The sequence below is a fragment of the Dendrobates tinctorius genome, unplaced genomic scaffold, assembly GCF_039654945.1.
Source record: "Dendrobates tinctorius isolate UK_male_01 unplaced genomic scaffold, ASM3965494v1 ptg000125l, whole genome shotgun sequence".
NCBI classification, from domain to species: domain Eukaryota; kingdom Metazoa; phylum Chordata; class Amphibia; order Anura; family Dendrobatidae; genus Dendrobates; species Dendrobates tinctorius.
In genome coordinates this window covers 16,395,081-16,683,438 of record NW_027361793.1, presented here as the reverse complement: position 1 = coordinate 16,683,438, position 288,358 = coordinate 16,395,081, and the positions used below count along the sequence as shown (strand labels likewise).

At 48.3% G+C, this 288,358-nt stretch overlaps 1 protein-coding gene across 6 annotated transcripts; it reads left to right on the top strand.

The window, feature by feature from the left end:
* Positions 1 to 142,096: 142,096 nt before the first annotated feature.
* Positions 142,097 to 286,438, top strand: FAM237A (family with sequence similarity 237 member A). Of its 6 annotated transcripts, XM_073541928.1 has the most exons (5): positions 142,102 to 142,360; positions 142,472 to 142,551; positions 237,157 to 237,316; positions 283,573 to 283,987; positions 286,136 to 286,438. In XM_073541928.1, exons 3-5 carry the CDS (start codon positions 237,314 to 237,316, stop codon positions 286,267 to 286,269), a joined length of 552 nt encoding a protein of 183 aa, XP_073398029.1. In that variant the 5' UTR covers positions 142,102 to 142,360; positions 142,472 to 142,551; positions 237,157 to 237,313; the 3' UTR covers positions 286,270 to 286,438. The 6 variants fall into 6 exon arrangements, with proteins under 6 accessions (XP_073398032.1, XP_073398033.1, XP_073398031.1 ...); XM_073541931.1 differs by lacking the exon at positions 237,157 to 237,316 and having other exon boundaries at positions 142,097 to 142,360; XM_073541927.1 differs by lacking the exon at positions 142,472 to 142,551.
* The last annotated feature ends 1,920 nt before the right edge of the window (positions 286,439 to 288,358 follow it).

Below are 288,358 nucleotides of genomic sequence, written 5' to 3'. Positions count from 1 at the left end.
TTTTAAATTCCCGCGATTTTCCCGCAGAAAAACTAGCATTTTGCAAGCGTATTTAGCTTGCAAAATGCTAGCGTTCTCCAAGCGATCTGTAGCATCGCTTGGAGAACTGATTGACAGGTTGGTCACACTCGTCAAACATAGTGTTTGACAAGTGTGACCAACTCTTTACTACTGAGGCCGCCTATGCGGCATCAATAGTAAAAGATAGAATGTAAAAAAAAAATAAAAAATGGTGTTATTCTTACCCTCCGACGTCCCGCGCATCCGTTCCCAGTAATCCTTTGCGAAAATGCCCGCGATGACGTCAGTTCTCGCGGGATCGCGACGTCTCGCGGTAATTCGCGATGACGTCGCGCGAATGACTGCGAGACTTCGCGATCCCGCGAGAACGGACGCCATCGCGGGCATTTTCGCAAAGGACTACTGGGAACGAGAGCGTGAAGAGAAGCAGGAAGGCTGCGCGGGACGTCGGAGGGTGAGAATAACAATATTTTTTATTTTTAAATTCTATTTTTTACAGGGATATGGTACCCAAAGCCCGGAGGACAGTCTCCTCTCCTCCGGACCGTGGGTACCATCCGCAAATGTTCTGCTTACTTTCTGCATGGTGTGCACAGCCACATGCGGGAAGTAAGCGGAACAATGCATTCCTATGGGTGCGGGATCGCCGCGATTCCGCAAATTAATGAGCATGCTGCGGTTTTTACTGCGAAGCGATTCCGCCGCGGTAAAAACCGCAGCATTAGTACAGCATTGCGGAATCCCATAGGAATGCATGGGATGCTTATTTTTCCCGTTTTCGCAGCAAAATCGCGCGGTTAAAACCGCCTCGGAAACGCGAAAAAAACGCCACGTGTGAACTCAGCCTTAATGTTATTTATGCTTTGATGTTTATTTTATGTTTATTTTAATAAGAACATGAATTTAAAATGTAAAAAAAAAAAAGTTATTTGTTTTCCTTTTAGTGGGTCCTTGGAAGTTATTTATAAATTGGTCAGTAGGGGTAACCATATTAAGTATGGACCTCTGGGGTGGGGTTCTTGGAGTTGACGCTGAATCAGCGAAAAGGAATTGGAAGTTAAAATTCTGGATCTGGATTTTGGTTACGGCTCTGGACGGGTAACTCTGGACGGGGTGTTACCCGGGAGCTTTTGGTGGTTGGACTTCCCGGAACGGGATGTTTGGTGCCCTTGAGCTGGTGGTTTGCGGCTGAGGGTAACGTGGATTTTTAAGTTCTTGTGTTTTTGCCAAAAATTTAGCCAGAATTTTTGGGGCTCCAAGAACCCTCCTCTACTTATTGTAAATGTTTGTTATTTGTTAATAAACTGGCCGCTGACCCCCCCTGGGTTTGGAAGGGTAACCATTTCAGGTATGGCACCCTGGTTTTGAGGGGTAATCATCTCAGGTATGGCCCCCTGGTGTGGAGGGTAACCACCTCGTGTATGGCCCCCTGGTGTGGAGGGGGTAACCATCTCGGGTATGGCCCCCTGGTATGGAGGGGTGACCATCACGGTATGGCCCCCTGGTCTCCTGAAGCATTTATATTTTATAGGACCCTGTTAGGGTAAAGTCCCTGGGGTCATGGCAATCATATTTTGCATGCCTACAGAAGAAATTGGCTCCTCTGAGCCAGAAACAGTGGCTGGAGGGGAGAAGAGAACAAGGTTGTCGTCTGGACAATGCAGTTATCTTGTGCATGAAACTGAAGAGCAATCTACCTAATCTGTGTGCCCTTGAGTCAGTGGGAGTGACTAAGGGTAAAGTAATCAAGTGCATTAACATGAAGGGCAATATGCCTATTCCTGATGCCCTTGAGCTGGTGGGAGCGGCTAAGGGTATAATCAAGTGCATTAACACAGAGGGCAGTATGCCTACTCCCGGTGCCCTTGAGCTAGTGGGAGCAGCTAAGGGTAAAGTAATCAAGTGCATTAACACAAAGGGCAATATGCCTATTCCCAATGCCTTTGACCCAGTTGGAGAGGTCAACAGTAAATGTTATCAAGCGCATAAAAAACAATTAACAATGGCGTGGCAGCTTTATTAATAATGCCTTTGTAGACTTTTTCTGCTTTAGGTTTATTTAAATTACTACTTCCAGATCTTCTGAACGTTATTTTATGGTCGGTTATAATGTTGTTTCATTGTGTATAGTTTTTAATTACTCCCTATTTATAATATCTTTCTATTGATATATTCATCACTTTTCGGGTAGTGATAGTAAGTGGGTTTAAGAAATTTTACTGCACAGCTACTGTAAATAATGATGGTTTCTAGAACTAAAATCTGTGAATTGGTGAATTATTAGAGCTGTCTACAATACGTGCGGTATAATAGTTTTTTGAGGCATGACAGATGTCATTATACAGGTATTCAGATTGTGGCTATGACCTTAATTATGGTTTACTTTCCATATTCCCCATTATGGGATCCTCATTGCAGGATGTTTAGCAACTGCTATTTTGCTGTAGTTACCATACTATCGATCATAACTTGGTAGCATGGCATTGATAAAATTAATCTGTCGGAGCTCTGGAATTTTAATTTTATCACTTGTGTGCACAGACTTTCCATAGCATGTAGAAATGGTTGATGGCTTTGTTAGGCATGGTTGATGGGGGTCGAGTCCATTTAAGGTGTCAAATGGCCTCTCTGGTGGCGGTTTAGGAGTCAGGTGGAAGTTGCAGGCAAGTTAAGGTGGACTCATTTTAACTAATAGAGGATGTAAAACCTCATGGTGGTGAACAGGCTCAGCTTTGGTGGCCAGCCTCAAGGATGTTGTAATGGTAACGTCAATCAGGGGAGGGCACAGTGGTTAAGCACAGGAGTGAGGATAATAGGGTCATTGGTGCCCTGAAAGTGACTCCTACTGTGATTGATTTAATCCTGTTATTTAAATAAAGCTGTGGCCATTTTGACAACCAAAATAATGTGTTGTGTATTCTAGTGCCAAGGTTTACTGTAGTTATGGTGGTTTTAAGATGGAGTGGGCGTCTATCCCATATCCATAAGTCATGTGACCCAAAGTGTGAACTGTACTGAAGAAAATTTCTAATGGGAGAAATGATTAACAGAAGGATTCCAAGAATTATGCCAGCTGATCCATGCTGTCAGTGGACTTGTCATAAACATTTAAATATAATGAATCAGACTGGGGATGGGGAGAGGGATATTATATGTGGCTCCAGTTCAGATAAAAAAGTGCAAAAGTATGAGGGTGGGCAAATATGACGTGTAACAGTATAGTGATCTCTCCATCATTTGCAGAACATGTAAGATTGCCTAAAGGTGGGATGTTTTCCTTTGGAAATAATACTTTTCGTTATATTCCAACTAATATAACTAGTGGGTCAGGTGTTAGCTCCAGGATAGCTTTAAGGAGTAATTTGTATTATGCATACATTGTGTCATGATCCAGGACGGGATTTCGCTTTGACCCGTCCTGGTTAGACTATGGGTTAATTGTGCTGCCTCTCTCTGGCAGCAGGAGGCTATTTAGTGCTCACTGGACCTGGGTCCGGTGTCAGTTATACTCCTGCCCTCGGCTGAGTTAAGTGACCTCTTGTATACGTGTGCCTTGTGCCTGATATCTTGCTTGCTTGTTCGGTTGTGATCTGGTTCTGTCACTGTTACGAGTTCTGCCTGCCCCTCTTGTACTGCGCTACCTCCCGTGTATGACTCTCTGCTTGTGACACGACTTCTCTCTGCTCGTCCCCTTGGTACCGGGTCACCCTCTTGTGTATGACCTTTGGCTTTGTCTGACTACCCGTCTGTTTGTCCCTCCTGTACCTCGTTTGCCCGTACTGTGTGTGACCTCCGTTTTGCCTGAGTCTGAGTTGTTGTATGGTGTCCTGTCCTATCTGAATACAGGATGCTAAGCCCCGCCCCCTTGCAGTCACATGACCATAGGTCCCGTGCAGCCTATTCAGTTTCAGTGTCCGCAGGTCCTATGCCTCTTTACTTTCCAGCGCTGACTGGACCCTGACACTATTAGCCTGAAGCACGCATGGTCACCTCTTCTGCCCTGCTCAACAGGTATCTTTTAGCACTGCTTCTGTACTCAGGACACGCGCACTGGCTCTATGAGCAAGTGCAGTGCGGTGTCTCTGACATTATAACTGACCCATACCATTTTTTTTCTCTGCTCCCATTCACCTGTGTGTGTGATGGATCCTGTGCACACTCTTTCGGAGCAGGTTAAGCATCTGACGCAGATGTCTCAGAAACTCTTTGGAGAACAAAGAGTCCTGGCTCAGTCTCAGCAGCTGATCGCCGACACTGTGCAGGGAGTTCTTTCATGGGGGGCTTGGGATGTTACATTAATTTCCCCTGAGTCTCCAGTGAAGTTACCAGATACCTTTTCTGGAGATAAAAATGACTTCAGAGTTTTCAAGGAGGGCTGTAAGCTTTTTTTTCCCTTAAGACCACACTCTTCTGGGGATGAAAGTCAGAGAGTGGGGGTCATTATGTCTCTGTTAAGGGGAGCCCCCCAAGCTTGGGCATTCTCCCTTCCTACCACGGCCCCTGAGCGTATGACTGTGGATGCATTTTTTGAGGCCCTGGGGCATATTTATGATGAGCCTGATCAGGTGCGTATGGCTGAGGACAGGCTGATGAATGTTTGCCAGGGGAAACACTCAGCCGAGTGGTTTTGCTTAGAGTTCAGACGCTGGGCTGCTGAGGTCTGCTGGAACGACGCCGCTCTCCGGGGGTTGTTCCGTAGAGGCCTGTCTGAGCATCTGAAAGACGCCTTGGCTCTCCACCCCCCACCTGATGCCCTGGAGGAAGCTATGACACAGGCCGTCCGAATGGATCGCAGGTTACGGGCAAGGGGAGTGATACAAACCGAGACATCATTATTCTCCCAAGGAAGGGGAGCCAGTTCTTCATTGAAAATCACGGAGATGGGAACCATCAACCTTAAGGAGGAAGAAAGGAGACAACGGCACATGAGAAAATGCTGTGTTCACAGTGGCGAGTCTGGACATTGGAAAAAGGATTGCCCCTCCCGGCCACTAACCAACAAGCAACTGAGCCCGGGTGATTATCGTGGAGGTCACCCAGGCTCTCAGGTACCCTTTTCTGCATTTTCTAAAATGTCATTTCAAGTGGAACTTTGTTGTGGGGGTGTCTCCACATCCACTTCTGCCTTTGTGGATTGCGGTTCATCATTGAACTTTATTGACTCTGACTTGGTGGCCAGGTGTAAGTTAGGGACAGTTAGGTTGGAAACTCCGATTCACCTTGTTGCTATTGACAAAACACCACTGGTTAAGAATGACATTGTGTTTTGTACTGAAGAGTTTCTCCTTAAAGTGAGTTCCTTACACCAGGAACGTATTTCATGTTTTGTAATGAACAACCTGCCTGCGGGACTGGTGTTGGGGTTCCCCTGGTTACAGCTGCATAATCCTGTGATTAATTGGGAATCTCGGGATATTGTTAAATGGGGTCCCTATTGCTCTGAGAAATGTCTTGTTTCTGTGTCTGTGTCGTCCGTGGGTCTAGAAGGCATTCCGGAGTGCCTGATAGATTATACTGACGTTTTCTCCGAAAAAGAGGCTGAGGTTTTACCACCACACCGCCCATTTGATTGTGCCATTGACCTGGTTCCAGGTGCTAAATTGCCCAAAGCCCGCCTGTATAACCTCTCGGGTCCGGAACGGGCTGCGATGAAGGAATATATTTCCGAGAGCCTCCGTAAGGGACATATTCGTCCTTCTGTTTCTCCTGTGGCGGCAGGGTTCTTTTTTGTAAAAAAAAAAAAGACGGTGGTTTGCGCCCATGCCTCGATTTTCGTGAGTTAAATAAAATAACTGTGAGGAATACTTATCCCCTTCCACTTATTCCTGATTTATACAATCAGTTGTCCGGAGCTAAGTGATTTTCGAAATTAGATCTACGTGGAGCGTATAACCTTATCCGAGTCCGGGACGGAGATGAATGGAAGACCGCTTTTCTCACTACTGAAGGGTTGTTTGAAAACTTGGTCATGCCCTTCGACCTGACCAACGCTCCAGCGGTCTTCCAAAATTTCATAAATCATGTATTCTCCGATTTGATTGGACGTTTTATGGTGGTGTATTTGGATGACATTTTAATCTACTCGCCTGATAAACAGACTCACATTGGTCATGTTCGGGCAGTTCTCCAAAGGCTCAGGGAGAACTGTCTGTTTGCTAAACTTGAAAAATGTTTATTTTTTGTTCAGGAACTGTCCTTTCTGGGGTTCATCGTGTCTGCTGAAGGGTATCGCATGGATCAGGCCATGGTGCAGGCCATTCTCGAGTGGGTTCAACCGTGTGATTTGAAGGGTCTGCAACGTTTCCTAGGGTTCGCTAATTATTATCGGAAATTTATAAGGGGGTTATCACAGGTGGTTAAACCCCTCACAGACATGACTCAAAAGGGGGCCGATATCAAGAATTGGTCAACCGCAGCGGTAGCGGCATTTCAGTTTTTGAAAAAATGTTTCATGTCGGCCCCGGTTCTTATCCAACCGGACCCCTCTGAACCATTTATTGTTGAGGTAGACGCCTCAGAGGTGGGGGTGGGGGCGGTATTGTCCCAGGGACCCCCCACTTTGACCAATTTAAGACCTTGCGCCTTTCTCTCAAAGAAGTTCTCCCCTGCGGAGAGAAACTATGATGTGGGGAATTGGGAACTTCTGGCCGTAAAATTGTCTTTTGCAGAATGGAGGAATTTTTTGGAGGGGGCTGTTCATCCTATAATGGTAATCACGGACCACAAAAACCTAGCTTACATTGAGTCAGCTAAAAGGTTGACTTACAGACAGGCTAGATGGTCACTTTTTTTTTCCCGATTCAACTTCTCGATCACTTTTCGACCAGGATCCAAGAATATCAGAGCGGATGCGTTGTCACGCAGTCTTGATCCGGTGTCCCCCCCGGAACCTCCATCCTCCATTCTTCAGCCTGGGGTGGTGGTGGCAGAGGTTTCTAATATGTTGGAACGGGAGATTCGAAAAGCCCAGGCTCTTGCACCTACAGCTAAGCCGTTGGATAAACTTTTTGTGCCAGCTCAGTTTCGTCTCAAGGTCCTCCAGGAGTTCCATGACTCAGTTCTGGGTGGACATCCAGGGATCTCAGCGACCCGGAAGGCCATTGCTAGAATATTCTGGTGGTCTTCTTTAGCCTCTGATGTTGGGGAGTATGTGTCTGCGTGTGAGGTTTGTGCCCGTGCGAAAACTCCCCATAACCGGCCGGCCGGGGAATTGGTACCACTGCCAATTCCTGAGAGACCATGGACTCATCTGTCCATGGATTTCATCACCAACCTTCCCCCTTCCAAGGGTAATACCGTGGTCTGGGTCGTAGTGGACAGGTTTAGTAAGCAGGCACATTTTGTACCTTTGGCAGCTCTACCTAATGCGGAAACATTGTCCAGATTGTTTGTGGAGCATGTGGTGTGGTTGCATGGGGTACCCCTGAATGTGGTGTCTGATAGGGGAGTGCAATTTGTGTCCAGATTTTGGAGAGCTTTTTGTAGGAGGTTGGGTATTGGTCTGTCCTTTTCATCCGCCTACCATCCAGAGACTAATGGGCAGACTGAGCGGACCAATCAGTCTCTGGAGCAAATTCTGCGTTGTTTGACCTCAGCCCGACAGGATGATTGGTGTTCTGTGTTACCATTGGCTGAGTTTGCATTTAACAACCGCACTAACCAGTCTACGGGTACATCTTCTTTTTTTTGCAATTATGGGTTTCATCCTCATTTTGGAGAATTTTCCCGCTTGAATTCTGGGTGTCCTGGGGCGGATGAGATGATCCAGCGGTTGGGGGAGATATGGCGGGAGGTCCAGAATAACATTACGAAGGCCCAGGACAAATTTAAATTTTTTGCGGACAAAAAACGATCCGTGGGTCCAGTGTTTCAGGTCGGAGATAAGGTATGGTTATCCACCAAAAATATAAGGCTCAAGGTCCCCTCTGCGAAGCTTGGACCCAAGTTTATAGGTCCCTATGTAATTACCGAAGCAGTTAACCCGGTGGCTTTTCGGTTGAGTCTTCCGCCATCTCTAAGGATCCCTAATGTTTTCCATAAGGCCCTTTTGAAACCTGTGAGGTCCAGTGGGGAAGGATCATCATCTTCCCCGACACCGGTTCTGGTAGATGGGCAGGCTGAGTATGAGGTGGAACGAATTGTCGACTCCAGGTTGGTCCGTCGCGCCCTTCAGTATCTGATACATTGGAAGGGCTACGGTCCTGGGGAACGCTCGTGGGTTCCTGCTCGATCAGTTCATGCGGATCGGTTGATCCGAGCCTTTCACGCCAAGTACCCTGAGAGACCTGGGGGTCCGGTGGCCCCCCATTGAGAGGAGGGTACTGTCATGATCCAGGACGGGATTTCGCTTTGACCCGTCCTGGTTAGACTATGGGTTAATTGTGCTGCCTCTCTCTGGCAGCAGGAGGCTATTTAGTGCTCACTGGACCTGGGTCCGGTGTCAGTTATACTCCTGCCCTCGGCTGAGTTAAGTGACCTCTTGTATACGTGTGCCTTGTGCCTGATATCTTGCTTGTTCGGTTGTGATCTGGTTCTGTCCCTGTTACGAGTTCTGCCTGCCCCTCTTGTACTGCGCTACCTCTCGTGTATGACTCTCTGCTTGTGACCCGACTTCTCTCTGCTCGTCCCCTTGGTACCGCGTCACCCTCTTGTGTATGACCTTTGGCTTTGTCTGACTACCCATCTGTTTGTCCCTCCTGTACCTCGTTTGCCCGTACTGTGTGTGACCTCCGTTTTGCCTGACTCTGAGTTGTTGTATGGTGTCCTGTCCTATCTGAATACAGGATGCTAAGCCCCGCCCCCTTGTAGTCACATGACCATAGGTCCCGTGCAGCCTATTCAGTTTCAGTGTCCGCAGGTCCTATGCCTCTTTACTTTCCAGCGCTGACTGGACCCTGACACTATTAGCCTGAAGCACGCATGGTCACCTCTATTGTTGAGCAAAACGGGTCGAAAAAATTCAAAAGTCGCTGACTTTTGGCAAAGTCGGGTTTCATGAAACGAAACCCGACCCTAGGATGAGGTCGGCCACGAGGTCGGCGACTTACGCGCCAAAGTCGCGTTTCAAAAGTTTGTTTTGCGCTCTTTTTTCAGCCAATCAGGATCCACGGACACTGTGGGCAACGTGATGACATAGGCACGGGTCACCACCATCTTTCAGAAGGGCATGCAAGTGATTGGCTTGCTTTGGTGGGCGTCACAGGGGGTATAAAAGGGCGTGCACGCCGACCGCCATCTTACTTCTGCCGATCTTAGTATAGGGAGAGGTTGCTGCTGATTCTGTAGGGAGAGCGTTAGGCAGGGAAGAAGACAAAAAAACTGCTTCTGCTGCTAGCGATTTGGCCTGCACAACACACCAGTCACTGTGTGTGCAGTGCAAGGGGAGGCTATATAGTGGTGTATCAGTGGTGTTGGTTGTTGGGCTGCCTTTTAAGGCTTCCTGACAGGCTGGCATTGCTGTTTACCCACTGCTCCGCAAACTGCTTTTTTAAAAGCAATCCCAATTTTTTTTTTTTGTCCTGCTGAGAAGAAAAAAAAACTGCTTCTGCTGCTAGCAATTTGGCCTGCACAACACACCAGTCACTGTGTGTGCAGTGCAAGGGGAGGCTATATAGTGGTGTATCAGTGGTGTTGGTTGTTGGGCTGCCTTTTAAGGCTTCCTGACAGGCTGGCATTGCTGTTTACCCACTGCTCCGCAAACTGCTTTTTTAAAAGCAATCCAATCTCCCTTATCCTCTAGTCACTTTTGTCACAGCTGTGCCATCGAGCCTGTCACATAGCGCTCAGATATTCATTGGGCCTCACACAATCCAAAAGTGTCCAGTGTCCAAAAGTGTGTGCAGATTCAAAATCTCCCTTATCCTTTAGTCACTTTTGTCCCAGCTGTGCCATCGAGCCTGTCACATAGCGCTCAGATATCAGTGGGCCTCACACAATCCAAAAGTGTCCACTGTCCACAAGTGTGTGCAGAAATTCAAAATCTCCCTTATCCTCTAGTCACTTTTGTCACAGCTGTGCCATCGAGCCTGTCACATAGCGCTCAGATATCAGTGGGCCTCACACAATCCAAAAGTGTCCACTGTCCACAAGTGTGTGCAGAAATTCAAAATCTCCCTTATCCTCTAGTCACTTTTGTCACAGCTGTGCCATCGAGCCTGTCACATAGCGCTCAGATATCAGTGGGCCTCACACAATCCAAAAGTGTCCACTGTCCACAAGTGTGTGCAGAAATTCAAAATCTCCCTTATCCTCTAGTCACTTTTGTCACAGCAGTGCCATCGAGCCTGTCACATAGCGCTCAGATATCAGTGGGCCTCACACAATCCAAAAGTGTCCAGTGTCCAAAAGTGTGTGCAGAGATTCAAAATCTCCCTTATCCTCTAGTCACTTTTGTCACAGCAGTGCCATCGAGCCTGTCACATAGCGCTCAGATATCAGTGGGCCTCACACAATCCAAAAGTGTCCAGTGTCCAAAAGTGTGTGCAGAGATTCAAAATCTCCCTTATCCTCTAGTCACTTTTGTCACAGCTGTGCCATCGAGCCTGTCACATAGCGCTCAGATATCAGTGGGCCTCACACAATTCAAAAGTGTCCACTGTCCACAAGTGTGTGCAGAGATTCAAAATCTCCCTTATCCTCTAGTCACTTTTGTCACAGCTGTGCCATAGAGCCTGTCACATAGCGCTCAGATATCAGTGGGCCTCACACAATCCAAAAGTGTCCACTGTCCACAAGTGTGTGCAGAAATTCAAAATCTCCCTTATCCTCTAGTCACTTTTGTCACAGCAGTGCCATCGAGCCTGTCACATAGCGCTCAGATATCAGTGGGCCTCACACAATCCAAAAGTGTCCAGTGTCCAAAAGTGTGTGCAGAGATTCAAAATCTCCCTTATCCTCTAGTCACTTTTGTCACAGCTGTGCCATCGAGCCTGTCACATAGCGCTCAGATATCAGTGGGCCTCACACAATCCAAAAGTGTCCAGTGTCCAAAAGTGTGTGCAGAGATTCAAAATCTCCCTTATCCTCTAGTCACTTTTGTCACAGCTGTGCCATCGAGCCTGTCACATAGCGCTCAGATATCAGTGGGCCTCACACAATCCAAAAGTGTCCAGTGTCCAAAAGTGTGTGCAGAGATTCAAAATCTCCCTTATCCTCTAGTCACTTTTGTCACAGCTGTGCCATCGAGCCTGTCACATAGAGCTCAGATATCAGTGGGCCTCACACAATCCAAAAGTGTCCAGTGTCCACAAGTGTGTGCAGAAATTCAAAATCTCCCCTGTCCTATAGACACCTTGTACCTTGTTTTACATTACTATATAGTTTGTTGGATTTTGTCTACATTTCTACCAAAAATGAGGAAGGCTGGTGGAAGAGGCCGTGGAATTGGGCGGGGGTTGGCAGCTGGTAATGATGGTGTTGGTGGTGGATCTGATGGTAGTGGCAAAAGCAAAATAGGACCGAATGCAGGAGGTGTTGAGCCTGCGTCATCGTCTGGCTACATAAGGCCTCGAACGCTTAGTTTTCTAGGAGTTGGCAAACCGCTTTTAAAGCCAGAGCATCAGGAAAAAGTTTTGTCTTACATTGCTGACTCAGCCTCCAGCTCTATCGCCTCCTCTTCTTCAGTTGTAAAAAGTAAAAACACTGAGTCGTCATTGGAGGCTCATGTTCATGAACCACACCTTTCCTTGTGTCCTTCACCCCAACCAAGATTGAAGGATGACGCAGGCCATACTACTGATTACTCCATGGAGCTGTTTTCACATACCATGCCTGGATTATCAAGTGAAATGGTGAATTACCCAGGCCAAGATGAATCTGACATGGAGTGCACTGATGCACAGCCGCTGATGGATGATTCTGCTGGTACATTCACTCAGAGCACTACATTGTCCTCGCAGTGTACAGAGCCAGATTCTGACCCTGATGAGACTCAGGTGCCCCTTCCCGCACACTATACCACCATACACGGTGACACAGAGGAAGGTGCACATGACATAGAAGAGGAGGTGATGGATGACCCAGTTGTTGACCCAGATTGGCATCCATTGGGGGAAGAGGGTGCTGCTTCCAATAGCTCAGATGAGGAGCATCCACAGCAGACATCGACATTGCAACAGCTGTTATCTGGCAGGCCCGGAGCACTCCAAAGACAGGTTCCAAACATCAAAAGAGTTGCTGGACAGCTTGTCCAGAGGGTCAAAAGATCACAGCGTGCTAGGCCGCAAAATGTCTGCCAAAGTAGGAGGAGTGCAGTGTGGCACTTTTTTGAACAAAATCCTCATGATCAGGCCAAGGTTATCTGTAAGAAGTGAGCAAAGACCTTTAGCCGAGGGAAAAATCTGAAAAATTTGAATACCAGTTGCATGCTTAGACATTTAACCAGCATGCACTTGCAAGCGTGGACACAACACCAAACCTCAAGTGCCACATGTGCAACTGATCACAACGAAGGTAGTCAGCAACGCTACATTGTTTCCCCCACTGTAAGCCCACCGGTTAGCACAGCAGCAAATGTTGAGGTGTCGTTGCAAGGCCACAGCAGTCAGGGAATCCCACTGTTATATCAACGAAAGACTGATTCTAGGCCATCAGAAAGAACACCAACTCCATCACCATCATCAACCCTCTCTCAATCCGCCCTGTCCACCGCTACTTCCACCATATGCAGCTCTCAAGTCCAGCTCACCCTCCCAGACACTATGAGTAGGTCAAGAAAGTACTCAGTCTCTCATCCGTGTACACTGGGTTTGAACGCCCACATTGCCAAACTAATCTCGTTTGAGATGATGCCCTTTTGGTTGGTGGAAAGCACAGCTTTACGCGAACTCATGGCCTATGCAGTACCACGCTGTGACCTACCCAGTCGCCACTTCTCTCGCAAAGCCATCCCAGCCCTCCACCATCATGTGAAAGACCGCATTGTCCATGCACTCAAGCAGTCAGTGAGTGGAAAGGTGCACCTCACAACTGATGCATGGTCCAGTCGGCATGGCCAGGGCCGTTACGTGTCCATCACTGCGCACTGGGTTAATGTGGTGGATGCAGGGTCCACAGGGGACAGCAGTGGTGGGACAGTGCTGCCTAGCCCACGGTATAGGAAACAGTTGGCTGTAGGCGTTCGACCCTCCTCCTCCTCCAGAAGCGAAAGCTCGTCCACAGAGCGCAGTCGTACGAGCACTCCATCTGCAGCTGCCACTGTTGCACACGATGTGTCCCCCTATCGAGCAGCTAGTGGAAAGCGTCAGCAGGCTGTGTTGCAGATGATGTGTTTGGGCGACAGACACACCGCCGAGGTGCTGGCCGAGTACTTGAAGCGACAAACTGAGTCATGGCTGGGCAGTGTACATCTTGAGGCAGGCAAGGTAGTTAGTGATAACGGCCGTAATTTTGTGGCAGCCATAGCCCTTTCAAAACTCGGCCACATACCTTGCTTGGCTCACACCTTGAACCTGGTGGTGCAGTGCTTCCTCAAAAATTATCCGGAGTTAACAGCCCTGCTCCAGAAGGTGCGAAGACTGTGCGCGCACATCCGCCGGTCGCCTGTACACTCCGTTCGTATGCAGAAGCTGCAGCGATTGCTCCACCTTCCCAACCACCGCCTCATTATCGACATTGCAACAAGGTGGAACTCCACCCTGCACATGGTGGAGCGGCTGTGCGAGCAGAGGCAGGCCATAATGCATTTGTGGGAGGATACACGGCCAGGCACTTTGAGAGCAGACATGGAGTTGACAGGTGTGCAGTGGTCGAAGCTGAAAGACCTTTGTAAAGTCCTTCAGTGTTTTGAGGAATGCACACGGCTGGTAAGCGCAGACGACGCCATCCTAAGCATGAGCATCCCACTTATGCGTCTGCTCATGCAAACTTTGACGCACCTTAAGGAGCAGGCGTCTGCAGCCAATGTTGATGAGGAGGAAGAGGAGGAGGGAGTCATTGATGACATTCAGCCATTGTCTGCTCAGGGACCTCTCCTGGACGAGGTGGAGGAAGAAGAGGAGGGGGAGGAGGATGATGGGGATGATTACTTAGGGGAGGAGGATGCATCTCGTGGGGCAAGTGAAAATGTTGGCGTGGCAAGGTCTGGTACAGGGTTTGTGCGTGACTGGAGGGATGTGGATTTGCCAGAAAGTGCTCCTCCACCCAGCACTCGCAGTGCATCATTGACACCGGGAACATTGGCCCACATGTCAGATTATGCCTTGCGGATCCTAAAAAGGGACCCCCGCATTGCCAAAATGATGAACGATGACGACTACTGGTTGGCCAGCATCCTGGTCCACGCTATAAAGGCAAATTACAAAACATCATGCCACAGGAGAACCTTGACCTAATATTGGCTAATAAACAAGCAACTCTGGTAAATCGGTTGCTTGAGGCATTCCCAGCACACAGCAGCGGTGATGGTTCTCACACGAGCCGTACGGGCCGGGGGCAGCTTGGCAGAGGTGTTCGTGGTGCACACAGCAGAAGTGGCGTTGGAGACAGGGGTTTCATGACAATGTTGTGGACTGATTTTTCAAATACCGCTCACACAACTGGTAATACTGCATCGATGGAAAGTGACAGGAGACAGCAGTTGTCAACTATGGTTACAAACTACTTTTCCTCCCATATCGATGTTCTCCCACACAGGTCATTCCCCTTTGACTATTGGGCCGCTAAACTGGACACCTGGCCTGAATTGGCCCAATATGCCTTACAGGAGCTCGCTTGCCCAGCTGCAAGTGTGCTATCGGAAAGAGTCTTCAGTGCAGCTGGATCAATCCTGACAGAAAAAAGGACCCGTCTGTCAACCCAAAATGTGGATGATCTAACCTTCATTAAAATGAACCACGCATGGGTTTCCAAGGATTTTGTCCCACCTTCCCCTGATGACACATAGGGTGACAGAAAAATGGCTTGCTTTGGTCCACCTCTTCCTGGTACTTCACCTATTTCGCCTTTTGCATCAGCTGAATGTCCAACATCAACATATGCCACTTTCTAAAACTCCCTAACTGTGCTGCCTCCCCCCCATGGCCGGGGTCACCACCTACCGCACGACACCGTGCGAGTGCCGTTGCCCTGGACAGGTGGGTAGGCCGACTCTTGGGCGCGGGCACTGGCACAGGGTCCCTCATAGTGCAATCAAGTGTCTCTGACGGTGGTGGTGCACACCCGCCGTCAGACACACCGCTGTACTATGAGGGGCCCAGTGCCAGTACCGACGCCCACGAGTGGGCCCCCCTTGCTTGGGCAGGGCCCCAGCATTTGCAATCTTTACCTCTCCCTGCTCCTCCGCTGTGTAATCTGGGCCGTCAAATCCATACTGTGCCTGACACCGTCTGAGCCTGCCTCCTGAGACATATATTTTGAATGTGTACGCTATCCATACATGTTATCCAGGGATACGGTACCCTTTCTAACCTTTGTGCAATCACGTGCAATCCATACTGGGCCTAACACCGTCTGAGCCTGCCTCCTGAGACATATATTTTGAATGTGTACGCTATCCATACATGTTATCAGGGGATACGGTACCCTTTCTAACCTTTGTGCAATCACGTGCAATCCATACTGGGCCTAACACCGTCTGAGCCTGCCTCATGCTGTATAGACATATATTTTGAATGTGTACGCTATCCATACATGTTATCCGGGGATACGGTACCCTTTCTAACCTTTGTGCAATCACGTACAATCCATACTGGGCCTAACACCGTCTGAGCCTGCCTCATGCTGTATAGACATATATTTTGAATGTGTACGCTATCCATACATGTTATCCGGGGATACGGTACCCTTTCTAACCTTTGTGCAATCACGTGCAATCCATACTGGGCCTAACACCGTCTGAGCCTGCCTCATGCTGTATAGACATATATTTTGAATGTGTACGCTATCCATACATGTTATCCGGGGATACGGTACCCTTTCTAACCTTTGTGCAATCACGTGCAATCCATACTGGGCCTAACACCGTCTGAGCCTGCCTCATGCTGTATAGACATATATTTTGAATGTGTACGCTATCCATACATATTAACCGGGGATAGGGTACCCTTTCTAACCTTTGTGCAATCACGTGCAATCCATACTGGGCCTAACACCGTCTGAGCCTGCCTCATGCTGTATAGACATATATTTTGAATGTGTACGCTATCCATACATGTTATCCGGGGATACGGTACCCTTTCTAACCTTTGTGCAATCACGTGCAATCCATACTGGGCCTAACACCGTCTGAGCCTGCCTCATGCTGTATAGACATATATTTTGAATGTGTACGCTATCCATACATGTTATCCGGGGATACGGTACCCTTTCTAACCTTTGTGCAATCACGTGCAATCCATACTGGGCCTAACACCGTCTGAGCCTGCCTCATGCTGTATAGACATATATTTTGAATGTGTACGCTATCCTTACATGTTATCCGGGGATACGGTACCCTTTCTAACCTTTGTGCAATCACGTGCAATCCATACTGGGCCTAACACCGTCTGAGCCTGCCTCATGCTGTATAGACATATATTTTGAATGTGTACGCTATCCATACATGTTATCCGGGGATACGGTACCCTTTCTAACCTTTGTGCAATCACGTGCAATCCATACTGGGCCTAACACCGTCTGAGCCTGCCTCATGCTGTATAGACATATATTTTGAATGTGTACGCTATCCATACATGTTAACCGGGGATAGGGTACCCTTTCTAACCTTTGTGCAATCACGTGCAATCCATACTGGGCCTAACACCGTCTGAGCCTGCCTCATGCTGTATAGACATATATTTTGAATGTGTACGCTATCCATACATGTTATCCGGGGATACGGTACCCTTTCTAACCTTTGTGCAATCACGTGCAATCCATACTGGGCCTAACACCGTCTGAGCCTGCCTCATGCTGTATAGACATATATTTTGAATGTGTACGCTATCCATACATGTTATCCGGGGATACGGTACCCTTTCTAACCTTTGTGCAATCACGTGCAATCCATACTGGGCCTAACACCGTCTGAGCCTGCCTCATGCTGTATAGACATATATTTTGAATGTGTACGCTATCCATACATGTTATCCGGGGATACGGTACCCTTTCTAACCTTTGTGCAATCACGTGCAATCCATACTGGGCCTAACACCGTCTGAGCCTGCCTCATGCTGTATAGACATATATTTTGAATGTGTACGCTATCCATACATGTTATCCGGGGATACGGTACCCTTTCTAACCTTTGTGCAATCACGTGCAATCCATACTGGGCCTAACACCGTCTGAGCCTGCCTCATGCTGTATAGACATATATTTTGAATGTCTATCCATACATGTTATCCGGGGATACGGTACCCTTTCTAACCTTTGTGCAATCACGTGCAATCCATACTGGGCCTAACACCGTCTGAGCCTGCCTCATGCTGTATAGACATATATTTTGAATGTGTACGCTATCCATACATGTTATCCGGGGATACGGTACCCTTTCTAACCTTTGTGCAATCACGTGCAATCCATACTGGGCCTAACACCGTCTGAGCCTGCCTCATGCTGTATAGACATATATTTTGAATGTGTACGCTATCCATACATGTTATCCGGGGATACGGTACCCTTTCTAACCTTTGTGCAATCACGTGCAATCCATACTGGGCCTAACACCGTCTGAGCCTGCCTCATGCTGTATAGACATATATTTTGAATGTGTACGCTATCCATACATGTTATCCGGGGATACGGTACCCTTTCTAACCTTTGTGCAATCACGTGCAATCCTTACTGGGCCTAACACCGTCTGAGCCTGCCTCATGCTGTATAGACATATATTTTGAATGTGTACGCTATCCATACATGTTATCCGGGGATACGGTACCCTTTCTAACCTTTGTGCAATCACGTGCAATCCATACTGGGCCTAACACCGTCTGAGCCTGCCTCATGCTGTATAGACATATATTTTGAATGTGTACGCTATCCATACATGTTATCCGGGGATACGGTACCCTTTCTAACCTTTGTGCAATCACGTGCAATCCATACTGGGCCTAACACCGTCTGAGCCTGCCTCATGCTGTATAGACATATATTTTGAATGTGTACGCTATCCATACATGTTATCCGGGGATACGGTACCCTTTCTAACCTTTGTGCAATCACGTGCAATCCATACTGGGCCTAACACCGTCTGAGCCTGCCTCATGCTGTATAGACATATATTTTGAATGTGTACGCTATCCATACATGTTATCCGGGGATACTGTACCCTTTCTAACCTTTGTGCAATCACGTGCAATCCATACTGGGCCTAACACCGTCTGAGCCTGCCTCCTGAGACATATATTTTGAATGTGTACGCTATCCATACATGTTATCTGGGGATACGGTACCCTTTCTCACCTTTGTGCAATCACGTGTAATCCATACTGGGCGTGAGAACGGCTGGCGAGCTGTTAAGCAAGCTAAAGCACCTGTCCAGACAAGTACAGGGATTCCCTAGCGAGGAGACTTATTTGATTGTTTTCAATGTTGGGACAGCAATTTTTGGGGAGCACTATACTCTGGAGAATGATAGATGGGGCCCACCATACACTGGAACATTCCAAAGGTGGACATCAGACACTGGAGCAGCATTTACAGGGCCCATTATACACTAGAGCATTAGAAATGGGGCCCATTATGTTTGGAGCATTATTTGGGCCCATAAGACAGTGGAGCTTCATCCATGGGGACCAACATATACTGTAGCATTATGTGGAGCTCATCATATACTGTTTCAAACATTATATGGGACCAATGATTCTGTATGGAGAAATAGATGGGCCTCGTCATGAGATGTAAAAAGTGAGGTATTTTTCATTGTACTATGCTGCTATTTCTCTGCCGTATCGGAGCATGATGAGTTGTGGTATGTGTTAAAGGGGCGCTCTTTCGCCCAGGGCACATGAAAACCTGGAGCCAGCCCTCCCCCCCCACAGTTTGTAGCCAAATAACCCCCATTTTTCAGTGCGTAACTTGTATTATGAAGTTAATTAAGGTTGACAAGCTTAAGAAAGAAGAATTGATGCTTTTGGCATTCAAATGGGCACTGTAGGTGTGTTTCCTGTCCTCCTCTCACTGCCGACTTTTATTCCCCATTGACTTACATTGGGTTTCGTGTTTCGGGACGACCCCGACTTTTCCCTATAATCGGACGATCTTGCTCGACCCGACTTTTGGAAAAGTCGGGTTTCACGAAACGAAACGCGACCCTAAAAAACCAAAAGTCGCTCAACTCTAGTCACCTCTGCTGCCCTGCTCCACAGCTATCTTTTAGCACTGCTTCTGTACTCAGGACACGCGCACTGGCTCTATGAGCAAGTGCAGTGCGGTGTCTCTGACACATTGGTTTGTTGTTGTTGGATAGATAATGTGTTATAAGATATCCAAGGGTGGATTGTGGTGCTAATAAAAATATGGATATCTTATAGCCTACATATTGTAATATATTTTTTAGTCCATATTGAAATTAACCTGTAATGTTAGCATTAGAAGGCCCCATATCCAGTACCAGAGTTCATGAGATCAGACCTGCAATGGCTATTGAAATGCAGCCTGTGTGTTGAGTATACTAAAAGACAATGCTTGTTGAAACAGCATGTTTAATCTGGATTACTGGAAAGGATTAACCTTTGTGTATGCTGTTGACTTACTTGAATTATAAGATCAGTGAATGGTGCGAGTATATTGACAAGGCATCATCTGATATTTGTGTCATATGGGGGTTAAAAGTGGACTAGGCATATAGACAATTGCAGCTGAAATATATATTTTTCGTGCTAGGGCTCTGGTCATAGAAAGTTGTTGGAAACTTTGTTCTTATCATATGTAAATATCAGGGCAAGAGTAAATAGTCCGAAGACACAAGATTTGCTTGATGTTATTTATTCATGATAGGTGGCCACTATCATGTGATTGGAACATCAGACAACTAACTTGTGTATTTTCATGTCTACACAATATTATATTGTGTAAACCTTTTTGTGCGGGCTCATGCGTGCAACAGATATTAAGTGCAACAGGATCAAGTGTTTTGCAGTTAGACAATGCATTGAAGCTGATGTTCCTCTCTTCTCTTCTTCACACAGGTATTTAATTCCATCATCCATGTGTGCGGTCTGACAAGTGTGAACTGCATCATATGTTGCAAGATATTTTCATGGTATTTAATTCCATCATCAATGTGTGCTGTCTGACAAGTGTGAACTGCATCATATGTTGCAAGATATTTTCATGGTATTTAATTCCATCATCAATGTGTGCTGTCTGACAAGTGTGAACTGCATCATATGTTGCAAGATATTTTCATGGTATTTAATACCATCACTCCTGTGGTGGGCCTTTATATTTTTTTTTTTCTTTTTGGTTTCTGCTTTGAAGTGTAGAAAGGTTTTTTTTTTCCGTTTCTCTGTTTGATGGCCTTGTCCAGCGTTAGTTATTTACCCTGCATAGTAATGCCTGCTCTGGCCTTGTGCTAATTGGTTAATTACTGATTGTGGCCTTTTGGTGGCTGAAGCTAGCAGACATTTCATTTCATATATATTTAGCTCTGGCTGGGATAGCACGCGTGCGGGCTCACGCGTGCAAGTGCAACAGGATCAAGTGTTTTGCAGTTAGACAATGCAGTTGGACAGGGCAGGAGACAGGTAAGGTGCATACATTTTTCATGCACGCATGCTTCTTGGTCAGTCATACTACATATGCATTGATCATATCAACCTGCTGCTTATTTGACTTCACTTCTGCTTTTTAACAACTCGCCTGCCCTTTTACACATTCTGTGCACTCTCTGCATATCCACCCCTCCCTTTTCCCCTCTCCCATGTATAACTCTGAGGCTCTATTGACATTTCTTACCCACACCAAACCATCCAAAACCTCCATGCAGCACTCAAAACATTCATACAAATCATCCCACCACCTGCTTTTTCTGTTTTTTCTCCTTTTACTAGTTGCAGGTGACATCTCCCCCAACCCTGGGCCTCCCTCCACCAGCATACGTTACTCTCCTCCAGCTGCATATAGAAACCCTGCTAATCTTATTAACATTCAGTGCATGCCTTCTCCTATCACTTTCCAATGTGCTCTCTGGAATGCACGGTCTGTGTGTAACAAACTGACTTACATTCACAATCTTTTTCTCTCTAATTCCCTTAACCTTCTGGCTATTACAGAAACCTGGATCCAGCATTCAGACACCACCGCTGCTGCCGCTCTCTCGTTTGGTGGGCTGAAATTTTCACATACCACCAGACCTGAGAACAGACAGGGTGGAGGTGTTGGTTTTCTCCTTTCATCACAATGTGCTTTCCAGGTTATCCCCCCGGTTCCCTCACTTACATTTCCTTCCTTTGAAGTCCACGCCGTCAGACTCTTTTAAGCCCTTCTCCTTACGAGTGGCGGTTGTTTATCGCCCTCCAGGCTCCTCCCACCAGTTTCTAGACCACTTCGCCACCTGGCTTACTCACTTTCTATCCTGTGACATCCCCACCCTCATCATGGGAGACTTTAACATCCCCATCAATGATCCGCTCTCCCAGTCTGCCTCTCATCTTCTTTCTCTAACTTCTTCATTCGGCCTCTCACAGTTTACTAATTCTCCTACACATGAGGACGGGAATACTCTGGACCTGGTTTTTTCCCGTCCCGGCTCACTGCACGACTTTACTAACTCACCTCTCCCGCTCTCGGACCACAACCTTCTTTCCTTCTCAGTCAAGAATTGTCTCCTCACCCGGGACACCCCCACTTACCACACTTATCGGAATACACGTACCATTAATACCCAACAGCTTATGGACAATCTCCACACATCTTTAGCCCCCATCTCCACCCTCTCCTGTCCAGACATAGCATTTTCACACTTCAATAATACACTGAAGAATGCCCTAGATGAAGCAGTACCTTCTATACGCAGAAAGACCCGACACAGACAATGGCAGCCCTGGCACACAACGCAAACACGCTTTCTTCAGCGCTGCTCAAGGTATGCAGAGCGGCAGTGGAGAAAATCTCTCTTAGCAGAAGACTTCACCCACTATAAGTTCATGCTCAAAACCTATAACTCTGCCCTTCATCTGGCCAAACAATCCTACTTCACCACCCTCATCACCTCACTATCCAACAACCCAAGATGACTTTTTGAAACCTTAAACTCCCTCCTGAAACCTAAAGTACAGGCCCCCATCACCAACCTCAGCGGTGAGGATCTGGCCACTTATTTCCTAGAAAAAACCACATCCATCAGGATATCTCAGCCCAATCTCCTCAGTGCCTGGATCCCCTTCCCTGCCGCACCTCAAGCTCACTAGACATCTTTGAGCCTGTTTCAGAAGAAGAAGTTTCCAAGCTCCTCGCTTCTGCTCGGCCTACAACCTGCAACAGTGACCCCATTCCTTCACAGCTCCTGCAGTCTCTCTCACCAGTGGTCACCACTCACCTGACTAAAATATTTAACCTCTGTCTTCAGGTATATTTCCCTCCTCATTTAAACATGCCATCATAACCCCTTTACTTAAAAAGCCATCCCTGGACCAGAACTGCACTGCTAACTACGGACCTGTCTCTAACCTTTACTTCATCTCTAAACTCCTGGAACGCTTGGTCCACTCCCGTCTAATCCGCTATCTCTCGGATAACTCTCTTCTCGACCCCTTACAATCTGGTTTCCGCTCTTTACACTCTACTGAAACTGCCCTCACTAAAGTCTCTAATGATCTAATAACAACTAAATCTAAAGGTCATTGCTCCCTGCTGATTCTCCTGGATCTCTCTGCCGCATTTGACACTGTGGATCACCAGCTCCTCCTCACTATGCTCCGCTCTATAGGCCTCAAGGACACAGCCCTCTCCTGGTTCTCCTCCCACCTCTCTGACCGCTCCTTCACTGTATCTTTTTCCGGCTCCTCTTCCTCTCCTCCTCCCCTTACTATCGGGGTCCCGCAGGGCTCAGTCCTAGGCCCCCTCCTCTTCTCTTTATACACTGCCCCTATTGGACAAACAATCAGCAGATTTGGGTTCCAGTATCATCTCTATGCTGATGACACCCAATTATACACTTCTTCCCCTGACATCACCCCTACCCTAATTCAAAATACCAAGGATTGTCTGCTGTCTCTAGCATCATGTCCTCCCTCTATCTGAAACTAAATCTCTCCAAAACTGAACTTCTTGTGTTTCTCCCCTCTACTAACCTCACTCTACCTAACATCGAAATAACCCTGGAGGGTTCAACCATAACTCCCAAGCAGCATGCCCGCTGTCTTGGGGTCATATTCGACACTGAACTTTCCTTTACTCCCTACATCCGATCACTCAGTCGCTCTTGTCACCTGCATCTTAAAAACATCTCCAGAATCCGACCTTTTCTCACCTTTGAAACTGCCAAGACTCTTACTGTCGCTCTTATTCATTCTCGTCTGGACTACTGCAACTCTCTTCTGATCGGTCTCCCTCTTACCAAACTTTATCCTCTCCAATCCATCTTGAACGCGGCAGCCAGGGTCATATTTCTGTCCAGCCGCTTCACCGATGCTTCCATCTTGTGCCAGTCATTACACTGGCTACCTATTCGCTACAGGGTCCAGTATAAACTCATCTCTCTCACCCACAAAGCTCTCCACTGTTCTGCACCGCCTTATATCTCCTCTCTCATCTCTGTCTATCACCCTACACGTGCCCTCCGTTCTACAAATGACCTAAGACTAACATCTCCGTAATCCGAACCTCGCACCTCCGTCTCCCAAGACTTCTCTCGTGCTGCTCCAGCTCTCTGGAATGCACTTCCCCAGACGATCAGACTGATACCTAGCCCTGACCTATTCAAGCGCGCTTTGAAAACCCATCTCTTCAAAAAGCCTACCTGTTGTGAGTTCATTTTCCCCTTCATTACTGAGGCCCGGGGAACTCCCTCTTCTGGTAAAGAAAGGTAGTGAGCCTGATTATCAAACACCTGAGGCTGATGATGATGACTGGCTGAGTGGAGTTACTGACTGGATATAAGGCTGCCGACTCCCTTCTGCCCTGCGGGTGATTTCTCTGTGGGATCCTTGGAGACCAGTCTGAATTCCTGCTCCTCTAAAGCTAAGTTTGCTGCTCGGCCTTTTGCATTTGTGCTTTGACTTTGTTTTGCTTTGTTTTTCTGGATTTCTGCCATTCCCTGCTGGGGTGTGCTGAATTCCTTTAGCTCTGTCTTCTGAAAATACCTGAGTGCTGATTTAGTTTTTGAAGCCTATCTGCTTCAGGGCCTTTTCATATCAGCTTGTTGGCTTATGTCTTTGATAGGGTTTTGGCAGATTGCAGACAGCAGCCTTCCTGTCCTTTCCTATCTAGGTAGTTTTGGGCCCCGTCTTTGCTCAGTCTATCTTTCTGTCTGTGTTAGTGTTTTCATCTTGCTTCACCGTCATTATATGTTGGGGGCTGCCTATTGCTTTGGGGTCTGCTCTGGGGCAGTTTAGATTTCCCCTTTCTTTCTTTAGGCCTATTTAATTCTCCGGCTGTGATCGAGGGGTCTAGGGCATCGTAGGAACCCCCCACGGCTACTGCTAGTTGTGTTGATAGGTTCAGGGGTTTGCAATCTGATAGTTGCCAACTTCTCTGGTTTTCTGGACTTAGCTTGTATTTCTGTTTTTGCCTCCTACGGTGACTCATTCATAACAGAATCACCCGCCATACCGCAGATCCTAGGGTACTCAATAGCAGGAAAGAATGGTATAAAAAAAAAAAAAAAAAGTGTGTATATTTTTTCCTCTATATCTCTGAGGCCGTAGCGGGAATTTTTTTTTTCTCTCAATGGAGATAAAGCAATTGTCTGATCGTGTGGAGCAGCTCGCTGCGGAAGTGCGGGGAATTTCCGCCTACCTTGCTCATTCACATGCTGCTGAACCAAAGATTCCTACACCTGATGTATTTTTTGGAGATCGGTCTAAATTTTTGAATTTCAAAAATAATTGTAAATTATTTTTTGCCTTGAAGCCTAACTCGTCAGGTAGCTCTGCGCAGCAGGTTAAAATTGTCATCTCTTTACTGCGTGGTGATCCCCAGGATTGGGCGTTTTCTTTGAAACCAGATGATCCTATTTTGACTAATGTGAACGCATTTTTTCAGGCCTTGGGGTTGTTGTATGACGAACCTAATGCCATTGATCAGGCTGAAAAGATCCTCCTGGCATTGAACCAGGGTCGTGATTCTGCAGAATTGTACTGTCAAAAATTCCGAAAGTGGGCAGTACTTACTACCTGGAATGATAATGCCTTGGCTGCTCTCTTTCGGAAGGGGTTGTCAGAAGCCGTAAAAGATACTATGGTGGGATTTCCTGTTCCCTCTGGTCTTGACGATTCTATGTCATTAGCCATTCAGGTTGATCTGCGTTTGCGCGAACGCAAAGCTGCACGAGAGGTGTTGCCACCTGTTGAACAAATGTCTGAACCTATGCAATGTGATAGAGTTTTTTCCAGAGAGCAGCGTCAGGAGTTCAGAAGGCGTAATAAGTTGTGTTTTTTCTGTGGAGATGCCTCGCATATTATTTCTGTCTGTCCTAAACGAGAGAAACGCTTTGCACACACGTTTTCTGTTGGGGGTGTTCAACCTAAGTTTCTTCTGGCTATTACTCTGATCTGCTCCCTGTCCACATTTTCCGCCAAGGCTTTTGTGGATTCGGGAGCAGCCCTGAACCTAATGGACTTGGATTTTGCTAAACGTTGTGGATTTCCGATGACACCTCTGCAGACGCCTATCCCTTTGAGGGGGATTGATGCTACTCCTTTGGCTAAAAATAAACCTCAGTTTTGGACCCAGGTGGTAATGCGGGTCGCCCCAGACCATCAAGAAAATTGCAGATTTTTGGTGTTGCATAATCTGCATGATACTATTGTTCTGGGGTTTCCCTGGTTACAAATTCATAATCCAGTTTTTTATTGGAAATCTGTGTCTGTGGTGAGTTGGGGTTGTCGGTGTGCCTTTAGTGAGGCTCCGGTGTTTTCCACCTCTCCTCAGTCGCATGATGTTCCTGATTATTTGGCGGACTTTTATGATGTATTTAGTGAGAATGAGTCTGCGTCTCTGCCTCCTCATAGGAGTTATGACTGCAATTGAACTGAGCCCGGGGTGTAAATTTCCCAAGGGTCAGCTCTTCAATTTATCTGTACCCGAGCACGAGGCTATGCGATCCTATATTAAGGAGGCGTTGGAGAAGGGTCATATTAGACCATCCTCGTCACCCTTAGGTGCCGGGTTTTTTTTTGTAGCCAAAAAGGATGGATCATTAAGACCTTGTATTGATTATCGTGCCCTCAACAAAATTACTGTTAAATATCAGTATCTGTTACCCCTGATTTCTGATCTATTCTCCAGAGTTAAAGGTGCTTGCTGATTTATCAAGCTTGACCTCAGGGGGGCGTATAATCTTATTCGCATTAAGCATGGGGATGAATGGAAGACGGCATTTAATACTCCAGAGGGACATTTTGAGTACCTGGTGATGCCTTTTGGGCTCACTAATGCCCCTTCTGTCTTCCAGTGCTTCATGAACGATATTTTCCGAGATTTTGTCGATACATTTTTGATTATCTATCTGGATGATATTTTGATCTTCTCCAAGGATTGGGATTCTCATGTGGAACATATTCGGACTGTGTTCCGGATCTTGAGGGAGAATTCCCTGTATGTCAAAGGATCTAAATGCCTTTTTGGAGTACAGAGGATTTCTTTTTTGGGATTTATTTTGTCCCCGTCAACTATTGAAATGGACCCGGCCAAGGTACAGGCCATTTACGATTGGGTTCAGCCCACTTCTTTGAAGGCCCTCCAGAAGTTTTTGGGTTTTGCTAATTTTTATCGGAAATTTATAGCAAAATTTTCTAGTATTGCCAAGCCATTGACTGATTTGACTAAGAAGGGTGCTGATGTGTTAAATTGGTCTCCGGAGGCTGTTTCTTCCTTTCAGTAGCTGAAGCGAAGATTCACCTCCGCCCCGGTTTTGCGGCAACCTGATGTCTCACTTCCATTCCAGGTAGAGGTGGATGCTTCTGAGATTGGTGCAGGAGCTGTTTTGTCCCAAAAGGATCCTGTAACATCTAAAATGAATCCCTGTGCTTTCTTTTCCCGAAAGTTCTCTCCATCTGAACGTAACTATGATGTGGGGAATAGGGAACTGTTGGCCATGAAATGGGCATTTGAGGAGTGGAGACATTGGTTGGAGGGAGCTAAGCATCAAGTCGTGGTCCTCACTGACCACAAGAATTTGATTTACCTAGAGTCGGCTAAGCGCTTGAACCCTAGACAGGCTAGGTGGGCCTTGTTTTTTACACGTTTTGATTTTGTGGTTTCTTTTCTTCCTGGAACGAAGAATGTCAAGGCAGACGCCCTCTCTAGGAGCTTCTTTGCTGATTCTCCTGTGGTGACCAAGCCTGCTACCATCTTAGGCGAAGGGGTAGTTCTTTCTGCCATCTCGCCCGATTTGAGACGTGCTCTGGAAGAGTTCCAGGGGGACAAACCTGAGCGTTGTCCCAGTGGAAAGTTGTATGTTCCTGACCAGTGGAAGAAGAGAGTGATGTCTGAAGTTCATTGCTCTGCTTTGGCTGGTCATCCAGGTATTTTTGGTACTAGAGATCTGGTGAGTCGGTTTTTTTGGTGGCCCTCCTTGTCTCGTGATGTCAGGAATTTTGTGCAGTCCTGTGGGACGTGCTCCCGGTCTAAATCGTGTTCTCGCTCTAGTGGGTTGTTGATGCCTTTGCCTGTCCCCAAGAGGCCATGGACCCATATTTCAATGGATTTCATCTCTGATATGCCTGTCTCTCAAAGGATGACTGTTATTTGGGTGATTTGTGATAGGTTCTCTAAGATGGTTCATCTTGTACCACTCCCTAAGTTGCCGTCTTCCTCTGAGTTGGTGCCCCTGTTTTTACAACAGGTGGTTCGTTTGCACGGGATTCCTGAGAACATTGTATCTGACAGAGGAGTCCAGTTTGTGTCTAGATTTTGGAGAACTTTCTGTTCCAGGCTGGGAATTCAGTTGTCCTTCTCCTCTGCTTTTCACCCTCAGACCAATGGGCAGACAGAGAGAACAAACCAGACCTTGGAGTCATATTTGAGATGTTTTATTTCTGCTGATCAGGATGATTGGGTTTCATTTTTGCCCTTGGCTGAATTTGCTTTAAATAATAGAGCTAGTTCTGCCACTTTGATGTCACCTTTTTTTTTGTAACTTTGGGTTTCATCCTCGATTTTCTTCAGGGCAGGTGGAGCCCTCTGCCTGCCCTGGTGTTGACACTGTGGTGGAGAGAATGCACCAGATCTGGGACCAAGTGGTGGATAAGTTATCTCTCTCCCAGGAAAAGGCCCAGCGGTTTTCCAACCGACATAGGACCATTGGTCCCCAGTTTAAGGTTGGTGATATGGTGTGGTTTTCATCAAAAAATATTGCTATGAAGGTGGCTTCTCCTAAGTTTAAGCCTAGATTTATTGGACCTTACAAGATTGTGGAGATTATTAATCCGGTCTCTTATCGTTTGGCTCTTCCTGTCACATTTAAAATCCATAATGTGTTCCATAAATCTTTGTTTAAGAGGTTTGTTGAACCTGTTGTTCCGGGGGTGGCACCTCCAGACCCTGTATTGGTTGAAGGTAACATGGAATATGAGGTAGAGAAAGTACTGGATTCCCGTCTGGCTAGACGGAGACTCCAGTATTTGGTTAAGTGGAAGGGTTATGGTCAGGAGGATAATTCCTGGGTCTCTGCCTCTGATATTCATGCCAAAAGATTGGTGCGTGCCTTTCATCGGGCTCACCCTGATCGCCCTGGTGGCGTAGTTGAGGGTTCGGTGACCCCTCCTCAAGGGGGAGGTACTGTTGTGAGTTCATTTTCCCCTTCATTACTGAGGCCCGGGGAACTCCCTCTTCTGGTAAAGAAAGGTAGTGAGCCTGATTATCAAACACCTGAGGCTGATGATTATGACTGGCTGAGTGGAGTTACTGACTGGATATAAGGCTGCCGACGCCCTTCTGCCCTGCGGGTGATTTCTCTGTGGGATCCTTGGAGACCAGTCTGAATTCCTGCTTCTCTAAAGCTAAGTTTGCTGCTCGGCCTTTTGCATTTGTGCTTTGACTTTGTTTTGCTTTGTTTTTCTGGATTTCTGCCATTCCCTGCTGGGGTGTGCTGAATTCCTTTAGCTCTGTCTTCTGAAAATACCTGAGTGCTGATTTAGTTTTTGAAGCCTAGCTGCTTCAGGGCCTTTTTCATATCAGCTTGTTGGCTTATGTCTTTGATAGGGTTTTGGCAGATTGCAGACAGCAGCCTTCCTGTCCTTTCCTATCTAGGTAGTTTTGGGCCCCGTCTTTGCTCAGTCTATCTTTCTGTCTGTGTTAGTGTTTTCATCTTGCTTCACCGTCATTATATGTTGGGGGCTGCCTATTGCTTTGGGGTCTGCTCTGGGGCAGTTTAGATTTCCCCTTTCTTTCTTTAGGCCTATTTAATTCTCCGGCTGTGATCGAGGGGTCTAGGGCATCGTAGGAACCCCCCACGGCTACTGCTAGTTGTGTTGATAGGTTCAGGGGTCTGCAATCTGATAGTTGCCAACTTCTCTGGTTTTCTGGACTTAGCTTGTATTTCTGTTTTTGCCTCCTACGGTGACTCATTCATAACACCTACCACATCAACTACTCAGCAAACTAACTTTGCCCTGTTCCCTCCTTCCAAATATCATTCTGAATCTGCACCCTACTATTCATCTGTCTCCACACCCTCCATGCACACGATAACTGCACTTGACACTTGATACTTGTCTATTGCACTTAAACACACGGGCTGATGACCGGATCATGCAGCTTTATATGAAAATCCCTATTTATTATAATTGCCAGACCTGAATTAACAAGCACTTCTCACCTACTGTGTCCCCCCATTTCCTTGTAGATTGTAAGCTTGCGAGCAGGGACCTCACTCCTAATGTCACTGTTTGAATTGTCTTAACTTGTATTGAATTTATTGTCTGTACATGTCCCCGCTTAATTGTAAAGTGCTGCGGAATATGTTGGCGCTATATAAATAAAAATTATTATTATTATTATTATTATTATTATTATTATTTTGTTTAAAGCATATAAAAGCTGGTAAAGCAGTCACTGAAGGCAGGAGCTTGTGGACCTGTGAGAGCCACAGTGTAGATCCTAGGAGAGCATTCTCTGTCTTCACTGACTGCTCCTCCAGTTGAAGTATTTCTGGACAGATGACGTAAATGACGTAAATGTCCCTAGTGAAGATTCTTTTCTTCTTTCTGATGTGAGTATATGTACTAAAATCTTTGTAGTTTGAATATATAAGTATACGCAATATCCTACTATTTTCTATTTCCTGTAATTGCTAATCATTGTATAATAAATTTGTACTCCAAGTAGTAGCCTTCTTTAAAGCTGTATCTGAACCTTTATTGCTGAACAGTTGGCAATACAGACCGCTAACCACTCATGACACCGTGCTCCAGCTGCTGGCACTGTCATAGGGCTCGTCCTTGGTCAGCCATTATGTCATCCAGTTCCGTACCCTGGTCTCTGAGCTGGAGTGGCCAGGCAATGTCCTCATCCCAGTGTTCTGGAGAGGCCTGGCTGACCACTTGAATAACGCCCTGTCCACCAGGGAGATTCCCGCTACACTGGAGGAGCTTATTACGGTCTGTACCCTTATTGACCTTCGCTTTGTCGTGCAAAGGTTGGAGCGGGCCCAGTCTAGGCAGAGGTTAAGGTTGGCACTTAGTTTTTCTAAACCTCAGGAGTCTTCTGATAGGGTGTCCGAGCCCAAGGAGGCCACGGAGGGTTCTCGCTCGAGAACCAGGTCTCGGTCCACTCGAGCACCCGTGGTCTGCTATGTGTGTCGGCAGTCTGGTCACCTTGCCTACCGGTGCCCACAACAGTCAGGAAAACGCCCCCGTCCAGTGGTCATTGGGGAGGCTTACTGGATTCAGTGGCGTTTTCCTCCAAGCTGTCCCTTGAGGGGACGCTTGAGTTTGGTTCATCCACTGTGGCGGTGGAGGTATGCGTGGACTCCGGAGCGGAGGGCAATTTTATGTCTTCTGCCTTCACTCAACGGCACAAGATTACCCACCAAACTGCTCCACTGTTACTCTCGGTGTCTCCATCCCATCAGGAGACGATATCCCAACTCGTCATGCCGAGGGTATCGATCAGGTCCTTTTAGGGGTCCCCTGGCTACGCTACCCCTCCCCTCATAGAGTGGTCCTCAGGGAGAATTCTGGGATGGAGTAAAACGTGAGGGTAGATGTCTGAGGGAGTGCATCCAGGTTGCCTCCACTGAGGTCCCTGCAGATCTTTCCTCTCTCCCCAAACACTATCTACAGTATGCAGACATGTTCTTCAAAAAGGCGGCGGAAACCCTACCACCGCATCGCCCCTATGACTGTACTATTGACCTCTTACCTGGTGCTGAGCCTCCCCGGGGTCGAGTCTACCCCTTTTCTCTCCTGGAGACAAAGGCCATGTCTCAATACATCATGGAGAATCTGGCAAGGGGATTCATTAGGAAGTCAGTGTCACCAGCGGGGGCGGGATTCTTCTTCGTCCAGAAGAATGGAGAACTATGTCCCTGCATCGATTACAGGCGTCTTAGCGCCATCACGCAAGGGTCTCTCCCTGGTGTCGCAGTTGCGGCACCGAGAGCTAGTGGGTCTAGAGGGACTCTAATCATGTGTCCATGGGGCAGGCTCCTGTGACCAAGACACTATCATTCACTCTGTGGCATCATGGCCCTGTGAAGCAACAGGGTCGGCCTCCTATTCACCGGGTGAAGTTAACCCAAGTGTGTTTGCTATACCGCCTGTTTTTGTCCGCCATTACCGAGCAGCAGTCTACCATCTCTGCACGGTGGACCCCGGGCTGCGAACGCACCTCATTACCATCTTTTATTATTTGGTGCGTTCCGCCAGCTGTTGTGAATACTTTTGACCTGGCTTCTGAGCGTGGGCTCCCTCTGGTGGTGGCTGTCGATAATGGAGTTGGTTTGGCGGACAAAAGTCAATCACCTGAAGAGGATGATTAGAGGTCAGGTGTTAAAGACTGGGAAGATTTAAGTGAGCAAACTTCCCTTGGTTCTTGCTGGTGATTTGTTTTCTTCCTGTGCACTTTCGAAGTCTGTTTGCCTACTGCTTGTTCCTGCATCTTTCAGATAAGTCATTTTGTCAGTTTTGCCTTTCTCTGATTTTTACTTTGCTGTTGTGAGTTCAGCCCTGTCGCTGCTGGGACCTGGGCTGGACCCCGTTCCATATGCTACAGCTCATGTCAGTTGTTTCAGTCCCCTGCTATGTCAGTATCTTTTGCTTTGCTTCCAGTTCACACCAGAATTCTGATCTAGTGGGGGAGAGGTCGTGTGGCCTCAGTATTTTTGGATATCAGACGTGTTGGATTTTTCTTAGAGTTTTTTGCGTGATTGCAGTGTTCTTTCCTATCCTGTTCTATCTAGACAGTTTGGGCCCCATCGTTTGCTTATTCTATTTTCTGCCTGTGTTTTGTGCTTCATCTTGTCTCACCGCCAATATATGTTTGGAGGTTATCTATTCCTTTGGGGTTCTACTCCGGGGCAGTTTAGCTTTCCCCTTTCTTCCTTTAGGCATAGTTAATTCTTTGGCTGTGCTGAGGCGTCTAGGGCTTCGTAGGCACGTCCCACGGCTAATTCTAGTTGTGTTGACAGTTTAGGGATCTGCAATCCGTTTAGTTACCACCAACCTTTCTGGTTATCTGGTTGCCTAGCGTATTCCTCAGCTATCCTCCTCAGTTACCAAATAATAACAGCCAGCTCTAACATCTCGACACTGCTCCTTCTGCAAGTGAGACAAGGTGTCTGCCACCTTAACATCCTCTGCAATGACATCGGACTTTGCCAGTAAACAAGGAGCTTCCACGGGTTCTCTGTCCTGCCACGGATTGTTCAGGTTCCGCTTCCCCGGTTGATGTACTTTATAGTTGACCTCACCAACTTTCTCCACTAACTCATAGGGACCCTGACACTTGGCCAGGAATTTGGTCTCCACCGTGGGCACCAGCACAAGTACTCGATTACCTGGGTTGAACTGTCTTACCCTGGCGGACTCATTATACAACCTGGACTGGGCTTCCTGAGCCTTGAGTAGGTGCGCCTCCACAATGTGCATCACACTGGCAATCCTCTCTTGCATCTGGGTGACATGCTCTACTATCACTCTTCTATAAGGGGTGGTTTCAGCCTCATAGGTTTCCTTCCCCACAACCAGGAGCCCTCAAAGGTGTCGTCCATAGAACAGTTCAAATGGGGAGAAGCCAGTGGAAGCTTGTGGCACTTCCCGGATGGAGAACAACAGGTAAGCAAGCAGACAGTTCCAGTCTCGGCCATCCTTCTTCAGCATGGCCTTCAAGGTTTTGTTAAACCTTTCCACTAGCCAATCAGTCTGGGGATGGTACACTGAGGTTCTGAGCTGGGAAATTTGCAGGGTCTTGCACAACTCCCGCATGACCTTCGACATGAAGGGGGTCCCTTGGTCTGTCAGTATCTCCTTCTGCAGACTGGTTCGGGAGAAGATATGGATCAGCTCCTTAGAAATACACTTAGCAAAGGCATTTCTTAAGGGTACTGTCTCTGGGTACCAGGTAGAAAAATCCAGGACCACCAATATGTATTGATGTCCTTTTTTGGATTTTACCAGGGGTCCCACCAGGTCCATTGCTATTTGCTTGAATGGCACCTCGATGATGGGCAATGGTACCAGAGGACTGCGGAAGTGGGCTACTGGGAAGGTCAGCTGGCACGTGGGACAGGAACAACAATAGTTCAGAATTTCTCTGTAAAACCCTGGCTGGTAGAATTGTGTCACCCCTGAGGGTCCAGTCGCCACAGAGGTACTGCACCTCATCCAGAGGTGTGGTATCCCACCCTCAGGTAAGGAGGGATCACCACTCAGGACTCCTAACACTGCACTCAACACACACACTAGCTAGTCAGGGCACCTGGGCGTACCCTTTGGGAGGATGGCCTCATCCCAGACTGGCTAGGAAAGGGTGTGGGAGGTTAGTGTAGAAGGTAGGTAGAGTGGAGGAGCATAGGTAGTGGAGTGATAGTTAGGCATCCAATCAGAGAGAGAAAGGTGACAATTGGTGAATGGAGCTAGTTTTGAGGTAAAGAGATCCTTCCAGAAACTAGTCAGTCGGTGACAAGACCAGTGAGAGAGCAGGATTGCTGAAGAGGACTGTGGGTGGAAAAGAGAGAAATATTTTAACCACGCTCCTGTACTGGGAAGAAGGGGTACTAGGGACACGGGTAGTGTGACTGCCCACCCGTGGGGCCCGCATCCTGGAAGGGAAGGACCAGGCCAGAACGAGGGAGCCGGCCCCAGAAGCTAGTGGAGGACTACAGGACTCAGCTGGAAAGCCGGAGGCTCAGGTAACTTTAAGTGCCTCAGCCACTGCCACAAGCACCCTCCAAAAGGCAGCGGTATGAGTAACGGACCTCGGGGCCTGACCCACGTTGCCTGAGATCCGAGGCTGCCAGCTGGGGGCACTACTTTGTGAGGGCGCAGGGCAGGGAAAGCATGGAGAATTCAGAGACATGGCCTTGAGAGAGACACAAAGAGAAGTCCTGAAAGGTGTACCCAATCTGCCTGGGAGTTTGCTTGATCCCTGCCTCAGAGGACACAGCACTAAGTGGACCAACGTGTACATGAAACTTGTGAGTAAAAAACCCAGAAACTGCACCCAACCGTGTCCTTTGAGTTATTTTACAACTTTCTGCCTCACACTGCAAACACCATCACCGTCACCAGCTCAACTGCCCTGGGGCACAGCTCTAACCGTGGAGAGCTTTACCATCCCCGCTGCCCTAACACCGTCCCAGAGGATCTGCAGAGCAGCGTTGGCTTAACACCTGCATTGCCGAATACCACAGGTGGCGTCACGATTCCCCTTTTCCTATTAAATGTCCTATCATCTTCCCCTTCATCTGAACTTTCATCATTTACATTGGACTCCCAGGGCCATGGACCGGGTCACCATCACCACCGTGACACGCTTCCCCTTTTTAAGAGCCTGAAAGGCCCGGTACCGAGTACCCCCGGCCCTGCTGGGCATTCTATTTTTGGCATCACGACGAACAGGATCATCGAGCTCAGCAAAGCTGGGTGCTGGGTACTTGGAGCTCGGCAAAGATGGGTGCCTAAAGCCTAGCAAAGCTGAGTACTGTGTGCCAGAGACTGTAACATACTGAGTGCCAGAAGCTTTAACGTTTAGTGTGCCAGAAATTTACTATACTGTGTAAAAGAGATTTTGTAGTATTGCTAAAAGAATTATCTGTATTGAGTAATAGTGAGTTTGTAAGGCTGTTAAGCCCCCCGTTACACACTGCGATATTGCTAGCAATATCGCTGTAAAGTCACCAATTTTGTGACGTTGCAGCGATATTGCTAGCGATATCGCTGCATGTGATACTTACCTCCGACCGGCTCCCCGCTGGTTATCGCTGATCGCGCGAGAAGCTCCTGGACCATTCCGTCGGCCACTTCCTGCGGCGCTTCCTGTGGCGCCGACGAGCGACGCGTGGAGCCGGGCAGGAGGACGCAGGATCGCCGCGTCTGACAGGTAAGTAGCGATCCCCGTCCCCAGCGATATCGCTGGTGAGATCTGCCTGTGTGGCAGCTCATTAGCGACCACTTAGCGATGCACCAGCGATCCTGACTGCGTCATATCGCTGGTCGGCATCGCTGGTGCATCGCTAGGTGTAACGGTACCCTTAAATCATCTCCTAACTGTGCCATTTTTTACTGCGTCACTGTTACTGAGTGCTGGTTAAATAGCTGCGTCACAGGCTGTGTGGGCTTATCAAATTACAGCCAGCTGAGAGGAATGAGCTGCGGTGGGCGGGGCAAGAGAGAGTGCACAGATGAAGCCCGCCCACCACCAACATCAGCATGTGATGCAAAGGTGTCTGTCAGGAGGAAAGACCCACCTCCTGTATTACATAGATAGGCATAAAGAGCTGAGGAAAGCCAGCCCCCATAAGATGTCAGGGGTGAGCAGGAAGAACACAGGAGACAGATCAATAAACATGGCAGCAGCAAGGTATGCAGAAGGAGGCAATCACCTGAGTGCAGAGAATAAAACCATCTATGCACAGAAGCTGGAGCAACAGCTCCAGGATATGTCTCTGACCATGGTAGGAGGATGGGAGTCAGAGCAGGTCAAACCACCAAATACTGCAGCTGCAGCTGACCCAGTCATCGGGTCTGAGGATACCCTGATAGGCCCCATTCCTGTCCCATGGCCCCTACACCTGGATGGGCACATTATAATATAGTGTGTGATCGGGCTACCCAAACCTCGGTGGTACACCCAGAACAGCTATTGATCACTGGTGTAGTTCTCCATACAGAACTGTCCCAGCCAGGGAGTAGTGAATATCAGGGGCGACCCTGGAAGAAGTCAAAGTAAAAATGTGAAATAAATGCTTAAAGTTTACCTGGTTAGGACTGTGTTATAGTAAATTGAAGAAATAATGCGTTTACCTGGTTAGGTTTGTTTTATGGTCCTTTAGAAAGACTGAGGTTATGAACGGTGAATAATCCAAAACCTTTAGTGTAAAAAGTTAGCATTTCTTAAGGTGCTTCATCTTGGTTTTACGCCATGCCTCTGAATGTGCCTTAATAGGCCACAGAAGGAAAACCCGTTTGGCGTGGCCGAAAACATAGCCCGCCCAAGGCTTACGCTGGGGGTTTACGGACGGGTCCCCCGCATCGCACCAAAGGATGAACTGAACTATGATAGAATAATGTTCTATGCAAATGCGTTACCCAAATGTTTACATTTGAATATTGAATCTTTGACGTGTAATATGAATATTTTATTGAAAAGATGGTATTTTATTAACTTGAATCTACAAGGTATCTATTTAAAGAAGAATAGTTATTTGCAACGTTTAAGAAAGTGTGCCTCCCATAATGGGAAGTTGTGTTATTGAATTTACCTGTAGACATGCATGTTCAAAATTTTGTATGTTTCTGATAAAATCTGTTTTTGCTCTCTCCAGCCTGCGGACGTGCTGCGTTTAATGGGGGGTATGTGGCGCCCCTGAGGGTCCAGTCGCCACAGAGGTACTGCACCTCATCCAGAGGTGTGGCATCCCACCCTCAGGTAAGGAGGGATCATAGAATCATAGAATCGTAGAGTTGGAAGGGACCTCCTGGGCCATCTGGTCCAACCCCCTGCTCAAAGCAGGATTCGCTAAATCATCCCAGTCAGATGTCTGTCCAGCCTCTGTTTGAAGACTTCCATTGAAGGTGAACTCACCACTTCTCGAGGCAGCCTGTTCCACTCATTGATCACTCTAACTGTCAAAAAGTTTTTTCTAATATTTAATCTGTGTCTCCTCCCATTCAGTTTCATCCCATTGCTTTTAGTCTTTCCTTGTACAAAGGAGAATAAAGTTGATCCTTCTACAATGTGACAGCCCTTTAGATATTTGTAGACAGCTATTAAGTCTCCTCTCAGTCTTCTCTTTTGCAAACTAAACATTCCCAAATCCTGCAACCTTTCCTCATAAGACAGGGTTTGCAGACCGGTCACCATTCTGGTCGCTCTTTTCTGAACTTGCTCCAGTTTGTTGATGTCTTTTTTAAAATGTGGTGCCCAAAACTGGACACAATATTCCAGATGAGATCTGACCAAAGAGGAGTAGAGGGAAATATTGACTTCACGTGATTTAGACTGTATGCTTCTGTTAATACATCCTAGAATTGCATTTGCCTTTTTTGCTGCTGCATCACACTGTTGACTCATATTCAGTCTGTTCTCTATTAGTATACCCAAGTCTTTTTCACATGTGCTGTCACTTAGCCCTATTCCTCCCATTCTGTATATGCTTTTTTCATTTTTATTGCCCAGATGTAGTACTTTGCATTTCTCCCTGTTAAAAACCATTCTGTTAGTTGCTGCCCACTTCTCCAGTTTATTTAAATCTTTTTGAATCCTCTCTCTCTCTTCTCTAGTATTAGCTATCCCTCCTAGCTTTGTGTCATCAGCAAATTTAATCAGTTTACCCTCAATTCCTTCATCTAAATTGTTGATAAAGATGTTGAACAATACAGGGCCCAGGACAGAGCCCTGTGGTACCCCACTTGAGACATTCTTCCAACTGGATGTGCAGCCATTTACGACCACTCTTTGGGTCCGATCACTAAGCCAGTTATGAATCCACCTAACAGTTGCCTTGTCCATTCCATACTTAGTCATTTTTTCAATAAGAATTGTATGAGAGACTTTGTCAAATGCTTTGCTGAAGTCAAGATATACTATATCTACAGCATTTCCTTGATCCACCCAATCAGTGATACCGACATAGAAGGAAATTAAGTTAGTCTGACATGATTTATTAGTTACAAACCCATGCTGACTCTGTTTAATCACTTCATTCTTATCCAGGTATTGACATACATGTTGTTTAATAATTTGTTCAAAGATCTTTCCTGGTATAGAAGTCAGACTCACCGGCCTATAGTTGCCTGGGTCCACCTTCTTCCCCTTTTTGAAGATAGGAACAACATTTGCTCTTCAGTGTTCTGGCACTTCTGTTCTCCAAGAATTTTCAAAGATTATAGAGAGGGGTTCAAAAATTTATTCGGCTATCTCCTTCAGTACTCTGGGGTGTAATTCATTTGGACCTGGAGACTTGAATTCATTTAGGTTAGCTAAGTGTTTCCTCACTATCTTTCTGTTTATAGATATCCTGGTTTCTTCTATTCCCTTAATAGGACAGTGAATAACAGTTGATGTTACATTTCCTTTCTGAGAGAAAACAGATGCAAAATAGGAATTTAAAAGTTCAGCCTTCTCAACATCCTGTCTTACCATTTCATCATTTTCATCCTGTAAAAATCCTATAGCATCTTTGACTTTTCTTTTACTTTTGACATATCCCCAAAATCCTTTATTATTGCTTTTGACATCTCTTACAAGCCTCAATTCATTTTCAGCTTTAGTAATATGATTTGTGCCCTGCACGTTCTGCAGACAGCATTATATTGTTCTTTAGATATGCCTCCCTCTTTCCATTTTATAAACATTTTTTTCTTCCTTTTTAGCATGTGCTTAAGTTCTGTGTTCATTCATCCTAGTTCCTTAAATGCTTCCTATTCTTCCCTCTTTTCGGAATTATTAACAACTGTGCTTTGAGAATTTCATTTTTCAAGATTTCCCATCCTTCCTGGACATTTTTGTCTTTAAGGATATCCAGCCATTGGATCCCTCCAATTCTCTTTCTGAATCCCTTAAAATCTGCCTTTCTGAAATCAAACCTTGACGTCTGAGTCTTCACAGGTCTTCCGCCTCTAGTTATCCAAAATTCTAAAATAGCATGGTCGCTACCTCCTAGGGTCCCAGCCACTTTTACCTCCTCAACCATTTCCTCCCTGTTTATAAGGATTAGATCCAAGGTAGCAATTCCCCTTGTTTTCTCCTCTACCTTTTGGAAGATAAAGTTGTCAGCAAGAGAGGATAAGAATTTCCTTGACCTGTTAGTTTTGCCTGAGAGAGATTCCCAACAAATGTCTGGATAGTTGAAATCTCCCATGACAACTATGTCATATTTTTTGGAGAACTTGGCCATTTGATGCATAAAGAGTTCATCCATATCTTCAGCTTGCACAGACGGCCTGTAGTAAATGCCTACAATGGTGTCCTTTCCATTGTTCTGTCCTTGTATTCTTACCCAAACAGTTTCCACAGAACTCCCAGTCTCTGAAGCTTCAATCTCTGTGCAGATATACGCGTTTCTAACATACAATGCGACACCCCCTCCTCGTTTATCAAGTCTTTTTCTTGCAAATAAGTTGTATCCTTCTAGTCTTGTATTCCAATCATGTGTATTGTCCCACCAAGTTTCAGTAATTCCAATGACATCATATTTCTTTTCCTGTGTTAGTAGTTCCAGTTCTCCTTGTTTGTTGCCCATGCTTTGTGCATTAGTATAGAAACATTTTAGTTTGTGATAGGTTTCTCTTTCTCCAATAATTTTATTAATTAGATTCTTTTGTCTTTGTTCTTCCTTTCCACTTTTAATAGCAGAGTTCTCAATAGCATTTGTCAGGTGTATGGCTTTTTCTGGTCTTTTGCTTCCCTTCCCATGTTGTTCTAGTTTAAAGCTCTCCTTACAAGTGTAGCAAGGCGACTTCCAAATACATGCTTTCCAGTCTTCGTAAGGTGCACCCCATCTCTAGCTAGTAGTCCATCGTATAAGTAATTCACTCCGTGATCCAGAAATCCAAATCGTTGCTGACGGCACCATCGACGTAGCCAGTTGTTCACCTGCAGAATCTTATTCCACCTCCTTGTTCCATGGCCATCCACTGGGAGGATGGAAGAGAAGACCACCTGCGCTCCCAGTTCTTTTACTTTCTTGCCTAAGTCTTCAAAGTCTCTGCAGAGACTCCTAACACTGCACTCAACACACACACACTAGCTAGTCAGGGCACCTGGGCGTACCCTTTGGGAGGATGGCCTCATCCCAAACTTTGCTAGGAAAGGGTTTGGGGGGGTTAGTGTAGAGAAGGTAGAGTGGGAGGAGCTTAGGTAGTAGAGTGATAGTTAGGCATCCAATCAGAGAGAGAAACGTGACAGTTGGTGGGTGGAGCTAGTTCTGAGGTAAAGAGATTCTTCCAGAAACTAGTCAGTTGGTGACAGGACCAGTGAGAGAGCAGGATTGCTGTAGAGGACTGTGGGTGGAAGTGAAACATCTTGTCCACGCTCCTGGACTGGGAAGAAGGGGTCCTAGGGGCACGGGTAGTGCAACTGGCCACCCGTGGAGCCAGCATCCCGGAAGGTAAGGATCTGGCTGATGTGGCGGAGCCGGCCCCTGAAACTAGTGGAGGATTATAGGACTCAGCTGGGAAGCCGGAGGCTGAGGTAACTTTAAGTGCCTCAGCCACAGCCACAAGCACCCTCCAAAAGGCAGCGGTATGAGTAACGGACCTCGGGGCCTGATCCACGTCGCCTGAGGAGATCTGTGGCTACCAGCTGGGGGCACTACTTGTGAAGGCGCAGGGCAGGGAAAGTAAGAAGAATTCAGCGCAGAGACATGGCCTTGAGAGAAGACAAGAGGAGTCCTGAAAGGTGTACCCAATCTGCCTGGGAGTTTGCTGGACCCCTCCCTCAGAGGACGCAGCACTAAGTGGACCAATGTGTACATGAAACTTGTGAGTAAAAACCCAGAAACTGCACCTAACTGTCCTTGGAGTTATTTTACAACTGCCTGCCTCACACAGCAAACACCATCACCGGCTCAACTGCCCTGGGACACAGCTCTACCTGTGGAGAGCTTTACCATCCCCGCTGCCCTAACACCATCCCAGAGGATCTGTAGAGCAGCATCAGCTTAACACCTGTATTGCCGAATACCACAGGTGGCATCACGAATCCCCTTTTGCCCTATTAATTATCCTACCATCTTCCCCTTTCATCTGAACTTCCATCATTTACATTGGACCCCCAGGGCCACGGACCGGGTCACCATCACCATCACCACCGTGACACACTTCCCCTTCAAAGAGCCTGAAAGGCCTGGTACCGAGTACCCCCGGCCCTGCTGGGCGCTCCAGAATCTCTTCTTGGTTTTATCGGCCCTCAGGTGACCACCCAATACATGGGAATGAGCCATGTCTAAGACCCTGCATCTATAGTGCCCTGGTACCAACACCTGCTCTATTACCTCACCTCTTGGCTTAATTACCCTATAAAGCAGATCTCCAATTCAAATTTATGACAAACACGCAGCTGGTAATGGCAATAAAGTTAATTTTGGAGGCAACACTCATCTCAACAGCGCCGACCTGGGGAACGAGTTTATGTATGTGTATGTTTGTTTGTTATGAGCTGATCAGGCTCCACAACACACTTCCACAAGATGTTTTTTGGTGGCACCCATACACGCTCGTTCACACACAGGTCCGGACCTGAACGTTTATTGCACACATTCGTTTGTCATAAAACTTGGTGAACTCATTCTGGACCTGATAACAGAGGCGTCCCCCTGTGTCACCACACTCACACCCCCGCATTACACCATAGAGTACACCACCCTCCAACCCTTTCCACCACGAGGTCTGCCCCTCACAGGGTTTGCTAGTGGCGAGGGCTGGAACTTGCCCCTACTCCCCCGCCGCACAATCGCTGCTCTCACTGGAGAGGAAGGGGTCCCCTGAAGAGAGAAGGCAGAGACAGTGGTCTCAAGGCAGCAGCCCCCACACGACTGCCCCCAGCTGACTACTTCCCTAGCTCGCCAATCTATCCCCGGGTTGTGTTTTTTCAGCCAAGGGAAGCCTAAAACGATAGGTACTGGCATTCCCTCCAAGACGTAGCATGACAAGGACTCCTCATGATGTCCTATACGCAGATGGATGTTTTCTACGACTTGGGTAAGGCTCCCCTGACTCAGTGGAACAGAGTTAATGGCCTGGACGCTTATAGGTTGGGCCAGCGTCCTACACTTCAGGCCATGAGTCTGGACAAAACGAGCATCCACCAGACTGACTCCTGCTCCGCTGTCCACAAGCACCGGTACCACCTCCGGTACCCCGCCAGCTAACACTTCTGCTGACATAATACCTTGGGAGGGCAAAATGGAGGAAATGTACACTCCCTGGTTGCCTCCCTCCAAACGACCAGGGGTCTGCGGCTTCTGAGATGACACAGATATTTTGGCACGTAATGGGCACGCCTTAAGGAAATGACCAGTCTGCCCACAGGAAAAACATGCCAACCCCACTCCCTGAACCGTAGGCAGGCCTGAACACAACCCAACACCACCTACTTGCATAGGTTCGTCCAGAGACTTGGCACGCCCTGGGCAGATTCCCATGAAATGGCCCGGCTTCCCACAGGAAAAGCATACCCCCCCCATGGCGAACCCCAGGCAACCCCCTATTTGTACCAACAACACCGGGCTGCCTGGGTTCCACCAACCGTACCGGGGGGTCCTCACCCCCGGAGAGGACTACAGGGGGCACATTTTGTGTATGTCTCTCCCTAAGGCGTCTATCCACCCGGATGGCGAGGGACATGGCGGCCTCCAGCGACCTGGGGGCGGCGTACTGCACCAGAGTGTCCTGCAACTTAGGAGACAGACCCTGCACAAATTGACTCCTAAGTGCAGGGTCATTCCACTGAGTGTTAGTGGCCCATCTCCTAAACTCAGAGCAGTACTCCTCAGCAATCCAGGCTCCCTGTTTACACCTACGGAGTCGGGATTCCGCCAGAGAGACGCCATCAGGATCCCCATACACAAGCGCCAAAGCCGCAAAAAACTCGTCCACGGACTCTAAAGATGGTGAATCGTCCGGCAGGGAGAAGGCCCAGGATTGGGGATCCCCCTTCAAAAGGGACATAATGATTCCCACCCGTTGCTCTTCGCTCCCTGAAGAACGAGGGCGCAGCCTGAAATATAATTTACAGGCCTGCTGAAAAACCAAGAATTGATCTCTCCCTCCAGAAAACCGGTCTGGGAGAGATATCTTGGGTTCTGGCTGAGCCTGTGCCTGAATCAAACCTCCAAAGCCCACCAACAGCTGCAGTTGCTGCACCATCTCACCGCGCAGCCCCCTAATCTCTTCAGTAAAGGTCTGCAGTACCTGGGTAAAGGTTTGCATTAGGTCCATAGCTCAGCAGAAAAGAAAAAATGTTACGGTTGGTGATAATGTAACGGTCAACGTGGGACTGGACACAGCGCCTCCAGCAGGGCGAATCTGACACGTGACCCTGGATACAGCGCCTCCAGCGGGGCGAATTTAAATAATACCGGGATGTGCAGCCGGATACACCGCCTCCAGCTGGCGAATTTAAAAAGTACACGTAAAACTGGATACCCCGCCTCCAGCTGGCGAATTTAAATAATAAGGGGAAACACAGGAACAATTACAGTGGTGGGCCCTGTAATAGGGAATAGGGACATGGAGACCTCCTGAGCTCCCCTGAGGCAGCGTCCCTGCACTCCTTACATTCCCTATACAGGCTCCGAACCTGTCGCCTCACGCGAACCTTATGCCCTGACTCGCCCTGAACCTAGTCCCTCGCTAGGGCATTGGCCGGTGCGGAAACTAATCCCACCACTGCACTAGATCACACATAAGGAAAGTCACAAACAGGGGAAATAGAACTTAGCTCTCTCTGTGCAAATGCTCCAGTACAGAGTCCAGCAACCAACTGCAGCCTTCCTCCTGAATAGCTGCCACCAAGTTCAGTCAGCCCTGCAATGAACTCCCTTCTGTGACTCCTTCCACACCAGGACTCAGATTGAGCTGAGCAATCTCTCCAGCTCCTTCCACCACCAAGGTTGGTTGCAAATGAACAACTATCACCAACGATGATTGCATACCCTGAGCACACCTTTATAGGGTGTCACACCTGATCCATAATTAAGTGAACATTAACCTAAACCTAAGGTGCGATACCATTCCCCACCACCGGGCAACTTAGAATGAACGACACCACGTGTGATAATTCTAATGGCCACCGGGGGCTATCACGACACACTTTGGAACCAAAGGAAAAAAAGTTCACTTAATGCATTAAATACCGCCAGATCCAACACTGGATCATGACAGTGGCGCTGTGGAGGCAGCGCTGGCTGCTGGATTCAGCGGCGCTATGGGAGCCGCAGCTGCGCTGGGTCCTGCACCTTGTGGCACTGTGGGGTTTGCAGTGGCATCCGCCACTGCGTCTGCTCTTGCTTCAGACATTCTCTTCCCCCCAGTTATCGTTTGCCAGGCCCTGGGTTGCGCTGGCTTACCGGTTTCCGCTCCAACGGCTGGACGATCTGGGGACGCCGGGACTGCAGACCTCGGCTTCTCACTTCTCGCGCACTGGCCTCTTCCCATGCAGCACTTCACTTTTCGCGCTCTCCAGCTGGCTCCGCCCATGACGGCCCGCCCCTTTCATCTCCCGCGCTCGCCAAGCAGCGGGGTAATGGTGGCTATGGCGCCGACAGTCTGTGGCACAGAGGACCCGGGGACGCTGGGCTCTGTAAATCCAGTTTGTGATGCCAAAATGGGTTGCCCTCCCAGGGCTGTGAGGTACTCGGTACCGGGCCGGTCTCTCAGAGGGGAATGTCACAGCAGCGGTGACCTGGTCCATAGCCCTGGGCACCCATGTAAAAGGGATGAAGTGATGGAATAAAGTTTGAGTGAATGATTCGTGACGCCACCTGTGGTGTTCGGCAATGGTGTTAAACCGACGCTGCAGACAGATCCTCTGGGACAGATGGTGGGGTGCAGCAATGATGGGTGGCCCTCCACAGGCAGGGCTGTAGTCCCAGGGCACAGTAGATGAAGAGGGTAGGTGTTGAGAAAGTGGGTGTAGTGTTTGGCACAGAGATGTAGCAGTGCTGGAGAGTTTGCAGGAAGAAGGCAAGGACACAATAGGGTGCAGTTTCTTTACCTTTACTTTGCTTGGCAAATGCAGTCCAGGGTCCAGATTACAGATGGCACAGGAGCTGGCTAGTCTGGAAGCAACTTTGGAATCTCTCTAGGCAGATGGGTTGTGTAGTCTCCTTCCTAGCGCTTAGTTTTAGGTACTTGCAGTACTGTGTTACACTGAAGTTCCACTTGCTTATTTTTTTTTAGAACTCCCTCTTATGGCAGACATCTGTAGCCTTTCTCTTCTGGCTCACACTTCGCTGTTGTGCCTCCGAGTCTTATGTGGGAATAGAGCATTTACAGCTTCCTATTCCTCCAGTTTCTGTTGCTGACCATCGGTGTCCGTACAGCCTTGGATACCGGGCTCCAGATCATGCGCTATAGCTGGGAATGAGCCTGAACTCTCTGCTCAATCTCCCAGCTCCTCTCCTCACGTCCGCACACGTTGCCCTCCTCACACGAACTCCTGGGTATCAGGGGTGGGGATGCAGTATGTCTTCTCACGCAGAGAGAATGCTGATAGATTGCAGTTCTAGACACTTTAGCATCGACGGGCTTAAATGGTCAACTGAGTTTTTCCTTTTTTTTTTATAATATTGTTGTTTTTGGATTTAGTTTTAATTTGTATGTTTTTGTCTCTTGTAGTTATTTGTCACATGTCAACGATTACTTTTGAGTATCCTCCCTTTTTGGACCCCTGAGACATCAAGCAACTGGACCAGGAAGATCTTTATTAATCTTTGTACGTTGTCCCGGCAATACAATATATATTTAGATTTGTTTATGTAATTTAATGATGCGGCTTTTTTGTTTTTTGTTTTCATCACTGTGGTTGCTTTGTATATAAATATAAATTTTTTGCACTTTTATGCACTTTGTACTTTATATTCGTGCACTTTATTATATAGCATTTTATGCGGTTTAAACAATATATGATTGTGTATATTTTGTAACACATTAAACATGACTGCTCCTATTTTGGAGTGATAAATGTATGTTTTGCACTTTATACGGGCATGTTAAATGCACTCCAATATTTCACTATGTGTTATATACTATAAATGGATAATGTGTTTATATCCTGTAGCACATTTTGTATACCATATTTTTCGCTTTATAAGACGCACCCCAAATTTTGAGGAGAAAAATAGGAAAAAAACTTTTTTTAATAAAATGGTGGTGCATCTTATAATCCATGTGTCTTATTGCTTACCGGGGGTGGTGACGGAGTAGGCCGGAGTGGAACATTGCTGCTGGGATGAGGGGGTGTTTTGATGTGCAGCGTGCCACTGCCGGTGTCTGATACTGCCGCCGCCCTCTGTCCCCTGATGCTTGCTGCCCCGGCGCTGTCCCTCGGTGCTTGCCACCACCGCCGCGCTCTGTCCCCCAGTGCTTGCCTCCGCAGTGCTCTGTCCCTGGTGCTTGCCACCACTGCCGTGATCTGTCCCCCGGTTCTTACCACCACCGCCGCGCTCTGTCCCCCCGGTTCTTACCGCCACCGCCGCGCTCTGTCCCCTGGTGGTTGCCGCCACCGCCGCGCTCTGTCCCATTCAGCGTTGGGGGTCTCTGCCGCTCCATGCCTGCTTTCCTGTGGATTTCTTTCTGGAAAATGGCCGCCACGCATGTACAGATGAAGATCTCGGCACTGAAATCTCGGGAGATGAGATTTCAGCGCTGAAGTACTGGACACCCTCAGCGGCAGCACAGAAAGGTATATCCTCTTTGTAAGACGCACCCCCATTTTCCCCTCAAATTTGGGGGAAAAAAAGTGCGTCTTACAAAGCAGAAAATACAGTATATCTTGTATGCGAGTAAGATGGCACACTAATAGGTCTTTTAGCACACCGCTGTATCAGAACATGATTTTTGGTACTGCAAGGGTTTATGTTTTCCCTGGTTGCGTTCTCTGTATTGAGATAGTCAGTGCGCATGTCCCCTGTGCAGGCACAGCTGGCGTGTCATCTCCGGCGCCATTGTATGACGTGTGCGGCTTCCGCCATTTTGGTGCTGTTTGCTGATGCGAATTCCGGGTCCTGTTCTGGCGACATGCGCCGTTCATGATGATTCTCTGCAGCTGCGGTGGGGAGTTTATAAGGGACACTGTGACAGACCATACTATCACAGCCCCCGACGAAGCCCACGCGAAACGCGTGTAGGGGCTACACGTGCGGTGTACTCTGCAGCTATGGGTAAGCATTTTTAAATTGTGACCTTTTTTGCGGCCTCTCTGTTTAAAATGTGTGCTACTATGCTGGAATTAAACACTATGTTGAGGTGGTCACATACTGGGTTACTGAACTATCTTCTGGATTAGACTTGAAGCACTGTCACTTATAGTCCATATATCCATTATTTACCCTTGCCCTGTATGTTGTTTTTGTACAGCTGCATGTGTGTTTTTTCTGCACCTGAATTCCTCCTCTCATTGGAGTTCTGTATTGATGTGACTTTGTTTCATGTATTGTGGTGTCTCATAACCTATGAGTTTAATGAAATAAATACTATTCTGATTTTATTCCTTTTTGGTGGAATTTTCTTTACTCCAATTCTCTTTTTGTATACGGTATTTTGGGAGTAATTCCATGGCTATTGCATGCAATGGGGTGGTCATTTTGGGTCAGGGCCACCTCTATTAATATGTGTACTGTCCTGAAGATCTTGTTTGCTATGAAAAAAAAATATGTCTGAATGACTCTTACTCGCCTTCCCAGGTTCAGCCACTGATTCCGCTGCCTGTTATTGTCTGCACAACTGACGTCATGTCGACACTACTGGATCCAATAACTGAGCTCAGCCGCTTCACGTGGGCTGACGCCATGAGTCGCCTACAGCCAATGAGCTCACCGACTAGCTACAGCGCTGTAGATATGACATGAGCACTACAGACAATAACAGGCACCAGAAACTGTCACCGAGACTCAGCATTGGTCCCCGGAGGGGGAGGAAAAAAACTTTTTTTTCTATAACTGCAGCTAACGAGAAGGGTTTTCTAAAATTGGAAAACCCCTTTAATTAACAGCTAATACAGTACATGTTACTATGGGTTTTAGCGGCAAATTAAAAAAAATATCATTTACTGCTTTTTATAAACTGATAAAATCACTGTTGAGCTATGTTCATATGCAGTGGGATTTTTTAATGAAAATTAAAAGCTGCATTTTACAGTACGAGCCAAAGCTACGAGAATTTGAGAACGGCAACTTTTTTTTTAAGTCTGCAGCATGTCAGTTCTTTCTGCATTTTCCAATGTGTCACCCACAGAAAGTTATGAGAAAATGCAAAAATGCTGCAAAATATGCCATAGCTGTTTTTGCCGCATTCATAAAGCATTTTTGGGAAATAAAACTAACTTTATTAAACAAGTTATGTTAACAAAGCACACATGGAATCAACAACCAATAAAATGCAGCAAACGAATACAGCAAAACCGGCATTTTGAACACAGTACTTTTACTGCCAAGAGAGCAGGTTTTGGCTTCAGAAACAAAATGCTGCAAAAACGCTGTGTGACCATAACCTTAAGGAGAATTATGATCAGCCAATTGGGTCAGCCCTCCACAACAGTCCCAGTTTCTTAAGTGGCCCCTTTGAAAATGTAATTGTCCACCCCTGATATAGATGCTGTAGATATATGGATAGTTATATCTATCTATAGATAGCTATATCTATACATATATAACGATAGGCCAATGTTTATTAATCAACAATATGTTTAATTTTGAAAAAAATGGCATGGGCTCCCGTGCTATTTTCTGCGCCAGAGAGGGAAAGCCAATGACTGGGGGCGGATATTCATAGCGTAGGAAGGGACCATGGTTATTGCCCCCCTAGATATAAACATCTGCCCACAGCCGCCCTAGAAATGCCACATCTGTAAGATGCGCTAATTCCGGCACTTAGCCTCTCACTTCCCACTGCCCTGTAGTGGTGGCATATGGGGTAACAAGGGGTTAATGTCACCTTTGTATTGTAAGGTGACACTAAGCCCGCTTAGTAATAGAGAAGTGTCAATAAGACACCTATCCATTACTAATCCTATAGTTGTTAAAGGTTAAATAAACACACACACAGCCAGAAAAAGTCTTTTAATGAAATAAAATACTACACAGTTTTGCCATTTATGCAACGCCCTTGATCTCCTTTAAAAAAATAAATAAATAAATAAGCAAAAAATTCATGTTCTGACATAGTCCATTTAAGGCTACTTTCACACATCAGGTTTTCGGCGTCAGGCGCGATCCGGCGTCGTGCCGGAATGCCGGATCCGGCAAATGTTTTGTAAAACCTGATGTGCCGGATCCGGTTTTCTGCCGGATCCGTCTTGTTCTTGACAGACAAAACCGGATCCGTCTCATCCGGTTCATCCGTTTTTCTATCCGTTTTTCGACGGATTACGCCGGATCTGGTTTTTAAAATTGACCCTTGTGGCCTTCCGAACGGGATTGGCTACTGGAAAACTATATATAGCATGTTCCTACAGCCCTTCTTTGACAGGTTGTAGAGGAGAAAGTGCAGGTTGGAGAGAAGAGCAAGTTACTGGCGAAGATGGATGTTGTCATTGGAAATATTACCACTAGAAGTTCTGTGACGGTTTCAGTAATGAGGGACAATTTTGCACTATACTTTATGTCACCTCAAGGCAGAGTACACTGGCAGGATGACAGAGTGTGAAAGATTTGTGCCCTAACCAAACTTGTGTACCTTCTGGACCAACAGTATATACCTTTGCCAACCAAAGTTGGCTATCTTGTCATGGTCTTACTATTTTTAGCTTTAGGCCACAGGTGTGTACCTGGTTGTGTTTTATGCAAAGTATTTCACCTTTTAACAAAAGTTTTGTACATTGTTAGGAAATCACCAACAATAAACACAACTTTTCAGGTGAAATACTTTGCTTCAAACACAACCAGGAACACAACTGTGCCAAAAAGCTAAAATTTACCCACAGTTATATACCTGGTTTTGAATACCTTTTTACCTTTTAAATACCCTGTATTTAACCTTTTTTTTAAACATATTTTGCCGCAGAAAGAAATGACAGACAACCAGTGTAAACAATAATTTAACTTTTATTTAAAATATTTTTTTTGTGTAAACTGTTTTTAAAGTTAAAAAAACTTTTTTAATAAAGGTTTGAAACCAACCAAATGGGCATTTTTATTACAAAAAAAAATTATAGTAGTAGTGTGGGGTGGAAATACTGCTGGAGGGGCTGCGGGACACTTCGACAATGGGAGTGTGGAGAGAGGACTGGGATCGTGGTGGGGAAGGAACAGTTAGAGGTGATGGTGTGGAAAAAGCTACAGAATGGGTGGACATGTGGGAGGCAGAAGAGGTGGTGGGCGGTGGAGTGGAGGGTTGGGCAGGGACTGTAGGAGCAGATGATGTTGATGGAAAGTTGTATGGGGAAGGAGTTTGGTACGGGGAAGGAGTTTGGTACGGGGAAGGAGTTTGGTACGGGGCAGGTTGCTGGAAGTGGGGAGATGTCTGGTACTGGGGAGGTTGCTGGTACTGGGAAGGTTGCTGGTACTGGTGAGGTTGCTGGTATGTAATAGGAGGGGGAGGATGGAAAGTGGCTGGAGGGGGTGCAGATGTAATAGGAGGGGGAGGATGGAAAGTGGCTGGAGGGGGTGCAGATGTAATAGGAGGGGGAGGATGGAAAGTGGCTGGAGGGGGTGCAGGTGGAGGAACTACAGTGGTGGGAGGTAACCTGCTGTAGAGCACCGTGGCACGAATGCATTACATGCATCTGCTGGGTAGGAGATAGTGTTGCCATGCGCTCCACAACAGACCTGAAAAAGGTGTGGTTTGGCGAAGATCTTGCTTCTGAATGCATGGTTTGCAGAAGTGTCTTCACCTCCAGAATGCTGGAGTTGTTCTGCTGAAAGCCTGCGGAGATTTGCTCTGACAAGACTTTTAGACAGTTCTGGAAAGATGCATTCAGATGCAAGAACTCTGGCGCATAACTCTTTTCCTGTCCCCTCTGCCGCTGCCGCCCAGTACCCGCAGGTGTACTAGAGGTGGCAGGGGCAGAAGGGTGGGGTAAAGGGAAAGCGATCTCCTCACCAGCAGCTTCATGTAATGTAGGCGGCCACGATGCTCCTGTGCTGGTGGATGGGACAGATGGGTCGAATGTGTGGGAAGGCTGGGAATGTGCAGATGTACCGGGGCGGTCGAAGTGTCCCTCGGTGCCGGTCTCCTCAGGGATCGCCTCAGAAGGGTCCAATCGTGCAGGCTCCCGAGTGCTGCTCACCGTGCTGTGGAATAAAGAGAAAAAAAAACAATTAAAATACTGACATGGTATGGCCCTGGCTGAAAAAAAAAGTTACATCTAACATTTTTTTTTAAACGATCCCTCACAGACCGCCACCGATTCACAATTCTGTTCCCTGAAACGAGAAAGGAGTGGTTAGTATACAACATCAGTGTTTCACAAACTCCAGTCCTCATGGTCCCCAGGGGTCATGTTTTCAGGATTTCCATAGTAAATAGAAATCCTGAACACATGATCCGTGGGGACCACGAGGACTGGAGTTCGGGAAACACTGGTTTACATCAAGCAACCGGTACTGTATATACTTACGCTCTTTAATCTGGGCCCGAACATCGAGGTCCTCCCAGCGGCCCACAAGGAGCGAAGAGATTTCCTCCCAGAGTCGTCGGGTAACGATAAGGTCAGCGTGGCGGCGGTCAGCCATATTCCAGAGCGGCTCCCTTTCTCTGACGAGATCGATGAGGTGGTCCACATCGAGTCCTCCATCCTCACCGTCAGAGTCGGGAGCACGCTGTGAAGGCTGTTAAAGAAAAAGACAAAAATAACATAATTAGCCTCCACAAAAGAAATGAAATAAAAAGTGCAAAAAAACAAAGCAAAAATATTTATACTTACACGCTGGTGACCGCCGCGTTGCTGTCGCCGACGACCCTGGGAGGCACTGCGAGGACCTCTTGGCCGAGCACCAGATTGGGAAGACTAGAGAAGAAAACAAAAAATGTTATGTCTTTGGATGTAGGCATTTGTTTGCTGTGTGTGGTCTGCAGAACATTGTTTTCTATGTGTTGTGTGTAGTGTGATGTTGTGTTTCTGCGTTTGATGCAAAAAACTTACCAATTGTGAGCCCACTCCAGGTGTCTGTCCACCCCTTCCTTCTTCTTCTGGGAGCTCCTCTTCATCTTGTGAATCCTGTTTTGAAATAAAAGGCAATGAATAGACATTTATTACAGAGATGATGGATTTTGGAAATAAAAACTTACCGTCAAACGCTGACGATGCGAGGGAGGGCTCCCAGAAGATGATGTGCTGTCTTCCTGGTGGCCACACTCCATGCCTGTGGGTTGTGTTCCAGCTGCTGCTGCTGCTGCTGCTGCTGCTGCTGCTGCTGCATCTATTGGGCGGCTGTTGAATAAAGAGAAACAAAGGGCCAATGAATATCTTGATATTCAATAGCCCTAGTTTGGAGGAATGGGGGATTTGATAATTACCGTCTCTCATCTGCTGCTGGCCTCCCCTCCTCAGCATGTTCCATTTGCTGCTCCATTTGGGGTGGTGGTGGTGCTGATGGTGCTGCAGTGGTCTCCTGCCTTCTCCTGCTGCGCTTGGTTGCTTTCTTGGGTGGCATGTTGGGTGTGGCTGTGGGTCCCACTGTCTTGCTTTTATATATGTCTTGTGGGCAGAGCTACTGAGCATGCTCAGACCAAAAAAACCGGATCCGGCCACCGGATCCGGCTTTCGCCGGATCAGGCGCATTGCGGTGCTCATAGGCTTTCATTGTATGAAAAAGACGGACGCGCCGGATCCGGCGTGTCCGGCTTTTTCGCCGGAGACAAAAAACGTTACAGTAGCCGTTTTTTCCAGACATCCGGATCGCGACACATTGCCGGATCCGGCGAAAACCGGATGAAACGCATGGCCGTCCGGCGCGATCCGGCGCAAATGCAAGTCAATGGGGGGGAAACCGGATCCGGCATTGCATTTCGCCGGATCCGGTTTCTGTCAAAAGCGCCGGATCGCGCCTGACGGCGAAAACCTGATGTATGAAAGAGGCCTAATAATGAGTGTCCCACGACGTTCTCCCCTATAGAGATGTCACACATCAGGAGATGTGACCTCTCTACCGGACCTCCAGTGACACACTGACAGGAGACAATAGCTCCTGCTGTACATCACTGAGGTTACTTGAGTTCAAGCTCTCACTTTACAGCAATACTGCAAGAGAATTAGAGTTAGGGTTAAGGGACCTCTTTCCGGTGGCAGAGGGATACATTGCGGAGGATTACCTCTACCTGTTGTCACTGTGTCTGGCTCTGCGTGACGCGACCCGACAATCGGTCGGTCACAAAACAACAAGACAGACAAGGGGACACCGGGGATACAATTACAACGGTGGGCCCTATAATAGGGAATGGGGAAGTGGACACCTCCTGCACTCTCCTAAGGAAGAGCCCTGAACTCTCCTCATGTTCCCTATACAGGTTCTTTCAACCTGTTGCTGACCAGGATACCTCAGTCCCTCACTTGCCCTGCACCTATCCCTTACTAGGGAACTGGCAAGTGCGGGCACTGGTCCTCACCACTGTACTAATAACACACCAGGGAAAATAACAGACAAGGAAAAATAAACTTAGCTTGCTCTGCAGTCATGCACCGGACCGCAGAGAAAGGCATCCGGACAAAGCTTCCAGCAGGAAAATCACTTCTCCAGATAAGCTGCAAACACCACTGCTCAAGATAGCTTCTCTCCTGTAAACGGTTGGCTTCCAAATGACCAGTATTACCAACAATGAGCTACAGCACCTGACGACTTTTTATAGGAAGGAGGGGGGTGGTCACCACCTGCTGGCTCAAAGGAATAGATAGCCCCTGAACATATATTGCCGGTGAGACAAGATGAGGCACAAAACACAGGCAGAAAATAGAGTAAGCAAATGATGAGGCCCAAACTGTCTGGATAGAACAGGATAGGAAAGGATACTGTCTGTAATCACGCAAAAAACCCTAAGAAAAATTCCAACACGTCTGATATGCAAAAATACTGAGGCCACACGACCTCTGCCCCACTAGATCAGAACTCTGGTGTGAACTGGAAGCAAAACAAAAGATACTGATGTAACAGGGGACTAGAAATACTGGAAAGACTGACATAAGCTGTGGCAAATGAAACAGAGTCCAGCACAGGTCCCAGCAGGGAACCAGGCTGAACTCACACCAGCAAGGCAGAAATCAGAGAAAAGCAAAAAATGGAACAAATACAAAAAGATTCAAGCAGACAAGTTATTTGTCTGAAACATGCAGGACAAAGCAGGAGGCAAGCAGACTTCCAAAATGCTTAGGAAGAAAACCAAATCACCGGCAACAACTGAGGGAAGGTTGCTCACTTAATTCTCTCCAGTCTGTAACACCTGACCTCCAATCATCCTCCTCAGGTGATTAACTTCTGTCAGCCAGACCAGCTCCATTACCAGCAGCAACCACCAGAGGGAGCTCAAACTCAGAAGCCATATCAAAAGTGTTCACAACAGTATCCCCCCCTTGATGAGGGGTCACCGAACCCTCACCCTAGCCACCAGGCCAATCAAGATGGGCCTGGTGAAAGGCGCAAACCAATCTCTCGGCATGAATGTCAGTGTCATGGTCACGTCAGACTGGACACACCGCCTCCAGCAGGGCAAATTTATATGACACGGGTGACCCTGGATACACCGCCTCCAGCAGGGTGAATTTAAATAATAGAACATGCAGCCGGATACACCGCCTCCAGCAGGCGAATTTCAGTAGTACACGTATGTCTGGATACACCACCTCCAGCAGGGCGAATTTCAGAATAAAGGGGAAAACCAGGAAAGCAATTACAATGGTGGCCCTGTGATAGGGAATGGGGATGTGGAGACCTCCTGCACTCCCCTGAGTCAGTGTCTCTACACTCCTAGCGATTAGAGATGAGCGACTTTGCCTTTTTTCGGGTCGAGTCGGGTTTCATGAAACCCGACTTTCTCAAAAGTCGGGTCGAACGAAATCAGCCGATTATCGTGAAAAGTCGAATGCCGACTGAAACATGAAACCCAATGCAAGTCAATGGGGAACCAAGGTCGGCGTGAGTGGAGGACAGGAAACACACCTACAGTGCCCATTTTAATGCCAAAAATATCTATTCTTATTACTTACCTCAGCCTTAATTTACTTTATAATAATAGGCATTGAAAATTGGGGGTTACTTGGCTAAAGTTGTGGGGGGGTAGGGCTAGCTCCAGATTTTCGTGGGCCCTGGGCCAAAGAGTGTCACAGGGCTCTTTTAACACATGCAACAATTCATGATCCTCTGATACGGCAGAGAAATAGCGGTATAGTACAATGAAAAGTACTTCACTTCTTACATCTCATGACTGTTATCCATTTTAAATTCTCCAATAGCTCCAAAAACGGACAGTATATTACTCCATACAGTATTATGGCCACCGCATAGTGCGCTATACAGAGTAATGAAGCCCATATATTTCTCCATACAGAATCATTGGTCCCATATAATGTTTGAAACAGTATATGATGAGCTCCACATAATGCTACAGTATATGTTGGTCCCCATGGATGAAGCACCACTGTCTTATGGGCCTAAATAATGCTCCATGTATAATGGGCCCCATTTCTAATGCTCCAGTGCATAATGGGCCCTGGAAATGCTGCTCCAGTGTCTGATGTCCACCTTTGGAATGCTCCAGTGTATGGTGGACCTCATATATCATTCTCCAGAGTATAGTGCTCCCCAAAAACAGCTGTCCCAACATTGAAAGCAATTAAATAAGTCTCCTCGCTAGGGAATCCCTGTACTAGTCTGGACTCCTCCTCGCCCCCATCTTCCATCTTACTACACTTGGACTGTTTAGGCAGAGGGTGTACAGACGTGATGTCATCGCGCTCTCTGACCAGAATATCACTGTCAGGAAACACGGAAGATGTCACGTGGTGGAGCAAGGAGAGGTAAGTATTTCAACTTTGCAAATGCTGTGATCCTGAGCAAGCAGGGGGGCCCACTCGTTGGCGACGGCACCGGCACAGGGCCCCTCATAGTACGGCGGTAGAACCTGCACTCAAAACCTGCACTTTCATCTGCACCTTCCTCTTTGTCACCGTGTAAGGTGGTAGAGTATGCGGGAAGGGGAACCTGAGTTTCATCAGGGTCAGATTCTGGTTGTGTAGAGTGCGAGGGGAATGTAGTGGTCTGGGTCAATGTACCAGCAGAATCATCTAGCAATGGCTGGGCATCAGTGCACTTGTGGCGCCCCCCAGGAGTACGGTCGCCACAGTGGCATTACCTTCGTCCTAGGGAGTGTGATGTCATGCTTGGGAGCAATGAAGGATCTCTAGCAGTTAAACCAACACACAACACAGTTCCCACTCCAGGCCAGCAGGGAGACCTCTGAACCTGACTGCTGAGGAGCTGCTCTCTGTGGTTGGGAGGAGGTAAGTTAGGGCAGTCTGTGAAGGGAAGGGGAAGTGTGTGGACGTGAGAAGGGGAGCTGGAGGATGAGCAGAGTTAAGGCTCACTCCTAGCTGGAGCGCATTGGTCGGGATTCCGGTCTCCGAGTTTGTAGGGACACTGACGGTCCTGCAGCAGAAACTGGAGGAAGTAGCAGCTGTAAATGCTCTGTTCCCAACTAAGGCTCGGAGGCCCCAGCAGCGACGTGTGAGCCAGAAGGAAAAGGCTATGGCTGCCTGCCATATGAGAAAGTTCCAAAAGAGAGTCAACAGGGGGAACTCAGTGAACTCAGTACTGTGAGTACCTCTGATAAGCACTAGAACGGAGGCCACACTACCTATCTGCAGAGAGAGAATTCCAAATTTGCTTCCAGGCTGACCAACTCCTTCTCCATCTGTACTCTGGGTCCTGGACGGCACTTATCAAGTACAGGTAAAGGAACTGCACAACTGTGTCTGTCATCTTTCTCCTGCGCCTGGCGCACGGCTCTGCTACATCCTGCACTGCACACCATCTACCAATTCTTTCATCTGCCCTGCTACTACGGCCCTACCTGTGCAGGGCTTCCACATCTTAGCTGCACCACAACATCTGTCCCAGAGAAGCGACACTGCAGCGCGGGTCAATGTGATCAGAAACCACACGTGGCGTCACGTATCATTCACCTATAAACGTTATTCACCCCTTTGCATGGATGCCCAGGGCCACAGAACGGGTCATCACCACCAACGTGACACATCCCTCTGAGACACCTGCCCGGTACCGATTAACCCCACTGCCCTGGCTGGCCACCCACACTCCATGTCAGATTCATCTTGGACTGGGGAATTCACGATTTGACTTGATAACCCAGGCATGGTATGATAGAAAGAGCTACATGGACTAATGTGAAGTGTGGCCTGCTGCATCATTCACTTTTGGTGGGGGGTGAAGGACACAAGGAAAGGGGTTCTTCCTGACCAGGAGCCAGCACTTGACAACTCAGTGCTTGTATTTTTTGAAACTTCAGAAGAGGAGGGCATATTAGCTGGAGTCTGTTTCGGCAATGTAAGCCAAAACCAGTTCCTGATGCTCCGGCTTTAAAAGCGGTTAACCTACTCCCAGAAAAGGTAGCCTTCCAGGCCTTCCGGAGCCAGACCATGATGCAGGCTCAACACCTCCTGCCTTAGGTGCTATTGTGCTTTTGCCACTACCACCAGATGCAACACCACCACCAGCTGGCCCCCCCACGCCCACGTCCGCGGCCTCTTCCACCAAACTTCAAAATGTTGCAGAACATGAACCCAAAATAACATCAGATATATGGTACTGTATCAGAAGCGTACAGCTATATACAGTCAAAGGATGATTGTCAATCTCCCTATATATACCATCAGTCACACAGAGACGCTCACAGGCTCAGTATGGACTAGACAAGAATATAAAAAGAAGAAAAAGTGTACAGTATCATCAGATAGCAGGTATATATAGTATAGTTTAAACATTCTAATACTCAGTAGATATTTCAGGAGGCAGACACAGACGCTCTCAGGCTCAGTATGGATTACAATACAATATAAAATGCCATAAAACGGTAATGGATTTGAAAAGTACAGCTGTACACAGCGTAGGGGTCATTGTTGTCAATCTCAGTATTTATTTCCACAGTCAGAAAATAACTCTCACTTGGTCAGTTTGGATTAGACCAGAATATAAAAAGCAGTAAATGGGTAATGTATCACAAGCGTTGAGCTGTATACACTAGTGTTGGGGTAATTTCTAAATTGCAGGAGTAACCAACAGACTGTCACACGCTCAGGATGGATCACACCACAATATAACAAGAAGATCCGCAAGAAATAATCACATGTGGGACAATGTTCCAGGTGTCAATGATACACGTAGAGTGGTGGGTGGAGGAGGACTTCCTGGCAGAAAGGGTACAGTATCACCAGATGCCAGGTATATATAGCATAGTTTAACCCCTTAGCGACAGATTTGTGAGATTTGTCCTGAGTACGCAGATACACCTTATGTGGGGGGGAACCACTGTTTGGACGCATGGGAGAGCTTGGAAGGGAAGGAGTGCCATTTTGAAATGCAAACTTTGATGGAATGGTCTGCGGGCATCATGTTGCATTTGCAGAGCCCCTGATGGGCCTAAACAGTGGAAACCTCCAACAAGTGACCCCATTTTGGAAACTAGACCCATTAAGGAACTTATCTAGATGTGTGGTGAGCACTTTGAACCTTCAAGTGCTTCACAGAAGTTTATAACGTAGAGCCGTGAAAATAAGAAATCCATTTTTTTCCACAAAAATGATCTTGTCGCTCCCAAATTTTTATTTTTACAAGGGTAAAAGGAGAAATCATACCCCCACAGTTACTGTGCGATTTGTCCTTAGTACGCTGATACCGCTTATGTGGGGGGGAAACCACTGTTTGGGTGCATGGGAGAGCTTGGAAGGGAAGGAGTGCCATTTTGGAATGCAGACTTTGATGGAATGGTCTGCGGGCATCATGTTGCGTATGCAGAGCCCCTGATGGGCCTAAACAGTGGAAACCTCCAAGTGACCCCATTTTGGAAACTAGACCCATTAAGGAACTTATCTAGATGTGTGGTGAGCACTTTGAACCTTTAAGTGCTTCACAGAAGTTTATAACGTAGAGCCGTGAAAATAAAAAATCCATTTTTTTTCCACAAAAATGATCTTTTCGCCCCCAAATTTTTATTTTTGCAAGGGTAACAGGAGAAATCATACCCCCACAGTTGTTGTGAGATTTGTCCTGAGTACGCCGATACCCCATATATGGGGGGAACCACTGTTTGGGCGCATGGGAGAGCTCGGAAGTGAAGGAGTGCCATTTTGGAATGCAGACTTTGATGGAATGGTCTGCGGGCGTCATGTTGCGTTTGCAGAGCCCCTGATGGGCCTAAATAGTGGAATCCCCCCACAAGTGACCCTATTTTGGAAATTAGACCCCCTAAGGAACTTATCTAGATGTGTGGTGAGTAGTGTTGAGCATTCCGATACCGCAAGTATCGGGTATCGGCCGATATTCACTGTATCAGAATTCCGATACTGAGGTCCGATACTTTTAGCATATCGAATACCGGAATCGGAAGTTCCCATAATGCTATCAGCCAGTTTGATTTGATTCAGCCAATGACAAATCTCAGAAGTGTGGGCACATCCTGTTAGACATGTAGGCATGTTAACTAATGGCATGGCTGTGATTGGCTGCTGAAATGATGTCATGATGCACTATAAAAGCCGCCGCCGCCATTTCTGGTTCACTCTGCTGTGAATTCAGCTAGGGACAGGCTGCTGTTCAAGACTGTGAGGGACAGTTAGAGATAGCGATTTTCACAATCATAGTGTGCTTTACCTAGGCTACATAAAAAACCACCGTAGCTTTCTTTTTTCTTGCAGCAGTGTTCACAGCTGTCTGCAAGGTCTGTGTGAGTGCAGCTCACGCTGAGTATTGTGTCCTGCAGCCACGTCTGGTTGTAGGCCGCTCAGCGTGTGTCACTGCCTCATACATATTTTTCTTTTTTTGCTGCTCATTTTTCATTCTCCTATTAGTGTGTACTGTGCATCCATCTGTATTCATATACGTTGGTTGCAAACACTATAGGAGTAGACAGCGGAGCCTCTCTGCAGCCTTTCAGTGCTAGTGCCCAGTTTGCTGCACTGTTCATGGCTTTCTGAGAGGTCTCTGTGTGTGCGTGCAGCTCATGCTGAGTAGTGTGTCCTGCAGCTACGTCTGGTTGTAGGCCGCTCAGCGTGCGTCACTGCCTCACACATATTTTTCTTTTATTGCAGCTCATTTTTTATTCTCCTATTAGTGTGCATCCATCCGTATCCATATACGCTGGTTGCAAACACTATAGGAGTAGACAGCAGAGCCTCTCTGCAGCCTTTCAGTTCTAGTGCCCACTTATCTGTACTGTTCATGGCTGTCTGAGAGGTCTCTGTGTGTGAGTGCAGCTCACGCTGAGTAGTGTGTCTTGCAGCTACGTCTGGTTGTAGGTCGCTTAGCGTGCGTCACTGCCTCACACATATTTTTCTTTTATTGCAGCTCATTTTTTATTCTATTAGTGTGCATCCATCCGTATCCATTTACATTGGTTGGTTGCAAACACTATATAGGAGTAGATAGAGGAGCCTTTTTTCTGGCTTGTGCACTTCAGCTGCAGCCAGATTAGTATTACCCTATTTTTTGGAGCCTCATCTTTTGCATTGTAGGTTACCTTCCTGCCTTGTAATAGCTTCAAAAAGTTTGTGATACAATCGCTTTCAATTCTTTGGTCACATCCTTTTAGTTTTTTTTAAAAAAACAAAACAAAATAAAGTTCACCAAAAACTCCATTTGACAGTTGTGTAGGCAACATTAGCTCCTATTAAAGTGCAGTCCACACACACACTTCATAAAATTAGTGCTTCTTATACTTGTTACCAGCTGTTCAGGAATAAGCCCACTAAGCCCCCCTTTGTACTTTTCTGCCTATCTTTATCAGTCTACCAAGATGAAAAAGGCAGGGAGTAAGGCACGTGGGCGTGGGCATGGAGTTTCAGCAGGGAGAGGATGTGGGGATTCTGCAGGGAGAGGACGTGGGGATTCTGCAGGGAGAGGACGTGGGGATTCTGTGCCTGCTGCGGGCACCAGTGAGTCAGCATCCCCTAGTTTTACCAGGCAACAGTCCTTTATGCGCAGCTTTGTAGGACCTCGCCGTACCCCACTGCTGCGGGAGGAAGAAATTGAAGCCGTTGTCGGATGGATGGCAGCTAACGCATCGACTTCAATGACTTCCAGGTCCTCTCAGGGCCAAAGCACTGAAGAGCAACCATCTGTCTCTTCACCACCTGCCAAAGTGCCCAGGCAGTCAGAGAGCCCTGGACAGGAGCCATCACAGTCTCTACTTCTGTTCTCTGAATCTGTTGGCTTGGAAAGAGGGGGCAAGCCAAGCAGCATTCAAGAATGTGAAGAAGAGGGAGTATGCAGTGATGCGCAACTTCTTTGTCCCTCTGAATCTGAAGAGGCGGGTAGGCCAGTGCCTCTGGTCAGCACACCTAAGTACGCATCAGATGATGACGAGACTCAGGTTTCACTTTCTGGTGCGTACGGTGCTGGCGAGACAACCCAGGAGAAGCAGGTGTTTGAAGAGGGGAGTGTAGATGATGAGGTCCTTGACCCATCATGGCGTGAGGAACAGGAAGGTGGTGAGAGCAGCTCTGAGGAAGAGATTCCCTGAAGGGCCAAAACAGGAGGGAGAGGGAGGGGGCAGACTTGGTTGCCTGTAGCCTCCACTTCGGCACCCATTAGGAGCATTCCTCTTCCAAAAGCCAAAACGGGCGCTCCCTAGACTTGCAGTGTGTGGTCGTTTTATGACACAGTTGCAGATGACATTTGCTTTGTCAAATGCAAGCTGTGTCATCAGAAAGTCAAAAGAGGGAAAAATGTCAGCAACCTTAATACCACAAATATGTGGAAACATGTGCGGACCAAGCACGAGGTGGAGTTACACAGACACACTGAAGACGTAGGCCAACGTACAGCACCACCTACCACCTCTTCAGCTCGTGTTGGGGCCTCTTCCTCCAGCTCACACACAGCTGGTTCGGCTTCCTCACAGGATCGCCAAGGAAGAACCTCTGGCAGTGTTGTCCGGAGACCCAGTGACATTCCACCCACAGCACCACGTTCCGAGTCATCCTCATACTCCCAGGCCACTCTGCAGCCATCGGTAGCACAGGAATGGGATAATAGGCGGCCATACTCGGCAAACCATCCCCGAGCACACTGTCATGTCGGACGCTGTTCACACCACAGCGTCCGGCAGGCAGAGGTAGTTTCACCTCCAGCCACTATAGCCTCAGTGGCGCCGGCTTGATCTTCAGGCTCTCGGGGGTTAATCCTGCTGGAGACCAGGTTGGAAGGTTAGTCACGCCCACGGTCTTTAAATAGTCATACTGGCATATGGGCGTCGCCGATTATAGCTTGTGTTTTCATACCAAGTGGTTCCGGTCTGGAGTGGAGGTGTTGCAGAGAGAGAGATTCGTATCTGGTGTCGTATGATCCGTCGTTATCCTTTCTCCTTCCCATATTTGTGTTTAGTTGTGCCCTGTTCACATTACTGTATATTCCTGTGTGTGTGCGGCGCAGTGCAGTTTAAGTTCTCCCTGTCTGTCTTATTTGTGTGGGAGCTTTGGTGGTGTGTCTCCTCATTGGGTGGAGGGTGGAGGGTTAAGTGCAGGGCTGAGCAGGAGATAAGGAAAGGGTGGAGGCTCAGGCATTTGCACCTTCAGCAAAAACCCTGGGTTGAGGGTCAGACAGGGTTTCCCCTAGTGAAAGGGACACCACAGGGGCCCCGGGTATTTCTGCCTTAGTTGTCCTAAGCCCCGCGTGACACACAGGCTCTGAATGCTGGCATTGCCAAACTACTGGCCCTTGAAATGCTCTCATTCAGGCTGGTGGAGTCTGACACCTTCCGGAACTTCATGGCATTGGCAGTCCCACAATACACCATGCCCAGCCACTTTTATTTCAGCAGGCAAGCCGTCCCTGCCCTGCAAAAGCATGAGGAGGGAAAAATAAAACATGCGCTACTAAACGCCGTCAGTAGCAAGGTCCACCTGACCACCGATGCGTGGACCAGTAACCATGGACAGGGATGATACCTTTCCCTCACTGCCCATTGGGTCAATGTTCTGGAGCCGGGTACAGATCTGGAGAGTGGCGCTGTACGTGTTCTGCCAACTCCACAAATTGCAGGACTCCAGTCTGTACACATTGACTCCTCCTCCTACTCAAGTTCCTCAGAAACAGCGCTGCAGGAGCCTGTTACGACCGATATGAGCACAGCTGTGTCCAAACGTCAACAGGCCGTACTCAAATTAATTTCTTTGGGGAATCGAAGCCACACAGTGTAGGAGCTCTGGAATGCCATCAAGCAGGAGATCGATGTGTGGCTTGTGCCAGCGAATCTCCAGCCAGGCTTGGTAGTGTGTGACAATGGCCGAAATCTGGTGGCAGCTCGGGGCCTAGGCAACCTCACTCACATCCCATGTCTGGCACATGTGCTGAACTTGGTCGTGCAGAGCTTTCTGAGGGACTATCCGGATCTTGATGCACTGTTGCACAAGGTCCGCATAGAGTGCGCTCACTTGCGACGTTCCAGCACGGTAAGATCGCGCCTTGCTGCTCTGCAGCGCCCATTACGCCTTCCGGAACATCGCATCATATGTGACCTACCCACCAGGTGGAATTCAACGTTACATATGTTTGAGCGGTTGTGTGAGCAGCAGGCAGCAGTCATGGAGTACCAGCTGCATCAGGCACAAATAAGTCGCACTGTGTGCCGGTCACACTTCAGCACCACTGAGTGGGCCTCTATGAAGGACATCTGCCTTGTTTTGCGTGCCTTCGATGATTCCACGCGGATGGCGAGTGCAGATGATGAACTAGTCAGTATGACTGTCCCCCTTAAATGCCAGCTTCGAAAAACACTGCAAGCACTAAGGGAGGAGGTTTTGGAAGAGGTGGAGGATGAGGAGTCACAAATGCCTTCTGCTTCTGGACAGTTTGCGCTACGTGGTTCCTCACAAAGGCCTAGGCAGGGGACACTTTGTGAGGAGGATGAGGAGGAGTCAATGGAGGAGGAAGACATCTCTCCAGAGGAGGGAGGTACACAATGCTCTAGTCAGTATGTACAGCGAGGGTGGGGTGATGCAGAGCAGGCAGAGATGACAGCTCAAGCAGGGGACAGCGTTTCTTTGGCAGTTGGGAGCCTGCAGCACATGGTTGATTTCATGCTGCAGTGCCTGAGAAACAACCGCCGCATTGCCCACATTCTCAACACGGCTGATTATTGGGTGTACACCCTCCTAGATCCTCGCTACCGGGACAACTTACAAAGCCTCATACCACCGTTGAACCGGGAGCGTAAAATGCGGGAGTACCAGGACACACTGGTGCAGTCCATTATGTTCTCCATTCGACCCGACAGCAGTGCTGCTAGTGCTTTACAAAGCAGCTCTGTGCGTCGAGGCAGTGGAGGAAGCTTTGCACAAAGAGGGAGCAGAGGCAGCGCCTCAGCACAAGGCAAGATCACTTAGGCCCAAATGTGGCAAAATTTTGTGTGTCTGCCACAAATGTCTACACCATCACGGACGGCTCCAGTCAGCGGGAGGCAACGTTTCCGTCAGATGGTGACAGACTACATGTCTTGCCCTGTCACTGTACTCCCAGATGGCTCTTCCCCCTTCAAGTTTTGGGTCTGTAAGCTGGATATATGGCCAGAGCTTAGCCAGTATGCATTGGAGGTGCTGGCTTGCCCTGCTGCCAGTGTATTATCGGAACGCGTCTTTAGTGCCGCAGGTGGTGTACTAACAGACCGTCGCACGCGACTATCCTCCGATAACGTTGACCGGCTTACTTTTCTGAAAATGAACAAGGCCTGGATCTCGCCAGAATTTGCCAGTCCTCTTCCAGAATAAATAATTGGTTGGCAACAGTATCCAGGTCTCCTGATGTGTTTATGTTTCTACGACCTGAACTGTAATCCCTGGGCTTCAACACAGCCAGTTGTCGCTCAGAAGTGCCATCTGCACAGAGAAAAACACTAGCTCCTGTGTTAGTGGGGTTCAGTAACGCCAGCTGCTCCCCTGCTGTGTGGACGGCAAAGTATCCTCCTCCCTCCACAATCGAACTACTACTGATTTTTAACCGTGCTCCACTTAGGCCTCTGGCTCCACTGTCTCCAGTATTTCCCCTGGCCTCCAACCCCGCCAGTTGCTGCTCTGAAGTGGCGTCTGCACAATCCACACTTGTTCCTGGGTTACTGGGGCTCAGTCACGTCAGTTGATCCCCTGATGTGTGTCCGGCAATGTCTCCTGCTCTGTCCACATTCCCATTACTAGTAGTGGGAATGTGGACAGAGCAGGAGACCTTGCCGCACACACATCAGGGTATCAACTGACGTGACTGAGCTACCCATCCGGGTTCCAGCACCGTCAGCTGGTTCTCGGCAGTGCCTTTGGCCGAGGTGCCTCCTTCTTGGTAACCGAGTTTCAGCAACGTCTGCTTGTTCTTGGTAGTGCTTTATAGCACAGGTACCTCCTGCTTTGAAACCGTGTTCCAGCACCGTCAGCTGGTCCACGGTTGTGCCATTGGCTCTTGTTCCTTCTGCTGCCACTCTGGGTTCCAGCACCATCAGCTGGTTCTCGGTAGTTCCATTGACTCTTGTAGCTTCTGCTACCCATCCGGGTTCCAGCACCGTCAGCTGGTTCTCAGCAGTGTCTTTATCACGGGTACTCCCTCCTGCCCAGCCTGGTTCCAGCACGCCTGCTGTTTCCGGGGAGTGTCAACGTCACTTTGCCACCGACTCGTTGTCCGGTCGGGTTAGCTGAGTCTATGTTGCCTGCAGTTTAGGTGCTTCCTATGTGGGCTGCGGGTTCTGGTAATAAAGGCTGGTTCCATAGTGCCAATAGGACTAGCACCCCCTGTTGGACTGTGGGTTTCGGTAACTGCGGCCTGCTCGCGGCTTTGCAACTTTGTTTATTGTGGTACCTTCTGCTAGCTATCCGGGTTCCAGCACCGTCAGCTGGTTCTCGACAGTGCCTTTGGCCTAGGTGCCTCCTTCTCGGTATTCGAGTTCCAGCAACGTCTGCTGGCTCTTGGTAGCGATTTTTAGCACAGGTACCTCCTGCTTTGAAACCGTGTTCCAGCACCGTCAGCTGGTCCACGGTTGTGCCATTGGCTCTTGTTCCTTCTGCTGCCACTCTGGGCTCCAGCACCGTCAGCTGGTTCTCGGTAGTTCCATTGACTCTTGTAGCTTCTGCTACCCAACCGGGTTCCAGCACCGTCAGCTGGTTCTCGGCAGTGTCTTTGGCATGGGTACTCCCTCCTGCTCAGCCTGGTTCCAGCACACCTGCTGTTTCCGGGGAGTGTCAATGTCACTTTGCCACCGACTCGTTGTCCGGTCGTGCTGAGGTCGGGTTAGCCGAGTCTATGGTGCCTGCAGTTTAGGTGCTTCCTATGTGAGCTGCGGGTTCTGGTAATAAAGGCTGGTTCCGTAGTGCCAATAGGACTAGCACCCCCTGTTGGACTGTGGGTTTCGGTAACTGCGGCCTGATCGCGGCTTTGCAACTATGTTTATTATGGGTACCTTCTGCTACCCATCCGGGTTCCAGCACCGTCAGCTGGTTCTCGGCAGTGCCTTTGGCCGAGGTGCCTCCTTCTCGGTATCCGAGTTCCAGCAACGTCTGCTGGTTCTTGGTAGTGCTTTTTAGAACAGGTACCTCCTGCTTTGCAACCGTGTTCCAGCACCGTCAGCTGGTCCACGGTTGTGCCATTGGCTCTTGTTCCTTCTGCTGCCACTCTGGGTTCCAGCACCATCAGCTGGTTCTCGGTAGTTCCATTGACTCTTGTAGCTTCTGCTACCCATCCGGGTTCCAGCACCGTCAGCTGGTTCTCTGCAGTGTCTTTATCACGGGTACTCCCTCTTGCCCCGCCTGGTTCCAGCACGCCTGCTGTTTCCGGGGAGTGTCAACGTCACTTTGCCACCGACTCGTTGTCCGGTCGGGTTAGCTGAGTCTATGTTGCCTGCAGTTTAGGTGCTTCCTATGTGGGCTGCGGGTTCTTGTAATAAAGGCTGGTTCCATAGTGCCAATAGGACTAGCACCCCCTGTTGGACTGTGGGTTTTGGTAACTGCGGCCTGCTCGCGGCTTTGCAACTTTGTTTATTGTGGTACCTTCTGCTAGCTATCCGGGTTCCAGCACCGTCAGCTGGTTCTCGACAGTGCCTTTGGCCTAGGTGCCTCCTTCTCGGTATTCGAGTTACAGCAACGTCTGCTGGTTCTTGGTAGCGATTTTTAGCACAGGTACCTCCTGCTTTGAAACCGTGTTCCAGCACCGTCAGCTGGTCCACGGTTGTGCCATTGGCTCTTGTTCCTTCTGCTGCCACTCTGGGCTCCAGCACCGTCAGCTGGTTCTCGGTAGTTCCATTGACTCTTGTAGCTTCTGCTACCCAACCGGGTTCCAGCACCGTCAGCTGGTTCTCGGCAGTGTCTTTGGCATGGGTACTCCCTCCTGCCCAGCCTGGTTCCAGCACACCTGCTGTTTCCGGGGAGTGTCAATGTCACTTTGCCACCGACTCGTTGTCCGGTCGTGCTGAGGTCGGGTTAGCCGAGTCTATGGTGCCTGCAATTTAGGTGCTTCCTATGTGAGCTGCGGGTTCTGGTAATAAAGGCTGGTTCCGTAGTGCCAATAGGACTAGCACCCCCTGTTGGACTGTGGGTTTCGGGAACTGCGGCCTGATCGCGGCTTTGCAACTATGTTTATTATGGGTACCTTCTGCTACCCATCCGGGTTCCAGCACCGTCAGCTGGTTCTCGGCAGTGCCTTTGGCCGAGGTGCCTCCTTCTCGGTATCCGAGTTCCAGCAACGTCTGCTGGTTCTTGGTAGTGCTTTTTAGCACAGGTACCTCCTGCTTTGCAACCGTGTTCCAGCACCTTCAGTTGGTCCACGGTTGTGCCATTGGCTCTTGTTCCTTCTGCTGCCACTCTGGGTTCCAGCACCATCAGCTGGTTCTCGGTAGTTTCATTGACTCTTGTAGCTTCTTCTACCCATCCGGGTTCCAGCACCGTCAGCTGGTTCTCAGCAGTGTCTTTGGCACGGGTACTCCCTCCTGCCCAGCCTGGTTCCAGCACGCCTGCTGTTTCCGGGGAGTGTCAAGGTAACCTTGCCACTGACTCGTTGTCCGGTCGTGCTGCGGTCGGGTTAGCCGAGTCTATGGTGCCTGCAGTTTAGGTGCTTCCCATGTGGGCTGCGGGTTCTGGTAATAAAGGCTGGTTCCGTAGTGCCAATAGGACTAGCACCCCCTGTTGGACTGTGGGTTTCGGTAACTGCGGCCTGCTCGCGGCTTTGGAACTTTGTTTATTATGGGTACCTTCTGCTACCCATCCGGGTACCAGCACCGTCAGCTGTTCTCGGCAGTGCATTTGGCCAAGGTGCGTCCTTCTCGGTATCCGAGTTTCAGCAACGTCTGCTGGTTCTTGGTAGTGCTTTTTAGCACAGGTACCTCCTGCTTTGAAACTGTGTTCCAGCACCGTCAGCTGGTCCACAGTTGTGCCATTGGCTCTTGTTCCTTCTGCTGCCCCTCCAGGTTCCAGCACCGTCAGCTGTTCCTTGCTAGTTCCATTTACTCTTGCAGCTTCTGTTACCCATCCGGGTTCCAGCACCGTCAGCTAGTTCTCGGCAGTGCCTTTGGACTAGGTGCCTCCTTCTCGGTATCCGAGTTCCAGCAACGTCTGCTGGTCCTTGGTAGTGCTTTGTAGCACAGGTACCTCCTGCTTAGTAACCGTGTTCCAGCACCGTCAGCCTGTCCACGGTTGTGCCATTGGCTCTTGTTCCTTCTGCTGCCCCTCCGGGTTCCAGCACCGTCAGCTGGTCCTCGCTAGTTCCATTTACTCTTGCAGCTTCTGCTACCCATCCGGGTTCCAGCACCGTCAGCTGGTTCTCGGCAGTGCCTTTGGCCTAGGTGCCTCCTTCTCGGTATCCGAGTTCCAGCAACGTCTGCTGGTCCTTGGTAGTGCTTTGTAGCACAGGTACCTCCTGCTTAGTAACCGTGTTCCAGCACCGTCAGCCTGTCCACGATTGTGCCATAGGCTCTTGTTCCTTCTGCTGCCCCTCCGGGTTCCAGCACCGTCAGCTGGTTCTCGGCAGTGCCTTTGGCCGAGGTGCCTCCTTCTTGGAATCCGAGTTTCAGCAACGTCTGCTGGTTCTTGGTAGTGCTTTTTAGCACAGGTACCTCCTGCTTTGAAACTGTGTTCCAGCACCGTCAGCTGGTCCATGGTTGTGCCAATGGCTCTTGTTCCTTCTACTACCACTCTGGGTTCCAGCACCATCAGCTGGTTCTCGGTAGTGTCTTTATCACGGGTACTCCCTCCTGCCCAGCCTGGTTCCAGCACGCCTGCTGTTTCCGGGGAGTGTCAACGTCACTTTGCCACCGACTCGTTGTCCGGTCGGGTTAGCTGAGTCTATGTTGCCTGCAGTTTAGGTGCTTCCTATGTGGGCTGCGGGTTCTGGTAATAAAGGCTGGTTCCATAGTGCCAATAGGACTAGCACCCCCTGTTGGACTGTGGGTTTCGGTAACTGCGGCCTGCTCGCGGCTTTGCAACTTTGTTTATTGTGGTACCTTCTGCTAGCTATCCGGGTTCCAGCACCGTCAGCTGGTTCACGACAGTGCCTTTGGCCTAGGTGCCTCCTTCTCGGTATTCGAGTTCCAGCAACGTCTGCTGGTTCTTGGTAGCGAATTTTAGCACAGGTACCTCCTGCTTTGAAACTGTGTTCCAGCACCGTCAGCTGGTCCACGGTTGTGCCATTGGCTCTTGTTCCTTCTGCTGCCACTCTGGGTTCCAGCACCATCAGCTGGTTCTCGGTAGTTTCATTGACTCTTGTAGCTTCTTCTACCCATCCGGGTTCCAGCACCGTCAGCTGGTTCTCAGCAGTGTCTTTGGCACGGGTACTCCCTCCTGCCCAGCCTGGTTCCAGCACGCCTGCTGTTTCCGGGGAGTGTCAACGTAACTTTGCCACTGACTCGTTGTCCGGTCGTGCTGCGGTCGGGTTAGCCGAGTCTATGGTGCCTGCAGTTTAGGTGCTTCCCATGTGGGCTGCGGGTTCTGGTAATAAAGGCTGGTTCCGTAGTGCCAATAGGACTAGCACCCCCTCTTGGACTGTGGGTTTCGGTAACTGCGGCCTGCTCGCGGCTTTGGAACTTTGTTTATTATGGGTACCTTCTGCTACCCATCCGGGTACCAGCACCGTCAGCTGTTCTCGGCAGTGCATTTGGCCAAGGTGCCTCCTTCTCGGTATCCGAGTTTCAGCAACGTCTGCTGGTTCTTGGTAGTGCTTTTTAGCACAGGTACCTCCAGCTTTGAAACTGTGTTCCAGCACCGTCAGCTGGTCCACAGTTGTGCCATTGGCTCTTGTTCCTTCTGCTGCCCCTCCAGGTTCCAGCACCGTCAGCTGTTCCTTGCTAGTTCCATTTACTCTTGCAGCTTCTGTTACCCATCCGGGTTCCAGCACCGTCAGCTAGTTCTCGGCAGTGCCTTTGGACTAGGTGCCTCCTTCTCGGTATCCGAGTTCCAGCAACGTCTGCTGGTCCTTGGTAGTGCTTTGTAGCACAGGTACCTCCTGCTTAGTAACCGTGTTCCAGCACCGTCAGCCTGTCCACGGTTGTGCCATTGGCTCTTGTTCCTTCTGCTGCCCCTCCGGGTTCCAGCACCGTCAGCTGGTCCTCGCTAGTTCCATTTGCTCTTGCAGCTTCTGCTACCCATCCGGGTTCCAGCACCGTCAGCTGGTTCTCGGCAGTGCCTTTGGCCTAGGTGCCTCCTTCTCGGTATCCGAGTTCCAGCAATGTCTGCTGGTCCTTGGTAGTGCTTTGTAGCACAGGTACCTCCTGCTTAGTAACCGTGTTCCAGCACCGTCAGCCTGTCCACGATTGTGCCATAGGCTCTTGTTCCTTCTGCTGCCCCTCCGGGTTCCAGCACCGTCAGCTGGTTCTCGGCAGTGCCTTTGGCCGAGGTGCCTCCTTCTTGGTATCCGAGTTTCAGCAACGTCTGCTGGTTCTTGGTAGTGCTTTTTAGCACAGGTACCTCCTGCTTTGAAACTGTGTTCCAGCACCGTCAGCTGGTCCATGGTTGTGCCAATGGCTCTTGTTCCTTCTGCTGCCACTCTGGGTTCCAGCACCATCAGCTGGTTCTCGGTAGTGTCTTTATCACGGGTACTCCCTCCTGCCCAGCCTGGTTCCAGCACGCCTGCTGTTTCCGGGGAGTGTCAACGTCACTTTGCCACCGACTCGTTGTCCGGTCGGGTTAGCTGAGTCTATGTTGCCTGCAGTTTAGGTGCTTCCTATGTGGGCTGCGGGTTCTGGTAATAAAGGCTGGTTCCATAGTGCCAATAGGACTAGCACCCCCTGTTGGACTGTGGGTTTCGGTAACTGCGGCCTGCTCGCGGCTTTGCAACTTTGTTTATTGTGGTACCTTCTGCTAGCTATCCGGGTTCCAGCACCGTCAGCTGGTTCTCGACAGTGCCTTTGGCCTAGGTGCCTCCTTCTCGGTATTCGAGTTCCAGCAACGTCTGCTGGTTCTTGGTAGCGAATTTTAGCACAGGTACCTCCTGCTTTGAAACCGTGTTCCAGCACCGTCAGCTGGTCCACGGTTGTGCCATTGGCTCTTGTTCCTTCTGCTGCCACTCTGGGCTCCAGCACCGTCAGCTGGTTCTCGGTAGTTCCATTGACTCTTGTAGCTTCTGCTACCCAACCGGGTTCCAGCACCGTCAGCTGGTTCTCGGCAGTGTCTTTGGCATGGGTACTCCCTCCTGCCCAGCCTGGTTCCAGCACACCTGCTGTTTCCGGGGAGTGTCAATGTCACTTTGCCACCGACTCGTTGTCCGGTCGTGCTGAGGTCGGGTTAGCCGAGTCTATGGTGCCTGCAGTTTAGGTGCTTCCTATGTGGGCTGCGGGTTCTGGTAATAAAGGCTGGTTCCGTAGTGCCAATATGACTAGCACCCCCTGTTGGACTGTGGGTTTCGGTAACTGCGGCCTGATCGCGGCTTTGCAACTATGTTTATTATGGGTACCTTCTGCTACCCATCCGGGTTCCAGCACCGTCAGCTGGTTCTCGGCAGTGCCTTTGGCCGAGGTGCCTCCTTCTCGGTATCCGAGTTCCAGCAACGTCTGCTGGTTCTTGGTAGTGCTTTTTAGCACAGGTACCTCCTGCTTTGCAACCGTGTTCCAGCACCTTCAGTTGGTCCACGGTTGTGCCATTGGCTTTTGTTCCTTCTGCTGCCACTCTGGGTTCCAGCACCGTCAGCTGGTTCTCGGTAGTTTCATTGACTCTTGTAGCTTCTTCTACCCATCCGGGTTCCAGCACCGTCAGCTGGTTCTCAGCAGTGTTTTTGGCACGGGTACTCCCTCCTGCCCAGCCTGGTTCCAGCACGCCTGCTGTTTCCGGGGAGTGTCAACGTCACTTTGCCACTGACTCGTCCGGTCGTGCTGCGGTCAGGTTAGCCGAGTTTATGGTGCCTGCAGTTTAGGTGCTTCCTATGTGGGCTGCGGGTTCTGGTAATAAAAGCTGGTTCCGTAGTGCCAATAGGACTAGCACCCCCTGTTGGACTGTGGGTTTTGGTAACTGCGGCCTGCTCGCGGCTTTGGAACTTTGTTTATTATGGGTACCTTCTGCTACCCATCCGGGTTCCAGCACTGTCAGCTGTTCTCGGCAGTGCCTTTGGCCAAGGTGCCTCCTTCTCGGTATCCGAGTTTCAGCAACGTCTGCTGGTTCTTGGTAGTGCTTTTTAGCACAGGTACCTCCTGCTTTGGAACTGTGTTCCAGCACCGTCAGCTGGTCCACAGTTGTGCCATTGGCTCTTGTTCCTTCTGCTGCCCCTCCAGGTTCCAGCACCGTCAGCTGTTCCTCGCTAGTTCCATTTACTCTTGCAGCTTCTGCTACCCATCCGGGTTCCAGCACCGTCAGCTAGTTCTCGGCAGTGCCTTTGGCCTAGGTGCCTCCTTCTCAGTATCCGAGTTCCAGCAACGTCTGCTGGTCCTTGGTAGTGCTTTGTAGCACAGGTACCTCCTGCTTAGTAACCGTGTTCCAGCACCGTCAGCCTGTCCACGTTTGTGCCATAGGCTCTTGTTCCTTCTGCTGCCCCTCCGGGTTCCAGCACCGTCAGCTGGTCCGACTCCTCACTAGTTCCATTTGCTCTTGCAGCTTCTGCTACCCATTCGGGTTCCAGCACCGTCAGCTGGTTCTCGGCAGTGCCTTTGGCCTAGGTGCCTCCTTCTCGGTATCCGAGTTCCAGCAACGTCTGCTGGTCCTTGTTAGTGCTTTGTAGCACAGGTACCTCCTGCTTAGTAACCGTGTTCCAGCACCGTCAGCCTATCCACGGTTGTGCCATAGGCTCTTGTTCCTTCTGCTGCCCCTCGGGGTTCCAGCACCGTCAGCTGGTCCTCGCTAGTTCCATTTGCTCTTGCAGCTTCTGCTACCCATCCGGGTTCCAGCACTGTCAGCTGGTTCTCGGCAGTGCCTTAGGCCTAGGTGCCTCCTTCCCGGTATCCGAGTGCCAGCAACTTCTGCTGGTCCTTGGTAGTGCTTTGTAGCACAGGTACCTCCTGCTTAGTAACCGTGTTCCAGCACCGTCAGCCTGTCCACGGTTGTGCCATTGGCTCTTGTTCCTTCTGCTGCCCCTCCAGGTTCCAGCACCGTCAGCTGATCCTCGCTAGTTCCATTTGCTCTTGCAGCTTCTGCTACCCATCCGGGTTCCAGCTCCGTTAGCTGGTTCTCGGCAGTGCCTTTGGCCTGGGCGCCTCCATCTCGGTATCCGAGTTCCAGCAATGTCTGCTGGTCCTTGGTAGTGCTTTGCAGCACAGGTACCTCCTGCTTAGTAACCGTGTTCCAGCACCGTCAGCTGGTCCACGGTTGTGCCATTGGCTCTTGTTCCTTCTGCTGCCCCTCCTGGTTCCAGCACCGTCAGCTGGTCCTCGCTAGTTCCATTTGCTCTTGCAGCTTCTGCTACCCATCCGGGTTCCAGCACCGTCAGCTGGTTCTCGGCAGTGCCTTTGGCCTAGGTGCCTCCATCTCGGTATCCGAGTTCCAGCAACGTCTGCTGGTCCTTGGTAGTGCTTTGTAGCACAGGTACCTCCTGCTTAGTAACCGTGTTCCAGCACCGTCAGCCTATCCACAGTTGTGCCATTGGCTCTTGTTCCTTCTGCTGCCCCTCCGGCTTCCAGCACCGTCAGCTGGTCCTCGCTAGTTCCATTTGCTCTTGCAGCTTCTGCTACCCATCCGGGTTCCAGCACCGTCAGCTGGTTCTCGGCAGTGCCTTTGGCCTAGGCGCCTCCATCTCGGTATCCGAGTTCCAGCAACGTCTGCTGGTCCTTGGTAGTGCTTTGCAGCACAGGTACCTCCTGCTTAGTAACCGTGTTCCAGCACCGTCAGCTGGTCCACGGTTGTGCCATTGGCTCTTGTTCCTTCTGCTGCCCCTCCGGGTTCCAGCACCGTCAGCTGGTCCTCGCTAGTTCCATTTGCTCTTGCAGCTTCTGCTACCCATTCGGGTTCCAGCACCGTCAGCTGGTTCTCAGCAGTGCCTTAGGCCTAGGTGCCTCCTTCCCGGTATCCGAGTGCCAGCAACGTCTGCTGGTCCTTGGTAGTGCTTTGTAGCACAGGTACCTCCTGCTTAGTAACCGTGTTCCAGCACCGTCAGCCTGTCCACGGTTGTGCCATTGGCTCTTGTTCCTTCTGCTGCCCCTCCGGGTTCCAGCACCATCAGCTGGTCCTCGCTAGTTCCATTTGCTCTTGCAGCTTCTGCTACCCATCCGGGTTCCAGCACCGTTAGCTGGTTCTCGGCAGTGCCTTTGGTCTAGGCGCCTCCATCTCAGTATCCGAGTTCCAGCAATGTCTGCTGGTCCTTGGTAGTGCTTTGTAGCACAGGTACCTCCTGCTTAGTAACCGTGTTCCAGCACCGTCAGCTGGTCCACGGTTGTGCCATTGGCTCTTGTTCCTTCTGCTGCCCCTCCTGGTTCCAGCACCGTCATCTGGTCCTCGCTATTTCCATTTGCTCTTGCAGCTTCTGCTACCCATCCGGGTTCCAGCACCGTCAGCTGGTTCTCGGCAGTGCCTTTGGCCTAGGTGCCTCCATCTCGGTATCCGAGTTCCAGCAACGTCTGCTGGTCCTTGGTAGTGCTTTGTAGCACAGGTACCTCCTGCTTAGTAACCGTGTTCCAGCACCGTCAGCCTATCCACGGTTGTGCCATTGGCTCTTGTTCCTTCTGCTGCCCCTCCGGGTTCCAGCACCATCAGCTGGTCCGACTCCTCACTAGTTCCATTTGCTCTTGCGGCTTCTGCTGCCCATCCGGGTTCCAGCACCGTCAGCTGGTTCTCGGCAGTGCCTTTGGCCTAGGCTCCTCCTTCTCGGTATCCGAGTTCCAGCAACGTCTGCTGGTCCTTGGTAGTGCTTTGTAGCACAGGTACCCCCTGCTTAGTAACCGTGTTCCAGCACCGTCAGCTGGTCCAAGGTTGTGCCATTGGCTCTTGTTCCTTCTGCTGCCCCTCCGGGTTCCAGCACCGTCAGCTGGTCCTCGCTAGTTCCATTTGCTCTTGTTCCTTCTGCTAACCATCCGGGTTCCAGTACTGTCAGCTGGTACTTTTCCAAGTTCGAGCTTGTGGAAATAGTTTTTGGTTCTCACTCTGGATCTCCCTGACGACGACCCTGAAGACCACACCGAAGAAGACCAAAAAGATGACCCTGAAGAAGATGACCAAGAGGACAAAGAACATGAAGACATTCACCAAGATGCAGAACAACAAGAGACAGAAGACCAAGATGCTGAAAAACCAAAAGCAGAATAACATTAAGCATAAGACTAAAAGTCAGAGCAAGTGATATTATCTAAATTATAAGCAGAAGAAGACTAAGCAGTGTATGGGGGTGAGTCCATTCCTCCTCGTGGTGCCCCTGGAAAATGCCTGCTGCTGCAGGACAAACTGAACGCGGACAAATCCTGTTGTAAATCTTTTGTGACAGGCAGAACGGAAGGTGTAATCTTCAAACTTTTATAGATAACAACTACAGGAATGCCTGCCACAAATAAGAATATGATGAAGAAGAAGAAGAATACGAAGAAGATGAAGAAGTAGAATATGAAGAAGAATAATAGTTGAATAAGAAGAATATGAAGAATGTAAAAAAAAGAATAATAGGAAGAAGGTGAAGAAGAAGATGAATAAGGTGAAGAAGAAGTTGATGAAAAAGATGCTGCTGCTGAGGATGATGAAGGAGAAAGTGTGGGAGAAGTAAAAAAGAAGGTGAAGAGCATGGAAGTAGTGAAACATACATAAACTGACAAAATATAAAAGAGGTTAACATAGTCAATATCTTTGTAACTCCGAACGTCTTTAAAAAAAAAATGTAATTCCTGCTATTCCATTTGATTGGGCTAAACCTCTATGGCTTTAATGTCTCCTACAACTCCCACAATACATTCTACATTATTATTAGTTGTTTTTCTTCATGTAGAATTAACCTACAAGGAAAGAAAGGTTTTTTTTTTAATTCCGAATATTTCTGTTCCTTTGACTTGAATGGGACTTCCGGGATCGGAATCGGCGATACCCAATACTTTTTGGATATCGGCCGATCCAATTCGATCCGATATTTTTCAATATCGGGTGGTATCGCTCAACACTAGTGGTGAGCACTTTGAACCCCCAAGTGCTTCACAGAAGTTTATAAACGCAGAGGAATGAAAATAAAAAGTCTTTTTTATTTCCACAAAAGTGAATTTTTAGATCCAATTTGTAGACCCCCAAAGTTGGTAAATAGTGGAAACCCCTCAATTCTTGCTCCAACCCTAACCCCAACACAACCCTAACCTTAATCCCAACCCTAACCTTAATCCCAACCCTAATCCCTAATCCTAATTCTATCCCTAATCCTAGTTTGCCCTAACCCTAATTCTAACCCTAGCCCTAACCCGAGCCCTAACCCTAGCCCTAACCCTAGCCCAACCCTAACCCTAACCCTAGCCCAACCCTAACCCTATCCCAACCCTAACCCTAACCCTAGCCCAACCTTAACCCTAACCCTAGCCCAACCCTAACCTTAACCCTAGCCCAACCCTAACCCTAGCCTAACCCTAGCACTAACCCTATCCCAACCCTAACCCTAACCCTAACCCTAGCCCTAGCCCTAGCCCTAACCCTAACAGAAAACTGAAAAAAAAAATATTTTCTTTATTTCGTTATGTTGGCCTAACTAAGGGGGTGATATACAGGGGGGGTTATGTACTATTTTGTTTATTTTGATCACGATGATAGTTTATCATCGTGATCAAAATGAATGAATGGAATCTGCCAGCCGGAGCCGGCAGATTCCCGGCGGGCGCATTGCGCATGCGCCCGCCATTTTCCCCGGATCTAAGATGGCGGCACCCACTGGAGGACGCCAGCGGGACACAGGACCACCAGGAGGGGAAAGAGGACCATGGAGAGGTACCGGGGGGGATCAGGGACCCTCTTTCTCTCTCCTCTGATGTGCGATCACATCAGAGGAAAGAGAAATTAAATGTAAAATCGTGGCTTTTTTTTTTTGCGAGACTCCGGAGAAAATCCGACACTGGGCGGCGCTATTCACTTTCTCCACAGCGCCGTGAATTAGCGGCGCTGTGGTTTTAGTACAGATAATTACCGCCGTTAAAAGGCGTATCGGCGGTCACTAAGGGGTTAAACATTAAAAATGTACGTCTATATATTCAGGAGTAATGTTGAGCCACCCCGCTAGTGTTCCAGTTCGTTTTGGTTCTTCGAACATGAGGCAAGTTCGTCGAATGTTTGTTGAACGTTCGACGAACAACGTCGAACACCATTGAAAACAATGGCAGACAAACACATACAAACACATAGAAAACAATTACAAAGCACCTTAAAAGGTGTCCCAAAGCAGACAAGATGCTCAGAAGACACAAATAGCATAATGAAAAGGGCAACTACATATAGAAAAGAGGTGGAGGAGTAAAAGGAGGACGAGGAGACACAGCTATAGGCATGTCATGCCCTTATGAAGTCAAGAAAGGCTGGAATAAAAATGTAAAATACCAAAAAACAGTAAAAATCTGAAATTGAAGACGATCATATACCGTCGGACTTCCCACCATAAATTAGGCCAACTGCTGATCGGGCGGCGTTATTCCCACGAACCTCCGAACAGCATCCATGAAGGCAAAGTGTTTGGTTTCCGGGGGCAGTATGGTTGCAAAGCTGAACCTTAAAGGAATGTCCAGAAGGGCACCTCCAGGAGTAGAGCCTGTGGCTTAATTCGACTCCACCAGGGAAACCTCAACCATGCCAGCTACAGAAAAGATTGACAGATTGCAAGCTTTGTTGATTCTGTGGGTGGTGGTGGATGTCCGCTTTTAGTTGTGCTAGCGATTTGTCAGCTTAATTCCGTTAACGAACGAGACTCCGGCATGCCCCTGCGGTACGCGTCAAGCTTACTAGAGGGACACGCGAGGCTCTGGCACGCGAGATCGATCAATAACAGGTCTGTAATGCCCTTACATGTCCGGGGCTGCATGCGCGCTACACTGAAAGGTCCAGCATGTGTCACTTACAGGGGCAGATAACCCGCTGAACCGCGTTAGTGATGGGGATCTAGGATTACAATTCTTCCCCGCGAACGAGGATTTCCCAGTAAGTGCGGGTCAACCGGAATTCCGGAATTAGGCCTAACCGGCATTCCAGAAAAAATTAAAAAATTAAGTGTCCAAACCACAGATGCTGTAGCTTGCTTAACAGCTGGACTCCTATGCTGAGTAGCACGCAGTTCTTACATAAACAGGCGGCATAGCTTGGTTCACTGGTGGGCTCCTCTGCTCAGTAGCAGACAGTGCTACAAGGCCCAAAAGGATTTTCTGGACAAGCTGCGGTAAAAAATAATTAGAAACACACACGGTGTAGCTCCTCGACAGGTGTACTACACCGCTTGCTACCACACACCGCTACTATGACATGAAACAGTCTATTAACATTGAAAACCATTATTAGTGTGAAAATGAAGTTACGCTTTTTGTGAACGAACCGTTGTCGAACGGAACCTTGAACAGCCGAATTTTAAGCAAAGTGTTCAAGTTCGACGAACAGCTCGAACACCGCCGAAAACAGCAAGAATTTTAACATGGCGAACAGGTCGACTCAAACACCGCTCATCTCTAATCAGGAGGCAGACTCAGACGTTCTCAGGCCCAGTATGGAATTGACAAGATTGTACAAAGTTGAGAAAGGGTACAGTATCACCGGATAACAGGTATACATAGCATAGTTTAAACATTAAAAACCTATGTCTATATATCAGGAAGCTGACTCAGACGGTCTCAGGCCCAGTATGGATTCAACATGATTGTAGAAAGTTGAGCAAGGGTACAGTATGACAGGATAGCAGGTATATGTAGCATAGTTTAAACATTAAACATCTGCGTGTCTATTTCCGGTGTCCGACAAAGACACTCACAGCCTCAGTATGGATTAGACAAGAATCTAAAAAGTAGAAAAAAGGTTATGTATTTGAAGCGTACACCAGTATACACTGTTGGGGTATTTTTCAATCTTCATATATATTTCAGTCTCAGTAAGACAGTCCAGACACTCCGCAAGAGGAAACGAGATGGATACAAGTACAGAAGGAAAGTCGACTGATTGCTGAAATGTTAGAATTACTCATCATGGTAAAAACTCCCAGGAGGATTCTCAGAGGCGATGCTGACCCTCAATTACTTTGTCTGTGGAGACAGCGAAAACAGTTCTTGTGAAGAAAGGTTTGCTGTATCACAGTACCGTGGAACCCATCACCGTTACCCATCTCCATCAAATTGTGATCACAGGGACAGATGTAGACATTGTCCTCACTGCCTATCATGATCTGTCAGGGAACTATGGAGTGCAAAAGAGTCAAGCCACAGTCTGTAGGCGATTCTATTGGATCGGCATGAGAGGACACATTTAAAAATGTGGGCAGGAATGTCACACTTCTGTGAGTCTGAAAACCGTGAAAGCTGATGATAAACCACTACTGCATCTCATTGTGAGTCGACGTCCAAAACAAATGGAAGCCATTGATCATCTGAAGATAGAGCCCAGCAGGAGAGGGCATAGCTATGTCTTAACCATCATCTATCATTTCACCAAATTTGTATTGGCAGTCCCAGTGAAGAATTTAACAGGCCAGACTACACAGTGGTGGAGCAGGGAGAGGTAAGTATTGCAAGTGCTGGTGCCCTGAGCAAGCAGGGGGGCCCACTCGTGGTTGGCGGTACTGGCACAGGGCCCCTCATAGTACGCCGGTGTGTCTGACAGTGGGTGTGCACCTCCACCATCAGAGACACTTGATTCTACGATGAGGGACTTTGTGCCAGTGCCATTGCAGTGATTGGCTTGCTTTGGTGGGCGTCACAGGGGGTATAAAAGGGCGTGCACGCCGACCGCCATGTTACTCATGCTGATCTCAGAATAGGGAGAGCTGCTGCTGCTACTGATTCTGTAGGGAGAGCATTAGGCAGGGAAGAAGACACCAAAAACTGCTTCTGCTGCTAGCGATTTAGCCTGCACAACACACCAGTCACTGTGTGTGCACTGCAAGTGGAGGCTATATTTTGCTGGATCAGCGGTGTTGGTTGTTGGGCTGCCTTCTAAGGCTTCCTGACGGCTGCATTGCTGTTTATCCAATGCTCTACAAACTGCTTTTTTAAAAGCAATCCCAATTTTTTTTTTTTGTCCTGGTGAGGTACTGAGCGTGCATTTTTTCACACCATACAGCGGTGCACACTCCTCACACAGTACCGTGTACAGTGAAGCTATCTGTGTGTCACTCTGTAAGAATAAGTCGAGGACATGTTCCGTTCTTACAGACCTGCACCTTCTAGTTTTGTCTAGTTTCAAACAGTTAAATATATTTGCTGTTTGATCACATTCAAAACTATAGAGAGACAGCGTGTGTCAGTCCGTATACTTAAAAAACACGAAGCTTGACAATTTTACGTACACCGGACAGCTGTGTACATGCACACTCCTCTCTCAGTACCGTGTAACGGCTGTTATCATGGCCACAGTGAAGATATCTGTGTGTCGCTCTGTAAGAATAAGTCGAGGACATGTTCCATTATTACAGACCTACACTCTAGGGAGATTCCTATTCTGCCCAATTCTATATACACCTTGTAGTTTGTCATACACTAGCCAATTTCTGCCTGTGACATAGCGCTGTGATATTCAGTGGGCCTCACACAATCCAAAAGTGTCCAGTGTCCACAAGTGTGTGCAGAAATTCAAAATCTCCGTTATCCTCTAGTGACATTTTTCACACCTGCGACATCGAGCCTGTCACATAGAGCTGTGATATTCAGTGGGCCCCACACAATCCAAAAGTGTCCAGTGTCCACAAGTGTGTGCAGAAATTCAAAATCTCCGTTATCCTCTAGTGACATTTTTCACACCTGCGACATCGAGCCTGTCACATAGCGCTGTGATATTCAGTGGGCCTCACACAATCCAAAAGTGTCCAGTGTCCACAAGTGTGTGCAGAAATTCAAAATCTCCGTTATCCTCTAGTGACATTTTTCACACCTGCGACATCGAGCCTGTCACATAGAGCTGTGATATTCAGTGGGCCCCACACAATCCAAAAGTGTCCAGTGTCCACAAGTGTGTGCAGAAATTCAAAATCTCCGTTATCCTCTAGTGACATTTTTCACACCTGCGACATCGAGCCTGTCACATAGCGCAGTGATATTCAGTGGGCCTCACACAATCCAAAAGTGTCCAGTGTCCACAAGTGTGTGCAGAAATTCAAAATCTCCGTTATCCTCTAGTGACATTTTTCACACCTGCAACATCGAGCCTGTCACATAGCGCTGTGATATTCAGTGGGCCTCACACAATCCAAAAGTGTCCAGTGTCCACAAATGTGTGCAGAAATTCAAAATCTCCGTTATCCTCTAGTGACATTTTTCACACCTGCGACATCGAGCCTGTCACATAGCGCAGTGATATTCAGTGGGCCTCACACAATCCAAAAGTGTCCAGTGTCCACAAGTGTGTGCAGAAATTCAAAATCTCCGTTATCCTCTAGTGACATTTTTCACACCTGCGACATCGAGCCTGTCACATAGCGCAGTGATATTCAGTGGGCCTCACACAATCCAAAAGTGTCCAGTGTCCACAAGTGTGTGCAGAAATTCAAAATCTCCGTTATCCTCTAGTGACATTTTTCACACCTGCGACATCGAGCCTGTCACATAGCGCAGTGATATTCAGTGGGCCTCACACAATCCAAAAGTGTCCAGTGTCCACAAATGTGTGCAGAAATTCAAAATCTCCGTTATCCTCTAGTGACATTTTTCACACCTGCGACATCGAGCCTGTCACATAGCGCTGTGATATTCAGTGGGCCTCACACAATCCAAAAGTGTCCAGTGTCCACAAGTGTGTGCAGAAATTCAAAATCTCCCCTGTCCTATAGACACCTTGTACCTTGTTTTACATTACTATATAGTTTGCTGGATTTTGTCTACATTTCTACCAAAAATGAGGAAGGCTGGTGGAAGAGGCCGTGGAATTGGGCGCGGGTTGGCAGCTGGTAATGATGGTGTTGGTGGTGGATCTGATGGTAGTGGCAAAAGCAAAATAGGACCGAATGCAGGAGGTGTTGAGCCTGCTTCATCGTCTGGCTCCACAAGGCCTCGAAGGCTTAGTTTTCTAGGAGTTGGAAAACCGCTTTTAAAGACAGAGCTTCAGGAAAAAGTTTTGTCTTACATTACTGACTCAGCCTCCAGCTCTATTGCCTCCTCTTCTGAAGTTGTAAAAAATAAAAGCACTGAGTCGTCATTGGAGGCTCATGTTCATGAACCACACCTTTCCTTGTGTCCTTCACCCCAACCAAGATTGAAGGATGACGCAGGCCATACTACTGATTACTCCATGGAGCTGTTTTCACATACCATGCCTGGATTATCAAGTGAAATGGTGATTTATCCAGGCCAAGATGAATCTGACATGGAGTGCACTGATGCACAGCCACTGATAGATGATTCTGCTGGTACATTCACTCAGAGCACTACATTGTCCTCGCAGTGTACAGAGCCAGATTCTGACCCTGATGCGACTCAGGTGCCCCTTCCCGCACACTATACCACCATACACGGTGACACAGAGGAATGTGCACATGACATTGAAGAGGAGGTTATGGATGACCCAGTTGTTGACCCAGATTGGCATCCATTGGGGGAAGAGGGTGCTGCTTCCAATAGCTCAGAGGAGGAGCATCCACAGCAGACATCGACATCGCAACAGCTGTTATCTGGCAGGCCCGGAGCACTCCAAAGACAGGTTCCAAAAATCAAAAGAGTTGCTGGACAGCTTGTCCAGAGGGTCAAAATATCACAGCGCGCTAGGCCGCAAAATGTCTGCCAAAGTAGGAAGAGTGCAGTGTGGCACTTTTTTGAACAAAATCCTCATGATCAGGCCAAGGTTATCTGTAAGAAGTGCGCAAAGACCTTTATCCGAGGGAAAAATCTGAAAAATTTGAATACCAGTTGCATGCTTAGACATTTAACCAGCATGCACTTGCAAGCGTGGACACAACACCAAACCTCAATTACCACATGTGCAACTGATCACAAAGAAGGTAGTCAGCAACGCTACATTGTTTCCCCCACTGTAAGCCCACCGGTTAGCACAGCAGCAAATGTTGAGGTGTCGTTGCAAGGCCACAGCAGTCAGGGAATCCCACTGTTATATCAACGAAAGACTGAATCTAGGCCATCAGAAAGAACACCAACTCCATCACCATCATCAACCCTCTCTCAGTCCGCCCTGTCCACCACTACTTCCACCATATGCAGCTCTCAAGTCCAGCTCACCCTCCCAGACACTATGAGTAGGTCAAGAAAGTACTCAGTCTCTCATCCGCGTACACTGGGTTTGAACGCCCACATTGCCAAACTAATCTCGTTAGAGATGATGCCCTATCGGTTGGTGGAAAGCGCAGCTTTCTGCAAACTCATGGCCTATGCAGTACCATGCTATGACCTACCCAGTCGCCACTTCTCTCGCAAAGCCATCCCAGCCCTCCACCATCATGTGAAAGACCGCATTGTCCATGCACTCAAGCAGTCAGTGAGTGGAAAGGTGCACCTCACAACTGATGCATGGTCCAGTCGGTATGGCCAGGGCTGTTACGTGTCCATCACTGCGCACTGGGTTAATGTGGTGGATGCAGGGTCCACAGGGGACAGCGGTGGTGGGACAGTGCTGCCTAGCCCACGGTATAGGAAACAGTTGGCTGTAGGCGTTCGACCCTCCTCCTCCTCCAGAAGCGAAAGCTCGGCCACAGAGCGCAGTCGTACAAGCACTCCATCTGCAGCTGCCACTGTTGCACACGAGGTGTCCCCCTATCGAGCAGCTAGTGGAAAGCGTCAGCAGGCTGTGTTGCAGATGATGTGTTTGGGCGACAGACACACCGCCGAGCTGCTGGCCGAGTACTTTCAGCGACAAACTGAGTCATGGCTGGGCAGTGTACATCTTGAGGCAGGCAAGGTAGTTAGTGATAACGGCCGGAATTTTGTGGCAGCCATACCCCTTTCAAACCTCAGCCACATACCTTGCTTGGCTCACACCTTGAACCTGGTGGTGCAGTGCTTCCTCAATAATTATCCGGAGTTAACAGCCCTGCTCCAGAAGGTGCGAAGACTGTGCGCGCACATCCGCCGGTTGCCTGTACACTCCATTCGTATGCAGAAGCTGCAGCGATTGCTCCACCTTCCCAACCACCACCTCATTATCGACATTGCAACAAGGTGGAACTCCACCCTGCTCATGGTTGAGCGTCTGTGCGAGCGGAGGCAGGCCATAATGCATTTGTGGGAGGATACACGGCCAGGCACTTTGAGAGCAGACATGGAGTTGACAGGTGTGCAGTGGTCGAAGCTGAAAGACCTCTGTAAAGTCCTTCAGTGTTTTGAGGAATGCACACGGCTGGTAAGCGCAGACGACGCCATCCTAAGCATGAGCATCCCACTTATGCGTCTGCTCATGCAAACTTTGACGCACCTTAAGGAGCAGGCGTCTGCAGCCAATGTTGATGAGGAGGAAGAGGTGGAGGGAATCCTTGATGACATTCAGCCATTGTCTGCTCAGGGACCTCTCCTGGACGAGGTGGAGGAAGAAGAGGAGGAGGAGGATGATGATGGGGATGATTACTTAGGGGAGGAGGATGCATCTCGTGGGGCAAGTGAAAATGTTGGCGTGGCAAGGTCTGGTACAGGGTTTGTGCGTGACTGGAGGTATGTGGATTTGCCAGAAAGTGCTCCTCCACCCAGCACTCGCAGTGCATCATTGACACCGGGAACATTGGCCCACATGTCAGATTATGCCTTGCAGATCCTAAAAAGGGACCCACGCATTGCCAAAATGATGATCTATGATGACTACTGGTTGGCCAGCATCCTGGATCCACGCTATAAAGGCAAATTACAAAACATCATGCCACAGGAGAACATTGACATAATATTGGCTACTAAACAAGCAACTCTGGTTAACCGGTTGGTTGAGGCATTCCCAGCACACAGCAGCGGTGATGGTTCTCACACGAGCCGTACGGGCAGGGGTCAGCTTGGCAGAGGTGTTCGTGGTGCACACAGCAGAAGTGGCGTTGGAGACAGGGGTTTCATGACAATGTTGTGGACTGATTTTTCACGGACCGCTCACACAACTGTTAATACAGCATCGATGGAAAGTGACAGGAGACAGCAGTTGTCAACTATGGTTAACAACTACTTTTCCTCCCATATCGATGTTCTCCCGCACAGGTCATTCCCCTTTGACTATTGGGCCGCTAATCTAGACACCTGGCCTGAATTGGCACAATATGCCTTACAGGAGCTCGCTTGCCCAGCTGCAAGTGTGCTATCGGAAAGAGTCTTCAGTGCAGCTGGATCAATCCTGACAGAAAAAAAGAACCCGTCTGTCAACCCAAAATGTGGATGATCTAACCTTCATTAAAATGAACCATGCATGGGTTTCCAAGATTTTGTCCCATCTTCCCTTGATGACACATAGGTTGCCAGAAAAATGGCTTGCTTTGGTCCTCCTCCTATTCCGCGAACTTGACCTATTTCTCTTTTTGCAGCAGCTGAATGACCCACATCTACATATGCCACTTTATAAACCTCCCTAAGTGGGCGCCCCTCCCCCATGGCCGGGGTCACCACCTAGCGCACAAAGCCGTGCGAGTGCCGTTGCCCTGGACAGGTGGGTAGGCCGACTCTTGGGCGCGGGCACTGTCATAGGGTCCCTCATAGTGCAATCAAGTGTCTCTGACAGTGATGGTGCACACCCGCCGTCAGACACACCGCCGTACTATGAGGGGCCCAGTGCCAGTACCGACGCCTACGAGTGTGCCCCCCCCTTGCTTGGGCAGGGCCCCAGCATTTGAAATGTTTACCTCTCCCTGCTCCTCCGCTGTGTAGTCTGGGCTGTCAAATCCTTCACTGGAACTGCCACTACAAATTGATTGAACTGAAAGATGATGGTTAAGGTGTAGCTATGCCCTGTCCTGCTGGCCGGGCTCTAGCTCCAGATGATCAGTGGCTTCCATTTCTTATGGACGTCGACTCACAATTACATGCAGTGGTGGTTTATCATCAGGTTTCACAGTTTTCCTACTCACAAACGTGTGACATTCCGGCGCACATTTCAAAATGTGCCCTCTCATGCCAATCAAATAGAATCGCCTACGGCCTGTGGCTTGTCTTTTGCACTCCAAAGTTACGTGACAGATCATGATAGCCAGTGAGCACCATGTTTACATCGCTCCCTGTGATAAAAATTGGATTGAGATGAGTAACAGTGATGGAATTAACGGAAGTGCGATACAGCAAGACTTTATTCACAAAAAATGTTTTCACTGTCTCAACACACAAATTAATTGAGGGTCAGCATCGCCTATGAGAATTGTGACGGAAGTTTTTCCAGTGAATAATAATTCCTAGATTTCTGCAATCAATAGCCTTTATGTCACTAATTGTCTGCATCTCATTTCCTATTGCGGACAGGCTGGACTGTATTACTGAGACAGAAATATATATGAAGATTTAAAAATAACACCAAAAGTATATAGTTGTGTACGCCTCAAATGCATTTCCTTTTTTCCACTTTTTAGATTGCTGTGTAATCCATACTGAGAACACGGAGATTTTACATGTTTAAACTATTCTATACAGTATATACCTGCTATCCAGTGATAAAGTACCCTTTCTGAACTTTGTACAATCTGGTCAAATCCGTACTGGGCCTGAGAACATCTGAGTCTGCCTCCTGATCTATAGACATATATTTTAATGTGTAAACTAGGCTACATATATACGTGTTATCCGGTGAAACTGTACCCTTTATCAACTTTCTACAATGTTGTTGAATCCATACTGGGCCTGAGAACGGCTGCCGAGCTGTTAAGCAAGCTACAGCACCTGTGGTTTGGACACGTAATTTTTTCAGGAATGACGGTTAGGCCTAACTCCAGAATTGCGGTTGACCTGAACTTACTGGGAAATCATCGTTCGCAGGGAATAATCTGAATCCCAGATCCCGATCACTAACGGAGTTCAGCAGGTTATCTGCACCTGTAAGCGATAAAAGCTGGTCCTTTAAGTGTAGCAGCCCCGGACATGTACCGGAATGCTAGACCTGTTATTGCTCGATCTCACGTGCCACAGCCTCGTGTATCCCTCTAGTAAGCTTGACGCGTACCGCGTCGTTAACGGAATAAAGCTGAGAAATCGCTAGCACAACTTAAAAACGGACATACCACACCACACACAGAATCAACAAAGCTTGCAATCTGTCCATCTTTTCTGTAGCTTGTATGGTAGTGGTTTCCCGGGTGCAGTCCAATTAAGACACAGGCTCCACTCCTGGTGGTGCCCTTTTGGACATTCCTTTAAGGTTCAGCTTTGCAATCATACTGCCCCCGGAAACCAAAAACTTTGCCTTCAGGGACGCTGTTTGGAGGTTTGTGGGAATAACGCCGCCCGATCAGCAGTCGGCATATGGGTCGCCCTCCCAGGGCTGTGGGGTACTCGGTACCGGGCTGGTGTCAGTGGGATGTGTCACAGCAGCGGTGACCCGGACGGTGGCCCTGGGCGCCCATGTAAATGGCGTGGTATAATGGTAAAGAGTTTATATAGCTAGTTTGACGCCACCTGTGGTGTTCGGCAACATAGATGTTAGGCCGACGCTGCATGCAGATCCTCTGGGACTGATGGTGTTGTGGAGCAAAGATGGTGAAGCTCCCCACAGGTGGAGCTGGAGTCCCAGGGAAGTGTAGATGTAGTGATGGGGGAAAGGCACAGGTGGTGTAGGTGCTGGTACCCAGATGTAGCGGTGCTGGAATAACTGTAGGACACCAGAGCCTGCAGTTCCAAACCTTTACTCACAGTCTGCAGGTTACACAGATGTCTGCCTCCGTGCTGTGTCCTCCGGGTCAGGACCTCTGCCAACCTCCGGGACCAGAATGGAAAGCTCCCTTCCAACACTCCGCCAACATGTACCTTCCTGAACGTCTCCTTTCTAGTGCTTGTGGGGGAAGCACTCACAGGACCGTGGTTCACTGAAACGCCTCCTGTCTAACAGATGTTCCTCAGACTTTACTTGTATGGCAGACAGCTGTAGCCTTTTCCTTCTGCCTCGCACACGTCGATGCTGGGGCCTCCGAGCCTTAGTTGGGTACAGAGAATTTATAGCTCCTACTTCCCCCGGTTTCTGCTGCAGGAACGTCAGTGTCCCTACAAACTCGGAGACCGGAATCCGGACCATGCGCTCCAGCTAGGAGTGAGCCTTAACTCTGCTCATCCTCCAGCTCCCCTTCTCACGTCCACACACTTCCCCTTCCCTGCACAGAGTGCCCAAACTTACCTCCTCCCAACCACAGAGAGCAGCTCCTCAGCAGTCAGGTTCAGAGGTCTCCCTGCTGGCCTGGAGTGGGAAATGTGTTGTGTGTTGGTTTCACTGCTAGAGAGATCCTTCATGGCTCCCAAGCTTGACAACACACTCCCTAGGAGGAAGGCAATGCCACAGTGGTGACCGTACTCTTGGGGATGCCACAAGTGCACTGAGGCCCAGCCACTGCTGGATGATGCTGCTGGTACATTGACCCAGACCACTACATTCCCCTCGCACTCTACACAGCCAGAATCTGACCCAGAGGAAACTCAGGTTCCCCTTCCCACATACTATACAACCTTACATGGTGACAAAGAGGAAGGTGCAGATGAAAGTGCAGGTTCCTTGAGCAGGTGGGGGGCATACTCATGGGCGATGGCACTGGCACAGGGCACCGCATAGTACACAAAAGTGTCTCTGCCGGTGGGAGAGCCTAAACAGCCAAGTGCAGTGAAATGAAAGATGGGGACGACAAGGAGTTCAGAGTAGTGCAGGGATTCCCTAGCAAGGAGACTTATGTAATTGTTTTCAATGTTGGGACAGCAATTTTTGGGGAGCACTATACTCTGGTGAATGATATATGGGGCCCACCATACACTGGAGCATTCCAAAGGTGGACATTAGCCACGGGAGCAGCATTTACAGGGCCCATTATACACTAGAGCAGTAGAAATGGGGCCCATTAAATATGGAGCATTATTTGGGCCCATAAGACAGTGGAGCTTCATCCATTGGGACCAACATATACTGTAGCATTATGTGGAGCTCAGCATATACGGTTTGAAACATTATATGGGAATAATGATTCCGTATGGAGAAATATATGGGCCTCATACTGTATGGAGTTATATACTGTCCGTTTTTGGAGGTATTGGAGAATTTAAAATGGATATCAGTCATGAGATGTAAGAAGTGAAGTATTTTTCATTGTACTGTACTGCTATTTCTCTGTGCCGTATCGGAACATCATGAGTTGTGGTATGTGTGTTAGCGTGGGTGGTCAGGAGCGGGAGCTCCGAGAGTGGACCCTCTGGGCCGTGGCACCGAGGGACCCCGGGCGAGCTGCCAGGTGGAACCGACTTCTATACAGGGACCGTTAGGAGCAGGCCCAGGGGTTCGAGTACCACGGTAGCCGGTACCGAGAGGGGCGGCTCAGGATGGACCGGAGTAAAACTGAGACTGGAGTAGGACGGCAGGAGCACAGAAGACAGGACTGGAGTAGGACGGCAGGAACACAAGGCGGAACTGGAGTAGGACGGCAGGAACAGTGAAGGCAGGACTGGAGTAGGACGGCAGAAACAGTGAAGGCAGGACTGGAGTAGGACGGCAGAAACACAAGGCAGGACTGGAGTAGGACGACAGGAACACGGGTAGCAGGACTGAGAAGCTGCTGTGAGGAGCAGCCGAGACAGGAACTGCAGGAGCAGAGTGTGCACGATGGAGCGAGGCCAGAGTGTCAGGAAACACAACGATCAGGCGCCTCCCTCAGGGGGAAGCGGCCTGATATGGCCCCGTCTGGTCAGCCATTGGTCCAAATGTGCTTCCGGGTCAGGGCACAGTCGGAGCATAAGAAGCAGGAAGGAGGCGCGGCCGCGGCCTATGGCGCATGCGCATAGCATGCAGGGAAGGCATCGGTCGCGGGTCTGTCTCAGGTGACCGCCGCGGCCGTCGGGTGGAGAGAGGCTGCGGCGTGGGAGCGGAGGGCGACTGCGGCGTGGGAGCGGAGGCCGGGTGAGTATGGCGGAGCGGTGTAACAGTACCCCCTCCCCTAAGCCGCCCCCCCCGGAGATTAACAAGAAACCTCTTGAGGATACGGGGAGCATTAATATTCTCCCGAGGCTCCCAGGATCTCTCCTCAGGACCAAAGCCCTTCCAATCAACGAGAAAGAAAGTCCTACCTCTAACCCTTTTCACAGCGAGGATGTCCTGCACTTCAAAAACGTCGTCGGCACCCACCGGCTGAGGACCAAGATCAAGCGAGGAATGGAAACGATTCAGCACCACAGGCTTCAGGAGAGAGACGTGAAAGGTGTTCGGGATCCGGAGCGAAGCAGGCAACCTCAATTTGTAGGCAACTTCGTTAATACGTCCCAGAATTTCAAACGGACCGATGTAGCGTGGACCCAACTTGTAGGAGGGCAGTTTTAGTCGGACGAATTTGGAGGAGAGCCAGACCTTGTCGCCAACACGATACGGAGGAGAATCCAACCTCTTTTTGTCTGCATAGTTCTTCATCTGATCAGCGGATCTCTTGAGTGATGTGTTGGTCTCAGCCCAAATCTTAGAAAATTCCGAGGACAAGGCATTGGCCGCGGGTACCTCAGAGGCAGGGGTTATCGGAAGAGGGACACCAGGATGTCTGCCAAAAACAATGAAAAACGGAGACTTGGCCGAAGACTCACCAGCATGGTTGTTATAAGCGAACTCTGCCCAGGGGAGTAAGCTGACCCAATCGTTCTGGTGGGCGTTAGAGAAGTGGCGTAAGTATCCCGTAAGCGTCTGGTTGGTACGCTCTACTTGTCCGTTGGACTGTGGATGGTAGGCCGAGGAGAAGTCGAGGGAAACGTTCATAAGCTTACAAAGCGAACGCCAGAACTTGGAGGTAAACTGAACCCCTCGGTCAGACACAATGCGTCGAGGTAGTCCATGAAGCCTGAAGACTTGATGAATGAAGATCTCGGCCAGCTCCGGCGCTGAGGGAAGACCGGGCAGAGGGATGAAGTGAGCCATCTTGGAAAAACGATCCACCACCACCAGAATGACTGAGCAGCCCGCAGAGCAGGGTAGGTCGGTGATGAAATCCATGGCGATGTTCTCCCAAGGAACCGTAGGGACAGGCAATGGAAGCAACAAGCCAGACGGAGATCTCCGTGGTACCTTGTTCTTTGCACAGGATGGACAAGAAGCCACAAAATCGAGTACATCTTGGCGAAGTGAGGGCCACCAGTAGTGACGTTTGATAAGATCAAGGGTCTTCTTAGTTCCGGCATGGCCGGCCAGTTTGGAGGAGTGCCCCCATAGAAGAACCTTTTGCTTGAGATTCTCTGGCACAAGCGTCTTGCCAGGCGGAGGAGTAAGCCAGTTCACTGGAGCCACGGTGATGATCCTAGTGGGATCAATGATATGTGACGGTTCCTCCGTGGATTCGTGTGGTTGGAAGACCCTGGACAGGGCGTCGGCTTTGGAATTCTTGCTGCCGGGACGGAATCGGAGCTCGAAATCAAATCGGGCAAAAAATAAAGACCATCTGGCCTGGCGAGGGTTTAGTCTCTGGGCAGACTGGAGATAGGCCAGATTCTTGTGGTCCGAGAAGATGACAAAAGGATGGACAGCTCCTTCCAGGAGGTGGCGCCATTCCTCCAAGGCCAACTTGATGGCCAAAAGTTCCCGGTCACCGATCGAGTAGTTACACTCAGATGGAGAAAAGGCCTTCGAGAAGAAGCCACAAGGGTGCAGGCGACCGGAGGCGGTTCTCTGGGACAGCACCGCCCCGGCACCAGTCGAGGAAGCGTCCACCTCGAGTACAAAAGGTCGATCGCTCTCAGGGCGATGCAGGACCGGAGCCGTGGAGAAAGCCCGTTTTAGGGACAGAAAGGCCTCCTCTGCCTCAGGAGACCAATCCTTGGAAGTAGACCCTTTACGGGTGAGCACAGAAATGGGTCTTGTGATCGCGGAGAAGTGGGAGACAAATTGCCGGTAATAGTTGGCGAACCCGAGGAATTGTTGTATCGCCTTTAATCCGACGGGGCGAGGCCATTTGAGGATGGCAGACAACTTCTCGGGATCCATCCTTAGACCAGCGTCGGAGATAATGTATCCCAGAAATGGCAGAGAGGTCTGTTCGAAGAGACATTTCTCGATCTTTGCATACAGACGGTTCTCCCGAAGACGCTGAAGCACCAGGCGGACACTCTTTCTGTGGGACGAGAGGTCCGGCGAGAAGACGAGGATGTCGTCTAAGTACACGACCACACAGGAGTACAAGAGATCCCGGAAGATCTCGTTGACGAACTCTTGAAAGACTGCAGGAGCATTGCAAAGACCGAAGGGCATGACCAGGTACTCGTAATGGCCATCTCGAGTGTTGAAAGCGGTCTTCCACTCGTCACCTGCACGGATACGGACCAGATTGTAGGCTCCTCTGAGGTCCAGCTTGGTAAAGACCCGAGCCCCTCTGAGACGGTCAAACAGTTCCGGAATGAGTGGAAGAGGGTACCTGTTCTTGATGGTAATCTCATTCAAGCCCCTATAGTCAATGCATGGCCTGATCGTACTGTTAGCGTGGGTGGTCAGGAGCGGGAGCTCCGAGAGTGGACCCTCTGGGCCGTGGCACCGAGGGACCCCGGGCGAGCTGCCAGGTGGAACCGACCCCTATACAGGGACCGTTAGGAGCAGGCCCAGGGGTTCGAGTACCACGGTAGCCGGTACCGAGAGGGGCGGCTCAGGATGGACCGGAGTAAAACTGAGACTGGAGTAGGACGGCAGGAGCACAGAAGACAGGACTGGAGTAGGACGGCAGGAACACAAGGCGGAACTGGAGTAGGACGGCAGGAACAGTGAAGGCAGGACTGGAGTAGGACGGCAGGAACAGTGAAGGCAGGACTGGAGTAGGACGGCAGAAACACAAGGCAGGACTGGAGTAGGACGACAGGAACACGGGTAGCAGGACTGAGAAGCTGCTGTGAGGAGCAGCCGAGACAGGAACTGCAGGAGCAGAGTGTGCACGATGGAGCGAGGCCAGAGTGTCAGGAAACACAACGATCAGGCGCCTCCCTCAGGGGGAAGCGGCCTGATATGGCCCCGTCTGGTCAGCCATTGGTCCAAATGTGCTTCCGGGTCAGGGCACAGTCGGAGCATAAGAAGCAGGAAGGAGGCGCGGCCGCGGCCTATGGCGCATGCGCATAGCATGCAGGGAAGGCATCGGTCGCGGGTCTGTCTCAGGTGACCGCCGCGGCCGTCGGGTGGAGAGAGGCTGCGGCGTGGGAGCAGAGGGCGACTGCGGCGTGGGAGCGGAGGCCGGGTGAGTATGGCGGAGCGGTGTAACAATGTGTTAAAGGGGCGCTCTTTGGCCCTGTGCCCACGAAAACCTGGAGCCAGCCCCCCCCACAACTGTAGCCAAATAACCCCCATTTTTCAGTGTGTAACTAGTATTATGAAGTTAATTAAGGTTGACAAGCTTCAGTAACAAGAATTTATGCTTTTGGCTTTCAAATGGGCACTGTTGGTGTGTTTCTTGTCCTCTTCTCACTGCCGACTTTAATTCTCCATTGACTTACATTGGGTTTTGTGTTTCGGGACGACCCCGACTTTTCCCTATAGTCGGCCGATTTTGCTCGACCCGACTTTTGGAAAAGTCGGGTTTCATGAAACAAAACTCGACCCTAAAAAACCAAAAGTCGCTCAACACTACTGAAGACTCGTTCAGATAACACACTAGCAGCAGGGCAAGCGAGCTCCTCTAAGGCATATTGTGCCAATTCAGGCCAGGTGTCAAGTTTACTGGCCCAATAGTCAAAGGGGAATGACCGGTGAGGGAGAACATCGATATGGGAGGAGAAGTAGTTTGTTACCATAGTTGACAACTGCTGTCTCCTGTCACTTTCGATCGATGCAGTATTACCAGTCGTGTGAGCGGTACTTGAAAAATCAGTCGACAACATGGTCACGAAACCCCTGTGTCTAATGCCACTTCGGCTGTGTGCACAACGAACACCTCTTCCATGTTGCCCCCTACGGCTCGTTGGAAAGACATCACCACCGCTGTGTGCTGGGAATGCCTCAAACAAACGGTTTACCAGAGTTGCTTGTTTGTTAGCCAGTACTAGCTCTAGGTTCTCCTGTGGCATGATGTTTTGTAATTTGCCTTTATAGCGTGGATCCAGGATGCTGGCCAACCAGTAGTCGTCATCGTTCATCATTTTGGCAATGCGGGGGTCCCTTTTTTGGATCTGCAAGGCATAATAAGACATGTGGGCCAATGTTCTAGGTGTCAATGATGCACTGCGAGTGCTGGGTGGAGGAGCACTTTCTGGCAAATCAACATCACTAAGGGCCAGCAGTCGGCCCTCACTATTCTTAGAGAGCCATCAGCTGGCTATGCTTTGTTGTTCCCTTTATTAAACATTGGGTCTCTTATACTGTTATTGCCTATGCAGTGAGTGGCAGGGCTGCCCTAAATTTGGATGCACCCAACAACCCATTGGACAGATGTCATGGATAACCATATGCAACCATAGTTCCCAGTATTCATTTGGTACCCTCATACTGTTTCCTTATGCATTGAATGCAAGGCCTGCCCTGCACCAAAGTTACCGTACATGCACCCCAATAAGCCTTTGAAGCCACGTACTGGATGCCACATGCAACCATAGTTCAAAGTATTCTTTTGATACTCCCATACTGTTTGCTTATGCATGGAATTCAAGGTCTGCCCTGCATCAAAGTTACACACATCACAATAAATATTTGAACCCACGTACTGGTTGACCACAGCAAAACCAAGTTCACATTATTATTTTGGTACTGCCATACTGTTAGACTATGCAATGAATGCCAGGGCTGCCCTGCCACAAAGTCACATGCGCCCCAATAAGCCTTTGAATCCATGTACCGGATGGCCACAGGAAAACTAATTTCACATTATTCTTTTTGTACTGCCATACTGTTAGCCTATGCATTGAATGCAACTCCTGCCCTGCACCAAATTCACACGCACCCCAATAAGCCTTTGAAGGCACGTACTGGATGGTCACATGCAACCCTAGTTCCTAGTATTCATTAGGTACTCCCATACTGTTTACTTATGCATTGAAAGCAAGTTGTGCCCTGCATCAAAGCTACATGCACCCCAATAAGCCTTTGAAGCCACTTACTGGATGGCCACAGGAAAACCAAGTTCATACGCACCCCCAATAACCCTTTCAACAGAGGGTTGAGGGCTAAATGACCAAAAATGATCCCATTAGAAGAAAGTGTTTCTCCCATACAGTTTGACTATGCAGTGAATTGCAGTATTAAGCCTGAAGAACCTGCATTTTTGAATTGCAGTGGTGAGCCTGAAGAACTTGTAGTGGAGAATTGCCTTGTTGAGGCTGAAGAACCTGTAGTGGAGAATTGCAGTGTTGAAGCAGCTGACCAATCCCTACAGTTCCCATTATAAGAAAGTAGGTCTCCCATAGTGTTTGCCTATGCATTAAAAGCAAGTCCTGCCCTGCACCAAAGTTACAAGCCCCCCAATAACCCTTGGAACAGATGTAGAGTTGGGCCTCCTGAAAACAATTGTTCCCATTATTAGGAAGTGGGTCTCCCATAGTGTTTTCCTATGCATTGAATGCAAGGCCTGCCAAAAATTAGGAGGAATTCCAATGCCCCTTGAAAGAAACGTGGAGGAAGGCCTCATAAAAAAATGTTCCCATTACAAAGGAGCGGATCTCCTATACTTGAAATGCCCATACTCTAAGTGTATGGGCTAACAAACATTTCCTCCTGTGGGGTACATATTTTTTTAATTTTTTTACGGGCATCATAAACACCCTTTCAAAAACTTAGAGTGGCTGTGGCATCATGGCGCACATTCACCCTCATGTTTTAGTGGTGATGGATGATGAGGATGAGGAGAAGGAGGAGGACGACACCAACTAACCAAAATCAGAAATAGTACAGCCATGTGTGGGTGTGAAGAGGTGCATGAGAATACACCTCCCAAAAAAGGCACTGTATTGGAGGTTATGTTTTGCTGTTATCATTTGGTGGTGTAGAGGAGTCTGGCCCAATCCAGCCCTTGTTCATTTTAATAAGAGTCAGCCTGTCTGCATTTTCAGTTGACAGGCAAATGCACTTATCAGTTTTAATTCCACCAGCGTCACTAAAACCCCACTCTGACAAAACGCTAGTGGCAGGGCAGGCCAGGACCTCCAAGGCATAGAGAGCCATTTCATGACACATGTCCAGCTTGGATACCCAATAATTAAAAGGCACAGAGGAATCACGGAGGATGTTGGTATAGTCAGCAAGGTACTCCCTCAGCATCTTCCAAAACATTCCATTCTTTGTGACATTACCCTGCACCTCAGGGACAGGGCGATGGGAGGGTCTGAGAAAACTCTTCCAGAACTTGGCCAGTATTCCCCTGCCTCTGGTGGATTGGAGTTGTGTCTCTCTCGACTGTACTCCTTGGTTGTCCATCGAACTGTGACGTCTGCCGCCAGTGTTTTCAGATGGGAATATTTTTAATAATTCCATAACAAGGGCACTCTGGTACTGCAGCATTTTAATAGACCTGTCTGCCTCTGGAAGAGGAGATTGAAAGTTCCACTTTTAGCGTAGGTCTAGAAGTGTGACCAACCAGTAATGAGTGTCACCGTAAATTTTCATAATGCGAGGGTCACGGCAAAGGCTGCACAACATAAAGTCAGCCAAGCGTGCCAGACTGGAAACAGGCAAGTCTTCCGTCTCCTCCTCCTCTCTGTCCTCAGGCCATCCATGCTGAACAGACAGTATGACAGCTGTGGGGACATCACACACCAGACGGTGAGCCAGAAGCTGCAAACGCTGCTAAAGCATGGCAAGGGTGGCAGAAGCTGGAGCTGACTTTCTAAAATAGGCAATTAGGCAGCGTACTTTCACAATGTTAGGGCTGACGGAATGCACCAATTTATAAAATAATAGTAGGTGCGTTCGCAGCCCGGGGTCCACCGTTCAGAGGTGGTACACTGCTGCTAGGCAATGGCGGGAGTATAAAGCAGTGTGGAAAGCTGAACTACAGCTGAACATAAATGTCGGAGACTGATTAGCTAACAGAGCCCAGCCAATGAGCGCACACAAAGCGGTCACAGAACTCTGCCCCAAGGACACGGGGTCAGAGTCCCTCTAGACCTGAGCGTGCAGCGTCGCAACTGCGGACACCACTATAGACACTGACTACGGAGCATAGAGCACATACACTGAGGCGTGCCGAGTCACTGATGGAGACTGATGCCTGTCTCAGACTCTGTCCAACCTTCACCTAAGCCTGGGTGCTTAACAGGCTAGGCTGTACAACACATGTGTACCAATGGTAGGGGTTTCTTAATGAGTCATTCACCAGAGACATGCATACAACACTCACTCCTCATAGTCTGGTAATGCAGTCTATACTAGCGCATGGCCGAGAGGCCATGCGAACCTTTCATAGCCACGTGCTTCTGGTACCTTCCTGGCCTTTTGGATGGACCAATCCGAGCTGGTGAAGAACCTGAGCACGTGACCTTCAGTCTCCAATGGGAGATCACTCCACGGGCATGCTCAGTGGACTGAAAGGAGGACTTAGCCCCTAGAGAGACTCGCTGCTGGCCAGCCTGCGTTGCTATATGTGGACCAGAGGTGGCAGCAGCCAGCAAGTCCACAGTGCTGGTCTGAGCAGAACGCTGGGAACGACGAGTCTGCTGAGCAGGCTGGTCTGCGGCCAAAGGAGAATGGGAGACCGCCGAGTGCAAGGCTCTGGATTCCTGCTGTGCAGTGGCAGGAACCTGATGCCTAACCCTACCCCCGCTCCTAGGGCCCCCTCCCCTCTGAGCCTCGCTATGCTCAAATGCCGCAATAAGGAGCGGCGCATGGATGTTATCCACTGGCTTCCAGGTCCGAGCCTCTGGACCATCACCCTTCCAGTCTACCAAATAAAACTTTTTACCATGCACCATCCTGCATCCCACAATGGCACTGACCTCAAACTCGTTTGATGACAGGTCCGATGTCCCGGCAGCTGACTCGGAGAACCGGGACATGTGAACAGGTTTAAGGAGGGACATGTGGAAGGCGTCCGAGATAGCCAAGTGTGGTGGAAGAGCCAGACGATAGACCACAGAGCTGATCCACTCGAGGACTTTACAAGGCGCCAATGTAGCGAGGAGCAAACTTAGTGGACTCGACTCGCAGCCAGATGTTACGGGCGGAGAGCCACAGTAAGTCTCCAGGGGAGGTCGGAGCAGGGCGCCGGTGTGCGTCAGCGGAGGTCTTCATTCTCTCCTTGGAGGCCCAGATAGCATCCTGAGTGCGAACCCAAATGTCACGTGCCTCCACAGCCCAGTCTGCCACCCTAGAGTTGGTGGATGACACGGACAAGGGCACAGGGATGCGCGGATGCTGGCCGTATTTTAGGATGAATGTGGTCTGACCGGTGGAGTCGGCCACAGCGTTGTTCAAAGCGAACTCCACCCACGGCAGCAAGGATGTCCAGCCATCCTGCCTGGCCGAGACAAAATGTTGTAGATATGTGACCAGGATATGGTTGGCTCTCTCTACCAACCTGTTCGTCTCGGGATGATAGGCCAAGGAGAGATTTAGATCAATGCTGAGCAGGGAACAGAGCTCTCTCCAGAACCGAGATGCAAACTGAGGACCCCGGTCGCTGACAATCTTATCCGGCAAGCCGTGCAGGCGGAAAACATATGCTTAATAAACAACGCTGCCTGGCCCCGTGCAGAAGGTAGCTGAGAGAGTGGTACCAGATGCACCATCTTGGAGAAATGGTTGGTGACAACCCAAATGAGGGTGCTGCCACTGGACTTGGGCAGTCCCACCACAAAGTCCATACCGACCATCTCCCAGGGCCTGTCTGCTATTAGCAGGGGGTAGAGTAGCCCAGCGAGCCGCTGCCGAGAGGACCGATTCTGGGCGCAAGAGACGCACACCTGAATAATAGTCCCTGACGTCACGGGCCATATGCGGCCACCAGTACGTCCTCGCCAGAAGCTCAGAGGTCCATTTGGTCCCAAAATGTCCACCCACCCTGGACGAATGAGCCCAAGAGGGGACCTCCGGTAGCAGACTGGCAGGGACAAAAGTCTTGCCCGGAGGTACAGACTCCAGGGCGACTGGAGCCACGGTCCTCATGCTCTCAGATGGGACTATCAGCCGAGGCTCCTCCTCCGATGACACCACGGAGCGGGAGAGAGCATCGGCCCAGATGTTCTTCTCCCCGGAGAGAAAATGCAGGGTGAAGTGGAATCGGGAGAAGAACAAGGACCATCTGGCCTGGCGAGAATTCAGCTGCTGGGCTGTTTCTAATAGACCGAATTCTTGTGGTCGGAGAACACCTGGAAAGGGTGGCGAGCCCCCTCCAGGAGGTGTCTCCACTCTGAAAAGGCCAACTTCATTGCTAGCAACTCCCTGTTCCCGATGGAATAATTCCTCTCCGCCGCTGTGAAGGTCTTGGAGAAGAAGCATGGGTGCTTCCGACCTTGCGAGTCCTTCTGGAACAGAACCGCTCCAGCACCAACAGAAGAGGCATCCGCCTCCAGAATGAAGGTTTTATCCACATCGGGGCGATGTAGAATGAGAGCGCTAGCGAAATGGGATTTAATGGAGGAGAAGGCCTTGGAGACAGGTTCGGACCACAACTTGGGGTTTGCACCATTCTTAGTGAGGGCTACCAGATTAACCTCTGAACTACCTGATCACACAAACTCAGCAGATCATGACAGTTTCAGACTGGATTTAAGACAGCCAACTCCCTCTATCCCTGCTGATTTTTTCCTGCCTCCTGAGGTTTTAGTTTCCAACTCAGTCCCTGCATGCTCAGCTAAGTGTTCTTTTGCTATTCTGTTCACATTTGATCTGGTTTTGTCAATTTTAGCTTTGTGTGGGTCAGCCAGCTCCGGCTGGGGCTATGCTGAATCACCATCCAAATGTTACTGCTTGTGTCAGTTTGTTTTTGTCCCTTATTAGATTAGCTTCTTTTTGCTCTGCTTTCAGAATATACCAGAGTGCTGATATAGTGGGCGAAGGCATGCGACTTCAGTATTTTTGCATAAGACGTGCTGGACCTTTTTGCAGGGTTTTTTGCGTGATTGCAGACAGTGTCTTTCCTTTCCTGTCCTGTCTAGTCAGTGTGGGCGCCATCGTTTGCTCAGTCTATTTTCCTACCTGCGTTTGTGTTTTCATCTTGTCTCACCGACAACATATGTTTGGGGGCTATCTATTCCTTTGGGGTCTGCTCTGGGGCAGTTTAGAATTCCCCTTTCTTGCTTAAGGCTTAGTCAGCTCTCCGGCTGTGCCGAGACGTCTAGGGTCATCATAGGCACGCTCCACGGCTACTGCTAGCTGTGTGGATAGGATCAGGGGTCTGCAATCTGCTTAGTTACCAACTTCTCTGGTTTTCTGTGGCTTAGCTTGGGCTTGCTATCTTCCTCAGTGACCCAATCATAACAGGCGTCCGCAGTTGCAACGCCCTTTGCTCTGGTCTAGAGGGACTCTGACCCCGTGTCCTTGGGGCAGAGTTCTGTGACCGCTTTCTGTGTGCTCATTGGCTGGGCTCTGTGAGCTAAACAGGCTCCGGCATTTATGTTCAGTGGTAGTGCGGCTCTGTGAGTTAACAGAGTTCGCTCCTGTTCACACTGGGTGACGTTAACCCATGTGTGACCTTTCCACACTGCTTTATACTCCCGCCATTACCTAGCAGCCGTGTACCACCTCTGCACGGTGGACCCCGGGCTTCGAACGCATCTACTATTATTTTATAATTTGGTGCGTTCCAGCAGCCCTAACATTATACTAGCACCAGTGTCTGGCTAGTAATGGCGGACGAACAGCGACTGCTGCAGTACATCCGGCAGCTGCAGGGCAGGTTGTCAGCTCTCGAGCGTTCAGCCTCAGCTGTGAATGTTACTGCGGTCGCTGTTCAGGCAGCCACAGAGGCTGTCTGCCGTTTGACCACTGCCATCACTGCCCCGACTTTGTCCCGCCTCCCGCTGCCCGAGAAGTTCTAGGGTGATAGTGCTTCTTGTAGGGGTTTCGTGAGCCAGTGCTGTATACAGCTGGAGCTGCTGGGAGCACGATTCCCCTCCGAGCCGGCCAAAGTGGGATTTATTATTTCCCTCTTGTCTGGCAGGGCTTTGGAGTGGGCCACACTGCTGTGGGAGCATGATGATCATGTGGTGCAGAGTGCCACACGGTTCTTGGACACTCTGAAGCAGGTCTTCCTTGGACCGCGAGTCACCCATGACACCGCGCTCCGGCTGCTGGCATTGTCACAGGGCTCGTCCATGGTTAGCCACTTTGCCATCCTGTTCTGGACGCTGACCTCGGAGTTAGAGTGGCCAGATAAGGTCCTCATTCCGGCATTCTGGAGAGGTTTGGCTGGCCATGTGAAGGATGCTCTGGCCACCAGGGAGATTCCCGCTACACTGGAGGAGCAAATCACCGTCTCCACCCGTATAGACCTTTGCTTTGCCGAGCGAAGGTTGGAGCGGTCCCAGTGTAGACAAAGGTTTAGGTTGGCACCCAGTTTTGCTAAACCTCTGGAATCTCCTGATCGGGCGTCCGAGCGTCAGGGGCCTTCCTGCAAGGAATCCAGGCCCCGGCCCACTTGAGCCCCTGTGATCTGTCATGGTTGCTGGCAGTCTGGTCACTTTGCCAACCTGTGCACACAGCGGCTGGGAAGATGCTCGCCCCTAGTTGCCATAGGAGGCGCCTCACTAGAATCCGCGGCGTTGTCCTTTAAGGGGACACTTGGGTTTGGTTCTTCCACTCTGGCGGTGGAGGTTTGCGTGGATTCCGGAGCGGAGGGCAATTTTATGTCATCTGCCTTCGCTCAACAGCACGCGATACTACCGGTTATGATGTCCAAGCCAGTCACTGTCAGAGTAGTGAACGGCGCGACTCTGGCCTCACAGATTACCCACCAGACCACTCCACTGTTACTCTCGGTGTCTCCATCTCATCAGGAGACGATATCCCTCCTCATCATGCCCGAGGGTATCAGGCAGGTCCTTCTAGGGGTTCCCTGGTTGCGGTATCACTCTCCCCATATAGAGTGGTCGTCGGAGAGAATTCTTGGTTGGAGTAAGTCATGTGAGGGTAGATGTCTGAGTGAGTGCGTCCAGGTTGCCTCCACCAGAGTCCCCGCAGATCTTTCTTCGCTTCCCAAACACTATCGACAGTATGCGGACGTGTTCTCCAAAAAGGCGGCGGAGACCCTTCCACCGCATCGCCCCTATGACTGTCCTATTGACCTCTTGCCTGGTGCTGAGCCACAACAGGGTCGAGTCTATCCCCTATCTCTCCCTGAGGCAGAGTCCATGTCTCAATACATCAGGGAGAATCTGGCAAGAGGATTCATTAGGAAGTCAGTGTCACCAGCGGGGGCGGGATTCTTCTTCGTCCTGAAGAAGAGTGGGGAACTATGTCCTTGCATCGATTACAGGGGTCTTAAAGCCATCACCATTAAAAATAAGTATCCTCTGCCCCTGATATCGGAGCTGTTTGATAGGCTACGGGGAGCGAGAGTGTTTACCAAACTTGATCTGCGGGGGCTTACAACCTGATTCGCATCTGTGATGGGGACGAATGGAAGACGGCATTTAACACCAGGGACGGGCACTATGAATACCTGGTGATGCCCTTCGGGCTCTGTAATGCCCCGGCCGTCTTCCAAGAACGATATCTTCCGGGATATGCTTACCACCTCGGTAGTAGTCTATCTGGATGATATTCTCATCTACTCTCCAGATATTGACTCCCACCGGAGAGATGTTTGCAAAGTTTTCAACCTCCTGCTGGCAAACTCCCTCTATGCCAAGTTGGAGAAGTGTGTTTTGAGCAAGAGTCCTTGCCTTTCCTGGGCTATATCGTCTCTGCCCAGGGTTTGGCCATGGATCCTGCCAAGCTACAGGCAGTGATGGATTGGCAGGAACCCCATTCTCTCAAAGCGGTGCAGCGCTTTATGGGGTTCATAAATTACTATCGCCAATTCATCCCCCACTTCTCAACTTTAGTAGCGCCCTTGGACAGCCTCACTCTGTGATTCTGGGAGGCTTTTTATAGCCTCATTGTGGGCTCACTCCTTGTCGCTTATACTCAGACCCTTGGCCGAGTGTGTGACCCTGGTGTGCTTTGTGACTGTGATACTTTATGCTTGCTTGGTTTTGATCCAGTTCTGTCCCTGTTACGAGTTCTGCATGTTCCCTTTGTACTGCTCTGCTATCTCCGTGTATGACTCTTTTGCCTTGGACCTGACTACTCTCTGACTGCCTCTCTTGTACTGTGTTGCTATCTCTGTGTATGATTCATTGATTACATTTTGACTATTCTCTGCTTGTCCCTCTGGTACCACGCTGCCCTCTCCGTGTATGACCCCCGTTTGTCTGACCTGAGTTTCCCTAGCCTTTACTCCAGGATTCCTGTAATAGAATCCTACAGTCCTCTCCTGCAGCAGGACGCTAAGCCACGCCCCCTGTTGTCACATGATCATAGGTCCTTGCACTGTTAACTACTTTCAGTGTCGCAGGTCCTGTTGTTGGGGAGAATTTTCGAGAAAAGAAGGCACAAAGATTCATTTTAGAAGTCACCGGATCTTTTTGGGACAAAATGGCTCCTGCACCAATCTCAGAAGCATCTACCTCCACTTGAAATGGGCGTGAGACATCAGATTGCCATAGAACTGGAGCAGAAGTGAATCTCTGCTTAAGCTCCTGAAATGGCGAGACTGTCTCTGGAGACCAATTCACCACATCAGCGCCCTTTTTGGTCAGATCAGTCAGTGGTTTGACAATATCAAAAAATTACTTATAAATTTACGGTAGAAATTAGCAAAACCCAAAAACTTCTGGAGAGCCTTCAAAGAAGTGGGCTGAACCCAATCATAAATACCTTGGCTGGGTCCTGTACTCCTTGATATAAGATCGCATAGCATCATGTTCGGGTACCGATAAGTTGAAAAGCCGACCCTTGGGAAATTTACACACGGGCATTAACTCAATTGCACAGTCATAACTCCTATGAGGAGGCAAAGATGCAGACTTACTCTCACTAAATACATCAGAAAAATCTGCCAAATAATCAGGAATATCATGAGACTGTGGAGAAGTGGAGAAAACAGGAGTGTCACTAAGAGCACACTGACAACCCCAACTCACTAAAGACATAGATTTCCAATCCAAAACAAGATTATGAGTTTGCAACCAGGGAAAACCCAGAACAATAGTATCATACAAATTGTGCAGCACCAAAAATTTACAATTTTCTTGGTGGTTCGGGGTGACCCACATTTTCACCTGGGTCCAAAACTGGGGTTTATTCTCCGCCAACGGAGTAGCATCAATACCCCTCAAAGGGATAGGAGTCCGCAGGGGTATCACGGGAAAACCACAACGTTTAGGAAAGTCAAAATCCATCAGATTCAAAGCTGCTCCTGAATCTACAAAAGCCTTAGCGGAAAACGTAGGCAAGGAGCAGATCAGAGTAATTGCCAAAAGGAACTTAGGCTGTACACTGCCCACGGCAAATGTGTGAGCAAAATGTTTTTCTCGTTTAGGGCAGACAGAAATAGTATGAGAGGTGTCTCCACAGAAAAAATACAGCTTATTACGCCTTCTAAACTCCTGACGTTCCGCCCTAGACAAAACCCTATCACATTGCATGGGTTCAGACGTTCGTTCAAAAGGCGGCAACGCCTCTCGTGTAGTTTTGCGTTCACCTAAACGCCGATCAACTTGAATGGCCAATGACATAGAATCGTCAAGACCATAGGGAACAGGAAATCCCACCATAACATCTTTTACAGTTTCTGCCAAACCTTTCCGAACGAGAGCTGCTAGGGCATCGTCATTCCATTTAGTAAGGACCGCCCACTTTCACAATTTTTGAAAATATAACTCTGCAGAATCCTGACCCTGGTTCAATGCCAATAAGGTTTTCTCAGCATGATCAATAGCATTAGGTTCATCATACAACAACAACAAGGCTTGAAAAAATGCATCCACATTACTCAGAATAGGATCTCCAGGTGTCAGAGAAAAAGCCCAATCCTGGGGATCGCCGCGCAGCAAGGAGATGACAATTTTAACCTGCTGCACAGAGCTCCCTGATGAGTTAGGCTTCAAGGCAAGAAATAGTTTACAATTATTCTTAAAATTCAAAAATTTAGACCGATCCCCAGAAAACACATCAGGAGTAGGGATTCTTGGTTCAACAGCAGATGATTGAGCGAGATAGGCAGAAATTCCCCGCACTTCAGCAGCGAGCTGCTCAACACGATCAGACAATTGGTTAATCTCCATTAAAGAACAAAAATCCTCCTACGGCCCCAGAGAAAAAGTGGAAAAAATATATTAAAAAAAATTCTGACACTTTTTTTTTTTTTAACAATTCTTTCCTTCTTTTGAGTACCCTAGAGTCTGCGGTTTGGCTGGTGGCTCTGTTATGATTGGGTCACCAAGGAGGAGAGCAAGCCCAAGCTAAGTCACGGAAAACCAAACTAAGCGGATTGCAGACCCCTGATCCTATACACACAGCTAGCAGTGGCCGTGGAGCATGCCTATGATGATCCTAGAAGCCTCGGCACAGCCGGAGAGCTAACTAAGCCTAAAGCAAGAAAGGGGAAATCTAAACTGCCACAAAGCAGACCCCATAGGAATAGATAGCCCCCAAACATATATTGTCGGAGAGACAAGATGAAAACACAAACGCAGGTAGGAAAATAGACTGAGCAAACGATGGCTCCCACACTGACTAGACAGGACAGGAAAGGAAAGACACTGTCTGCAATCACGCTAAAAACCCTGCAAAAAGGTCCAGCATGTCTGATGCAAAAATACTGAAGTCGCATGACTTCGCCCACTGTATCAGCACTCTGGTACATTCTGAAATCAGAGCAAAAAGAGGCCAATCTAATAAGGGACAAAAACAAACTGACACAAGCAGTAACATATGGATGGTGATTCAGCACAGCCCCAGCCGGAGCTGGCTCACCCACACAAACCTGTAATAGACAAAACCAGATCAAATGTGAACAGAATAGCAAAAGAACAGTTAGCTGAGCATGCAGGGACTGAGCTGGAAACTAAAACCTTAGGAGGCAGGAAAAAATCACCAGCAGGGATAGAGGGAGTTGGCTGTCTTAAATCCAGTCTGAAACCCCAGATCTCCAATCATCGTCCTCATTATCAGGTGGCAAGCCTCTGTTAATCAGATCAGCTCCATTACCTCCAGTAACCACAAGAGGGAGCCCAGAAAGAGAACTCACAACCCCTCCGTCAACCTGACCTGCTCCACCACCTTCAGCAGTAACCAGAGTTAGGCCAGAAAGCAAATTCACAACAGACGCTGCTATAGATGCTGACTATGGAGTGTAGAGCACGTAGACTGAGGCGAGCCGAGTCACTGATGGAGACTGATGCCTGTCTCAGACTCTGTCCTACCTTCACCTAAGCCTGGATGCTTAACAGGCTAGGCTGAACAACACATTCGTACAAGGGTAGGGGTTTCTTAATGAGTCTTTCACCAGAGACAATCATACATGCATACAACACTCACTCCTCATAGTCTGATAATGCAGTCTATACTAGCACATGGCCGGGTGGCCATGCAAACCTTTTATAGCCGCGTGCTTCCGGCACCTTCCAGGCCTTTCAGATGGACCAATCCGAGCTGGAGAAAGACCTGAGCATGTGTCCTTCGGTCTCCAATGGGAGATCACTCCACGGGCATGCTCAGTGGACCGAAAGGAGGACTTAACCCCTGGAGAGACTCGCTGCTGGCCAGCCTGCATTGCTATATGTGGACCAGAGGTGGCAGCAGCCAGCAAGCCCACAGTGCTGGTCTGATCAGAACGCTGGGAATGATGAGTCTGCTGAGCAGGCTCCACTGTGGCCGAAGGAGAATGGGAGACCGCCGAGTTCAAGGCTCTGGATTCCTGCTGTCCAGTGGCAGGAACCCGACGCCTAACACACAAGCAGATCTGGTAGCTCTGGGTACCTTTTTAGAAACTGTTGAACAACGAGGTTAAGCACATGGGCCAGGCATGGTATGTGTGTGAGCTCACCTCACCTCAAAGCTGCCACCAGGTTCCAGCTATTGTCATACATGACCATGCCTGGCTGTAGGTTCAGCGGTGTCAGCCACACATCTGCCCGCTCTTTCAGAGCTGTCCACAACTTTTCAGCATTTTGCGGTTTGTCAGATAAGCATATTAACTTCAGTACAACCTGTTGACGATTGTCTGAGGCAGTGCTGTAGTGCTTCCAGCTTGTGACTGATGTGGCCATTTCAGAGATGGAGGCTAAAGAGGAGGAGGAGGTGCAGGAGCTGTAGACTGTGGGGGCAACCCTGATTGATGTAGGGCCCGCAATCCTCGGTGTCGGGAGGACATGTTCCATCCTAAGGTCTGACTGGGTCCCGGCTTCCACAATGTTAACCCAGTTTGCCATCAGCGAGATGTACCGTCCCTGACTACAAGCACTTGTCTCCGTGGTTAGGTGTACTTTCCCAGTAACTGCATTGATGAGGGAACGGGTAATTTTGTGGGACATGCTTGTGTAATGCCGGGACAGCCCAGCAGGAGAAATAGTGGCGCCTGGGGACCGAGCACCTTGGGACAGCAGACAAGAGACAAGGCAAGGAGCTGGCGGTAAACAGAATTCACAGCATGGCCTGGAGCAGTGAGCAAGTTGGTGAGTGGGGAATGGGAGACCATGCAGTGATGCCAGCAGTTGTTACAGTACCCCACCTCCTCAAGCCTGCCAGAATGACCTGAAGAAGGAGTATGGGACCACATGTTTGAATCTGTTCAGTTTGTGACTATCCGCCATTTTCTTGTAGTGTTCTGGCTGTTGGTCTCTTTCCCCTGGTGCTGGGTTTGTCTTGGGTCAGGTGATTGTATCACCCTTTATTAACCTGCACCTGTCTCCCATTCCTTCCTGGACAACAGTGTTAATCCAGTTGAAGTCTGGCTTGGAGCCTTGCTTTGCTTTCTGTGTGTTTTGTTAGTGCAGTTCTGGTACCTCTGGTTCTGCTAGTCTTAGTTTCTGTTGTCAGTTTGTTTCTGCAGCCTTCTCTTAGTTTTCTATTAGGAGGTGACCCATTTTTGTACCCAGTCCTTAGATCTTTCAGGGAACCCTTCCCCCTATCTATAGGTCTTCGCTTGAGATTAACCTAGGATCATCGGTGGGTCTATTCACAAGGAATGGGTCACCCACTCCATCGTAGGGTATCAGCCTAGTCGCAGTGCAGGGTCAGTTTTTCCCCTCCTACCCTAGTCCTGTGCTGCAGTACCATAACAGTTTGTCCAGCCCGAGAAAGAATATAGGAAAAAAAAACCCTCCCGGATCTCTGCAATATGAACAGCGTTCAAGATCTCGCTCAACGCCTGCAACAGTTAATGTTGGAAGCTTCCAGATTACAACAGCACATGAGCAATTGCCCAGGGGTCCGCCCTGAAGAGCCTAAGGTGAATTTGCCTGAATGTTTTTCTGGTAAACGGCAGGAATTTTTTTCATTTAAAAATGCATATTTACTTTATTTTCGGCTTAGACCCAGGTCTTCAGGGGCTGAATTACAAAGTGTGGGGATTGTTATGTCGCGAGGGGAGCCTCAAGTTTGGGCATTTTTATTGCGTCCAGATGACCCTTGTTTGGTGTCAGTAGAAGTGTTTTTTTCTGCTATGAGATTAATTTATGACGATCCGGATCGGGTCGCTACAGCCGAGGCTAACCTCAGACAGCTGACACAAGGTTCTGTTGACGCTGAGGGATATTGTACCCAATTCAGACGATGGTCTGCAGAGGTCAGCTGGAATGATCCAGCACTCAAAAGTCAGTTCTTAGCAGATTTGAATGACAGGGTTAAAGATTTACTCATTGCATACCCTGCATCTGCTACACTTGAGGCTGCAGTGCAGTTAGCCATCAGGGTAGATAGAAGATTGAGAGACAGGCAGAATGAGAAGGCTTCAATTCTGCTGGTTCCTGTCTCTCAAGAGACCCCCGTAGACTATGGGGAACCGATGCAACTTGGCGCGATGTCCTCTCGTTCCCAGGAAAGGGAGAGAAGGTTCTCTGAGGGGCTATGCCTTTATTGTGGTAAGACTGGCCATTTTATCAAGCAGTGTGAAGGTCACATAAATCAGAAAAGAAAAAAAAAAAGAAGTTAGAGTAACCCTTCGTATTGCATTTTTACAGTCCACAGGAGTATCTTTTTCTGGTATTTCTATCTGCCATGGTCATACTATGGATTTTCAAGTGATGGTGGACTGTGGGTCTGCACTGAATTTGATCGATCAACAATTTCATGACAAGTATAAGATTGAGGCTGTACCTTGGTCATCCCCCTTTCCAGTAGTGGCGATTGATAACACTCCGCTAGAGCATGGGTGCGTTTCCCGAAAGGTCGCTGGGGTTCCACTCACTGTGAATATGGAGCACCAGTAATCTTTAGATTTGTTTGTACTTGATAAATTGCCTTTTCAAGTCATTCTGGGGTTACTCTGGTTAAAAGTGCACAATCCTGTACTGGACTGGTCATCAAATACTATAAGATCATAGAATCATAGAGTCATAGAATCGAAGAGTTGGAAGGGACCTCCTGGGCCATCTGGTCCAACCCCCTGCTCAAAGCAGGATTCGCTAAATCATCCCAGTCAGATGTCTGTCCAGCCTCTGTTTGAAGACTCCCATTGAAGGAGAACTCACCACTTCTTGTGGCCGCCTGTTCCACTCATTGATCACTCTGTCAAAAAGTTTTTTCTAACATCTAATCTGTGTCTCCTCCCATTCAGTTTCATCCCATTGCTTCTAGTCTTTCCTTGTGCAAATGAGAATAAAGTTGATCCTTCTACAATGTGACAGCCCTTTAGATATTTGTAGACAGCTATTAAGTCTCCTCTCAGTCTTCTCTTTTGCAAACTAAACATTCCCAAATCCTGCAACCTTTCCTCATAAGACTGGGTTTGCAGACCGGTCACCATTCTGGTCGCTCTTTTCTGAACTTGCTCCAGTTTGTTGATGTCTTTTTTAAAATGTGGTGCCCAAAACTGGACACAATATTCCCGATGAGGTCTGACCAAAGAGGAGTAGATTGAAATAATGACTTCACGTAATCTAGACTGTATGCTTCTGTTAATACATCCTAGAATTGCATTTGCCTTTTTTGCTGCTGCATCACACTGTTGACTCATATTCAGTCTGTGATCTATTAGTATACCCAAGTCTTTTTCACATGTGCTGTTGCTTAGCCCTATTCCTCCCATTCTGTATATGCTTTTTTCATTTTTATTGCCCAGATGTAGTACTTTGCATTTTTCCCTGTTAAAAACCATTCTGTTAGTTGCTGCCCACTTCTCCAGTTTATTTATATCTTTTTGAATCCTCTCTCTCTTCTCTAATATTAGCTATCCCTCCTAGCTTTGTGTCATCAGCAAATTTAATCAGTTTACCCTCAATTCCTTCATCCAAATCGTTGATAAAGATGTTGAACAATACAGGGCCCAGGACAGAGCCCTGTGGTACCCCAATTGAGACATTCTTCCAGCTGGATGTGCAGCCATTTACGACCACTCTTTGGGTCCGATCACTAAGCCGATCACTAAGATCCTGGGGTCAGGGGTGTTATGGGAAATGTTGTCATGTACACATCGCTGCTGTGGTGAAAAATGAGCTACCTGAACCCATTCAGGAATTCTGGAAAGTATTTTCTGAAGTTGAGTTATAAGCTCTACCATCGCATAGAGATTATGATTGCGCTATTGAGTTCGTCCCAGGTCCTACTCTGCCTAAGAGTCGTTTATTTAATCTGACGATCCCCGAGAGGGAGGCCTTAAAGGAATACCTGCCGACTAGTCTTGTTGCAGATCATATAAGACCCTCCAAGTCCCCTGTGGGTATGGGATTCTTTTTGTCAAAAAGAAAGATGGGGTCTTAGGCCGTGTTTGGATTTCAGGGAGATCAACAAGATCACTGTGCGCAATTGGGTCACCCTCCCAGGGCTGTGGGGTACTCGGTACCGGGCCGGTCTCTCACAAGGGAATGTCACAGCAGCGGTGACCCGGTCCGTGGCCCTTGGCTCCCATGTGAAAGGGGTTGAGTGGTGGAATAAAGTTTATGAGTGATTCGTGACGCCACCTGTGGTGTTTGACAAGGGAGGTGATAAGCCGACGCTGCAGACAGATCCTCTGGGACAGATGGTGGGGTGCAGCAGTGATGTTATAGCCCTCCACAGGTAGGGCCGCAGTCCCAGGGCAGAGTGGATGAAGAGAATAGGGGTTGAGGAAGAGGGTGCAGTGTCTGGCACAGAGATGTAGCAGTGCTGGAGAAGTTGCAGAAAGAAGGCAAGGACACAGCGGAATGTAGTTTCTTTACCTTTACTTTGAAAGTGCAGTCCAAGGTCCTGATTACAGATGGCACAGGAGCTGATTAGCCTGGAAGCAACTTAGGAATCTCTCTGTCAGATGGGTTGTGTGGTCTCTCTAGCGCTTATTTTTAGGTACTTGCAGTACGGTGTTACACTGAAGTTCCACTTGCTTATTCTCTTTAGAACTCCCTCGTATGGCAGACAGCTGAAGCCTTCTATCTCCTTTGGCTCACACGTCGCTGTGGTGCCTCCAAGTCTTAGAGGGGAATAGAGCATTTACAGCTTCCTATTCCTCTGGTTTCTGTTGCAGGACCATCAGTATCCATACAACCTTGGAGACCAATCTCCAGATCATGCGCTCTAGCTGGGAATGAGCCTCAACTCTCTGCTCAATCTTCCCGCTCCTCTCCTTACGTCCACACACTTCACCCTCCTTACAAAACTAACTAATTTTCCCCTTCTTGGCCCCCAGAGAGCAGCTCTTCCCCCAATTTTGGTTCAGAGCTCCATCTGCTGGCCTGGAATGGGAACTGTGTTGTGTGCATTGATTAACTGCTAGAGAGACCCTTCATTGCTTCCAGGCATGACATCACACTCCCTAGGAGGAAGGCTATGCCACTGTGGCGACCATACTCCTGGGGGCACCACACCACCCCTAGTGCAATTCAGTACTCTCGGACTGAAGAAAAAAAACAAGTAAAACATATTAACATATTAACAATTGTAACTGTTACAAGATTTAAAAAAAAAATGAAAAATTACAAAAAACAAGCTCAAAAATAGTCCCTGTGACGATTAATCCATGCGTCAATGTCCATGGTGCAATTCCTGAGCAAATTGGTAACTATGTACAAGATAGTTATGGTCACACATAGTCCTGTGGTCCAGCTGTCCATTGAAACAAAATAAAATTGTTCAAAAAAAGGGTTCTTACAGAGTCTCTGTAGGCACAAAACTTGAAACGTTGTATATTTACAAATTAACATTTACAAACTTATCTATATGCGGAACCTTAAGGGTGGTATACCTTGGGTACTACGGACAGACCTACGTAGCACTGGTGTTGTTGGGGACCTTTCTGGATGCCTTGTGTTAACTACTACTGGTGTAGTGTGTGCTATACTGGCTACATTACTGTTGGTTCTGCGTAGCACAGGGATACTAGATTTCCTAGGACCACTTCTACTCACTGTAGGTAAACTAGGTAGTAGCTGTCTGCGAACTCTTAGAGTCACCAAGGGCATGACAGATTCACCAATGACAGGGCGAGGATTCTCTGGCTGCACTGTTGGTGTGGCATCTGCTGCCTGAATTTCCTGATTTTCAGAATTTTCTTGAATCACTTCTTCTTGCACTACCAGTTGGAGAAAGGTCAAAACTGGCACCACTATGGCTTGAATCACTCTAGTCCAATTTGCAGGGAATTCTCTGAGTACAGTACTGACCTTTTCTTCTTCTTCCTCTATGGGCTGAAGGTTGCTTTGCTCTTCCATTCTGTCCATTAGTTGGTCAGGGCACATTTTCAGATGATCCCTCCATCCTTACTGATAAGGCACACTTTGGTGTTGTCAAAGTTTGATGGTAGGACAGTGTAGGGTTCAGCTTCCCATTGGTCATCCAATTTATGCATCCTTCTTTTCCTCTTTAGGACTTGTTCTCCTGGTGACAAGGGAACTGCAGGTGCATGTTGATTGTAGTTGTTCTCCTTTTTTTGTCTCGCCTGAGCTGGTCTCTTTTCTACACACTCTTGTACTCTTCGATATTGCTGCTGCCGTTCTGTATCCCAGTCAGCATCTGGTGATGTTACCTCAGGTGTAAGGACTCCCATATCCAAATCAATAGGCAGCTTGCCAGGCCTCGCTCTCATTAGGTAGGCTGGTGTGCAGTTGGTGGAATTCACAGGAATGTGATTGTAGAGGTCTACCAGATCTGGCAACTTTTCTGGCCACAGATTCCTCTCTTCCAAAGGCATGGTCTTCAGTAGATCGATTACCACCTGGTTCATCTTTTCACACACATGCCATTGGTCTGTGGATGGTACGGTGTTATCCTGATCTTTTTGCAACCGTACAAGTTGCAGAATTCCTGGAACACTTCTGTCTCAAAAGCTGGACCTTGATCTGTAAGCACTCTCTCGGGATATCCGTGTGGTCGACAAAAGTGTTGTTGGAATGCTCTAGCTGCTGTCCTTGCTGTCTGATCCTTGACAGGCACAACTACCAGGAATCTCGAGTAGTGGTCAATGATGGTAAGAGCATAAATGTAGCCTCAACAGCTTGGAGCCAGCTTCACATGGTCCAGGACGACCAACTCGAGTGTTTGGTTATTATTGGCTGCAAAGGAGCTCGCTGGCTGTTACGGTCCTTCCTGCGCAGGTTGCATTGTCCACACTAACGGCACCAATTTTCAATGGCCTTCCTCATTCCAGCCCAGTAGAATCTCTCCTGGAGCAAGGCTTCCAACTTCTTCCATCCGAAGTGTCCAGCTCCATTGTGATAGGCTTCTAAGACCATTGATGCCTCCGTCTTTGGGACTACCACTTGCTAGACCAACTCATGAGTGCGGGCGTTGATACTCCTCCGACACAGCTTTCCTTCATAGATGAACAGCCGGCCTCTTTCCTTCCACAACTGCTGGGTTTCTTCAGGAGCATCTGGATCTGGGCGTGACTCAGCTTGTGACAGTAGCTCCTTTACCAGGCGGACTGCGGGGTCACTATCCTGGGTTTCTGCCCAGTCATGATGAGGCAATGGATTTAGGGTGGCCTGCTTCATGATAGACTGTCTGTTTCTCACTCCTTGGGCACGTTGGGCTGCAATTGGCCGGTGGAAGGCAGGTAACTCTATTTCTTCGAGTGCCTCAGGGTCTTCTCCTGCATCTGGCAGATTAGGCATTCTGGACAGCGCATCAGCATTGGCATTCTTGTGCCCCGCTCAGTACTTGATGGTAAATTCATAGTTAGACAGCCGGGCCATCCATCGCTGCTCCAGTGCACCTAGTTTTGCAGTTTCCAAGTGAGTCAACGGGTTGTTGTCCGTGAAGATGGTAAACTTGGCTGAAGCTAGATAATGCTTGAATCGTTCAGTCACAGCCCAGACTATGGCGAGGAACTCCAGTTTGAAGGAACTGTAGTTTTCAGGGTTACTTTCAGTGGGACAAAGCTTCCTGCTGGCGTAGGAGATCACTCTTTCTTTGCCATTCTGTACCTGTGACAGTCCTGCTCCCAGTCCCACGTTGCTGGCATCAGTATACAGAACAAATGGTTGGTCATAATCTGGGTAGGCCAGAACTTCATCTCCTGTGAGAGCCATCTTCAGTCGATTGAAGGACCTCTCCAGTTCCTCATTCCATTCAAATGTAGGACTCTTCTTTCTGGCTTTCTTGGGCTGGCCCACCAGAAGATTTTGCATAGGCGTGGCTATCTCAGTGAAGCCTTTGATGAACCTTCGGTAGTAGCCTACCAACCGGAGGAATTGATGTACTTCATGGAGGTTGCTGGGCTTCTGCCAGTCCCGGATGACGGTGACTTTGTCAGGATCTGGTGCCACACCTTCTGCACTCACCACATGACCGAGGTACAGTACCTTGGGCTTCAGGAGGTGGCATTTGGATGGCTTCACTTTCAGGCCAAAGTTGGACAAGACTTTAAACACCTCAGCCAGGTGCTTCAGATGGTCTTCATAAGTCTTGGAGAAAACAATGACATCATCAAGGTACAACAGGACTGTCTCGAAGTTCTTGTGTCCAAGACAGCACTCCAGTAGCCGTTGAAATGTCCCAGGCACGGTACAGAGCCCGAATGGCATGTAGTTGAACTCGCAGAGACCCATTAATGTGGTAAACGCTGTTTTCTCCTTGTCTGCCTCTGCCAAGGGAACCTTCCAATACCCACTAGTGAAATCTAAGGTGGAAAAATAGTTAGCAGCTTTAAGTGCAGCTAATGACTCTTCAATTCTGGGTAAGGGTAGACATCCTTAAGTGTAATGCTGTTAATTTTTCTGTAATCAACACACATTCTCATGGTACCATCTATCTTTTTCACAAAGACTATTGGGGCTGCCCAGGGGCTACAACTGTCTCTGATCACCCCAGCTTCCTTCATTTCCCACAACATACTTTTGGCACATTGATATTGTGTTGGGGGTATAGGCCGGTACCTTTCATTAATGGGTGGATGGTCTCCAGTGGGGATATGGTGTTGAACCCCTTTTGCCTTCCCAAAGTCTAATGGGTGTTTACTGAATACTGGCTCATACTCCTGAGTCACTCAGTAAACCCCATTCTTTTGGTATGTAGGGGTGGAGTCATTTCACACCTGCAGCTGCTGACACCACTCCTCCAGCTGCTTTACAGAGCCATTGTCCTCCACCTAATTGGATGAGACCAAGGGCTCTGCTGCCCGTATTGCATTGTTACTGACAGTAAGCAGCTTAGCAACTGTGGCATACCGAGGTATTGTGGCCTCCTCCTCCCCACAATTCAAGAGGCGTACAGGTACTCTCTCTTTGCGAACATCAACTACCCCTCTGGCTGTCAGAACAGTGGGCCGGCTATCAGAGTACCTTGGCTCCACCAATGCTTGGTAATCTTTTCCTCTGAGGCCTATGGCTGCCCGACACCAAATTAGCATTTCACATCTGGGGGGTATCGCAATGGGGAAAGAATCACTCACTCTGACGCTGCCAATTTCTCTGCCAGACAGAGATACCTGCTGTCTTTGCATCAGGGCCTTGATCTCCTTCTGCAGGACTCGTTGTTCACTGGTACCAGCAGTCTTGGCTACCTGTTGCAACAAAACAATAACCTCGGCAAGACAATTTTCAATCACATTGGTACCTAGAATCATCATTGGGTTACATTCTTGTCGATCAATATCTAAAACTATCAGATATTGAGATTTTAACTCTACTCGCCCCACTTTAATAGTAATCTCTTTATATCCTACTTGTGGTAAAGACTGACCATTACTGTCAACTACTGTCAGTTCATCACTTGGGCCACGGGTAAGTTCAGAGTCAGCCCAATACCGCTTGTAAAGGATATATGGCATAGTTGTCACCTGAGAGCCAGTGTCCAGCAAAGCGTTCATGGGGATGCCGTCAATCACCACTGGGAGGACCGGTTGTCCTCCAACATACTTGGCTCGCCAGTTCTTTGGGCCTTGTGGTCCTACTCCTGGGGGTTGGCCCTCTGCCCCAGGGGTTGCTCGTTTAAATAACAGAATCTTGCGATGTGGCCTGCCTTGTGGCAGTGACGACAGATGGGATGTCCGTCCTGGTCATAGCGATCGTGGTTTCTCCCTCAGAGTGGGGGATCCTCTTCTTCCGTAGCCACGGGACATCCTCTGGACTGGAAGCCAGTTGGATCTTCTCCTTTGAGGACACCTGCAGGGACTGCACAGTTTTAGCAAGTGCAGCCATATCTTTGGTCAACTCCTGGACCTGAAGACGCAGCTCTTCAGACGGATCTTTATCCAGAGTCTGTGCATCAGCCTCCGCAGGGCTGAGAGGGAAAGATGCTGCCTCCTGATGGTATGTGATCGCTGGGTGCCTAGGGGGTGCTGGACGGCTAGCAGTTGGTTCATGCAACACCCGAATAGCCCGGTCTTTGAAGTTTGCGAAGTCCAGATCAGGGTTCTGTAGGGCTATGATGCGCAGCTGTGCTCTGTGGGTGCTGGATTAGTCTTTCAATAAACTGCTCCTTTAACAGTCTGTCTCCATTTTTCACACTGTCTGGATCAATATGCTTGATGGCTCGCAGTGCCTCCTGCAGGTTAAGAGCATAGTCCCGTATACTGTCCTGCGCTCTCTGCTTACATCCAAAGAATCTCATCTTGATCTCAGCTGCAGGACGAGTGTCAAAGGTGCTTCTTAGCTTGGCCAGAATCTTTTTAACAGTCTCTTTATCTGTGTCCTGCCAGGCTTTTACTTCCCTCTGTGCTGCACCAGTTAGCTGCCCAATAAGGATGTTCACTTTTTGGCTTTCAGACAGAGGATACACCTCAAACAAACTGCAATTCTCTTTGAATTAACTCAGGGTATGTGACTCCCCTGAGTACTGCGGTAGCCAGACTGCTCCCAGTATATAGGGCATGGACAGTGGCATTATGGGGACTTCTGCAGTGGGCGCTTGTTCCTGCTGCGCTTTGGAGGTGGCGCTGGCTGCAGGATTCTGCTGCGCTATTGGAGCCGCAGCTGCGCTTGCCCCTGCATCTTGCGGCGCTGTGGGGGGTGTGTTGGCATCCACCGCTGTGTCAGCTCTTGCCTCAGACATCCTCCTCCCCCCTAGTTAACGTTGGCCAGGCCCTGGGTTGCGGTGGCTTACCGGTTGCCGCTCGGCAGGTTGGATGATAGGGGAGACGCCGGGGCTGCAGGCCTCTGCTTCTCACTTCCTGCGCGCTGGCTTCTTCCAGCGCGGCACTTCACTTTTTTCGCGCTCTTCGGCTGGCTCCACCCACGACGGCCCACCTCTTTGGGTTTCCACGCATGCCAAGCAGCGGGATAATGGTGGCAATGGTACAAACAGTCTAATGCACACAACACAGTCTCTGGCACACAGGACCCGGGGACACCGGCCTCCACAAATCCTGTTCGTGACGTCAAAATGGGTCGCCCTCCCAAGGCTGTGGGGTACTCGGTACCGGGCCGGTCTCTCACAGGGGAATGTCACAGCAACGGTGACCCGGTCCGTGGCCCTGGGCGCCCATGTAAAAGGGGTTGAGTGGTGGAATAAAGTTTATGAGTGATTCGTGACGCCACCTGTGGTGTTCGGCAAGGGAGGTGATAAGCTGACGCTGCAGACAGATCCTCTGGGACAGATGGTGGGGTGCAGCAGTGATGTTATAGCCCTCCACAGGTAGGGCCGCAGTCCCAGGGCAGAATGGATGAAGAGAATAGGGGTTGCGGAAGAGGGTGCAGTGTCTGGCACAGAGATGTAGCAGTGCTGGAGAAGTTGCAGAAAGAAGGCAAGGACACAGCGGAATGTAGTTTCTTTACCTTTACTTTGTAAGTGCAGTCCAGGGTCCAGATTACAGATGGCACAGGAGCTGATTAGCCTGGAAGCAACTTAGGAATCTCTGTCAGATGGGTTGTGTGGTCTCCTCTATAGCGCTTATTTTTAGGTACTTGCAGTATGGTGCTACACTGAAGTTCCACTTGCTTATTCTCTTTAGAACTCCCTCGTATGGCAGACAGATGTAGCCTTCTATCTCCTTTGGCTCACACGTCACTGTGGTGCCTCTGAGTCTTAGAGGGGAATAGAGCATTTACAGCTTCCTATTCCTCTGGTTTCTGTTGCAGGACCGTCAGTATCCTTACAACCTTGGAGACCAGGCTCCAGCTCATGTGCTCTAGCTGGGAATGAGCCTCAACTCTCTGCTCAATCTTCCCGCTCCTCTCCTTACATCCACACACTTCGCCCTCCTCACAGAACTAACTAATTTTCCCCTTCCTGACCCCCAGAGAGCAGCTCTTCCCCCAGTTTTGGTTCAGAGCTCCCTCTGCTGGCCTGGAATGGGAACTGTGTTGTGTGTATTGATTAACTGCTAGAGAGAACCTTCATTGCTTCCAGGCATGACATCACACTCCCTAGGAGGAAGGCAATGCCACTGTGGCGACCATACTCCTGGGGGCGCCACACAATCCTTACCCCTTGCCTCTAATTCTGGATTTGTTTAACCAATTAGATGGAGCCAAGTGGTTCTCTAAAATTTATCTCTGTGGGGCATACAGTATAATTTTCTGTGAATTAAAGAAGGTGATGATTTGAAGGCAGCCTTTAATACCCCAGAACATCATTTTGAGTGTCTAGTAATGCTTTTCGGCCTTACAAATGCTCCAGCGCTCTTTCAAAATTTCATCAATGACATTCTGAGGCCGTTGATCGGTAGGAGTGTTATCGTTTATTTGGATGATATTTTGATCTATTCGCCCAATCTGGAGTCGCACTGGCAGAGAGTCCGCGAGGTTCTGCAGTTTCTGAGAGAAAACACAACACACTCTTTGCTAAACTGGAGAAATGCAAGTTTGCTGTACGGAAAATTAGCTATGATGGGTTCATTGTTTCCAGTGATGGGTTTGAGATGGACCTGGTGAAGGTTCAAGCGGTATTGGAGTGGCCAAGACCTGAATGCTTGAAGTCAGTTCAGAGAAACTTGGGGTTTGCTAATTATTGCAGAAAATTCATAAAGAATTTTTCTGTTATCGCCAATCCCCTTACTGATTTGACTAAGAAAGGTGCCAATACTGTCCCATGGTCCCCTGAGGCTGTCAAGGCCTTTGAGCATTTCAAGGAGAGGTTTAGCTCTGCTCCTGTTTTTATCCAGATAGATGAGACTAAGCCCTTTCTGGTAGAGGTGGATGCCTCATCAGTAGGAGTGGGAGCTGTTCTGTCACAGGAGGGAGAGGATGGGGTACATCCCTGTGCGTTCTTTTCTAAGAAATTTTCGGAGTCAGAGCTCAACTACGATGTTGGGAACCGATAATTGCTGGCTATTAAGCTTGCGTTTGAGCATTGGCAACATTTTTTGGAGGGTGCTAGACATAATATACAAGTCTTTACTGATCATAAGAATCTGATCTATCTGGATGCTGCTAAACGTTTGAATGCTCGTCAAGCTAGGTGGGCATTGTTTTTTGCCCGGGTTCCATTTTTCAGTGACATATATCCCTGGGACAAAGAATGTTAAAGCTGATACTTAGTCTTGAAGTTTCTCCCCAGTGGTTAATACTGAAAAGGAGGAATCTATTCTGCAGAAAGGGGTGGTGGTGGCAGCTTTAGGTTCTGAGTTGGAAAATAGCATTCTTAAAGCCCAGGATGCAGCACCAACCAACACTCCGTATGGGAAATTATTTGTGCCTAAAGCCCTGAGGAGAGCTTTGTTTACGGAATGTCATGAGTCTTGTTTGGCGGGGCATTCAGGGATTGCCGAAACTAGAAAGTCGATCGTTCTGAATTTCTGGTGGCCGGGGTGGCTAAGAGAAATCGTCAAATGGGTGCCGCAGTGTACCGTGTGCGATAACGTAAGGCTTCACATGCTCCAGCGGCAGAGTTGCTGTGCCTATTAAAGGCTCCTAGTTCCTCATGGACGCATATTGCAATGGATTTTATCACCGACCTCCCGGTCTCTGAGGATTTTTCAGTCATCTGGGTTGTGGTAGACCGGTTTAGTAAGATGTGTCATCTGGTCACGTTCAATAAATTACCCTGCGCAAAGACACTTGCCAGGGCATTTGTGAAAGAGATTGTCAGACTCCATGGTGTCCCCACGGAAATTGTCTCCGATAGGGCACCACAGTTTGTGGCTCGATTTTGGCATGCCTTTTGTGACAGACTTAAGGTTCATTTGTCATTTTCGTCGGGATATCATTCAGAGTCCAATGAACAGACCGAGAGGAAGAGCCAGGACGTTGAGCAGTTTTTGAAATGTTTTGTAGCAGATAATGAGATGTGGTCGGAATATCTACCATTAGCTGAGTTTGCTCTCAATAATCATACGTCTTCTTCAGCTGGGTGTTCTCCTTTTTTTGTTGTACTGGGAAGCATCCATCTTTTGGTCCCTTTTCTAGTATTGGGGCAGCGGTGCCTCAGGAGGAGAGTTTCTCTGAAAATTTGGAAAGGGTTTTGACCAGTGTGTGTCATAATCTGAATCAGGCTAAGAAATATTTTGACAAGAAAAGAAGGGAGGCGAGGTTGGTTGTTGGGGACATGGTTTGATTGTCCTCTAAGAATCTGCATGTAAAAATTCCCTTCTAAAAAGTTGGGGCCTAAGTTTGTAGAACCCTTCAAAGTGGTTCAGATTGTCAACTCGGCAGCGGTCAGATTGGACATTCCTTCGTCCTGGAAAATTAATTCAGTTTTTCATGTATCTTTGCTGAAGAAAGTTGACACGCCTGATAAGGTGGCTATGCTGTCTGCTCCTCCAATTGATGAGGACTGTGAGTTTGAAATTTCACGCATTCTTGATTCTAGGTGGCACAGAGGAGGCTTACAGTATCTCTTGTCCTGGAAGGGTTTCGGTCCCGAGGACAATTCCTGGATGAAAGCTGTGGACGTCTCAGCTTCAAGAATAATGAAGGCTTTTCACAGGAGATTTTCAAATAAGGCTCGGCCTAGAGGATCCGGGGGATCCTCATTAAAGAGGAGGTACTGTTAGAATCTGTTCAGTTTGTGACTATCTGCCATTTTCTTGTAGTGTTCTGGCTGCTGGTCTTTTTCCCCTGGTGCTGGGTTTGTCTTGGGCAGGTGATTGTATCTGTTAGGTGTCGGGTTCCTGTTGCTGCACAGCAGGAATCCTGAGCCTTGCATTTGGCAGTCTCCCATTCCTCTCCAGCCGCAGAGGAGGTTGCTCAGCAGACTCGTCAATCCCGGCGCTCTGCTCAGACCAGCTCTGTGGGTTTGGTTGCTGCTGCCACCTCTGGACCAGCATGCGTTGCTATAGCTCTGTTGGTTTGGTTGCTGCTGCCACCACTGGTCCAGCTACAGCAACGCATGCTGGTCAGCAGCGAGCTACTCCTGGGACTAAGTCCTCCTTTTGGTCCACTGAGCATGCCCGTGGGTTGATCTCTCATTGGAGATCGGAGGTAACATGCTCAGATCCTTCTCCAGCTCGGATTGGACCATCAGGAAGGTTAGGAAGGTCCCAGAAGGACGCTGCTATAAAAGGTTTGCATGGCCGCTCAGCCATACGCTAGTATAGACTGCATTACCAGACTATGAGGAGTGAGTGTTGTATGCATGTATGAATGTCTCTGGTGAATGACTCGTTAAAAAACCCCTACCCTTGGTACGCATGTGTTGTGCAGCCTAGCCTGTTAAACACCAAGGCTTAGGTGTAGGTAGAGGCAGAGTCTGAGACTGGCATCAGTGTCCACCGGTGGCTCTGCACGCCACAATGCACGTGCTCGACACTCCACCATAGTCAGCATCTATAGTGGCGTCTGCAGGTGCGACGCTGTGTGCTCAGAAGGTCTAGAGGCACTCTGATCCCGTGTCCTTGGGGCAGAGTTCTGTGATCGCATTCTGTGAGCTCTGTTGCTGAGCTCTGTGAGCTAAACAGGCTCTGGCATTTATGTTCTGCTGTAGTGCGGCTCTGTGAGGTAACAAAGTTCGCCCTGTTCACATTGGGTGACGTTAACTCACGTGTGACCTTTTGTATACCGCTTTATATTTCCGCCATTACTAAGCAACAGTTTACCACCCCTGCACGGTGGACCCCGGGCTGCGAACACACCTATTATTTTATTATTTGGTGTGATCCGCCAGCCCTAACAGTATCACCCTTTATTAACCTGCACCTGTCTCCCATTCCTTCCTGGACAACATTGTTAATCCACTTGAAGTCTGGCTTGGAGCCTTGCTTTGCCTTCTGTATGTTGTTAGTGCAGTTCTGGGACCTCTGGTTCTGCTAGTCTTAGTTTCCGTTGTCAGTTTGTTTCTGCAGCCTTCTCTTTGTTTTCTATTAGGAGGTGACCCATTTTTCTACCCAGTCATTAGATCTTTCAGGGACCCCCTTCCCCCTATCTATAGGTCTTCGCTTGAGATTAACCTAGGATCGTCGGTGGGTCTATTCACAAGGAATGGGTCGACCACTCCATCGTAGGGTATCAGCCTAGTCACAGTGCAGGGTCGGTTTTCCCCCTCCTACCCTAGTCCTTTGCTGCAGTACCGTAACACCACACACAGTCCAGGCTGACACGACATTCTTCAGGTAGGGTGGAGTATGTGTGCCATCAGGAATCCCAGAGTTCCAAGTTTCTTGGTGCCTAACGGAGTCAGCTTCCAACACAGAGGGTACATGGACTAGGACTTCTTCCTCCTGATTGGCAGAAAGCAGGGACCTGGAAGCTTCAGACTTGACCCCTACATCAGCTAGCCAGCTGGAAACTGAAGACACCTTCACTGAGTCCAATTTTAGCCCGTTATTCAAAGAAAATTTGACCTCCTCCAGGCGGGTGAGAAACGGAGATATGTAGGCCACTGTTCCCACCTCTTCATCCACCTGCCACATGGAAGCTGGAGGCATACATACAGGGAGCCACTTCAGCCAGTTACTCAGAAAAGACAGGGCCATTTCTTTCAAGTTAGAGAATTAGTAATGCTCAGTCTTGGGACCTTCACCCACTGGCCATAGAGGAAATGAGGGCATCAACTCAGGATCCATCTTCATCCATTTATCATGGGGAAGACAATCAAGAGGCAGGGATGCTCCAGGGAGCAGATCTCTGGTATAGTTGCTGGAGACGTGTGACGAGGAGGCCACCGCTTCCCCCTCTTCAGAGGCGTCATCACCCCAAGACCTGACGACCAGCAGACCAGGTGAAGAAGATGACATAGCTGACTGAGTCTGATGCAAGGGACTCAGACACCCTCTGTCACTTCAAGCGCAGTACCTTGCTGAGTCTCCAGACATAAATGGGCACAAGGATCTCTGGCTCAAAATGACGCATGGGCACACCAGACAGCAAATGTGTCTATGTGTATAGTGCTCTGACCTATAGTTGTAGTTGTCCTTGCAGGACTAGACTGTTCTCCAATAGGGCTTGGTCACCTCGAGACAATGCCCACGGCGGCTTCGAGAGCTGTACAACAGAGACCACACACTGACTCCGTATGACTGGTGGTTTATACACACCAAAGCTCCCAGAAGGCAGAGAAATAGTCATAGCTTTTAATGGAGAGGGAGTGCTCACACCAAGGGCCGCCTCTCCTACAGGTCCAGGATTTTAGAGAGTTGGCTTTGCAGGACAGAGACCATCAGGATATTCTTTCCCAGGACTAGACTCCAGTGACAACCTTGCCAGCCCCTTTTTATTAGACCTCTTGGATCTTGCACGGGGGGCTGCTTTGGCAGGCTGTGGAACAGGCGTGACATGGATGGTCACAGACGGATGAGACGAATTAGCCTCAGGTTTCTTTCATCTGGTCCATTCCTGGAAGCTTGGGGGAAGACTCTTCAGGAGATGTTGTGCTTGGTTTATCGAAGGCTTTGCAGAAGGCCACCAGGAAAGCCGGTAAACTCAAGGTGATGGGATTCCCCGCTTCCCAGAGGGGGTTAAGCCACTGAAAGGCATCACCAGTTAGGTAGGACATTATCAATCCTACCTTTACCCGGTTAGTGGCAAAGAAGGGAGCATGCCATTGAAAGTAGCGTAAGCACTGCTTCATAAAGACTCGACACTGCTTAGGATCCCTATCATATCTTGGCGGGTCCGAGGGGGGTTCAACTTTAAGTATACCAGCCTCTACTTGAGCAAACAGTCTATTGGAGACCACAATGGTGGGTGGAGCCCTGAAGGATTGGGCTTCAGACCGGTTAAGCTTATTTGGTTGCCCATACTGACAAAAATGTTAACCTCGCTGCGAGAGCGAAAGGACATGGGACTCAGCGGGGACCATGGCCTGAGCAAACTGTCACGTTCATGCCTTGGCAGGTTGGCATGAGCCGGGGGTTGTGGCCCCACTGTGCCACAAACCAGACTACCCTGGAAGGGGTGTGACTATGACAGCTACCTCGGTCTTCGCTGGAGCCTCTGATGGTGAGGTCAGGCTTGTTCAGCAGGTAGCTGCCAGGTGCCACTCCAGGGTGGTGTCTGGCTGTGGCTGCTGATCCCACTCGGGGACAAGGAACTTGGACAGGTGCGACTGACAGGCAGGCAGGTAGGCATGGCAAGCATGGCTGGTACCCAGGCAGGCACAGTTGAGACACAGGGCAGGCACGGCTTGAGATACAGGGCAGGCAGGCACGGCTTGAGACACTGGCAAGCGGGCACGGCTTGAGACTCTGGGAAGCGGGCATGGCAGACACAGGGCAGGCTGGCACAGGAGAGACACAGGGCAGGCTGGCACAGGAGAGACACAGGGCAGGCTGGCACAGGAGAGGCACAGGGCAGGCTGGCATGGGAGAGACACAGGGCAGGCTGGCACGGGAGAGACACAGGGCAGGCTGGCACGGGAGAGACACAGGGCAGGCTGGCATATGAGAGACACAGGGCAGGCAGGAGTGGTATATGAAGGAACTGGTTTGGACCTGTTCACACAGGAGGTGCACGTACAGATACAGGCAGGAGTGCGGAGTAGGGTTGAGCCGCAACAGTGCGGAGTAGGTGGAGCCTCAGGAGTGCAGAGTAAGCAGAGCCGCAGGAGTGCGGAGCAGGCAGAGCCACAGGAGCTGAGGAAAGCTGAACCACAAGGCCTGCAGAGAGAAGCTGCAGCAAGGGGTTCTATAGCAGCAGGAGCAGAGCAAAGCTGAACCACAAGGTCTGTGGAGAGAAGCTGCAGCAAGAGGTTCTGCAGCAGCAGAAGAGGAGCACAGGCAGAACAGAGCGGAACCGCTAGAGTATTGAGCACAAGCAGACAGGGAGGACACCTGGAAAGACACAGCAGGGAAAGGAACCACAGACAAGAAGACTGACAGACAGAGGTAGGACAGAGTTCAGACAAGGCTTAGGTGTGAGACAAGGTATAGGACTAAGGAGACAGATACAAAACAAGGCTGGACGAAGACTAGACAAGACAAGGAGTAATGGCACCGGGATCGGGATATTCTGCCTCCTGGAGGGCAGAGAGAGAAGTATTAAGCTAAGTACAGAGACAGGGCTAGGACAAGGCACAGAGACCAGGATATTCTGCCTCCTGGAGGGCAGACAGAGAGTACCACGCAAGGCATGGGGGAAACCCTCCAGAGAAGGAAATACACAGGAGAGGACCTGGCAGGCTCAGTAGCAAGATACTGAGTTTAGACATTGCTCAGGCAAGATTCAGTGGGTGGAGCAGCCCTAAATAGTAAAGGGCTCAAGGTAATTGGTCAGGAACACGTTAGCCAGGTGCACCCTGACTCCATAAGAAGCAGAGAATTCAGGCGCAGCCCCCCTATACACACAGACACAGTCAGGAAACATGAACACAGCAGACAGGAGACAAGGCAAGGAGTTGTCGGTAAACAGAATTCACAGCATGGCCTGGAGCAGTTAGCAAGTTGGTGAGTGGGGAATGGGAGGCCATGCAGTGATGCCAGCAGAGTTGTTACACAGGTTGTGGAAAGCTTCCATCTCCACGAGCCTAAAAGGCAACATTTTGACCACAAGCAGATGAGAAATATGAGAATTCAGAAGTGTGGCCTGTAGGGCGTTGGCTGCGTATTTGCACTTACATTCCAATGACTGGGATATGGACAACTGAAGGCTGCGCTGGTATAAGGTCGTGGATGTGCTTGATGATGGTGCTATATGACTGTGGGCAATGGCAGGGCTGGAGGCATCTTCGCATGCACCATGGACAGGGGATTGGCTTGCATGCACAACACTGAAAGAAGCTGTGGTGTCACCCGCAGACACTGTTCCTGCAGCATGGGGTTGGGGGTGCTTTGCTGCCATGTGCCTGATCATGCTGGTGGTGGCAAGGCTGTTAGTTTTACTACCCCTGCTGATGCTGGCATGACAGGTGTTGCAAATGGCCTGTTTGGGATCATCTGCAGAGTCTTTAAAAAATAACCTGACTTGGGAAGACCTAACATTTGGACTAGCAACTTCCGTCAGGTTGGTTTTACGGGTAACGGTTGCACTCCTTCTGTCTGCTGCCACCACACTGCTTCTTCCTGCCTGAAGTGGTGCGATGCCTACCTCCCCCTGTGTGCTGCTGTTCTCGCTGTGCATGTCCTCCTGTCAGGTTGGGTCTGTTACTAGTGTGGCGCCCCTGAGGCTCAGTCGCCACAAAGGTACTGCACCTTCTCCTAAGGTGTAGTGCCCCACCATCCAGGTAAGGTGGGAACTCCTTTCCACGCTCCAACACTCGCACCCCACACAACAGGGTAGTTCTACACAACCACATTGCGGCTCAGTGCTTAGAGAGTAGCAGAGCACCTCTGGTGGTTCCCTGCATGGAACACTGGATGTGTTGGGAGGTGGGTGGAGTTTAAATACATAAAAGAGTGGGAGAGTGTAGGATGAGAGATCAGTCTGGAGTGGAGTCTGACAGAAGGTCAGTGAGGAAAGAAGCCACTCGGGAGGAGTGGGGATCCATGGAAGAAGGGATGGAAGAAGGAGTGCTGCAGCTGCCTCAGTGATCTGAGCCAGCTGGCACGGGAAAGGAACAGAAGGAGAAAGAAGTAGAACTGCAACCTAAGCTTCCATAAGAGAGAGAAGGATCAGTACGGAACGAAGGAGTAGGAGAACAGAGAGGAGACGTGGGTTGGAAGAGGAACCCTGCCCATAGGTCCTCAGCGCATGGCCAGGGCCCAGTCCCCGAGGTTGTATGGACACTTATGGTTCTACAGCAGACACCGGTGGAGTAGTTGGCTGTAAATGCACTACTACTACTACTTGGGGCAAAACAGCAATTGAATAGAGAGCCAGGACTCCCGAGAAAGGGGTCCCCGAGAGAGGCTACAGCTGTCTGCCATATGAGTAGAGTTGTTAGGAACATCTGACAGGAGGAACTTCAGAGTACCATGGTACTGGAGCTCTTCACACCTTAAGGCGCAATATAGGAGTCGTTCAGGAAAGGTACATGTTGGCGGAGTGTTGGAGAGGAGCTTTCCATCTGGCCTGGAGGTTGGCTGAGTCTCTGACCCGGAGGACACGGCCCGGAGGCAAGCACCCTTGTGTACCGCAGACTGTGAGTAAAGCTTTGGAACTGCAAGCCTCGGTGTCCTCCATTCATTCTTGCGCCAACCTGCTCAGCACCACTACATCTGGGTACCATCCTTTACACTGCCTGCACCTTTCCACAACCATTACAACTACGCTGCCCTGGGACATCAGCCCTGCCTGTGGAGGGCTATACCATCACTGCTGCATCCTACCATCTGTCCCAGAGGATCTGTCTTCAGCATCAGCTTAACACCTCCCTTGCCGAACACCACAGGTGGCATCACAAACTATTCCATTCCACTTAAACTACATCACATTCCACCATTACTTGGGCGCCCAGGGCCACGGACCGGGTCACCGTCGCTGTGACACATCCCCCTGACACTGGCCTGGTACCGAGTACCCCACAGCCCTGGGAGGGCGACCCACTAGATCATCCACTACCTCATCTTCCACTTCCTCACCCTGGTCCTCCTCCTGACTTTCCAACAATTGTTCAAAAAATTGAAGAACAGCAGATACGACGTTTCGACCATCACATGGTCTTTTTCAAGCATGCATGATGGTCGAAACGTCATAATTTGTCATGGCGCAATAAACGTTTACATATCTTTCACCCGGATGAGATGCTGTTCTTCTTCAATTTTTTGGATTTTCGTGATGTCCAACTGGGTCTTTGGACTTTGAACGTGCCTCTCCTGGATCTAGAAGTTGCTGTCGGCCACTTTTTCCTTTTTTCCAACAATTGTGTCTCATCATCATCCATCTCTTGTGACCATGGCTGCTCAAATATTTGTGCATCATTACATGGAATATAATCTTGCCCAGCTTCAAGTGGACCGAGCGAGAGGCATGAATCTCCAAATGGAAAACTGAGCAGATCTTCGGAGTGTCCGACTGTGGGATCAGTTGTCTCAGGGCACTCAGCATGGTGGGAGGAAGGAGGATCAGGGTAAGGAATATGTGGTCCAGATTTACAGCTACTATGACTTGACCGTGTGAAAGACAGGATGCTGGTGGTGATGGATAAGTAACTAGAAGTATCATCCACTATCCAAACATAAGCCTTTTCACACTGCTCGGGCTTCAATAGTGATGTCTTGCCGTGGTTCTCTAGCACTTTGGACACTTAGGTCCAGCGGGAAGATGTGGGTGTTTTGGTGGCCCAATTTCAGCTTGCCCACGGCCTTGGCCTGCACCATCAGCATCACGTCCACTTCCCCATCCCTTGCCACACACCTTGCTCATCGTAAATGGACTGGAATATTATACACCTTCACTACAAACAGCTGATTTGGGAGGCAACTTGTATGTGATACATGTGCTGGAAAACCACACTTTTACCTATAAGGACTGTAGGTAAAAATGTGTTTTGAATAATCAAATTTGTGTCAATAAGTACGATAACAGACTGCAAAAAAAATGTGTAGGCCTAAAATGGCCAAATTTTTGGCACTGATAAATGAGGCTGGTTAGGTAGATACCACTACAACAAATGTGTGGCCTGTATTTTTTTTTTTTTTTTGGCTAAATAGTGCTGTATGTAAGTACTGTGACACCCAGGAAAAAAAAAAGAAAACCGGCTTAAACTGGCCAAACTTTGAGCACACACAGATATGAGCCGGCACGGAGATACCACACCAAAAGATGTGTGGCCTGTATTTTTTTATTTTTTGGCTAAATAGTGCTGTATATAAGTACAGTGACACCCAGGACAAAAAAGAAAACAGGCCTAAACTGGTCGAAGTTTGAGCACACACAGATATGAGCTGAAACGGAGATACCACTATGACAAATGTGTGGCCTGTATTTTTTTGCTAAATAGTGCTGTATGTAAGTACAGTGAGACCCAGGACAAAAAAAGAAAACCTTCCTAAACTGGCCAAACTTTGAGCACACGCAGATATGAGTTGGCATGGAGATACCACACCGAAAAATGTGTGGCCTGTGTTTTTTTATTTATTGCTAAATAGTGCTGTATATAAGTACAATGACACCCAGGACAAAATAGAAAACCGGCCAAACTTTGAGCACACACAGATATGAGCAAGCACGCAGATACCACACCAAAAAATGTATGGCCTATATTTTTTTTACTTTTTTGCTAAATAGTGCTGTATGTAAGTACACTGAGACCCAGGACAAAAAAAGAAAACCGGCCTAAACTGGCCAAATTTTTGGCACTGATAAATGAGGCTTGTTAGGGAGATACCACTACGACAAATGTGTGGCCTGTATTTTTTTTTATTTTTTGGCTAAATAGTGCTGTATGTAAGTACAGTGACACCCAGGAAAAAAAAAAAGAATATCGGCCTAAACTGGCCAAACTTTGAGCACACACAGATATGAGCCGGCACAGAGATACCACAACAAAAATGTGTGGCCTGTATTTTTTTTATTTTTTGGCTAAATAGTGCTGTATGAAAGTACAGTGAGACCCAGGACAAAAAAAGAAAGCTGGCCAAAACTGGCGAAACTTTGAGCAGACACAGATATGAGCTGGTATGGAGATACCACACCGAAAAATGTGTGGCCTGCATTTTTTTTATCTTTTGGCTAAATAGTGTGGTATATAAGTATGGTGACACCCAGGACAAAAAAAGAAAACCGGCCTAAACTGGCCAAACATTGAGCACAAACAGATATGAGCTGTCACGGAGATACCACACCGACAAATGTGTGGCCTGTATTTTTTTTGGGCTAAATAGTGCTGAACCTGAATTTTTAGGGCTAAAAAGACCAAAATTTTTAGCAGACAGATAGAGGAGGTGTGTCACAGATATACCACACTGTAAAATATGTGGACTTTTTTTTTGGGGGGGGGGGGGGGGTTAGCAAAATAGTGTCAAGAAATTGTGTAAGATACTCAAAAAAAAAAATCTACTCAACCATACCACATAAATAATAAATATTTCTCTGCGCACTCAAAAGGGATTTTTGGGACCCCTTTAAAATTGCTGGATTTTCACGCTGTGCTAGGAAAAGGATCTGGCTGTATTGTGCACTGTTAAAAAGCAAATGGAAAAAAAAGGGCTCTGGATTGCTTTGCAATAAAAAAAAGCTCTTTTAACCCTGGCCAAAAAAATTTTCTAAGCCAATTACACCTGGGGCTAGGTATATACGGTCAATATATCCTACAGGTAGCAGCAGCAGCACCAGAACCCACGAAGGTAATGGACCCTCTTGATGTATGCAATGAAATGTATATACACACATACAGTGCCTGCAGGCCTTGCACTGATATGTATACAGCGACGTACACTACCCTGCCTACCTAACACTGGAACCTATAGGGTATGTGGACATGTTGCGGATTCATCTGCGGATCCGCAGCAGTTTTCCAAGGGATGTACAGTACCATGTTATCCTATGGAAAACAAAAACCGCTCTGCACATGCTGTGGAAAATTCTACGCGGAAACCCAGCGGTTTATTTTCCACAGCATGTCAATTCTTTGTGCGGATTCCGCAGCGATTTTACACCTATTCCATTAGAGGAATCCACAGGTGCAAAAACGCAGGCTAAATCCGCAGTAAATCCTCAGGTAAAACGCAGACATTTTGACCTGCGGAATCTGCAGATTCCGAGCAGAAAAATCAGCAGACGAATTCGTAACATATGCACATACCCATATACTCCAGAATTAGTCCTCAGAAGGACTATTGGTTTAGCTAGATTTGAGTAGTTTACGAAGGTAGACCCCACACTGACTAATAAATCCCCAAATCTGACCCTATCTCAGCAGCAGTTCTAGGGATTTAGATAGTGTAGGGACCCTATCTAAATCCGGAGCTGAATGCGCCGAGCAAGGCGGTGTCCGGTCTCTTATACACCTGATGATGCTGTGTGGCCAGCCAATCACTGCAAGACCACAACAAAGATGGCTGCAGCATTTCATTGCCTGGCAGACAATCCCTGCATCGTGATTGGGTCTGTAAAGTCCACCAGAAAAGCTGGGTGGAGACGCGAGTTCCCGCCGAGTAATCCTGGAAATGCTCGGTGCTCGCCGAGTACCGTAATACTCGGGCGAGTAACGAGTAGTGGCGAGCACGTTCGCTCATCACTAGATAGGATTAGATACATGGCTCAATATAATACACCAATCGAACAGAAAAGCGCAATAGGGTCTTATCCACATTAGTATTGAAATAATAAAAGAAATACACTCACCTATTATAGGAGAGATCGAGCATATATGATCAGTGTCAGCTGCTGCACGTCCAATGGTCATACAAGTAACCGCTGCTATATCAACTATCAACTACTATATATATTTACACGTGCCGCGCCAATTCTTTGGAATGCACTTCCCAGGTCAATACGATTAGTCCCCAATCCCCACAATTTTAAGCGTGTCCTGAAAACGCATTTATTCAGACTGGCCTACCACCCCAACACATTAACCTAATCTATCCCTGTGTGGCAGAGCCAAAAGTTTTACCATAACCATGTTCCCCGCATCATGTTCCCACATGCTTTATGCCTCCATTAGCCCTCTGTGTCTGTACTGTTACACACTTAACATTATGACTGGTCCATACAATCAGGGTAACTGTTACCACCCACCTTTCGTGTCTCCCTCTTTACTCATAGACTGTAAGCTTGCGAGCAGGGCCCTCTTTCCTCTTGGTATTTGTTATAATCTACTGTATGTGATTATTGTTATGCTGTAATGTCTATTGTCTGTACAAATCCCCTCTGAAATGTAAAGTGCTGCGGAATATGTCGGCGCTATAAAAATAAAATTTATTATTATTATTATATCAACTCTTACGGAATTAATTTTTGGACTTTCTGTGTGCTGCTCGACAAATTACACGATTCCAATCAGGATTAAAGATTATTTATCCCAATGCGTTTCGAAGTGAACACCACTTCTTCCTCAGGGGATGACAAATATGTGCAGACGGCGTAATCTCAGGACTATATACACTCAAACTTAAAAAAAAAATTAAAAAAATAAAAAAATTAAAGTTTGAGTGTATATAGTACTGTAATTACGCCGTCTGCACATATTTGTCATCCCATGAGGAAGAAGTGGTGTTCAATTCGAAATGCGTTGGTGATAAATAATATTTAATCCTGATTGGAATCGTGTATTTTGTCGAGTAGCGCACAGAAAGTCCAAAAATTAATTCCGTAAGAGTTGACAGATACATGGCTCAGCAGACAATAACACACAGGATAGGGTTAGATACACAGCTCAGCAGTCAGTATTACACAGGATAGGATTAGCTACACTGCTCAGCAGTCAGTATCACACAGGATAGGATTAGATACACGGCTCAGCAGACAATAACACACAGGAGAGGATTAGAATCATGGCTCAGCAGACAGTATCACACAGGACAGGATTAGATACACAGCTCAGCAGTCAGTATTACACAGGATAGGATTAGATACACGGCTCAGCAGACAGTATCACACAGGATAGGATTAGATACATGGCTCAGCAGTCAGTATCACACAGGATAGGATTAGCTACATGGCTCAGCAGACAATATCACACAGAATAGGTTTAGATACACGGCTCTATAGTCAGTATCACACAGGATAGGATTAGCTACATGGCTCAGCAGACAGTAACACACAGGATAGGATTAGATACATGGCTCAGCACACAGTATCACACAGGATAGGATTAGATACACAGCTCAGCAGACAGTAACACACATGATAGGATTAGATACATGGCTCAGCAGTCAGTATCTCACAGGATAGGATTAGATACACGGCTCAGCAGACAGTAACACACAGCATAGGATTAGATACACAGCTCAGCAGACAGTATCACACAAGATAGGATTAGATACATGGCTCAGCACACAGTATCACACAGGATAGGATGATAGGATCAGATACGCAGCTCAGCAGTCAGTATCACACATGATGGGATTAGATACACAGCTCAGCAGACAGTATCACACAGGATAGGATTAGATAGATGGCTCAGCAGTCAGAATCACACAGGATAGGATTAGATACATGGGTCAGCACACAGTATCACACAGGATAGGATAGGATTAGATACGCAGCTCAGCAGTCAGTATCACACAGGATAGGATTAGATACACCGCTCAGCAGACAATAACACACAGGAGAGGATTAGATACACGGCTCAGCAGACAGTATCACACAGGATAGGATTAGATACACAGCTCAGCAGACAGTATCACACTGGAGAGGATTAGATATGTGGCTCAGCAGTCAGTATCACACAGGATAAGATTAGATATACTGCTCAGCAGTCAGTATCACACAGGATAGGTTTAGATACACGGCTCAGCAGAGAGTAGCATACACGATAGGATTAGATACACAGCTCCGCAGACAGTATCGCATAGGAGAGGATTAGATACACAGCTCAGCAACAGGATGTGCCAAAGGAGAGGACATTTTCATTCCAAGAATTCCACTCATTCCATCTGATTTGCCTTTTGATTTTAAATGCCTCCACTTCCACTTCGACTGGCATTTGCAATGTCCATTAACAAGGCTCAGGGACAGTCCTTGAAAGTAGTAGGGATCGATTTGTAATCTCCATGCTTTTCTCATGGTCAACTTTACGTGGCCTGTTCTTGAGTTGGAACTGCCAAAAATCTGTTCATCTTTGCACCGAAAGGAAAAACCAAAAATGTTGTTTATCAAAAGGCTCTTGAATGAGTTGAAAATAAGATACTATTAGGGTAAGTGCACACGTAGTTTTTTTGGTGAGCGGATTTTGTAGAGAAAACCGCAGGTAAATCTGCAGGACTTTTATCTGCGGTTTTGCCTGCGGTTTTGCCCTGTGGTTTTACACCTCATAATGGATGAGGTGTAAAACTGCAGCGTTTCTGCACCAAACAATTGACATGCTGCGTTTTGAAAACCGCAGCAAAACCGCGCGGAAAAAAACGCAGCATGTGCACAGCTTTTTTTTATTTCCATAGGAAATAAAGGTACTGTACAATGGAGCAGAATCTGCTGCCGACCCGCAGAGCCAAAACCGCTGCGGAAACTCAGCAAAAACCGCAAAGTGTGCACATACCCTCAATACTTAGGTAAATGTTTAGTTAATTTGTGTTGCAAATTTGTAGTGTTGAATATATGATGTGAAATGCTTTTATGTGCAATGTAATCATTATAATTTGTTATAATTAACCACAGTTTGTTACTATGCCCAGGCAACGCCGGGCTCTTCAGCCATTTACTAGATATTACCCTAGTTAGTGACACATCTGTAGACAGTAGGAAATTCTGTGATGCACAGGCCCGGATTGGCAATATAACCAACCGGGCATTTTCCCGCTGGGCCGCTGTCACGTGGGCCGCGGGTGGCCGCTTGCCAGCTGCTGCGGCCACTGTTGCTCCTGCCGCTGGCCCGGCGGTGATAGTTTCAAGTTCCTCCCGCACTGCAGGGAGATAAGCCGCCACGCCTCCCCCCACGCACCCCATCCTCGCCTTAGCATGAGACCCCCTCCCCTCCGCAGCCACTCACAGCGTCGCACTCGCTTGCCTGCTCGCTCTGTTCGCAGGACCTGTGATGAGGTCACAGGAGGGGAGGAGTCAGGGGGTCACATGATCAGCAGGAGCCTTTGTCCAGACCCCCGATCATGTCACCCCTGACTCCGCCCCTCCTGTGACCTCATCACAGGTCCTGTGCGCTCAGACTTGCCTCTACCGTCTGCAAGACTCCGCTTTGCTGTTGTCATGGTACTGGTTGAGGTATGTATGTGTGGGGTCAGGATTTACAGTGTGGATGTAGCAGAGCTGTGTGTGTACGAGGTGTACGGAGCGGAACCGTGTGTGTACGAGGTGTACGGAGCGGAACCGTGTGTGTACGAGGTGTACTGAGCGGAGCCGTGAGTGTACGAGGTGTACGGAGCGGAGCCGTGAGTGTACGAGGTGTACGGAGCGGAGCCGTGAGTGTACGAGGTGTATGGAGCGGAGCCCTGTGTGTACGGTGTACGGAGCGGAGCTGTGTGTGTACGAGGTGTACGGAGCGGAGCCGTGTGTACGAGGTGTACGGAGCGGAGCCGTGAGTGTACGAGGTGTACGGAGCGGAGCCCTGTGTGTACGAGGTGTACGGAGCGGAGCTGTGAGTGTACGAGGTGTACGGAGCGGAGCCGTGTGTGTACGAGGTGTACGGAGCGGAGCCGTGTGTACGAGGTGTACGGAGCGGAGCCGTGTGTACGAGGTGTACGGAGCTGAGCCGTGAGTGTATGAGGTGTACGGAGCAGAGCCGTGAGTGTACGAGGTGTACGGAGCGGAGCCCTGTGTGTACGAGGTGTACGGAGCGGAGCCGTGAGTGTACGAGGTGTACGGAGCGGAGCCGTGAGTGTACGAGGTGTACGGAGCGGAGCCGTGAGTGTACGAGGTGTACGGAGCGGAGCCGTGAGTGTACGAGGTGTACGGAGCGGAGCCGTGAGTGTACGAGGTGTACGGAGCGGAGCCGTGAGTGTACGAGGTGTATGGAGCGGAGCCCTGTGTGTACGGTGTACGGAGCGGAGCTGTGTGTGTACGAGGTGTACGGAGCGGAGCCGTGTGTACGAGGTGTACGGAGCGGAGCCGTGAGTGTACGAGGTGTACGGAGCGGAGCCCTGTGTGTACGAGGTGTACGGAGCGGAGCTGTGAGTGTACGAGGTGTACGGAGCGGAGCCCTGTGTGTACGAGGTGTACGGAGCGGAGCCGTGTGTGTACGAGGTGTACGGAGCGGAGCCGTGTGTACGAGGTGTACGGAGCGGAGCCGTGTGTACGAGGTGTACGGAGCTGAGCCGTGAGTGTATGAGGTGTACGGAGCAGAGCCGTGAGTGTACGAGGTGTACGGAGCGGAGCCCTGTGTGTACGAGGTGTACGGAGCGGAGCCGTGAGTGTACGAGGTGTACGGAGCGGAGCCGTGAGTGTACGAGGTGTACGGAGCGGAGCCGTGAGTGTACGAGGTGTACGGAGCGGAGCCGTGAGTGTACGAGGTGTACGGAGCGGAGCCGTGAGTGTACGAGGTGTACGGAGCGGAGCCGTGAGTGTACGAGGTGTACGGAGCGGAGCCGTGAGTGTACGAGGTGTACGGAGCGGAGCCCTGTGTGTACGAGGTGTACGGAGCGGAGCCGTGTGTGTACGAGGTGTACGGAGCGGAGCCGTGTGTACGAGGTGTACGGAGCGGAGCCGTGAGTGTACGAGGTGTATGGAGCGGAGCCCTGTGTGTACGAGGTGTACGGAGCGGAGCCGTGTGTGTACGAGGTGTACGGAGCGGAGCCGTGTGTACGAGGTGTACGGAGCGGAGCCGTGAGTGTACGAGGTGTACGGAGCGGAGCCCTGTGTGTACGAGGTGTACGGAGCGGAGCCGTGAGTGTACGAGGTGTACGGAGCAGAGCCCCGTGTGTACGAGGTGTACGGAGCGGAGCCGTGTGTGTACGAGGTGTACGGAGCGGAGCCGTGTGTACGAGGTGTACGGAGCGGAGCCGTGAGTATACGAGGTGTACGGAGCGGAGCCGTGAGTGTACGAGGTGTACGGAGCGGAGCCGTGAGTGTACGAGGTGTACGGAGCAGAGCCGTGTGTACGAGGTGTACGGAGAGGAGCCGTGTGTACAAGATGTACGGAGCGGAGCCGTGTGTGTACGAGGTGTACAGAGAGGAGCCGTGTGTACGAGGTGTACGGAGAGGAGCCGCGCGTGTACGAGGTGTACGGAGAGGAGCCGTGTGTACGAGATGTACGGAGAGGAGCCGTGTGTGTGTACGAGGTGGAGCCGTGTGTGTACGAGGTGTACTTAGAGGAGCCGTGTGTATGAGGTGTACGGAGCGGAGCCGTGTGTGTGTGTACGAGGTGGAGCCGTGTGTATGAGGTGTACGGAGCGGAGCTGTGTGTATGAGGTGTACGGAGCGGAGCCGTGTGTATGAGGTGTACGGAGCAGAGCCACGCATGTACGGAGCGGAGCCGTGTGTGTACGAGGTGTACGGAGAGGAGCCGCACGTGTACGAGGTGTACGGAGAGGAGCCGTGTGTACGAGGTGTACGGAGAGGAGCCGTGTGTACGAGGTGTACGGAGCGGAGCCGCGCGTGTACGAGGTGCACGGAGAGGAGCCGCGCGTGTACGGAGAGGAGCCGCGCGTGTACGAGGTGTACGGAGAGGAGCCGCGCGTGTACGAGGTGTACGGAGAGGAGTCGCGCGTGTACGAGGTGTACGGAGAGGAGCCGCGCGTGTACGAGGTGTACAGAGAGGAGCCGTGTGTACGAGATGTACGGAGCGGAGCCGTGTGTGTGTACGAGGTGTACGGAGAGGAGCCGTGTGTATGAGGTGTACGGAGAGGAGCCGTGTGTACGAGGTGTACGGAGAGGAGCCGTGTGTACGAGGTGTACGGAGAGGATCCGTGTGTACGAGGTGTACGGAGAGGAGCCGCGCGTGTACGAGGTGTACGGAGCGGAGCCGCGCGTGTACGAGGTGTACGGAGCGGAGCCGCGCGTGTACGAGGTGTACGGAGCGGAGCCGCGCGTGTACGAGGTGTACGGAGAGGAGCCACGCGTGTACGAGGTGGACGGAGTGGAGCCGTGTGTATGGAGTGGAGCCATATGTGTACGGGATGTACGGAGAGGAGCCAAGTGTGTACAAAGCATACAAAGCGGGCTTTTCCCACGGACACAGGAGTACACGGCGGAGCCCCAAGGAGCATTTTAAAACACACACATGACGTTCCACCTGAAGTGATGTGCTGGAAGCTGACCGGAAATGAGAATTTCTTGAGGAGATTGTGACGGAACCAGGAATGCTTCAGATCCATCACCGTGTCCTCCTCCGACAGCGCAGACAGCAGGATCGCCTTGGAATCGGGGATGCCGGCCATGTGAGCGGATCATGATATGTCCTGCATCGGGAAGCTCAGGTGGGCACTACAATGGGAGCCGGGCTGCTATAGTATCTTTGTAGAATCTTTCTTTATTTCTTTCTCTCTTTTTCTTTCTTTCTCTGTTCTTTCATTCTCTGTTCTGTCTTTCCCTCATTTTCTTTCTCTCTCTGTTCTTTCTTTCTCTCTCTGTTCTTTCTTTCTCTCTCTAATCTTTCTTTTTTCTCTCTGTTCTTTCTTCCCCTCTTTCTTTCTTTTTCTTTCCTCTCTTTCTCTCTGTTCTTTCTTTCTTTTCTTTACTTCTTTCTTTCTCTCTCTGTTCTTTCTCTGTCTCTCTCTGTTCTTTCTTTCTTTCCCCTCTTTCTTTCTCTCTCTGTTCTTTCTCTGTCTCTCACTGTTCTTTCTTTGTCTCTTACTGTTCTTTCTTTCTTTCCCCTCTTTCTTTCTCTCTCTGTTCTTTCTCTGTCTCTCTCTGTTCTTTCTCTATCTCTCACTGTTCTTTCTTTCTTTCCCCTTTCTCTCTCGGTTTTCTTTTTTCTCTCTCTCTCTGTTTTCTCTCTTCCTTAGTGCCAGTCAGTGTGCCCATAATGCCAGCCACTGTGCCCTCAGTACCAGTCAGTGTGATCAGCAGTGCTAAATGGGTGCGATTAGGTGTGTACATGGGTGTGACTAGTTGTGAAATGGGTGTGGCTGGGCGTGGGCAAAATTTGCAGCGGCGCGCTATGCGCGCCGCAGTCTTTGTCCATCTTTCCCTTCTTCAAAAGTTGGGAGGTATGATAGGGGCGGCTATGACCAGGGGGTCTGGTTGCCCAATAGAGAGCAGTTCTGCCAGGAATTCTGTTACCGTGCGTACAAAAGGGGACAGAGATTTGGGAGGAGTACTGTACCTAAAAGCAATAAATAGGACTGAGCTGAAATACTGGGCACAGCTCTGACTACATGTTATATAGTCGTGTTAATCTCCTCTCACTTCTTGTAACCTACAAGTGTACAAAGATATTATATAGTCACCATGTGACTAGTGGGCCTATGTAACTTCAAATGCCAGGGCTGAATTTTAGTCCCAGTCCGGCCCTGGTGATGCACATAAGTTAAAGGGGTAGCCCAGCACCTAAAACATATTTTTTAACTATCAATCTTTAGATCCTAACCACTTTTGTAATTAGATTTATTATACCCTTTCCTACACTTCTCCCTATCTTGCTAATCCCTAAAAGTGTTTTTATTACTGTACTTCCTGTGACGTTTTGTTTGAGAAGAGTCTCAAACAAGTACTCCCGACCCGCAGTGTCCATCAGAGGGCAGCTCTGCAGTCACTCACTTCTTGCATGGCTGCACTCTGAAGCTGTCCTGGATCTTGAGTGATGGACACTGTGGAAGAGGTGAGTGCAGCAAGGGCACTTCTATCTCCGCTGCCACCATAGCTTCTAAATGTGAGAGAAGACATCGATAGGGGGTGGAAATAGAAGCAGTGAGTGATCCTAGTGTGCCCCAGAGTTCTAGCACCACCCTCAAATGAATCGTCAGTAGGAGGCAGTACACTCACATCTCAAAAGGATTCTATTGCTTTGATTATGGTTCAAGGATGTGTTCAGAGGGCGGTGATGGAAGAAACTGTAGTATCTTCACTGCTGCCCCCTGTGAGGTTATGTTCCAAGGGATGAAATAGATACACTGCAGAGAAGTGTGTGCAGCCCCAGCCTCCTGTTACATTTATTACTCCTCTCAAGTGAAACATCACACAGGAAGTACTGTAAAAAACACATTTAGGGATTAGCTACATAGGGAAAAGTGTAGGGACTTGTAAAAGAAAGCAAATGACAAAAGTGACTAGATTATAAAGATACATATTTTAAAAAAAAAACATTTAGGCGCTGGACCACCCTTTAAGATAATAATAAATTTTCATATTGCTTTAAATGGTAGAAATTAAAATCTATATTAACTCTGTGCTATGCCATAACTATTGGTAGTGATTCGAGTGAGCGGTAAAGGATTGCTGTGTGAGCCATTGTATCGTCTTGTCTCTGCTGCCTGTGTGTAGATTACTTATCTCTTCATTTGCTTCTGGTGCTTTTAGAATGTAAGCCTTCCTGGTGGATTGGACAGATGAAAACAACATGCAAATTGCACCTGATGACGAAAGTTTGACACAAGGGTGCAGTTAACGATCTGACCCAGCTGAAACCTCAATCACATATTACAGCTAAATGAAGCTATTTGCGAAAGACCAGAGGCAATTCCATATTGTCCTGAGCTAATAGAGGATTACCTGGTATTAAGCAAGTAGGAAAGGAAAAATCTCTTCACTGAGAGCTCGCTGACATCGCCGAATGGGTGGCCGGTCCTCCGCTGAGCTTTGACGTACAGGCACGGAAGTCCCGGTCACTCCTCCTTCTTAAAAGCCTGGTGAGTTGTGGAGCAGACTGTGACCAGGGGCAGGCTGACAAGTGTCACCTTAGGGTTAACCACCTGACAAAGGCTGAAAAGGTAAGAAGCCAATCTACTGATCACTGTCAGTGCAGGGACAGAGGAGAGAACACCGAGGGTGAAGGGGCATCGAGCAGAGACAATATCGGGGCTGGACTGAGGAGAAGGAGGTAAGAAGCCACTCTAGATATCAGGTATTACTTAGGGTGGATTAGAACATCTAAAGAAGAGAGGACTGTGTGAAGTATTGCAACTTGCCCAGAGGAAAGAGTTAAGAAGTCTTTAGCACCATCATGTAGAACTCTCTGCATTACAACTCGACAGAAGGGAAGACTGCGAAGTCTTAGAACATGTGCAAAAAAACTAACTCAGGGATCAATATAACATCTGCAGAAAGAGACTGGAATATTGTACAAAAGGAAAGAGGTGACAAGATTATCATTTATGACTGCATTATAACAGGAGAGAAGACTGGGGAGAATTAGAAGAGATAACACAGGGGAAAGAGGTGAAAAGCAAATACAAGCAGCAGTTATAACTCATGGGGCAATGTACCATCCCAGAAGGAACGACCTGAAATGTTAGAACTTGTAGAGAGTGCAGAAAGGCCTGAACAGAGATGAATGGAGAGTAGAAGTAGAGAGGGATAAATGGGTATAGAGCTAGTACTGACTGTACAGGTATGCACAAAGCATGTGGGGCACATGGATGGAAGTGGGGAGAAACTAGTAGACTGATCCTTTACAAGTCAGGAGAATGGACAGCCAGAGAGTTCATGATGATAAATATCTAGAGGAGAGACACAGAAAGTGCAGTAAGTAAAAACTACAATGGTAAACTAACAGCATATGGACTGAACAACAAAACGCTAAAAAGTAGGTAGAGAGATTCAGCACTATGGACACGAATGCTTCCTACAGAAAGAAAGCTTACAGCTACACAGGAGACAAGTATAGTATGTATAGCAATTATACATTTATATCTCTATCAAATATCGATCATCCATCTATCATCTGTCTATCCATCTATCTATTCACATCTATCCATCTCTATATCCATCTATCATCTATCTATCTCTATATCTATCCATCTATCTATTCACGTCTGTCTATCTATCTATCTATCTATCTATCTATCTATTCACATCTATCCATCTCTATATCTATCTATCTATCTATCTATCTATCTATCTATCTATCTCTATATCTATCCATCTATCCATCTGTCTATCCATCTTTCTCTATATCTACAGTATCTATCCATCTATCATCTGTCTATCATCTGTCTATCGTATCTATATTATATCTTGCCTGTTTTATAGAAGAAACATGAATGACAACCTGTAGTAAGTTCATAATCTCTATGAAAAATATCTGTTTCTCTACCATTACCACTTACAGGCAGAGATTACACAATTTCATTTTCTTGTATAACAATAGATAAGTTTAGATTTATGTGTCTGTGACTGATTGATTTATACAGACCAGGTTTTATATTTTTATAACATCCTGATGCCTTAAATATGGATGACATCTCAAAGTAAATAAAGACAAACACTATACTAAAGTTCTACTTTTCTACAACATACTATGTAATTCATAGAGCTTTATATATATACTGCTCAAAAAAATGAAGGGAACACTATTCCATTTGCAACAGGCTGTTTGTGTTCCCTTTATTTTTTTGAGCAGTATATATACATATATATATATATATATATATATATATATATATATATATATATATCTCAAAGCAACAATTCTCACAGCCTTATCACATAGACAAGTTTGCAATCTGATTGATTACAAAGCAGGAAAAGTTGCACAACAGTTGCACGAAAGATAATATATTTGTGATATTTGCACTTAATTTATATAATAAACACCTAATAGTTAAAAATTAGTTAATAATAAACATTATGTTAACACTAAAAAATGACTCTTGTAAAGTAAAATGGATCATTATAAAGTTTCTGGTGGTGACAGAGGGTATACAATATTGTAGGGCCATGTACAAAAATTGTATGGAGAATACAGAACAGAAAGATGGTAAGGTACTTTTAGCTTATTTTGTCTGGTACAAAACAGTATCCTCATACATTGTAAGCTTGCGAGCATTGCCCTCATTTCTCTTGGTATCTGTTTTGATCTGTGATTATTGTTATGGTGTAATGTCTTATATTGTCTGTCCAAGTACCCTCTATAATTTAAAGAATATTTCATGAATATCCTGTTTGGTTTCTTTCTAATAGAATAGGATGAAGATACAAAAAAGCATTATAATGGCTTAAACGCTTCTTGCTTAATGCTTAAACTAAAGTATTTTATTGAGATTTTAGCACATCAGTTACTTAATTTCCTGTGCACAATTGATACAATAGAAATTAATCAATTGATAATCACTGAGGACCTTCCTGAAAATAACTTACCTGAACAACATTTACAGTGGTATAATCATGTAATCATGTTCAATCCTGTTCAATCCAAATTAGCAATATCCCTCGTATTCAGTCTAGTTTGTTAGTTTTTTACTAGTTTCTTTAATTATAAATATTTTAGTTATAAATCAATTAAGTGGAGTTATAATTAAAGTTTCTTAATTATTTACTTTAATTATAAATAAAATGAAAGGTGTTTGGTTTTGGTTAAGCTTGAGATATTTATATCAATACTAGTATTAAAGTCTATATCAATGGGAAGGTTGGGGACCCTTGATCTACATGATGTATGCAAAGGAACTCATCAATGACAATGAAAATACAAGCCCAAACTAACATTGCATGAAGCAGTGCAGTATGTAAGATAATAGCCACGATTAATATTTTGGTTGTATGAACTGTTTGATATAGATATTTTATAATTGAAACATAATTTTGATTACATTGGATAGTAATAGGCTTTGCTGTTATTGTGGGGTTTCTTGTACCTTTCCTCATTTGTGGCATAGCCGATTACGCTTTTAAATATTTACCCCAAATTAATATAAAACACTAACACTTATACCATGCTATTTAATAACTGATCTTGACCCAAAGTAATAATTCACATTTTTAAGATCACCATAATACTTTTTAGAAAACACCGGCAATTGTCTAAACGCTGTGTCGAGCATCATGTCCTCACTATATCTGAAACTGAACCTGTTAAAGACTGAACTCCTTGTGTTTTCTCCCTCTACTAATGTACCTATACCCGACATTGGCATTTCTGTGTGTGGTTCCACTATTACTCCCCAGCAACATGCCCGCTGTCTTGGGGTCAGACTTGACTCCGAACTTTCATTCGCCCCCCACTTCCGATCACTGGCTCGCTCTTGTTATCTGCACCTCAAGAACATTTCTAGAATTCGACCTTTTCTTACTTTTGATTCCACAAAAACTCTTACTGTTTCTCTTACTCATTCTCGTCTGGACTATTGTAACTTTCTACTAATCGGTCTCCCTCTTACCAAACCCTCCCCCCTCCAATCTGTCTTGAATGCTGCAGCCAGGATCATATTCCTCGCCAATCGCTACACCGATGCCTCTACCTTGTGCCAGTCATTACACTGGCTACCCATCCACTCCAGAATTCAGTATAAACTTATTACCCTCACCCATAAAGCCCTCCATGGCTCAGCACCACCCTACATCTCCTCCCTTGTTTCAGTCTACCACACTACCCGTGCCCTCCATTCTGCTGATGACCTGAGGTTAGCATCCTCAATAATCAGAACCTTCAACTGCCGTCTCCAAGACTTTACACGTGCTGCACCAATTCTTTGGAATGCACTTCCCAGGTCAATACGATTAGTCCCCAATCCCTACAATTTTAAGTGTGCCCTGAAACCGCATTTATTCAGACTGGCCTACCATCTCAACACAGCCTAACTATCCCTGTGTGGTACAGTCAAAAGTTTTACCATAACCAGGTTCCCCGCATGATGTTCCCACATGCTTTATGCATCCATTAGCCCTCTGTGTCTGTACTGTTACACACTTAACATTATGGCTGGTCCATACAATCAGGGCAATTGTTACCACCCACCTTTCGTGTCTACCTCTTTCCTCATAGACTGTAAGCTTGCGAGCAGGGCCCTCATTCCTCTTGGTGTTTGTTATGATCTATGTGATTATTGTTATGCTTAATCAGTATTGTCTGTACAAGTCCCCTCTGAAACGTAAAGTGCTGTGGAATATGTTGGCGCTATAGAAATAAAATGTATGATTATTATTACTTTCTTGACAAAGATAGAACCTATAATCAATACTCCCTGAAATAATTCTATCCAGGTAGGAGGAAAGGCAATAAACTCTCACTACTTGCCGATTTTCCCTAGGAAGAGTCAATAGTCCTATGGGAGAAACCAATGGTCCTTCACAGATGCCAGCTCTGTGCTAATGAGTTTCAAAAGACAGAAACACATCTGCCCTTATGTGACAGCCACGGATTAGCTAACGTCTGGGGTATTTTGTGGCCTCCTTCTGAACAAAGACATTTACCTAAACAGCATTATGAAAATGGCAATTTAGAAGCATTTTATTTCTTTCTGAGAGAGAACTTTAGACCTGTAGCAGAACATAATACAGGGATGAAAACATGGAAAAGGGTCATGTTGACGTGTGCTATGTGAAAATGTCATCAATATGCAAGTTTAGGATTTGCTACAAATATGTAAACATGTGATTTGCTGCTGACAGTAACATGACAGAACTATTACACTAAATTGACAACAATAATTGGCTATTGCAATGATCACGTGATCAGGAGCCAATGGTTCTGGCTTCTTTTAGTAGCTGTTATTCCTATTGTGTGCTCACTGATAGGCTCCCTCAACTTTAAAGCAGCAATGCCAAATGACATTATTGCGGGCTGGGGACTTTAAAGGCCCACCATCAAAGCTGGTGGTTAAATCTCAGCAGTGTCCTGATAACACCATTCCATTATCATAGGTGTTTCCCTATATATGTAAAATAATAACTAGAGAAGAATTTGCTATACAGACAGGCTAATCAAACATTGATTTTCTTACTTGAAGTACATTAATTTTATTTACTTTAGACCCCTTTGCTACAACAATTTATTAAATTGCTCTGCCCAACTTTTATGGGGTTGACCACTGCCAGACAATCCCTGCTTCATCAATTCAGGTCTGAAAGCAGTGTGACCTCCCCTCCTGCAGCGGCGCCATGCCAGGAATGTCAACATCGCAGTTCCCGGAGGGTGACCTGACTTGTGTCAGATGCCAGCTGTGGCCGTTTAGCAGCATCACATCCATGTTCTATCAGGCGGACGTCTGCTTTAATGAAATAGAGAAAGCTGCAGCCACAGTGGCCACTCAGTGACTGCAGCCGGCATGCGACACAACAATGTCACATCACAGTCCTAAAACAGCTGTGCTCACATTGCTGGAATGGCGCTGCTGCCGGAGGGTGCTATACACTGTTTTTATTTTATTTGACTCCTGAATTGAACAAACTTAGGTTATCCAGTAGGGGAAAACCTCTACCAAAGAAGAGGAAATTTTACCAAATTTCATCCACACCCTGCAGAGAAATACGTAGGTATTTCTATGTGCAAACTCCTTTTTTTGGGAATTTTGTAAACTATTTTTCATGTAACCACAGCAAAATCCACAATCCCAGAATAAATAGAGAACACTGTTTTCAAGCTTATGAAAAAAAAAGTGTCCTATGGTCCCAGACTTCAGTAGTAATGAGATGTCATCCCTGGAGGCCAGGACGCAAAGACCAGTGGGGGACCAGGCTCCCGTTACTATAGAGATTTACTTGCAAATCCACTACACCACCATGCTAAAAGTCGGGTCAGAAGAAGTGTTCGGTTCCATGTGCAGCTCTGTGGGCTGTTTTGCATAGTGGACTAGAGCTGGATCTGTCTGACACACACGAGATTGGTCTGTAAAGTGGACCAGACTAGTGCATTCTGCTATCATTTGTCACACCGACCATTGGGCTCTATGAAAATTTGCTCATGTGCATAGGCACATAGGTCATTACTGGATCAGTGAGCTCTACGTTGAGTACGTGGAATGAAAACGCTGTTTCTTAATGTATGTCTAATTTTCTTAGAATTATTTACTGTACCTCTATGAGATGTTATCAGGATGAATAGTATAGGGTTTGTGTGGTGTAAGGACAGAAGTGTGCGGTCACTCTTGTAATTGCAGACTGCCGAATAGTGACAATATGTAATCCGCACACTTTCACAATTCCCCTATATTTCCCGTGCAGGTGAGCTGCCATCAGACCACATATATGTGACTTGGATACTTGTGGTAATGCTCCAACTAACCTCCTGCACTACTTTGAATTCTCTTCTATTAAAAGTAGCCAAGTGACATTAACTGGCACGGGACCACAAATATCCAAATCACATACATGTGGTCATGTGTGTTAGGAGTGGCGGAAGACACTAAATAAAAAATAAATAAAGTGTCTTCGCCACTCGGGATCCACCGTGCGGTGGATGGAAAAACCGCTGCTAAGAGAGGCAGAGCACTATGGCGGAAATGTGCACAGGGTTTAACTGCACCCAGTGCACTAAAGCAAGCTCTGTTATGTTCACAGAGCTGCGAGCATAAAGCATACATAACCGCTGAGTCAGTTCTAGGTCACAGACCCCAGCGAAGCAGACACGGTTTTAAAGGTCACAGGAGTAGCCTTAGATGTCAGGACTACTCCATCTAGACCTACCGTGAAATAAGTTGCGTGGCATCGCAACTGCGAACGCCCGGCAGGACTGCTACCGCAGCGCGGCGTGAACTAAGCCGCAAGGAAGGCACCGCTAAGTCGCAAGCATGATGCAGGATGCTAGCTGCTGAGACAGATGGACCTTGAGCGCGCTGGTGCTAGTGCTGCTACTGGCTGAATCCCACACACTCACACAGACGTATTATCAGAGGGAAGGGGTTTCTTAATAAGTCAGTCACCAGTCCAAGCATCCATCACCATACACACAGCAGCAGTATGAAAATACTAGTGCATGGCGGAACGGCCATGCGCACTTTTTATAGCGTACGGGACCTTCCGGAATTCTCCAGGTCTCCAAAAGTAGCCAATAGGATCCGGAGCGGGACCTGAGCACCTGACTCCCGAACTCCAATGAGAGCTCGTCCCGTGAGCATGCTCAGAAGATGGAACAAAGGACTTAGCCTCTGGAGATAGATGTGAGAATCTGGATTCCTGCATAGGCATGGTAGAAACCAGATTCCTAACATTACCCCCCCTCCTGGGGCCCCCTACTCCCTGAACCCTCCAATCAACCAGTCCACCAGCCTGTGCCCGACAGGGGCACAGACCTCAGACTCGCCCAAAAGCGAGCCTGATGTCCTGGTTGGTGAAACTGAAAACCGGGACATACGGATGGTATCAGCGGAGGTCAGGTCGTCAGGTGTCAGGAGGGATACCCGTGAGATAATGGGAGCGGGAGTTTTAGGAGAACGCCGCCGTGTGTCGATGGCCGTCGCCACACTCCGTTCGGGAAGACTGTCCCGAGCACATAAGGTGCATGCCCGAGTGAATTTTTTCACGTCCCGAGCCCTGTGCAGCCACCAATACGATCCGGCCAGAGACTTCGTGGTCTGCATATAACCACGGTGGCCGTCCGCATTGGAGGACTTAGCCTCTGGAGATAGATGTGAGAATCTGGATTCCTGCATAGGCATGGTAGAAACCAGATTCCTAACAATGTGACTGTCCACCTGTCCAGTGAATTCGGGAATTGTGACTGTGTGCACAATCCACACTGTCACAAGTCACATAAAGACACTGAAGACTTTTTTTCTTGCACTGGATATAAGTTATACATTGAAGATTTGCATTAGGGGCGCAATAAAGTTCAGTCACTTACCACATAGTGGTGTAAATAAAAATCTTGAAAATGACTGAAACTCAGCCTAAAAATGGATTGTAGGTAATAATCAGTAGGGCTATGGTACAGTTGCAATGAATATTTGTAAATTATTTAACCTTCCCCATAGCAAATTAGGTTTATTATGAAACTAGCTGAAGAGCCCGGCATTGCCTGGGCATAGTAACTAACTGTGTAGTTAGTTATAACAAATATTATTTGCCGCAGCATGTTTAAGGTGAATGTATTCCTCGGCTCTGAGCTTCTTTTGATTTAGTCGGATATACAGAAGACGTTCACTCTCAATTTTTGCATACATGTTAACGATGAATTGGTGGAAGAGATGTCTGCATTTGAGGATGTGATTTTCCTCACCAACTCTTGTCATGATCCTATAGGCATAGAAGTCCATGGCCGACACTTTTTCCCTGAAGGGTTGCCTGTTGCACGATTTGTCTGAGGTATTTCAAAGTCATAGCCATCCTGTCCCTGCCAAAAGATAATTGGATATTGCAGTGTATCATGGGACCTGTGAGTTTCTGCCACCTGTTGCAAACCATTGTTCCTTTCCTGAAGCACAATGTCATTGCTGTGAAACTCATTACCCACAATCAAAATAGCTACCTCATCAAAAGTGGGGGCATTGAAATTCTGCTGATGCTCACCTCGTGGTGTTTTGTCAGCTCTGATTACAACTTTGGAATCATCACTTAGCATGCATTCAAATGCAGTCTTGAAAAGTTGAACACATGGATTGGTTAAGTGAAGGAACTACTGCAAGTTAGTGACAATATTAAGGCGAGTGTTTGAAATTAAAGAGCATCTCTGCTGAGCCTCTGCTTCTATGGGTCGCCCTCCCAGGGCCATGGGGTACTCGGTACAGGGCCGGTATCAGCGGGATGTGTCACAGCAGCGGGGACGCGGTCCGTGGCCCTGGGCGCCCAAGCAATGGGGGAATGTAATGGTTTGAATGAATAGTTCGTGACGCCACCTGCGGTGTTCGGCAAGTGAGATGTTAGGTGACGCTGCATGCAGATCCTCTGGGGCTGGTGGTGTGTTGCAGCCAAGATGGTGAAGCTCCCCACAGGTGGAGCTGTAGCCCCAGGGCAGTGTAGATGTGGTGGAAGAGGAGAGGCACAAGCGGTGTAGAAGCTGGTACCCAGATGTAGCGGGGTTGGATGCGTTGGCGCAATAATGAATGGAGGACACCAGGGCTTGCAGTTCCAAAGTTTTACTCACAGTCTGTCGTACACACAGGTGCCTGCCTCCGTGCCGTGTCCTCCGGGTGAGGGACTCAGTCAACCTCCAGGCAAGATGGAATGCTCCCTTCCAACGCTCCGCCAACATGTGCCTTTCTGAACGTCTCCTCTATAGCGCCTTTAAGTGTGAAGTACTCCCAGTACTGAGTTACACTGGAGTGCCTCCTGACAGATGTTCCCAAGAACTCTACTTGTACGGCAGACAGCTGTAGCCTGCTTCGGGGACTCTCTACTCCTGAGTCCCGGCTCACTATTCAAGTTGCTGTTGTGCCCCCAAGTCTTAGATGGGAGTAGTGCATTTACAGCCCACTACTCCACCGGTGTCTGCTGCAGAACCATTAGTGTCCATACAACCTCGGGGACCGGGCCCCAGCCTTGCGCTTAGAACTTCTAGGCAGGGTTCTTCCTCTAACCCACGTCCTCTCTGTTCCCTTTTACTCCTTTGTTCCATTCTAATCTCTCTCTCTTATGGAAGATCAGGTTTCAGTTCAATATCTTTCTCCTTCTTTCCTTTCCCGTGCCAGCAGACCCAGGTCACTGAGATCTGCTGCAGCACCTCCTTCCTCCATCCCTCTTCCAGGGATCTTCTTTCCTCACTCCTCTCTGAGTGGCTTCCTCTCAGACTGACCTGTAATCCTAAAGCTTCCCGCTCTTTTATGTATTCTAAACTCCACCCACCTCCCAGCACGTTTCGTGTTCCAAGCTCTGCTACTCTCTAAGCAAGGAGCCTCACTGTGGCTTTGCTGAACTACCGTGTTGTGTGGGGTGCGAGTGTTGGAGTGTGGTCAGGAGCCTCCAACTTACTTGAATGGTGGGGCACCACACCTCAGGAGGAGGTGCAGTACCTCTGTGGCGACTGAGACTCAGGAGCGCCACATCTACATTTCCCATGAAGTAGAGTTGAAGATATTGAGGTTCTTTTCTTTGTAATGGAAGCAGTGAGACAACTGAGTGGTAAATCTGTCCTTGAACTTTGAACGTGGGCATAAATCCAGTTGAAAAAACTTCTCTTTTTGCACCAAATGTCAGTTGGAAGCAGTTGTACTTCCTGATGTTTTCCAAGAAATGGTTTGATACTGCAGTGGTGCCTGTCATCAGAGATTTCAGTGTATCTGGTGGTGAGAAGAGAGAAAGCAATTTTACCTTACCATTTGCACAGCATAAACCTGGTGGTTCATCTTTCCATATCAGGGCATTACAGTACATGTGGAGCGCCCAGGCGCGCAGCTTGCGGCGCAGGGCCATGGGGCACTCGGTACCGGGCCCGTCGACTTCAATGGATTACGGTGTCACGGCAGCGGTGACCCGGTCCGTGGCCCTGGGGCATCCATTAAATAATATAGGGGAAGGGGGAAAAGTTGTTTTGTGATGTTGTTAGATGTGGTAAAAATGAAGTTAAAGTTTATAGATGATTAAATACGTGACGCCACCTGTGGTATTCTGGTCAGAGGTGACCAGCGTTGCGGTGTTGTTCCCCTGAGACTGTTGGTGTGTCGCAGCTGAAGTGAAAATAGCTCTCCACAGGTAGAGCAATAGTCCCAGGGCAAAGATGTTTGATCAGTAGTTAAGATGGCTGTGAATGTTGGGTTGCAGAGAAATGAGAGGAGGACACAGAGAGGTGCAGTTTCTTTACCTTTTACTGGCAATTGGTTGCAATCCGGAGTACCACATACAGGTGATGGCTTGAGTCCGGCTCGCCTGGAGGCATTCAGGGGATCCACCCTGCCAGGTGGGGGTTTAGGACCTTCCTTCTGCACTTTGTGTGTGGGTCTCTGCTGTTTGTAACTAAGCTGAGACCCTCAATTGCGTGATGATTTGACTAACCTGTACGGCTGTCAGCATGAGCCTATTCCATGGGTACCGTCCTTTTCACCGTCAGCCCCCGGCTCATCTGCTGCCGTGCCCTCAGGTGTTCAAGTCGCACAGGAATTTACAATCCCCTGTACTTTCAGATTTGGCTATCAGGGCGTACAGCTCCTGTCAGCCTTGGACTCTGGCGTCCTCTTTCTCTCTATTAGCGCTTCACTCGGTCTGCTACATGCAGTTTTTAGCTTCCCCAGAGCCTCTCTGTCTCTGCTCATGTCCTTTCCCTCTTCACAGATCAGTTCCCCCTCACCAGCTCCTCACAGATCAGCTCCCCATCTTGAACTGACAGGATCTTCCAAAAAGATCTTTTTACCTCACATTTAACTGTCTTGTCATTTTTTCTCAGCTCACAGCTGCTCTCGTTTCCATGACAACTCCCTCAGCTCACTTCTAGCTGACTCACCAACCCCCTCTGCTGGCAAGAATTTATAAGACAGCTTCCTTTTCTGACCTGCAGCAGGAATTGTGATTTAATCTATGTTACCTGGCATGGGGGTCCCCCTTCTGCCTCCAAGCATGACTTCACCTCTTAGAGGGAGGCAATGTCACTGTGACAACTGGACTCTGGGGTGTCACATTCCCCTCCAGTTAAGTTCAGTACTCCTGTACTGAGGAAATGTAACAAGAATTGTTAACAACAATTAATGAAAATCTACAAGGTCTTAAAAATGTAAAAATTATCAAAACCAGACAAGAAAAAGAAACAATAGCACAGTTACTGCTGCGACCAGTCCTTAAGCTGCTATCCAGGAATCGTCATTGTGCTTGTACCTGGAGTTTGGTTGGTGGGAACCGCCTTAACCCACTTTATGTGTCGTCCCTGGGCGTGGCTACAGGGCACTCTGTAGATGGGCCTGTTTTTCGGTCACGCCGGTGGCTTATTTTCTAGGCCAAGTTGGAGTAACTGTTTAGAAATAAAAGTTCGACCACACATAGTCCTGTGGCCCAATTGTCCTTTAACTGGGTATTACAAATACTTAAAAAGGTTCATACAGTAAGTCTCTGTAGGCTCTCATGCTTAACGGTTACAACTATACATTCTTATTACTTTATTAACATTACGTTATCTCTGTAACGGACAGGAATCTGACCTCTAGTACTACGAGTGGATCTATGCAGTATAGGTATTTCTGATGACCTGACCTGTTCTCTGCTCTCTACTGTGGGTGCACTAGTCACTGCGCTATAAGTAGACTTTTGTAAGATAGGTATTCTGGACTGCCTTCTCTTGACTCCTAGACTCACCATGAGTTTGACAGTTTCACTGTTAGCAGGGGATAGACTTCCGCATTCCACTGCAAATGTGGTATCTGTCACTGGAACCATTTCATTTATAGTTTCTACTTCATCTGGTGCAGTAGGCTGATGAAAGGTTGGACTGGTACTACGATTGCCTGATTTACTTGTGTCCATGTCTGAGGAAATTCTCCAAGTATAGTATGGATCTTTTCTTCCACCTCTACTATGGGCCGTGGAGTGTCTTGGACTTATTTCTTGTCCTTCAATTGATCAGGGCACACCTTTAGATGATCACTTGAGACTGCTTCTAAGGTTTCTCCTCCATCTTTGCTGATGAGGCATACCTTGGTGTTATTAAAGTCTGAAGGTATTACAGTGTATGGCTCTGCTTCCCACTGGTCATCTAGTTTGTGAACACGTCTCTTTCTTTTGAGTACTTGTTCTCCTGGTGTCAAGGGAACTGCAGGGGCATGTTGATTATAATTTCTTTCCTGCTTCTATCTTGCTTGGGACAAACTTTTCTCCACACATTCTTGCAGTTTGCGGTATTGTTGCTGCCGCTCTGTATCCCAGTCTGCATCTGGTGATGTTGTCTCAGGTGTTAAGACTCCCATGTCCAAATCAATGGGTAACTTGCCAGGTCTTGCTCTCATAAAGTAGGCCGGAGTGAAATTTGTGGAGTTTACCGGTATATGATTATATAGATCTACCAGATCTGGCAACTTCTCTGGCCACTGGTTTCGTTCTTCCAGAGGTAAGGTCTTCAATAAGTCAATCACTACCTGGTTCATCTTTTCACACATGCCATTTGTCTGTGGATGGTATGGCATCATTCAGATTTTCTTGCAACCGTACATGTTACAGAACTCCTGGAACACTTCTACCTCAAAGGCTGGACCTTGATCAGTGAGCACTTGTTCATGGTATCCGAGCGGTCGACAACAGTGTTGCTGAAATGCCTTGGCTGCTGTCTTCGCTGTTTGGTCTTTAACAAGCACGACTACCAAAAACCTTGAGTAATGGTCCACGATGGTCAAAGCATGTCAAAGCATAGGTGTTGCCATTCCTACTCGGAGTTAACTTCACGTAATCCAAGGCTACCAGTTCAAGCGGGTGTTTTGTGATGATCGGCTGTAATGGGGCTCACTGGCTGTTTCGGTCTTTTCTGCGCAGGTTGCATGGGCACATTCTCGGCACCACTTCTCAATGGAACTCCTCATGCCAACCCAGTAAAATCTTTCACGAAGTAGGACCTCCAACTTCTTCCAACCGAAGTGTCCTGCTCCTTTGTGGTACGCCTCCAAGACCATTGGCGCATCGTTCTTCGGGACTACCACCTGCCAGACCAGTTCATGTGTGCGCGAGTTGATGTTCCTCCGACACAGTTTACCCTCGTAGATGAACAGCTTGCCTCTCTCCTTCCATAGCTGCTGTGCTTCCTGTGGGTCATCTGGACGAGGGTGGGATTCAGCTTGTGCCAGCAACTCCTTTACTAGGCGAACAGCTGGGTCACTATCTTGGGTCTCTGCCCACTCATGATGGGGTAATGGGTTCAACGTTGCTTCTCGTACGACAAAGCGCTTATTCCTTACTCCTTGGGAGCGCTGGGCTGCAATTGGACGGTGGAAGGCTGGTAACTCGATTTCTTTGAGTCCTTTTGGATCTTCTCCCCCGTCTGGTGAATTAGGCATCCTGGACAATGCATCCGCATAGCGTTCTTATGTCCTGCTCTGTACTTGATGGTGAAATTGTAGTTGGACAGTCAGGCCATCCATTGCTGCTCAAGTGCCCCGAGCTTTGCCATTTCAAGGTGGGTTAGCGGATTATTGTCCGTGTAGATGGTGAACTTTGCTGAAGCCAAGTAGTGCTTGAAGCGCTCTGTTACCACCCAGACTAAGGCAAGGAACTCCAGTTTAAAGGAACTGTAGTTGTCGGGGTTCCTCTCAGTGGGACGAAGCTTCTTGCTGGCATAGGCAATCACTCTCTCTCTGCCTTTCTGCACTTGTGACAGCACTGCTCCCAATCTCACGTTGCTGGCGTCAGTGTAAAGTACAAATGGTTGGTCATAGTCAGGGTAAGCCAGGACCTCATCTCCCGTGAGGGCCAATTTCAGTCTGATGAAGGACTTTTCTATCCTTTTGTTCTACTCGAACGAAAGACTTTTGTTCTTGGCTTTCTTGGATTTGCCCACTAGAAGATCTTGCAGGGGTGCAGCTATTTTTGTGAAGTCCTTGATAAATCTTCGGTAGTAGCCTACTAACCCAAGAAACTGCCTTACTTCATGAATAGTGTTGGGTCTTTGCCAGTCCCGGATAGCGGTGACTTTGCCAGGGTCGGGTGCCACACCTTCCGCGCTCACCATATGGCCTAGGTATTGCACTTTGGGTTTCAAAAGGTGACATTTGGATGGCTTTACTTTCAGGCCAAAGTTTGACAGGGCCTCGAATACCTTGGCTAGGTGCTTCAAATGGTCTTCGTAGGTTTTGGAGAAGACGATGATGTCATCCAGGTACATCAGAACGGTTTCAAAGTTTTTATGTCCAAGGCAGCATTCCGTTAACCGCTGAAATGTTCCTGGCGCATTGCTGAGCCCGAAGAGCATGTAGTTAAACTCACAGAGGCCCATTGGTGTTGTAAACACTGTCTTCTCTTTGTCTGCCTCTGCCACAGGAACCTGCCAATACCCATTGGTGAAATCTAAGGTGGAGAAATAATTAGCGGTTCTCAGTGCAGCTAGTGATTCCTCAATTCTAGGCAATGGGTAAGCATCTTTATGTGTACTGCTGTTAATCCGCCTGTAGTCTACACACATTCTCATATTACCATCTTTCTTTTTAACGAGGACTAATGGAGCTGCCCAGGGGCTACAACTATCTCTGATTACCCCAGCCTCCTTCATCTCCCGTAACATACTCTTGGCACATTGATAGTGTGCTGGGGGTACAGGCCGGTGCCTCTCTTTAGTGGGTGGATGATCTCCAGTGGGGATATGATGTTGGACCCCTTTTGCCTGCCCAAAGTCTAGCGGATGCTTGCTGAAGACCCATTCAAATTCTTGAGCCACCCGGTAAGCCCCATGTTTTTGGTGCGAAGGGGTGGAGTCAGTGCCCACGTGTAGCTGCTGACACCAGTCCTCCTGCTGCCCTTCAGAGCCTTTCTCTTCCACCTTGTCAGACAGAAGCAAGGGTTCTAGTGCCTCTATTGCATTGTTACTGACAGTGAACAATTTAGCAAGGGTGGCATACCGGGGTAACTGGACCTCTCTCTCCCCACAATTTAAGATGCGTTTTGGTACTCTCCCCTTGCGGACATCAACTACCCATCTGGCTGTCAGGATAGTGGGCCTACTATCAGAGTACATGGGTTCTACCAAGGCTTGAAAATCTTGACCCCTGAGGCCTATTGCTGCCCAACACCAAATTAACATTTCACTTCTGGGAGGTACTGAAATGGGGAAAGGATCATTTACTCTGACACTGCCGACTTCTCCACCAGACAGCTCTACTTGTTGTCTTTGCATCAGGGCTCTGCTCTCCTTTTGCAGAACCCATTGCTGACTGGAGCTGGCAGTCTTGGCTACCTGTTGTAACAAAGCAATAATTTCTCCAAGACAATTTTCAATTACATTAGTGCCTAAAGTGATCATAGGATGGCATTCACGTTTGTCAATATCTACTATAATCAAACCTTGCGATTGCAATTCTAATCGGCCAATCTTTATGGTCACCTCTTTATACCCTATCTGAAGCAAGGGATGACCATTGCTGGCAAAAATGGCAAGGTCTTTATCTGGGCTATGATTAATATCTGAATCTGCCCAGTACTGCTTAAAAAGAACATATGGCATCGTTGTCACCTGAGAGCCGGTGTCCAGTAAAGCGTTCATTGGAAAGCTGTCAATCACGACAGGCAGGACTGGTCGTCCTCCTACGTACTTGACTCGCTAATTTGGTGGGCCTGGTCGTCTTACTCCTGGGGGTTGGCTGTTTTCCCCAGGGGCTGCTTGTTTAAATGACAGAATCTTGCTAGGTGTCCTGTCTTGTTGCAGCGGCGACAGATGAGCTGTCCGTCCTCGTCGTAACAATCGCTGTCTCTCCCTCTGGTCGGTGGGATCCTCTTCTGCTGTCACCACGGGACATCATCTGGACTGGAGGCCAGCTGGATTTTCTGCTTTGGAGTCATTTGCAGGGACTGCACAGTTTTTGTGAGTGCAGCCACACTTTTGGTTAGTTCCTTGACTTGGAGACATAAGTCTGCAGCAGAGTCATCATCTTGGGACGGCTTGTCAGTCTCAATAGAGGTCTTTGGAAAGGATGCTGTCTCCTGCTGGTATGTAATTGCAGGATGCTTAGAGGGCTCTGTGCTGCTAGGGTTTGGTTCACGTAGCACTCGGATGGCTCTATCCTTGAAGAGTGCAAAATCCAATTCAGGATTTTGTAGGGCCATTATGCGCAGCTGTGTCCTTTGATTGTTAGACTGGAGTCCCTCTATGAACTGCTCCGTTAGTAATCTATCTTCATCTTGCACGCTCTCAGGGTCAACCTGCTTTACGGCCCATAGTGTCTCCTGAAGATTAAGGGCATAGTCCCGTATACTGTCCTGCACTCTCTGTTTGCACCCAAAGAATCTCATTTTTATCTCTGTTGCAGTGTGGGTATCAAAAGTGTCTTTCAGTCTGGCTAAGATTTGTTTGACAGTTCCTTTATCAGTGTCCGGCCAGGTAGTGGATCTGGTTATATTGACAGCGGGGTCGCGAGTTCTCTTTCTGGGCTCCCTCTGGTGGTTATTGGAGGTAATGGAGCTGATCTGATTAACAGAGGCTTGCCACCTGATAATGAGGAGGATGATTTTAGATCTGGAGTTTCTGACTGGATTTAAGACAGCCGACTCCCTCTATCCCTGCTGGTGATTTTTTCCTGCCTCCTGAGGTCTTAGTTTCCAGCTTAGTCCCTGCATGCTCAGCTAAGTGTTCTTTTGCTATTGTTCACATTTGATCTGGTTTTGTCTATTTCAGTTTTGTGTGGTCAGCCAGCTCCAGCTGGGGCTGTGCTGAATCTCTATCCACATGTTACTGCTTGTGCCAGTTTGTTTTTGTCCCTTATTAGATTGGCCTCTATTTGCTCTGCTTTCAGAATATACCAGAGTGCTGATATAGTGGGCGAAGTCGTGCGACTTCAGTATTTTTCTATCAGATGTGTTGGACATTTTTTGCAGGGTTTTTTGCACGATTGCAGACAGTGTCTTTCCTTTCCTGTCCTGTCTAGTTAGTGTGGGCCCTATCGTTTGCTCAGTCTATTTTCCTATCTGCGTTTGTGTTTTCATCTTGTCTCACCATCAATATATGTTTGGGGGCTATCTATTCCTTTGGGGTCTGCTCTGGGGCAGTTTAGATTTCCCCTTTCTTGCTTTAGGCTTATTTAGCTCTCCAGCTGTGTCGAGGCATCTAGGATCATCGTAGGTACGCCCCACGGCTACTGCTAGTTGTGTGGATAGGATCAGAGGTCTGCAATCCACTTAGTTAAAACCTCTCTGGTTTTCTGTGGCTTAGCTTGGTCTTGCTTTCCTCCTTGGTGACCCAGTCATAACAGAATCACCAGCCTAAACCGCAGACTCTAGAGTACTCAAAGGAAGGAAAGAATTGTTAAAAAAAAAAAAAAAAAAAGTCAGCATTTTTTTTTAATGTATATTTTTTCCTCTTTTTCTCTGGGGCCGTGGAAGAATTTTTTCTTTAATGGAGATTAAACAATTGTCTGATCGTGTTGAGCAGCTCACTGCTGAAGTGCGGGGAATTTACGCCTATCTCGCTCAATCATCTGCTGTTGAACCAAAAATCCCTGCTCCTTATGTGTTTTCTGGGGATCGGTCTAAATTTTTGAATTTTAAGAATAATTGTAAACTATTTCTTGCCTTGAAGCCTAACTCATCGGGGAGCTCTGTGCAGCAGGTTAAAATTGACATCTCCTTGCTGCGTGGCGATCCCCAGGATTGGGCTTTTTCTCTGACACCTGGAGATCCTATTCTGACTAATGTGGACGCATTTTTCAAGCTGTAGGGTTGTTGTATGGTGAACCTAATGCCATTGATCAAGCTGAGAAAACCTTATTGGCATTGAACCAGGGTCAGGATTCTGCAGAGTTATACTCTCAAAAATTCTGAAAGTGGGCGGTCCTTACTACATGCAATGTGTAGGGTTTTGTCTAGGGCGCAACGTCAGGAGTTTAGAAGGCGTAATAAGCTGTGTATTTTCTGTGGAGATGCCTCTCATACTATTTTTGTCTGCCCTTAACAAGAAAAACGCTTTGCGCACACATTTGCTGTTGGTATTGTACAACCTAAGTTCGTTTTTGCAGTTACTCTGATCTGCTCCTTGTCTACATTTTCTGCTACGGCTTTTGTAGATACAGGAGCAGCTTTGAATCTGATGGATTTAGACTTTGCTAAACGTTGTGGTTTTCCCATGATACCCCTGCGGACTCCTATCCCTTTGAGGGGTATTGATGCTACTCCTTTGGCAGAGAATAAACCCCAGTTTTGGACCCAGGTAATAATGCGGGTTGCCCTGGACCACCAAGAAAATTGTAAATTTTTGGTGTTGCACAATTTGCATGATACTACGTATTGTTCCGGGTTTTCCCTTCTTGCAAACTCATAATCCTGCTTTGGATTGGAAGTCTGTGTCTGTGGTGAGTTGGGATTATCAGTGTGTTCTGAGTGACATTCCTTTTTTCTCCACCTCTCCCCAGTCTCATGATATTCCTGATTATTTGGCTGATTTTTGTGATGTATTTAGTGAGAGTAAGGCTAGTTTCACACTAGCGTTTATGAGCGCAGTGACGGCCTGCGCACGGCCGCCGCTAAGCCGCGCCCCCTGCCGCGCCCCCGCCGGTAGCTCCGCCCACCGGCGCATGACGCTGCATGCGCCCTGCGTCCCCTATCTTTATCACAGGGGGCGCAGGCCGTGCGCAGTATGCGTTTGGCAGCGCATGCGTCCTTTTGACGGTGCGCCGACCTGCTGCACTTTGGTTGCGTCGGCGCACCGTCAAAAAGGCGCATGCGCCGCCAAACGCATATTGCGCACGGCCTGCGCCCCCTGTGATAAAGATAGGGGACGCAGGGCGCATGCAGCGTCATGCGCCGGTGGGCGGAGCTACCGGCGGGGGCACGGCAGGGGGCGCGGCTTAGCGGCGGCCGTGCGCAGGCCGTCGCTGCGCTCATAAACGCTAGTGTGAAACTAGCCTTAGTCTGCGTCTTTGTCATAGGAGTTATGATTGTGCAATTGAGTTAATGCCCGGGTGTAAATTTCCCAAGGGTCGGCTTTTCAACTTATCGGTACCCGAACATGATGCTATGTGATCTTATATCAAGGAGTCGTTGGAGAAGGGTCATATTAGACCATCCTCTTCACCTTTAGGAGCTGGGTTTTTTTTGTTGCCAATAAAGATGGTTCATTAAGGCCTTGTGTTGACTATCGTTCCCTTAACAAAATCACTTTTAAATATCAGTACTGTGATAAAACACTCCGGGATCGCCTTTGCTGGGGTCAAAGGTCACGTGCGTTCAGCATGAAACTCAGGCGCAGAGCTGGAATTCGGGTATAACTGACACTGGGTCAGTTTTATTAATGGTGAAAGCAATGCATAAAGAAATAAAACATAAAACAAATCCTTGCCTGTCCGGCACTAACTAAACAAAGTCCAACCTAACTACCAACTGGCGGGCTTCTCCCGTCCAGCCAAACCACAGTTGCAGTGGGCACTGCTCTCACTCACGTGTGTCTCTAACACAGACAGGCTCTCTGTGTTCCCAGGCTGAGACACTCACACCACCACCTGGCATCCCTTTATATCCACCTCCAATTATTCATTAGCAAGCAGGTGCGATACTGACCAGACTAGGCCACATAGGAAAGGAATCTGGGCAAGATATACCTGCCCTCATCCACTATTCCCACATGATTCTCACATATCCCCCCCTCTGCTCAGACCACTCCGGTCGAGCAATGACACCCGCCAAACAGTGCACTCGGGACAGGGCATCTGCATTTCCCATCTGTACCCCTGGGCGGTGCTCCACCGTAAAAGTGTAGGCCTGCAGGACAAGGAACCACCGGGTCACCCGGCTATTCCGTTCCTTGTTCAAGTGCATCCACTTGAGAGGGGCATGGTCCGTGATCAGCCTGAACTTTCGGCCCACCAGGTAATATTTGAGGGCCTCTAGAGCCCACTTAATGGCGAGGCACTCTTTTTCTACGACTGCATACCTTTGCTCGTGTTTATTCAGCTTCCTGCTGAAATAGAGGACTGGGCGTTCCACTCCGTCCCTCACTTGTGAGAGTACTGCCCCGATACCGGTATCAGAGGCATCCGTTTGTACCACAAACTCGCCGCGGAAGTCCGGAGTCACCAGTACGGGCTGAGAGCAAAGTGCCCGTTTTAGGCTATGGAAGGCTTCTTCAGCCGCTAAACTCCATTTAATCATGACGGAGTCTTTCCCTTTTGTAAGATCTGTCAGGGGGGTAGCGATGGCTGCAAAATTGGGTATGAACCAGCGATAATAGCCGGCGATCCCCAGGAAGGCTTGCACCTGCTTCTTGTTGACAGGTTGTGGCCAGTCCTGAACCGCCTGAATCTTATCAACCTGGGGTTTAACAACACCCCTCCCAATTACATACTCCAAATACCGGGCTTCTTCTAGCCCGATGTGACATTTCTTGGGGTTCGCGGTTAGACCTGCCTCCCACAGGTCGTCAATCACAGCTTGTACTTTCTGGAGATGAGTCTCCCAGTCCAAGCTGTAAATGACAATGTCGTCCAAATAGGCCGAAGCGTACTGCCTATGTGGCCTCAGGACTCGATCCATCAGTCTCTGGAAGGTCGCCGGTGCTCCGTGCAGTCCAAACGGCATATACACATACTGAAATAGACCTTCTGGGGTAGCAAATGCCGTCTTTTCTCTGGCAGCCTCCGCCAGAGGGATCTGCCAATACCCCTTTGTTAGGTCTAGGGTCGTAATATACCGGGCTTTTCCTAACCGATCTATTAACTCGTTGACCCGGGGCATAGGGTAGGCATCAAATTTTGAGACCGCATTCAGTTTCCTGAAGTCATTGCAGAACCGGATGGTGCCGTCCGGTTTAGGAATTAGCACAATCGGGCTGGACCAAGCACTGTGCGATTCCTCAATGACACCTAACTCTAACATTGCCTTCACTTCTCGGGAAACGGCTTCACGGCGCGCTTCCGGGATTCGGTAGGGCTTTACGTGAACTGTGACACCAGGTTCTGTTATGATGTCATGTTTCATTAGCGTAGTCTGCCCGGGTTTTTCTGAGAAAAACTTTTGGTTGTGAAGTAGAAACTGCCTGACCTCAGTCTTTTGCCGCTCTGAGAGAGTCTCTGCAACCCGTACCTCCGGTACGGTATGCGAGCAGACGGGACGGGCCAGCTCCGCTGACAAGGCAGACTGATCTTTCCAGGGTTTTATCAGACTTACATGATAAATCTGTTCAGGTTTCCGCTTACCTGCCTGGTATACTTTGTAGTTTACTTCACCAACTCTTTCCTTAATCTCAAAGGGGCCCTGCCACTTTGCCAGGAACTTACTGTCCACCGTGGGGACCAGGATCAACACCCTATCTCTGGGTGCAAACGTACGGATCTTGGCGCCCCTATCATAGATTCTTTTTTGGGATCCTTGAGCCTGCATCATGTGTTCTTTGACTATAGGCATAACAGCCGCAATACGGTCCTGCATTTGTGTGACATGATCTATGACCGTTTTAAACGGAGTGACCTGACCCTCCCAGGTTTCTTCTGCAACGTCTAACAGTCCGCGAGGACGTCGGGCGTACAATAACTCGAAATGCGAGAATCCCGTGGAAGACTGGGGTACTTCCCTGATGGCAAAAAGCAAATACGGAAGTAAATAGTCCCAGTTCTTCCCATCCTTGTCTATCACCTTTCTCAGCATCTGCTTCAGAGTTTTATTGAACCGTTCGACCAACCCGTCTGTTTGAGGATGATACACGGATGTGCGTAACGGTTCGATTTGTAACAATCGGCAGAGCTCCTTCATTACCCTGGACATAAAGGGGGTCCCCTGGTCGGTGAGTATCTGTTTTGGTATACCGACCCGACTAAACACATGCACCAGTTCCTTGGCAATCGTCTTGGTGGCCGTGTTACGCAAAGGGATGGCCTCCGGGTAACGAGTGGCATAATCCAAGATGACCAGGATATGTTGGTGTCCACGTGCAGACCGTGGAAGGGGTCCAACTAAATCCATCCCAATCCTCTCAAACGGGACTTCAATAATAGGTAGGGGTACCAAAGGGCTACAGAACCGGGGCTTAGGTGCAGAGGCTTGACAGTCAGGACAAGACTCACAATATACACAAATATCGTGATGCATGCCTGGCCAAACAAAACAGTGTAATATCCTTTCGGTGATTTTCTGGACTCCCAGGTGACCTCCCATCACATGTCTGTGGGCCAGGTCCAGCACCTGCCGCCGGTAGGGTTTTGGCACGACTAATAGTTGCACCGTATCTTCCCCCTTATTCTCTATCTGATAGAGTAAATCATTATCCAGAACCATGTAAGGATATGCCAGCCTAGAGCCAGGTTCTACGGGTACCCCATTTATCACTTTTACATTTGTCCTAGCCTGAGAAAGGGTAGGATCCTTTATTTGCTCGCTTTGGAAGTCATCTTTCTGAACTTCTAAATCCGGCAAACGGGGAGGTGGACGGCTGTCGGCCTCCTCCTCTTCCCCGGTCTCCTCCGTATCACCCGCCATGACTGAAAACGGGAACTGCAGGTCATTTCCCGCAGACTCTTCCCCCGAGTCTTCCGGGGAGACCTCTTCCAGGGGTTCGGGACCCACACGCGCCCTGGGAGAAGAATCATGTACACTATTACCCGAGGGCATCTACTGATTCTCCCACAATTGCCAGAAGTGGGGAAAATCCCAGCCCAGGATAACATCATGCAATAACGTCGGGACGAGTCCCACTTTATGTTGCACAGACCCATAGGAAGTAGTAATGCATATGACCGTGGTGAGGTACGAACAGGTGTCTCCATGCACACACGTTACAGAAAATTTGTCTGATGGTCCAGTCGGGGCTGACACCAGACTGGCCTTCACCAGAGTCACCACACTTCCCGAGTCTAACAATGCCACCACATTTTTGCCATCAACAGTTAAATCACACAAGTGTTTTTCCGCATCCTTTTGACCGGCATTCACACTCACTACCTGTGCAACCATAGACATGCGGTTTTTAGAGTCTGTGACGTCGCACTGCATGGGTTCAGTAGTGACCGGACAGTTTGCAGCAATATATCCCATCTCTTGGCAGCGGAAACACCTAACGGGCCCCTTGCTTAGACCATAGTTCGTTACTCTCGGCCTCGCAGTGCGGGCAGTCCCATTTTCCTCCCCCACTGTCTTAGGGTTTTTTCCATCTCCCCTACTCCCTGGAACAGTCTTACTGGTTCCTCGTGGAGATGATGAAGAACGAGGTGGGGTAACGTCGTCTCGGAGTCCTTCCGCCACGGAGTAACGTTCAACCAGATCCACCAGTTGATCTGCCGTCGTAGGATTTCCATGGCTTACCCACTTCCTCAGGGCTGGCGGTAGAGCTCTCAGGTACTTGTCCATGACGACTCTCTGGATTATCTCTGGCGCTGTCAGCACCTCGGGTTGTAGCCACTTCTTCGTCACGTGGATCAGGTCGAACATCTGTGACCGCGGTGGTTTATCCGGCTGATAAGTCCATTGATGCACTCTCTGTGCACGGACAACGGTCGTCACTCCCAGCCGGGCCAAGATCTCGGCTTTCAGTTTGTCAAAGTCCTGCGCAGCTTCAGGCTCTAAGTCATAATAAGCCTTTTGGGCCTCACCGGAAAGAAACGGGGCAATCAGGCCGGCCCATCGTGCCTTCGGCCATTTTTCTCGTACCGCCGTCCGTTCAAACGTGGTCAGGTATGCCTCGACGTCATCTTCGGTCGTCATCTTCTGCCAGTACCGACTCACGTGAATCACTCTCGACTCGGCTTCCAGGTTAACCTCATGTAGGCTTGCCAGGAGCTGCGCCACCTGCTGAAGAAGCGAACGATCGGTAGCTGTCATGTCCACCAACTCCTTCAGCTGGGCCATCATCACCCGATTAGCTTCTTGCTGGACGGCGGTGGACTGTACCAGCGCTTTCACCACGTCCTCCATGCTCATGCTTGCAACGTGATGCCCGCATTCTCCACCACAATGTGATAAAACACTCCGGGATCGCCTTTGCTGGGGTCAAAGGTCACGTGCGTTCAGCATGAAACTCAGGCGCAGAGCTGGAATTCGGGTATAACTGACACTGGGTCAGGTTTATTAATGGTGAAAGCAATGCATAAAGAAATAAAACATTAAACAAATCCTTGCCTGTCCGGCACTAACTAAACAAAGTCCAACCTAACTACCAACTGGCGGGCTTCTCCCATCCAGCCAAACCACAGTTGCAGTGGGCACTGCTCTCAATCACGTGTGTCTCTCACACAGACAGGCTCTCTGTGTTCCCAGGCTGAGACACTCACACCACCACCTGGCATCCTTTTATATCCACCTCCCATTATTCATTAGCAAGCAGGTGCGATACAGACCAGACTAGGCCACAGAGGAAAGGAATCTGGGCGAGATATACCTGCCCTCATCCACTATTCCCACATGATTCTCACAGTACCCGTTACCCCTGATTTCTGATTTATTTTCCAGAGTTAAAAGTGCCTGCTGGTTTACCAAGCTTGACCTCAGGGGGGCGTATAATCTTATTCATATCAAGCACGGGGATGAATGGAAGATGGCGTTTAATACTCCGGAGGGCCATTTTGAGTACCTGGTGATGCCTTTTGGGCTCACTATTGCCCCTTCTGTCTTCCAATCTTTTATGAATGATATTTTCCGGGTCTTTGTGGATAAGTTTTTGATCATTTATCTGTATGATATTTTGATCTTTTCCAGTGATAGGGATTCTCATGTGGAATATGTCCGGACTGTGTTCCAGATTTTGAGGGAAAATTCCCTGTATGTTAAGGGATCGAAGTGCCTCTTTGGTGTACAGAGGATTTCATTTTTGGGATTCATTTTGTCCCCGTTGGCTATTGAAATGGACCCGGCCAAGGTACAAGCCATTTTTGATTGGATTCAGACCACTTCTTTGAAGGCTCTCCAGAAGTTTTTGTGTTTTGCTAATTTCTATCGTAAATTTATAAGTAATTTTTCTGGTATTGTCAAACCACTGACTGATCTGACCAAAAAGGGCGCTGATGTGGTGAATTGGTCTCCAAAGGCAGTCTCGGCATTTCAGGAGCTTAAGCGGAGATTCACTTTTGCTCCGGTTCTATGGCAACCTGATGTCTCACTCCCATTTCAGGTGGAGGTAGATGCTTCTGAGATTGGTGCAGGAGCCGTTTTGTCCCAAAAAGATCCTGTGACTTCTAAAATGAATCCCTGTGCCTTCTTTTCTCGAAAATTTTCCCTTTCTGAACGTAACTATGACGTGGGGAATCGGGAATTGTTGACCATGAAATGGGCATTTGAAGAGTGGAGACATTGGTAGGAGGGAGCTAGATATCAAGTTGTGGACCTCACCGACAACAAGAGTTTGATTTATCTTGAATCAGCCAAACGCTTGAATCCTAGACAGGCTAGGTGGGCCTTGTTTTTCACGCATTTTAATTTTGTGGTCTCTTTTCTTCCGGGCAGTAAGAATTTTAAGGCGGACGCCCTTTCTAGGAGTTTCTTTGCGGATTCTCTTATTGTGACCGAGCCTACTACCATTCTAAATGAGGGGGTAGTTCTTTCCGCCATCTCACCCGATTTGAGACATGCCCTGGAGGAATTTCAGGAGGACAAACCTGAACATTGCCCTATGGGAAAATTGTATGTTCCTGACCAGTGGAGGAAGAGAGTAATGTCTGAAATTCATTGCTCCGCGTTGGCTGGTCATCCAGGTATTTTTGGTACCAGAGATTTGGTGAGTCAGTCTTTTTGGTGGCGTGCCTTATCTCGTGATGTCAGGAATTTTGTGCAGTCCTGTGGGACTTGTTCTTGGTCTAAACCCTTTTCTCGTTCTAGTGGGTTGTTGATTCCCCTGCTGGTGCCCAAGAGGCCATGGACCCATATCTCAATGGATTTTTTTTCCGATCTTCCTGTCTCTCAGAGAATGACTGTTATCTGGGTGATTTGTGATAGATTTTCTAAGATGATCCATCTTGTACCACTCCCAAAGTTGCCATCTTCTTCAGAGTTGGTGCCCTTGTTTTTACAACAGGTGGTTCGGTTGCACGGGAATCCTGAGAACATTGTGTCGGATAGAGGAGTCCAGTTTGTTTCCAGATTTTGGAGAGCTTTTTGTTCCAAACTGGGAATTCAGTTATCTTTCTCCTCTGCATTTCATCCTCAGACTGAGAGAACAAACCAGACTTTGGAGTCCTATTTGAGATGTTTTATATCTGCTGATCAAGTTGACTGGGTCTCATTTTTGCCCTTGGCCGAATTCGCGCTAAACAATAGAGCTAGTTCTGCCACTTTGATGTCGCCCTTTTTCTGTAACTTTGGGTTTCATCCTCGATTTTCTTCAGGGCAAGTGGAATCTTCGACCTGCCCAAGTGTGGACACTGTGGTAGAGAAAATGCAGCAGATTTGGGACCAAGTGGTGGATAAGTTGTCCCTCTCAGGAAAAAGCCCAATGGTTTTCCAACCGGCATAGGACCATTGGTCCCCGGTTTAAAGTGGGTGATATGGTTTGGTTGTCGTCAAAGAATATTCCTATGAAGGTTGCGTCTCCAAAGTTCAGGCCAAGATTCATTGGACCTTATAGGATTTTGGAGATTCTTAATCCTGTTTCTTTTCGATTGGCTCTTCCAGTTACGTTTAATAACCATAACGTGTTTCATAAATCTCTGTTGAAGAGATTTGTGGAGCCAGTATTTCCTATGGCGGCGTCTCCTGACCCTGTATTGGTTAAAGGCAATGTGGAATATGAGGTAGAGAAAATATTGGATTCTTGTTTGGTTAGACGGAGAGTCCAGTACTTGGTCAAATGGAAGGGTTATGACCAGTAGGATAATTTTGGGGTCTCTGCTTCTGACATTCATGCTGATAGATTGGTTTATGCTTTTCAATGGGCCCATCCTGATCAGCCTGGTGGCGTGGATGAGGGTTCGGTGACCCCTCCTCAAGGGGGGGTACTTTTGTGAATTTGCTTTCTGGCCTACCTCTGGTTACTAGTGAAGGTAGTGGAGTTGGTTACATTGACAGAGGGGTCGCGAGTTCTCTTTCTGGGCTCCCTCTGGTGGTGATTGGAGGTAATGGAGCTGATCTGATTAACAGAGGCTTGCCACCTGATAATGAGGAGGACGATTGGAGATCTGGAGTTTCTGACTGGATTTAAGACAGCCGACTCCCTCTATCCCTGCTAGTGATTTTTTCCTGCCTCCTGAGGTCTTAGTTTCCAGCTCAGTCCCTGCATGCTCAGCTAAGTGTTTTTTACTATTGTTCACATTTGATCTGGTTTTGTCTATTTCAGTTTTGTGTGGTCAGCCAGCTCCAGCTGGGGCTGTGCTGAATCTCTATCAACATGTTACTGCTTGTGCCAGTTTGTTTTTGTCCCTTATTAGATTGGCCTCTCTTTGCTCTGCTTTCAGAATATACCAGAGTGCTGATATATGGGCGAAGTCGTGCGACTTCAGTATTTTTCTATCAGACGTGTTGGACATTTTTTTGCAGGGTTTTTTGCATGATTGCAGACAGTGTCTTTCCTTTCCTGTCCTGTCTAGTTAGTGTGGGCCCCATCGTTTGCTCAGTCTATTTTCCTATCTGCGTTTGTGTTTTCATCTTGTCTCACCGACAGTATATGTTTGGGGGCTATCTATTCCTTTGGGGTCTGCTCTGAGGCAGTTTAGATTTCCCCTTTCTTGCTTTAGGCTTATTTAGCTCTCTGGCTGTGTCGAGGGGTCTAGGATCATCGTAGGTATGCCCCACGGCTACTGCTAGTTGTGTGGATAGGATCAGGGGTCTGCAATCTGCTTAGTTACCAACCTCTCTGGTTTTCTGTGGCTTAGCTTGGTCTTGCTTTCCTCCTCGGTGACCCAGTCATAACATACTTCCCTCTGGGCCGCACCAGTTAACTGGCCAATGAGGATACTGACTTTTTGGCTCTCTGACAGGGAGTACACGTTGAACAAACTACATAGTCTTTCTTTAAAATCACTCAGGGTGTGCGACTCCCCTGAGTACTGTGGCAACCAGGCCACTTCTGGTATATATGGCATTGATAGCAGAATTATTGAGGTTGCGACTGCGACCGCCGCTGAATTTCCACCCGAGTTGGGCATTCTTCTTCCTGTTTTTCACTTGCTCACAATAGAGCGCAGCTCCAGCTTCACTGGCACGCCCCTCTCTGCTCGCACGCACTGTGTGACGCAGTTATGGCGGTTATTTGAAAGCTCATTAAAGTCTTTAGCGCTTAATTTAATAAAGTCTATGGCTCACAGTACCCAGCTTTGCCAGGCTCCTTTACCCAGCTTTGCTAAGCTCGCTAAATCCTGTTCATGATGCCAGTTGCAGCGCCCTGGCGCCCAGCGTGTGGCGCAGGCAGGGCCGTGGGGTACTCGATACCGGGCCCGTCAACTTCAATGGGGGGATGGTGTCACGGTGGCGGCCCGGTTCGTGGCCCTGGGGCATCCATAAAATAATATAGGGAAGGGGGAAAAGTTGTTTGTCATGTTGTTAGATGTGGTAAAAATGAAGTTAAAGTTTATAGATGATTAAATATGTGATGCCACCTGTGATATTCTGGTCAGAGGTGACCAGCGCTGCGGTGTTGTTCCCCTGAGATGGTTGGTGTGTCGCAGCTCAGGTGAAAATAGCACTCCACAGGTAGAGCAATAGTCCCAGGGCAAAGATGTTTGATCAATAGTTAAGATAGCTGTGAATGTTGGGGTGCAGAGAAATGAGAGGAGGACACAGAGAGGTGCAGTTTCTATACCTTTTACTGGCAATTAGTTGCAATCCAGAGTACCACATACAGGTGATGGCTTGAGTCCGGCTCGCCTGGAGGCATTCAGGGGATCCACCCTGCCAGGTGGGGGTTTAGGACCTTCCTTCTGCGCTTTGTCTGTGGGTCTCTGCTGTTTGTAACTAAGCTGAGACCCTCAATTGCGTGATGATTTGACTAACCTGTACGGCTGTCAGCATGAGCCTATTCCACGGGTACCGTCCTTTTCACCGTCAGTCTGGGGTCTGCTATACAAGGCAGCATTCCGTTAACTGCTGAAATGTTCCTGGCGCATTGCTGAGCCCGAACGGCATGTAGTTAAACTCGCAGAGGCCCATTGGTGTTGTAAACGCTGTCTTCTCTTTGTCTGCCTCTGCCACAGGAACCTGCCAATACCCACTGGTAAAATCTAAGGTAGAGAAATAATTAGCGGTTCTCAGTGCAGCTAGTGATTCCTCAATTCTAGGCAATGAGTAAGCGTCTTTATGTGTACTGCTGTTAATCCACCTGTAGTCTACACACATTCTCATATTACCATCTTTCTTTTTAACGAGGACTAATGGAGCTGCCCAGGGGCTACAACTATTCTTGGCACATTGATAGTGTGCTGGGGGTACAGGCCGGTGCCTCTCTTTAGTGGGTGGATGATCTCCAGTGGGGATATGATGTTGGACCCCTTTTGCCTGCCCAAAGTCTAGCGGATGCTTGCTGAAGACCCATTCAAATTCTCGAGCCACCCGGTAAGCCCCATGTTTTTGGTGCGAAGGGGTGGAGTCAGTGCCCACGTGTAGCTGCTGACACCAATCCTCCTGCTGCCCTTCAGAGCCTTTCTCTTCCACCTTGTCAGACAGAAGCAAGGGTTCTAGTGCCTCTATTGCATTGTTACTGTGTTAGCGCCACAGACTGTGAGGAGGAATACCCTGGAGTGGACCCTCTGGACCGTGGCACCGAGGGACCCCGGACGAGCAACCTGGTGTGACCGACCCCTATACAGGGATCGTTAGGCGCAAGACCAGAGACTCGAATGCCACGGCAGCCGGAACCAAGAGGGGCGGCTCGGAATGGTGCACAGGGCGTGAGCAGGAACAGACACAGGACTTGAACAGGCACGGTTACCGGACTGGAGCAGGCACGGAGACAGGACTGGAGCCGGCACGGACACAGGACTTGAACAGGCAAGGACACAGGACTGGAGCTGGCACGGACACTGGACTGGAACAGGCACGGACACTGGACTGGAACAGGCACGGAGACAGGACTGGAGCAGGCACGGACACAGGACTGGAGCAGGCACGGACACAGGACTGGAGCAGGCACGGACACAGGACTGGAGCAGGCACGGAGACAGGACTGGAGCAGGCACGGAGACAGGACTGGAACAGGCTCGGACACAGGACTGGAACAGGCACGGAGACAGGACTGGAACAGGCTCGGAGACAGGACTGGAACAGGCTCGGAGACAGGACTGGAACAGGCTCGGAGACAGGACTGGAACAGGCTCGGAGACAGGACTGGAACAGGCTCGGAGACAGGACTGGAACAGGCGCGGAGACAGGACTGGAACAGGCACGGACACAGGACTGGAACAGGCACGGACACAGGACAGGTACGGGCATGGACACAGGACAGGTACGGGCATGGACACAGGACTGGAGCAGGGCTGGAAGCAAGCACAGAGGTTAGGCAGCGAGCCGGATTCCAGCGGAGTACACAGGGCCTGAGGCGCAGAAGGAAACAACCACGGTCAGGCGCCTCCACTAAGGGAGGGCGGCCTGATATGGCTGCTGCTTAGCCCCCATTGGTCCGGTGGTGCAATTGGGGCAGGGCACCGCCGGAACCCAGCTTAGCGGCGGAGGACCGGCCGCGACCTACTGCGCATGCGCGGGACCCGCGGTGACGTCACCAGCCGTGGGCCGGAGGAAGGGAGAGGCCGACGCCGGGGCTGGAGGAAGCGAGGCTGCTGGAGGGAGCGCGGCTGCCGGACGAGGTGAGTATCGCTGCGCGCATGGGGGCGCAGGGCTGGGAGCGTGACAGGGGGATCTGGGACCATGACAGTACCCCCCCTTAAGCCGCCCCCCGCTGCGGTTGGCAAAAAATTTCCTGAGAATGTGGGGGGCGTTGATGTTCTCCCGGGGCTCCCAGGATCTCTCCTCAGGACCAAACCCCTCCCAGTCAACAAGGAAAAAGGTCCTCCCTCTAACTCTCCTCATGGCAAGAATATCCCTCACCTCGAAAGTATCATCCGAGCCCACAGGCTGAGGAGCTGGAGTGGGTGAAGGATGGAATTGATTCAGGACCACAAGTTTCAGGAGGGAGACGTGGAAGGTGTTCGGGATACAGAGCGAAGCAGGCAACCTCAATTTGTAGGCGACTTCATTGACTCGATCCAGGACCTCAAAAGGACCTATGTACCGGGGGCCCAGCTTGTAAGAGGGTAGTTTCAGTCGAATGTACTTGGATGAGAGCCAGACCTTATCCCCAATGTGAAACGGTGGAGGGTCCAGCCTCCTCTTGTCTGCGTGGTTCTTCATTCGCTCACTGACCCTTTTGAGGGTGGAGTTGGTCTCGGACCAGATTTCAGAGAATTCCTGGAACAAGGAGTTGGCTGCCGGTACTTCAGAGGTTGGAGCGACAGGAAGAGGTATGTTAGGGTGTTTGCCGAATACCACAAAAAAGGGCGATTTAGTAGAGGATTCGCCGGCATGATTGTTGTAGGCGAATTCCGCCCAAGAAGCAGATCAGCCCAATTATCCTGGTGGCCGTTGGAAAAATGCCGAAGGTATGCAGTCAGGATCTGGTTAGTTCGTTCCGCTTGCCCATTGGTTTGTGGATGATAGGCAGAAGAAAAATCCAAGGAAATATCCAGAAGTTTGCAAAGTGCTCTCCAAAATTTTGCCGTAAACTGTACCCCACGATCAGAGACAATTCGTTCAGGTAGACCATGTAGTCTGAAAATCTGATGGACGAAGATCTTGGCTAATCCGGGTGCGGAAGGGAGGCCGCTTAGCGGAATGAAATGCGCCATTTTAGAAAAGCGGTCCACTACCACAAGAATCACCGTACAGCCAGACGAACGGGGCAGATCCGTGATAAAGTCCATGGCGATATTCTCCCAAGGCGACTTCGGTACCGGCAGGGGAAGCAGCAGGCCAAATGGAGGACGACGGGGTGTCTTATTCCTAGCACAGGAGGAACAGGAGGCGACAAAGTCTGCCACATCTTGACGGAGAGTGGGCCACCAATAATACCGCGTTATGAGGGCCAGGGTCTTCCCAATTCCGGCATGACCAGCCAGTTTGGAGGAATGCCCCCACAGAAGAACTCTCCTCTTAACGTCCTCTGGTACGAGAGTCTTGCCCGGAGGTGGAGAAAGCAGAGACAACGGAGCCACTGTGATTATCTTCGTAGGCTCGATAACATGGGAAGGTTCCTCCCCAGATTCAGTTGGTTGAAAGACTCTGGATAGAGCATCGGCTTTAGCGTTCTTGTCTCCAGGGCGGAAGTGCAGCTCGAAATCAAAGCGGGCAAAAAACAGAGACCATCTAGCCTGTCGAGGATTGAGTCTCTGGGCAGTCTGGAGGTAGGCTAGATTTTTGTGGTCAGAGTAAACAATAAAAGGGTGAACTGCTCCTTCCAGAAGGTGACGCCACTCCTCCAATGCCAACTTCATGGCCAGAAGCTCACGGTCGCCAATCGAATAGTTACACTCTGCCGGCGAAAAGGCTCTGGAGAAAAAGCCACAAGGACGTAGGCGGCCTGAACCGGTCCTCTGGGACAAGACAGCCCCGGCGCCAGTCGAGGAAGCGTCCACCTCCAGCACGAAAGGCTTGCCGCTCTCAGGACGGATCAATACGGGAGCTGTGGAAAAAGCTTGTTTTAGCAACTGGAAGGCCTCTTCGGCTTCAGGTGTCCAGGAGTTGGCAGAGATCCCCTTTCGGGTAAGGGCCGAGATCGGCCTGGAGAGCGAGGAGAAGTGCGGAATGAACTGCCGATAGTAGTTCGCGAAGCCCAAGAAACGTTGAATAGCTCTTAAGCCAGCGGGGCGAGGCCACTTGAGAATGGCGGAGAGTTTCTCGGGATCCATCTGAAGCCCGGCATCGGAGATGATGTAGCCCAGAAAAGGCAGGGAGGTCTATTCGAACAGGCACTTCTCCATCTTGGCATATAGACGATTCTCTCGAAGACGCCGAAGAACAAGGCGGACAGTCCTCCTGTGGGATGGAAGATCCGGGGAGAAGAGCAGAATGTCATTCAGGTAGATTACGACACAGGAGTACAGGAGGTCTCGGAAGATTTCATTGACGAACTCCTGGAACACCACCGGGGCATTGCACAGACCGAATGGCATCACCAAGTACTCATAATGACCGTCACGGGTGTTAAAGGCGGTCTTCCATTCATCGCCGGCACGGATGCGGATGAGGTTGTATGCCCCCCTTAGATCCAGTTTGGAGAAGATGCGTGCCCCCCTGAGACGGTCAAACAACTCCGGGATAAGAGGAAGTGGGTACCGGTTTTTGATAGTGATGTTGTTCAATCCTCTATAATCGATACATGGGCGCAGCGAACCGTCTTTCTTTTTAACAAAAAAGAACCCGGCGCCGGCAGGAGATGAAGACTTCCGAATGAATCCCTTGGCAAGGTTCTCCGTGACGTATTCGGACATGGCGGCGGACTCTGCAGGGGACAGCGGGTAGATCCTGACCCTGGGAGGAGTAGAACCGGGGATAAGCTCAATCGGGCAGTCGAAGGCTCGATGCGGTGGAAGAACCTCCGACTCCTTCTTGTCGAAAACGTCTGCATAAGCCCAATAGGCGGAAGGAAGCCCAGAGAGATCCTGAGGTGGGCGAACGGGAACCACTGGCTGAATGGGGTTCAGACAGCGACCATGACATGGGTCTCCCCAGCGCAAGACCTCCCCGGTCGACCAGTTGAGAACCGGCTGGTGTGTCCGTAACCACGGGAGACCGAGGAGAATGGCATGAGACAAGTCGGGCAGCACATAGAAGGCTACTTTTTCACGGTGGAGGGCACCGACTTGCAAGATTACCTCTTCTGTGACCGCGATGATGGAGTCCAACAACGGTCGGCCATCAACGGAAGTGATAATCCGAGGGTTCTTCAGGGAGACCACGGGAATCCGATATTTGCCCACCACTTCACGCCGGATGAAGTTGCCTGCTGAGCCCGAATCCACATAGGCCACCTCGGACCCACGCCTCCCCCCTGAAAGCAGAAGAACGGAAAGTGTGAGGGCCTGAGAGGAATCATAATCACCTAGGAAGGCCTCTCTTACCTGGCCTAGGTGGAAGAGTTTCCCGGTCTCTCAGGACAAGAGCGGATGAAGTGGGATGCCCCTCCACAGTAAAGACAAAGCCCTTGCTCCCGTCTCTCCCTCTGACGTCTCTCAGCCATCCGGACCCGATCTACCTGCATGGGCTCAGGGGGCGGAGTATGTCCAGGACCAGGCGGACGAGGATTAAAGGACCGGCTAGCGATCTGGGCCGGCCTAATGGGCCTCCTATCCCTCGCCGTTTCCCGGGCGCGCTCCTGGAACCTGAGGTCAATTCGAGTGGCCAGGGAGATGAGGTCCTCGAGGTTGGTGGGGGTATCACGCCCCGCCAACTCGTCCTTAATTCTGCCCGACAACCCACACCAAAAGGCCCCGACCAATGCCACGTTATTCCAACCCAATTCGGAGGACATGGTGCGGAACCGAATGGCGTATTGACCAACAGGGAGCCCTGGTGTAGGTTGAAAAGAGATTCGGTAAGGGAGGCTACCCGTCCAGGCTCATCGAACACCTTACGAAAGGTGTCCAAGAAGAGCGGGATGTTAGAAACAATAGGATCGTCCCTCTCCCAGAGCGGATTTAACCAAGATAAGGCCTCTCCCTCCAGATGGGACATGATGAAGGCCACCTTGGCCCGATCGGAAGGATACTGATGAGGCTGAAGCTCAAAATGCAAGCCACACTGGTTTAGGAACCCTCTACACTGTCTGGGGTCCCCAGCGTATCGGGGTGGTTTGGCAAGGCGAGGAGAGGGGAACGGAGCGGGACTGGGGATGGCGGCCGAGGCCGCAGCGGCGGACTGGAGATCTCCCAGACGGCTATCTACCGAGGCCATATATGACAAAATGTGGGACTGAGCGTCCCGCTGCTGGCTCAACTCCTTCTGGAGGCCGGCCAGCTGTGCGGCATTCCCCAGATCGGCTGCCTGGAGAGCGGACAAGCGGGACTCCATGGCCTTCATGACCGACATAATGCGCCCCTGGTTCTCCCGTAAAAAGAGAAGCTCCTTTTGACCGGGAGCGGCAGCACCGGCGGGATCCATGGCCTGACCGTACTGTTAGCGCCACAGACTGTGAGGAGGAATACCCTGGAGTGGACCCTCTGGACCGTGGCACCGAGGGACCCCGGACGAGCAACCTGGTGTGACCGACCCCTATACAGGGATCGTTAGGCGCAAGACCAGAGACTCGAATGCCACGGCAGCCGGAACCAAGAGGGGCGGCTCGGAATGGTGCACAGGGCGTGAGCAGGAACAGACACAGGACTTGAACAGGCACGGTTACCGGACTGGAGCAGGCACGGAGACAGGACTGGAGCCGGCACGGACACAGGACTTGAACAGGCAAGGACACAGGACTGGAGCTGGCACGGACACTGGACTGGAACAGGCACGGAGACAGGACTGGAGCAGGCACGGAGACAGGACTGGAGCAGGCACGGAGACAGGACTGGAGCAGGCACGGACACAGGACTGGAACAGGCATGGAGACAGGACTGGAGCAGGCACGGAGACAGGACTGGAACAGGCACAGAGACAGGACTGGAACAGGCTCGGAGACAGGACTGGAACAGGCACGGAGACAGGACTGGAACAGGCTCGGAGACAGGACTGGAACAGGCTCGGAGACAGGACTGGAACAGGCGCGGACACAGGACTGGAACAGGCACGGACACAGGACAGGTACGGACACGGACACAGGACAGGTACGGGCACGGACACAGGACTGGAGCAGGGCTGGAAGCAAGCACAGAGGTTAGGCAGCGAGCCGGATTCCAGCGGAGTACACAGGGCCTGAGGCGCAGAAGGAAACAACCACGGTCAGGCGCCTCCACTAAGGGAGGGCGGCCTGATATGGCTGCTGCTGAGCCCCCATTGGTCCGGCGGTGCAATTGGGGCAGGGCACCGCTGGAACCCAGCTTAGCGGCGGAGGACCGGCCGCGACCTACTGCGCATGCGCGGGACCCGCGGTGACGTCACCAGCCGTGGGCCGGAGGAAGGGAGAGGCCGACGCCGGGGCTGGAGGAAGCGAGGCTGCTGGAGGGAGCGCGGCTGCCGGACGAGGTGAGTATCGCTGCGCGCACGGGGGCGCAGGGCTGGGAGCGTGACAGGGGGATCGGGGACCGTGACATACTGACAGTGAACAATTTAGCAAGGGTGGCATACCGGGGTAACTGGACCTCTCTCTCCCCACAATTTAAGATGCGTATTGGTACTCTCCCCTTATGGACATCAACTACCCCTCTGGCTGTCAGGATAGTAGGCCTACTATCAGAGTACATGGGTTCTACCAAGGCTTGGAAATCTTGACCCCTGAGGCCTATTGCTGCCCAACACCAAATTAACATTTCACTTCTGGGAGGTACTGCAATGGGGAAAGGATCATTTACTCTGACACTGCCGACTTCTCCACCAGACAGCTCTACTTGTTGTCTTTGCATCAGGGCTCTGCTCTCCTTTTGCAGAACCCGTTGCTGACTGGAGCTGGCAGTCTTGGCTACCTGTTGTAACAAAGCAATAATTTCTCCAAGACAATTTTCAATTACATTAGTGCCTAAAGTCATCATAGGATTGCATTCACATTTGTCAATATCTACTATAATCAAACCTTGCGATTGCAATTCTACTCGGCCAATCTTTATGGTCACCTCTTTATACCCCATCTGAAGCAAGGGCTGACCATTGCTGGCAAAAATGGCAAGGTCTTTATCTGGGCTATGATTAATATCTGAATCTGCCCAGTACTGCTTAAAAAGAACATATGGCATCGTTGTCACCTGAGAGCCGGTGTCCAGTAAAGCGTTCATTGGAAAGCCGTCAATCACGACAGGCAGGACTGGTCGTCCTCCTACGTACTTGACTCGCTAATTTGGTGGGCCTGGTCGTCTTACTCCTGGGGGTTGGCCCTTTTCCCCAGGGGCTGCTTGTTTAAATGACAGAATCTTGCTAGGTGTCCTGTCTTGTTGCAGCGGCGACAGACGAGCTGTCCGTCCTCGTCGTAACAATCGCTGTCTCTCCCTCTGGTCGGTGGGATCCTCTTCTGCTGTCACCACGGGACATCATCTGGATTGGAGGCCAGCTGGATCTTCTTCTTTGGAGTCACTTGCAGGGACTGCACAGTTTTTGTGAGTGCAGCCACACTTTTGGTTAGTTCCTTGACTTGGAGACATAAGTCTGCAGCAGAGTCATCATCTTGGGACGGCTTGTCAGTCTCAATAAAGGTCTTTGGAAAGGATGCTGTCTCCTGCTGGTATGTAATTGCAGGATGCTCAGAGGGCTCTGTGCTGCTAGGGTTTGGTTCACGTAGCACTCGGATGGCTCTATCCTTGAAGTGTGCAAAATCCAATTCAGGTTTTTGTAGGGCCATTATGCGCAGCTGTGTCCTTTGATTGTTAGACTGGAGTCCTTCTATGAACTGCTCCGTTAGTAATCTATCTTCATCTTGCACGCTTTCAGGGTCAACCTGCTTTACGGCCCGTAGTGTCTCCTGAAGATTAAGGGCATAGTCCCGTATACTGTCCTGCACTCTCTGTTTGCACCCAAAGAATCTCATTTTTATCTCTGTTGCAGTGTGGGTATCAAAAGTGTCTTTCAGTCTGGCTAAGATTTGTTTGACAGTTCCTTTATCAGTGTCCGGCCAGGTAGTGGATCTGGTTATATTATTATTATTATTATTATTTATTGTTATAGCGCCATTTATTCCATGGCGCTTTACATGTGAGGGGGGTATACATAAAAACAAGTACAATAGTCTTAAACAATACAAGTCATAACTGGTACAGGAGGAGAGAGGACCCTGCCCGCGAGGGCTCACAATCTTCAAGGGATGGGTGATAATACAGTAGGCGAGGGTAGAGCTGGTCGTGCAGCGGTTTGGTCGATCGGTGGTTACTGCAGGTTATAGGCTTGTCGGAAGAGGTGGGTCTTCAGGCTCTTTTTGAAGGTTTCGATGGTAGGTGAGAGTCTGATATGTTGTGGTAGAGAGTTCCAGAGTAGGGGAGATGCGCGAGAGAAATCTTGTATGCGATTGTGGGAAGAGGAGATAAGAGGGGAGTAGAGAAGGAGATCTTGTGAGGATCGGAGGTTGCGTGCAGGAAAGTACCGGGAGACGAGGTCACAGATGTATGGAGGAGACAAGTTGTGGATGGCTTTGTATGTCATGGTTAGGGTTTTGTAATGGAGTCTCTGGGCAATTGGGAGCCAGTGAAGGGATTGACAGAGGGGAGAAGCTGGGGAATAGCGGGGGGACAGGTGGATTAGTCGGGCAGCAGAGTTTAGAATAGATTGGAGGGGTGCGAGAGTGTTTGAGGGGAGGCCGCAGAGCATGAGGTTGCAGTAGTCAAGGCGAGAGATGATGAGGGCATGGACTAGGGTTTTTGCAGATTCTTGGGTGAGGAATGAACGGATGCGTGAAATATTTTTGAGTTGAAGTCGGCAGGAAGTGGAAAGGGTTTGGATATGTGGTTTGAAGGAGAGATCAGCATCAAGGATTACTCCGAGGCAGCGAGCTTGTGGGACTGGGGAGAGTGGGCAGTCATTTACTGTAATTGATAGGTTCGTAGGGGGGGTCACGTGAGATGGGGGAAAGATGATGAATTCTGTTTTGTCCATGTTGAGTTTCAGATATCTAGTGGAGAAGAAGGATGAAATAGTGGACAGACATTGAGGGATTCTGGTTAGTAGGGAGGTGATATCTGGTCCAGAGATGTAGATCTGTGTGTCATCAGCATAAAGATGATACTGAAAGCCATGAGATTCTATGAGCTGTCCCAGGCCAAAGGTGTAAATAGAGAACAGCAGGGGCCCTAGGACTGAACCTTGTGGGACTCCGACAGATAGGGGGCGAGGTGAGGAGGTGGTGTGTGAGTGGGAGACGCTGAATGTCCGGTCTGTTAGGTATGATGAGATCCAGGAGAGGGCCAAGTCTGTGATGCCGAGGGATGAGAGGGTCTGTAATAATAGGGAATGGTCCACTGTGTCAAAGGCAGCCGACAGGTCCAGGAGGAGGAGGACAGAGTAGTGTCGCTTGCTCTTGGCAGTTAAGAGGTCATTGGTGACCTTAGTAAGGGCAGTTTCAGTGGAGTGGTGTGACCGGAAGCCAGATTGTAAGCGGTCGAAGAGGGAGCAAGAAGAGAGATGGGAGGACAGTTCAAGGTAGACATGTTGTTCCAGTAGCTTGGAGGCGTATGGGAGAAGTGATATAGGGCGATAGCTAGATACAGAGGATGGGTCAAGAGAGGGCTTTTTGAGGATAGGTGTGATGGAGGCATGTTTAAAGCTTGAGGGGAAAACACCAGTTGTTAGTGATAGGTTGAAGAGATGGGTTAGGGTTGGGATGAAGACTGTGGTGAGGTTTGGGATGAAGTGGGATGGGATCGGGTCGAGTGCACAGGTGGTGAGATGTGATCTTGAGAGTAGAGTGGAGAGTCGATCTTCTGTAATGGTGGAGAAGTTGGTTTTGAAGGTGGAGGGCTGGGAAGTCGGGAGGAAGGGCTCTGGGGGTTGTTGACCAAAACTGTCCCTGATGTTATCAATTTTCTGCTTGAAAAATGAGGCAAAGTCTTCAGCTGAGATGAGTGGGGAGGGAGGAGGTGCTGGGGGGCGGAGGAGAGAATTGAAGGTGTTGAATAACTGTTTAGGGTTGTGAGACAGGGAGGATATGAGAGATGAGAAGTAGGTTTGTTTAGCTGTGGCGAGTGTGGTCTTGAAAGTAGTGAGGGACTGTTTGAATGCGATGAAATGCTCGTTGGAGTGGGATCTTTTCCATCTGCGCTCAGCAGCCCTGGAAGCTCGCCTCAGCTCTTTGGTCAGGCTGGTGTGCCAGGGCTGTCTGTTGATTTTGCGAGTTTTTGTATGTGTAAGTGGGGCAGCGGATTCCAAAGCTACAGCTATTGTGGTGTTATATAGAGCGGCAGCGTCATCCGCATTGTGTAAGGAACTTATATCTGTAAGAGGGAGGAGGGATTCGGAGAATGAGTGTAGGTCAAGGTGTTTAAGATTCCTGCGAGGGTGTGAAAGTTTGTGGGGTGGGGATTGTAGACATGGAGTGAAGAGGGAAGAGAATGTGAGCAGGTTGTGGTCAGAGAGAGGAAGAGGTGAGTTAGAGAGGTTAGCTAGGGAGCAGAGGCGGGTGAAGATGAGGTCCAGTGTGTGGCCATCTTTGTGGGTGGCTGTAGAAGACCATTGAGTGAGGCCGAAGGAGGAAGTGAGAGATAGAAGTTTAGTGGCAGCTGAGAGGGAAGTGTCAATGGGGATGTTGAAGTCGCCCATGATGATAGTAGGGATGTCCGCGGAAAGGAAATGAAGTAACCAGGTGGTGAAGTGGTCAAAGAAGGTGGTGGCTGGCCCTGGGGGGCGGTAGATGACAGCCAGTTGGAGGTTGGAGGGGGAGTAGATGCGCACAGAGTGCACCTCAAAGGAAGGGAGGGTAACAGAGGGTGGCAGTGGGATTGGGGTGAAGGAGCAGGTATCTGACAGGAGAAAACCAACTCCTCCACCATGTTTGCTGCTGGGGCGGGGGGTGTGAGAAAGGTGGAAGCCGCCATACGAAAGTGCAGCAGGAGAGGCTGTGTCAGAAGGGGTGAGCCAGGTTTCGGTGATGGCGAGGAAGGAGAGTTTGGTAGTAACGAAAAGATCATGGATGTAGGAAAGCTTGTTGCAGACAGAGCGAGCGTTCCACAGAGCTCCTGTTAGTGGGACTGGGGAAGCGGGGGCTGGGTGAATGGGTATAAGGTTGGAGAGGTTACGGAAGGTTGTGATAGAGCGTGGATGGGAGGTAGAAATGACTGTGGGAATGTGGTGAGGAGGACCAGGATTTGGAGAGATATCACCAGCAGTGAGAAGGAGCAGAGAAAGTGTTACCAGGTGGGGGCAGGAGAGGGCATGAGGGGGTTGTCTGTGTTTGGAGACAGAGGATTGTATGTTACACACTTCCGTTTTTTCAAATCCGTCAAAATCCGTTGTTTTCCGTAAAAAAACGGATCCGCCATTTTTTGCAGGATCCGTTTTTTTTTGTCCCATAGACTTCCATTACGGTTACCGCGGATCCGTCAAAAAAACGGATCCGTTTTTAAAAAAACGGATCCGTTTGCATCAGTTTCCGTCAAAAAAACGGAAACGGATCCGTTTGGCGGACACAAAAACGGAAGTGTGAAACAGGCCTTAAGGAACAGTTTTGAGGCGGAGGTGAGGTGGATGGGGAGGATTGAAGAAGAGATGAACAGTTCCTTACTAGGAGTAGGGATTAGGGGAATTAGCAGAAAGTGAAGGATTATTGGGGTGAAAGTGAAAACAAACAGAAACATTGTTTACAGTGACTGTGTCCAGTTACCTTCAGTTCCCTTCTGGTTCAATTCTGGTTTTAATTCTTAAATTAATCTTCACACTTCTAGCACACACTTATAGCAATCACAATGCAGACTGAAGTCTATGCAGACTTGTGCTCTGCAATATATGTACAACTAAGTGCAGTCAGGTGTGAAGCAGAGAGGAGTGGTCCCTGCTCATCTTGGCCAGACAATTAAGAGTGGACCAGATGTATATGATCAAGCCAGAGTAAACAAGGTCATAAATAACACTGGGGTAAGCTGGGGTTAGCTGAAAGGCATACCATGTGAATGCTAGGTGCAGAGGCAAGTCTATGTGCAAAGCTGGGTGACGCACTGTGTGTCCTTCATAGACAGACAGCAGGAGAGCAGGAGAGCTGGGTGGATGGACATACCATGTGAATGCTAGGTGCAGAGGCAAGTCTATGTGCAAAGCTGGGTGACGCACTGTGTGTCCTTCATAGACAGACAGCAGGAGAGCAGGAGAGCTGGGTGGATGGACATACCATGTGAATGCTAGGTGCAGAGGCAAGTCTATGTGCAAAGCTGGGTGACGCACTGTGTGTCCTTCATAGACAGACAGCAGGAGAGCAGGAGAGCTGGGTGGATGGGCATACCTGTCGGAAGAATAGAGATGCTTGTTAGAGTGCGATGGTGGCAGGTAGCAGGGCACAGTCTGTATACATCCTTCTGGTTTTAATTCTTAAATTAATCTTCACACACATATTGACAGCGGGGTCGCGAGTTCTCTTTCTGGGCTCCCTCTGGTGGTTATTGGAGGTAATGGAGCTGATCTGATTAACAGAGGCTTGCCACCTGATAATGAGGAGGACGATTTTAGATCTGGAGTTTCTGACTGGATTTAAGACAGCCGACTCCCTCTATCCCTGCTGGTGATTTTTTTCCTGCCTCCTGAGGTCTTAGTTTCCAGCTCAGTCCCTGCATGCTCAGCTAAGTGTTCTTTTGCTATTGTTCACATTTGATCTGGTTTTGTCTATTTCAGTTTTGTGTGGTCAGCCAGCTCCAGCTGGGGCTGTGCTGAATCTCTATCAACATGTTACTGCTTGTGCCAGTTTGTTTTTGTCCCTTATTAGATTGGCCTCTCTTTGCTCTGCTTTCAGAATATACCAGAGTGCTGATATATGGGCGAAGTCGTGCGACTTCAGTATTTTTCTATCAGACGTGTTGGACATTTTTTTGCAGGGTTTTTTGCATGATTGCAGACAGTGTCTTTCCTTTCCTGTCCTGTCTAGTTAGTGTGGGCCCCATCGGTTGCTCAGTCTATTTTCCTATCTGCGTTTGTGTTTTCATCTTGTCTCACCGACAGTATATGTTTGGGGGCTATCTATTCCTTTGGGGTCTGCTCTGAGACAGTTTAGATTTCCCCTTTCTTGCTTTAGGCTTATTTAGCTCTCTGGCTGTGTCGAGGCGTCTAGGATCATCGTAGGTACGCCCCACGGCTACTGCTAGTTGCGTGGATAGGATCAGGGGTCTGCAATCTGCTTAGTTACCAACCTCTCTGGTTTTCTGTGGCTTAGCTTGGTCTTGCTTTCCTCCTCGGTGACCCAATCATAACATACTTCCCTCTGGGCCGCACCAGTTAACTGGCCAATGAGGATACTGACTTTTTGGCTCTCTGACAGGGAGTACACTTTGAACAAACTACATAGTCTTTCTTTAAAATCGCTCAGGGTGTGCGACTCCCCTGAGTACTGTGGCAACCAGGCCACTTCTGGTATATATGGCATTGATAGCAGCATTATTGAGGCTGCGACTGCGACCGCCGCTGAATTTCCACCCGAGTTGGGCATTCTTCTTCCTGTTTTTCACTTGCTCACAATAGAGCGCAGCTCCAGCTTCACTGGCACACCCCTCTCTGCTCGCACGCACTGTGTGATGCATTCATGGCGGTTATTTGAAAGCTCATTAAAGTCTTTAGCGCTTAATTTAATAAAGTCTATGGCTCACAGTACCCAGCTTTGCCAGGCTCCTTTACCCAGCTTTGCTAGGCTCGCTAAATCCTGTTCGTGATGCCAGTTGGAGCACCCTGGCGCCCAGCGTGTGGCGCAGGCAGGGCCATGGGGTACTCGATACCGGGCCCGTCAACTTCAATGGGGGACGGTGTCACGGTGGCGGCCCAGTTCTTGGCCCTGGGGCGTCCATTAAATAATATAGGGAAGGGGAAAAGTTGTCATGTTGTTAGATGTGGTAAAAATGAAGTTAAAGTTTATAGATGATTAAATATGTGACGCCACCTGTGGTATTCTGGTCAGAGGTGACCAGCGCTGCGGTGTTGTTCCCCTGAGATGGTTGGTGTGTCGCAGCTCAGGTGAAAATAGCTCTCCACAGGTAGAGCAATAGTCCCAGGGCAAAGATGTTTGATCAATAGTTAAGATAGCTGTGAATGTTGGGGTGCAGAGAAATGAGAGGAGGACACAGAGAGGTGCAGTTTCTATACCTTTTACTGGCAATTAGTTGCAATCCAGAGTACCACATACAGGTGATGGCTTGAGTCCGGCTCGCCTGGAGACATTCAGGAGATCCACCCTGCCAGGTGGGGGTTTAGGACCTTCCTTCTGCACTTTGTGTGTGGGTCTCTGCTGTTTGTAACTAAGCTGAGACCCTCAATTGCGTGATGATTTGACTAACCTGTACGGCTGTCAGCATGAGCCTATTCCACGGGTACCGTCCTTTTCACCGTCAGTCTGGGGTCTGCTATACACAGTTTTTAGCTTCCCCAGAGCCTCTCTGTCTCTGCTCGTGTCCTTTCCCTCTTCACAGATCAGCTACCTCTCACCAGCTCCCCACAGATCAGCTCAACGTCTTGAACTGACAGGATCTTCCAGAAAGATCTTTTTACCTCACGTTTAACTGTCTTGTCATTTTCTCTCAACTCACAGCTGCTCTCTTTTCCATGACAACTCCCTCAGCTCACTTCTAGCTGACTCACCAACCCCCTCTGCTGGCCAAAATTTATAAGGCAGCTTCCTTTTCTTACCTGCAGCAGGAACTGTGATTTAATCTGTTACCTGGCATGGGGGTCCCCCTTCTGCCTCCAAGCATGACTTCACCTTTTAGATGGAGGCAATGTCACTATGACAACCCGACTCTGGGGTGTCACACATGCCGATCATAATCATTTTTCCTATGTTTACTATTGAATAATTCTGATAGTTGATGTCTGAGTAGTAGCAAAAGGCAGAGTATTTAAAATTTCCAAGTTTTCCTGAGTCCTGGTGGAAGCAATTGTGATTCTCATGTCTGTAAGTCTTGCTCCTCTCTGCGGAAACATTTCAGTGGCCCTTGATGAAGCAGCTCTTTTTCTCTTGTCTGCAAGTCTTGCTTCTCTCTGCTGAGACGTTTTAGTGGCCCTTGATGAAGCAAGCTCTTGTTCTCTTGTCTTCAAGTCTTGCTTCTCTCTGCTGAGATGTTTCAATGGCCCTTGAGGAAGCAGCTCTTGTTCACTTGTCTGCAAGTCTTGCTTCTCTCTGCTGAGACGTTTCAGTGGCCCTTGATGAAGCAGCTCTTGTTCTCTTGTCTGCAAGTCTTGCTTCTCTCTGCTGAAATGTTTCAGTGGCCCTTGAGGAAGCAGCTCTTGTTCTCTTGTATGCAAGTCTTGCTTCTCTCTACTGAGACGCTTCAGTGGCCCTTGATGAAGCAGCTCTTGTTCTCTTGTCTGCAAGTCTTGCTTCTCTCTGCTGAAATGTTTCAGTGGCCCTTGAGGAAGCAGCTCTTGTTCTCTTGTATGCAAGTCTTGCTTCTCTCTACTGAGACGCTTCAGTGGCCCTTGATGAAGCAGCTCTTATTCTCATGTCTGTAAGTCTTGCTTCTCTCTGCTGAGACGTTTCATTGGCTCTTGAGGAAGCAACTCTTATTCTCATGTCTGCAAGTCTTGCTTCACTCTGCTGAGACATTTCAATGTCCCTTGAGAAAGCAGCTCTTGCCTCCCTTTCTTCCATTACTGTACTCATTTCTGTAAGTCCCTTTCTTCTTTCTGTAAGTCTTGCTCATTGAGGCATAATACAGCTTTTCTCTTAGAGAAAGCAGATTTCAACCTTGTGGGTGTGTAATACCATTTAGTTAGAAATTTTAAAGAAGGACTAATTTAGAGTGATATTAGTGGTAGCTGTATAAATAAGTTTAAAGTGAACCAGGCATTGTCAGGCTGGCGCTGTTACACCGATTAAAATGATACCTGGGTTGGAGAATATCCGTCTTGTGTTTCTTTTTTTAATTTGTTTGATTTTTTAAGTTAATGAGATGCTTCATGTCAGACAAAGAGAAGTTCCTGATTCTGGGCTCCCCCTGCAGTCTGTGTTAGAGGGTGGTCTTTGTTGGCAAGGTAATAAATTGTGGTATGTGGAGTGGGCGTGGCTTGATACACACAGATACATACATTCAGCTTTATAAATATAGATTTTGCAAACATTTTGTTTGCAATATAGCAATAAAACCAGATCAATTTTAAAACCTTAAGACAACTAATAAAACAATGATTTCTCCAAATTCATTACAAAATGACACTATTAATCACTAGAGAGTATTTAGAAAAAGAGGAGAGATGGCGAGGTGATGAGGCTTTCCATAGTAAAACGCTTAAATTAGAGAGAGAGGAGAAGATGTATATATGTGTGCTCATATTATGGAGTGACTAGACCCAACAGATGGTCGGTCAGCTAATGGCACAACACAAATACAATGGGGATGGGATAGATGAGAGGAAGGCCCTTGCAATAGGGAATGAGGGATGGTCACCACCTGAGCTCCAACCTGAGCCTGTCCTTGCACTCACCTAACGCCCTATATGGGTCCTTTCCCCCGCCACTCTGAGTATACCCAGTCCCTCACTGTCACCTAAATTGCCCTGGCTAGTTGTCCGGCTGGCTTAGGGCGCTAGCCTAGCCACTACAGGTAATAACACACAGGGGATAGTGACAAACAAATAAGGGATGGGGAAAAAACAACTTAGCTTATGGACTCCACTGCTGAGCTCCACATCACAGATAACAACAGCAACTGAACTCCCAACATCAGACATGGCTGACACCAGAGAGCTGCTCCTGCATGGCTGGTCTTCAGAAAGGAACTGTATCACCAACAGTCAGCTGATGCATCAGGTGACCTTTTAAAGAATGGTGGGAGTGATCACCACCTGCATCCAATGACTCATCAGCACTGCAGTAACAACAGATTGCCAGCGGGGGAAAAATGGACATTAACCCCCAATGGTCCAAAAGGAAAAAAGTTTTAAACTAAGTGGAACCAGAGCTACCACAAATCCAAAAATGGATCATGATAGCTCACTTTGTGAGCTATGCAAGAAAGTCAAGCACAATTCCATATTCACTCGCTGCTGGCCTCATTTTCCATTCTTCATGGTCAGGTGCTGTAGGTAAAGCAATAGTAGAAGAAAGAGGCTCTATCAGACAATGTCTCTTTCTATTGACACAGTGCATAGAGCTTGACTGATTTCTCAAGATTATTTATTACAAAAAGCAAATCAAAACAATCCAAATAAAATAAAATATCACCATAGTGTAATCTACCCATTGAAGACAAACAAACTATATAAGGAAACAGGCCCTCCAAGAGGTTTTATACTTTAAAAATAGATTTTTATTGAACAATGTCATTACACAATTTAAAAAAGTAATATAGCTAAAGGAACAGAAAAAGCGCAATAGGGTCTTATCCGGGTTATTGCAGAAAAAATAAATTAGAATTTACTCACCCTTTTTAGGAGAGATTAAAGCATGTAGGATCAGTAATCTGCTTGCTGCACGTCCAAAGGTCAACTCTGCGACCGCTTCAACATCTGATTTCGGAATAAATTCTTGGACTTTTGTGCGCTACCAGATAAAATCACTAATCCAGTGTTTAGGAGAAAGATTAATCCATTTATTTCCCAACGCGTTTCGAAATGTATACCATTTCTTTTTCAGGGGATGACATCCCCTGAAGAAGAAATGGTATACATTTCGAAACGCGTTGGGAAATAAATGGATTAATCTTTCTCCTAAACACTGGATTAGTGATTTTATCTGGTAGCGCACAAAAGTCCAAGAATTTATTCCGAAATCAGACAATTTAAAAAAGGGATGATGACATACAGAGAAAAAATAAATGCAAAACTTTGTGCGGAGAGGAAAAGTTTTTTTGCCCTATATGTGCTGATAGATATCAAAATCCAAAAGAATTTTTTGCCAATAAGTATATAATAATGCAAATGCAGACATTTGAAGTCTAAAAATTACAAAACATAGCTAAGGGTACAAAACCAATCCAAGAGGACACCTGGCCAAGGTTCAATATTTATGCAGATTTGCAAAATAAAGATTGCACCAATCGTTATTCATAAATATAGTACACAGCCTATAAGTCCCTTTTTTTTTGCACACCATGGTCTAACATGCTTGGAAAACCCATGCAAATGGAACAAATAAATAATGGAACAAGTACTTTGTGGCGGCCTCTGGACATCTGGTAAATATTTGCACCTCTACCTTACTTTTTGTATAGCACTTCGCATTATTTATTTGTTCCACTTGCATGGATTTTCCAAGCATGTTAGACCATGGTGTGCAAAAAAAAGGGACTTATAGGCTGTGTACTATATTTATGAATAGCGATAGGTGCAATCTTTATTTTGCAAATCTGCATAGAAATGGAACCTTGGCCAGGTGTCCTCTTGGATTGGTTTTGTGCCCTTAGCTATGTTTTGTAATTTTTAGACTTCAAATGTCTGTATTTGCATTATTATATACTTATTGGCAAAAAATTCTTTTGGATTTTGATATCTATCAGCACATATAGGGCAAGAAAATTTTTCCTCTCCGCACAAAGTTTTGCATTTATTTTTTCTCTGTATGTCATCATTAGTGTTGAGTAGTGTTGAGCTTTCCGATACCGCAAGTATCGGGTATCGGCCGATATTTGCCGTATCGGAATTCCGATACCGAGTACCGATACTTTTTTCGTATCGGATACCGGAATCGGAAGTCCAAAATGCAATGAGCCACTTTTGTGGCTCTGATTGGCTGTCGAAATGACGTCATCATGATGCGCTGTCTGTGCGCATCATGATGCGCCGTCAGTTAGGGCCTTCTGGGTGTCTGTGCCGACTGTCCGGGGGTCTGTACCGGCCTGCCGGGGGGCTGTGCCGACTGTCCGGGGGTCTGTACCGGCCTGCTGGTGGTCTGTGCAGGCTCCGGTGGTCTGTGCCGACTGCCCGGGGGTCTACCGGCCTGCCAGGGGGCTGTGCCGGCCTGCCGGTGGTCTGTGCAGGCTCCGGGGGTCTGTGCCGACTGCCCGGGGGTCTGTACCGGCCTGCCGGGGGGCTGTGCCGGCCTGCCGGTGGTCTGTGCAGGCTCCGGGGGTCTGTGCAGGCATCGTCCGATGGGACTACAAGTCCCATCGGGCGATGCCTGCTACCATGACAGTGATTGACACATTAGCCAATGATGGGACAGTAGTAGTCCCATCATCCGGCTAATGTGTTGAATGTAAAAAAAAAAAAAAAATTTACATGCTACATACATGCTACATACATACAACATGCATACTACATATATACTACATGCAACATACATACTACATATATACTACATGCAACATACATACTACATACATGCTACATACTACATGCATACTACATACATACTACATGCTACATACATACTACATACATACTACATATATACTACATGCATGCAACATACATACAACATATATACTACATGCATGCAACATGCATACTACATATATAATATATATACTACATGCAACATACATGCTACATACTACATACATACTACACACATACTACATGATACATAATACATACATACTACATACATAATACATATATACTACATGCATGCAACATACATACAACATATATACTACATGCATGCAACATGCATACTACATATATACTATATATACTACATGTAACATACATATTACATATATACTACATGCTACATACATGCAACATACACACTACATGCTACATACATGCAACATACATACTACATACATGCTACATGCATACATGCATACTACATACATACTACATACATGCTACATACATACTACATACATACACTACATGCATGCAACATACATACTACATATATACTGCATATATACTACATGCATGCAACATAGATATATACTACATACAATTAGTGTTGAGCGATACCATCCGATACCCTAAAATATCGGATCGGATGGTATCGGCCCGATACGAAAAAAGTATCGGGTATCGCCGATTCCGATACCGGAAGTCCCATTCAAGTCTATGGGACTTCCGGTATTGGAATAAGAAAAACCCTTTTCTCTCCTTGTACAGCCTCTCGGGGGGGTGTACGGACCTTCCGGAGGTCTGTGCCGACTACCCGGGGGTCTGTGCGGACTGCCGGAGCTCTGTACCGACTGCCCGGGTGTCTGTACCGGCCTGCCGGGGGGCTGTGCCGGCCTGCGGGTGGTCTGTATCGACTGCCGGGGGCTGTGCCCGCCTGCGGGTGGTCTGTTCCGACTGCCCGGGTGTCTGTGCGGACTGCCGGGGGGCTGTGCCGGCCTGCCGGTGGTCTGTACCGACTGTCCGGGGGTCTGAGCAGACTGCGGGGGTCTGTGCAGGATCGTCCGATGGGACTACAAGTCCCATCGGGCGATGCCTGCTACCATGACGGTGATTGACACATTAACCAATGATGGGACAGTAGTAGTCCCATCATCCGGCTAATGTGTTGAATGTACAAAAAAAAAAATCCCTACTACATACATGCTACATACATGCTACATACATGCAACATACATACTACATGCTACATACATGCTACATGCATGCAACATACATACATACTGCATATATACCACATGCATGCAACATACATACATACTGCATATATACCACATGCATGCAACATGCATACTACATACACTCACTGGCCACTTTATTAGGTACACCTGTCCAACTGTGTGTTAAGACTTAATTTCTAATCAGCCAATCACATGGCGGCAACTCAGTGCATTTAGGCATGTAGACATGGTCAAGACAATCTCCTGCAGTTCAAACCGATCAAACCGAGCATCAGTATGGGGAAGAAAGGTGATTTGAGTGCCTTTGAACGTGGCATGATTGTTGGTGCCAGAAGGGCTGGTCTGAGTATTTCAGAAACTGCTGATCTACTGGGATTTTCACGCACAACCATCTCTAGGGTTTACAGAGAATGGTCCGAAAAAGAAAAAAAATCCAGTGAGCGGCAGTTCTGTGGCCGGAAATGCCTTGTTGATGCCAGAGGTCAGAGGAGAATGGGCATACTGGTTCGAGCTGATAGAAAGGCAACAGTGACTCAAATTGCCACCCGTTACAACCAAGGTAGGCAGAAGAGCATCTCTGAACGCACAGTGCGTCGAACTTTGAGGCAGATGGGCTACAGCAGCAGAAGACCACACTGGGTACCACTCCTCTCAGCTAAGAACAGGAAACTGAGGCTACAATTTGCACAAGCTCATCGAAATTGGACAGTAGAAGATTGGAAAAACGTTGCCTGGTCTGATGAGTCTCGATTTCTGCTGCGACATTCGGATGGTAGGGTCAGAATTTGGCGTAAACAACATGAAAGCATGGATCCATCCATCCTTGTATCAACGGTTCAGGCTGGTGGTGGTGGTGTCATGGTGTGGGGAATTTTTTCTTGGCACTCTTTGGGCCCCTTGGTACCAATTGAGCATCGTTGCAACGCCACAGCCTACCTGAGTATTGTTGCTGACCATGTCCATCCCTTTATGACCACAATGTACCCAACATCTGATGGCTACTTTCAGCAGGATAATGCGCCATGTCATAAAGCTTGAATCATCTCAGATTGGTTTCTTGAACATGACAATGAGTTCACTGTACTCAAATGGCCTCCTCAGTCACCAGATCTCAATCCAATAGAGCATCTTTGGGATGTGGTGGAACGGGAGATTCGCATCAGGGATGTGCAGCCGACAAATCTGCGCCAACTGTGTGATGCCATCATGTCAATATGGTCCAAAATCTCTGAGGAATGCTTCCAGCACCTTCTTGAATCTCTGCCACGAAGAATTGAGGCAGTTCTGAAGGCAAAAGGGGGTCCAACCCGTTACTAGCATGGTGTACCTAATAAAGTGGCCAGTGAGTGTATATACCACATATATACTACATGCATGCAACATGCATACTACATATATACGGGGGGTCTGTGCCGACTGTCCGAGGGTCTGTACCGGCCTGCTGGGGGGGCTGTGCCGGCCTGCCGGTGGTCTGTACCGACTGTCCGGGGGTCTGTGTAGGCTGCGGGGGTCTGTACCGGCCTGCCGGGGGGGCTGTGCCGGCCTTCCGGTGGTCTGTACCGACTGTCCGGGGGTCTGAGCGGACTGCCGGGGGTCTGTACCGGCCTGCCGGGGGGCTGTGCCGGCCTGCCGGTGGTCTGTACCGACTGTCCGGGGGTCTGAGCGGACTGCCGGGGGTCTGTACCGGCCAGCCGCGGGGCTGTGCCGACTGTCCGGGGGTCTGTGCCGACTGCCCGTGGGTCTGTGCGGACTGCCGGGGGTCTGTACCGGCCTGCCGGGGGGCTGTACCGGCCTGCCGGGGGGCTGTGCCGACTGCCCGGGGGTCTGTACCGGCCTTCCGGGGGGCTGTGCCGGCCTGCTGGGGGGGCTGTGCCGGCCTTCCGGTGGTCTGTACCGACTGTCCGGGGGTCTGAGCGGACTGCCGGGGGTCTGTACCGGCCTGCCGGGGGGCTGTGCCGGCCTGCCGGTGGTCTGTACCGACTGTCCGGGGGTCTGAGCGGACTGCCGGGGGTCTGTACCGGCCAGCCGCGGGGCTGTGCCGACTGTCCGGGGGTCTGTGCCGACTGCCCGTGGGTCTGTGCGGACTGCCGGGGGTCTGTACCGGCCTGCCGGGGGGCTGTACCGGCCTGCCGTGGGGCTGTGCCGACTGCCCGGGGGTCTGTACCGGCCTTCCGGGGGGCTGTGCCGGCCTGCTGGTGGTCTGTGCCGACTGCCCGGGGGTCTGTGCGGACTGCCATGGGTCTGTACCGGCCTGCCGGGGGGCTGTGCCGGCCTGCCGGGGAGCTGTGCCGACTGCCCGGGGGTCTGTACCGGCCTTCCGGGGGGCTGTGCCGGCCTGCCGGTGGTCTGTGCTGACTGCCCGGGGGTCTGTGCCGACTGCCCGGGGGTCTGTGCCGACTGCCCGGGGGTCTGTGCCGACTGCCGTGGGTCTGTACCGGCCTGCCGGGGGGCTGTGCTGGCCTGCCCGTGTTCTGTACCGACTGTCCGGGGGTCTGTACTGGCCTGCCGGGGGTCTGTACCGGCCTGCCGGGGGGCTGTGCTGGCCTGCCGGTGGTCTATACCGACTGTCCGGGGGTCTGAGCAGGCTGCGGGGGTCTGTGCAGGATCGTCCGATGGGACTACAAGTCCGATCGGGCGATGCCTGCTACCATGACGGTGATTGACACATTAGCCAATGATGGGACAGTAGTAGTCCCATCTTCTGGCCTATGTGTTGAATGCAAAAAAAAGTAAAAATACATACTACATACATACTACATGCTACATACATACTACATACATACTACATGCATGCAACATACGTATATATGTGGTATATATGTAGTATATATGTATGTTGCATGCATGTAGTATATATGTGGTATATATATAGTATGCATGTTGCATGCATGTGGTATATATGTAGTATGTATGTTGCATGCATGTAGTATGCATGTAGTATATATTTATGTTGCATGCATGTAGTATATATGTGGTATATATGTAGTATGCATGTTGCATGCATGTAGTATATATGTTGTATGTATGTTGCATGCATGTAGTATATATGTGGTATATATGTAGTATGCATGTTGCATGCATGTAGTATATATGTATGTTGCATGCATATAGTATGCATGTTGCATATAGTATGTATGTATGTTGCATGCATGTAGTATGTATGTAGCATGTAGTATGTATGTAGTATGTATTTTTATTTTTTTTTACATTCAACACATAGGCCGGATGATGGGACTACTACTGTCCCATCATTGGCTAATGTGTCAATCACCGTCATGGTAGCAGGCATCGCCCGATGGGACTTGTAGTCCCATCGGACGATCCTGCACAGACCCCCGCAGACTGCTCAGACCCCCGGACAGTCGGTATAGACCACCAGCAGGCCAGCACAGCCCCCCGGCAGGCCGGTACAGACCCACGGCAGTCCGCAAAGACCCCTGGGCAGTCGGCACAGACCCCTGGGCAGTCGGCACAGCCCCCCGGCAGGCTAGCACAGCCCCCCGGCAGGCCGGTACAGACCCACGACAGTCCGCACAGACCACCGGCAGGCCGGCACAGCCCCCCGGAAGGCCGGTACAGACCTCTGGGCAGTCGGTACAGCCCCCCGGCAGGCCGGTACAGACCCCCACAGCCTGCCCAGACCCCCGGACAGTCGGTACAGACCACCGGCAGGCCGGCACAGCCCCCCGGCAGGCCGGTACAGACCCCCGGGCAGTCGGCACAGACCCCCGGACAGTCGGCACAGCCCCCTGGTATATGTGGTATATATGTAGTATGCATGTAGTATATATGTAGTATGCATGTTGCATGCATGTGGTATATATGCAGTATGTATGTATGTTGCATGCATGTAGTATATATGTTGTATGTAGCATGTAGTAGTATGTATGTAGTATGTATGTAGCATGTAGTATGTATGTAGTATGTATTTTTTTTTTTTTTACATTCAACACATAGGCCGGATGATGGGACTACTACTGTCCCATCATTGGCTAATGTGTCAATCACCGTCATGGTAGCAGGCATCGACCGATGGGACGATGCCTGCACAGACCCCCGCAACCTGCACAGCCCCCCGGCAGGCCGGTACAGACCACCAGCGGGCCGGTACAGACCCCCGGCAGGCCGCTCAGGCCCACGGACAGTCGGTACAGACCACCGGCAGGCCGGTACAGACCCACGGCAGTCCGCACAGACCCCCGGGCAGTCGGCACAAACCCCCGGGCAGTCGGCACAGCCCCCCAGAAGGCTGGTACAGCCCCCCGGGCAGTCGGCACAGCCCCCCGGCAGGCCAGCACAGCCCCCCGGCAGGCCGGCACAGCCCCCCGGCAGGCCGGTACAGACCCCCGCAGCCTGCACAGACCCCCGGACAGTCGGCACAGCCCCCCGGCAGGCCGGTACAGACCCACGGCAGTCCGCACAAACCCCCGGGCAGTCAGCACAGACCACCGGCAGGCCGGTACAGACCCCCGGCAGTCCGCTCAGACCCCCGTACAGTCGGTACAGACCACCAGCAGGCCGGCGCAGACCCCAGGTATATATGTAGTATGCATGTTGCATGCATGTAGTATATATGTGGTATATATGTAGTATGCATGTTGCATGCATGTGGTATATATGCAGTATGTATGTATGTTGCATGCATGTGGTATATATGCAGTATGTATGTATGTTGCATGTATGTAGCATGTATGTAGCATGTAGTATGTATGTAGTATATACAGTATGTTGCATGTATGTAGCTTGTATGTAGTATGTATGTAGCATGTATGTAGCATGTAGTATGTATTTAGTATATATGTTGCATGTATGTAGCTTGTATGTAGTATGTATGTAGCATGTATGTAGCATGTAGTATGTATGTAGCATGTATGTAGCATGTAGTATGTATGTAGCATGTATGTAGTAGGGATTTTTTTTTTTTTTGTACATTCAACACATTAGCCGGATGATGGGACTACTACTGTCCCATCATTGGCTAATGTGTCAATCACCGTCATGGTAGCAGGCAGCGCCCGATGGGACTTGTAGTCCCATCGGACGATCCTGCACAGACCCCCGCAGCCTGCTCAGACCCCCGGGCAGTCGGCACAGACCCCCGGACAGTTGGCACAGCCCCCCGGCAGGCCGGCACAGCCCCCCGGCAGGCCAGCACAGCTCCCCGGTAGGCCGGTACAGACCCCCGGCAGTCCTCACAGACCCCCGGGCAGTCGGCACAGACCCCTGGAAGGCCAGCACAGACCCCCGGCAGTCCGAACAGACCCCCGGGCAGTCGACACAGACCCCCAGACAGTCGGCACAGCCCCCCGGCAGGCCGGCACAGCCCCCTGGCAGGCCAGCACAGCTCCCCGGTAGGCCGGTACAGTCCCCCGACAGTCCGCACAGACCCCCGGGCAGTCGGCACAGACCCCTGGAAGGCCAGCACAGCCCCCCGGTAGTCCGAACAGACCCCCGGGCAGTCGGCACAGACCCCCGGGCAGTCGGCACAGCCCCCCGGACAGTCGGCACAGCCCCCCGGCAGGCCGGCACAGCCCCCTGGCAGGCCAGCACAGCTCCCCGGTAGGCCGGTACAGACCCCCGGCAGTCGGCACAGACCCCCGGACAGTCGGCACAGCCCCGCGGCAGGCCAGTACAGACCCCCGGCAGTCCGCTCAGACCCCTGGACAGTCGGTACAGACCACCGGCAGGCCGGCACAGCCCCCCGGCAGGCCGGTACGGACCCCCGGCAGTCCGCTCATACCCCTGGACAGTCGGTACAGACCACCGGCAGGCCGGCACAGCCCCCCGGCAGGCCGGTACAGACCCCCGCAGCCTGCACAGACCCCCGGACAGTCGGTACAGACCACCGGCAGGCCGGCACAGCCCCCCCGGCAGGCCGGTACAGACCCTCGGACAGTCGGCACAGACCCCCGGTATATATGTAGTATGCATGTTGCATGCATGTAGTATATATGTGGTATATATGTAGTATGCATGTTGCATGCATGTGGTATATATGCAGTATGTATGTATGTTGCTTGCATGTGGTATATATGCAGTATGTATGTATGTCGCATGTATGTAGCATGTATGTAGCATGTAGTATGTATGTAGTATATATGTTGCATGTATGTAGCTTGTATGTAGTATGTATGTAGCATGTATGTAGCATGTAGTATGTATGTAGCAGGGATTTTTTTTTTTTTTGTACATTCAACACATTAGCCGGATGATGGGACTACTACTGTCCCATCACTGGCTAATGTGTCAATCACCGTCATGATAGCAGGCATCGCCCGATGGGACTTGTAGTCCCATCGGACGATCCTGCACAGACCCCCGCAGTCTGCTCAGACCCCCAGACAGTCGGTACAGACCACCGGCAGGCCGGCACAGCCCCCCGGCAGTCCGCACAGACACCCGGGCAGTCGGAACAGACCACCCGCAGGCCGGCACAGCCCCCCGGCAGTCGGTACAGACCACCCGCAGGCCGGCACAGCCCCCCGGCAGGCCGGTACAGACCCCCGGGCAGTCGGCACAGACCACCGGGAGGCCGGTACGGACCCCTGGCAGTCCGCTCAGACCCCCGGGCAGTCGGCACAGACCCCCGGCAGGCCGGTACAAAACCCCGGGCAGTCGGCATAGACCCCCCCCCCCTCCGGAAGGCCCGAACTGACGGCGCATCATGATGCGCACAGACTGCGCATCATGATGACGTCATTTCGGCAGCCAATCAGAGCCACAGCAGTGGCTCTTTGCATTATGGGAACTTCCGATTCCGATATCCGATACTGTAAAAATATCGGTACTCGGTATCGGAATTCCGATATAGCGAATATCGGCCGATACCCGATATTTGCAGTATCGGAATGCTCAACACTACATACAATACATACATATAGACATACAGTACATATAACATATTGTACATACTCACCGTCTCTTGTCACTTTGATCCCCGAAGCCATTGTCGCCTGAGGAATAAATATCAAAATAAAAAAACACCAATGTACTTACCCCGATCCGCAGAAGTCCACGATGGTCCCACGTCAATCTTGCGTGGAGAACAGCAGCATCAGCTGATGCTACCGTTCTCTACCAGCTCCAGGAATACAATGACGGAAGGTAGGTATCCTTCCGCACTGTATTCCTCCGCCACTGAAAAAAAAAGTCCCTAGTCTCACTTTATGGCAAAAGCTGCGTGGGAACTTTCTCATGTAGCAATGGCATAAAGTGAGACTAGGGACTTTTTTTTTTACAGTGGTGGAGGAATACAGTGAGGAAGGATACCTACCTTCCGTCATTGTATTCCTGGAGCTGGTAGAGAACGGTAGCATCAGCTGATGCTGCTGTTCTCCACGCAAGATCGACGTGGGACCCTCGTGGACTTCTGCGGATCGGGGTAAGTATATTGGTGTTTTTTTATTTTGATATTTATTCCTCAGGCGACAATGGCTTCGGGGATCAAAGTGACAAGTGACGGTGAGTATGTACTCTATGTTATATGTACTGTATGTCTATATGTATGTATTGTATGTAGTATATATGTATGTTGCATGCATGAAGTATATATGTTGTATGTATGTTGCATGCATGTAGTATATATGTAGCATGTATGTAGTATGTATGTTGCATGTATGTAGCATGTAGTATATATGTAGTATGTATGTTACATGTAGTATATATGTAGTATATATGTAGTATGTATGTTGCATGCATGTAGTATATATGTTGTATGTATGTTGCATGCATGTAGTATATGTATTATGTATGTAGCATGTATGTAGCATGTATGTTACATGTAGTATATATGTAGTATGTATGTTGTATGTATGTAGTATATATGTATTATGTATGTAGTATGTATGTAGCATGTATGTAGCATGTATGTAGTATGTAGCATGTTTTTTTTTTTTTTTTTTTACATTCAACACATTAGCCGGATGATGGGACTACTACTGTCCCATCATTGGCTAATGTGTCAATCACTGTCATGGTAGCAGGCATCGCCCAATGGGACTTGTAGTCCCATCGGACGATGCCTGCACAGACCCCCGGAGCCTGCACAGACCACCGGCAGGCCGGCACAGCCCCCCGGGCAGTCGGCACAGACCCCCCGGCAGGCCGCACAGACCCCCGGAGCCTGCACAGACCCCCGGGCAGTCGGCACAGACCCCCGGAGCCTGCACAGACCACCGGCAGGCTGGCACAGCCCCCCGGCAGGCCGCACAGACCCCCGGGCAGTCGGCACAGACCCCCGGAGCCTGCACAGACCACCGGCAGGCTGGCACAGCCCCCCGGCACGCCGCACAGCCCCCCGAAAGGCCCGTACAGACCCCAGAGAGGCTGTACAAGGCAAAAATAGGGTTTTTCTTATTCCGATACCGGAAGTCCCATAGACTTGAATGGGACTTCCGGTATCGGAATCGGCGATACCCGATATTTTTTTTAGATCGGCCGATCCATTCCGATCCGATACTTTTAAGTATCGGACGGTATCGCTCAACACTAGTGTTGAGCGATACCACCCAATACTGAAAAATATTGGATCGGAATGGATCGGCCGATCTAAAAAAAGTATCGGGTATCGCCGATTCCGATCCCGGAAGTCCCATTCAAGTCAAAGGAACTGAAATATCGGAATTAAAAAAAACCCTTTCTTTCCCTGTAGGTTAATTCTACATGAAGAAACACAACTAATAATAATGTAGAATGTATTGTGGGAGCTGTAGGAGACATTAAAGCCATAGAGTTTTAGCCCAATCAAATGGAATGGGAGGAATTACATTTTTTTTTTAAAGACGTTTGGAGTTACAAAGATATTTACTATGTTAACCTCTTTTATATTTTGTCAGATATGTATGTTTCACTACTTCCATGCTCTTCACCTTCTCTTTTACTTCTCCCACACTTTCTCCATCATCCTCAGCAGCATCTTTTTCATCAACTTCTTCTTCTTTACCTTATTCATCTTCTTCTTCTTCTTCTTCTTCTTCACCTTCTTCCTATTTAATTTTTATTTTACATTCTTCATATTCTTCTTATTCAACTATTATTCATCTTCATATTCAACTTCTTCAGCTTCTTTCTATTCTTCTTCATCATATTCTTATTTGTGTCAGGCATTCCTGTAGTTGTTATCTATAAAAGTTTGAAGATTACACCTTCCGTTCAGCCTGTGACAACAGATTTACAACAGGATTTGTCCGCGTTCAGTTTGGCCTGCAGCAGGCCTTTTCCAGGGGCACCACGAGGAGGAACGGACTCACCCCCATACTCTGCTTAGTCTTCTTCTGCTTATAAAGTAGATAATATCATTTGTTCTGATTTTTAGTCTTATGCTTAATGTTCTTCTGCTTTTCGTTTTTATGCTTCTTGGTCTTCTGTCTCTTGTTGTTCTGCATCTTGGTGGTTGTCTTCCTGTTCTTTGTCCTCTTAGTCATCTTCTTCAGGGTCATCTTTTAGGTATTCTTCTGTGTGGTCTTCAGGGTCGTCATCTTTAGGGTCATTGTGAGGAGATCCAGAGTGAGAATCAAAAACCATTTCCACAAGCTTGAACTTGGAAAAGTAGCAGAAGGTACAAGAAGGCTGAGGAACTGCCAAGAACCAGCTGACGGTACTGGAACCTGGAGGGGCAGCAGAATGAACAAGAGCCAATGGCACAACCGTGGACCAGCTAATGGTGCAGGAACCCGGATGGTTAGCAGAAGCTGCAAGAGCAAATGACACTAGCGAGGACCAGCTGACGGTGCTGGAACCTGGAGGGGCAGCAGAAGGAACAAGAGCCAATGGGATAACCGTGGACCAGCTGACGGTGCTGGAACACGGTTTCTAAGCTGGAGGTACCTGTGCTAAAAATCACTACCAAGGACCAGCAGACGTTGCTGGAACTCGGATACCAAGAAGGAGGCACCTAGGCCAAAGGCTCTGCAGAGAACCAGCTGACAGTGCTGGAACCCGGATGGGTAGCAGAAGGTACCCATGATCAACAAAGTTGCAAGGCCGCGAGCAGGACGCAGTTTCCGAAACCCACAGTCCAACAGGGGGTGCTTGTCCTATTGGCACTACGGAACCAGCCTTTATTACCAGAACCCGCAGCCCACATAGGAAGCACCAAAACTGAAGGCACCATAGACTCGACTAACCTGAAAGCAACACGACAGGACAACGTATCGGTGGCAAAGTGACGTTGACACTACCCGGAAACAGCAGGCGGGCTGGAACCAGGCTGGGCAGGAGGGAGTACCTGTGCCAAAGACACTGCCGAGAACCAGCTGACGGTGCTGGAACCCGGATGGGTAGCAGAAGCTACAATACTCTATGGCACTACCGAGAACCAGCTGACGGTGCTGGAATCCAGAGTGGCAGCAGAAGGAACAACAGCCAATGGGACAACCGTGGATCAGCTGACGGTGCTGGAACACGGTTTATAAGCAGGAGGTACCTGTGCTAAAAAGCACTACCGAGGATCAGCAGGCTTTGCTGGAACTCGGATACCGAGAAGCAGGCTCCTAGGCCAAAGGCTCTGCCGAGAACAAGCTGACGGTGCTGGAACCCGGATAGGTAGCAGAAGCTACAATACTCTATGGCACTACCGAGAACCAGATGACGGTGCTGAAACCCAGAGTGGCAGCAGAAGGAACAAGAGCCAATGGGACAACCGTGGACCAGTTGACGGTGCTGGAACACGGTTTCTAAGCAGGAGGTACCTGTGCTAAAAAGCACTACCAAGGACCAGCAGACGTTGTTGGAACTCAGATACCGAGAAGGAGGCACCTAGGCCAAAGGCTCTGCCGAGAACCAGCTGACAGTGCTGGAACCCGGATGGGTAGCAGAAGCTACAATACTCTATGGCACTACCGAGAACCAGCTGATGGTGCTGGAACCCAGAGTGGCAGCAGGAGGAACAAGAGCCAATGGGACAACCGTGGACCAGTTGACGGTGCTGGAACACGGTTTCTAAGCTGGAGGTACCTGTGCTAAAAAGCACTACCAAGGACCAGCAGACGTTGCTGGAACTCAGATACCGAGAAGGAGGCATCTAGGCCAAAGGCTCTGCTGAGAACCATCTGACGGTGCTGGAACCCGGATGGGTAGCAGAAGGTACCCATGATTAACAAAGTTGCAAGGCCGCGAGCAGGATGCAGTTTCCGAAACCCACAGTCCAACAGGGGGTGCTTGTCCTATTTTCACTGCGGAACCAGCCTTTATTACCAGAACCCGCAGCCCACATAGGAAGCACCAAAACTGCAGGCACCATAGACTCGGCTAACCCGACCGCAACACGACAGGCCAACGTATCGGTGGCAAAGTGACGTTGACACTACCCGGAAACAGCAGGCGGGCTGGAACCAGGCTGGGCAGGAGGGAGTACCCGTGCCAAAGACACTTCTGAGCTGCAACTGGCGATGTTGGAGCCCAGGGGTCAATCATGCAGCAGGCTGAAGCCTACTTTGAGCGAGTTTATATTGGTTGTGCACAACTACTGATTTTAACCAGGCTCCACTTAGGCCTCTGGCTCTACTGTCTCTAGTATTTCCCCTGGCCTCCAACCCCGCCAGTCGCTGCTCTGAAGTGGCGTGTGCACAATCCACACTTGTTCCTGTGTGACTGGGGCTCATTTACGTCAGTTGATCCACTGATGTGTGTCCAGCAAGGTCTCCTGCTCTGTCCACATTCCCACTACTAGTAATGAGAATGGGGACAGAGCGGGAGACATTGCCGGACACACATCAGTGGATCAACTGACATGCCTGAGCCACAGTAACACAGGAACAAGAGTGGATTGTGCAGACGCCACTTCAGAGCAGCGACTGGCGGGGTTGGAGGCCAGGGGAAATACTAGAGACAGTAGAGCCAGAGGCCTAAGAGGAGCATGGTTAAAAATCAGTAGTAGTGTGACTGTGTAGGCAGCAGGAGACTTTGCCATCCACACAGCAGGGGAACAGCTGGCGTTACTGAACCCCACAGACACCGGATCGAGTGTTTCAATCTGGGCGGACGGCACTTCCAGGCTACAACTGGCTGTGTTGTAGCCCAGGATCAATGCTCCGAGCAGGCTGAGGCCTTCTTTGGAGCGAGTAGAAAATACGATGTAGTGTGAGTTTGGAGGCAGCAGGAGACTTTGCCATCCACACAGCAGGGGAACAGCTGGCGTTACTGAACCCCACAGACACCGGAGCGAGTGTTTCAATCTGTGCGGATGGCACTTCCAGGCTACAACTGGCTGTGTTGTAGCCCAGGATCAATGCTCCGAGCAGGCTGAAGCCTACTTGGAGTGAGGAGAAAATGCGATGTAGTGTGAGTTTGGAGGCAGCAGGAGACTTTGCCATCTACACAGCAGGGGAACAGCTGGCGTTACTGAACCCCACAGACACCGGAGCGAGTGTTTCAATCTGTGTGGACGGCAATTCCAGGCTACAACTGGCTGTGTTGTAGCCCAGGATGAAGCATGCAGCAGGCAGAGGCCAACTTGCAGCTGGTTTTATAGAGGTTGTAGACTACTACTGATTGTAACCGTGCTCCACTATGGCCTCCGGCTCCACTGTGTCTAGTATTTCCCCTGGCCTCCAACCCCACCTGTTCCTGCTCTTAAGTGGCGTCTGCACAATCCACACTTGTTCCTATGTAACTGTGGCTCAGTCACGTCAGTTGATCCCCTGATGTGTGTCTTGCAAGGTCTCCTGCTCAGTCCTCATTCACACTACTAGTAATGGGAATGTGGACAGAGCAGGAGACCTTGCCGGACACACATCAGGGAATCAACTGACGTGACTGAGCCACAGTAACTCAGGAACAAGTGTGGATTGTGCAGACGCCACTTCAGAGCAGGAACTGGCGGGGTTGGAGGCCAGGGGAAAAACTAGAGACAGTGGAGCCAGAGGCCTAAGTGGAGCACAGTTACAAATCTGTAGTAGTTTGCATGTGGATGGAGCAGGAGACTTTGCCGTCTACACAGCAGGGGAACAGCTGGCATTACTGAACCCCACAGACACAGTAGCGAGTGTGTTTTTCTCTGTGAAGACCGCACTTCTGAACACCAACTGGCGTTGTTGGAGCCCAGGATGAGGCATGGAGCAGGCTGAGGCCTGATGGTGTTGGCATGTGGAGGCAGCAGGAGACTTTGCCGTCTACACAGCAGGGGAACAGCTGGCATTACTGAACCCCACTAACACAGGAGCGAGTGTATGTTTCTCAGTGAAGACGGCACTTCTGAACACCAACTCGTGTTGTTGGAGCCCAGGATGAGGCATGGAGCAGGCTGAGGCCTGATGGTGTTGGCATGTGGAGGCAGCAGGAGATTTTGCCGTCTACACAGCAGGTGAACAGCTGGCATTACTGAACCCCACTAATACAGGAGCTAGTGTGTGTTTTTCTGCGAAGACGGCACTTCTGAACACCAACTGGCGTTGTTGGAGCCCAGGATGAGGCATGGAGCAGGCTGAGGCCTGATGTTGTTGGCATGTGGAGGCTGCAGGAGACTTTGCCGTCTACACAGCAGGGGAACAGCTGGCATTACTGAACCCCACTAACACAGGAGCTAATGTGTGTTTCTCTGCGAAGACGGCACTTCTGAACACCAACTGGCATTGTTGGAGCCCAGGATGAGGCATGGAGCAGGCTGAAGCCTTGATGTTGTTGGCATGTGGAGGCAGCACCAGACTTTGCCGTCTACACAGCAGGGGAACAGCTGGCATTACTGAACCCCACAGACACAGTAGCGAGTGTGTTTTTCTCTGTGAAGACGGCACTTCTGAACACCAACTGGCGTTGTTGGAGCCCAGGATGAGGCATGGAGCAGGCTGAGGCCTGATGTTGTCATGTTATGGCAGCACTAGACGTTGCCGTCTACACAGCAGGGGAAAAGCTGGCATTACTGAACACCACAGACACAGTAGCGAGTGTGTTTTTCTCTGTGAAGACGGCATTTCTGAGCACCAACTGGCTTTGTTGGAGCCCAGGATGAGGCTTGGAGCAGGCTGAGGCCTGATGGTGTTGACATGTGGAGGCAGCAGGAGACTTTGCCGTCTACACAGCAGGGGAACAGCTGGCATTACTGAACCCCACAGACACAGTAGCGAGTGTGTTTTTCTCTGTGAAGACGGCACTTCTGAACACCAACTGGCGTTGTTGGAGCCCAGGATGAGGCATGGAGCAGGCTGAGGCCTGATGTTGTTGGCATGTGGAGGCAGCACTAGACGTTGCCGTCTACACAGCAGGGGAACAGCTGGCATTACTGAACACCACAGACACAGTAGCGAGTATGTTTTTCTCTGTGAAGACGGCACTTCTGAACACCAACTGGCATTGTTGGAGCCCAGGATGAGGCATGGAGCAGGCTGAGGCCTGATGGTGTTGACATGTGGAGGCAGCAGGAGACTTTGCCATCTACACAGCAGGGGAACAGCTGGCATTACTGAACCCCACTAACACAGTAGCGAGTGTGTTTTTCTCTGTGAAGACGGCACTTCTGAACACCAACTGGCTTTGTTGGAGCCCAGGATGAGGCATGGAGCAGGCTGAGGCCTGATGTTGTTGGCATGTGGCGGCAGCACTAGACGTTGCCGTCTACACAGCAGGGGAACAGCTGGCATTACTGAACACCACTAACACAGTAGCGAGTGTGTTTTTCTCTGTGAAGACGGCACTTCTGAACACCAACTGGAGTTGTTGGAGCCCAGGATGAGGCATGGAGCAGGCTGAGGCCTGATGGTGTCGGCATGTGGAGGCAGCAGGAGACTTTGCCATCTACACAGCAGGGAAACAGCTGGCATCACTGAACCCCACTAACACAGGAGCTAGTTTGTGTTTCTCTGCGAAGACGGCACTTCTGAACACCAACTGGCGTTGTTGGAGCCCAGGATGAGGCATGGAGCAGGCTGAGGCCTGATGGTGTTGACATGTGGAGGCAGCAGGAGACTTTGCCGTCTACACAGCAGGGGAACAGCTGGCATTACTGAACACCATTAACACAGTAGCGAGTGTGTTTTTCTTTGTGAAGACGGCACTTCTGAACACCAACTGGCGTTGTTGGAGCCCAGGATGAGGCATGGAGCAGGCTGAGGCCTGATGGTGTTGGCATGTGGAGGCAGCAGGAGACTTTGCCGTCTACACAGCAGGGAAACAGCTGGCATTACTGAACCCCACTAGCACAGGAGCTAGTGTGTATTTCTCTGCGAAGACGGCACTTCTGAACACCAACTGGCGTTGTTGGAGCACAGGAAGAGGCATGGAGCAGGCTGAGGCCTGATGGTGTTGACATGTGGAGGCAGCAGGAGACTTTGCTGTCAACACAGCAGGGGAACAGCTGGCATTACTGAACCCCACTAACACAGTAGCGAGTGTGTTTTTCTCTGTGAAGACGGCACTTCTGAACACCAACTGGCGTTGTTGGAGCCCAGGATGAGGCATGGAGCAGGCTGAGGCCTGATGTTGTTGGCATGTGGAGGCAGCACTAGACGTTGCCGTCTACACAGCAGGGGAACAGCTGGCATTACTGAACACCACAGACAAAGTAGCGAGTATGTTTTTCTCTGTGAAGACGGCACTTCTGAACATCAACTGGCATTGTTGGAGCCCAGGATGAGGCATGGAGCAGGCTGATGCCTGATGGTGTTGGCATGTGGAGGCAGCAGGAGACTTTGCCGTCTACACAGCAGGGGAACAGCTGGCATTACAGAACACCACAGACACAGTAGCGAGTATGTTTTTCTCTGTGAAGACGGCACTTCTGAACACCAACTGGCGTTGTTCGAGCCCAGGATGAGGCATGGAGCAGGCTGAGGCCTGATGGTGTTGACATGTGGAGGCATCAGGAGACTTTGCCGTTTACACAGCAGGGGAACAGCTGGCATTACTGAACCCCACTAACACAGTAGCGAGTGTGTTTTTATCTGTGAAGACGGCACTTCTGAATACCAACTGGCTTTGTTGGAGCCCAGGAGGAGGCATGGAGCAGGCTGAGGCCTGATGGTGTTGACATGTGGAGGCAGCAGGAGACTTTGCCGTCTACACAGCAGGGGAACAGCTGGCATTACTGAACCCCACAGACACAGTAGCGAGTGTGTTTTTCTCTGTGAAGACGGCACTTCTGAACACCAACTGGCGTTGATGGAGCCCAGGATGAGGCATGGAGCAGGCTGAGGCCTGATGTTGTTGGCATGTGGCGGCAGCACTAGACGTTGCCGTCTACACAGCAGGGGAACAGCTGGCATTACTGAACACCACAGACACAGTAGCGAGTATGTTTTTCTCTGTGAAGACGGCACTTCTGAACACCAACTGGCGTTGTTGGAGCCCAGGATGAGGCATGGAGCAGGCTTAGGCCTGATGTTGTTGGCATGTGGAGGCAGCAGGAGACTTTGCCGTCTACACAGCAGGGGAACAGCTGGCATTACTGAACCCCACTAACACAGTAGCGAGTGTGTTTTTCTCTGTGAAGACGGCACTTCTGAACACCAACTGGCTTTGTTGGAGCCCAGGATGAGGCATGGAGCAGGCTGAGGCCTGATGGTGTTGGCATGTGGAGGCAGCACCAGACTTTGCCGTCTACACAGCAGGGGAACAGCTGGCATTACTGAACACCACAGACACAGTAGTGAGTATGTTTTTCTCTGTGAAGACGGCACTTCTGAACACCAACTGGCATTGTTGGAGCCCAGGATGAGGCATGGAGCAGGCTTAGGCCTGATGTTGTTGGCATGTGGAGGCAGCAGGAGACTTTGCCGTCTACACAGCAGGGGAACAGCTGGCATTACTGAACCCCACTAACACAGTAGCGAGTGTGTTTTTCTCTGTGAAGACGGCACTTCTGAACACCAACTGGCTTTGTTGGAGCCCAGGATGAGGCATGGAGCAGGCTGAGGCCTGATGGTGTTGGCATGTGGAGGCAGCAGGAGACTTTGCCGTCTACACAGCAGGGGAACAGCTGGCATTACTGAACACCACATACACAGTAGCGAGTATGTTTTTCTCTGTGAAGACGGCACTTCTGAACACCAACTGGCGTTGTTCGAGCCCAGGATGAGGCATGGAGCAGGCTGAGGCCTGATGGTGTTGACATGTGGAGGCATCAGGAGACTTTGCCGTCTACACAGCAGGGGAACAGCTGGCATTACTGAACCCCAATAACACAGTAGCGAGTGTGGTTTTTCTCTGTGAAGACGGCACTTCTGAACACCAACTGGCGTTGTTGGAGCCCAGGATGAGGCATGGAGCAGGCTGAGGCCTGATGGTGTTGGCATGTGGAGGCAGCAGGAGACTTTGCCATCTACACAGCAGGGAAACAGCTCGCATTACTGAACCCCACTAACACAGGAGCTAGTGTGTGTTTCTCTGCGAAGACGGCACTTCCGAACACCAACTGGCGTTGTTGGAGCCCAGGATGAGGCATGGAGCAGGCTGAGGTCTGATGGTGTTGACATGTGGAGGCAGCAGGAGACTTTGCCGTCTACACAGCAGGGGAACAGCTGGCAATACTGAACCCCACAGACACAGTAGCGAGTGTGTTTTTCTCTGTGAAGACGGCACTTCTGAACACCAACTGGCGTTGTTGGAGCCCAGGATGAGGCATGGAGCAGGCTGAGGCCTGATGTTGTTGGCATGTGGAGGCAGCACTAGACGTTGCCGTCTACACAGCAGGGGAACAGCTGGTATTACTGAACACCACAGACACATTAGCGAGTATGTTTTTCTCTGTGAAGACGGCACTTGTGAACACCAACTGGCGTTGTTGGAGCCCAGGATGAGGCATGCAGCAGGCTGAGGCCTGATGGTGTTGGCATGTGGAGGCAGCAGGAGACTTTGCCGTCTACACAGCAGGGGAGCAGCTGGCATTACTGAACACCACATACACAGTAGCGAGTATGTTTTTCTCTGTGAAGACGGCACTTCTGAACACCAACTGGCGTTGTTCGAGCCCAGGATGAGGCATGGAGCAGGCTGAGGCCTGATGGTGTTGACATGTGGAGGCATCAGGAGACTTGCCGTCTACACAGCAGGGGAACAGCTGGCATTACTGAACCCCACTAACACAGTAGCGAGTGTGTTTTTCTCTGTGAAGACGGCACTTCTGATCACCAACTGGCTTTGTTGGAGCCCAGGATGAGGCATGGAGCAGGTTGAGGCCTGATGGTGTTGGCATGTGGAGGCAGCAGGAGACTTTGCCATCTACACAGCAGGGAAACAGCTCGCATTACTGAACCCCACTAACACAGGAGCTAGTGTGTGTTTCTCTGCGAAGACGGCACTTCTGAACACCAACTGGCGTTGTTGGAGCCCAGGATGAGGCATGGAGCAGGCTGAGGTCTGATGGTGTTGACATGTGGAGGCAGCAGGAGACTTTGCCGTCTACACAGCAGGGGAACAGCTGGCAATACTGAACCCCACAGACACAGTAGCGAGTGTGTTTTTCTCTGTGAAGACGGCACTTCTGAACACCAACTGGCGTTGTTGGAGCCCAGGATGAGGCATGGAGCAGGCTGAGGCCTGATGTTGTTGGCATGTGGAGGCAGCACTAGACGTTGCCGTCTACACAGCAGGGGAACAGCTGGTATTACTGAACACCACAGACACATTAGCGAGTATGTTTTTCTCTGTGAAGACGGCACTTGTGAACACCAACTGGCGTTGTTGGAGCCCAGGATGAGGCATGCAGCAGGCTGAGGCCTGATGGTGTTGGCATGTGGAGGCAGCAGGAGACTTTGCCGTCTACACAGCAGGGGAACAGCTGGCATTACTGAACACCACATACACAGTAGCGAGTATGTTTTTCTCTGTGAAGACGGCACTTCTGAACACCAACTGGCGTTGTTCGAGCCCAGGATGAGGCATGGAGCAGGCTGAGGCCTGATGGTGTTGACATGTGGAGGCATCAGGAGACTTTGCCGTCTACACAGCAGGGGAACAGCTGGCATTACTGAACCCCACTAACACAGTAGCGAGTGTGTTTTTCTCTGTGAAGACGGCACTTCTGATCACCAACTGGCTTTGTTGGAGCCCAGGATGAGGCATGGAGCAGGTTGAGGCCTGATGGTGTTGACATGTGGAGGCAGCAGGAGACTTTGCCGTCTACACAGCAGGGGAACAGCTGGCATTACTGAACCCCACAGACACAGCAGCGAGTGTGTTCTTCTCTGTGAAGACGGCACTTCTGAACACCAACTGGCGTTGTTGGAGCCCAGGATGAGGCATGGAGCAGGCTGAGGCCTGATGTTGTTGGCATGTGGAGGCAGCACTAGACGTTGCCGTCTACACAGCAGGGGAACAGCTGGCATTACTGAACACCACAGACACAGTAGCGGGTATGTTTTTCTCTGTGAAGACTGCACTTCTGAACACCAACTGGCGTTGTTGGAGCCCAGAATGAGACATGGAGCAGGCTGAGGCCTGATGGTGTTGACATGTGGAGGCAGCAGGAGACTTTGCCGTCTACACAGCAGGGGAACAGCTGGCATTACTGAACACCACAGACACAGTAGCGAGTATGTTTTTCTCTGTGAAGACGGCACTTCTGAACACCAACTGGCGTTGTTCAAGCCCAGGATGAGGCATTGAGCAGGCTGAGGCCTGATGTTGTTGGCATGTGGTGGCAGCACTAGACGTTGCCGTCTACACAGCAGGGGAACAGCTGGCATTACTGAACACCACAGACACAGTAGCGAGTGTGTTCTTCTCTGTGAAGACGGCACTTCTGAACACCAACTGGCGTTGTTGGAGCCCAGGATGAGGCATGGAGCAGGCTGAGGCCTGATGGTGTTGACATGTCGAGGCAGCAGGAGACTTTGCCGTCTACACAGCAGGGGAACAGCTGGCATTACTGAACACCACAGACACAGTAGCGAGTATGTTTTTCTCTGTGAAGACGGCACTTCTGAACACCAACTGGCATTGTTCGAGCCCAGGATGAGGCATGGAGCAGGCTGAGGCCTGATGGTGTTGGCATGTGGAGGCAGCAGGAGACTTTGCCGTCTACACAGCAGGGAAACAGCTGGCATTACTGAACCCCACTAATGCAGGAGCTAGTGTGTGTTTCTCTGCGAAGACGGCACTTCTGAACACCAACTGGCGTTGTTGGAGCCCAGGATGAGGCATGGAGCAGGCTGAGGCCTGATGGTGTTGGCATGTGGAGGCAGCAGGAGACTTTGCCATCTACACAGCAGGGGAACAGCTGGCATTACTGAACCCCACTAACACAGGAGCTAGTGTGTGTTTCTCTGCGAAGACGGCACTTCTGAACACCAACTGGCATTGTTGGAGCCCAGGATGAGGCATGGAGCAGGCTGAGGTCTGATGGTGTTGGCATGTGGAGGCAGCAGGAGACTTTGCCATCTACACAGCAGGGGAACAGCTGGCATTACTGAACCCCACTAACACAGGTGCTAGTGTGTGTTTCTCTGCGAAGACAGCACTTCTGCACACCAACTGGCGTTGTTGGAGCCCAGCATGAGGCATGGAGCAGGCTGAGGCCTGATGGTGTTGGCATGTGGAGGCAGCAGGAGACTTTGCCATCTACACAGCAGGGGAACAGCTGGCATTACTGAATCCCACTAACACAGGAGCTAGTGTGTGCTTCTCTGCAAAGACGGCACTTCTGAACACCAACTGGCGTTGTTGGAGCCCAGGATGAGGCATGGAGCAGGCTGAGGCCAACTTGCAGCACGTTTTATAGAGGTTGTAGACTACTACTGATTATAACCGTGCTCCACTTAGGCCTCAGGCTCCACTGTCTCTAGTATTTCCCCTGGCCTCCAACCCCGCCCGTGACAGCTCTGAAGTGGTGTCAGCACAATCCAAACTTGTTCCTGTGTTACTTGGGCTCAGTCCTGTCAGTTGATCCCCTGATGTGTGTCCGGTAAGGTCTCCTGCTCTGTCCTCATTCACACTACTAGTAATGGGAATGTGGACAGAGCAGGATACCTTGCCGGACACACATCAGGGGATCAACTGACATGACTGAGGCCAAGTAACACTGGAACAAGTGTGGATTGTGCTGACGCCACTTCAGAGCTGTCACCGGCAGGGCTGGAGGCCAGGGGAAATACTAGAGACAGTGGAGCCAGAGGCCTAAGTGGAGCAGGGTTAAAAATCAGTCGTAGTTTGAATGTGGATGGAGCAGGAGACTTTGCCGTCCACACAGCAGGGGAGCAGCTGGCATTACAGAACCCCACTAACACAGGAGCTAGTGTTTTTCTCTGTGCAGACGACACATCTGAGCAACAACTGGCTGTGTTGAAGCCCAGGGATTATAGTTCTGGTGGTAGAAACATGAACACAACAGGAGACCTGGATACAGTTGTCAACCAATTATTTAGTCGGGAAGAGGACTGGCAAATTCTGGGGAGATCCAGGCCTTGTTCCTTTTCAGAAAAGTAAGCCGGTCGACGTTATCGGAAGAAAGTCGCGTGCGACGGTCAGTTAGTAAACCACCTGCGGCACTAAAGACGCGTTCCGATATTACACTGGCAGCAGGGCAAGCCAGCACCTCCATTGCATACTGGCTAAGCTCTGGCCATGTATCCAGCTTAGAGACCCAAAACTTGAAGGGGGAAGAGCCATCTGGGAGTACACGCACAGGGCAAGACATGTAGTCTGTCACCATCTGACGGAAATGTTGCCTCCTGCTGACTGGAGCCGTCAGTGATGGTGTAGACAATTGTGGCGGACACACAAAACTTTGCCACATTTGGGCTATAGTGGTCTAGCCTTGTGCTGAGGCGCTGCCTCTGCTCCCTCTTTGTGCCGAGTTTCCTCCACTGGCTCGACGCTTTGTAAAGCACTAGCACCACTGCTGTCGGGTGGAATGGAAAACATGATGGACTGCACCAGTGTGTCTTGGTACTCCCGCAGTTTACGCTCCCAGTTCAACGTTGGTATGAGGGTTTGCAAGTTGTCCCGGTAGCGAGGATCTATGAGGGTGTACACCCAATAATCAGCCGTGTAGAGAATGTGGGCGATGCGGCGGTCGTTTCTCAGGCACTGCAGCATGAAGTCAACCATGTGCTGCAGACTCCCAACTGCCAAAGAACCGCTGACCCCTGCTTGAGGGGTGATCTCTGCCTGCTCTGCATCACCCCACCCTCGCTGTACATACTGACTAGAGCTTTGTGTACCTCCCTCCTCTGGAGACATGTCTTCCTCCTACATCGACTTCTCCTCATCCTCCTCACAAAGTGTCCCCTGCCTAGGCCTTTGTGAGGAACCACGTAGCGCAGACTGTCCAGAAGCAGATGGCATTTGGGACTCCTCATCCTCCACCTCTTCCAAAACCTCATCCCTTAGTGCTTGCAGTGTTTTTTGAAGCAGGCAGATAAGGGGGACAGTTATGCTGACTAGTGCATCATCTGCACTCACCAACCGCGTGGAATAATCGAAGGCACGCAAAACGACGCAGATGTCCTTCATAGAGGCCCACTCAGTGGTGCTGAAGTGTGACCGGCGCACAGTGCGATTTGTTTGCGCCTGATGCAGCTGGTACTCCATGACTGCTGCCTGCTGCTCACACAACCGCTCCAACATATGTAACGTAGAATTCCACCTGGTGGGTAGGTCACATATGATGCGATGTTCCGGAAGGCGTAATCGGCGCTGCAGAGCAGCAAGGCGCGACCTTGCCGTGCTGGAACGCCGCAAGTGAGCGCACTCTATGCGGACCTTGTGTAGCAGTGCATCAAGATCCGGATAGTCCCTCAGAAAGCACTGCACGACCAAGTTGAGCACATGTGCCAGACATGGGATGTGAATGAGGTTGCCTAGGCCAAGAGCTGCCACCAGATTTCAGCCATTGTCATACACTACCAAGCCCGGCTGGAAATTCGCTGGCACAAACCACACGTCGCTCTCCTGCTTGATGGCATTCCAGAGCTCCTGCGCTGTGTGGCTTCGATTCTCCAAAGAAATTAATTTCAGTACGGCCTGTTGACGTTTGGCCACGGCTGTGCTCATATCGGCCGTAACAGGCTCCTGCTGCGCTGTTTCAGAGGAACTTGAGTAGGAGGAGTCAATGTGTACAGACTGGATTCCTGCAATCCGTGGAGTTGGCAGAATACATAGAGCGTCACTCTCCAGATCTGTACCCGGCTCCACAACATGGACCCAATGTGCAGTGAGGGAAAGTTATCGTCCCTGTCCATGGTTACTGGTCCACGCATCAGTGGTCAGGTGGACCTTGCTACTGACAGCGTTTAGTAGCGCATGTTTTATGTTTGCCTCCACATGTTTCTGCAGGGCAGGGACAGCTCGCCTGCTGAAATAAAAGTGACTGGGCACGGTGTATTGTGGGACTGCCAATGCAATGAAGTCCCGGAAGGTGTCAGTCTCCACCAGCCTGAATGAGAGCATTTCCAGTGCCAGTAGTTTGGCAATGCCAGCATTCAGAGCCTGTGCTCGAGGATTGTTTGCAGAGTATGGCTGCCTTTTCTCCCATGCCTGTGCTAACGATGGCTGCCGAGTGGCCTGGGAGTATGATGATGACTTGGAACGTGGTGCTGTGGGTGGAATGTCACAGGGTCTCTGGACAACAGTGCCAGAGGTTCTTCCTTGGCGATCCTGTAAGGAAGCCGGACCAGCTGTGTGTGAGCTGGAGGAAGGGGCCCCAAGACAAGCTGAGGAGGTGGTAGGTGGTGCTGTACGTTGACCTACGTCTTCAGTGTGTTTGTGTAACTCCACCTCGTGCTTGGTCCACACATGTTTCCACATATTAGTGGTACTGAGGTTGCTGACATTTTTCCCTCTTTTGACTCTCTGAAGACACAGCTTGCATTTGACAAAGCAAATGTCATCTGCAACTTTGTCAAAAAAGGATCACGCACTGCAAGTCTTGGGAGCTCCCGTTTTGCCTTTTGAAAGTGGAATGCTCCTAACGGGTGCCGAAGTGGAGGCTACAGGCAACCAAGTCTGCCCCCTCCCTCTCCCTCTGGTTTTGGTTGTTCGGGGAATCTCTTCCTCAGAGCTGCTCCCAGCACCTTCCTGTTCCTCACACCATGATGGGTCAAGGACCTCATCATCTACACTCCCCTCTTCAAACACCTGTTTCTCCTGGGTTGTCTCGCCAGCACCGTACGCAACAGAAAGTGGCACCTGTGTCTCGTCATCATCTGATGCGTACTGAGGTGTGCTGACCATAGGCACTGGCCCACCCACCTCTTCAGATTCAAGGGACAAAGAAGTTGCGCATCACTGCATACTCCCTCTTCTTCACATTCTGGAATCCTGCTTGTCTGGTCCCCTCTTTCCAAACCAACAGATTCAGAGAACAGAAGTAGAGACTGTGATGGCTCCTGTCCAGGGCTCTCTGACTGCCTGGGCACTTTGGCAGGTGGTGAAGAGACAGATGGTTGCTCTTCGGTGCTCTGGCCCTGAAAGGATGTGGAAGTAATTGAAGTCGATGCGTTAGCTGCCATCCATCCGACAACGGCTTCAATTTGTTCATCCCGCGGCAGTGGGGTACGGTGAGGTCCTACAAAGCTGCGCATAAAGGACTGTTGCCTGCTAAAACTAGGGGATGCTGACTCACTGGTGCCCGCAGCAGGCACAGAATCCCCTTGTCCTCTCCCTGCAGAATCCCCACGTCCTCTCCCTGCAGAATCCCCACGTCCTCTCCCTGCTGAAACTCCACACCCACGGCCACGTGCCTTACTCCCTGCCTTCTTCATCTTGCTAGACTGAGAAAGATAGGCAGAAAAGTACAAAGGGGGCCTTAGTGACCAAAAAGATGTGACCAAAGATTTTAAAGTCAGAGTATCACCAACTTTCTGGAGCTATTACAATGCAGGCAGGTAACCTACAATGCAAAAGATGAGGCTCCAAAAAAATTGGGTAATACTAATCTGGCTGCAGCTGAAGGGCACAAGCCAGAAAAAAGACTCCTCTATCTACTCCTATATAGTGTTTGCAACCAACCAATGTAGTTGGATATGGATGGATGCACACTAATAGGAGAAGAAAAAATGAGCTGCAATTAAAGAGAAATATGTGTGAGGCAGTGACGCACGCTGAGCGGCCTACAACCAGACGTAGCTGCAGGACACACTACTCAGCATGAGCTGAACTCACACACAGAGACATCTCAGACAGCCGTGAACAGTGCAGCTAAGTGGGCACTAGCACTGACAGGCTGCAGAAAGGCTCCGCTATGTACTCCTAGAGTGTTTGCAACCACCGTATATGGATACGGATGGATGCACACTAATAGAAGAAGAAAAAATGAGCTGCAATTAAAGAAAAATATGTGTGAGGCAGTGACGCAAGCTGAGCGGCCTACAACCAGACGTTGCTGCAGGACACACTACTCAGCGTGAGCTGCACTCACACACAGTCAAAGACCTCTCAGACAGCCTAGAACAGTGCAGCTAAGTGGGCACTAGCACTGAAAGGCTGCAGAAAGGCTCCGCTGTCTACTACTAGTGTTTGCAACCAACGTATATGGATACGGATGGAAGCACACTAGATAGAATTTAAGAAAAATAAGCAGCTCAAAAAGAAAAATATGTATGAGGCAGCAGTGATGCATGCTGGGCGTCCTACAACCAGACATGGCTGAAGGATCCACACCACAGCATGAGCTGCACTCACACAGCCCTTGCAGACAGCTGTGAACACTGCTGCTAGGGAAAAGCAAGCTACAGTGGTGGTTTATGTAGCCTGGGTTAAGCACTATATGTTTTGTGGAATCACTATTTCTAACTGTCCCTCACAGTCTTCAACAGCAGCCTGTCCCTAACTGAATTCACAGCAGAGTGACCAGAAATGGCGGCGGCGGTGGCTTTTATAGTGCATCATGACATAATTTCAGCAGCCAATCACAGCCATGCCAATAGTTAACATGCCTACATGCCTAACAGGATGTGCCCACACTTCTGAGGATTCCCATTGGCTGAATCAAGGCGAGCGGGCTGATAGCATTATGGGAACTTCCGATTCCGGTATCCCATATGAAAAAAGTATCGGACGTCAGTATCGGAATTCCAATACAGCTAATATCGGCCGATACCCGATACTTGCGGTATCGGAAAGCTCAACACTAGTCATCATCCCTTTTTTAACTTGTGTAATGACATTGTTCAATAAAAATCTATTTTTAAAGTATAAAACCTCTTGGAGGGCCTGTTTCCTTATATAGGTTGTTTGTTGTCCATGGTCCTCCGTGTTGATTCTTTGGGGCAATTTCCTTTACCCATTGAAGACATTGATGCAAAGTCAAAAACATAGCACTTTTAAGGCTTTATATTTTATTTTATTTGTTTCTTTTGTTTTGCTTTATGGAACTAATCAATAAGTTATCTTGAGAAACGAATCAAGCTGTATGCACTCTGATAATACAAGCTGACAGCACCAGTTAGAACCTTTACAATGGGTAGGGCTGGGATAAGGTAGTTTTGTTTCCTAGGCAGATGAATCAAGGGGCACTGGGAATGGGTAACTGTCACACTTAGCGATGTACCAGCGATCCCGACCAGCGATATGACGCGGTCAGGATCGCTGGTACATCGCTCAGTAGTCGCTAGTGAGCTGCCACATAGGCAGATCTCACTAGCGACATTGCTGGGGACGGGGGTCGCTACTTACCTGTCACACCAGGCGATCCTGCGTCCTCCCGCCCGGCTCCACGCGTCGCTCGTCTTCACAGCAGGAAGCGCCACAGGAAGCTGACGACGAGAAACAGTCCTGAACGTTCTCGCGCGATCAGCGATAACCAGCGGGGGAGCGGGTCGTAGGTAAGTATCAGACACAGCGATGTCGCTAGCAATATCGCTATAACGTCACTAGTTATAGCGATATTGCTAGCGATATCTCTTAGTGTGACAGGCCCTTAAGAATTAGATAAAACCTGTTGCCTATATGTGGCGTCCCAGGAGTATGGTCGCCACAGTGGCATTACCTTCCTCCTAGGGAGGGTGATGTCATGCTTGGAAGCAATGAAGGATCTCTCTATCAGGTAAATACAGCACACAGAACAGTTCCCACTCCAGGCCAGCCGAGGGCGCTCTGAACCAAACTGGGGGAAGAGCTGCTCTCTGTGGCCAGGAAAGGGAAGTTAGTTCAGTTCTGTGGAGAGGGAAATGAGTGCAGATATGGAGAGAGGAGCTGGAGGATTGAGCAGAATTCAGGTTCACTTCTAGCTGTAGCGCATGGTCCGGAGTCTGGTATCCGAGGTTGTATGGATGCTGATGGTCCTGCAGCAGAAACGGGAGGAGCAAGAGGCTGTAAATGATCTGTTCCCAACTAAGACTCGGAGGCACAGCAGCAACTTGTGTGAGCCAGAAAAAGGAGGCTACAGCTGTCTGCCATACGAGGGGAGTTCTAAAGAGAGCAAGCAAGGGGAACTTCAGTGTAACTCAGTACTGCAAGTGCCTCAGATAAGCACTAGAAAGGAGACTACACAACCCATCTGCATAGAGAGATTTCTAAGTTGCTCCCAGACTGATCAACTAGTGTTCCATCTGTAATCTGTATCCAGGGCTGCACTTACAAAGCAGAGAAAAGGTAAAGAAAACTGCACCCTGTTGTGTCATTGCCTTCTTCCTGCAACCACTTCAGCACTGCTACATCTCTGTGCCTAACACTGCACCCTCTTCCTCAACACCTATTACTACTGCCCTTGGACTACAGCTCTACCTGTGGGGAGCTCTTACATCTTGCTGCCTTATACCATCTGTCCCAGAGGATCTGCCTACAGCGTCAGCTTAACCCCTTCATTGCCGAGCACCACAGGTGGCGTCACGTATCATCCACCTATAAACTTTATTCAGCCATGTTTCACCCCTTTTGCATGGACACCCAGGGCCACGGACCAGGTCACCGCCACTATGACATCTTCCTCTGAGACACCGGCCCGGTACCGAGTAACCCCACTGCCCTGCCGGGCGATCCATTTTGGCTTCACGAACAGGATTTGCGAAGCCCGGTTCCCCCAGGTCCTGTGTGCCAGAGACAGTATTGTGTGCCATAGACTTATTGTGAAATTGCCACCATTACCCCGCCACTTGGCGCGTGCGGGAAGCTGCAGGGGTGTGCCATCATGGGCAGAGCCTGCCAGAGAGCGCGAAAAGTGAAGTGCTGCGCGTGAAGAGATATGCGGGTGGGAAGTGAGGAGCAGAGGCCTGCAGTCCCGGTGTCCCCCGATCATCCAGCCTGCGGAACTGCGACGCGGTAAACAAGTAGAACAAGGGGCCTGGCTAACGTTAACTGGGGGGAAGAGAATGAGGCTAGAGAAGATGCAGCGGTGAACGCCAATGCACCTCCCATAGCGCCGCAAGATACAGGGGCAAAATGACTAAGTATGGAATGGACGAAGCAACTGTTAGGTGGATTCATAACTGGCTTAGTGATCGGACCCAAAGAGTGGTCGTAAATGGCTGCACATCTAGTTGGAAGAATGTCTCAAGTGGGGTACCACAGGGCTCTGTCCTGGGCCCTGTATTGTTCAACATCTTTATCAATGATTTAGATGAAGGAATTGAGGGTAAACTGATTAAATTTGCTGATGACACAAAGCTAGGAGGGATAGCTAATACTAGAGAAGAGAGAGAGAGGATTCAAAAAGATATAAATAAACTGGAGAAGTGGGCAGCAACTAACAGAATGGTTTTTAACGGGGAAAAATGCAAAGTACTACATCTGGGCAATAAAAATGAAAAAAGCATATACAGAATGGGAGGAATAGGGCTAAGCAACAGCGCATTTGAAAAAGACTTGGGTATACTAATAGATCACAGACTGAATATGAGTCAACAGTGTGATGCAGCAGCAAAAAAGGCAAATGCAATTCTAGGATGTATTAACAGAAGCATACAGTCTAGATCACGTGAAGTCATTATTTCCCTCTACTCCTCTTTGGTCAGACCTCATCTGGAATATTGTGTCCAGTTTTGGGCACCACATTTTAAAAAAGACATCAACAAACTGGAGCAAGTTCAGAAAAGAGCGACCAGAATGGTGACCGGTCTGCAAACCCTGTCTTATGAGGAAAGGTTGCAGGATTTGGGAATGTTTAGTTTGCAAAAGAGAAGACTGAGAGGAGACTTAATAGCTGTCTACAAATATCTAAAGGGCTGTCACATTGTAGAAGGATCAACTTTATTCTCATTTGCACAAGGAAAGACTAGAAGCAATGGGATAAAACTGAATGGGAAGAGACACAGATTAGATATTAGAAAAAACTTTTTGACAGTTAGAGTGATCAGTGAGTGGAACAAGCTGCCACGAGAAGTGGTGAGCTCTCCTTCAATTGAAGTCTTCAAACAGAGGCTGGACAGACATCTGACTGGGATGATTTAGCGAATCCTGCTTTGAGCAGGGGGTTGGACCAGATGGCCTAGGAGGTCCCTTCCAACTCTACGATTCTATGATTCTAAGCGCAGCTGCGGCTCCAATGGCACCGCAAGAACAAGCACCCACCGCAGCAGTCCCCATATTGCTGCTGTCCATGCCCTATATACCGGGAGTGGCCTGGTTACAGCAGTACTCAGGGGAGTCACATACCCTGAGTGATTTCAAAGAGAGACTGTGCAGTTTGTTTGAGGTGTATCCTCTGAAAGCCAAAAAGTGAACATCCTTTTTGGGCAGCTAACTGGTGGAGCGCAAAGAGAAGTAAAGTCCTGGCAGGACACTGATAAAGAGACTGTTAAAAAAAATTCTGGCTAAGCTAAGAAGCACCTTTGACACCCGCACTGAGGCTGAAATAAAAATGAGATTCTTTGGGTGTAAGCAAAGAGTGCAGGACAGTATACGGGACTATGCTCTTAACCTGCAGGAGGCACTGCGAGCCATAAAGCAGATTGACCCAGACATTGTGAAAGATGGTGACAGACTGTTAAAGGAGCAATTTATTGAGGGACTCCTATCCAGTACCCACAGAGCACAGCTGCGCATCATAGCCCTACAGAATCCTGATCTAGACTTTGCAGACTTTAAAGACAGGGCTATCTGGGTGCTGTATGAACCAAATGTCAGCCGTCCAGCGCCCCCTAGGCGCCCAGCGATCACATACCACCAAGAAGCAGCATCTTTCCCTCAAAGCCCTATGGAGGCTGACGCACAGACTTTGGATAATGATCCATCCACAGAACTGCGTCTTCATGTCCAAGAGCTGACCAAAAATATGGCTGCACTTGCCAAAACTGTGCAGTCCATGCAGGTGTTCTCAAAGGAGAAGATCCAGCTGGACTCCAGTCCAGAGGATGTCCCGTGGCTACAGAAGAAGAGGATCCCGCCACACCGAGTGAGAGACAACGATCGCTATTACCAGGATGGACGTCCCATCTGTCGTCACTGCCACAGGGCAGGCCACATCGCAAGATTCTGTTATTTAAACGAGGAACCCCTGGGGCAGAGGGCCAACCCCCAGGAGTAGGACCACAAGGCCCAAAGAACTGGTGAGCCAAGTAAATTGGAGGGCGACTGGTCCTCCTAGTGGTGATTGACAGCATCCCCATGAACACTTTGCTGGACACTGGCTCTCAGGTGACAACTATGCCATATATCCTTTACAAACAGTATTGGGCTGACTCTGAACTTACTTGCGGCCCAAGTAATGAGCTGACAGTAGTTGCCAGCAATGGTCAGTCTTTGCCACAAGTTGGATGTAAAGAGATTACCATTAAGGTGGGGCGAGTGGAGTTAAAATCTCAAGGTCTGATAGTTGTAGACATTGATCGACAAGAATGATGACCTAATGATGACCTTAGGTACTAATGTGATTGAAAATTGTCTTGCCGAGGTTATAGTTTTGTTGCAACAGGTAGCCGAGACTGCTGGTTCCAGTGAACAACGAGTCCTGCAGAAGGAGATCAAGGCCCTGATGCAAAGACAGCAGGTAGAATTGTCTGGCAGAGAAATTGGCAGCGTCAGAGTGAGTGATTCTTTCCCCATTGCGATACCCCCCAGATGTGAAATGTTAATTTGGTGTCGGGCAGCCAAAAGCCTCATAGGAAAAGATTACCAAGCATTGGTAGAGCCAGTGTACTCTGATAGCCGGCCCACTGTCCTGACAGCCAGAGGGGTAGTTGATGTCCGCAAAGGGAGAGTACCTGTACGCCTCTTGAATTGTGGGGAGGAGGAGGCCACAATACCTCGGTATGCCACAGTTGCTAAGCTGTTTACTGTCAGTAACAACCCAATACAGGCACCAGAGCCCTTGGTCTCATCCGACCAGGCAGGGGACAATGGCTCTGTAAAGCAGCTGGAGGAGTGGTGTCAGCAGCTGCAGGTGGGAACTGACTCCACTCCTTCATACCAAAAGCATGGGGTGTACCGAGTGGCTCAGGAGTATGAGGGGGTATTCAGTAAACACCCATTAGACTTTGGGAAGGCAAAAGGGGTTCAACACCATATCCCCACTGGACATCATCCACCCATTAAAGAAAGGTACCGGCCTATACCCCCAGCACAATATCAATGTGCCAAAAGTATGTTGCGGGAAATGAAGGAAGCTGGGGTGATCAGAGATAGTTGTAGCCCCTGGGCAGCCCCAATAGTCTTTGTGAAAAAGAAAGATGGTACCCTGAGAATGTGTGTTGATTACAGAAAAATTAACAGCATTACACATAAGGATGCCTACCCATTACCCAGAATTGAAGAGTCAGCTGCACTTAAAACTGCTAACTATTTTTCCACCTTAGAACTCACTAGTGGGTATTGGCAGGTTCCCGTGGCAGAGGCAGACAAGGAGAAAATAGCATTTACCACACCAATGGGTCTCTGCGAGTTCAACTATATGTCGTTCGGGCTCGGCACTGCCCCCGGTACATTTCAACGGCTAATGGAGTGCTGTCTTGCACACAAGAACTTCGAGACAGTCCTGTTGTACCTTGATGATGTCATTGTTTTCTCCAAGACATATGAAGACCATCTGAAGCACCTGGCTGAGGTGTTTGTAGCCTTGTCCAACTTTGGCCTGAAAGTGAAGCCATCCAAATGCCACCTCCTGAAGCCCAACGTGCAGTACCTCGGTCATATAGTGAGTGCAGAAGGTGTGGCACTGGATCCTGACAAAGTGACCGTCATCCTGGACTGGCAGAAGCCCAGCAACCTCCATGAGGTACGTCAATTCCTCAGGTTGGTAGGCTACTACCGAAGGTTCATCAAAGGCTTCACTGAGATAGCCACACCTATGCAAAATCTTCTGCTTGGCCAGCCCAAGAAAGCCAGGAAGAAGAGTCCTACATTTGAATGGAATGAGGAACTGGAGAGGTCCTTCACTCGACTGAAAATGGCTCTCACAGGAGATGAAGTTCTGGCCTACCCAGATTATGACCAACCATTTGTTCTGTATACTGATGCCAGCAACATGGGACTGGGAGCAGGACTGTCACAGGTACAGAATGGCAAAGAAAGAGTGATCTCCTACGCCAGCAGGAAGCTTCGTCCCACTAAAAGGAACCCTGACAACTACAGTTCCTTCAAACTGGAGTTCCTCGCCATTGTCTGGGCTGTGACTGAACGATTCAAGCATTACCTAGCTTCAGCCAAGTTTACCATCTTCACGGACAACAACCCGCTGACTCACTTGGAAACTGCAAAACTAGGTGCACTGGAGCAGCGATGGATGGCCCGGCTGTCTAACTATGAATTTACCATCAAGTACCGAGCGGGGCACAAGATTGCCAATGCTGATGCGCTGTCCAGAGTGCCCAATCTGCCAGATGCAGGAGAAGACCCTGAGGCACTCGAAGAAATAGAGTTACCTGTCTTCCACCGGCCAATTGCAGCCCAACATGCCCAAGGTGTGAGAAACAGGCGATCTATCATGAAAGAGGCCACTCTAAATCCATTGCCTCATCATGACTGGGCAGAAACCCAGGATAGCGACCCCGCAGTCCGCCTGGTAAAGGAGCTACTGTCACAAGCTGACTCACGCCCAGGTCCAGATGCTCCTGAAGAAACCCAGCAGTTGTGGAAGGAAAGAGGCAGGCTGTTCATCTATGAGGGAAAGCTGTGTCAGAGGAGTATCAATGCACGCACGCATGAGCTGGTCTGGCAGGTGGTAGTCCCAAAGAGGGAGGCATCAATGATCTTGGAAGCATACCACAATGTAGCTGGACACTTCGGATAGAAGAAGTTGGAGACCTTACTCCAGGATAGATTCTACTGGGCTGGTATGAGGAAGGCCATTGAAAATTGGTGCCCGGAGTGTGGACAATGCAACCTGCGCAGGAAGGACCGTAACAGCCAGCGAGCTCCTTTGCAGCCAATAATAACTAAACAGCCACTCGAGTTGGTAGCCCTGGACCATGTGAAGCTGGTCCCAAGCCATTCAGGCTACGTTTATGCTCTTACCATTGTTGACCACTTCTCGAGATTCCTGGTAGTCGTGCCTGTCAAGGATCACACAGCCATGACAGCAGCCAGAGCATTCCAACAGCACTTTTGTCGACCACACGGATATCCCGAGTAAATGCTTACAGATCAAGGTCCAGCCTTTGAGGCAGAAGTGTTCCAAGAATTCTGTAACTTGTACGGTTGCAAGAAGATCAGGACAACACCATACCATCCACAGACCAATGGCATGTGTGAAAAGATGAATCAAGTGGTGATCGATCTACTGAAGACCTTGCCTTTGGAATAGAGGAATCTGTGGCCAGAGAAGTTACCAGATCTGGTAGACCTCTACAATCAAATTCATAGAATCATAGAATCATAGAATCATAGAATCGTAGAGTTGGAAGTGACCTCCTGGGCCATCTGGTCCAACCCCCTGCTCAAAGCAGGATTCGCTAAATCATCCCAGTCAGATGTCTGTCCAGCCTCTGTTTGAAGACTTCCATTGAAGGAGAACTCACCACTTCTCGTGGCAGCCTGTTCCACTCATTGATCACTCTAACTGTCAAAAAGTTTTTTCTAATATCTAATCTGTGTCTCCTCCCATTCAGTTTCATCCCATTGCTTCTAGTCTTTCCTTGTGCAAATGAGAATAAAGTTGATCCTTCTACAATGTGACAGCCCTTTAGATATTTGTAGACAGCTATTAAGTCTCCTCTCAGTCTTCTCTTTTGCAAACTAAACATTCCCAAATCCTGCAACCTTTCCTCATAAGACAGGGTTTGCAGACCGGTCACCATTCTGGTCGCTCTTTTCTGAACTTGCTCCAGTTTGTTGATGTCTTTTTTAAAATGTGGTGCCCAAAACTGGACACAATATTCCAGATGAGGTCTGACCAAAGAGGAGTAGAGGGAAATAATGACTTCACGTGATCTAGACTGTATGCTTCTGTTAATACATCCTAGAATTGCATTTGCCTTTTTTGCTGCTGCATCACACTGTTGACTCATATTCAGTCTGTGATCTATTAGTATACCCAAGTCTTTTTCACATGTGCTGTCACTTAGCCCTATTCCTCCCATTCTATATATGCTTTTTCCATTTTTATTGCCCAGATGTAGTACTTTGCATTTCTCCCTGTTAAAAACCATTCTGTTAGTTGCTGCCCACTTCTCCAGTTTATTTAAATCTTTTTGAATCCTCTCTCTCTCTTCTCTAGTATTAGCTATCCCTCCTAGCTTTGTGTCATCAGCAAATTTAATCAGTTTACCCTCAATGCCTTCATCTAAATCGTTGATAAAGATGTTGAACAATACAGGGCCCAGGACAGAGCCCTGTGGTACCCCACTTGAGACATTCTTCCAACTGGATGTGCAGCCATTTACAACCACTCTTTGGGTCCGATCACTAAGCCAGTTATGAATCCACCTAACAGTTGCCTTGTCCATTCCATACTTAATCATTTTTTCAATAAGGATTGTATGAGAGACTTTGTCAAATGCTTTGCTGAAGTCAAGATATACTATATCTACAGCATTTCCTTGATCCACCCAATCAGTGATACCGTCATAGAAGGAAATTAAGTTAGTCTGACATGACTTATTAGTTACAAACCCATGCTGACTCTGTTTAATAACTTCATTCTTATCCAGGTATTGACATACATGTTGTTTAATAATTTGTTCAAAGATCTTTCCTGGTATAGAAGTCAGACTCACCGGCCTATAGTTACCTGGGTCCACCTTCTTCCCCTTTTTGAAGATAGGAACAACATTTGCTCTTCTCCAGTCTTCTGGCACTTCTCCTGTTCTCCAAGAATTTTCAAAGATTATAGAGAGGGGTTCAAAAATTTCTTCTGCTATCTCCTTCAGTACTCTGGGGTGTAATTCATCTGGACCTGGAGACTTGAATTCATTTAGGCTAGCTAAGTGTTTCCTCACTATCTTTCTGTTTATAGATATCCTGGATTCTTCTATTCCCTTAATAGGACAGTGAATAACAGTTGATGTTACATTTCCTTTCTGAGAGAAAACAGATGCAAAATAGGAATTTAAAAGTTCAGCCTTCTCAACATCCTGTCTTACCATTTCATCATTTTCATCCTGTAAAAATCCTATAGCATCTTTGACTTTTCTTTTACTTTTGACATATCCCCAAAATCCTTTATTATTGCTTTTGACATCTCTTGCAAGCCTCAATTCATTTTCAGCTTTAGCTAATCTGATTTGTGCCCTGCAGGTTCTGCAGACAGCATTATATTCTTCTTTAGATATGCCTCCCTCTTTCCATTTTATAAACATTTTTTTCTTCCTTTTTAGCATGTGCTTAAGTTCTGTGTTCATCCATCCTGGTTTCCTTAACTGCTTCCTATTCTTCCCTCTTTTCGGAATTGTTAACAACTGTGCTTTGAGAATTTCATTTTTCAAGATTTCCCATCCTTCCTGGACATTTTTGTCTTTAAGGATATCCAGCCATTGGATCCCTCCAATTCTCTTTCTGAATCCCTTAAAAATCCTCTGAATTCCACCAACTGCACTCCAGCCTACCTAATGAGAGCGAGGCCTGGCAAGCTGCCTATTGATTTGGATATGGGAGTCCTTACACCCGAGGTGACATCACCAGATGCTGACTGGGATACAGAGCAGCAGCAGCAGTACCGTAAAGTGCAAGAGTGTGTGGAAAAGAGTCTAGCTCAGGCAAGACAAAAGCAGGAAAAGAACTACAATCAACATACACCTGCAGTTCCCTTGTCACCAGGAGAACAAGTCCTAAAGAGGAAAAGGAGGATGCATAAATTGGATGCCCGGAGTGTGGACAATGCAACCTGCTCAGGAAGGACCGTAACAGCCAGCGAGCTCCTTTGCAGCCAATAATAACTAAACAGCCACTCGAGTTGGTAGCCCTGGACCATGTGAAGCTGGTCCCAAGCCATTCAGGCTACGTTTATGCTCTTACCATTGTTGACCACTTCTCGAGATTCCTGGTAGTCATGCCTGTCAAGGATCAAACAGCCAGGACAGCAGCCAGAGCATTCCAACAGCACTTTTGTCGACCACACGGATATCCCAAGTAAATGCTTACAGATCAATGTCCAGCCTTTGAGGCAGAAGTGTTCCAAGAATTCTGTAACTTGTACGGTTGCAAGAAGATCAGGACAACACCATACCATCCACAGACCAATGGCATGTGTGAAAAGATGAATCAAGTGGTGATCGATCTACTGAGGACCTTGCCTTTGGAATAGAGGAATCTGTGGCCAGAGAAGTTACCAGATCTGGTAGACCTCTACAATCAAATTCCTCTGAATTTCACCAACTGCACTCCAGCCTACCTAATGAGAGCGAGGCCTGGAAAGCTGCCTATTGATTTGGATATGGGAGTCCTTACACCTGAGGTGACATCACCAGATGCTGACTGGGATACAGAGCAGCAGCAGCAGTACCGTAAAGTGCAAAAGTGTGTGGAAAAGAGTCTAGCTCAGGCAAGACAAAAGCAGGAAAAGAACTACAATCAACATGCACCTGCAATTCCCTTGTCACCAGGAGAACAAGTCCTAAAGAGGAAAAGGAGGATGCATAAATTGGATGACCAATGGGTGGCTGAACCCTACACCGTCCTACCATTAAACTTTGACAACACCAAAGTGTGCCTTATCATTAAGGATGGAGGAGAAACCTCATCAGCAGTGTCGAGGGATTATCTGCCCTGACCAACTAAAGGAAAGGATGGGAGAACAAAACAACCTTCAATCCATAGAAGAGGATGAAAAGGTCAGCACTGTACTCGGAGAATATCCTGCAAACTGGACAAGAGAGGATCAAGCCATCGTAGTTCCTGTCCTAATCTTTTCTCAGCCTACTGCAACTGAAGTAGCAGAGACTCAAGACAACTTTGAAAGTCAGGAAGTTCAGGCAGCGGATGCCACACCAGCAGTGGAGCAGGAGGATCCTCGCCCTGCCAGTGGTGAATCTGTCATGCCCACAGTGAGTCTAAGAGTTCGCAGACGGCTACTACCCAGTTTACCAACAGCAGCAAGAGGCCCACTAAACCTAAATAGGCCATTAGAAGTACCCATACTATGCAGATCTACCCGTAGTACAAAAGGTGAGATCCCAGTTAGATATAGAGATTAAAGTGCAAATAGAAAATGTAAACTGTACCTGTAAATATGCAACTTTTCAAGCCTATGTGCCTACATAGACTCTGTAAGAACCTTTTTGAAGATCTTATTTTGTTTTCATGGACAATTGGACCACAGGACTATGTGTGGCCAAAACAATCCTTGTATATAGTTACCAACTGCTCAGGAATTGGACCATGGACATTGACGCATGGACTAATCGTCACAAGGACTATTTTTGAGCTTTGGTTTTTGGAATTTTTCATTTTTTGAAATCTTGTAAACGTTACAATTGTCCATTTGTTTATATGTTTGCTTGTTTTCTCAGTCCGGGAGTACTGAATTGCTTTAGGGGGGAATGTGGCGCCCCCAGGAGTATAGTCACCACAGTGGCATTACTTTCCCCCTAAGGAGGGTGATGTCATGCTTGGAAGCAATGAAGGATCTCTCTATCAGGTAAATACAGCACACAGCACAGTTCCCACTCCAGGCCAGCAGAGGGAGCTCTGAACCACACTGGGGGAGGAGCTGCTCTCTGTGGCAAGGAAAGGGAAGTTAGTTCAGTTCTGTGGAGAGGGAAAAGAGTACAGACGTGGAGAGTGGAGGTGGAGGATTGAGCATATTCAGGCTCACTTCTAGCTGTAGCGCACGGTCCGGAGTCCAGTATCCGAGGTTGTTTGGATGCTGATGGTCCTGCAGCAGAAATCGGAGGAACAAAAGACTGTAAATGCTCTGTTCCCAACTAAGACTCGGAAGCACAGCAGCAACTTGTGTGAGCCAGAAAAAGGAGGCTACGGCTGTCTGCCATACGAGGGGAGTTCTAAAGAGAGCAAGCAAGGGGAACTTCAGCGTAACTCAGTACTGCAAGTGTCTCAGATAAGCGCTAGAAAGGAGACTACAAAACCCATCTGCATAGAGAGATTCCTAAGTTGCTCCCAGGCTGATCAACTCTTGTTCCATCTGTAATCTGGATCCTGGGCTGCACTTACAAAGCAGAGTAAAGGTAAAGAAAACTGCACCCTGTTGTGTCATTGCCTTCTTCCTGCAACCCCTTCAGCACTGCTACATCTCTGTGCCTAACACTGCACCCTCTTCCTCAACACCTATTACTACTGCCCTGGGACTACAGCTGTACCTGTGGGAAGCTCTTACATCTTGCTGCCTTATACCATCTGTCCCAGAGGATCTGCCTGCAGCATCGGCTTAACCCCTTCATTGCCGAGCACCACAGGTGGCGTCACGTATCATCCACCTATAAACTTTATTCAGCCTCGTTTCCCCCCTTTTGCATGGACGCCCAGGGCCACGGACCGGGTCACCACCACCGTGACACCTTCCTCTGAGACACCTGCCCGGTACCGAGTAACCCCACTGCCCTGGCGGGCGATCCATATATAACCTCCTGAAAATGTGTCAGCGAGTAGAAATCCACACACTCTTTCAAGCTCCACTATCCATGACTTTTCACCACTCCAATCTCTATGAGACTTGATGTATGTTGTTACCATACAGTTGTGGCCAAAAGTATTAACACCCCTGCAATTTTGTCAGATAATACTCAGTTTCTTCCTGAAAATGATTGCAAACACAAATTCTTTGGTATTGTCTTCATTTAATTTGTCTCAAATGAAAAAGCACAAAAGAGAATGAAGCAAAAAGCAAAACATTGATCATTTCACACAAAACTCCAAAAATGGGCCAGACAAAAGTATTGGCACCCTCAGCCTAATACTTGGTTGCACAACCTTTAGCCAAAATAACTGCGACCAACCGCTTCCGGTAACCATCATTGAGTTTCTTACAATGCTCTGCTGGAATTTATACCATTCTTCTTTGGCAAACTGCTCCAGGTCCCTGATATTAGAAGGGTGCCTTCTCCAAACTGCCATTTTTAGATCTCTCCACAGGTGTTCTATGGGATTCAGGTCTGGACTCATTGCTGGCCACCTTAGAAGTCTCCAGTGGTTTCTCTCAAACCATTTTCTAGTGCTTTTTGAAGTGTGTTTTGGGTCATTGTCCTGCTGGAAGACCCATGACCTCTGAGGGAGACCCAGCTTTCTCGCACTGGGCCCTACATTATGCTGCAAAATTTGTTGGTAGTCTTCAGACTTCATAATGCCATGCACACGGTCAAGCAGTCCAGTGCCAGAGGCAGCAAAGCAACCCCAAAACATCAGGGAACCTCTGCCATGTTTGACTGTAGGGACCATGTTTTTTTCTTTGAATGCCTCTTTTTTTCTCCTGTAAACTCTATGTTGATGCCTTTGCCCAAAAAGCTCTACTTTTGTCTCATCTGACCAGAGAACATTCTTCAAAAATGTTTAAGGCTTTTTCAGGTAAGTTTTGGCAAACTCCAACCTGGCTTTTTTAAGTCTCGGGGTAAGAAGTGGGGTCTTCCTGGGTCTCCTACCATACAGTTCCTTTTCATTCAGATGCCGACGGATAGTACGGGTTGACACTGTTGCACCCTCGGGCTGCAGGGCAGCTTGAACTTGTTTGGATGTTAGTCGACGTTCTTTATCCAACATCTGCACAATCTTGCGTTGAAATCTCTTGTCAATTTTTCTTTTCTGTCCACATCTAGGGAGGTTAGCCACAGTGCCATGGGCTTTAAACTTCTTGATGACACTGCTCACGGTAGACACAAGAACTTTCAGGTCTTTGGAGATGGACTTGTAGCCTTGAGATTGCTCATGCTTCCTCACAATTTGGTTTCTCAAGTCCTCAGACAGTTCTTTGATCTTCTTTCTTTTCTCCATGTTCAATGTGGTACACACAAGGACACAGGACAGAGGTTGAGTCAACTTTAATCCATGTCAACTGGCTGCAAGTGTGATTTAGTTATTGCCAACACCTGTTAGGTGCCACAGGTAAGTTACAGGTGCTGTTAATTACACAAAATGGAGAAGCATCACATGATTTTTCGAACAGTGCCAATACTTTTGTCCACCCTCTTTTTTATGTTTGGTGTGGAATTATATACAATTTGGCTTTAGGACAATTCTTTTTGTGTTTTTTCATATAAGACAAATTAAATGAAGATACTAATACCAAATAATTTGTGTTTGCAATCATTTTCAGGAAGAAACTGAGTATTATCTGACAAAATTTCAGGGGTGTCAATACTTTTGGCCACAACTGTATGTCTTGCCTCCAACTGAAAAAGTAGTAATTAGAAATGGCATGGTTTATATGGGGATGGATTATAAAAACACCCACATAGACTTTTTGCATGTTACAAGTACACTGTGCCTCTACGTTTCAATTTTCTATTTTATATCCTGCCAAGAAACAGGGCTTAACCCCTTTCCGACATTGGGTGTAATAGTATGTCGATGTCGGTCTCCGTCCCTTTGATATGGGCTCCATCGGTAAGCCCACATCTTTCCCGGGACATGTCAGCTGTTTTGAACAGCTGACATGTGCCCGCAATAGCTGCGAGTGGAATTGCGATCCTCCTGCGGCTATTAACTAGCTAAATGCCACTGTTATGCTCTGACAGCGACATTTAACAAGCGCTTCCAGCAATTGCACCGGAAATACGCACACCGGTGACCCCTGTCACGTGATCGCGGGTCACTGGTGTTTGGCATGACAACCTGAGGTCTCCTGGAGACCCCTATGGTTGTCAGTGCCAGCTTGCTGTGAGCGCCACCCAGTGGTCGACACTCATAGCAAGTGAGTTAATCTGCTTTAGAGAGTTGATCTGATCATCGCCTCTATGTAGCAGAGTCGATCAGGATGTGGCAGCTTCTAGTCTCCCATGGAGACTATTGAAGCATGTCAAAGGTTAAAGAAAAATGTTTTTAAAAATATAAAAAAATAAAAAATGTAAAAGTTCAAATCATCAACCTTTCGCGCCATTCAAAATAAAACAATAAAAATAAAATCAAACATGCACATATTTGGTATCACCGCGTTCAGAATAACCTGATCTATCAATAAAAAAGGATTAATCTGATCGCCAAATGGCGTAGCAAGAAAAGAAAAAATCAAAAAGCCACAATTACGTTTTTTTGGTTGCCATGACATTGCATTAAATAAAATACAATAACGGGCAATCAAAAGATCATATCCGCACCAAAATGTGATCATTAAAAACATCATCTCAGCGTGCAAAAAATAAACCCTCACCCAACCCGAGATCATGAAAAATGGAGACGCTACGGGTATCGGACAATGGCACAATTTTTTTTTTTAACAAAGTTTGGAATTTTTTTTTACCACTTAGATAAAAAAGATCCTGAGGCATGTTTGGTGTCTATGAACTCATAATGACCTGGAGAATCATAATGGCAGGTCAGTTTTATCATTTATTGAACCTAGTAAAAAAGTCAAACAAAAAACAAGCGTGGGATTGCACGTTCTTTGCAATGTTACTGTACTTGGAATTTTTTTTTTACTGTTTTCCAGTACACGACATGGTAAAACCAATGGTGTCGTTGAAATGTACAACTCGTCCCACAAATAAACAAGCCCTCATGTGGCCATATTGATCAAAAAATAAAAAGTTATAGCTCTGGGAAGAAGGGGAGAGAAAAACAAAAACGCAAAACCGAAAAAAGCTCCGTGGGTTAAGGGGTTAAAGTAAGTTTATGCTTCTGGGCAAATCAAAAATAGTACAGAATTGACATAGTGATTGACACACCCTACTTGACACTGCTCTCCAGTCTTTCTGCAGATATTGCAGCAGAGTATATTGACTCACAGACACTACTCACTTTTCTGCCTGCAGCCTGGCAGTCACTGTGCTGCAATGCTGAGAGTTGTGGCACTTTCTGGCACTTAAATCATTGGATAGTCAGGAGGATATTTGTCCAGCTCTTTTTTTCAAAGTGCTCCAACCACAAGGGTAGTATGATGTAGCACCCTAGTAAGTCACCGATCTATGTCTTCCCTTTGTCCTGACCCTGACTTTAAGGGTGTGTGCACACGCTGAAGATTCTGCTGCGGATTGATCCATGTGGATTTAGCAAAATCCGCAGGTCAAAAGACCTGCGGTTTATCTACGGATTAGCCTGCGGTTTTGCCCTGCGGTTTATCACCTCTACAATGGAGGAGATGGTAAACCGCAGCGGAATCCGCAGAAAGAATTGACATGTCAATTCTTCCTGCGGATTAGAAGCCGAAGCAAATCCGCACGGAAAAATCTGCACCGTCAGCACTGCGGTTTCCATTTCCCATAGGATATAATGGTACCGTACACCGCAGCAGAAACTGCTGCAGATCTGCAGGACCAAAACCGCTGCGGATCCGCAGCGTGTGCACACACCCTTAGAATTCACATTTAATGACTTCTACTGTCTCAAAATTGTTCAACTACTCTCTTAGTAGCTCTCATTTACAAATCAGGTGTTGTCTCAAGTACAGCTGATGAACTTATCATGGGCTTCATTAGCTGCATCAGTTGTGCTTGAGACAGAACACATCAAATATCAGCATTGGCTAGGGAGTTTTCTGACTATGACATTTGCATATTAAAAATATGACAAAGACACAAGTGTGGTCCAAAAAGTGAAGAGATCATTGCCATATGCAAACAAGAAAAATAATGCAAATAGATAGCATTGGCAATAAATGTTCCTAGAGATATAGTTGGAATCAGAGTTCACAAGCTAAAAGTTAAAGAAACACTAGCTACACCAGAAGAAGAAGCTAACACTGGCTACCATCAGATTCCTAAGGCCTCTTTCACACTTCCGTTTTTTACAATCAGTCACAATCCGCCAGGTTTTGGAAAAAACGGATCCAAAATTTCCTTTTGAGGATCCGTTTTTTTCCCCATTGAATTTCATTAGTGGCGGATCCTGACGGATTGCTGTCCGTTGCATCCGTTTTTGTGAGGATCCGCCGTGATGTTGCTGTCCGTTTCCATCCTCAAAGATTTTGAAACGGAGCTTGTAACGTTTTTTTTCCCAGCGGATCCTCCAGACACTGAATTAACCCGAAATTCTGTCTGGGTGCCGGTCCAAAAAAAAAAAAAAAATCTCTCTCTCTCTCTCTCTCCTTCCCAGCCAGCGTTTCCTTTAAACTTCCTCATTTTCAGGATCCGTCTGAAAACGGATCCTGTGCCATCCGTTCACATCAGTTAAGAACGGATCCGCTTTTCTAACTTTTTGGCGGATTTGAACTGATGCAAAAAAACTGAAGTGTGAAAGAGGCCTAAGCAGGTGGTCAAAACCCTTGAGTGACTACAAAAGACCTGCACCAATATTTATTGGCAGTAGGTAACCCCACCCCCACCCCTGTTTGTGAAAGTACACCTCGTGTGCCCATTTCCACAAGTCAGCTACAGCTGCCACCACCCTGGCAGTGCTGCAGCAGTGTTTTCAAATTCCAGCTCACCAACAGGTGTGTGATGTCACCACATGTTGGAACTTAACATTACATATGTTGGCTAGGTTTTGTGAGCAGCAGAGGAAAGCAGTTAAACATCAGCTACCCCATGCATGTTGGTATTCTGGTCTGCCTCTTCACATAAGAGCTGATGAGTGGTCATAAATGTGTGACATCTGTGCGGTTCTCAAAACTTTGAGGACTCGACCAAGATGGTGAGAGGCAATGATGCCATAGTCAGTGTAACCATCCTGCTTCTCTGTCAACTGAAATGCTCACTGCTCACAGGTAAAGAGGAGACTTTGCAGGTGAAGCAAGTTGAGACGGAGCAAGAAACCATAAATGGTGATGCTACACAGCCCAGCCTCATCTCATCTTCTCATTGCAGATTGGGTGATATTAAGGAGGAGGAAGAACAGGAGCTGGTTGCCTGCACTACAGACGGTACTACCCACACCACATTCATCCCATCTGTACAGCAGCCGTGCCAACGTCCTTCGTGATTACTCTCTACCTTACAACTATTGGGTAGCCAAGCTAGACACATGGTATGAACTGTCTCTCATTGCTTTGGAGGTCCTAACCTGCTCTGCTGCTAGCCTTTTGTCGAAGCGAGATTTTAGTGCCGCCGGGATATTATAAACGATAGGCGCATCCTTCTGTCAACTGAAAATGCTAGCAGGCTGACTCTTATCAAAATGAATAAGGGCTGGATTGGCCCAGACTTCTCAACACCACTGGATGACAGCAGCAGACATAAACTCAAATCCAGTGGGTTTTTTTGTTTTTTTTTCTGGCCTATTCCCGTGCACCCCTTCTCGCCCAAACATAGGTATATGCTTCAGGATTTTGTCTTCTTTGTGTTGTCCTCTTCCTCCTACACTATCACTTTATCAACAGGGTGAAAATGCTACCCTAGCTATAAAAATTTTAATGGTGTTTATGATGCCGACATTAAGAGGTTTGGGAGAACTACCACTAACATTCTTTGATATATATGTATACACCCAGGGGTAAATGCATTACCAGTCTAGGATACCACTCCTTAATAATGGAAAAAAAATGTTTTTTGAGGCCTTCCACTAAGTCTCTTCAAAGGGGTATTGGAGTGCCTCCTTTTAATTTTTTTGCATCACTTGCACTTAGTGCATATGCTTTACCAGTGTTGCCAGTTACCAGGAGACCCACTTCTTAGTAATGTGAAAAAATGTTTTTCTTAGGCTCCACCTTCTAGTTGAAGGAACATTTTTGATCCAGTATATGATCCAGTGCCTTGTTGTGGGCTGTCAGGTGGTCATCACATAGGGAGTTCTCACATTGCATATAGGATTTCACAGCTGGGACAGGAGACTTTGTACAGTAAGTACAGAAGATCCTGGTTTCCTCCATATCAGGCTGAGTATATGCGAAACACTCCACAATATTCCCCAGCAGGGTTGATGAAATAACAGGCCTTGATGCTGTTACGTTAATCTAATCGCTTTTTTTCAGGACTAATTCAAATAGATTCTATTCTCTAATAATACCGCTCTTATCTGCAATTCGCGTAGGGTGAGCTGTCACAGTAAGGATAGCGTATTACAGCCACTTAGTAATTATTGCCTTATAAATAATCGTTGCTGCTGTTTTTTCCATGCACTCATTGACAGATTCACGTTTTTTTATGGTGATCTGTACTCAGAAATTCATCAAAGCAGTCAATGCTCCTTGCGTTCCTCCAGAGTTTGTTGATGCTATGTACAAGAAAAAATCTTTTCCCGGCCAGTTCAAATCCCATCTATATTCTACAATAATGCCACTCTTATCTGCAATTCATCCACTGTTAGGAGTGGCAGAAGGCACTAAATAAAAAATATAAATTAAGTGCCTTCGCCACTCGGGGTCCACCGTGCGGTAGATGGAGAAACCACAGCTAAGTGACGCAGAGCAAGCTGGCGGTAATGTGCACAGGGTTTAGATAGCACCTAGGTGCACAAAGGAATCTCTGTTAAACACACAGAGCCAATAAAGAAAATATAACAATGCTGAGCCTGTTCAGAACACAGGAACTCAGCGGTGCACGAGCGGTATATGGCCATGGGAGTAGTTAAAAAACGGCACTCACTCCGCCAGGACCTACCGTAAACTCTCATGGAAAACTGCGCTGCAACTGCAGATGCAACCAATAGCTGCTACAGCAGTGCGGCGTGAGACTTGCCGCAAGGTAACACCGCAGTAACGCAAGTGCAATGTTAGACGCTAGCAGGTGCAATAGTGGAGCAATGGAGCGCTGGTGCTGTCTACTGGCTATTCCCTCACACAACCGTAATATCAAAGGAAGGGGGTTTCAAATGAGTCATTCACCAGTCCATGCATCCATCCACATACAGACAGCAGCAAGTATGACTATACTAGCGCATGGTGGAACAGCCATGTGCGCTTTTTATAGCAAACGGGACCTTCCAAAGGCTTCCAGATCTCTGAGCTGAGCCAATGGAATCTGGAGCAGGACCTGAGCACCTGACTCCTGAGCTCCAATGGCCAAATGTCCCATGAGCATGCTCAGAAGATGGGACGAATGTCTTAGCCTCCGGAGAGAGTTGCTGTAAAGCAATCTCCTCTGCAATCTCCTTTACATTAGACAAAGAGCAGGAGACTGCAGCATGTGAGGGTCTAGATTCCTGCCTAGTAATGGCCGAAATCTTACTCCTAACATCTACAGTCAGCTGTCGTATTAGGGATAGCGTATTACAGGCATCTAGTTAGGGATTATTTCTTTATAAATTATAATTCTTGCTGCTGCTTTTCCCATACAATTATTGACAGATTTATGTTTCTTGAGGTGATTTGTACTCAGAAATTCATCAAATCTGTCAGTGTTGCTTGTGTTCCTCAAGAGTTTGTTGTTGCCCAGTACAAGAAAAAATATTTTCAGAGCTGGTTCAAATCCCTTTTATGTTCTGCAATTTGTCTAGGGTGAGCTGTCACAGTAGGGATACTGCATTACAGTCATCTAGTCAGGGATTATTGCCTTTTAAATTATAATCCTTGCTGCTGCAACCTAAAAAAAAAATATCAAGGTAATATCTATTCTATTCCTTATTAATATCGCTGTTAGCTCCATTCAGTGTAGGGGTAAGTGCTAGATATCATCTGCTGGAAATGAGTATTCATTCTGGTCACACACATCTCTTCTACTGTCCATAACTTGGTTGCTTTTTTTCCCATATACTCATTGACAGATTCATGTTTTTTGTACTCAGAAATTCATCAAAGCAAGCAAAATTAACTGATGTAATGTGTCCATTCGCAGTTTCACTCTAGCATCGGTATTTAAGTGGTAGTAGTGGGAGACTTTATACTATTGGAGTTGGAATTTCCACTTCTGAACTTTCCAGTGCTTTGTTTCCATCCATTTCTGGGTGCTTCTTGAAATATGTTTGGGGTCATTGCTTATCTGAAAGACCAGTTACCTAGGATGCAAACGCAGCTCTCTGACACTGGACACTACAATACAACACTAAATCCTTTGGGAATCTTCACATTTCATAATGTCTTGGCACCCAGTGTCAGAGGCAGCAAGACAGACCCAAAATATCTTTGAGCCTTCACCATATTTATCTGTAACTACTGTGATTTTTGATTTGTAGGCCTCACTTCATTTACAGTAGAATGATGTGTTTTACCAAAAATCTCTATCTTGCTCTCATATGTCCACAAGTCGCCCGACCGCCCTCTACAAATAGTGAGGGTGACCTGATGGCCCTGAAAAAAAATATGTGACTTTCAGAGTCCCACCTTCATAAATTAAGCAGGATGTGTCTGATAATGTCACATACACTACATGGCTAGATAAGGTAGGAAAATGTTTAAAAGTGTGAACATAGCGCAATTTGTGGAGGAGCACTTTTCTTTTTTATTTATTTTGCCTTATATACAAGTCATTATCCTGGAAAGCATGTTTCTTAACATTTTTTCCTGTAAAATCCTTTTCAACTTCAGTTTTGTATGTTTTATTGTCAGTCCATAAAAGTAACGTGTGACGCTCGCGCCCTGACTAGTTGGCTTGAGCGAAGGGGTTGTGGGTCCACTGTGCCACAAACCACACTACCCTGGAAGGGGCGTAACTAAGCAGCTACCTCAGTGTTTACTAGTGCCTCTGATGGTGAGGTCAGGCTTATGCAGCAGGTAGCTGCCAGGTGCCACTCCAGGGTGGTGTCTTGCGTGGTTGCTGATCGCACTGGGGGCCGGAACACTAGGACAGGTGCGGGCGACAGGCACAACTGACAGACAGGCAGGTAAGCATGGCTGATACTTGGATGAGTAGGCAGGCACGGCTGGTACTCAGGCAGGCACAGCTGAGACATTGGCAGGTGGGCACGGTGAGACACTGGCAGTCGGGCATGGCTGAGACACTGGCAGGCAGGCACGGCTGAGACATTGGCAGGCGGGCATGGCTGAGACACAAGGGGCAGGAACAGACTAGGAAGGCACAGGGACATGGGTAGGAAAGAGTGGTGTAAGGAATAGGTTGAGACCTGTTCACATAGGAGGTGCAGGAACTGGTTCAGGAAGGATGGAACTATAGACAGGTATGAGGGAACAGGTTTGGACATGTTCACATTGGAGAAGCCAGTACTGACTAGGAACCAGTACAGATGTGTAGGACGAGGATCTGCAAGACACAAAACGGAAGTAAAGCAGAACCGCAGGGTTGCGGAGCAGAGAAGAACCGCAAGGCTGCGGAGAGGAGCAGCAAGAGGTTCTGCAGCAGCAGGAGCTGAACAAGCGGAACCACAAGGTATGCGGAGAGGAGCTGCAGCAAGAGGTTCTGCAGCAGCAGGAGTGGAGCAAAGCAGAACCAGAGGAGTGCAGAGAACAGGCAGAGCTGCAAGATTGCAGAGAACAGGCAGAGCTGCAATAGTGCGGAGCACAGAGTGCAGAGAACAGGCAGAGCTGCAAGAGTGCGGAGCACAGGCAGAGCCGCAAGAGTGCGAAGCACAGGCAGACGGAGAGGACACAAGGATAGACACAGCAGGGAAAGGAGCCACAGACGAAGACTAACAGACAGAGGTAGAGCTGTGTTCAGATAAGGTAAAGGTACGAGACAAGGTACAGGAACAAAGACACAGAGACCCGTATATACTGCCTCCTGGAGGGCAGAGAGGACAGGTATGAGACAAAGCTAGGAACAAGGACACAGAGACCAGGATATACTGCCTCCTGGATGGCAGAACAGACAGGTACAGATACAGGTCTGGGAATCAAGCCTCCAGGGAAGGGAAAATACAGGACAGGACCTCAGTAGCAAGACACTAACTGAGTAAAGGCGTTGCTCAGGCATCCTCCTATGAGCAAGGATGCCTTAAGTACTTGAGACCTCTTGACAATTGGCTGGGGACACATTAGGCAGGTGCACACTGACTCAATAAGAGCCAGAGAGTTCTGGCGCTGTCCCCCTATGCACACAGCCAAGAAGTATGCAGAGAGCAGGCAAGAGGCATATAGAATAGAGCTGGCAGAAGACAGAACTCAATGCATGGCCCGGAGTAGTGAGTAAGTTGAGGTGTAAGGCAGGTGGGGAATGGGAGGCCATGCAGTGATGCCGGCAGGGTTGTTACATAATGTAATACTCTGACAACATTGTTCCCAGCAGTGACTTGGGATTCAGAGATGCTTCCAGGGTTCTTCCCCATGCTGTTCCCATAATAATAGTAATTATTATTATTTTATTTCTATAGCGCCAACATATTCTGCAGCACTTTACCTTATAGAGGGGACTTGTACAGACAATAGACATTGCAGCATAGCATACCAATAAACACTGTGATAAAACACTCCGGGATCGGCTTTGCTGGGGTCAAAGGTCACGTGCGTTCAGCATGAAACTCAGGCGCAGAGCTGGGATTCGGGTGGAACTGACCCTGGGTCAGGTTTATTAAAGCTGAAAGCAATGCAAAAAGGAAATAAAACATAAAACAAATCCTTGCCTGTCCGGCACTAACTAAACAACGGACAACCTAACTACCAACTGGCGGGCTTCTCCTGTCCAGCCAAACCACAGTTGCAGTGGACACTGCTTTCACTCACGTGTGTCTCTCACACAGACAGGCTCTCTGTGTTCCCAGGCTGAGACACTCACACAACCACCTGGCATCCTTTTATATCCACCTCCCATTATTCATTAGCAAGCAGGTGCGATACTGACCAGACTAGGCCACATAGGAAAGGAATCTGGGCGAGATATACCTGCCCTCATCTACTATTCCCACATGATTCTCACAACACATATATCAAAACAGATGCCAAGAGGAATGAGGGCCCTGCTCGCAAGCTTACAATCTATAAGGAAAAAGGGGAGACATGAAAGGTGGATGTTAACAATTGCTTTTATTGTTCGGACCTGCGTAAGTGTAAGAATTCCCATGCCATATCAGATATGTTTCCATAGATTTCAGCAACTTTTAGACCCTTCCAGACATCCGAGGGGGAGATGCCAGAAAAATGCTTCCCATTGACTTTCATAATGCTTGTTACTCGGGTCGAGCACCAGAGCATTACAATTTGCTTGTCTCGAGTAATGAGCACCTGAACATGTTAGGGCTCGCTCATCACTAAATCGGAGTTAAATAATTTTGATTGCAACTGTACAGCATAAAAATCATGCAACATTGTATTATATTATTTTACAGTGGTGCCATATACAATTCATTGTTTCAATTACTGTTAAATTTGTGTAGATGTATATGTGTACACATTTGTGAAGAAACACTGCAATGATAAGATCCATTTCTGTCACAATACACAATTTGTTTTTTCCCTTGTATGTTTGCCTAAAAAGAAGCAGTGAAATAATCCCACACTGAATAGTCTACTACAGTAAATAAACTAATAGATTATTATGTAATATTATAAATTTGCAGTCAGGGATGCTGAGGTATGATATGTTTCATGATGTGAAAAATGAAGGAAATAGTAAAAAATGAGAGTTTAGCACTGCTGATTAAAAAAAGCACAAAGTCAAATCCAAGTAGAATTTATAAAACTGAATAATTAAAAAATAATGCATGAATCATGGAGAAAAGCAGATCAATTCACGGACCTCTGGTCTATCAGACAGATCAGTTGTGTCTAGCCGCTGGACGGGAGCCTCACAAATCTCTTACCTTCTGCGATCCATGCCGTGGCTTTTGATTAGCCTGGCTGGTGAAAAAGTAATTATTGTGGTGTGATGCCTCTGATGACGTAACATCTCTATGTTACGTCAGCCCTGGCTAATGAAAAGCTTTGCTGGGGATCTGGGAAGGTAAAAGATTCACGATCCTCTTGTCAAGTGGACAGAGCAGACATCATCCTGTCAAACGGACAGAGTCCGATGGACAGGAGTCCTGCAAATTGATCTGTCCATCTCTACATTTTCTTTATTAGAACTGCATGACAGGAGTAGAATCATAGAATCATAGAATCGTAGAGTTGGAAGGGACCTCCTGGGCCATCTGGTCCAACCCCCTGCTCAAAGCAAGATTCGCTAAATCATCCCAGTCAGATATCTGTCCAGCCTCTATTTGAAGACTTCCATTGAAGGAGAACTCACCACTTCTCGTGGCAGCTTGTTCCACTCATTGATCACTCTAACTGTCAAAAAGTTTTTTCTAATATCTAATCTGTGTCTCCTCCCATTCAGTTTCATCCCATTGCTTCTAGTCTTTCCTTGTGCAAATGAGAATAAAGTTGATCCTTCTACAATGTGACAGCCCTTGAGATATTTGTAGACAGCTATTAAGTCTCCTCTCTGTCTTCTCTTTTGCAAACTAAACAATCCCAAATCCTGCAACCTTTCCTCATAAGACAGGGTTTGCAGACCGGTCACCATTCTGGATGCTCTTTTCTGAACTTGCTCCAGTTTGTTGATGTCTTTTTTAAAATGTGGTGCCCAAAACTGGACACAATATTCCAGATGAGGTCTGACCAAAGAGGAGTAGAGGGCAATAATGAGTAGTCTAAGTATCAGCAAAGACTCATTTGGACTGGCCAACTGCGGCCGTTAAACAGCCACCAGTCAGTTAAATTTGAGAGGCCATTGCTTAATAGCTTGCTTAGACAGGTCAACTACACTTCTGTGCTCACAAAACGATCGTTAATATGATCGTTGTGTGCATACAGAACATAATGGTATTGGCAGCACATGTCCTGTTTACACAGGTCATTACGCTGCTGAGGATAATGATACTCAATTTGCTTGCATATCACCACACCGCCAAACGAGCTTGCCTGTTTAGGCAAGGCAATAATCTGAAACAAGCAGTCCAGAGATTGCTCATTCCTGTTTATCATTCCTGCTTATCACTCCTGTTAATCAGCCTAAGCGTACGTCCACTTTGAAAAACGTTTCTAGACAAAATGTAAGTGGGTGAAGAGGAAAAAGAGCCAAAAAGAGGTTACCTTCCCTGCTCCGTATCCAGAACCACCTAGCCAGACAGCAGGGTTGCCGGGGGGAAGACTTTCTGCCCTGGACCGACTGGACCATGTCACTGCAAGGAGCAGTGAGGAAGAGGAAGGGGCGGTGGACTGGAAGCTGTGCAGGCAGAGGGCATGAAAGGAGAGTGCGCCAGGCACAGAGAAAACAGGCTGCAGCACCGCGCTCCCACAGAGAGAGAACTCCCCGTCAGATGACTGAGACTGAAGTACGAGACACAGTGAACTGTATGTGAGGATGTGGACTCATTAGCCTCCGTGACCAGAGGAGACTTCCCCCCCTGACAGTGCAGAGACAGTGACCCATGAGCACAGTCATGGTGACCGCAGTAGCAAGCCGAGACCCCTAACTGTGGCAAAGAGGCTTCCCAGTGTGAGCAGTATCGTTTTTGCGGAGAGATTGCCATTGTATCATACAGAGACTTAGAGCCGGGGAGACTCAGGTTAGCAGTGTCCCCCTGCTTCCTGCTTTAACCCCTGAGGTCCCAGCTTCATCCAGAGGAGAGACTACAGAGACTGCAAGCGCCGCTGTTGACGGTGCCAACGTGGGAGAAAGAGACCCTGCAATCAAGCTTTTCCCGGACTGATAAGTTACAAGAATACCAGTTTAACCATTTTAACACTGCATAACTTTTTAATAGCTTTCTCTAGCCTTTCTACTGTTTTACAGTTCACTCTGTCACTTTTAACTGCCACTGCTTCTCCCTGCATGGAGAGTCTATTCCCTGTAAATAAACCCTTTAACTCTTGGTCTGTCTGTGATCCGTGGTGACATCCCCAGCACCTGCAGAATTATTACAAGTGGCTTAGTTGGCAGGATGTCGCACAACGGCACAGAAGGGGCAGACCAAGCAGTTGGGGGAGGCCCCAGGTCTAGCCATGTTAAGGTGAGCCATGTTAATTAATCTGCCAAAATTCTCTGGGAGCAATGTTATGTTGTGGAGTTGGACAGAGCGCATCTGAGGGATGATGTGGATGCATCCCATGATGCCGGCTCTGGAGGCAGAAATAGCTGTGATGGCCCTAGAGGGGGATGCATGGGACTCTGTTATTCTTAGACCCCCCCAGGCGAGAGATACCCTGGACAAAGTTCTATGTATACTTGAGGAGATGCATGGGGACCCCACCGACGTACAGGAGCTGCGCATGCAACTGTTTCACTGGGTACAAAGAGAGGGGGAGACCATGATGCAGTTTATGAGTGCCCTGCAGGAACTCCACACTGCCATCGTACAGAAGGATGGCATAGGTGTAGGGGCTTGGGAGATGTGATGATGAAGCAGGCCCTGCGAGAGCATATGCAGGTTAAGCCAGGCATGACTTTTTCTGAGGTTGGGAGTGAGGCGCACATGCGTGAGCAGGAGCAGGGAGTGATAGTGCCGGTGGGGAAGGTATGGAGTGGGGAGGTAGCTGCCACCACGGCCGCTTCCCCCCAATGGGTGGAAGACTTGAAGAAGGAGATTAAGTGGATCCGTGAAGAAATGGCTGAATATAAGAGGACCCCTGCTGTAGAGTCCATTCCACTGGTGCGAGACAGTGAGACCGCCCCCCAATGTGAGAATAGTGCCACCCGGAGAAGAGGACCACCTACATGCTACAACTGTGGAGTACTCAGCCCGAATGAAGAAGAGATGACATGGACCCATGATTCAAGGCTGAAGATAAGAAGAATTTTGGAAAAAAAATCGAGAGTCTGGGGGAAGCCCTTACTGCTGTCTTGGGGACCAGCGGCATACCCCGAGGTAATGCATGGAAGCAGATGGAGGGACATAGAGGAGAGGTGCAGAGCATGAAGAAGGCTTCAGTGGCGGTTCCAGAGTGTAACCCTGTGTCCTGGAGTGAAGAGCAACCTCAGATGGGAGATACTTCCCACCGAAGTTTCCGATTCAGACCAAAGCACCCACCAGATGCAGATGTGAGTGCTGGGCGTGCAGAAGAGTGGGACACCTGTCCAGAAATTGCCCTACCCAGAAAAAGCTATGGCAAAGATTCGCTCACCCCTCTGAAGGTTCTGCTAATTGGAGTGAATGTCGCCTCTGGAAGGAATGGTATGGTGGGATAAGGAGAGCTCCACTCAGAGCAAGACAGTGTCACGGCATCTAGAGAGGGTGTCAGCTGTCCATGGTCAAATGTCTGTGCTGTCCCGAAGCGTGGAGGTGGGTTTAGCAGAACTCCAACCTGGGTTTAGAGGTCCTCATGGTGAGATTCGACCTGAAGAGTAGGAGTGGATGACTGCCTGAGTGGTCCATTGAAGTAAGTCACTACCAGGCTCACCACAAGCTACTGGCAAAGGAGAAGAGGTGACAAGAGTTCCCCAGATGCACGCTCCTACGGTTCTCGTCAATGAGAAGGAAGAGCCGCTAGTGTCGTCCCATGAGGTGGAGAGTGTGCCGGCTGTCAGCTCACAAGATCCTGACCGGACAGAAGAGGTGGAGCAGCTGTGTGAGACAGGTAGTGTGGCTGAGAAGCCATGGGAAGTGATGCCTACAGAGCCCGGCGTGGGTGGTGAAGATTCTGGCTTGCATGGTCTTAATCCATCCAGTTCTAGTTTTGACAAGAGTGCTCCTGTCAAAGAGGGGAGAGCTATGGAGTTACCTGTACTAAACCCCCAGACCGAGGAACTCAAGCAAGGAACCCCCAAGGTTGTCAATAATGACAGAGAAAAGGATGAATCGTCTACTCAAACATCTGCTAGCGGCAAAGCAAAAAGAAAGAATAAAAAGAAGACAAAGCCAAGTTCATCCGAGGTATTTTCTTCTGCAGCTGATGAAGATGATGAAGACTGGAGTATCTTCGACCAGCCTTACTGGAAGAAATTGGAGCCAGCAAGACAAGAGGAGTTGCGAAAGTTGTGGGCAGCTGTTGGTCTTTAGGTGGACATAGTGGAGTACAACGAACCCTCGCTCGTGGAATGGCAAGATTTAAGAGACGGAGAATGTAAGGGGGTGAAGAGGAAGAAAAGCCCAAAAGAGGTTACCTTCCCTGCTCCGTATCCGGAACCATGTAGCCAGATAGCAGGGTTGCCGGCGAGAAAATTTTCTGTCACTGCAAGGGGCAGTGAGGAAGAGGAAGGGGCGGTGGACTGGAAGCTGTGCAGGCAGAGGGTGCGAAAGGAGAGCACGCCAGGCACAGAGCAAAGCGCGCCAGAGACAGGGGGGAGCATGCCAGAGAGAAAGCAGGCTGCAGCACCACACTTCCAGAGAGAGAGAACTCCCCGTCAGACGACTGAGACTGAAGTATGAGACATAGTGAAAGCTGTATGTGAGTACGTGGACTCTGTAGCTTCCATGACCAGAGGAGACTTCCCCCCTGACAGTGCAGAGACAGTGACCTGTGAGCGCAGTCCCGGTGACCACAGTGGCAAGCCGAGACCCCTGAGTTTGGCAAAGAGACTTCCCTGTGTGTGCAGCATCGTTTCTGCAGAGAGACTGTCAGTGTATAATACAGAGACTTAGAGCAGGTGAGACTCAGGTTCGCAGCGTCCCCCTGCTTCCTGCTTTATCGCCTGAGGTCTCAGCCTCATCCAGAGGAGAGACTACAGAGACTGCAAGCGCCGCTGTTGACGGTGCCAATGTGGGAGGAAGAGACCCTGCAATCAAGCTTTCCCCGGACTGATAAGTTACAAGAATTCCAGTTTAACCGTTTCATCTCTGCATAACTGTTTAATAGCTTTCTCTAGCCTTTCTACTGTTTTACCGTTTACTTTGCCACTTTTAACCCCCACTGCTTCTCCCTGCTTGTAGAGTCTATTTCCTGTAAATAAACCCTTTAACTCTTCATCTGTCTCTGATCCGTGGCAACATCCCCAGCACCTGCAGCATTATTACAAACTTGTGTGGAACAGTCCTTTTAGTTTAATCGCTCAGGAAGTTCTGGTGACTTATATGACCCCTGGAAAGAATCTAAAGTTATTTACTTCACAGTTAGTCACTATAAAAATACATGCCCCAAATGAAAAATAGCTGAAATATACACATACTAGGCAAATAGTTACATAATATAATGATTTTTTTTTTTTACTACAGTGCTACTTTAACCCCTTTCCTACATTAGACGTACTATTCCATCCATGTGACCTGGGACCTAAGTCCCAAGGACGGAATAGTACGTCTAGCGCGATCAGCGGCGCTCCCAGGGGGAGCGCCGCTGATCGCAGCCGGGTGTCAGCTGATTATCACAGCTGACACCCGGCACTATGTGTCAGGGGCGGTCACGGACAGCCCCCGACACATTAACCCCCCGCCACACTGCAATCAAATATGATCGCAGTGTACCGGCGGCATAGGAGAGAAGTGCGCAGGGAGGGGGCTTCCTCCGTGCTTCCCTGAGACCCCCGGAGCAGAGCAATGTGCTGTGTCACTCCGAGAGTCCTCCTCCCTGCAGGCCCCCGGATCCGATATGGCGGCGGGGACCTTCGGGAGCCTGCAGGGAGTCGGCTTTCTCACTGCCTGCAGAGCGCAGGCATGAGGAAGCGATCTGTGATGTGACAGATCAGCAATCTGTCACATGACAGTGATGTCCCCCTGGGACAATGTAATAAAGTTAAAAAAAAGTATAAAAATAATTTAGAAAAAATCGCTAAATAAATAAAAAAAAAATATTCCCAAATAAATTCATTTTTTGAAAATAAAAAAACCCCAAACAATAAAAGTACACATATTTGGTATTGCCGTGTCCGTAACGACCCACCCTATATAACTGTCCCACTATTTAACCCCTTTATTGAACCACTTAAGAAATAAAAATAAAAAGCAAAGCAAAAAATAATGCTTTATCATCATACCACCGAACAAAAAGTGCAATAACTCACGATAAAAAAGATGGATATAAATAACCATGGTACCGCTGAAAACATCATCTTGTCCCGCAAAAAATTATCCATGACACAGCATCATCAGCGAAAAAATAAAAAAGTTATAGCCCGCAGAATAAATCGATGCAAAAATAATTATTTTTTATATAAAATTGTTTTCATTGCATAAAAGCACCAAAACATAAAAAAAGACATAAATGAGGTATTGCTGTAACCGTACTGACCCAAAGAATAAAACCGCTTTATCAATTTTACCACACGCGGAACGGTGTAAACGCACCCCCCAAAAGAAATTCATGAAACGCTGGTTTTTGTTCATTCTGCGTCCCAAAAATCGGAATAAAAAGCGATCAAAAAATGTATGTCACATGCCCGAAAATAGTACGAATAAAAACGTCAACTCGTCCCACAAAAAATAAGATCACACATGACTTGGTGGGTCAAAATACGGAAAAATTATAGCTCTCAAAATGTGGTGATGCATAAACTATTTTTACAATAAAAAGCGTCTTTTATAGGGATGAGCGAGCATATTCATGGGTATTCGGTACTCGGCGAGTAATGCGGTACTCGCGGTACTCGAATCAAAGCGAGTATTTCACTACTCGCTTCGCTATTCGGTTCTCCCACCCAGCAGTTGCCAATCACAGTAATGCCACACTCTTCTTGGTTGTGGGCGGCATTACTATGATTGGCTGGCCGTCCAGCGTCATAGGCTATGAGTCATCATAGCTTGGCTTTATCTAAGCCCTGCCACCGCCATTTTCTGCACATTGCATGCAGAACACAGCTAGTGAAGGGAGAGTGTGAGCAGCTGCTAGGGAGAGTTGTGTTTTTTGGTTCAAATCAGCCAGAAATCCTCTTTGAAACCCAAAAGCTCATTTCAGAGCTGAAAGTATAAGGTCAGGGACGGAGTAGTGACCGTTTTCGCAGCTTTTTTTAGGTCACATTTTTATGCTGCTGCCGTGCTGCGTACACAGTGAATAACACGCACAGCTGACAAGCAGCAGCACCGCTGTCTTGTGTGATGTCTGGGCTGCGTATTCTTGCCTTAAACCTCAGGGCAGTTTTTTGTGCTGCTACAGTGCTGCATTCACATTATAACAGCAAATAGTATGCACGCATGGTACTGCACAACTAACATGCTGGCAGCAGCACTGTCTTGTGTGGTGTCTGGGCTGCGCATTTGTGGCGCCCCTGAGGGTTCAGTTGCCACAGAGGTACTGCACCTCCTTGTGAGGTGTGGTACCCCACCATCCAGGTAAGTTGGAGGCTCCTGACCACGCTCCAACACCTGCATCCCACACAACACAGTAGTTCAGCAAAGCCACATTGCGTTTCCCTGCTTGGAGTGTAGCAGAGCACCTTTGGTGGCTCCCTGCTTGGATCACGAAACGTGCTGGGAGGCGGGTGGAGTTAGAATACATAAAAGAGCAGGAAGGTTTAGGATTTCAGTCAGTCAGGGAGGTCAGTCTGTGAGTGGAGTGGAGAGAGTGAGGGGAGAATATTCCTGGGAGAGGGATGGCAGAAGGAGGTGCTGCAGCAGATCTCAGTGACCTGGGTCTGCTGGCACGGGAAAGGAAACAAAGAGAAAGACATTGAACTGAAACCTGATCTTCCATAGGAAGGAAAGACGAGTACGGAATGTAGGAGTAAAAGGGACCAGAGGACGAGGGTTAGAAGAGAACCCTGCCTAGAAGTTCTAAGCGCAAGGCCGGGGCCCGGTCCCCGAGGTTGTATGGATACTAATGGTCCTACAGTAGACACCGGTGGAGTAATGGGCTGTAAATGCACCTCCATCTGACCTGGAGGTTGACTGAGTCCCTGACCCGGAGGACAGGGCACGGAGGCAGGCACCTGTGTGTACTACGGACTGTGAGTAAAGCTTTGGAACTACATGCTCTGGTGTCCTCCAATTATTCCTGCGCTAACACACCCTGTACCACTATCTCGGGGTCCCAGCTTCTACACCGCTTGTGCCTCTCTTCTACCCCTACATCTACACTGCCCTGGGACTACAGCTCTGCCTGTGGGGAGCTTCACCATCTTTGGTGCAACACACCATCAGTCCCAGAGGATCTGCAGGCAGCGTCAGCTTAACATCTCACTTGCCGAATACCACAGGTTCCGTCACGAACTATTCATTTAATCAACTACATTCCACCATTTCAATTCCCCCATTACTTGGGCGCCCAGGGCCACGGACCGGGTCACTGCTGCTGTGACACATCCCGCTGACACTGGCCTTGTACCGAGTACCCCACAGCCCTGGGAGGGCGACCCAAACTGGGAGTCATGAACAGGATGATGAGACCGGATGCCATCGGGTTCTATGTGCCTAAGGCTTAAATTTTTTGAAAATGTGCAGAAGACCCAATTTGATAGACTGTGAAATGAATGTTAAAAATGGCCGCTGTAGTGGTGAAGAAGGGCGTGATGACCTGGGAGGTCCTAAGAAAAGACAGCAAACTGTCCTGGGCCTCCACTGCCTGAATTACTATGCAATAGCGACATGGCCCACCCCCCGAGGGGTTCGTATACTGGCTTGGTATGGAGGAGCTGGAAGAAGGCGCCTCCCCAAGAAGTAGGAGCAGAAACCAGTGGCGGGAAAAGAGCTCAGACAGGAAGAAGAACGTCAGAATGCCATCTTGGAAGGGGAAGGGAGGAGGCCTGCGGAGCGCGAGGAGGTTATGCTGTATCTCCCCGGCGCCATGGCTGATGGCTCCAACCCAGTGTCTGAGATGAACCGCCAGCAGCTGGAGGACGAAATAGCCCAGCTGACACACTGCCTGCAACTGAGGCAGGAAGCGCTATGGACTTTGAATCTGCAGTGCGCCCAGGAGGGGCCTACACCTGCGGTACCCGCCACACCGGTACCCGCCGCTGCTACACCGGATCTTTTCCAGGCAGACCCTGTGGAGCCTGCGACCGCTGCCATACCCCTGGCAGCATATGTTGTTCCCTCTCTGCCGCCACCACCGGAGTTGTACAAGGCCCTGGGAGCCAAAGCGGAAGAAGAAGAGCCTCCGACCAGACCTGATGTGGCAGCGCAGGTCCCTCCAGAACTCCTGCGGACCCGGAGCCGCTATTAGCTCCACCGCCGTTCCCGGTATCCTAGCGAACGGTGCCAGCTGACACCATTCCTGCACCGGAGCAGAGACCACACCGCCAGGAGGCTCCAGATACGGCTGATGCCCCTGCACCTGGGAGGGCCCTGGGGTGTACCTCGGTCGCAGAGGATGGCCAGGTTGTGTTAGATCTGGTCTGGGACCGGGATACCAATCCCCCAGGGAAGACACTGGAGCCCCTAAAGGTGGTGCCTCGGTACGCGACGAGCCGGAATCGGTCTCGGGAAGAATGGGAGGAAGATGAAAATTGGGCTAGCTGCCAAGCGACCATATGTCAGCTGGCAGCCGAGCAGCGGGCGAGGGAGCAGCGCAAGTTGGCTGTGCTGGGCCCTGACTTGGACCGGAAAGAGCAGGTCCGTGCCGGTCACTACGGTCCCCGGGACTCAGCAGGTTGGGGACACGTCCTAAATGTGAACCACGAGAAGGGGTTCGGCTTTATTCATGACCCCAGCCAAATCTCCGATCTGTTTTTCAACCGGAGGGATGTGGAATCACACTTGAGGAAGGGGCACTCTGCCAAAAACCTACACCCGGGAGATCACATAACATTTGCCAGACATGAAGGATTGAGAGGCTGGTATGCGATGAATATCAGGCGGGTCTCATCAAGGCCTGCAGGCAGAAACCGTCTACTGCCCCTTCACCCCCAGTGATAACCAAAACAGTGTTTGAGCCTACCCTCAAGTGCCAAGCTGGATCAACACCAGTCCTGCATCCAAGAGTACAGCAAGCTGCAAATTTGACTCCGATGGAAGAAGATTATCTGCGGACTGCCAATGCATTTTTCTCCCCTGGAAGCAGTTCCAGTAACTAGTTTCCAGAAATCCCAGGAGGAGACCACCACTAGCAATCTCCAGCAAAAATAAATAACTCTTGTTACCCAGGAGGGTATTTGCATCATTGTGCCTTTTGTTTCCAATTTTGAACATCATGGTTTAGTTTTGTTTTTCCAGTTGTTGCCCAGTTGTATTGGCAGCTTTCACACTTGAACTGCAGAGATCATGAACGCTGAATGGTCCAGAACTGTTATTATACATAGTTTGCACCTCTTTAGGTGCCCTTTCTTGGTTTTACATGGACACTTTGTGAAGATAGAGTCTACCTCGTCTGGAGCATGACTCCAATCAAAGGACACTGCAAGAGATCCCGGCTGGGAGCGGTGTCCAGCACATACAAGAATTATTGAAAGTTTTAATGTGAAGTATTTGATAATGTGTTTTATGATAGCTTTCATATAAGATGCAGGAATGTTTTAATAAAGAGATGAGAGATTTGAATAAAGAATGAAGATTTGGAAAATGTAGGTGATGAACCAGGTATCTGCGGTTATCACTTTAAGCTAATGACAGAAAGGTAGAAAATGTGAAAAAGGAAAGATGATGAAGAAATAGGTTGATGATGAAACTTGCACTTCTGAATTAAGACTTTAGATAGTTAACTAAGAATTGTTTGCAACGTTCAAGAATGAGTGCCTCTCATATTGAGAAGATTAGATAAGAAATGTTTGTTCAGCATTACAAAATTTTGTATGTTCCTGTACTGTTAACTCTGTTTACCTTGCAGCCTGTGGATGTGCTGTGTTTAATGGGGGGAATGTGGCGCCCCTGAGGGTTCAGTTGCCACAGAGGTGCTGCACCTCCTCGTGAGGTGTGGTACCCCACCATCCAGGTAAGTTGGAGGCTCCTGACCACGCTCCAACACCTGCATCCCACACAACACAGTAGTTCAGCAAAGCCACATTGCAGCTCCTTGCTTGGAGTGTAGCAGAGCACCTTTGGTGGCTCCCTGCTTGGAACACGAAACGTGCTGGGAGGTGGGTGGATTTAGAATACATAAAAGAGCGGGAAGGTTTAGGATTTCAGTCAGTCAGGGAGGTCAGTCTGTGAGTGGAGTGGAGAGAGTGAGGAGAGAAAATCCCTGGGAGGGATGGAGGAAGGAGGTGCTGCAGCAGATCTCAGTGACTTGGGTCTGCTGGCACGGGAAAGGAAACAAAGAGAAAGACATTGAACTGAAACCTGATCTTCCATAGGAAGGAAAGACGAGTACGGAACGGAGGAGTAAAAGGGAACAGAGGACGAGGGTTAGAAGAGAACCCTGCCTCGAAGTTCTAAGTGCAAGGCTGGGGCCCGGTCCCCGAGGTTGTATGGATACTAATGGTCCTACAGCAGACACCGGTGGAGTAGTGGGCTGTAAATGCACTACTCCCATCTAAGACTTGGGGGCACAACAGCAACTTGGATAGTGAGCCGGGACTCAGGAGTAAGGAGTCCCCGAAGCAGGCTACAGCTGTCTGCCGTACAAGTATGGTTCTTGGGAACATCTGTCAGGAGGAACTCCAGTGTAACTCAGTACTAGGAGTACTTCACACCAAAGGTGCTATAAGAGAAGATGTTCAGAAAGGCACATATTGGTGTTGTGCTAGAAGGGAGCCTTCCATCTGACCTGGAGGTTGACTGAGTCCTTGACCCGGAGGACATGGCATGGAGGCAGGCACCTATGTGTACTACGGACTGTGAGTAAAGCTTTCGAACTACATGCTCTAGTGTCCTCCAATTATTCCTGCGCTAGCACACCCTGTACCACTATCTCGGGGTCCCAGCTTCTACACCGCCTGTGCCTGTCCTCTACCCCTACATCTACACTGCCCTGGGACTACAGCTCCGCCTGTGGGGAGCTTCACCATCTTGGCTTCAACACACCATCAGTCCCAGAAGATCTGCATGCAGCGTCGGCTTAACATCTCACTTGCCGAATACCACAGGTGGTGTCACGAACTATTCATTTAATCAACTACATTCCACCATTTCAATTCCCCCATTACTTGGGCGCCCAGGGCCACGGACCGGGTCACTGCTGCTGTGACACATCCCGCTGACACTGGCCTTGTACCGAGTACCCCACAGCCCTGGGAGGGTGACCCATATTCTTGCCTTAAATCTCAGGGCAGTTTTTTTGTGTTGCTGCCGTGCTGCATTCACAGTGAATAGCATGCACAGTACTGCACAACTAACACGCAGGCAGCACCACTGTCTTGTGTGGTGTCTGGGCTGCGTATTCTTGCCTTAAACCGCAGGGCAGTTTTTTGTGCTGTTGCAGTATTGTGTTCACACAGCGAATAGCACGCACGGTACTGCACAACTGACATGCAACCAGCACCGTTGTCTTGTGTGGTGTCTGGGCTGCGTATTCTTGCCTTAAACCTCGGCAGTTTTTTGTGCTGCTACAGTGCTGCGTTCACATAGTAACAGCAAATAGTATGCATACATGGTACTGCACAACTGACACGCAGGCAACACCACTGTCTTGTTTGGTGTCTGGGGCACGTATTCTTGCCTTAAACCTCAGGGCAGTTTTTTGTTCTGCTACCGTGCTGCATTCACATAACAGCAAATAGTATGCACGCACGGTACTGCACAACTGACACGCAGCCAGCACCGCTGTCTTGTGTGGTGTCTGGGCTGCGTATTCTTGCCTTAAACCTCAGGGCAGTTTTTTTTGCTGCTACCGTGCTGTGTTCACATAATAACAGCAAATAGTATACATGCACGGTACTGCACAACTAACACGCAGGCAGCACCACTGTCTTGTGTGGTGTCTGGGCTACGTATTCTTGCTTTAAAGGGGTTGTCCGGGCTTTTCACATAATCTCAGTACATAGCTGGGCTGAAGAATTATGACAATAATTAATTTACTTTCTGTCACTAGTTTGCACGGTTTTTTAGATATTCTGAACAGAATGTCGAAGGGTGTGTTATGGCAATGAAATGAGAACTTGTCGTAACCTCCTACTCTACTCCAAACATGCCCTCTATAGCAACAACCCCACCCTCCAAAGCTACAGGCCCTCCCCATCCACATGAAGAAGCCCTCATCACACAGTAACAAATCCTCCCCCTCTAGCAGCCTCACTGCAGAGAGCAGACCACCCAGCTGCTCCTTCCCCAGACACACGCTGAACAGTGATCTATGGAAAGTGAAACTAGTGAGGACTCGAAGGGAAAATCGTCCTGTATTCTGGGCCACTCCGTTATGAATGAGTCACCGAAGGAGGAAAAAACAAAAAGTCCAGAAAACCGGAGAGGTTGGTAGCTATCGGATTGCAGACCCCGATCCTATCCACAACAACTGACAGTAGCCGTGGGGGTTCCTACGATGCCCTAGACCCCTCGATCACAGCCGGAGAACTAAATAGGCCTAAAGAAAGAAAGGGGAAATCTAAACTGCCCCAGAGCAGACCCTGTTATGATTAAGTCACCGTAGGAGGCAAAAACAGAAATGCTAGCTAAGTCCAGAAAACCAGAGAGGTTGGCAGCTATCGGATTGCAAACCCATGATCCTATCCACACAACTAACAGCAGCCGTGGGGGGTTCCTACGAAGCCCTAGACCCCTCGATCACAGCCGGAGAATTAAATAGGCCTAAAGAAAGAAAGGGGAAATCTAAACTGCCCCAGAGCAGACCCCAAAGCAATAGGCAGCCCCCAACATATAATGACGGTGAAGCAAGATGAAAACACTAACACAGACAGAAAGATAGACTGAGCAAAGACGGGGCCCAAGCTACCTAGATAGGAAAGGACAGGAAGGCTGCTGTCTGCAATCTGTGAAAAACCCTATGAAAATAAGAGCCAACAGACTGACAGTGAAAAAGGCCCTGAAGACGCTAGGCATCAAAAAAGCTATGTCAGTACTCAGGAATATTCTGAAGACAGAGCAACAGGCAAAAGGAAATTCAGCTCACCCAGCAGGGAATGGCAGAATCCAGAAAAGCGAGGAAAACAAAAACAAAACACAAATGTTGACAGGCAAAGCAGAAAACTTAGCTTTAGAGGAGCAGGAATCAGACTGGTGTCCTAGAAGTCCACAGAGAAATCACCCGCAGGGCAGAAGGGCGTCGGCAGCCTTATATCCAGTCAGTGACTCCACTCAGCCACTCATCCTCATTAGGCTCAGGTGCCTGATAATCAGGCTCATTACCTTCCTTTACCAGAATAGGGAGTTTACCAGACCTCAGTGACGAAGGGGAAAATGAACTCACAACAAGACCCCAAAGCAATAGGCAGCCCCCAACATATAATAACGGTGAAGCAAGATGAAAACACTAACACAGATAGAAAGATAGGTTGAGCAAATGATGGGGCCCAAGCTAACTAAAAAGGACAGGATAGAAAAGCTGCTGTCTGCAATCTGCAAAAAACCCTACCAAAAAATGTCCCAACCGTCTGATAGGAAAAACAGGCCCTGAAGTCGCTAGGACTTCAAAATGACTATATCAGCACTCAGGTAAATTCTGAAGACAGAGCAAAGAGACAAACTGATCAGAGACAAAAATGGAACTCAGCACACCCCCCGACCGGGGATGGCTGAACTCCAAAAAACAAGGTAAACAAAACAAAACTAATAAGTTCAATAGCAGAGCAAAAACTTATCTTTGGGAAGCAGGAATCAGACTGGTCTTCAAGAATCCAGCAGAGAAATCACCAGCGACTCAGAAGGGCGTCGGCTGCCTTATATCCAGTCAGCAGTTCCTGTTACCCAATCATCATCTACCAGATCAGGTGTTTGGTAATCAGCCTCACTACCTTCCTTCACCAGAAGAGGGAGTTCATCAGACATCGACGGTGAAGGGGAAAATGAACTAACAACACCACTCCATGATTACAATACATAACTCATCAGTAATTCCTTCCCTCACTGTCCCAGGCTGCTGGCAGCAGTGAGAACAAACTGTGTGATGGCCAGTGATGGGGGTCTGCAGCTTCTAATCTGCACAGGGGATGGCAGTCACGGACGTAATCTGTTGTGTGACAAAGACTCTGCTGTGTGAATGAGACAGCTCTGTGTCACTGATGTCTTCACACAGCAGCAGATTTGGTGCAGTGTTTGTGTGAGCACTGTGTCTCTAATGACACAAATACTGATGGGAGCAGCCTGTCCCCGAATACAGGACGATTTTTCCTCCTCACTAGTTTCACTTTCCATAGATCACTGTTCAGCGTGTGTCTGGGGGAGGAGCAGCTGGGTGGTCTGCTCTCTGCAGTGAGGCTGCTAGAGGGGGAGGATTTGTTATTGTGTGATGAGGGCTTCTTCATGTGGACAGGGAGGGCCTGTAGCTATGGAGGCTGGGGTTGTTGCTATAGAGCGCATGTTTGGAGTAGAGTAGGAGGTTACGACCAGTTCTCAATTCAATGCCATAACACCCCCCCTTGGACGTTCTGTTCAGATTATCTATAAAACCGTGCAAACTAGTGACAGAAAGTAAATTAATTATTGTCATAATTCTGCAGCCCATATATGTACTGAGATTATGTGAAAATCCTGGACAACCCCTTTAAACCTCAGGGCAATCTTTTAGTGGCAGCACCGCTGTCTTGTGTGGTTACTGGGGTGCGTAATTTCACCTTCAACCTCAGGCAATTTTTTTCTGCTGCTGCAGTGCTGTTTGTAAAACATAAAGCAGTGCTAGGCTGTAGTGCTACCTTCCACAAAACACTAACTGCTCCTTGTTCCCCAATATCTGCATCTGAACATCTGCAACTATGGCAGAAAAATCCAAAATTCCTAAAAAGGCTGTTGTGAAGGGACAGGGACGTGGACGTGGGGTTGTTGGTGCCCAACAAGGCACAGAGTCTGGGAGATTGAAGAAGGTTGATGCATCTAGTTTATTGGTGAAATTTCTCGGTCTGGAACATAAACGGGCCTGGAAGCCAGAAGAACAAGAGCAGATATTGTCTTGGATGGTTGACAAGGCCTCCACGAAATGTTCTAGCAGCACTCAATCGTCCATGACAAAACAGTCTACTGTCCATATAGATAACGCTGGGTCATCCTATTCTCAACCTGTTCCTAGTTCATAACCCGGTCAGGAGTCACAGGAAACATTTGACCCCAACCCTGGTCACTCCGAGGATCTGTTTGGTCCATTTTCTTTCATTGCCTCTGGCCTCTCACCACGTGACATTGAAGAGGAACGTGAGGGGGTATCGTCTGTTGAAGATGGCCAAATATTTGAAACCCCATGACCAGAAGAAAGCCACTTTCATCCACGTGATATACCGGGTGAAGTGGTGGATACTGATGGTGATGACACACAGTTGCCATCTGTCCAGTCATCAATGTCATTACGGAAGGAGGATGACATGGACGACGAGGTGGTCGATGATGAGACCACCGATCCGATCTGGGCCGTTGGCACGCATAGCCAGCAGAGCAGCACAGAGGATGAAGGTGGATACGTAGCACCAACAAAGGCACCAAGGGCTACTGGTTTGAGCAGAGAGTGAAGTGTGTCAGCTGTTGCCAAACGCAATCCCTCTGTGCCCCAAGTCAAGGCAAGGGTGCGTTCAGCCGCTGTCTGGAAATTCTGAACCAAATGTTGTCATAGAATCATAGAATCATAGAATTGTAGCGCTGGAAGGGACCTCCTGGGCCATCTGGTCCAACCCTCTGCTCAAAGCAGGATTCGCTAAATCATCTCAGACAGATGTCTCTCCAGCCACTCTTTGAAGACTTCTATTGAAGGAGAACTCACCACCTCTCGTGGCAGTCTGTTCCACTCATTGATCACTCTAACTGTCAAAAAGTTTTTTCTAATATCTAATCTGTGTCTTCTCCAATTCAGTTTCATCCTATTGCTTCTAGTCTTACCTTGTGCAAATGAGAATAAAGATGATCCTTCTACAATGTGACAGCCCTTGAGATATTTATAGACAGCTATTAAGTCTCCTCTTAGTCTTCTCTTTTGCAAGCTAAACATTCTCAAATCCTGCAACCTTTCCTCATAAGACAGGGTTTGCAGACCGGTCATCATTCTGGTCGCTCTTTTCTGAACTTGCTCCAGTTTGTTGATGTCTTTTTTAAAATGTGGCACCCAAAATTGGACACAGTATTCCAGATGGGGTCTGACCAAAGAGGAGTAGAGGGCAATAATGACCATTTGTCTTTTTTGCTGCTGCATCACATTGTTGAATCATATTTAGTCTGTGATCTATTAGTATACCCAAGTCTTTTTCACATGTGCTGTTGCTTAGCCCTATTCCTCCCATTCTGTATATGCTTTTTTCATTTTTATTGCCCAGATGTAGTATTTTGCATTTTCCCTGTTAAAAACCATTCTGTTAGTTGCTGCCCACTGCTCCAGTTTATTTATAACTTTTTGAATCTTCTCTCTTCTCTAGTATTAGCTATCCCTCCTAGCTTTGTGTTATCAGCAAATTTAATCAGTTTACCCTCTATTCCTTCATCTAAATCATTGATAAAGATGTTGAACAATACAGGGCCCAGGACACAGCCCTGTGGTACCCCACTTGAGACATTCTTCTAACTGGATGTGCAGACATTTATGACCACTCTTTGGGTCCAATCACTAAGCCAGTTATGAATCCACCTAACAGTTGCCTTGTCCATTCCATACTTATCCATTGTTTCAGTAAGGATTGTGTGAGATACTTTGCCAAATGCTTTGCTGAAGTCAAGATATACTATATCTACAGCATTTCCTGTTGTGAGTTCATTTTCCCCTTCATTACTGAGGCCCGAGGAACTCCCTCTTCTGGTAAAGAAAGGTAGTGAGCCTGATTATCAAACACCTGAGGCTGATGATGATGACTGGCTGAGTGGAGTTACTGACTGGATATAAGGCTGCCGACGCCCTTCTGCCCTGCGGGTGATTTCTCTGTGGGATCCTTGGAGACCAGTCTGAATTCCTGCTCCTCTAAAGCTAAGTTTGCTGCTCTGCCTTTTGCATTTGTGCTTTGACTTTGTTTTGCTTTGTTTTTCTGGATTTTTGCCATTCCCTGCTGGGGTGTGCTGAATTCCTTTAGCTCTGTCTTCTGAAAATACCTGAGTGCTGATTTAGTTTTTGAAGCCTAGCTGCGTCAGGGCCTTTTTCATATCAGCTTGTTGGCTTATGTCTTTGATAGGGTTTTGGCAGATTGCAGACAGCAGCCTTCCTGTCCTTTCCTATCTAGGTAGTTTTGGGCCCCGTCTTTGCTCAGTCTATCTTTCTGTCTGCGTTAGTGTTTTCATCTTGCTTCACCGTCATTATATGTTGGGGGCTGCCTATTGCTTTGGGGTCTGCTCTGGGGCAGTTTAGATTTCCCCTTTCTTTCTTTAGGCCTAGTTAATTCTCTGGCTGTGATCTAGGGGTCTAGGGCATCGTAGGAACCCCCCACGGCTACTGCTAGTTGTGTTGATAGGTTCAGGGGTCTGCAATCTGATAGTTGCCAACTTCTCTGGTTTTCTGGACTTAGCTTGTATTTCTGCTGTTGCCTCCTACGGTGACTCATTCATAACAGAATCACCCGCCATACCGCAGATCCTAGGGTACTCAATAGCAGGAAAGAATTGTAAAAAAAAAAAAAACAAGTGTGTATATTTTTTCCTCTATCTCTGAGGCCGTAGGGGGAATTTTTTTTTCTCTCAATGGAGATAAAGCAATTTTCTGATCGTGTGGAGCAGCTCGCTGCGGAAGTGCGGGGAATTTCCGCCTACCTTGCTCATTCACATGCTGCTGAACCAAAGATCCCTACACCTGATGTATTTTTTGGGGATCGGTCTAAATTTTTGAATTTCAAAAATAATTGTAAATTATTTTTTGCCTTGAAGCCTAACTCGTCAGGGAGCTCCGCGCAGCAGGTTAAAATTGTCATCTCTTTGCTGCGTGGCGATCCCCAGGATTGGGCGTTTTCTTTGAAACCAGATGATCCTATTCTGACTAATGTGAACACATTTTTTCAGGCCTTGGGGTTGTTGTATGACGAACCTAATGCCATTGATCAGGCTGAAAAGACCCTGCTGGCATTGAACCAGGGTCGTGATTCTGCAGAATTGTACTGTCAAAAATTCCGAAAGTGGGCAGTACTTACTACCTGGAATGATAATGCCTTGGCTGCTCTCTTTCGGAAGGGGTTGTCAGAAGCCGTAAAAGATACTATGGTGGGATTTCCTGTTCCCTCTGGTATTGATGATTCTATGTCATTAGCCATTCAGGTTGATCGGCCATTGCGCGAACGCAAAGCTGCATGAGAGGTGTTGCCACCTGTTGATCAAATGGCTGAACCTATGCAATGTGATAAAGTTTTTTCCAGAGAGCAGCGTCAGGAGTTCAGAAGGCGTAATAAGTTGTGTTTTTTCTGTGGAGATGCCTTGCATATTATTTCTGTCTGTCCTAAACGAGAGAAACGCTTTGCACACACGTTTTCTGTTGGGGGTGTTCAACCTAAGCTTCTTCTGGCTATTACTCTGATCTGCTCCCTGTCCACATTTTCCGCCAAGGCTTTTGTGGATTCGGGAGCAGCCCTAAACCTAATGGACTTGGATTTTGCTAAACGTTGTGGATTTCCGATGACACCTCTGCAGACGCCTATCCCTTTGAGGGGGATTGATGCTACTCCTTTGGCTAAAAATAAACCTCAGTTTTGGACCCAGGTGGTAATGCGGGTCGCCCCAGACCATCAAGAAAATTGCAGATTTTTGGTGTTGCATAATCTGCATGATACTATTGTTCTGGGGTTTCCCTGGTTACAAATTCATAATCCAGTTTTGGATTGGAAATCTGTGTCTGTGGTGAGTTGGGGTTGTCGGTGTTCCTTTAGTGAGGCTTCAGTGTTTTCCACCTCTCCTCAGTTGCATGATGTTCCTGATTATTTGGCGGACTTTTATGATGTTTTTAGTGAGAATGAGTCTGCGTCTCTGCCTCCTCATAGGAGTTATGACTGTGCAATTGAACTGAGCCCGGGGTGTAAATTTCCCAAGGGTCGGCTCTTCAATTTATCTGTACCCAAGCACGAGGCTATGCGATCCTATATTAAGGAGGCGTTGGAGAAGGGTCATATTAGACCATCCTCGTCACCCTTAGGTGCCGGTTTTTTTTTTGTAGCCAAAATGGATGGATCATTAAGACCTTGTATTGATTATTGTGCCCTCAACAAAATTACTGTTAAATATCAGTATCCGTTACCCCTGATTTCTGATCTATTCTCCAGAGTTAAAGGTGCTTGCTGGTTTACCAAGCTTGACCTCAAGGGGGCGTATAATCTTATTCGCATTAAGCATGGGGACGAATGGAAGACGGCGTTTAATACTCCGGAGGGACATTTTGAGTACCTGGTGATGCCTTTTGGGCTCACTAATGCCCCTTCTGTCTTCTAGTGCTTCATGAACGATATTTTCCGAGATTTTGTCGATAAATTTTTGATTATCTATCTGGATGATATTTTGATCTTCTCCAAGGATTGGGATTCTCATGTGGAACATATTCGGACTGTGTTCCGGATCTTGAGGGAGAATTCCCTGTATGTCAAAGGATCTAAATGCCTTTTTGGAGCACAGAGGATTTCTTTTTTGGGATTTATTTTGTCCCCGTCAACTATTGAAATGGACCCGGCCAAGGTACAGGCCATTTACGATTGGGTTCAGCCCACTTCTTTGAAGGCCCTCCAGAAGTTTTTGGGTTTTGCTAATTTTTATCAGAAATTTATAGCAAAATTTTCTAGTATTGCCAAGCCATTGACTGATTTGACTAAGAAGGGTGTTAAATTGGTCTCCGGAGGCTGTTTCTTCCTTTCAGGAGCTGAAGCGAAGATTCACCTCCGCCCCGGTTTTGCGGCAACCTGATGTCTCACTTCCATTCCAGGTAGAGGTGGATGCTTCTGAGATTGGTGCAGGAGTTGTTTTGTCCCAAAAGGATCCTGTAACATCTAAAATGAATCCCTGTGCTTTCTTTTCCCGAAAGTTCTCTCCATCTGAACGTAACTATGATGTGGGGAATAGGGGACTGTTGGCCATGAAATGGGCATTTGAGGAGTGGAGACATTGTTTGGAGGGAGCTAAGCATCAAGTCGTGGTCCTCACTGACCACAAGAATTTGATTTACCTAGAGTCGGCTAAGCGCTTGAACCCTAGACAGGCTAGGTGGGTCTTGTTTTTTACACGTTTTGATTTTGTGGTTTCTTTTCTTCCTGGAACGAAGAATGTCAAGGCAGACGCCCTCTCTAGGAGCTTCTTTGCTGATTCTCCTGTGGTGACCAAGCCTGCTACCATCTTAGGCGAAGGGGTAGTTCTTTCTGCCATCTCGCCCGATTTGAGACGTGCTCTGGAAGAGTTCCAGGAGGACAAACCTGAGCGTTGTCCCAGTGGAAAGTTGTATGTTCCTGACCAGTGGAAAAAGAGAGTGATGTTGGAAGTTCATTGCTCTGCTTTGGCTGGTCATCCAGGTATTTATGGTACTAGAGATCTGGTGAGTTGGTTTTTTTGGTGGCCCTCCTTGTCTCGTGATGTCAGGAATTTTGTGCAGTCCTCTGGGACGTGCTCTCGGTCTAAATTGTGTTCTCGCTCTAGTGGGTTGTTGATGCCTTTGCCTGTCCCCAAGAGGCCATGGACCCATATTTCAATGGATTTCATCTCTGATATGCCTGTCTCTCAAAGGATGACTGTTATTTGGGTGATTTGTGATAGGTTCTCTAATGTGGTTCATCTTGTACCACTCCCTAAGTTGCCGTCTTCCTCTGAGTTGGTGCCCCTGTTTTTACAACAGGTGGTTCGTTTGCACGGGATTCCTGAGAACATTGTATCTGACAGAGGAGTCCAGTTTGTGGCTAGATTTTGGAGAACTTTCTGTTCCAGGCTGGGAATTCAGTTGTCCTTCTCCTCTGCTTTTCACCCTCAGACCAATGGGCAGACAGAGAGAACAAACCAGACATTGGAGTCATATTTGAGATGTTTTATTTCTGCTGATCAGGATGATTGGGTTTCATTTTTGCCTTTGGCCGAATTTGCTTTAAATAATAGAGCTAGTTCTGCCACTTTGATGTCACCTTTTTTTTGTAACTTTGGGTTTCATCCTCGATTTTCTTCAGGGCAGGTGGAGCCCTCTGCCTGCCCAGGTGTTGACACTGTGGTGGAGAGAATGCACCAGATCTGGGACCAAGTGGTGGATAAGTTATCTCTCTCCCAGGAAAAGGCCCAGCGGTTTTCCAACCGACATAGGACCATTGGTCCCCAGTTTAAGGTTGTTGATATGGTGTGGTTATCATCAAAAAATATTGCTATGAAGGTTGCTTCTCCTAAGTTTAAGCCTAGATTTATTGGACCTTACAAGATTGTGGAGATTATTAATCCGGTCTCTTTTCGTTTGGCTCTTCCTGTCACATTTACAATCCATAATGTGTTCCATAAATCTTTGTTGGAGAGGTTGGTTGAACCTATTGTTCCGGGGGTGGCACCTCCAGACCCTGTATTGGTTGAAGGTAACATGGAATATGAGGTAGAGAAAGTACTGGATTCCCGTCTGGCTAGACGGAGACTCCAGTATTTGGATAAGTGGAAGGGTTATGGTCAGGAGGATAATTCCTGGGTCTCTGCCTCTGATATTCATGCCAAAATATTGGTGCATGCCTTTCATCGGGCTCACCCTGATCGCCCTGGTGGCGTAGTTGAGGGTTCGGTGACCCCTCCTCAAGGGGGAGGTACTGTTGTGAGTTCATTTTCCCCTTCATTATTGAGGCCCGAGGAACTCCCTCTTCTGGTAAAGAAAGGTAGTGAGCCTGATTATCAAACACCTGAGGCTGATGATGATGACTGGCTGAGTGGAGTTACTGACTGGATATAAGGCTGCCAACGCCCTTCTGCCCTGCGGGTGATTTCTCTGTGGGATCCTTGGAGACCAGTCTGAATTCCTGCTCCTCTAAAGCTAAGTTTGCTGCTCTGCCTTTTGCATTTGTGCTTTGACTTTGTTTTGCTTTGTTTTTCTGGATTTCTGCCATTCCCTGCTGGGGTGTGCTGAATTCCTTTAGCTCTGTCTTCTGAAAATACCTGAGTGCTGATTTAGTTTTTGAAGCCTAGCTGCTTCAGGGCCTTTTTCATATCAGCTTGTTGGCTTATGTCTTTGCTAGGGTTTTGGCAGATTGCAGACAGCAGCCTTCCTGTCCTTTCCTACCTAGGTAGTTTTGGGCCCCGTCTTTGCTCAGTCTATCTTTCTGTCTGTGTTAGTGTTTTCATCTTGCTTCACCATCATTATATGTTGGGGGCTGCCTATTGCTTTGGGGTCTACTCTGGGGCAGTTTAGATTTCCCCTTTCTTTCTTTAGGCCTAGTTAATTCTCCGGCTGTGATCTAGGGGTCTAGGACATCGTAGGAACCCCCCACGGCTACTGCTAGTTGTGTTGATAGGTTCAGGGGTCTGTAATATGATAGTTGCCAACTTCTCTGGTTTTCTGGACTTAGCTTGTATTTCTGCTTTTGCCTCCTGCGGTGACTCATTCATAACAATTTCCCTCATCCACCCAATCAGTGATTCTGTCTTAGAAGGAAATTAAGTTAATCTGACATGACTTATTAGTTACAAACCCATGCTGACTCTGTTTAATCACTTCATTCTTATCTAGGTACTTACATACATGTTGTTTAATAATTTGTTGAAAGATCTTTCCTGGTATAGAAGTCAGACTCACCGGCCTATAGTTGCCTGGGTCCACCTTCTTCCCCTTTTTGAAGATAGGAACAACATTTGCTCTTCTCCAGTCTTCTGGGACTTCTCCTGTCCTCCAAGAATTTTCAAAGATTATGGAGAGGGGTTCAAAAATTTCTTCTGCTATCTCCTTCAGTACTCTGGGGTGTAATTCATCTGGACCTGGAGACTTGAATTCATTTAGGTTAGCTAAGTGTTTCCTCACTAGCTTTCTGTTTATAGATATCCTGGATTCTTCTATTCCCTTAATAGGACAGTGAATAACAGTTGATGTTACATTTCCTTTCTGAGAGAAAACACTTGCAAAATAGGAATTTAAAAGTTCGGCCTTCTTAACATCCTGGCTTACTATTTCATCATTTTCATCCTGTAAAAATCCTATAGTATCTTTAACTTTTCTTTTACTTTTGACATATCCCCAAAATCCTTTATTATTGCTTTTGACGTCTCTTGCAAGCCTCAATTCATTGTTAGCTTTAGATAATCTGATTTGTGCCCTGCAGGTTCTGCAGACAGCATTATATTCTTCTTTATTTATGCCTCCCTCTTTCCATTTTATAAAAATTTCTTTCTTCCTTTTTAGCATGTGCTTAAGTTCTGTGTTCATCCATCCTGGTTTCCTTAAATGCTTCCTATTCTTCCCTCTTTTCAGAATTGTTAACAATTGTGCTTTGAGAATTTCATTTTTCAATATTTCCCATCCTTCCTGGACATTTTTGTCTTTAAGGATATCCAGCCATTGAATCCCTCCAATTCTCTTTGAGTCCATTAAAATCTGCCTTTCTAAAATCTAACCTTGACGCCTGAGTCTTCACAGGTCTTCCTCCTCTAGTTATCCAAAATTCTAAAATAGCATGCTCGCTACCTCCTAGGGTGCCAGCCACTTTTACCTCCTCAACCATTTCCTCCCTGTTTATAAGGATTAGATAGAGTTGAGCGAAACGGGTCGAAAAATTTCAAAAGTCTCCGACTTTTGGCAAAGTCGGGTTTCATGAAACAAAACCCGACCCTAGGATGAGGTCGGCCACGAGGTCGGCGACTTACGCGCCAAAGTCGAGTTTCAAAAGTTTGTTTTGCGTTCTTTTTCAGCCAATCAGGATCCACGGACACTGTGGGCAACATGATGACATAGGCAGGGGTCACCACCATCTTTCAGAAGGGCATGCAAGTGATTGGCTTGCTTTGGTGGGCGTCACAGGGGTTATAAAAGGGCATGCACGCCGACCGCCATCTTACTTCTGCCGATCTTAGCATAGGGAGAGGTTGCTGCTGCTGATTCTGTAGGGAGAGCGTTAGGCAGGGAAGAAGAAAAAAAAACTGCTTCTGCTGCTAGCGATTTTGCCTGTACAACACACCAGTCACTGTGTGTGCAGTGCAAGGGGAGGCTATATTGTGGTGGATCAGCGGTGTTGGTTGTTAGGCTGCCTTCTAAGGTTTCCTGACAGCTGCATTGCTGTTTAACCACTGCTCTGCAAACTGCTTTTTTAAAAGCAATCCCAATTTTTTTTTTTTGTCCTGCTGAGGTACTGAGCGTGCATTTTTTCACACCATACAGCGGTGTACGCACCTCACACAGTACCGTGTAACGGCTGTTATCACAGCCACAGTGAAGCTATCTGTGTGTCACTCTGTGAGAATAAGTCGAGGACAGGTCTAGCTTTCAAACAGTTAAATATATTTGCTATTTGATCACATTCAAAACTATAGAGAGACAGGGTGTGTCAGTCCGTATACTTAAAAAAACACGGAGCTTGACAATTTTACGTACACCGGACAGCCGTGTACGTGCACGCTCCTCTCAGTACCGTGTAACGGCTGTTATCACGGCCACAGTGAAGCTATCTGTGTGTCACTGTGGAAGGATAAGTGGAGGACTTGTTCCGTTCTTACAGACCTACACTCTAGGGAGATTCCTATTCTGCCCAATTCTACATACACCTTGTAGTTTGTGATACACTAGCCAATTTCTGCCTGTGACATAGCGCTCTGATATTCAGTGGGCCTCACACAATCCAAAAGTGTCCAGTGTCCACTAGTGTGTGCAGAAATTCAAAATCTCCCTTATCCTGTAGTCACTTTTTTCACACCTGTGCCATCGAGCCTGTGACATAGCGCTCTGATATTCAGTGGGCCTCACACAATCCAAAAGTGTCCAGTGTCCACTAGTGTGTGCAGAAATTCAAAATTTCCCTTATCCTGTAGTCACTTTTTTCACACCTGTGCCATTGAGCCTGTAACATAGCGCTCTGATATTCAGTGGGCCTCACACAATCTAAAAGTGTCCAGTGTCCACTAGTGTGTGCAGAAATTCAAAATCTCCCTTATCCTGTAGTCACTTTTTTCACACCTGTGCCATCGAGCCTGTGACATAGCGCTCTGATATTCAGTGGGCCTCACACAATCCAAAAGTGTCCAGTGTCCACTAGTGTGTGCAGAAATTCAAAATCTCTGTGATCCTGTAGTCACTTTTTTCACACCTGTGCCATCAAGCCTGTGACATAGCGCTCTGATATTCAGTGGGCCTCACACAATCCAAAAGTGTCCAGTGTCCACTAGTGTGTGCAGAAATTCAAAATCTCCCTTATCCTGTAGTCACTTTTTTCACACCTGTGCCATCGAGCCTGTGACATAGCGCTGTGATATTCAGTGGGCCTCACACAATCCATAAGTGTCCAGTGTCCACAAGTGTGTGCAGAAATTCAAAATCTCTGTGATCCTGTAGTCACTTTTTTCACACCTGTGCCATCGAGCCTGTGACATAGCGCTGTGATATTCAGTGGGCCTCACACAATCCATAAGTGTCCAGTGTCCACAAGTGTGTGCAGAAATTCAAAATCTCCCCTGTCCTATAGACACCTTGTACCTTGTTTTACATTACTATATAGTTTGTTGGATTTTGTCTTCATTTCTACAAAAAATGAGGAAGGCTGGTGGAAGAGGCCGTGGAATTGGGCGGGGGTTGGCAGCTGGTAATGATGGTGTTGGTGGTGGATCTGATGGTAGTGGCAAGAGCAAAATAGGACCGAATGCAGGAGGTGTTGAGCCTGCATCATCGTCTGGCTCCATAAGGCTTCGAAGGCTTAGTTTTCTAGGAGTTGGCAAACCGCTTTTAAAGGCAGAGCATCAGGAAAAAGTTTTGTCTTACATTGCTGACTCAGCCTCCAGCTCTATCGCCTCCTCTTCTGAAGTTGTAAAAAGTAAAAGCACTGAGTCGTCATTGGAGGCTCATGTTCATGAACCACACCTTTCCTTGTGTCCGTCACCCCAACCAAGATTGAAGGATGACGCAGGCCATACTACTGATTACTCCATGGAGCTGTTTTCACATACCATGCCTGGATTATCAAGTGAAATGGTGAATTACCCAGGCCAAGATGAGTCTGACATGGAGTGCACTGATGCACAGCCGCTGATAGATGATTCTGCTGGTACATTCACTCAGAGCACTACATTGTCCTCGCAGTGTACAGAGCCAGATTCTGACCCTGATGAGACTCAGGTGCCCCTTCCCGCACACTATACCACCATACACGGTGACACAGAGGAAGGTGCACATGACATTGAAGAGGAGGTGATGGATGACCCAGTTGTTGACCCAGATTGGCATCCATTGGGGGAAGAGGGTGCTGCTTCCAATAGCTCAGATGAGGAGCATCCACAGCAGACATCGACATCGCAACAACTGTTAACTGGCAGGCCCGGAGCACTCCAAAGACAGGTTCCAAAAATCAAAAGAGTTGCTGGACAGCTTGTCCAGAGGGTCAAAAGATCACAGCGTGCTAGGCCGCAAAATGTCTGACAAAGTAGGAAGAGTGCAGTGTGGCACTTTTTTGAACAAAATCCTCATGATCAGGCCAAGGTTATCTGTAAGAAGTGCGCAAAGACCTTTAGCCGAGGGAAAAATCTGAAAAATTTGAATACCAGTTGCATGCTTAGACATTTAACCACCATGCACTTGCAAGCGTGGACACAACACCAAACCTCAAGTGCCACATGTGCAACTGATCACAAAGAAGGTAGTCAGCAACGCTACATTGTTTCCCCCACTGTAAGCCCACCGATTAGCACAGCAGCAAATGTTGAGGTGTCGTTGCAAGGCCACAGCAGTCAGGGAATCCCACTGTTATATCAACGAAATACTGAATCTAGGCCATCAGAAAGAACAACAACTCCATTACCATCATCAACCCTCTCTCAGTCCGCCCTGTCCACCGCTACTTCCACCATATGCAGCTCTCAAGTCCAGCTCACCCTCCCAGACACTATGTGTAGGTCAAGAAAGTACTCAGCCTCTCATCCACGTACACTGGGTTTGAACGCCCACATTGCCAAACTAATCTCGTTTGAGATAATGCCCTATCGGTTGGTGGAAAGCGCAGATTTCCGCGAACTCATGGCCTATGCAGTACCACGCTATGACCTACCGAGTCACCACTTCGCAAAGCCATCCCAGCCCTCCACCATCATGTAAAAGACCGCATTGTCCATGCACTCAAGCAGTCAGTGAGTGGAAAGGTGCACCTCACAACTGATGCATGGTCCAGTCGGCATGGCCAGGGCCGTTACGTGTCCATCACTGCGCACTGGGTTAATGTGGTGGATGCAGGGTCCACAGGGGACAGTGGTGGTGGGACAGTGCTGCCTAGCCCACAGTATAGGAAACAGTTGGCTGTAGGCGTTCGACCCTCCTCCTCCTCCTCCTCAAGAAGCGAAAGCTCGTCCACAGAGCGCAGTCGTACGAGCACTCCATCTGCAGCTGCCACTGTTGCACACGAGGTGTCCCCCTATCGAGCAGCTAGCGGAAAGCGTCAGCAGACTGTGTTGCAGATGATGTGTTTGGGCAACAGACACACCGCCGAGGTGCTGGCCGAGTACTTGAAGCGACAAACTGAGTCATGGCTGGGCAGTGTACATCTTGAGGCAGGCAAGGTAGTTAGTGATAGCGGGCGTAATTTTGTGGCAGCCATAGCCCTTTCAAAACTCAGCCACACACCTTTCCTGGCTCACACCTTGAACCTGGTGGTGCAGTGCTTCCTCAAAAATTATCCAGAGTTAACAGCCCTGGTCCAGAAGGTGCAAAGACTGTGCGCGCACATCCGCCGGTCGCCTGTACACTCCGTTCGTATGCAGAAGCTGCAGCGATTGCTCCACCTTTCCAACCACCGCCTCATTATCGACACTGCAACAAGGTGGAACTCCACCCTGCACATGGTGGAGCGGCTGTGCGAGCAGAGGCAGGCCATAATGCATTTGTGGGAGGATACACGGCCAGGCACTTTGAGAGCAGACATGGAGTTGACAGGTGTGCAGTGGTCGAAGCTGAAAGACCTCTGTAAAGTCCTTCAGTGTTTTGAGGAATGCAAACGGCTGGTAAGCGCAGACGACGCCAAGCATGAGCATCCCACTTATGCGTCTGCTCATGCAAACTTTGACGCACCTTAAGGAGCAGGCGTCTGCAGCCAATGTTGATGAGGAGGAAGAGGAGGAGGGAATCCTTGATGACATTCAGCCACTGTCTGGTCAGGGACCTCTCCTGGACGAGGTGGAGGAAGAAGAGGAGGAGGATGATGATGGGGATGATTACTTAGGGGAGGAGGATGCATCTCGTGGGGCAAGTGAAAATGTTGGCGTGGCAAGGTCTGGTACAGGGTTTGTGCGTGACTGGAGGGATGTGGATTTGCCAGAAAGTGCTCCTCCAACCAGCACTCGCAGTGCATCATTGACACCGGGAACATTGGCCCACATGTCAGATTATACCTTGCAGATCCTAAAAAGGAACCCCCGCATTGCCAAAATGATGAACGATGATGACTACTGGTTGGCCAGCATCTTGGATCCACGCTATAAAGGCAAATTACAAAACATCATGCCACAGGAGAACCTTGACCTAATATTGGCTAATAAACAAGCAACTCTGGTAAATCTGTTGCTTGAGGCATTCCCAGCACACAGCAGCGGTGATGGTTCTCACACGAGCCGTACGGGCCGGGGGCAGCTTGGCAGAGGTGTTCATGGTGCACACAGCAGAAGTGGCGTTGGAGACAGGGGTTTCATGACAATGTTGTGGACTGATTTTTCAAGTACCGCTCACACAACTGGTAATACTGCATCGATGGAAAGTGACAGGAGACAGCAGTTGTCAACTATGGTTACAAACTACTTTTCCTCCCATATCGATGTTCTCCCACACAGGTCATTCCCCTTTGACTATTGGGCCGCTAAACTGGACACCTGGCCTGAATTGGCACAATATGCCTTACAGGAGCTCGCTTGCCCAGCTGCAAGTGTGCTATCGGAAAGAGTCTTCAGTGCAGCTGGATCAATCCTGACAGAAAAAAGGACCCGTCTGTCAACCCAAAATGTGGATGATCTAACCTTCATTAAAATGAACCATGCATGGGTTTCCAAGGATTTTGTCCCACCTTCCCCTGATGACACATAGGGTGACAGAAAAATGGCTTGCTTTGGCCCACCTCTTCCTAGGACTTGACCTATTTCGCCTTTTGCATCAGCTGAATGTCCAACATCAACATATGCCACTTTCTAAAACTCCCTAACTGTGCTGCCTCCCCCCCCATGGCCGGGGTCACCACCTAGCGCACGACACCGTGCGAGTGCCGTTGCCCTGGACAGGTGGGTAGGCCGACTCTTGGGCGTGGGCACTGGCACAGGGTCCCTCATAGTGCAATCAAGTGTCTCTGATGGTGGTGGTGCACACCCGCCGTCAGACACACCGCCGTACTATGAGGGGCCCAGTGCCAGTACCGACGCCCATGAGTGGGCCCCCCTTGCTTGGGCAGGGCCCCAGCATTTGCAATCTTTACCTCTCCCTGCTCCTCCGCTGTGTAGTCTGGGCCGTCAAATCCATACTGTGCCTGACACCATCTGAGCCTGCCTCCTGATGTATAGACATATATTTTGAATGTGTACGCTATCCATACATGTTATCCGGGGATACGGTACCCTATCTCACCTTTGTGCAATCACGTGCAATCCATACTGGGCCTAACACCGTCTGAGCCTGCCTCCTGATGTATAGACATATATTTTGAATGTGTACGCTATCCATACATGTTATCCGGGGATACGGTACCCTTTCTCACCTGTGTGCAATCACGTGCAATCCATACTGGGCCTAACACCGTCTGAGCCTGCTTCCTGATGTATAGACATATATTTTGAATGTGTACGCTATCCATACATGTTATCCGGGGATACGGTACCCTTTCTCACCTTTGTGCAATCACGTGCAAGCCATACTGGGCCTATCACCGTCTGAGCCTGCCTCCTGATGTATAGACATATATTTTGAATGTGTACGCTATCCATACATGTTATCCGGGGATACGGTACCCTTTCTCACCTTTGTGCAATCGCGTGTAAGCTATACTGGGCCTAACACCGTCTGAGCCTGCCTCCTGATGTATTGACATATATTTTGAATGTGTACGCTATCCATACATGTTATCCGGGGATACGGTACCCTTTCTCACCTTTGTGCAATCACGTGTAATCCATACTGGGCGTGAGAACGGCTGGCGAGCTGTTAAGCAAGCTACAGCACCTGTGGTTTGCACACGTAAGTTTTTCATTTTTTCAGGAATGATGGTTAGGCCTAATTCCGGAACTGCGGTTGACCTGCACTTACTGGGAAATCATCGTTCGCGGGTAATAATTGTAATCAGTGATCCCCATCACTAACGTTGTTCAGCGGATTATCTGCACCTGTAAGCGACAAACGCTGGCCTTTTCAGTGTAGCGCACTTGCAGCCACGGACATGTAAGGGCATGACACACCAGTTATTGGCCAATCTCATGTGCCAGAGCCTCACGTGTCTCTCTAGTAAGCCGGACTCGGACCGCGGGGCATGACGGAGTCTCGTTCGTTAACGGAATTAGCTTGCAATGTGTGCATCTTTTCTGTAGCTGGCATGGTTGAGGTTTCCCAGGTGGAGTCGAATTTAACCGTAGGCTCCACTCCTCGTGGTGCCCTTCTGGACATTCCTTTAAGGTTCAGCTTTGCAACCATAGTGCCGACGTAAAACAAACACTTTGCCTTCATGAACGCTGTTTGGAGGGTCATGACTCGTGGGAATAACGCCGCCCCATCAGTTAACCTGCTAGAGAGATCCTTCGTTGCTCCCAAGCATGACATCACACTCCCTAGGAGGAAGGTAATGCCACTGTGGCGACCGTACTCCTGGGGGCGACACAAGTGCACTGATGCCCAGCCACTGCTCGATGAATCTGCTGGTACATTTACTCAGACCACTACATTCCCCTCGCACGCTACACGGCCTGAATCTGACCCTGATGAAACTCAGGTTACCCTTCCCATATACAGTTCCATCTTACACGGTGACAAAGAGGAAGCTGCAGATGAAAGTGCAGGTTCGGCCCACCCGCCATCAGACACACCACTGTACTATCAAGGGCCCTGTGCCAGTGCCGTCGCCAACGAGTGGGCCCCCCATGCTTGCTCAGGATCACAGCACTTGCAAGGTTGAAATACTGTGCAGTGAGATGGAAGATGGGGACGACGAGGAGTCCAGACTAGTACAGGGATTCCCTAGCGAGGAGACTTATTTGATTGTTTTCAATGATGGGACAGCAATTTTTGGGGAGCACTATACTCTGGAGAATGATAGATGGGGCCCACCATACACTGGAACATTCCAAAGGTGGACATCAGACACTGGAGCAGCATTTACAGGGCCCATTATACACTAGAGCATTAGAAATGGGGCCCATTATGTTTGGAGCATTATTTGGGCCCATAAGACAGTGGAGCTTCATCCATGGGGACCAACATATACTGTAGCATTATGTGGAGCTCATCATATACTGTTTCAAACATTATATGGGACCAATGATTCTGTATGGAGAAATAGATGGGCCTCGTCATGAGATGTAAAAAGTGAAGTATTTTTCATTGTACTATACCGCTATTTCTCTGCCGTATCGGAGCATGATGAGTTGTGGTATGTGTTAAAGGGGCGCTCTTTCGCCCAGGGCACATGAAAACCTGGAGCCAGCCCTACCCCCCCACAACTTTAGCCAAATAACCCCCATTTTTCAGTGCGTAACTTGTATTATGAAGTTAAAGTTAATTAAGGTTGACAAGCTTAAGTAAGAAGAATTGAAGCTTTTGGCATTCAAATGGGCACTGTAGGTGTGTTTCCTGTCCTCCTCTCACTGCCGACTTTTAATCCCCATTGACTTACATTGGGTTTCGTTTTTCGGGACGACCCCGACTTTTCCCTATAATCGGCCGCTCTTGCTCGACCCGACTTTTGGAAAAGTCGGGTTTCACGAAACGAAACTCGACCCTAAAAAAACAAAAGTCGCTCAACTCTAGGATTAGATCCAAGGTAGCAGTTCCCTTTGTTTTCTCCCCTACCTTTTGGAAGATTAAGTTGTCAGCAAGAGAGGATAAGAATTTCCTTGACCTGTTAGTCTTGCCTGAGAGAGATTCCCAGCGAATGTATGGATAGTTGAAATCTCCCATGACAACTATGTCATATTTTTTGGTGAACTTGGCCATTTGATGCATAAAGAGTTCATCCATATCTTCAGCTTGCACAGGCAGCCTGTAGTAAATGCCTACAATGGTGTCCTTTCCATTGTTCTGTCTTTGTATTTTTACCCAAACAGTTTCCACAGAACTCCCAGTCTCTGAAGCTTCAATCTCTGTGCAGATATACGTGTTTCTAACATATAAATGCCACACCTCCTCCTCGTTTATCAAGTCTGTTTCTTGCAAATAAGTTGTATCCTTCAAGCCTTGTATTCCAATCATATGTATTGGCCCACCAAGTTTCAGTGATTTCAATGACATCATATTTCTTTTCCTGCGTTAATAGTTCCAATTCTCCTTGTTTGTTGCCCATGCTTTGTGCATTAGTATAGAAGCATTTTAGTTTGTGACTGGTTTCTCTTTCTCCAATATTTTTATGATTTAGATTCTTTTATCTTTATTCTTCCTTTCCACTTCTAATAGCAGAGGTCTCAATAGCATTTGTCAGGTGTATGGCTTTTTCTGGCCTTTTGCTTCCCTTTCCACATTGTTCTAGTTTAAAGCTAGCATCTGCCATAGGAAGCTAAGCAGAGGCCAGGGCAAAGGCAACCAAAGCATCACCAGTATGCGGAAACACATGGCAGCCAAGCACCCTAGTTGGTCGGCTGAACAACAGGGTACCAAATCAGTGTCTGTGACTGTGGGTCAAACCACTGCCATGTCACCTGTGATACGGCCTCACCAATCTGCTGGGCAGGAACCAGGTGATCATCATACCTCTTGCTCACAAGCTGCGGTTGCACAGACACTGGCCACAACAAGCTCATCCACTTGTTTGTCCCAGGAAAGCATCCAATTGTCCGTGCCCAAGAGGAATGAAAGGAGGCGTAAATACCAAGCCATGCACCCACAAGCACAAATACTGAACGCGCACATTGCCAAGTTGCTAGCCGTGCAGATGTTGCCCTTTAGGCTTGTGGGGACACAGTCTTTTCGTGATCTTTTGGCTGTGGCTGGCCCACGATACTCGGTTCCCAGCCGGCACTATTTTTCCCGCTGTGCCGTCCCCGTGTTACACCAGCACATCTTAAACACTCTAAAGCGTGCTCTCACTAACGCCATAACCAGGAAGGTCCATATTACAACAGACACGTGGACAAGTACTTGTGGCCAGGGACGATACATCTCTGTCTCGGCACACTGGCTGAACCTGGTGGAGGGTGGGACAAAGTCTCAAACTGAACCATCAACACATATCCTACCCACGCCATGAATAGCGGGCCCACCCTCAATCAGGGTTCCGCCTCATCATATACGTCCAGTCTCCCCTCTTCCTCCTCCTCCGCCTCGTCATCCTATGCTGAATTACCCTCCGCATCACTCATCTCCACATCGTATTCATCACTAATCATGTGACAGGAAATGATCCTGTACACGGGCAATGTTGCTAAGTGACCACCATCTCTCTGACGGAGTTCCTGTGTGTGGCGCGCACTCTGCGTTCCATTGATTATGAGTGAGTGATGTGGCGTAGTAACCGCCTCCCTTCTGATGCATTTCCTGTACATTCATCACTAACCATGTGACCGGAAATGATGGTGTTCACTGGCCGCGGGAGTCTTTAAATGACGGCGTTTCAGGTACAGTTCATGCCGCACTCTGCATTTTGTTCAGCCGGTGGGGGGATGGGACCCCTATGTCTTTGCCCCTGATGAACCCTCAATGACTAGGAGGGGTAAACGCGTTGGGCGTTCTCGGCACATCAATGGCTGATAAGTATTTTGTTATTTGATTGTCAGACCAACTTTGCAATTTACATTGTGTTTTTTATGGCTATTGATGGCCATTGTGCTCGATGGTATATCTATAGTGCCATGATTTGCCATTCATTTAATTCTGATTGAAATGTGCTTTTTGATGGACTAATAGGTCCTCTATTTATGGATTGTTTTTTCTGCATTTGTTGGTCTACAACTATATGGTGGAAGTGTTGCTGCTAATGCTGGTGGTTAGTTAACCTGTTACTGTAGACTTTTTTTTAGGTAATATTACTGGTATATGTCCCTCTGCAGTAGAGGTATTTTTTGCTACGAGATAAGGTTTATGCACTGCATGGACTATGTTTCTTTTTTTGCAGCATATGTATTTTTAATTATGAGATAAGTTATCTATAGCTGCATTTTTCTATTTTTCTGAGCCTTTTTTGTTTACGAGATAAGTTTACAGCACTTCAGCACTTTCCTTGTATAAAGACGTATTCATGTCTACCCATTAAGGTTTTTTCGGGTTTATTTGTTTGAGTGTGTTTTTCTGTGTACCCCCTTTTTTGTTTTGCTAGGGTGATATAGGGTTTCTAGGGCTACCGACGTTGAGCGGGGGCGCCACATCGTCAACAACTAGGGTGCCAACCTCCGCGGTCAGGAAGGGACACATTAGGGTTTATTAGGGAGAGGTTCCCCCCCCTTCCTTTGATAATAATTACTTAATTACCCATTTTTTGTGTGTCCTGTATTTAGTCATTAATCAGTACCCATTATCACCCAGCATTTAGCCTTCTATTTTTTAGTATTATTTAATTAAAGGTTTATTTTTAGGGCTCCTTTTCTTCTTTCTTGGTTTTGATTAAATCTCTTTTGGTCCCATATTCATTCAGAGGTTTTTCTAACCCTCCACATCACTCCCAAGTTGGGAGCTGTGCAGCAGCGCATCGGCAAAGCGGCAAAACGCTCTGCTGAAGCTGATCTGCTTGGGTGACACACCACACACTGCAGCAGAGCTTTGGCAAGGAATAAAACAACAGACCGATCAGTGGTTCTCCCCACTGCAACTCCAACCTGGTCTGGTTGTCTGCGACAAAGGGCATAACCTGATGGCGGCGTAAAGCTTGGGAAGCTGGTACACGTGCCATGCATGGCTCACGTGTTGAACCTGGTGGTGCAGAAATTTATAAAAACATACCCTGACTTGCCGTACCTACTTGAGAAGGTGTGCCGTATTTGCGCCCATTTCCGCCACTCCTCAACCGCTGTTGCTGGTCTTACATCGCTTCAAAAGAAATTTAATTTGCCAAACCACAGACTGATTTGCGACCTGCCAACATGTTGGAACTCAACATATATGTTGGCAAGGGTAAGTGAGCAGTAGAGGGCACTTTCTGAATACCAGCTTAAACATGCCTGTCACACTGAGACTCAGCCAAGACACATAACAACTGTCGAGTGGGTGTTGATCGCTGATATTTGTGAGGTCCTTGATAACTTTGAGTACTGCACCAAGCTTGTGAGCGGTGATCAGGCTTTTATCAGCGTAACCATCCCTATGCTATGTCTGCTGAAAAAATCGCTGCAGAATCAAAAAATGGAAACTTTGCGTGCCCAGCTGCAGGGTATGGAGCAACATTTCACAATGGGTGATCCTACTGAGCACAGCCAATATCATCAGGTAACATTGGGGAATGAAGAGGATGATGACAATGAGGAGGGAGAGGACTTCTTTTTCAGTGGTACCGAGGGGACATATCATGCTACAGAGGGGAATCCAAACCCCAGCTTCATGTCTGTCCAGCATGGGTGGGCTGAAGAGGAGGAGGTGGATGAGGAGAGTCAATGTGAGGAGAGGATGGGTATTGTTCCTCCTTCAGGGGTCACAGAACATTTGCCTCTTTGCAGCTTGGCACACATGGCACACTTCATATCTGACTGTCTGTGCCAAGACCCTCACGTAATCCATATTTTCAATAGCAACCTATACTGGTTGGCCACCTTTCTAGACCCACGGTACAAGGACAAATTTCTTTCACTACTGTTGCAGTCACCAAGGGGTTTCACAATGGAATCCTTCAAGAAGGCCGTTGTCGATAATTTGATGGCAACAGCACCCTCAGACACCACTGCTAGCAGAGATACCAGCTATCATGCCCCATGGGCTAATTTTTGGGGACACTATGGCCATGCCTGGACACTGGGCACCGCCACCTCTATGCTAGTAGTCCTGGCTTTATCATAATGGTTTGGCCCTTCAGACCTGCCCTGCTTCCATCATCAACCATGATACAGCTTCTAGGGCTAATGTTTGTAAGACACTAAATCTATGCCTACACATTGGGCAGTGGCACAGCAAGGACAGAAATCCAAGCTTTAGAATTGTGAATCCCTTGTGATGAAGATGATGATGATGATGAGTAGCTTCTTCCTGCGATTAACCATAACACAGCCCCTACCCCTAGGGCAGATTGCTCTCCTTACACCACTTACACACTTAGGTGTCAGTAGATTGCCTCCATCATCACTCGCTCTTACGGTACTTCTGATATATCACTGGCACTGCGTAAGTGGTGTACGAGTCCTGCTCTTTCGGCAAAAAACCAAAGGACTTAAAATAGTGTTTGTACATTCTAGTGAAGCAGTGATGTAAAAACAATCGTGCAGCCCCTGACCAGGTGCCCCCATGTTATATACATTTGTTTACAGCATACATTTTTTAATATTTACACATTTTTTAGTGTTTTCCTCAGCCCCCAGACCGCTTTGAAGGGTCCAGCAGACAATTACTCACATTTCCCATTGACTATCATTGGTCTCACTATTCATACCGAATACCCGAGTATTAGGGTTTACTCGGTACGAGTATAGGGAGTCCGAATACTTCAGTACTCGCTCATCCCTAGTCTTTTAGCGTGCGACAGCTGCCAAATATAAAAACCCGCCATAAATAGTAAATCAAACCCCCCTTTTTTACCCCCTTAGTTAGGGAAAAATAAGAAAGTTAAAAAAAGTATTTATTTCCATTTTTCCGTTAGGGCTAGGGTTAGGGGTGTGTTGGGGTTAGGGTTGGAGTTAGAATTGGGGGGTTTCCACTGTTTTGGCACATCAGGGGCTTTTCCAAACGCGACATGGCGTCCAATCTCAATTCCAGCCAAAAAAATCACATGGCGCTGCTTCCCTTCTGAGCTCTGCCATGCGCCCAAATAGTGATCTACCCCCACATATGGGGTATCAGCATACTCAGGACAAATTGGACAATAACTTTTGGGGGTCCTGTTACCCTTGGAAAAATAAAAATTGGGGGTGAAAAGATTATTTTTGTGGAAAAAATATGATTTTTTAATTGTACAGCTGTACGTTATAAACTTCTGTGAAGCCTTTGGGGGTTCAAAGTGCTCACCACATATCCAGATAAGTTCCTTGGGGGTCTAGTTTCCAAAATGGGGTCACTTGTGGGGGTTTCCACTGTTTAGTCATATCAGGAGCTCTCCAAACTTGACATGGCATCCGATTTGAATTCCAGCCAATTTTGCAGTGAAAAAGTCAAACGGCGCTCCTTCCCTTCCGAGCTCTGCCATGCACCCAAACAGTGGTTCCCCCCACATTTCAGGTATAAGCATACTCAGGACAAATTGCACAATAACTTTTCCAGTCCAATTTCTCCTGTTACCCTTGGTAAAATAAAAAAATTGAACCTGAAGTAATTTTTTGTGAAAAAAGTTAAATGTTCACTTTTTTTAAACATTCAGAAAATTCCTGTGAAGCACATAAAGGATTAATAAACTTCTTGAATCTGGTTTTGAGCACCTTGAGGGGTGCAGTTTTTAGAATGGTGTCACTTTTGGGTATTTTCTATCATATAGACCCCTCAAAGTGACTTCAAATGTGATGTGGTCCCTAAATATAAAATGGTGTTGTGAAAATGAGAAATCGCTGGTCAATTTTAACCCTTATAACTTCCTAGCGAAAAAAAATTTTGGTTCCAAAATTGTGCTGATGTAAAGTAAACATGTGGGAAATGTTACTTATTAATTTTTTGGAGTTCCATATCTCTGTGATTTAAGAGCATAAAAATTCAAAGTTGGAAAATTGCAAAATTTTCAAAATTTTCACCAAATTTCCATTTTTTTCATAAATAAAGGCAAGTTATATAAATGAAATTTTACCACAAACATGAAATACAATATGTCATGAGAAAAGAATGTCAGAATCACCGGGATCTATGGAAGCGTTCCAGAGTTATTACCTCATAAAGGGATAGTGGTCAGAATTATAAAAATTGTCCCGGGCATTAACATGCAAACCACCCTTGGGAGTAAAGGGGTTAAGTATTTTTTATCCTGGATATTTCCTCTTAAGTATCAGCATAGTTATATTTAAGCCAGCTGTCACCCTATCAAAAATTGATGAAGCCCACTATCGTAAATCACATTTCAGTTGAGTTTCTCAGTCTGTGACCCTAAAACACTTTGTGGAGTCTAAGAGAAGTTTAACCTCAAAACAAGCAACCTGATTTTTTTACCTACGTAAGCTGCCATGACATGAAATGAATGAAAGCTTTGGAATAAGAGAGCAAAGAGTTGTAGATGAAACGTGTATTCCTAATGTAGCACTACGCTAATATCTTTTTGTAACATATACTGTATTTTTGTGTTTATTTGAAGAGCACTGGAAGTCACATGAGCGCTGGACGCACCGGGCAATCGTACTATAGCATGTCGCTAACAAGTTCACTGCTGTTCCTGGGAATATTTTGCATCCATACCATCTGTTGTAATGGTCAAGTTGACCCACTTGCCCTGGGCCGAGCAGATCCTCAGTGCTGGGAGACATCAACAGTTATCTTACTGGAGATGAAAAAGCCCAGGATAGCTGATTCTGTAGCTGGATTCTGGGACTTCATGATATATTTGAAATCATCTGATAATATTAACCATGGTGATCTGTTTTGGCACTTAGCACAACTTTTCTGGGACATCTATGTGGACTGTGTACTCTCCAGGACCCATGGGCTCGGCAGAAGACAGCTAAATGAAGAAGGAAAGAAAATAACTAATGTTGTTTCTCAGTTCACATCAAGTAAGTTCGTTGAGTTATGGCCAAAACATCCACAACACGTGCAGTATTCATCCAACATATAAACATCTAATGTGTGAATTATGGCAATATAATAAAAACAAGATATAAAAATATGTATTATGGTCTATTAATAGTTAATAGCAATTGCATACATTTATCTACCATAAGTCATCTGAAAATGTTATTATATTTCTGTTGTCAAAATTCCAAATGCCAGCCCCCCAAAAAACACCCAGATGCTTGCTTATATAAAGATGTGGTTTGACAAGGTGTCCACTGAACTCAATGTTGTGTGATAATGGTGGCAGTGAGTCTTCTAGCAAAATTATTGCTGATGCTATTCCCACTGGCTCTCCCCCTGGTGTATAGGAGACTGTGCTAAGCAGGAATGATGTCCACCCTATGACGTCCATTTTTTCTAAAAGTATACATAGAAGAAAAGTCTTTCTATAATGGGTTAACTCCACAAAAGCAATTTATTTTGCGTCTGTGTTTTTTTAAATATGCCCATCTGTATAATATATATATATATATATATATATATATATATATATATATATTGTTTAGTTAGTTTATTGTTACATAATTTACAGCTTCATAATAAAATATATTAACAAAGAAAAGAACAGTTTGGCATGGTTTCTTAGGTTAGCTTAGGTTACTGTGATCTGCAAAGGAATACGTGGATTTCGTCCGCGCTGCCCAAATGATGAAATTCCAGAAGGTTAATAAAGTTTGACAGTGGTTTATTCTACGTGTTTCAAGGTTTTTTGCAACCTCTTCTTCAGGAAATACCACCAGGTAGAGGTTGCAAAAAACCTTGAAACGTGTAGAATAAACCACTGTCAGACTTTATTAACCTTCTGGAATTTCATCATTTGGGCAGCGCGGACGAAATCCACGTATTCCTTTGCAGAGCTCTGTTTCAGATAGTCAGTGACCGACTTTTGGATCTGCAGCAGCCCTTATCTATACATGCTTTGAATACCTACTTCCAGGTGAGCACTTTTTTGTCAAACCGCTTACTTTATTTGTGGGATAAGACCCTATATTGCGCTTGTGTCTCCCTCTTTCCTCACAATACTAGGTTACAGTGATAGCATAGTTTCACCCCTTAGGCAAGGTTCATAACTCCATTAGGCAATCAGTTTATCTGTTCAATTTTAGAAACAAAAATACCTCATTCATGCAGGGAACAGATCTCTCAAATGGCAAACATATATCGAAAGTGACTATTGACTATAACGAAGTCTGTCGGGTTCCCAATATGGTGTGCAGTATTGACCAGGCTGACATTGCTTGAACTCCTTATTCATTTCATCTTGTTTCCAAATTTCTGTTCCGAGAGATATTCCACATTGGGAAACACCAGAGATATAAACATAAAAAAATGTCCCTATTAAAAAAACAAAAATTACCCCATGCATTTACTATTGTAAAAAATTAATTAAATAATGACTCCAGCATTTTTTTTATTGCAGTGCTGGAGTGGTACTACTAATGTTATGAACAATAGTGGGTGCTACAAACTTACCAAAGGTGCAAGATAAATCCTAACTTAAATGAAACAGTAAGATGAATAACTGAAAGAGTGGCCGATATACAGTATTTAGGTATGAGTTCAGAGTATCATAGTCTTAAGGCCCTTTTACATTTAGCGATGCACCAGCGATCCGACCCGGTCAGGATTGCTGGTGCATCGCTAAATGATCGCTAGTGAGCTTCCACACAGGAAGATCTCACAGCGATGCAGCGGCAATGCAGCGCACGATACTCACCTTTCACACACAGCGATCCTGCGTCCTCCCGCCCGCGTCCAGCGTCGCTCGTCTCACACAGCAGGAAGCCCAGCAGGAAGCAGATGACGAGAAATGGAGCCTCCCGATCTCGCGCGATCAGCGACAGACAGCGGGGGAGCCGGTCGGAGGTAAGTATCACACATAGCGATATCGCTAGCAATATCGCTATAACGTCACAAAATCAGTGACGTTTTAGCGATATTGCTAGCGACATCGCTATGTGTAAAAGCCCCTTTACTCTGGTAAGATAATTACATTTGTCCAGATTTCCTGCAGGCTACAGATATGTTGATGACATATGTAGAGCACAGGAGAAAATTACTTCTTTGCATTAACTCTTTTCTTCCAGAAACATTTTCCCACAATCGAAGATCTGTTTTACCGGATCAAAAAGAGCTCATTCAGCAGTTAATAGGCATCCAAATAAACAAAAGAGAATCTCGACTACTCCGAAGTATCAAAAGAGGAATCAAGATAAAGTAGTTAAAATTAAAGTGAAACCAAAGCAACATTTTTTCGGACCATTAATTGTAAAGAACATTCAGAGAAATGAATAGCTGTCATCCATTTAATTTCAGGTTGCACTTGGATACATCTGTAAATTAATTTGTTTGATACAAATGCCTTACAAATAAATATGTTCACAAAAGGGTTTGATGCATGTATATGATTCCTTGACTAAAAGGGTATGCTTGCACAGATTTTCTTTCTCACAAGGATTTTGTGGCGTATTCTGCATGAAAATGGCCCTCTGACTGGTTACCGTGAAATTTGTTACTGTTCATACAATCGGTTATATTTTTGTCAACTGTCTCTAAAAGTACGGCAGAAAATTGTGATTGCAGCTCTGTATAAGAGAAATCTAGGGTCAAAACAAGAGAAATAGTGAAATTAATTTCAAATGTTACTCAACTTTGTATGTAGATAAACAATGCCTACCTACAATATATCATTTTTGATTCAGCATTTTTGTTTATTCAATTTTTAAAACAAAATTTAAAACAAATCTAAAAGCATTGATAAAAACTTAACAACTTAACTGTTTTTATCCGAAAACCCAAGTGACGTATCGGTGTAATGATGAATGGTCACAATCTTAGGTCTGCTTTTCCCTCTCTTATTATTGCACTATTTAGCACAATTGCTCTATTCATACAAAGGTTATTAAGTTTGATTTGGGTCAAGGGACTGAACCACAGAAGGATGTGACTGCAGTTATTGTCTAGACACATTTCAGGTTATGAATCATTTAATTACAGTATATTTTTTATTAATTTCTTGCACATGTGAGGAAACAATGTCTTAATGAATACATGCATTAAAGTTGTCATCTGGTCTAGCAATATTGATGACTAGAGATGAGTGAATTTGCCTTTTTTCGGGTCGAGTCGGGTTTCATGAAACCCGACTTTCTTAAAAGTCGGGTGGAACAAAATCGGCCGACTATAGAGAAAAGTCAGGGTCCGACTGAAACACGAAACCCAATGCAAGTCAATGGGGAAGCAAAGTCGGCAGGGAGTGGAGGACAGTAAACACACCTACAGTGCCCATGTCAATGCCAACAACATCAATTCTTATTACTTAAGCTTGCCAACCTTAATTTACTTTATAATAATAGTTATGCATTGAAAACTGGGGGTTATTTAGCTAAAGTTGTTGGGGGGTAGGGCTGGCTCCAGGTTTTCATGTGCCCTGGGCCAAAGAGTGTCAGTGTGCCCCTTTAACCCCTTTCTGACATCAGACGTACTATCCCGTCCATAGGACCCGGGCCCCTATGCCCATGGACGGGATAGTACGTCTAGCACGATCAGCGGCGCCCACGTGGTGAGCGCCGCTGATCGCGGCCGGGTGTCAGCTGATTATCACAGCTGACACCCGGCACAATGTGTCAGGGGCGGTCACGGACCGCCCCTGACACGTTAACCCCTTGCACACTGCGATCAAACATGATCGCGGTGTACCGGGGGTTAAAGGGAAGCATCGGCAGGGAGGGGGCTCCCTCCGTGCTTCCCTGAGCCCCCCACAGCAGCGCAATGTGCAGCGCTGCTGCGGGGGGCTCTTTCCCTGCAGGCCCCCGAATCCAAGATGGTGACGGGGGCCTTCGGGGGCCTGCAGGGAGCAGGCCTCCTCAGTGCCTGCAAAGAGCAGGCATGAGGAAGTCTGCAGTAGTGCCTGTGACAGATTGCTGATCTGTCACAGTGATCTGTGATGTGACAGATCAGCAATCTGTCACAGGACAGTGATGTCCCACCTGGGACTATGTAATAAAGTAAAAAAAAAAAAAAAAAAAAGTGTTAAAATAATTTAAAAAAAAATTGCCAAATAGATTAGAAAAAAAAAATATTCCCCCAATAAATCCATTTTTTGGAAAAAAACAAAACAATAAAAGTACACATATTAGGTATCGCCACGTCCGTAACAACCCGCCCTATAAAACTGTCCCATTAGTTAACCCCTTTAGCAAACCCCTTAAAAAATAAAAATAAAAAACGAAGCCAAAAATAATGATTTATTATCATACCGCCAAACAAAAAGTGCAATAACGCGCGATCAAAAAGACGCATATAAATAT

Coding starts and splice junctions, on each gene's coding strand:
- FAM237A (XM_073541927.1), top strand. Junction 283,988..286,135: donor TGTTTCTCAGTTCACATCAA/GTAAGTTCGTTG, acceptor CTTTTCTTCCAG/AAACATTTTCCCACAATCGA.